The sequence below is a fragment of the Mus caroli genome, unplaced genomic scaffold (genome assembly GCF_978045245.1).
Source record: "Mus caroli unplaced genomic scaffold, Mus_caroli_1 scaffold_2, whole genome shotgun sequence".
NCBI classification, from domain to species: domain Eukaryota; kingdom Metazoa; phylum Chordata; class Mammalia; order Rodentia; family Muridae; genus Mus; species Mus caroli.
In genome coordinates, this window is record NW_028227257.1 from 103,719,926 (window position 1) to 103,963,718 (window position 243,793).

The following is a 243,793-nucleotide window of genomic DNA, read 5'->3' on the forward strand; positions in this document are numbered from 1 at the left end:
CTCTCCACTCTCCTCCATGGGCTGCAGCACCCGGGGACAGGTGCTCGCCCAGGCCTTGCCACTGATCCTGGCTGCTGGGGAGCTGCAGAACCTTTTTGTCACCGTTTGTGACTGTCAAAATTGAGAAGTGGATGCTTTTGCTTCCCTTTCAGCTCTGACGTGCAATGCCTACGTTTTTTTCTGGTTTTTGCAGTTTGGGCAAGATGATAACAGCTAAGCCTGGGAAAACACCGATTCAGGTATTGCACGAGTACGGCATGAAGACCAAGAACATTCCAGTTTATGAATGTGAAAGATCCGATGTGCAAGTACACGTGCCCACTTTCACCTTCAGAGTAACCGTTGGTGACATAACTTGCACAGGTCTGTATGCAGTTATTTCCCCATGACCATGTGTGGATTGGAGGCCCTGATTCTATGTTGCTTTTCAGTAAGGAAAAGTGCCCTTTTAATTAAGACGGCTGTGGGAGCGTACTCTGAAGACAAGAGACTCCAGGATCAACTTCATTTGTTTCGCTAGATGTAAGGAAGCGCAGACTCTCCCAGCATCCTGCACACTTTCCAGTACCTGGGGAGCCGGCTAAAGTTCCTCTTAAGAATTAAAAACTGGAAATATTCTTGGAGCTCAGATAGCTAAGTCCGTGGGTGCTATCGCCTTTCAAAGTTACAAAGTTACCAGCGCAGAGGCTAGTAGGCACGCTGTCAGAAGTTTCCGAGTTTCCCTTTTTATGAACACATCTGGAACTTCGGATTCTTGGTACCTACCACTCTTGAGTGTGTGTCCATGAAAAATCAGGGAAACATAGAAGACTGCCATAATGTATCCCTCCAAGCTGCAGTGCATAGTAGCTTCTAGTTTTAAATACTATATAGGTATTTTGTATAAAATTGTTTCCTCTTTTTATTCATGAAGTGGCATAAAGTTAAAGACCTTTTCATAAGCTACATGCCCAAGGTCACACAACAATGAGGTTTTAAAGTTCAGATTCATGCCTTCTTTTAGTCTAAGCCTGAGAAAATGGCTACCAGAGTTGCCATTTGTAAACGTGGACATTATTTTCCTACATACCTATTTAGTTGAAAGCATAAAAATTGTTAAATAGTTTAATTTGTAAATATACAAAGAAAAATTCGGAAAAGCTAAAGTTCCACTGTCTGCTAGTCTGAGCATATCATATATTCAAATATGGGGATCTGAGGTTGACTATACTTATTGGAGCAACTTCAAAAAACCCTGAAGCTTTTTAACTTTTTGTGTATGGGGTAGATTGGTTGTAAGTATGCACTGGAAGTTTCCTTATGGAAATACACAAGGTTAGAATTCAGTTGCAACTTTAGCTGGTCATTTTTCAAATATTTGGGAGAAATGTTCAAGAAAAAAAAGCCATTTTCCATTTTAGTGCATTTGGGTTAGAGATGAGCAACCTATTTCAACTGTTCTACCTTAGATCCCTCTCATACAGCCCTGTCTTCCTGTCGTAACTTCTCAGCCTTCCCTGCTTCAATTACTATCTAAAGCAATTACTATTACTAACTATAATTCTGGAGGCAGGTGAACATCTGAGTTCGAGGCAGTTCTGGTCTACAGAGTGAGTTCCAGGACAGCCAGGGCTATACAGAGAAACCGTGTCTTGAAAAACAAAACAAAACGAAACAAAAACAAACAAAAAGACTGTAACTCTGAAATCTTTGTCTTTAGCCAGGAACAGAACATATCTGCCTGTGTGCTTTCTGGGCATCTTTGCTTGGGCATATTAGGGAAAGACATCTCAGACTCTTGTCCTGAAGTCAACCATCTTTTCATTTAAACTCATTTTTCTTTCTTACATTCCTTACCCCCCAACTCCCAGGAGATACCACAGTCAGTTGGTCAATAGAAGCTTGAGGTCTTGCTGACTCTGTCCTGTCCCCTTTTCCCCCTGTCCTTGTGTTGCCATAAATCCCCATCTTCTGGATAATTGTTGAGTCAGCTTCTCTCTTTTTCTTGCTACCTATGCTCTAGAACAGTGGCTCTCAACCTTCCTAATGCTGCAACCCTTTAATTCAGTTCCTCATGTTGTGGTGACTCCAACCCTAGAATTATTTTGTTACTACTCAATAACTTATGAAGTTACATACTCCATTTTGTTGCTACTTCATAATTTTGCATGAACCATAATGTAAATATCTAATCCTCGGAGTCAGGGGAGGTGTCAAAACCCACAGGTTGGCACCCTCTGGTCTAGACCATTGTTATCTTTCTCTTGGACTAAAGTTCCTCCGATCTTGTAACTGCTCTTTCAACTTGGAGTCTTGTGGTGTGCATTCTCTTCACAACAGCTAGTGTTTTTCGTTGTATTTTTGAATGAGAGACTTACTATGTAGCCCAAGCTGACCTTGATTTTTATTTTATTTTATTTTCCTCCTGCCTCAGCCTCCAAAACTCTGCGCTTATAGGTATGGACTACCATTGCCTAACTCTGAACACTTTTTCTAGCATTCGAATTTGTCTCCCTCTTCTTCTTTTTGTTTGTTTGTTTGTTTGTTTTTGGTTTTTGAGACAGGGTTTCTCTGTATAGCCCTGGCTGTCCTGGAACTCACTTTGCAGACCAGGCTGGCCTCGAACTCAGAAATCCACCTGCCTCTGCCTCCCGAGTGCTGGGATTAAAGGTGTGCTCCACCTTGTCTCCCTCTTCTTTTTCTCTTTCCTTCTCTTCTCTTCTCTTCTCTTCTCTTCTCTTCTCTTCTCTTCTCTTCTCTTCTCTTCTCTTCTCTTCTCTTCTCATCTCTTCTTTACAGTCCATTTAGTGACCTCCCCATCTCACAAACTTTTAAAACAAACCCTAACTTGCTAGCATGATTTACAAGCTTCTTACAACGTCAGCAAGGAGCCTCAGTACTGCACAGACACTTGGTAGGAATGCAGAGCACCCAGCCTTTTCCAGATGATGAGATTAAAGTATATGCTCTAAAAAGAAAACCTTCCCTGGCAATTCTTTACACACAAAGGTTTTGCAAAGGACAGATGTATAATACGCTTCGCTATCCCTTCTTCCTGCACCCCTGCATCCCAGAATCCCTTTCATCAAGCTCACAGGCTTTATTCGTTTTCAGCTCCTTGGGGCCTTGAGAACACTGTGTGCTGTGTCTCCCGGACCTGTTTGCAGGTGCTCCTCTGCCCTCAATGATCTTTGGCTCCTCCTCCCTTGACTTGTCTTCTAGTAGTCCATATAGTTCCCCTTCCTCCATGAAAACTTCCTGAATCTCTCTAACAGGAGCTAAGCTGCTTTTTGTTTGTTCATTTGTTTGGACACAGTGTCTGGTGGTGGCTCAAGGAGCCCCTAAGTCTCAATCCTCCTGCCTCAGCCTTCTGAATAGGTGTGATTACATAGCCACACATGCTGATCCTGTTGCCTCCTTACAGCCTGACCTGAGGTTTGTTATAATATGCCCTTTGTATTTCAGCTATCTGTTAACAGACATTTGGCTCCCAGTCCTAGAGAACAAGAGATTCTGTTTAGCCTTGTGGCATATTCCAAGTGTCTGTTTTAGTAGATAAGACAGTATTGGGCTCTGTGTCCTGATACTTGAAGGTCACACTTGAAAACATTTTCCATGAGTTTGAGAGTCTGAACGGAGGAGGAAAAGATGGACTTCACCATTTACCTTCTGTGGCAGCTGAAATGAAGATGTATGTCAGTTCCCTGCATCCTCCCCTTATCTACCCATGTTAGCTATACAGATTGTGTGGAAGACTTGTGACATAAGCCTTACCTTACCCTTCTCCGTATCACTATGTGTAATCTTGCCTGCTGAGCTCGAACCGGGGTTGTCAGTGGCTGCTCCTTTAAGGAAAGCCTGCTGGAGAGAAATCTCTTTTCTGTCGAGGAATAAAGGAAGAACAAAATGCTGAGTTCTGTTTCTTCAGGAGGTGTGATAGGGTCTAGCTTATTCCCATTTTATATAATACACATATGTGGTATAGAAATAGTGTTTCATACAGGTATACATAAACTCAAATGAGTAGTACTTTTAAAACTGGCATTAATGTGTCGATTTCACGGGTTGAGAATCTTTCTGATATAACTGCATGTATAAGTGGATGGTTTCAGTGGCGAGCCAGCACACGTAAAGTGACTTTGTTTTGCATTATGGCCGCGGATATGAAACACATACTTGCTCAGAGAGTAAGAACTTCTTCCTCCCGTCTTTAATGCAGGTGAAGGTACGAGTAAGAAGCTGGCGAAGCACAGAGCTGCGGAGGCCGCCATAAACATTTTGAAAGCCAATGCAAGTATTTGGTGAGCTAAATTTCTTTGTATTCCGCAGCTCAAAATTTTCATGGCTGAGGTAAGATGAAAATTTTTCATATGCGCTCAAAAGCGACAGAGCGGACAGTTGTTAATATCTTCACTCTAAAATTCCATATCTGTGAAAGCCTGCCATCCATTAAAGACAATTTAGGCCTATTAAATCTGGTAGTTAATGGTAAAGGAAGGCTAGCTTTTTGCTGGATGATGGAGTACAGTCAGTACTTGTGGCAGATATTAATATTCTTACTATGAAGATGATAATTTTAATCAATTATTTGTACACTAAATAAATAAGGTGTAAGACGGAAAAAGTCAGTGAAAGTAGTACTTTCTTTTTCTTTTCGGGGTTTTTTGTTTGTTTTTGAGACAGTTTATTTGTGTAGCCAAGGCTGTCCTAGAATTAGTTGTTTAGACCAGGCTGGCCTCCAACTCACAGAGATCCACCTGCCTCTGCATTCTGAGTGCTGGTATTAAAGGTGCATGCCACCACCGCCTGGCCAACTTTTTTTTCTTTTAAGAAATGGTCTTACTTTGCCTTTTGTAGCCTAGCTGGCCACAAATTCCGTATGTAGCCCAGGCTGGACTCCAACTAACTAGTAGTATAGGCTTGTGCCTTTCTATCGAACTGAAAGTACTCTTCGAAGTTCTTATTTGGAAAAGGGATCAAGGTGTGTCCTTCCTGTATCAAATACAGGTGGATGTTAAGTGGGCAATAATTCTGGATATTTCCAAATGGAAGTGTCTGCCGTTGTCAGTGTTTTAGAAAGAGTATTGGTGCTGCAGCATCATACATCTCATAAATGGAGTCTGCCGCTTCCACCGTGCACACTGTGGAACATGGCGAGCCTTCAGCTTCTCTTACACACACCCAGAGATGCCTGGAGTTTAGTCTTGTGTAATCTGCCCGTTGTTGGCATTTTTGTTCTCTAACCTTAGTGAGACTTACAGATTTAGGAGTTTATTTAGGCTCCATGCCATAGCTCTCTCTTTCTCGGGCACTCTCAAGCTTTTGGGTAATTTTGAAACAGTGACATACTTACTTTCAAGATAAGTGGTTGCCCCAGGCCAGCCTTGGACCTGACCTCACAGGTGCTGCTTACCTTCCTGTGGTCCAGACTATCTATGACTTACGGTGGCTTTCAGGTCACACTTTCGGTAGCCCAGCTTTTGAGCACTTCTACCTGTTGGTGACCTCACTGTTCTGTGTAGTCCAAAGGTCATGCCAGAGTGCTGAGTACGTTTGTAGAAATCAGCACATAGCAGGTCCTCCCGGCATGTGGGCACTTCACTTTGTCACCATGAAACTTTCCTATGCGTTTGTAACAGTAAGCAAGCTTTGCTATGTATTTGTGCTTTTTGGCAGATAAGATGAGAATCACTAAGCTGTAATCAGGCCTACAGGCCTACACAGGGACTTTCTCACTCCTCCATCCCAATTATTTGCATAGCTTCAGCATGCAGCATTGTAAGGGAAGACTTGTCTACTCTGCCAGCCTGTGTTAAACGTGCCAGTTGGAGGAGATGGCAATAGCTGAGTCTCGCTCGTGTCATGGCAGGAATGACGCTTCAGTTATTTATTTAGGTGGTTGTCAATGTGGAATGCAGCTTCTTCAGAAGTAGGCATTGATTCCCCAAGTAGCTAGTCATTTCAAACTCCCTTGACGAAACTCTTCTCTCTCCCCTGTTTATAACCCCCCACCACACACACACACATTAAAACCAGATTTATACAGGATGTTTTCTTTACGCAAGATACATCAAAATCTTAGAGGATTATACAAGCAGATGATGGGACACATTTTCTTGTCTGGCTATCTGGATGAAAATGCATTTATAGTCTGTGTTACAATACTGCTACGCTAACTTTCCTGGCTAATGGTTATCTTTTTAAAAGTGGTTTTAATAGTAATGTACTTTATACATTCATACAAACGTGTACACACACACACACATTTAAGAACTTCAATCATGCATCTATATCACTCCTATCCGTCTCCCCTCCTCCTTGTCCGACCCGTCTCCTCATCCCAAATTTATGATTTCTTCTTTAATTACTGTTGCTACATGTACTTTCCCTGGGACTATTTTTAGATTTATCTTTATGCTTATGAGTGTTTTGCCTGCATGTATATATATATATATATATGTACTATATGTATGCCTAGTGCCCACAGAGGACAGAAGGATGCTAAATGCATCCTTTAATCCCCTGAAATTGGTGTTATGGGTGATTGTTAGCCATCCTGACCCTGTGGGGACTTGGAACCAAACCAGGTTCTCTGTAAGAGCAGAGAGTGTTCTTAACCACTGAGCCACCTTTCCAGACCTTAGTATGTACATTTTAAATAGTTTTATTAAGCAACTCTTATGTACAATGCACTACAAAGCTTATCTAAGTAACTTATACGTCGGCCCTACAACCAAGTAGTAGTCAGTGTGATTCAGAAGAAGTTAGGTGAGGAATGGACAGGTTTGTGCAACATTGAATAATTTATGGCCAAGTGACTTTTTAAAGATCCAGACTAAATTTTATTTTTTTAATATATGGTCTTGTGTAGCTCAGGCTAGCCTCAGACTTTCTGTGTTTAAGGGTTTAAGGGTAACTTTGAATTCCTGATCTTTCTTCCTCTACCATCAGAATGGCAAGATTATAGGCATGTGTCACCAAGCTTGGCCCCAAATAGTACAGTGACTCAGAAGAATGAGAGGTTGTGATCCTTTGAAGGAAAACAGTAGCCATCTGGAAACGAGGCTCGATGTAGCCCGAGGATAGTGGGTAGATCAGATTCCCAAAGAAGTGACGGGCATTCAGTCCTCGTAGAAGGGATGGAAGAGCTTTGGCTGAGGTGGTTACATAGAGAATACATTATCATTTATATACTAAATCATCTTATTTAATAACACTCTTAAATAATGTTTAGCTTTGCAGTTCCTGACCCCTTAATGCCTGATCCATCCAAACAGCCAAAGAACCAGCTGAATCCAATTGGCTCATTACAGGTAAGTTAGTTTTCCATATTATTTGTCTATTGGCCAAACGTATAATAAATTTGTATTATCATAAAGGCTAAGATAAGCAGTTGATATTTAAAACATAATAGGGGACTATAAATATTTTGTTTTCTTTCTTTCTTTGTGTTTTTGAGACAGGATCTCTTTATGTGTCCCTAACTATCCTGGATCTTACTATGTAGATCAGGCTGGCCTGGAACTCACAGAGATCCACCTGCCTCTGCCTCCTGAGTGCTGGGATTAATGGCGTATGCCTCCATGCCCCAGCAGTGAGTATTTTGTTTCTAAGTTGTGATCAATGCAGTCTGTGTAGCTAGCTTGAAATGATTTTCTTATTAACCAGTTTTGGACTTTCTTCTTGTTCAGTATTTGCCTTTGTTTGGTTGAGTGGTTACTCAATATAAGCAGACTTTGGCGTAACAGGTCTATAGTTTTCTTAGCCAATAGGCCAATAGACCGCTGGGTAACGGGTTTTATGCTTTAAGGATAAGATATTTCTCACTACTCTTGCAACCTACCTCTTTCTACTTCTGTTGAGACAGACTTTACACAGAGCCTTAGCTGTGCAGCTAAATTCAAGAGAAGAGAAGGACCCTACTTAATTGCTTGATTCTAACAAAAAAGAAAAGAAAAAAAAATATGTAGCCTAACTTTCCTATTAAACGCAGGCAGCAGGCATCAGCTCACTGTGGAATAGAAAAGCACTGTCAACAGCACAGAGCTGCTGTGGTTTTGGCGTCGTGATAGAAGATAAAATATGGGTCTGCCTATGGGAAATAACAGGGTGTTCTTGCAGTGTCCCATTGGCCAGCACAATGATGCTTTTCAGGCACATGACTAGAAACAGAATCCAAGAGGAACATCATTTGTGTGACTGAGCCATTGAATAGTTAAGCTTTCTATTGTAACCTCATCAATTTTACAGGAATTAGCAATTCACCATGGCTGGCGACTTCCTGAATATACCCTTTCCCAGGAAGGAGGACCGGCTCATAAGAGGGAATACACCACGATCTGCAGGCTTGAATCATTCATGGAAACTGGTACTTCACTCTTACAGTCAGAGGAGCTTGCAATGTTTTCAGATAGGGAATTACCATAGAAATTTCTGTCACATGGCTTTTTGGATATTCATGTCTCTTCTCTACTATCTTTGACTTTCTGAGAATAGTCATATTTCCTAATTTGATGTTTTAAAAATGAGATTGTAACTGAAAAGACAGGCAAATTATAGGCTCTGTGCCATAAGTAGTCTTCACTGGATTATAAACGGGGGTGAAGAATGAGAGACTATGTGTCAAAAAACGTTGTGAGCTTCTGAGGGTATGTTTCCTAATGGCGGACTATTGCTTTAGTGTATATGAGGCTCTAATTTCAGTCCCCAGAATCATAAAATATAAAATAGAAATAATAATATAATAAACAACAAAGAGATAATAGAGTTTTTTGCGTTTTTTTGTTTTTTGTTTTTTTGTTTTTTTAGTTGCAGCAAATTTTGTGTTATAAAGCTACTACACTATGAGAAAAAACTTTCAGAAGTACTAGTGAGAATCCCTGTGTTAACCTCTCTGGCATGCTTCGGTCACTTCTAAAGTAGATTAATATGGGATTGAATGAGCTACGGGTGCAGGACAGTGATAAGGGGCTTGCCTGGTGTAAGTGAGGTCCTGGATCCAATCCCCAGTGCAGATGAGAAAAGAAAAATAAAATAAATAGTGTTCTACTTTAGATGGAGATTAGACTCAAGTAGCAGGACTCCTGAGTGGCCGTGCGGTCAGCACAGAAGACACTGGGCCAGGAGCAGGGCCTTCAGCTTACATTCTTCATGTAGTCATGATTTAGACAGTTGTGCAAACTTCTTAGTCTCTTTGACTTCCATTTTGTTTGTTTGTTTGTTTTTTATTGTTTAGTAGTGTTGGCTGTTTCACACACAGCCTGTCATGTGTTAGGCACGTGTTCTATGACTGAGTTATACCCCAGTCGTTTTTGTGGGTTTGTTTTTGAGACAAGGTCTCCCTAGAGGTAGCACTGGCTGTTGTGGAACTCACTCTGTATGTAGGCCATGCTGGCCTTGAGCTTACAGAGGTCCAACTGCCTCTCCCTCCCAAGTACATGAACTACCATGTCTATCTATCCCCAGTTTTTAAATCTACAAAAGTAAAGTACAGAAGTAGATATTTAACGTGTCTTTCAATTCCATTATCACCTATACCTTTATTAATTAAAAAATTCACATAGTTGTCAGCTTATAAAAGATTATAAGCAAAACATAGATGTTAAGAGTTAGGAATTGCGTCGGGCGTGGTGGTGCATGCTTTTAATCCCAGCACTCGGGAGGCAGAGGCAGGTGGATTTCTGAGTTCAAGGCCAGCCTTGTCTACAAAGTGAGTTCCAGGACAGCCAGGGCTATACAGAGAAAACCGAAAAAAAAAAAAAAGTTAGGAATTAGCATTCAAGTGTATTTGATAAATCTAATTGGTCAGGATTAAACCATATATGATTCATGTGCTAGGTATAGAGAAAGTTTGCAAGTGCTACACACTTTCAGTGGGTAATTATTAAAGACAGATTGTTGAAGAAAAAGAGTTCCTGGGCTGGGGAAATGTCTTGGTGGGTAAAATGCTTGCTGCAGAACCACAACCTGAATTTGAATCCTTGGCACCCGCCTTCTGAGCAGCTCGCACACAGTAAGGCACATAGACGCCCTGGGGCCCACTGGCCAGCCAGTGCTGCTGAAATGGTGAGCCCCAGGCTCAGGGACAGACCCTGCCTGCAAAACAAAGAACAAACAACAAACAAATCTTATAGAACAAAAACAGAAAAGGAGGACAGCAGAGGAAGATAACCAACATCACCAGCCTCTGGCCTCTATGTGCCCTGGCACGGGTGGGCTCAGCCCCCCCCCCCCACATTTTAAAAAATATAATTAATGGTATTTGAGGACTGGTGGTATAGCTTTAGTAATAGAGCATTTATCTAGCCTCTCTCTCTCTCTCTCTCTCTCTCTCTCTATATATATATATATATATATATATATATATATATCTCGGGGGTGTGTGTGTGTGTGTGTGTGTGTGTGTGTTTTACTTTGGCAGCTAAATGCTGCCAGATTTAATACAGGAAGGATTTGGGAGGTATGGTATGTTGAGATGTACACACAGTATGTGTATATATTACAATAAACAGCAGTGTCAGTGCAATAGAACGTATTGGGCCAGTGTATGAAAATCCTGAGGTATTCACGAATAAAACACAACTCTGTACAGATTTTATCATTTTCTGTGGACATTAATTTCTAAATCTACTGTTGCTTTTTCTTTATTTAGGAAAGGGGGCATCAAAAAAACAAGCCAAGAGAAATGCTGCCGAGAAATTTCTCGCCAAGTTTAGTAATATTTCTCCAGAGAACCACATTTCTCTAGTAAGTAATAACCAGGCAGGATTGGAATAAAACTAAACAACTAGGCCGGGCGTGGTGGCGCACGCCTTTAATCCCAGCACTCGGGAGGCAGAGGCAGGTGGATTTCTGAGTTCGAGGCCAGCCTGGTCTACAGAGTGAGTTCCAGGACAGCCAGGGCTATACAGAGAAACCCTGTCTCGAAAAACCAAAAAAAAAAAAAAAAAAAAAAGAAAGAAAAACCAAAAACTAAACAACTATTGCTGGAGATGTCCCTTCATTTCTTGTATTGCTGCTCCAGAGTTGCAATGTGTAAAATGTCGAGTGATCGATGACTCCAGTTTTTATTGTGTCCTGTATGTGAGCCAGGGTTGGTTCAGGTAAGAGGACTTGGGAGACACAGTAAATTCAGAATTTCAGGATGGGATCGGAAAATGAGAGTTCAGCCAGGAGCCTGACTCCGGAATGCTCTGTGCTTAGCACACAGGACCAAGTAAGCAAATTAACCAAGAGCCGGCCTGGGTGCTGCTTTTCCACATCCGTTCCATCGTCCGTTCATTCATCTGCATGTGTAGTGATCATTTGGTGAGCTGGCACTGTGTCGGGAGCCTGGGATTCAACACACAGCCGGCTTCTGCCTCTAACCAGTTTAATGGCTGGCTGAAAGCGGAGTACACTAGAGATGGATGGTCAGAGAGTGCAGGTGCAGGGCTGGGCATGAACATGGAAGAAGGCAGCCAGCCAAGACCAGGGGTTCAGGAAAGCCTCCAGGAGGAAGGAACATCAAAGCTAAGACATACAGAGACGATCTGTTCAATAGATGCTAAAAAGATACTTGTAGCAGTCATAAGTGATTTAAAAAAAACCAAAAGTATTAAAAGCATGGTCAGTATCTCTGCATTACAATCATCTCATTAAAATAAAAAATGAAGCAGGACACTCAGTAAGAGGCTTTTGTCTGACCTTGTTCCAGAAACGTAGTTAGATGACAGGGAACAAAATGACACTGTAAACAAGGGAAGATGAGCTACAGTGATTTCTAGATGCAAATAATTCGATTATATTCCTGTAAACCCCTGGAGAGATGGGAACAGTGGCACATTTGGGAGGCAGATGCAAGAGAAGCAGAAGTTCAAAGCAGCCTTTGGCTACATAGCAAGTTCAAGGCATTCCCAGGCTACATGAAACCCTGTCTCAAAGACAGTAAGAGAATATGCCAAGGTAACTCATAGTTTAATGTACAAAATCAATGTTTTCACGTTGTTTAGTCATATGGAAGTAACAACCGGAGGGGTTCAAACGAGAAGGATAAGTCATTGCTTTGGGGAGCGGGGAGTCTGAGGGTGAGGAGGGGGTGCAGCGAGGGCTTTGTTCATGTTTGTGTACTGTATTATTCTTCCCCTATGGTAGATATACATAGATTAACAAGTGCCTGAGAGTTTGCTAATGAGCTTGGCTCTGCTGATGAAGTGCTTGCCACGCAGGTATGAGGACCTAAGTTCAGAAATCTAGCACTCAGATAAAAAGGCAGGCACAATGGCCTGTGAGCCCAGCCTTAGAACACAGAGGTGGAAGGGCCCTTGCTGGTCAGCCAGGCTAGCTGAATCTGTGGTCTCCGGATTCAGGGAGAGACTCTGACTCAAACAACAAGGCAGAAAGTGATAAGAAGACACGTCTATTGACCTCTGGCTTTCACACACATACATAAACACATTCTCACACGTGCTACAAGCACACATACACTATACCACACACAACATACACAATATACACACACACCAAATTTTAAAATTTACAAATAAAAACACGTACTTCATGTAAAAATTGTCTGAAGAAAAAAAAAAGATATACTAGAAAAAAATCAACAATTTTCTTATTTATAAAGCCAAGAGCTATTTTCAATATCTGGGGTAAACTTGAATAGACATTTGCAAGGATTCGTGTAGAAATACTTCGAAGCCCTACTGAAGAATATAATGGAAATTAAATTAACATGGCCCTGTTTCTTCTTTTCATACAGAGACTCAGTATAGTAAACATAAAACTGTAAGCTGTCTTACTCTTAACTGCCAGAATTCAGTTTGGCGCTCGGCAGGACCTTACAAAGCGTGTCTGGAAAAAGGAGAAAGCAAATGCTTGAGCATAGCACCTAGAAAGCAAGAATTTAAGGTGGGCTAGGGTGCTCGCCCTCTGAGAATAATACAGAGTGTGGACCTGTGAGAAAGCAGGTTACTGGTGGGAGAGCGGAACACGACTCAGGAGTCGGTGCAAGTGCATGGCCACCTCGTGATGGCGGCAGTGGGATTTTAGATCAGGTACAGTGTGGACAGCTGACAGACAGGTGAGGATGGGATGGTCAGGTACAGTGTGGACAGCTGACAGACAGGTGAGGATGGGATGGTCAGGTACAGTGTGGACAGCTGACAGACAGGTGAGGATGGGACCGTCCAGGTACAGTGTAGACAGCTGACAGCCATGGGTGAGGATGGGAGATAGTGTGTTTGTATGTGTGTCCTTGTGTAAATAGATTGCATATCCCCATACCAAACCTCATGCCTAAGTAAATCCCAGATCAAGGATTGAGCGTGAATAGAACTGTCTTGGAAAACACAAACGATCTTTTGAAAAGAATCTTAGGGATAGAAAGTCTTTTTTAACTGTAACTTAACATCTAAAATCTGAAGCAAATGAATTTGACTAGAACTTACGATACGGCCAAAAAAAACTATGAATAAAATCAACATAACTAAAACAAGCAAAGAATTCAGCTTCATACATGTAAAGCCTGTACACCGTTTTTTTTTTTAAGTCTAATAGGAAAAATATGAAAGAACGGAAGAATATTCAGTGTATTCATGCCAACTAAGATATTCTGTCTGTTTTAAATTGGTGGAAGCTACACTGTTTGGCTAGCTGCTGTTGGTGAGGGTGTGATAAACAAGCACTTTGGTCGGTGGGTATGTAAATTAGTTCAGAAATCAACCTGCAAGTATTTGCTGCACTTAGGTATGTGGGAGGGACAAGGTGCATATGTATGGAGGTCAAAGGGTGTCACTTCTCTCCTGTTTCCATATGGGTCCCAGGGATCAAACTCAGGAATTAGATTTGGCATCAAAGAGCCCTAACCTGCTGAGCCATCTCTCTGGCTCAAGTTGTAAAATTTATTAAAATAAAAGCATTTCTGTTGGCAGTGTCTCTCCTAGACATACATAATACTGGAAAAACAAAACAAAGCTGGGTACTCTGGAAAAGCAGCCAGTGCTCTTCACCCCTGACCCATCTCTCCATCCCCCAAGCATCTGTATTCACTGACCCTGGTACTAATGTTGGAACTGGCCCATTTCGGAGCTGACATTTCCCTCCTCTCTGCCTTTTAGACGAATGTGGTTGGACATTCCCTAGGATGTACTTGGCACTCCTTGAGGAATTCTCCTGGTGAGAAGATCAACCTCCTGAAAAGGAGCCTCCTCAGTCTCCCGAACACAGACTACATCCAGCTACTTAGTGAGATTGCCAACGAGCAAGGCTTTAACATAACGTATTTGGATATAGGTATGCTTTCTCGTGTGCCCTGACATGTTTCTTCTCAGGACCTCATGCATCTCATGCTGACCCTGAATACATACCTGACCTTGCCTTTACCTCCCAAGGGCTGGGTGGGATTATGGGAGCAAAACACCACCATGTTCCACCTCTGTGGATGTTCAGTTAATTCAGTTTATACACCTGTTTAGTGTGTGTGTGTGTGTGTGTGCACATGTGCATGTGCATGCATGTTTGATGTCATGATTTTAGTATCAGAACAATGTGATATCCCTATTCAAACCTTAGTGAGATGTGAAGACCTAGCCTGGCAGAGCTGCAGGCTCTGGGAAAGTAGAGCTTCAGGGCTAGAAGATCCTGCAACAGTCTTGGCAACCTTAAGATTGATCTATGAATCAAATGCAGTTTGGATAAACAGCAGGTGATGCAGAACCCGAAAGCAAATGTAGACAGGTGGTCAGGAAACAGCTGATGAGAGACCGTCCCATAAGTGTTTATCAGTGTCTTCAGTTTGGAAAATGGGGATAACTGAGCCATCATGAACAAGACTAAGGAGAAAAAAAAAACAAAAGCCAGAGTGTGGGCTAAGAAGGAAGCCTCTGAGGAGGATTTAGATGTGCGCTGATGTGCTGCTGACCTGCTTCATACCAGCTTAAGAGCTGAAGAGTTCTGGAGCATCCAGAACTGGCTTTGGACCAGTTCCAGTGCAGCTGCTGCCAGTGAAACCAAAAAATGAGCTGGGCACTTGGGAGACTGAGGCAGGAGGATCACTATAAATTTGAGACCAACCTAGCTATAGAGTGAGTTTTACACCAGGCATAGCTACACAAACAAAACACCTACAAAGGTGTCCAACCTCATTACTTCAAAGGGAAATGTAAGTTAAAGTGGAGGGGAAGTGCAACATCAAACTCACTAGGTTGGCTACAGTCAGGAAAATGGAAGATAGAAAACAAGACTGTGAGATTCCAGTTTGGAACCTCATAGATTGGTGGTCAGATGTAAAATGGTTCAGTTATCAGCAACTCGTGTGACCAAGCAGTTTCACTCCTGGAAATTAAAACGAGTAGCCGTCACTCTACCATCCAAAGAAGTGAAGGTCTAATGCCTACAGCAGCATAAGCAGATTTGAAGGTACTGCGCCAAGTGAAAGAAGCCAGGCACAAAAGGCTCCAGTATAAGCCAGTGAACTAGTCAGTAGAGGTTAATCCATGCACACAGCACAGGCTGGTGGGTGCCCAGAGTGAGAGGGGAGGGACTTGGAAGGGTAATTGTCTGATGGGTGCAGGTGTCCCCTTAGGTTATGTAAATGACTTGGAAGTGGATAGAGTCGTGGATGTAGAAAATGGCATGGACTTGTTCAGTTTCAAAACCAGTTGGCTTCACGTCAATTTTTTTTTATTGAGGGACAAAGGCCTTACATCCAGTCACTCATTCAGTAACCCTATTGCTATTAAGATATGTCCTTGAAATTGAGTGACTAAATATTATCATTTAACCATAGTCACTTTAAAAGTTATTATCGAGTGTGTGTGTGTGTGTGTGTGTGTGTGACAGCATGTGTGGGATCAGAAGGCAACTTTGTGGAGTCAGTTCTCCCCCCCCCATCTTTCTGTGGGCTTCAGGGACCAAGGCCAGGTCTCCAGGCTTGTGCAGCAAGGGCCTTAGCCCACTGAGCCAGCTCAGCAGCCCTCATCGCCACTGTAAGTCACATTCCTTCACCACCTGTAGTGAGTGACTCATTGGTAGATGAAAGCATTTGCTTCTTGGGCTTCTGTGTCATTACAGGACACCATAACCCAGAGTTCTACATGTGTGGTCTTCCCATGCATCAGGTCTATTCTGCTTAAACGCCTACTGAAAGTGACTTCCTAATGGAAAACACAGCCTTGCCCATCCTTTAATAAGTGGTTCTTCCCCACTATGACATGTTCAGTAATGTGCAAACTCTCTCCAAGTGGTCACATTTAAAGTTTCCTTGGAGAGGTCGTAGAAATGCAACAGCCAGCTATGGCTGACCCCAGCCCTGATTTCTGATCGTGTGGGCTAACATGAAGTCTGGGGTCAGCATTTCTTTCAGATTTCTTTAGCTGAGAACTGTTTCAACTGAGCATGTGGGGAGGATGGTGGTGGTTGTCTTATTTTTGATTGATTTTTTTTATTTGACTAATTGATGGTTGTTTGATTTCTTTTCCCCTTGAGTATCTTATTTTATAGCCCAGGCCAGCCTAGAAATGGCTTTATGCCCCAGGTGAATCTAGAACTCTTCGTATGACTCAGGCTGGGCTAGTGCTGGAAGTCCTCCTGCCTCCACCTAAGTGTAATGGAACTCAAGTCTGAGCCGGCACACCCCACTACCTGTCTGTTTTGTTTGTATAAGCATTGATGAGTGATTGAGGTAGTGTGCTGTGGATACTTCAAGACCAATGAAAACAAATGGTTTTCTAAAGGATTTGCTTTACAGGTACCCAGCACTAACTGTCATGTTTGCATGCGTCATTACAGAGGAGCTGAGTGCCAACGGACAGTATCAGTGTCTCGCAGAGCTGTCCACCAGTCCTATCACCGTGTGTCACGGCTCAGGCATCTCCTGTGGCAATGCACAGAGTGACGCTGCTCACAATGCTCTGCAGTATTTAAAGATAATAGCAGAAAGAAAGTAGGCTCGGAGCGACTTAGGAAATCTTTCCGCGGCGCAAAGAAGTTTCCCTCCCCCCTCTTTCCAAGCAAAATGTTTACCGTAATGTATGTCTGCGTGTCCTTTCCAAATCTCTTCAGATTCCGTCAACTTTCCAGATTTAAATGTCTCCTGGTAGGTTATTAAGCTCTTTTTAATGGCTTCAACTTTGTATTGGTATATCGTGTTTATAAACTTTGTACCACAAGGCTGAGTGTGGTGTTCATTTTACAGGGTCAGACGCATAGGTTGAACATGCATGTTTGACTGTAACGGTAAAGAGATAAAAGTACTGCTAGCAACAGCCTTACTGGTGCTTAAACTCTTTTGTGCAAAGCTTTGTGGAGTGGATTCTGAAGAGCCCCTTTAGACTAGAGTGTTGAGGCTTGTGATGAATGTCATTGCTAAATTTCAGGGAACGTGCTTGGTTTGCTATGTATTTGAAACCATGGAATAAAGAGCTGTTCTTATAATGGGAGCTCTGCTCATTTTATTACACAGCTACTCACTTGATCTTAGCTTTATTCTTTATAGGCAAACTTTCCTATGAACATGTTCGTTTGTATTGTCTACATGCCTCTAGCTTACTGAGGAAAGTCAAAGGTAAAAACCTGTGGCCTAAAAAATCTGCAGATGTATGTATTGATTTTTCTCTAGGCCTATGCAACATAGGCCTTTGACATAACCATTCGTAGATGAATTAGTAGTTTTAAAATGTGTTGACAAAATGCAAACAATACCCTTCCAGTTCACTCAGTTCTTTTATAAGACTATTTCAAAAACATGATTTGATTCAAAGGTCAGAAAAAAAGGCTAGAGAGATGGCCCAATGGATAAAGGTGCTGATCACTTAAGTTGAATCCCTGAACCCACGTGGTAGAAGGAGAGAACTGACTCCCACTTCTCTGACTTCCACAGATGTGCTGCGGCACACACATACACACAACCAATCAATCAATAAATGTACAGATACATGCGTTTTAAAAGTTACAGGGGGTGCTGCTAACATTCATACCTCAACTATCAAAACTTCTTCATAGTTTGCCTTAACTAGAGAGAGCCATCTGTCAGTCAGCCTTTCAAGAGCAGCCTGCAGTTCCAAGAGTCACTGTATTGCCCCATATTGAGATAATGAAAACTTTCATCCTAGCTTCAGAGTTCCCCATACACAGGGATGACAGCTGAGGCTGCCTTTTGGGTATTTTGTGTTGTTTGAATTTGACTTTGGATTTTTGAGATGGGATTCTCTCTACATAGTCCTAGCTGTCCTAAAACTCTTGTAGGTCAAGCTGGCCTTGAACTCACAGAGATCTGCCTGTCTGCCTGCTGGCCGCTGGAATTAAAGGTGTTCCATTATACACAGCCAGAGAGTTCCTTGGTGATTGCATTATGCTTCTCAGGGAATCTAAGCCATGATGCTTGGAGAGGTGATACAAGGAAGGAGAATCAGTGGGAGTTTATACCTTGTTCTGCTACCTGTCTTTCAGGATGTGAGCCCCACTCAGTGATGGCAAGCAGAGCCCACAATCCCTAGGATGCTGGAATTGCACATTTGCTGCAACTTTCACAAGAAGTGAGCTGAATACCATGGTAGGCACCATGGTTGAGAAATACAGAAGGGACTAACTAGTGCTAGAGGATGGTAGGGCTGACCAGCTATGGCTAAGCATGACTGGAGCCTTGGAATATACTGTAGAAGGAGGGTGATTTTAATTAGATTCTGTGTATCTGGTTTTATGTTGAGGTCTTTGATCCACTTGGACTTGAGTTTTGTGCAGGGTGATAAATACGGATCTATGTGCATTCTTCTACATGCAGACATCCAGTTAGACCGGCACAATTTGTTGAAGATGCTTTCTTTTTTCCATTGTATGGTTTTGACTTCTTTGTCAAAAATCAAGTGTCCATTGGTGTGAGTTTATTTCTGGGTCTTCGATTTGACTCCATTGGTCAACTTGTCTCTTTCTATACCAATGCCATGCAGGTTTTTATTACTATTGCTTTGTAGTATAGCTTGAAATTAGGGATGGTGATACCTCCAGAAGTTCTTTTATTGTTCAGGATTGTTTTAGCTATACTGGGTTTTTGTTTTTCCATATGCAGTTGAGAATTGTTCTTTCAAGGTCTGTAAAGAATTGTGTTGGAATTTTGATGAGAATTGCATTGAATCTGTACTTTTGAATTGCTTTTGGTAAGAGGGTTATTTTTACTATGTTAATCCTACTGATCCATGAGCATGGGAGATCTTTCTATCTTTTGATACCTTCTTCAGTTTCTTTCTTCAGAGACTTGACGTTCTTATCATACAGATTTTTCACTTGCTTGGTTAGAGTTACACCAAGATATTTTATATTATTTCTGGCTATAATGAAGGGTTTTGTTTCCTTGATTTCTTTCTCAGCCCATTTATTGTTTATGTTAAGAAGAACTACTGATTTTTTTAGTTAAGTTTGTATCCAGCCAATTTGTTGAAGGTGTTTATTAGCTATAGGGGTTCTCTGGTATTTTGGGGGTCACTTATGTATACTATCATAACAGTGGGGGATATGGAGACTGAAGTGGCCACTTTCTGTAGATATGCAGGACTCCCAGTGGAGCATAAGAACACTAACTCACCCACAAAACCACCCCAAAATGTGTCCTGCCTACAGTGCTGGAACAAAGATGGAGCAGAGACTGAGGGCGTGGCCATTTAATGACTGGCCCAACTCGAGACACATCCTATGGGCAAGACCCAATCCCTGACACTAGTAACGGTGCTCGGATCCAGGATCAGCCAAACACTGACCACTCAGATATTAGTCTCAGATATGAAAATTTATTGAACACTCTATTCAGACTGATTAATCAGGACCACAAAAAGGACTTGGGAGCCTAATTGTGGTACCAGCATGTTCTAAGGGCAGGCTTTTTATAGGAAAAACCAGGGTCAAAAGTTTAAAAGGGAAGGAGGGAGTTGGTACAACACGTTTGGCAAACTAGGCAAAGTATTATCAGCGAAACTTTAAGCTGATTGGGTCTAGAAGTAAGAGCGTGGAGTACAGGTAGTGAACAAGGGAACTCCGGAACATTGAGATAGAACACAGAGCTTAAGTAAGTCAACCATAACTTTGTGGCCTATTAGTAACGTTCTTTAGTGCCAGTTAGAGGGATGACCCCTAAAACGTGGATGGACTTAATTTCACCCTATGAACAACATGGAGGCTACACACAAAATGGCTACAGTTATGCCAGACCATATCACATGATACTTTGTGAGGTTTGCAGACAGAATGCTGTGCCAGAATTCCTAACCAAAGGAGAAAAGATATCCTTTAGTTCACGTTTTGAGAGATTTCAGTTTCAGTTTGGCTAGATTCCTTTGCTCTGGACTTGAGGTATCATGGGGCAGTAGGAGAAGGTAGCAGCCCATGAAAGCCAGAAAGCACAGAAAAGTAACAGGAGGAGACAAGGGCCAAAATGCACCCCTCAAAGGCACCGCTCCGGTGATCCACTTCCTGTCTAGGCCCACCTCTCACGGGTCTGTCTCCCAACAGCCTACTTAAAATTTTTAATTAGTTAGGAGATTAAATTAGGACATTTGGTCATAACCTTCACAACTTCATTGTCTCTGAGAACCTCAGAGGCTCACCCAAGAAGGCTTTACTCCCCCACCCCAAATATTTTCACAGTTCAATCAAATTGACAACGTAACTGTCATAATTGGACACCCAAAGCTGTGTGTGAAAGCCGGAAGCCTCCATGAATGCACACAGCGTAGAGACAAAGCCAAAGACCAAACCTAGGACCAAATGGTGAAAACAGCAGAGGGGGTTCAAAGAAGTTAAAACTTTAATTAGGTCTGCAGAAGTCATGACCTCTGTTGGGAGAAGAAAGATGATTCCTTGGGCTCTGTGGCAAGAGATGTAATAATAAAAGAGGCCAAGTGGGAGCTTTAGAAACTGATTCTGTCCTCATATCAAAATATAAACAAAGCATAATATATGAGAGAATAATCAAACATGGACATAAACAGAAAATAACATTGCTTTTCACAGAACAGAAACATTAATTGTGAAAGACCCACAACATGGGGACTCCCCTACGTTCTGACTCAGGAGAGGCGACACCCCAAATCACTCACGAGAAATGGTCTTGATGCAAATTGCAAGAGGTTTATTCAGGATTCAGGAAAGACCAGTGCACTGGGGACGACTCGTATCCCACACAGGGGTAGAGGAGTCGACGACAAGCTCAAGGGTTAAGGGGTTTATAAAGGCAAAAACCCACAAACACCTGGCATTGGGCTATGGCATTTGGCAAGCTAGCAAATTTGCATAACAGGTTTTAGGAATGGTTAGAGTATCTGTCAGGGCAGGAACTCAAATAGGGTAAGAACTGAGGCAGGAGCTGATGCAGAGGCCACGGAGGGTGCTGCTTATGGGAGACACTATTTTATAATATTTCACTCTCAGGATCTTGCAATTCCATTATCTCTGTATGTGTGTTATATGTATAGGCTTGTGCTCATTCATGTATGAACAGGTGCACATGTCAAGTGTCTTCCACTGCTCTCCATTTTACTTTTTGAGAATAGGTCTCTCACCAATCCTGGAACTCACTGTTTCAACCAGGTGGTCTGACCAGTAGGCTCCTGGGATATGCAAGTCACAGTCACTCAGCACTGGCAGTGCAGACTGGCGCTGCCATGCTCAAAACACTCGAAATAAACAAGAATCTCATGAAAGATGCCTGCTAACATTTTTCAAGGGCTATATTGGAAATCCACCTTTTCAATTCTGGGGATCTGAACTCAGATGCTCACACCTGTAAGGCAGGCACTTTATAGCTTGAGCCATCTCATCTCCTGTTAGTGGCATCTTGAAAAGACTCGAGATGCTTTAAATCACATATCCATTTAATCCAGTCAAGATAAAACGAATCCAAGTCGCACAACCTCCTTCAGGCATCCTGGACCTAGCAGCTAGGGAATAAAGTCCTGATCTTCTGGTTTTACTTTCTTTTAGTTCAGAAGTAGTGATCCACCTCAGACTTGACCAAGGGCGTCCCTGAGATCATTGTAGACACTGCTGCACCCAGCTCCTCCTCGCCTTTCTTACCTCACAGACTGATCCCTAGGAGTCGAATCTTAGCTATAGAGTTATAGTGGAGTGGGATCAAATGATAGATATATAAATCATATAAAATTACAAATCTGGGCTATGCGGGTTTCTCTTTAGAACATATTTATCTTTTTCACTTTATTGCAATTTCTAGAGAAAGGGTGAGTTATGATTGTGTAGTTATTTTTTTGTTTGTAACTCTCTGTAGGCTGCATTTTATAGGTTTGTGTGTGTGTGTGTGTGTGTGTGTGTGTTTGCATTTAGAAAAGATTCCATGTGAGCCATAGCAATGCTCCCAGTGTGGTGCTGGCTGTGTATGCCTGATGATGACTTTAGTTCAATCCCCAGATTCCACGGTGGAAGGAGAAAACCACTGACTCCCAAAACTTGTCCTCTGACCTGCATGTGCATACACGACACTGACACGATCTCTATAAACAAACACACTGACAAGGATCTCATAATAAGTGTTTTATAAAAGAATCCTTATGACGTTTTCCAAAAACTATGTTGAAAGTAGAATTCATCCTTGTGGGCAAGGACCACTGTGAGTGTTGACTAGATCACAATCTAAGAACACTGAAAATAATGAAGGGGTGTGTACAGTGATATCAGCTCTAAGATGGATGGATGCTGTTGAGTGTTGGAACTGAACAGCAGCTTTTAATGAACACGAGTAATGGAATTTATTTTGATGCTCTGAAGTTCAGGTGAACCTAAAAGATAATCGTTTGACAATAATTAATGTGGTGGTTTGAATATGCTTGACCCAGGGAGTGGCACTATTAGGAGGTCTGGCCTTGTTGGAGTGGGTGTGGCCTGGCTGCAGGAAGGTGAGCTTTGAGAGCTTCCTCCCAGATGCCTGGGCATTCCAGTCTCCTTCTTCTATTTGCCTTTGGAACAAGATGTAGGACTCTCAGCTTCTCCAGCATCATGCCTGCCTGGATACTGCCTTGCTTTCTGCCATGATGACAGTGGACTGAATCTCAGAACCAATAAGCCAGCCCCAACTGAATGTTGTCCTTAGTAAAAGTTGTCTTGGTCATGATGTCTCTTCACAGCAATGGAAACCCTAACTAAGACAATTAAGAATGCCATTTACCCTGATGTGGGGCAAGTGGAACTGTGTCACCAGACAAAAACTGGGAAGGCTGAGTGGATTCAGAAACCCCAGTAATTTCTCATATCTGAGAATGGTAGGCAGTCTATCTACTCCCGACATGGGTCCTGTCCTGGAACACGTGACCATGGCACCCTACATGATGGTCATGACAGCTAGTCAGTCACATAGCATGAGCACAGAGTTCTCCATGCTAAGGAGGTTTCTAGATGGGTCCTGAGGGTTTAGCCAATAAGCTTTGCTTCTCAGACATTCCTTCCTACAAACGGTATTTGATCACTGGTCCTCTCTGAGTATGTCATATGCACTCATTTTCCATGATGAACAATTAATACACAGTTTGGACGAGCAAGGACTGTTTCTGTCATCAAGAACCACCACGGGGGGGTGGGGGTGGGGGGGAAGCCTTCATCGTACAAAGCTAAGCCGCCTATGTCTCCTGCAGAAGGCCCCTCTTCCCTCCGGACACGGACACTCACCCCTGAGCTAAGTGGCCTTGGGCATTGCTGGCCTGAAGGCCCCCTCTGTTCCCTACTCCTCATGTTTCCCAGTGGCATCTGCGTGTCCTGGTATTAGGGAACCCCAGATTTGGCCCCAGCTTGCCTTATTTCTCACCTAAGCCAGGGCCTCTGTCTTAGGCTACATTTGTAGCCTAGTGCCACCTGTTTTGTCTGCCCCAGCAGTGTTCACAAACCCCAGGGCGAGTCGGAATGCGGACCCATACCCTGATGACTTTACTGGCTTGGCAACTGCACTGATTGGTTTTGTGTGTCAACTTGACACAGGCTGAAGTTATCACAGAGAAAGGAGCTTCAGTTGAGAAAATGCCTCCATGAGATAAGCTCTAAGACATTTTCTCAATTAGTGATCAAGGCGGGAGGGCCCCTTGTGGGTGTTGCCATCCCTGAGCTGGGAGTCCTGGGTTCTATAAGAAAGCAAGCTGAGCAAGCCAGAGGAAGCAAGCCAGTAATGAACATCCCTCCATGGCCTCTGCATCAGCTCCTGCTTCCTGACCTGCTTGAGTTCCAGTCCTGACTGCACTTGGTTATGAACAGCAATGTGGAAAGTGTAAGCTAAATAAACCCTTTCCTCCCCATCTTGCTTCTTGGTCATGATGTGTGTGCAGGAATAGAAACCCTGACTAAGACAACAACCTACTAGGAATTATACTGATAGCAGATTATAATGGCTCTGCCTTAAAGTAAAGGTAGTGCCCTGAAGCAAGCTCGCTCTCCTTGAGCACAGAGTAATCCAAGATGGCACTATTTGTATTTAATTGTCCATTTCCTTTTTAAATTTCTTTACTTTTGTGCTTCCCGGTGAGAGGTGGGGTGGGTGCACTGAGCCGTGGTGTATGTGTGGAGGTGAGAGGTGGGGTGGGTGCACTGAGCCGTGGTGTATGTGTGGAGGTGAGAGCTGGGGTGGGTGCACTGAGCCGTGGTGTATGTGTGGAGGCCGAAGCACAACTCTGTGGAGTTGGTGTTTTCCTTCCAGGTGTAATCCTAGCACTAAGGAGGTGGAGGCAGGAAGGTCAGAGGTTTAAGGTCACCTCCCTCAGTTGCCTCTCCAAGCTAGCCAGGGCTACATAATGAAACCCTGTCTAAAGGAAGGAAGTAAGGGAGGGAGGAAGGTTTACATTTATTTAGTGTGTGTGTGTGTGTGTGTGTGTGTGTGTGTGTGTGTGTGTGTTTGCTCTTGTGTCATGGCATGTGCAAGCATAGATCAACCTATGGAAGTCACTTCTTTAATATCTGTGGGGCCAAAGGATGGAACTCCAGGAGAGTCACCAGTTGGCATCAGGCACCTTTACCCACCGAGTCACTGGAAAGTAAGTTTTAAAGCTAAAGTTTCTGCACAGAAACCTCTTCAGAGACCCACCTGCCTCTGCCTTCCTAGAGCTGGGATTCAAGGCGTGCGCCACCAGGCCCATTAGAAATGACAATATTCTTCATGTATACTCTTCTGCATATTTGGTTGGTTTTGTTTTTAATGCTTTTAAACATTTATTTACTATTTTTTATGTGTGTGGGTGTTTTGCTTGCATGTATGTCTGTGCACCACAGGCATTCAGTGCCTACAGAGACCAGAAGAGGCTCTACTTGCAGCTGGAGTTACAAACAGTTGTGAGTTGTCATGTGGGTCCTGGGACTTGAACCTGGGTCCTCTAGAGGAGGGCCTAGTGCTCTTAACCACTGAGCCACATCCCAAACCCTGCACCTTCAAATTATCTGCCTTACTTCAAATGCTTGGTGTCAGTTATGTTAAACTTAAAGAAAAAATTCCTATGATTCCAGCTTGTATAGAATTTGACCATGCTCCATGCTGAACTTATGTCTAAAAAAGAGTAAACAGGGCTCCCAATGGAGAAGCTAGAGAAAGTACCCAAGGAGCTAAAGGGATCTGCAACCCTATAGTTGGAACAACATTATGAACTAACCAGTACCCCGGAGCTCTTGACTCTAGCTGCATATGTATCGAAAGATGGCCTAGTCGGCCATCAATGGAAAGAGAGGCCCATTGGACTTGCTAACTTTATATGCCCCAATATAGGGGAATGCCAGGGCCAAAAGAATGGGAATGGGTGGGTAGGGAAGTGGGGGGCGCTATGGGGGACTTTTGGGATAGCATTGGAAATGTAATTGAGGAAAATATGTAATAAAAATATTAAAAATCAAAAAAAAAAAAAAGTAAACAGCCTTGGATGGGGAATGGGGGGGGGGGGCGGTTCCTTAATACCTCAACGTCAGAACACTTTCCTAATGTGTGTGAGACCCAGCATTCAGTGCCTAGCACACTACTCCCTCCTTCAAAGAATGAAGAAGTCTAAGTATGACCTAGAGGCATCCTTCATCCATACGTGGTGGGTATGTCATACCAACCACCTTTTGCCTTATTTCCGGGTATTAAATAATTCATTTACATAGCTTCCATGTCTTCATTTAGAAAATGATGCACACTCATTTATAATTTTGAGCCCTGTGGTCATGTCTGCAAAGTAGTTCTAAAAAGCATCTCTATTGCCTGCTAAGGGCATCTGCACAGCGGTGTTGTAGGAAAGACTACAAATCCCAAATACTAAAGAACAGCACTGAACTTTGTTTCACTGTGATGTTTACCCTTATTTTTTATACTGCTAAAATGAAATTGCACACTCTTCTGTTTTGGTGGCATTGCACTTGACCACTGAGCTATACCCTGAATAAAGTACCAAGCTGTCAGTAGCGGATGTTACATAAGATGTAGTTACTGTGGCAAGTGTCTTGCATGGATTATCACAGTTCATACCTGGATCCTCTGGTGTTTTGATCACTCCGTTTTATAGCCTTGTTGACTCACTCTCAAGTTCCTCTTCCTGTCCAGGGCACTAATGATTGCTTACCCTGAGTCACCTCTGGAGCAGCCATAGTAGCAGTGTGCTCGGGGTCCACTCCCCGACAAATGCCAGTTCCCTCAGCAGGACACATTGTTAGAAAGATGAAGTAAAAGGAATGTGCAAGAGCCTTGAAGCCCTTGGAGAAGCCCGAGGAAGACCTGTTCTTTACAAAGTTGCAAAATCTATTTTTTGGGGGGGGTGGGTGGGTTGAGACAGGGTTTCTCTGTGTAGCCCTGGCTGTCCTGGAACTCACTCTGTAGACCAGGCTGGCCTCGAACTCAGAAATCCGCCTGCCTCTGCCTCCCGAGTGCTGGAGTTAAAGTTGTAAAATCAAGGTGGCTACAAATCATTGTACTGTACACTCCTTCTGTGACTGAAGCTTGCGGTTCAGGATTACTGGATAGACACAGTGAAGAGCAAGTGTTGGCTCCAAAGACATCACCTTCAGGTTGTTGATGACATTCTTGGACTCTCTGGATCACTTCTGATGTGATTTGTATTGTACTATCTGATGACGGTTTGAATAGGTTTGGCCCCTATAGACTTATGAATTTGAATGCTTGGCTAGTAGGGAATGGCACTATTAGGAGGTGTGACTGTTAGAGTAGGTGTGGCCTTGTTGGAGTAGGTGTGGCCTTGGAGGAAGTGTGTCACTGTTGGGGCAGGCTTTGAGGTCTCAGAAGCTCAAGCCTGGCCAGTGTGTTTGAGTCTTCCTGCTGCAGCCTGCTGATCAAGATGTAGAACCCTCAGCTCCTTCTCCAGCACCATGTCAGCCTGCAGGCTGCCATGCTTCCTGCCATAACAATAATGGAACAAGTCTCAGAAACTGTAAGCCAGCCCCAAGTAAATGTTCTCATTCATAAGAGTTGCTGTGGTCATGGTGTCTCTCCACAGCAATGAAACCCTAACTAAGACTGTGGTCTTTTGTCATAAGAGACACCCAGAGTTTCTATTGCTGCTAGCAAACAGTACAGACTTTATATGTTCTGAAGAGAAGCTGGAGGCTCTTCACTTGCCATTAAATAACTGCTGTCTGAAAAAAAAATTCAGTGTAAATTATCTATGCACTTAAAAATGTTTCTAAGAGGAAAGAAACAGTTTACCTTTAACCAATATATCAAAATATTTTGCTTCAAAATATAATCAGTGTAAAGATCACTAGTGAGGTATTCTACACTCTGTGTTGTGTCTCTTTGAAACCCAACCTGTATTTCACACCTAACAGCAGGTGTCTTCTAACTAAGCATGTGTCAGGGAGTCCGTGGTTACAAGTGGATTATCCCAGGTTTACTCTCAGACTAACAAGTCCTAAAGGCAGGTCTCCCTGTCCCCACTCCTTCCTTCAAGACACTTCCCTCCATCCTCACAGAGGACATAGAGGCCCTTGATTTACTCTCTCTACCACAGACCATAGCTCTGTATAGTATACATAAGATGCCAGAGCTGTGCTACAAGCTAATAACTAGTCATTTGCTGAAAACATTTGGTCAGTGATGGTGGTCCCATTACAGAGCTGAGAAGTTCCTGCTGCCTGGTGACATTATAGCTGGCATAAGGCAGAAGTACAGCACATTTCTTATGGCGATGCTGATGAGAATAAACCTCTTGTGCTGTAACTTAATCCCGTATTCATTAGTCTGATCATTTGAAGCAATTAATATTTTTAGATACAAAAAACTTTCCTCATTGATGGATTTGTATTGCCCTTCCATGTATATTTGTATATGCCCTTCAGCGTATGCAATTATAGACAGAAAATACTTGATGATAACAAACAGCTATAGCCCTGGTCTGTATGTTTCCTTTTATCATTAGAATGAGCCTCCTGCATCTCTCAGATTTACCACATCTTGGAGGGTGGGGTGTGGGGTGGGGAGGGGAGGGTACATCAGGAAATCTCACAGAGTGGCAGGGTATGTGACTTTTACTATCTAGGTTTGTGTTAACATGCAGTGTGACACACAGGTACATTTCATGGAAAACATTCCCTCTGGGAATGTAAAGGACCTCAGATAATGGCAGTAGAGCCTCGTTTTCTGAAGTATGTCCTGCTGAGATAGATGTTCCTTCAAGAATTTGACACTCAAACATGAGTCTTTATATTTTTATTGTTATCTCTACTGTACAGATATAGACTTAAGTTTTCTTAATGCATATCGTGTCATATATTTTTACATACCAAACTTCTAGAATGGTGCCCTATGCATCTTCTCTGAGCTTTCCCTTTGAGCTAATAATGCTAGTTAGCAAATTGTCTTTAGCCATAGGCACTTCAGCCTTTTAGCCACTTGGGGGAGACATACATGGTCTAAGCCCATCTCCTGAATTAATTCTACCTAAGACTCATTTCATTTCAGCTGTGATTCCAGAGAACAGACTTGGTGGCCCATTAATTTAATACCAGCATTTGGAGGCAAATGTATGAGACTCTGATGCCAGCCTGGTCTATATAGCAAGTTCTGAGAGTGTCAGAGTTATACAGAGAGACTCTATCTTAACAAAACACAAACAAGGAGCCCAGAAATATAATTGATGAGCTATTTAATTTACAATGTCGTGTGTGTGTGTGTGTGTGTGTGTGTGTGTGTGTGTGTGTGAGAGAGAGAGAGAGAGAGAGAGAGAGAGAGAGAGAGAGAGAGGTGGACATGTGCATAGGTCAGAGTACAATTTTCTGGTCGTTTCTCTGCTTTATTGTGGAACCCAAGGATAGAACTCATGTCGTCTACTTTGCGCTGCAAGCTCTTTTATCCCCAGAACTGTCTGGACAGCTCTAGAGTAAAACTCTCTGAGGCTTGTCCATACTTCCTGGGTATGAAGAAGACATTAAAAAAATCCTAATGTTTAATTATTCCTGTAAATATAGCTGCCCTTTCATGTTCCAAATACCCTTCAATCGATTTCCGTAGTAATAAAAGATAATTAGCTGAGAGAGACCCTGTAGGTGGCCAGGCCAGGAAGTGATCCATGAAGGGGAGAGAATGAAACCTCTGTCCAGGCTGACCTCACCAACCTAGATCAGACTGGTGACGCCCCCATTAAGGATAGGCTATTAACTGAGAGCTCAAGATAACGGTCGAGGGAGGGGAGAGTCTGCAATAGTCTTTTGGGAGTAACTTGAGTGAGGTCTGCCTCTATAGAAAAGGTGGGTGAGGTTGCCCCCACAGGTAGCAAAAAGGTCACCAGGTTGTTAACAGCATCCCAGCCCTCTGGGGCAGAAAACAGGTAACCCCTACTTTGAGGAGAGACCCCTGAGTGTTTAACATTCTCATTTCTCTAGTGCTCGGAGGGTGCAAGGACTTTTGTGCCCCCAACAATTAGCCGAATACAAACCTCTCGTCCAGGTCCACTCTTATCGAGGTTGGTTACTCATCGAGGACTGGATGCTATTTTACTTCAATTGAGGTCCAGGTTTAACTTCACAAGTTAAATAAACAGCTTCACTCTGGAAGGAAGTTCGCAATAGATGAGGAGAAATTTTCTTTCATACAAATGAGAAATAAACAGTTTCATTTTTTAAAGATTTATTTATTATTATATCTAAGTACACTGTAGCTGTCTTCAGATGCACCAGAAGAGGGTGTCAGATCTCATTATGGATGGTTGTGAGCCACCATGTGGTTTCTGGGATTTGAACTTAGGACCTTTGGAAGAGCAGTTCGTGCTCTTAACCACTGAGCCATCTCTCCAGCCCTAAACAGTTTCTTAAATCACATTCACAAGTTTGACTGACAATATGTCTACCAAACTATTCCTCTCTGAAGGACAGATATGGGCCTTCTGTAGGCAACCCTCTTATTAGCACTTTGGAACAGCGGTCATAGGGTGGTAACAGTTTTACTCTGCTAAGTGAGCATATGTTTACTTAGTTGTAGTGATTTTTTTTTTCTAGAGAACTGAAACCCAGGCTCCTGGTCCTTTCTCAGCCATCACTGCCTCATCTTGGTTTTGTATATATGATGTTCACCTACCGTTTTCATCAAAAGATGCTAATGAGCATGCTAGCATTGACTCTGCCCAATAGAGACTCAATACCCATGAGGTCCAGAATCGTCCTCTAGACAGCCTGGGCGTGAGCAGGCCTAAAGAGGCTCCTGTGCACTGGAGTCGAGGCACCTCCTGCTCAGAGTTCCTTCAAGAAGGGAGAGCAAAGCAAACAGGTGCAAGAGCCTCACTCAGGACAGTGGACAGGTCAGACGACAGTACAAAGCTGGTGACCGCAGCGGGAGAGAGCACGGCAGCTTTTAGTGCAACACAAGGAGGAGCCAAGTGCCTACTCCAGCTTCAGGGAAGGCAACTCTGGAGTGCCCAGAGATTCCTTAAGGCTCAGCATCACTGGAATGGGAGGCTGGTCTGTGGGGATGAGGTGAGGATTGTATTGTGGTCAAGAGGTTTAACCCAGGGTGTTAGGAAAGAGCAAAAGCTCTGAACTGTGTGAGATCTAAAACATTTGGTTGGCAGAAGTTGTAGAAGAAACTGATTGGGCAAGTGCTATACCACTGGTGGGGCTGTGCCCCTGGGCCCTAACATGTGTTTTAGAACTTAAATGACTAAAACTCACAAACTAAGACAAGTTACTTTACTCAATTAAAAATATAAACAGTCTAGCAATATTTATCCATGGAAGACCTATTTAGGATCAAGAGTACAAAAAGGCAGGAAATATCAATGCGAAAGAAAGCTGTGGCAGTTTTTATGAATCATAAGTACCTAGAGAAGCAGTTTTAATATCTGGCAAAATGTAGTTGAGATGAAAAGCATCGGAAAGAGCAGAGAAGAGCTTAATGAGCAGTTGAAAGCCACAATCCAGGAGCTACAGTGACTGCAGGATACACGTCTGTAATAAAAGCCAGGAGCTGATACTGGAAATTAGTACATTCTACTTAAAGAGTTCACACTGATTCTTAGAAGCTCATCAAAAAGAAAGAGCAGGGACTGGCTGGAGAGACGGCCAAGTTGTTGAGAGCACTTGCTGCTCTTGTGGAGGACCTGAGTTCAGTTCCAAATACCTATATCAGATGAGTCACAACTGCCACTCCAGGGAGAACCTCTCCTCCCCTCTCCCTCTACCTCTCCCCTCCCTCTCCCTCTCCCTCTCCCTCTCCCTCTCCCTCTCCCTCTCCCTCTCCCTCTCCCTCTCCCTCTCCCTCTCCCTCTCCCTCTCCCTCTCCCTCTCCCTCTCCCTCTCCCTCTCCCTCTCCCTCTCCCTCTCCCTCTCCCTCTCCCTCTCCCTCTCCCTCTCCCTCTCCCTCTCCCTCTCCCTCTCCCTCTCCCTCTCCCTCTCCCTCTCCCTCTCCCTCTCCTCTCCCTCTCCCTCTCCCTCTCCTCTCCTCTCCCAACCCCCACAAATTAAGAATCAAAATAAATCTTAAAAAATAAAACCACGTTTTCTAACCATAAGGATATAGAGCTAGCAACCAGTAGCAATTTGGGATATGAGCCCCATTAAGTTTGGAAACAAAAGACTAAAACAGGAAAATAGTAAAATTACAAGAAAACCTCCAAAATATTTGTAGCAGATCTCACACACACACACACACACACACACACACACACACACACACGCTACGAAATTTTGTGCAAGACAAATAGCATTAAAGGGGAGACAAGGGTCTCAGAAAACTCAAGAGAAATCACCTAAGGGACCAGGGGTTGCAAACAATGCAAGAAACATAAGGCCCATCAAGAAAGTGTAATATTGGGCTGGAGAGATGGCTCAGCTGTTAAGAGCACTAACTGCTCTTCCAGAGGTCCTGAGTTCAATTACCAGCAACCACATGGTGACTCACAACCATCTGTAATGGGATCTGATGCCCTCTTCTGGTGTGTCTGAAGACAGTGTACCCACATATATGAAATAAATATGGCCTGGGGGAGGAGTTGGAGGGAGCGGGGCCAGAAAAATAAATAAATAAATAAATAAATAAATAAATAAATAAATGTGTAATATTGGAGGTTATTAATAAAGCCAAGGATAATTCTGCTGGAGACATGTCTGGCAGAATTTATAAAAGAAAAAAATAAAACCACGCCCCTAGGGAGAGAAGCTATAAAACAGACTGCATGAGAAGCAATAGCTACAGGCGCAGCTGACTTGGCAATTTAAGCCAATATTACGAACAATCACGTAGCAACAACTTGCAGAGCCTAGATGAAAACTGCCAGAATCTCTGAACATAAAGCCCCCAAACCATGGAAATCTGAATAGAATAATAACTGTTAAAGAAATTGATCTGGGAGTGGAAACCTCCAAAGGAGGAGGAAGCGGGTGGAGGCGAGGCTGGGGGGGGGGGCATATTTGAACATTCTTGGAGAAGTGTTTAGTCAAACTTCCAGGAAACAAATGAAACCTGTCATGTGAGTGCTTCAGGAAGGAGAGGAAGCGAGATCAGTTGTTCCTGTGCAGGTTCTGACCACTTCAAGAATCAAAAGGCAGAAAAGTCTGAGGACAACAGAAACCTCAGGGCAGGAAACGGTAAGTCACCCTTTGCCACCTTCTTTGTCTTGTCATTAACAGCTCTTAGAATTTAGTAACAGGTCATAAATGTTGGTAAAGTGGAAAAACAAATTCCTAAGGCCTAATTTTCTGCTTCGCATATATTTCCCCAATAGTCATTAAATTTTGCATTAGCCAGAATAATCTTGTTCTTCAAGGTGCCTGGGCTGTAATCCTTGGAATCTATGAATAAGGTTATGTGGCAAACGAAAGCAAGGTTGATAACCAGCTGGCTTTAAACACACAACATTATCAGGCTTGGCAGCTGCAGTCTACACCTGTGATTTCCCCTACTTTGAGGGACAGAAGCAGGCAGATCTCTCTTAGTTAGAGGACAGCCTGGTTTACAGAGCCTGTTCCAGGCCAGCCAAGGCTACACAGAGAAAGTCGGTCTCTAAAAACCAAACCAAACCAAACCAAACCAAACCAAACCGAACTGAACCGAACCAAACCAAGCCAAACCAACCAAATAAACACAAAACCCCATAAGCTTATCCCCAGTTGTTCAAATGGAGCCCTTTTAAAATACAGAAGAGGGAGTCAGAGAGAGACAACCAGACAGGGAGAAGCATGAAAAGGGGTTCAAACTACAGCTTGGTAAGATAGAGGGAAGAGGCCATGAGCCACGGACAGAGGGTCCGCTCTCAAACCCCAACACAGATGCTCCTCTTGGAGTCCCAGGAAGGCACTGCCTCAGCTGACTTCTTGATCTTAACCCAGTGAGATTGGTGTTGGGCTTTTTATCTACGGAGCTGAGTTGTCAGGGAATAAAGCTTGAGCCCCTGATTATGGTAATTTGTTATAACAGCCATACAAACATAATGCTTTACTAACTGTCATTATTTACGTTTAAAATGTTAGGCCCTTTATGATTTTCTTGCTATTTCAACCATATTCATATGAATTTTTTAAATCCTATTTTTTCCCCACTGCTTCGTCTGTTGAATTTATTTTTCTATTTGTGGCCTGGGACAATTTACTTAGTTCTCCTGAGCCTGAACTTTTTGTAACTTGGTCTTAATCCATTTTTATTGCTGTCATATACTCTGAGCTGGGTATGTTTCTTTTTAAAGTACTAGACTGTGTGTTTAAAGTGTATGGTGGTGAGGTTTTCAATGAGTCTTTGTCGTCTAAATAGTGAGTGCTCTTAACTGGGACATGATGCTTGGGAGGTGGAAAGAGTAGACAGTCTAATTGTTGTTCTCATGGTGGGCACTCAAGTGGCTTCAGAAGGATGTCATGGTTTTAATGTTTTGAACGGTTAATCAAAAAATGTACTCTTTACTTCTTGATTAGGGCCTAGATGTCCTTGCTTTTAACTGTATTCTAGAAAGTCCTGTATGACATGAAACCTACTCATCTTTGGTAAACTCAGGCATTGGGTCTTTTAGAGAGCATTTTGCATGGCCAGTGGGGAAATGTGTAGTTTTTGCTGGTTAGCTGTCCTCAAATGAAAAGATCTTCTTTTAGTCTCCTTTATAACTAGCCGGAAGCAAGAATCCTGCTCAGAAACAGGCAGCTAAGAATATGCCTTCCAGAATCAATCCTTACAGTGGAGAATTTGGTATTTGAATCAGAGCTTGAAGAACCACATAAACCGGACATCACGTCTAACCCCTGGTGAGCTTTCCTAGCACTGCAAGTTGCTCTATGGGATTCTGGGAGGGAAAGAGTCATCAGCAGTCTTACCCAGTGGTGAACTCTGCGCTACAGTGACAGGCAGCAGCATGTCAAGATACGTCCAGAGGTATAATAACGTCCTGTGTATTATAGGGATGTCCATCAGGTTTCTGGCTATATTTAAGGCCTACTCTGCAGGAGGAAACATAGGCCTGGTAGTGTAAATCTGGCCAAGAACCAAAGATCCTTTCTATAAGGGTGTGGCCCCAGATAGGTCCGCCACATTCCAGTGAGCTGCCTCACACCCATGTATATGAGCAGTACAGATTGGACTCAGTGATTTATAGAAAAACAAAGACAGGGGTAATATAATCAAATTACATTGTAGACACAAATGAAATTATCAAAGAACTGATACAAATATTGTGTTAAAAACAAAAATCAAGCCGGGCGTGGTGCCACATGCCTTTAATCCCAGCACTTGGGAGGCAGAAGCAGGCGGATTTCTGAGTTCAAGGCCAGCCTGGTCTACAAAGTGAGTTCCAGGACAGCCAGGGCTATACAGAGAAACCCTGTCTCGAAAAACCATAAACAAACAAACAAACAAACAAATAAATAAATAAATAAATAAAATCAATGGGCTGGAGAGATGGTTTAGTGGTTGAAAGCTCTGACTGCTCTTCCAGAGGTCCTGAGTTCAATTCCCAGCAACCACATGGTGGCTCACAACCATCTGTAATGGGATCTGATGCCCTCTTCTGGTATGTCTGAAGACAGCTACAGTGTATTCATATAAATAAAATAAATAAATCTTTTTTTAAAAATCAATGCATATGGCACGTTGTAAAAAGAAACTAACTCGCCAGGTGGTGGTGGCGCATGCCTTTAATCCCACTACTTGGGAGGCAGAGACAGGAGAATTTCTGAGTTCGAGGCCAGCCTGGTCTACAAAGTGAGTTCCAGGACAGCCAAAGTTATACAGAGAAACCCTGTCTTGAAAAACAGAAAAAAGAAAAGAAAAGAAAAGGAAGAAAAAAAAGAGAAATTAACTCAAATTTATCATCAGAATCCTCTGTATTGGAGTTAGGTGGCCAACAGAAAAATAGGGAACTATTAAAATAAGAATGTTGCCATTTGTGAAATGCTGGGGGCTCGTGCAGACTTTTATGACTCGGAGTACAGAAACTACTATTTTTCTGAGGAGCAGGGTGGACCCGTGACTTGAGATTTGTAAGGGAAAATCTGACATGGAAATCAGTATCAGCTACAGGCAATGCTATCAACTCTGCTTTCAGGGTGTGACCTATGCAGCACGTGAAGGGGCTCATGGCTTGCTCTTCTGGAATGAGGAATTTGACAGACAGGGAGCTTAGCGCTGTGAACTCTGTTCAACAAGAGGGGGTAAGGCCAAGGCTCTGTGCCAACAGGAGAGTTTGTTAATTCAACTTCCTTTAAAGGCTTATAAATTGTAACGATCCTGTTTGGATGACACAGTCCTGCTGGGACTCAGCTTGTGAGAATCTTTCTGATCAAAGTTCCTCTTTCAGGCAGGCAGTGGCTGACCAGGCTATCATCTGTGTTCAGAAAGTTCTGTTATCTTTCTCTAAGGGATTGGATTGCCCGTCTGTAATTTTCTTTATACAACAAGCATAATCGCTATAAAATATGTCTTGATTTTCAGTAATCAGAGATTCATAGGAAATTGCAAAGGTAGAATGTAGAGGCCCCTCATACCTTTCAGCCAGACTCCCTCAGTGCAGCACCTTAGGTAAATACAAATAAGGACCGCTGCCATTTTTATGTCTATGACTAAGTAGCAAACTCAACTGTTGTGCAACTGAGCTCCAGAACCCATTTCTCTTGCAAAACTTCCACTCTGTCTACTAGACACCATTTCCCATTCTCTGCAAGGCTAGTCCTTGAATCACCCTTTCCTCTTGGGGTTTTGCTAGTTTAGTTATCTCATATAAATGGAAATGTGCAGTGTTTATCTATTTTTAAGGTTTAAGGTTCTGAGGTTTTTTTTTTTTTTTTTTTTTTTAATGTATGAGTGTTTATCTGAACATATGCATGTGCTAGAGAGGGCTCCAGATCCACTGGAATTATAGACAACTATGAGCCACTATGTGGGTTCAAACAGTAGACCCCAGATAATTAAAATTTTTCTCAGGATTCCTATCAAAAGCCTGGAGCTAGCTAGAAAAAGGACTGTGAGATTTCATACAGTTTTGACATGGTGCCAAAACTTAGTGACGGGTACCACCACAGCTTGACCTGGACTGCTCAGCTCTTGCCTTCTGCTTAAACCTAACCCTTTGGTCAGTAAACCCAAAGTAGACTTGGGGAATGACTAGACCTCTGTTCATCATTCTTTCCAGTATGGCCATAATGAATACATTTGTTCTGCTTTTCTCTCTTTTCCTTATCTAGGTCAATTGTGGATGGGTGGCCAAGCCTCAATTGGACCTACCAGAACCCAAGATTTTTTCCTAAACTCCTGATAATAATGACAGTGGACATTTGACCCACAATTTCAGTAGCAGTTACCCAAGGAAGCTATCTCAACCCTCTGCAGCAGTCAGCCATAATCGCTAACCACTAACTCAGCTGCTACATTCCCTGTTTCCTGCTCCTCTTCCAATGAAGGATCGACAGGGAAAGTCAAATTTTCTCGTCAAACCAAACATATTGGCATGCCTTGCCTTTAGTTAGTTTGCTTGAGTTTCTACCAATGGGAGAGAAGGATGCCATTTTTCCTGTAACAGACATTGTCACCAATGGCCTCTGTTCTCATTTGAGGACCTTCCCTTGTCTCCACTTGACTTCACTGTTCACCTGGTGATGTTGCCAATAGTGGTTGGTAAAAGTTGATACAAATTTTTGCATGAATTGTGTATTCTTCATTGATTTTTGTGAGAAACACATTCAGCACTTAACTGTTTATTGTGTATGTACTTTTTTGTTTTGTTTTTTAGATAAAGTCTCACTCACTTTTTAGCCCTGGCTGGCCTGGAACTAATTATGTAGACCAGGCTGGCCTCCAACTCAAAGAGATCCTCCTGCTTCTGCCTCCCAAGTATTGTAATTAACGGCATCCCTGGAGCATAAATGCTCCTTTTAAAGCTAACTTGTTTAGGGTGAATGTTTTTAACTGGCAAACTAGAAAATGACCCATATGCTTTAGCCATTTTCCTACTCCCGAGACCCATGTTCCACTCCGACTCCTGCAAATTGTGGAATTTTGCTTAGCCAAAGCCATGACCCATTCCTGCATAATAATCTGTGATAAGCATTATAGCAAATGAATAAATAAATAAGTAGAGGGAGTAATGTTCCATCCCTCCCTTGACCAATGTCTCATACAGAGCCTGTGTGGCCTGTAGTGACTTACTTTTTCTAATGTTAATATAGTATTCACTGTGCCCATCTCCACTAACCAAAGTGGGAGAAACTATATGGCCTACAGAGCATACCTACAATGTACATCTACAGTTCACACCTTCAAACATTGCATAGCAAATGGGTACCCTGAGGCAGATCTCCAGGAGAACGCCATATTATGTTATTTATTATTATTATTTAATGCAAGGCCTCATATAACACCATTGGTCGCAAGGGGATGACCTTGACCATCCGATCTTCTTATCCCCACCATATTTCTTTCTTTTTTCTTTTCTTACTTTTTCTTTCCTTTTTTTTTTCTTTTGGGTGCAGCAAACTTTATTGATGGTATTTAAGATAGTAGGGCTCCTTAGACCCCTCCTGGTATTGTGGGGATCTGGGATGGAAACTGTGAGAGAGATGCTCAGAGTTGGGACAGGGACTTCTCAGCAACCAAAGGCCTCTCTCTTGCTCTCAGTGTCCTTGCTGGCGTGGGTGGTCCAGGGTTTCTTTCTTCTTGGAGGCCATGGAGGCCATGAGGTCCACAACCCTGTGGCTGTAGCTGTATTCATTGTCATACCAGGAAATGAGCATTACAAAGTTGTCATTGAGAGCAATGCCAGCCCCGGCATCAAAGTGGAAGAGTAGGAGTTGCTGTTGAAGTCCCAGGAGACAACCTGGTCCTCAGTGTAGCCCAGGGTTTCCTTCTGTGGGCCCTCAGATGCCTGCTTCACCACCTTCTTGATGTCATCATACTTGGCAGGTTTCTCCAGGCAGCATGCCAGACCCACAACGGATACATTGTGGGTAGGAACACAAAAGGCCATGCCAGTGAGCTTCCTGTTCAGCTCTGGGATAACCTTGCCCACAGCCTTTGGGCACCAGTGGGTTCAGGGATCATATTCTGGGCAGCACCATAGCCATCACACCACAGCTTTCCAGAGGGGCCGGCCATCCACAGTCTTCTGAGTGGCAGTGATGGCATGGACCGTGGTTGTCATGGATGACCTTGGCCAGGGGTCAAGTCAGTTCCTACCCTGTTTCTAAAGAGGGCACTTCACAGAAGGGGCTGAGACATCATGTCTTAGTTAGGGTTTCTATTGTTTTGACAAAACACCATGACCAAAAGCAAGTTGGGAAGGAAAGCGTTTATTTGGTTTTTTACTTCCAGTTCATAGTCTATCATTAGAGGAAGTCAGGACAGGAACTCAAGCAGGGCTGGAATCTGGAGGCAGGAGCTGAGGCATAGACCACTGAGGGGTGCTGCTTACTGACTTGCTTCCCTCTGCCCCCTCCCCACTTCCCAGCTTTTTCAGCCTGCCTTCTTATAGAACCCAGGACTAGCAGCCCAGGGACAGCACTGCCCACAGTGGCCTTCCCCCACTGATCACTAATTGAGAAAATACCTTATAACTGGCTCTCATGGAGGCATTTTCTCAACTGAGGCTCTTTCCTCTCTGATGATTCTAGCACATGTCAAGTAAATACCCCAAACCAACCAGTACACATCAGTTACATAAATCTTGATATAGGAACACAAGAAATATAACAAGATAATAGTATCATTCCTAAGAGATTATAGCTCTCTGGCAACAGGTTGCAAAGAAATTTGTGTATTCCATGTGTGCTGGGTGACTTTTATGTCAACTTGACTTGAGCTAGAGTCACTGGCAAGGAGGGAGCCTCAACTGAGAGAATGCCTCCATAAGATTGACATATAGGCAGTCCTGTGGGGCATTTTCTTAATTGGTGGTTTTTGTGGGAGAGTCTAGCCCTTCGTGGGAGGGTCCACTCCTGGGCAGAGGTCCTGGGTTCTATAAGAAAGCAGGCTGAAAAAGCCACGGGGAGCAAGCCAGTGAGCAGCATCCCTCTGGGGCCTCTGCATCAGCTCCTGCCTCTGGGTTCCTGCACTGTTTTCCTGTCCTGACTTTCTCCGAGGTTTCCCCATCACTTATTATAAGCCAGATACACCCTTCCACACCAGTTTGCTTTTGTTCATGATGTTTCATTACAGCAATATGACCCTAACTAAGGCAGTGTGTCTGGTAAACATTTTGAAAAGTGTTATCATATGTCTGATGGACACATTAAAACGATCACACATTACAACCAAGTGACTTCATCCCAGTGATATGGCATTGGTTCAACATACGCAGATCAGTAATATAATGTACATCATTGTAAATAGACAAGGGTATATAGTGCGTGATCACTTCAAGTGGTGCAGAAAAGGCCGCATATGCCCCCACTGAAAGCTCAAAGAGACACAGAGCAAGTTTTCTGCCACTTCCAGGAGGAACCAGCCCTGTCATTACCATAGTTTGGGACATGTCAGACTCATTCCAGACTGCCAGATTTCATCATTCCGGCAGACTGTCTGTTGTCTTAAGCTACTGAGTTAGTGGTCATCAGGTCCAAAGGTGGTCCAGATGTCCAAAAATGAGCTCAACTGAGCTGTAGGAGGATTTCTGATGGTTAGATTAAAAATAAGGAATTCTTGGGAACTTGTAAACGGGTTCCCATCTGCTAAAAGGAGTCACTTCCCCTACTTCTGGCAGAAGGGACACATTGTTACCTGTGGCTCCTATCAGCCTATCAGAGCCCATGCTGGCCTCCAGTCTCCTCAACATCTCAAGTGCCTGTTACACATCTCAAAGTCAATGCTGCCCTCCTCACCCTTCTTACCTCCTCCCCTGAACTCCCCCCAGCTCACAGGCTCCCCTCCCCCAGCTTCCCATCCGTCTGTAACCCCGACATTTTTACTATGCTCCTATCTAATCCTTCTCTTACTCTTTTATTCTCTTAACCTGTTCTCTCCCACTATCTCTTACCCTTATGCTCTCTCTGATGCTCCATTCTCTATCTCGCCATCTCCACTAGTCTCTCCTGATCTCCTGCTTCCCTCGCCCTAGCCATGTCTGCTGCTCACGTTCTACTACTTTTCTCTCCCCCTCCCCCCTCGTATCTGAAATGAAAACCTTAACCATAAGATGGAACAGTTATGTCAGCAGTTTCTCTACTGTACTTCCTCCTCATATGCAGCCGTTATTTTATTAGGTTGCAGTAGAAATCTAATACAACTAGAGTTCCAGGGTATTGAACCCAGCAAAAGAATGTAATTGTAATGTGTAAAAGTAGAGGCCCCCTCCTCCTTCTCTCTGAGTCAGTCAGTTCCCACTATGCATCCCTGGCTGGCTTGGAACTTACTCTGTAGATCAGGCCAGCCTCAAACTCGTAGAGAACTACCTGCCTCTGCCTCCAGTGTGCTGGGATTAAAGGTGTGTGCCAAAGTAGCCAGCAAGTTTATTTCTAAAATCACTAATTATGTGTGTGTGTGTGTGTGTGTGTGTGTATGGTTTCTGGAAACTGAAGAACAATAGGTCCTTTGCAAGGGCAATAAGAGCTCTTAACTGCTGAGCCATCTCCCCAACCCCTTCAAAATCACTAAAAAATTGTATGAAAGTTCACAGTTTTACAAATTTCTTCTGCTGACTAGCTATTAAGAAATCTTCTGTGGCGACTCTGGGGTCATCAGAGTCAGAAGGCATCTTGGAAATAGGCTACAGCTCCAAGTCTGCTTCCCATTGTATTTATTATATGTACAACATGGGTGGCAATATCCGCAGATTTGGCAAGATTTGTCTTGGGTGCTAATAATTTAAACTGAAGAGTAAGGCACAATGATGAGGCTCTCGCTGAACATGTGAATGTGGTCCCTGGCCCCTCAAAACAAAAAGAGCCTCTAAGGCGTGCTGTCCCAATTCACCTTGTGCTGTTCCTACAGAAGCCTGGGGCTGGGTAATGCTTGCTTTTGTGACCCCAGAGACGAAGCTCTGAGCCCTTCCTTTTGCCAGGCGAATATTCTCATTGAGTTCTTCTGCCACCAACCCAAAGACAAGGAGGACTTTGAGTTTCTGATCCTCTTGTCTTCACCTCCTGAGTGCCAGAGTTCCTGGCCTGTGCCACCATGACAAGTTTATGGGGTACTGGAGATTGAATGTCAGGCTATACACACGATAACTCTGTCAAGTGAGCTATGTCTCCAGCCAAGATTAGCACATGTAAAGAAGGGTATTTCGCACAGCTCCAGAGGCAGGAGTGCTCACAGGTACCTACATATAGTGAGCCCCTCCTTGCTGGCTTGCCTAAAGCAGATGCCAGACAGAGCAAAAGAGGGCCAGGTTGTTTTAACAGCAACCCACTCTGTGCTAATTAACCAGCTCCTTGGCTCTGCCCTACTGACCAGGTTACCGTGCAAAGGCCTTCATCTCTTTATACTACTACCATGGCAATTATATTTCCACATGCATTTTGGAGAGGACATCCAAACCAGTGTTAGCCTTAGACACTTGCATGAATTCAATGTGTCTGTGGGAAAACACCCTCCCCCCACTGCCTCCGTTTACCCCTAGGGAACAAACATCCCTTTTCTTTTCTCTTTTTTTCCTTTTATTTTCTTTTCTCTTCTTTCCTTTCCTTTTTTTTTTTTTTTTTTTTTTTTTTTTTTTTTTTAGCTTTGAATGTTATTGAACACCATTACCTACGTTGGGTAAATTGTGAATAATTTAGAAAATGACTTTGAACTCCTCAGGATGGATGGATATTATGAACCTGCACATTGCTGATGGCAAAAAAAGTGTAATCAAACCAACTGATACTATATAGACACCTGTTTAAACCATGCCACCAAAGAGGTAAGTGGACAAAAATCTAAAGACTCGAGCAGGCCTATGCCAAGGTCAAAAATATTGGAGAAACACTTGGTTAAGCACTATCATCACTTGGTTAAGCACTATCATCACTTGGTTAAGCACTATCATCAGTCAGAAGAGTAGGAAGGTTAATCCAGAACTGGTCTCTGCCAGCTTCCTGTACTCTGAATATCAGGAAGAATGCTTTGTGATACTTTGGACGGCTGATCTGCAGAGATCTTGTACAGGTAGATTTTTATAGAGGGGATATTAACAACATAAATATAACAATAAATATAACAGCACTTTATGCTATATGAGGGGGGAGAGAATAAGAAAAGAGCAATGGAGAGATGTTTTGCTTTTGTGTCTGTTTGGCTGTTTGTTTATTTTTAAGACATGGTGTCATTTAGAACTCATGGTCCTGGAACTCACTCTGCAGACCAGGCTGGTTAGTCCTCCATCCTCTGCCTCCTGAGTCCTGGGATTGAAGGGATGAGCCACTATGCCAGGCTGTAACTGAGAGCATTAAAAAAAAAAGAAGCTTAAAATAGAACCTCCAAATACTGTCACAGCATGAAAAGAACCCTGAACACTGTCACAGCATGAGAGAACCCCAACATTGTCACAGCATGAGAGAACTCTCAGAGACACAGGAGAGAATTAAGCATTTGGGAGACTTGGAGGAAGAATGACTGAATGTGGAGGGCTTTGCTTTTCCTGGAGAGAAGAATTCCCTTATATATTTCCCTCTGAATTTCTTAAGAGTGTTCTAACATACTAAGTAGAGAGATTGGGGAAGTTTGTGCTTGATAAATTTTAAAATGATGCACAATTTTAGAACACAGGAAAGAGACTGACTCATCTCACCATGCTTGCTTGGAGGGTAGCTTGCTTACTAAGGTCTGGAGAGCTCGGAAAAGGATTTGTTTTCACCTCTACCTTCTCTGTTAAACCTAGTTGTGGTGGCTTCTCTTGATTGTTAGCTGGACTACATCTGGAATAGTTCTGTTAGCTGAGCCTGCATGGAAATGCAGGCAAACAGCAATGCACATCTGGAGACTGCCTGGCCAACCAGTTTGAGTCTGGCCAACCTACTTGCTTTAATGCTCAGCCTAGACCACCCAGAGGCTTTCCTTATGAGCAGATTGCCAACACAAATTCAACTGTGTTTATCTTGCTTGCTATGTCATCTAATTTCATAGCCAGTGAGATTAAACCTAAACGAAGAAACAGCTACCTACAAACCAACATAGCTCTGTGAAGCTGGGAATACAGAAGTTTGCTTATGGACATGAGTAGTGTTAGCTCTCTGGCATGACTTTGTATTTGGAGAAGGTGACATATGACAACGGGAAAGCCTTACTTGAGGATTTGCCTACATCAGGTTGGTCTGTGTGGGGTTATCTTGATTACTAATTAATGCAGGAGGCCCAGCCCACCATTGGCAGCATCAACCTTAGGCATGAGGTCCTGGGTTATACAAGAAAGCTAACTAAGCATGAACCTAGGAGTGAGCAAGTAGCATTTCTCCATGGTTCCCGCCCTGACTTCCCTATAGTGATAGACTATATGCTAGAAGAGTAAGGTGAAATAAACCCGTTTCCCCCTATATTGCTTGTAGTCAGAATGTTTTTACTATAGCAACAGATGAGACTACTACAATCACAAACTCTGCCAAATAAAGTCTCGCCTGTTCCGTCGACTTATTGTCCATTCCTTTCACATAAAGCAAGAAGGAAGGCAGCTCTTTGTTGCTTCAAGTTATTTTTCATGTATCTCTCTCCTCTTTCCTTTCCTCCATCCCTCTAAACTAAGATACTCTGGTACATATCAACAAAAGGGCACAAAAAAGACTTGCTTTTGTGAGCACTGGTCACCTCTGCTACCATCCCTGGTGTAGATGCCTGACTCGCCAGCAAGAAAGATGCCACAACAGGATCCTTCTGCAACATGTTTATTGGGAGAGCTTTTACTGTGAATGCGAAAGACCCCAAGCCCCAGAACTGGCGCTGCTTATATAGGCCTAGGAGAGGCATGTCTACACCTGATTGGTTATGCTTTCAGTACCTCATTAACATCCCTCGGGCCAGGCAGTGACTCGGCAAAAAACTCTTATGCACATGCGCACATTGGTTGTTTACCCATATTCATGGGTGGTGGCCAGCGGTAGCCAGCGCCATCTTGTAATGGCATATGTGGCTTCCCCCACCCTGGAAAGTGTTACTATAGGGTCCTCACATTTGGTGGTCAGACAGTATTATAATGAGGCATTGTGAGTATTATGCCATATATGTACTATAGTTGACCAGACTGTTGAAAGCCCCCAAGGTGTATACTATATTCCAGCAAGATTGATGTAATTTGAAATAGCCAGATTACTGGGGCATGGATCTACATGCCTGTAATCCCAACCTTTGGGAACATGGTACTGGAAGATTGCTAGTTTCAGGTTAATCTGGGCTACAGAAGACTTGTCTATAAGAATAAGTAAATGGAAAAGGCAGAGGGTGAGATGGGGAGACAAAGGAGGAAGCTGCTTTGGAGGCATCTGTGATTCAAAGGCTGTGTTCTTTGTCATTCTGTGACATTATTTCTTCTTTGACCTCTTTTAAAAGAGCAGTTAAGAGCCTTGGTGGCAGCCAACCATTGGACTGAGCCTGGGGACCCCAATGGAAGAGTTCAGGGAAGGAAAGAAGAAGCGGAAGGGGATTGCAACCCCATAGAAAGAACAATATCAACTAACCTGAGAGCTCCCAGGGACTAAGCTAGCAACCAAAGAATACACATGCAGGGACCCATGGGTTCAGCTGCATTTGTAGCAGAGGATGGCCTTTTCTGGCATCAATGGGAAGGGAGGCCCTTGGTCCTGTGGAGGCTCGATGCCCCAACATAGGGGGATGCTAGGGCATTGAGGCAGGAGTGTGTGTGTGTGAGGGAGCACCTGCATAGAGGCAGGGGTGGGGGTTGGGATGAGGGGTTGCAGAGGGGAAACTTGGAAAAGGGACATTTGAAATGTAAATAAAGAAAATAATAATAACAACAACAACGAAAGAGCCTTGGTAGTCAAGGCTGATCAGTAACTATTCATATGTTGTGTACAGGCTAATAACAGGACACATTGTCTCTGATTTATGAGAACTGGCTCTATTATTGACAGGAAATGTTCCCCATGAAAACCCACTTTCCAAATGAACAACTACTGGGTATTGTGGATATTCCTGGTTGTCAACTTGACTATATCTGGAATGAACTACAATCCAGAATTGGAAGGCTCACCAGTGATCCTAATTTGGAGGCTGGGAGATACAAGTTTCTGAGCTGGATCTTGACATGGAGATCTTGAGGCATAGTGGCTATGAATTCCAGATTAAGACAGGGAGATCTCTGAGTTCAAGGTCATCTGGGATTAAAGGCGTGGGGCACACACCTTTAATCTGGGCCACACCCTCTGCTGGAGACCTACATAAGGACATTGGAAGAAGGAAGATTTACTCTCTCTTCTTCAACCTGCTTGCCTTGTGGGACTGAGCAACTGCTAGATCCTTGGACTTCCATTCACAGCTACTGCTGAACATTATTGGAAGTTGGACTACAGACTGTAAGTCATCAACAAATTCCTTTACTATATAGAGACTACCCATAAGTTCTGTAACTCTAGAGAACTCTTACTAGTATACTGGGTATATGGAAATGCATTCCCAGGCTGTTCCAAGAGTTCAGGAGTAGAAGAAAGACATCCCCTTTGAGACTTGAGTTTCCCACAGTCTTTATGGAGTTTGTCTTTACTTCTAAAATCTGGGGGGAAAAAAAGGAGAGTTGAAGGCAGACCACCAAGTCTTTTAGTACAAAGAAGTTTAGAATTCAGGAAAAGGTCTCATGCTAGCATTTGACTTGAGTGTGCAGTCACTCCAAAAAAAGAGCTGGAAATACATACTAAATACTCAGTCTTCTCTAGTGTAGCTGAAATCTATTGCTGGAAGTGAAAATATCCAATTTAGTGGCTTAGTGAACAGCAATTTTGTGGGGGAAGGTCATCAGAATAGCACACAAATCTCTTTATGTAATTTATTTCCCGGGCCGTTCCAAATGTAGCATTCTTGTACACAGCCTTGAGGAGACGTGGTTGTTATTTTGAGTATGGAGAGGCAGACATTTTTTTCCCCTGTGAATTACCTTTGTTAGGAAATCTTTATTCTATTGGAAGTTGATTGGCATTCTGTATGTAACATATCTTTCCAGTCTGAAGGGGGCCACATATCCTCTAACAAACATAATTGAAGCCAGACTACCAAGTCTTTTCGTATAAAGTATGTATCTTTATGCCTTCAGTTATAAGCACAATTTTAGGCTGGAGTTTCTTCAAATAGGAACCCCTTCAGGGAGGAAGCTCATCTAAGTGAAGATTGAGCTGTTTAACCTTACTCTGAGATTGTTCACTGGGATACCAGCTTCCCTACAAGTGCAGACCCTGGGAGTCCACTGAGCAGTTCACTAGAAATGCCAACCACCCCTGGAAGAAAGAGGAATGGATTCAAGCTTTGAGAATAAACTTCCAGTAATCCGGCTGGGGAGGCTGCCTCCACGGCTGCATCTGGATGCTCTCTACCATCACTGTCTTCTAGACTTCAGAGTTCTGCCATCCTTACCACAGTGCCAGTATTAGGCAGACATCAGTGACAGGATAGCAGAACAGAGTTTTATTCTTGTGTGAAGGGTGTGTTTTTTGCTCACCTGCAAGCCTACACTTATTGGCCAGTTGGGGACAGAACCCGGGGACTTGTATGTCTCAGGTAAGTGCTCCATCCTGGTCTGCAACTCAGATCTTGGTTTTAGTTCTTGAGTAAGACTTTTCCACTGACACCCAAGTGTTTCTGTTAGAGCTACAAAGGATAAAGAGGCAAGGATAAAGAAGTGTATGTGTGTGTGTGTGTGGGGGGGTGGGTGTGTCGTCATCCCACTTGTAGCTCATACTTCCTGGGATGGGAGTGCATATGCCTTTTTAGTCCAAGTTCTAGTCTTCAGAGAACAGTTCAGGAATCTTTAAAAAACCATCCAAGATGATATGTGTTCCACCTGGGATTTACCCACACCCCTCAAGAGGATCTGTCCCACTTAGGAATGGACTTCTCCTCTGTTTTCTACTTCCCTTTCTTTCTCTTCAGTGTCAAATACTAATCACGCTATACTGGCTGAGAATGAGGCACACGCTGTTAATCCAGCACTCAGGAATCAGAGGCAGGCAGATCTCTATGAGTTCTAGGCAAGCCAGTGCTACACAGCGAGAATGAGTTTGTTTTTTGTTTTTGTTTTGTCTTTTTAAAATCTTGTATCAGATGACCTCTGGAAACTTCTCTGTAGAGGGAGGTCCTGATATTAAAATCCTGTTCTCCAATTGGTTCTTGATTTGTCAGTAATGAAGGCTGGGGGACAGTTGTTGGGTGGAAGGTATTGGTGGGACTTCTGTGTCCCAGGAAGAAAAGGCAGATGCTAGGAAGGAGAGGAGTCTTTTCTGCCATGCTTTGGAGGAAGAACGCAGCAACCATGTGAGGTCTTGGGGAGAGCTTGGGCATGTGGCCTCCTCTATGTTTGGCAGGGGCCTAGGTTGGGCTAGCCACTAAAGTTTAGAGCAGGTGGAGAGACAGAGAAAATAAACTGTTAAGGGCAAGTTTTTCCAGGGGGGAGATATCTGCACCCAGCAATTGTGCCTAGAAGGCAAGTTGTAAACTAATATCCTGTGTGTGTGTCCCTTTTTTCCACTGATTTAAGGGTCTCAGGAGGGGCTAGCATCTTGGTCACCCTCAGGGAGCTAAAGCCAGTTAAAGGGAAGCTGGGAGGGGCTGGTAGCGCTGCAGATCCCAGCTAAAGGTGGTAGCTTTTGAAATTACATGAAACACTTCTCTATTTCCCAGTAATGGGATTTGGCTGTAAGGACAACAGGAATGAGCTTTGGGACTGCCCAGTGGAAGATCACTAGTAGGTATGGTAACTTCCTTTCCAAAATTTAGATTTCGTTCTTTTTCTCCAGATGAAGAGTCAGAAAACACACACTTCTGAAACATTAGAAGTTTCAAATGTTTGTGAGCAGGGCAGGGGGTCAGTAGATTGCAGTAATGCATGGGACGCTGAAAGAACAGGCTTTGAAAGTTTCCACTATCGAGAGATGGTGAGTGTTGGAGCAGACTGATCTGTTTAACCTGCCTGAAAGCTTACATGATTGTGACATGTATGAAAAACATCACTAAACTCCTCATTCATATGTACAATTGCATGCTTTGTGTTTAAATTAAAACAAGTTTACTTCAAAAGAGGTCACATAAAAGTGAAGCAAATAATAAACAGCTTGACAGAAGCTCCTCTGACTCCAACACCACCACCACCACCATCACCATCAAACTACCATCTCAGATCAGCCATTTTGGATTCCACAGCTTTGTTGGTTTCTTTCATTATACAATAGAGGAATATACTTTCCAGGTCTTCCTTGACCTGCTTCTCATCCTCCACCAACTTTGGGCTCTCAAAGCACGAAAACTACCTCTCCATGGTATATGGGCATTTTGATATGAAAAATAGCAAACCTACAATTTCTACTGGGCTACCAGAATGTAAAAAAAAATTATTTATTTTATTTATATGAGTACTCTCTACCACTGTAGCTGTCTTCAGACACACCAGAAGAGGGCATTGGATCCCATTACAGATGGTTGTGAGCCACCATGTGGTTGCTGGGAATTGAACTCAGGACTTCTGGAAGAGCAGTCAGTGCCCTTAACTGATGAGCTATCTCTCCAGCCCAGAACCATTTTCTCTTGTGTGCTGAGACTTGATTGAATATAAGAATTGGCAGGTCTGTGCACCCCCTTTCCGCTATGTCTTCAAATATTAAATTCTGTACTCCAAGATCAGGTAGCCTCAAGATGAGCAAATTTCCAAGCAAACCAGCCTTTGTTATGTGAGCTTTGCTCCCCAGTTTAAGGTTAAGGCTAGAGCCTGTGATTGGGCAATAGAGAAAGTCAGGACTTCAGGATCTAGTGTGAGGTCTCAGCACAGACCAGAGAGACAAAGCGGAAGGAGATAGAGAGAGGAGGAGGCTGCCCAGAAGTGTGTGTGTCTTTTATAGGGGCTCGCGAGAATATATAATTATTTTTACACACTCCCCCAAATATTAAATGCTGTAAATATAAGAGAGTATGCAAACTTTAATATAAAAGAAAAAAAGACCAACAATTGCTTCTGGGTGGAGAGGAAGAGATTACTCGGGAGCCTGGAAAAGCCTTGGAGGGATGGGCATGCTCTGTACTGTTTTGGTGCTGGTCTCACTGTATCTGCAGTCAACACATACCAGGTTGTGTATCAGTTTCAATGTGTGACATTTATTATATAACATTTGTATCCAGCTTTTTAAAAAGCACAGCAAACATTTTAGTTCCCGAAGGCCTGAGATGAAACACTGAGGGAGAGCAGACAAGTAAGGGAGCCGTGATTTTATCATCGTCCTGTCTGTAAGAGTTCAGTTCCCTTCCTCATCTGATCTAACACTGATAGAAGAAGCAGACGGACCCCCACACAGGATTCCACTTTATTTTACTAAAACTTTAATATCCTTTTCTTTACAATTAACTCATTTTGGGAAGGAAGGTACAGATAGAAACAAAATTTATGGAAACTGAGAACTTTTGGTTAACTTTTTTTTTCTATCAGTTTGGAAAATAACTCATAATATGTGTGTACAAGGAACCTTTTAACTCATGAAGAATTAATGGTGTTCATGAGGAAAGTGAATGAAGCAGTTTCTAATACCGAGTGACTGAGATTACACATGAAGCCAGCCCATTTCACAGACAATGACATGGTGCTCAGCAGCATCTCCCCTTCTGCTTGTAAGGACCAGAGGATAGAGAGACGAGCTTGTTGTTTTGAAAAGCCAATGCAAGAGTACGACACCAATTCTCTTCCAGATGAGACATCTATCTACCAGCTGTCTGTCTGTCTGTCTGTCCTAAGGGCCTGTTCTACTTATGATGTAGGGCATGTTACTTCATCACAGCATTTATCCATCCTTTAGATCCCAGGTTAGAAGAATGAAGTCGAACCCATCCAATGCAATTTGCCATTCTCTCTTTGAAAGCAGCCACTGCAGGAAGGTTCCACATCTCCGTAACAGGCAGAAGATGTTGCTAATAAAGCTAGTTTCTGCTTAAGAGAAGGAGCCACGCAATGCACAACTTTCAAAGTAGAAGTGTTTACAAACCAAACTCAATTAAGATAGACTCCTGGGGTGATATGGAGTCTTTCCCAAAAGCCACAGAACATTTGGGAGACAAAACCAAACCCATGAGAACACATCAACATTTTACTTTTAGCTCTACCGACACCCACCCCCCAAAGAACATTTCTAGAGCACAAAATAGATCTGTAATGGTTTAATTAGATACATTTTTTATATATCCTGAACATAATTGCTCTCATAGAAATAAACTAATATTCTGTACACAAACTTTATTTACTGTGCCACATTCATAACATACTGAGCCAAGTGCAAACATCTGCTCTGCCCCCTGCTGGGCGGAGCTCTGCTCCCACAAACGCTTTATTTTCTAGGATGACAGAGAACAGCATTAGACAGGATGGATAATTAAACCCACAGAAGAGTAACAAAAATCTTCTTTACTGCTAAACTAAACACGTTAATCGGGGTTTCCTTCCTAGAACGTCTCTCCCTCTCTGAGCTCCTTGAGGACAGGATCTAATGACTGGTAAGTGCTAACGCAGAATAACACAAAGCCAGAAGAATCAAGAGCTTGAGCACAAAAGATTTGGGAAGTTGACAAGTTGGTGGCCTCTGTACCACAACTTTCTTGGTTTCCCTCAGGCAGAAGAATGACATTTGGCCCTGCAATCACATACAACTGACATATACCACTAATGGGTATCTTAAATGAAGTTTATTTTATCTATTTATTTTTTACAGCTACCTGGAGATAACATGGACATCATTTTAAAATAACCCAAGAAAAATAATGACAATTAAAAAATAAGAAAGATCAGCAACACTGAAGAGTACATTTGCACCTTGGTTAACAGCATTCAGCATCAAAATGATCCAATTTTGGTGAGCCTCAGCAAAGGTTGGTACTGACCAGTCAGTCCAGTCTGGAATTTGAAGCCTAACTGATGATGTGATTGAGACACGACCTGACAACATGATGGTCACACCCGGGGGAACCGAGATCTCCAAACAGATTCAAACTGGAGGATGCCATACAATGTGATTGTAATTAATCCCATGCTTCTCTCGTTTGCATCCTGAAATTCTTATTAGAGTTTCAGGGTAGATCTGACTTTATCTTATTTGTCATCTTAACCTTACTATCTGACTACAAAGGTTTCATCTGTTGTTTCTCCTTTCTTCTCAGTTAATCCAAACCTGGGAGCTGTCTTTACTTCCCTGCTGTGTCCTGGGCCTTCCGCCCTTTACTAAATGTACATCTCCTATTGTGTTTTGATCACCTCACCTTTGCAGTCCCTCCTTGTGGCATCTCTATTCTGCAGGACTCTTCTATTACTTAGGCAGATGTAAGACCATTTTGTCAGACACTAGTAAGTGCAGGTGAGACCCACTTTAAATCGTACTGTAAGCCTTCTCAGTTGGAGGAGAACCAGCTTTTATGAGGAGGTCCACGGGACTGTAATTAAGTCCTAACTCAATATAAAATCAGACATAACTAGAGATGCACTGATAAAACAGCATTGGGTTGAACCAAGAAAAAAAGTAGTCCGTGATACGGGGGAAGGTTTTACAACTGCAGGGAGAGCCACCGAGGACCCAGGAGCACATGGAGAAAGCCGTGTAAACGGAAGCCTGGCTCTGGCTCTGACTTCAGGAACTCTTTGGAGTGCGAAGTTTCATTCCAATGACTAACAGCTGTGTGCATGGTGTACATGAATGGGGAGATGAATTTGGGGATAACTAAAATATTGCTCCATCTCGGGGAAACTCTGGATTTCCCTCCATGTTCGCAAAAGTTTTGGGTTTGATGGTGAGTTGGCCATTATTAGGAATGCTTTTAGGAATGCTTGGCAGGGGGAAGAAATAACACCGAGATTGATAGATACCTCTTAACAAAATACAAAATGTCACTAACCTTGTTATCAGAGTCTGAAGTAACACTTAAATTCAGATGGTAAGAATCTAAGAATAAAACTAACAATAAAATATATGTAAGTTTCTAATTCACTAGGAAGCCCCCTTAAGAGATTTTTTTTTATTTAAAAAAACATACAGGTGTTTATATTGTCATGTACATGCAAGAACTTAAAAATGCCAATGCAAGCTTCCTACAAAAGCCTCTGTATACCTGTGGAGGAGAAACAAAACCTGAAGGATTCAAAACACACCTTGCCCGCCCCCACCTTTGGAATGGATACTTTTTTTTAAGCCTAAGTTTTATATATCTGCCCTTAGCAAGGTAGATGCTTAGTATGTAACCATGTATCATATGGAACCGCCTGATTATTTTAAAAGAAGAAACATGATTATGCATAGGATCCATTTACGTAATGCAAATAAGCTTTTGTTCTCCATGGAATTGCAACAGTGTCAAGTGGCGGGCATGAGTCAGGGATGTGTTCTATGACCTTGTGTGCTTTATGGTACCACCCAGCCCAGGCAGAAACTGGGCTTTGTTACTTCCTACTGAAGTTTAACACTGATGACGGGTGTCCAAATCAGATACAACTTTTGCCAAATACCAGGGCACACTGTGAGGTCAGACGGAGGAGGGATGGCTTACTATCTGGACATAGGACAGGAACTTAAAGAACGACCTGGATACAGAGATCTAACTTAGTATACAGTATCTTAGCCCTCTTGCCCCTCAGATCCACCACAGCAGAACTGACTTAGCAAAGGAAAGTGTGTTTTTTCCTCATTTAATCCTTCTATCAGCTGAATCAACCTTCTGACCAAGAAAGTGAATCATGCCAGGACTCTGTCCTTCACATACACCTATGAGCACACATTTAAAAAACAGTTTATTGTACATCTTTGCATTTCTTAAGGCATGAACAATGTCGTAAAGATGGAATGGGTTTCGGGAAGCATCGTGTTGTCAATTTTTACGAGGCTGAGAACAAGCACACCACATCAAAAGAACACACTTCAAGTCTGAACTAACCGACTACGGCCCAGGAGCTGCTAAGGTACGGGATGACGCTTTCAGACAGCAGACGAAACATGTAGTTTGTGTATCATTTAAAACTCTCCTGATCAGCTTGAAGCGCCTGTTACAGTTTCATCTTCTTTTCCGACTCTCCCGACTTTGGATTTTATATTCTCCTTCTTTTAGGCTGCTTTCCGAGGAGGGCATGGGTTTTATTTATTTATTATTTATTTAAGGAATATGGTTGCAGCAAAACAGAAAGGATCCAAAAGTGGTTAGGAGCCTTGTCTAATGCACTTTTGAAAATCCATTATAAAGATGAATAGAAAAGCCAATGGGAGCTTTTCAGTCGACCCAGAAACCACGCATAGCTATAAGAAACATAATTGTGCATAGTTATTTATTCATTCCGAGTGTGGGATATTGGCTAGCTCTACGTCTCCAGTTTACCAAAGAACGGGGCTGTCTACTTTGCTAAACCCAGGGTCCTTTCGAAGCTCCCAGTAGGTGTCGTTAGAAACCCAGGCTTCTCTTTGATTTGCATCAATAACTTTTCTGTGAAAATATGAAAATCAATGTTAGCCACAAATAACATCAAGGATATTATATACAATTAGTGTCCTATCTGCCGACAGTTGATAAGTTGGAAAATTCTGGCCAGAAATAAAGTAACTGTTGTCATTAAATGATTGAAATAAAAGAAAGAAGGAAAAAGACTAAAAGACTAAGGGCTGGAACTAATGACCTCTAATTACCTCCGGGCAAGGGGGAGAAAGCACAGAGGCTCAAACACAGCTCTGTAAGCATCATAAGTTAGAGCTACCTCCCAGGAACAGTGCAACATCAGTAGCTGCAAGGCCCATGTCAGAAGGGCACACTGCAGCCCTAGGAAGAGAACACTGTAGACCTCCTGAAGGGCACCCTGCTAATCTCTGAAGAGTAAGTCTGCACCTCCAGCACAGGGTGATCCTGAGATGATGGCTCTAAGGGGGGGGGGGTTACCCTGCGCTTCTCTGTGCATGCTCAGGAGGATGACAGATGATGGATCTGGAAACCACAGACTCATCTGTGTGATGTTTATATAATCCTTTAAATAATCCTGTACTAATCATCTTTGATCGTACCACAGTGGGGCCAAATCTGAGCAGACACAAGCTCTGTGTGACAGAAATAAAATCAAATCCTAATGGAGTCACGGTGCCCTTGGGGGCAGAGCCCCAACCACTGCCTGTGTGAGGAGTGGGAATACCTTCCGGCCACTACAAAGGGTCCAGAGAAAGGGAAATGTCCTCTGGTGAGCTCCTCTACATCACTGTCCACAGAAAGAAAGGACCATTGAGAAGAGCTGGCCGGTACAGTCACTTTTACAAGCACAAAATCTGATTCAGTATCCTCACTGTCTGATGCAAAGCTACCCACATTTGCTTATGTTCCCTAGGCACTCTGCAACCTTCTTTTCCCCTACCGCGAGTCCCTCATGGTCTGTGGCAACCATTAGTAAAACACAAACTTGTGGGTATGGCTGACTTACTTAAAAAATTTTGGTATATGTTCAAGGTTGTTTTCCTCCATGTAGCGTCTTCGCGATCTTTGGAGTTCCTCAACTCTTTGTTTCTCTGCGGCTGCGGCTTCCAGGTTCCCTTCTTCCAAAAACCTAGGCAGAATACAGTTGATATTCCGATTGTTAGCTCCTTTAAAAAAAAATACTGGCATAGCATTACCTGCTGGTTACGGAGAACATAAAATCCTGAACCGTGGTTACATTACTGATGGCCCTTCATGTCTGTCCCAGGCCATGCACTCTCAATTTGTATATCAGTTACTATAGTTTCTGTGTATGTGGACTGAGTTACTCCATTGGGAATACAACGGAATGGGAACAGGTGACAGGCTTGGCCCTGAGCACTTCTCTGTGCTGTCTGGCTGTGGTGTGTGTCTGGCTATGTGATGGCTGGATGGTGACTGGCTGTCCTCTACTGAGACACCAAATTGAGAGCAAGGAGTCTTCCTCTTTTACCAGGAGTGTCAGAGAGATGAAAAAGAAGGTACACTGAAATGGAATTGAGAAGGTCAAGAGACCCAGTGATTTGTAAATGTTTACATCTGTGGATGGGATGCGGCTCTGTGGTAGGGAGAAGACTGTTCATTAGCTAATAAACACAGGCTCTTTGTTCGGTTGCCACATATGTGCACGTGCACACACACACACACACACACACACACACACATGCACACATGGATGCATGGATGCACTTTTACATTTCGAAACAAGAACACATAGTAATGCATAATATAATATATACTGTAAAAAGTTAGTTGATGAAATTAAATGACAATCAGTGTGATACACATACACTGGGAATAACATACACTGCCTTTTTTTTTACACATATGGAATCATATGTAGGACAGAACGTACTGAGAGCCATGCCAAGAACATTTTAGGAGGGAAACTGCTCACATACATGGGAAACAGAGAGCTGATCTTGGGTGGAATGCAGATGGCAAACAGAATTTTAGGGGAACAAAATGGATTCTGTAGAAGTGGAGGACATCATGGATCATATTAAAACAACAAAACCTGAATTCGGTGGTTTAAGTACAATTCCACACCTCTGGGACCAAGATATTTTGGGGAAGCTCCAGACTCCCGGCCCTCTCGATCTTCAGTTTGAATAACACTTCATGTTACAGGGCATTGTGTGTAAGGAGGGTATAAATACAGGGAGAGGAGCAAGTCTGACATTTGGTAAATATGGAGGAGGCTTTGTGCCCAATATAACTGGCCATTTAAATAAGCTCCTGTTTAAACGACCCTACAGAATCCGTTTTGCCCAGATTTGGAAACTCAGGTATTTCTGGGTGCATTAAGGGGACGAAGGAATGCAGAAAGGAGCAAACAAGGGATGTTGTCCATAGTCCAGATGACCTCTGACACTGTGTTGTTATCTAGGATACCGCAGAGACTCTGCAGGCACCCTGACCTTTGATCTGGCCGGAATCGGGCATCTGTGGGGGGAAGGAGGTCCTTCAGGACGGGGTCCAACTCATTGAGCTCCACAGCAAATCTTGTAAAGCCATAGTAGAGCTCATAGTTGGTTGGCAGAGAACCTGGAGGGAGACAGAGAACAGTTGTGAGAAGGAAAGACTGAGAGTGAGGGACCGAGCCAACACCGTCAGGAAGAGCTCTGAAAGAGGGCCCAGGTCTGTCCTTATGAACATAACACCGTGCTCTCCTCTTGAGTCATTAAACGGATTCTGTTTTGCTGGGTGAGATGGTTTATGTTGATGGCTGGCACTGAAAGATTAGCATATTTTATAAAACCCAGCCTTGAAATAAAACCTTATATTATAGTCATAGCCTACATTCACTGAACTCGGTAAGTTTATAAAGACCAGGCTGGTTAACTACAAACATTAACATTGCACCAGAAACATCTGCCATGTATGTCCTCATCACAAACATGCAGTCATAAATGAATATTACTAGTATTTCTTTAGAACGTTTAAAAACTATTTTTAACATTGTGTGTGTGTCACTTTTCTATCAGGCTAGTCTTGAATTCCTGGAGTCTAACAATTCTCCAATTCAGTACTTGTCTCTCTCCCAAGTACCAGGGCTGCAGGCATGCACCATCACACCTAGCAGTAAAGTAAGACTGCACTTGATGCCCAGCACCTCACTTCTTCGAGGAAGTACCCAACCACTGACTAACACCCCAACCTCTTACTGGTGCTTGTTAGTAAATTCCAGGAATATTTGTCTGGCTTGCTTACTGAAGTATTCCAGCCACCTAGAACAAGACTGCTGCACGCTCAGTATTCAGTAATTAGTCACTAAGAATGCATTAATTACACTACCAGAAGGAAGTCTATAAGCAGGCAGCGGTGCCCTTTAGGAAACCAATAACTAAGTTGGAGGTTACCTGACAAATTCCAATGAAAATAAATGCTCCCTGGCAAATTTTTCCCACTCATACTTGATACTCAGTTACATGCTAATCTACTGCCTGGCTCTGCCAAATGTCCTTTATTAAGTGCCAGCATGCCACAGTTCTGCTGCTCAAGTGAAAAGGATCACTCACGGTGGCAAGTTCCTGCATTGGCAGATTAAAGATGCTACACTTCCTTTGTTTTATTTAAAAAGTAAACACATATGAGGGCTTGCTTATGCATTTCAATTATATTTATTTATCTATCTTTATTTAGTACACCTAGTGTTTGCATGTATCTATTATGTTTAAAGCAACTTCCCATGGCAGATTTCAACAGGTCACTCTACTTCATGTCAGTGATTCGGCCTGTCTTTTAATAATCAAGTATCCAGTCATGGATTATACATATAACTTCTTTGTTGAGTATAAATGTAACGGCAAGTGCCTTGAGCATTTACATTTCAGATGTCTCTAGTAGACAGAAATGCAAGGCAAACTCCATGGTATGCCCCAGTATTCCCTCCCCACAGCCTCCTGACCAGGAAGCTCAGATGGTCTCACCTGGTCTCCAGATGCACTTTGCCGAGGGGGCCACCCCGCAGTAGAGTCCTTCGTGCCATTTCCCAAACAGCCGGTGCACCACCTTCCCCTCCTGGTCTATCACCACCCCCTGGACTTCATTCACGTTGGAGTTCCAGTAATTCACCTGGAAAACAATCAACTCAACCTGTCCTCTCCATAGAACAACATTCTTTCCCTTGGGATGTAGTTCAACACATTCTGCCAATATGGAAGGCTGCCCTTCTTGCTCTCTGTCTTAGGAAGCTCCATCTGGCCAGGAATTTACTGTGTAGCCCAGGTTGACACAAAACTCACAATCCTACCTCAGACAAAAGTGCTGAGCTTAGAGGTGTGCTATCATAGCTGCTTAGACTGATTTCTATGAAACGGGTAGTCACGGGGCTGGGTGTGTAGTGTGAGCACTGGCTTCCCATGGGCAAGGCCATGGATTTGATTCTTAGTACCATAAAAACCAAACCAAACCAAACCAAACCAAACCAAACCAAACCAAACCAAACTGCTTCATGCCACGTCATGAGAGCCGGCCATTCTCTAGCTCCTGATCAGTTGTTAGCTGAAGAACCCAATGTTAGCTCATGGGTTCGTTATTTTTCTCTTCAGACTTTCTCCCTTTGCTCATGGATCTCCATGAACCTCAGTGGGGCACAATATCAACATAATTGGTAAGCCAGTAGTATACTTACACGAACATGGATATGGTGTTGTATATTTTACTTCGGAGCAGTGTTAATTGAAAAAATGCTGTTTCATGGGCATTTCTGTCCCTAACCCTTTTTTTCTAGTTGACAAAGATAATGCTTTTTTTTTTTTTTTTTTTTTTTTTTTGGCTCAATTTGGATTGCTTCAGGAAAGAGTTAGGTGGGTTTGGAATGACTGGCAGCTGTTTTAGAATGAGTTTGCTAAATAAGATCACCTAAATGTATTCTGTCATCAGACAGTAATGGATGCTCGGGGACTCAGTATAGGAATGGAATATAGTCTAGAATTTTCCTGAGTGTACTGGGTGACTATGTAAACACAAGATTTTGAAAATAAACTCATTTCCTCCTTTGGCCTGGTACTTTTGACCTCTACAAACTCAGAAGTTTATATTTCTAAAGCAACTGAAGGTTAGTTGTGCTTTCTTGTCTAAAATACCTAAATGTCTAAGAAGACAGGATGCAGGGCAGCTTTCCTCTGCTTGCTTCCTTAGGAAGCATTCCATACAAGCCTTCCTTCTCTACTGTGCCTCCTTAGGAAGCATTCCGTGCAAGCCTTCCTTTTGTACAGTGCCACTTACCTTGACAAACGTGAGTTTGCAAATGCAAACACTGCTTTTGGTATTTCTTAGGGTCACCTCACCGTAGTGCTCAATCCATCTCCTCCCACTCAGGATATTGTGTATGCACGTGGTGACTTTATTCCACACGTAGTAATCCCCATATCTGCAAAGAATACAGCACTGGTTAAAAGCGAGAGACACAGATACGTTCCTGCTCCTACAAAGGAGAATAGTATCCGGGTAAAACCTCCTAGTCCCTCACTTTCTCCTCACTTCTTGAAAAACCTCGGTGTAGTTATGAAAAATCTGTGACTTTATTTCTTTACAGTAGTGAAAGGTTCTATGAACCTAAAGCTGTTAAGCTCAACAATGCCTCTCTTCTGGCCCTCTTGTATAGTGACATGTCAGAAAATACTCAAAAAAGTCAAGTGTCATGAAGGTTACTATTTACCAATGAAAAATGCATGGGATCAGAAGAGGGGTTTAGTCCTTAGAGTTCTGGAACATGGAGGGGTTATTGGGCAAGCCATAGCAGACGAGGTTGACTCTGTAGGTCTGTGGTGGGGAGGTGGGCACGGGGGCCAGAAAAACCATGGTATCTAGAGTTCCATGTGGGGTCCAGGTCTTGAGGAGGGCAGGGAAGGCATTTAATGACCCAGTGAAGACTGCACATTTACAGGCAGGCAATGCACACTGGTGGAAGGATTGCAGAGAAGAGGAATTCACCAGATACACATTTGAGAAAGATTACTCTCAGAGCACTCTCAACCTACGCTGCCATAATAAAAGTTAAAAAGAAAGATGGGGTCATTCTTTGGGAAAGAGACAAAGTGAGCAAGCATATCTATGGCAGAAATCCAATGCAGATTCTTGGGAATAAAGTACGGAATTTCCGCCAAACAATTAAAGGGCACAGTCAAAAATCAGGTGTACGTTTGCACATTATGTATATTTGCAAGTAAAACTATATTTCATAATGAAATTAAATGCTTCTAAGGCCTAACTGGTGTGATACAGGAGTTACAGACTCCCAGGAAAACTCGTTATTCATCAGCACACTGTGTGCTTATGTGCATGTGTGCGTGTGTGTGTGCATGTGCGTGTGTGTGCACAGCATGTGTGTGGAGGTCAGAGGGTAACCTCAGGTGTTGGTCTTTGCCTTCCCCCTAGAGACAGGGTCACTAGGAGGACCTAGTGCATCCTGCATCCTGCAGGCCAGCCGGCCTGAGAGGCTTCTAAGGATTCTCTTGTCTCCACCTCGCATCTTCTATCATCCCACAGCACTGGGATTACAGGCACTCATGTTATGTGTATCCAGCTTTTACATAGTTTCTGGGGATTGTGTTTGTGAAGTGCTTTTGTACACTGACCCACCTCTTTAGCTCCCCTCCCCAGCATATCCTACCACTCAAACAGATAAAACCCAGATCAGTCAAGCAAGCAAACGACAACAAATTAATATCTTGGTTCTCAAAAACAAATATCAATAAATTAAAAAAATTATGTCCTATGTTTTCTAAAATTTTAATATAGAATACAGTAATAAAAGAATTTCCTTGTTAGTTTTTGATAAATAACTTAAAGTAAGTCTTTTATCTATGCAATATATGCATATATGTGTATATATATATACACATACATATATATACATATATATACATATATATATATATATATATATATATATATATATATATGTAAAAGTTGTATAGAAAGGAAATAGATAAAGGGAGAGCTTGCTAAAAAAACGTAGGCTGACATGCTGGTAGGAGCACAGCCCATGGCAGCTTTGGGTTGACCAGAGGACGGAGGCCAGGAGAGAAGCAGGAAGCTGTGGTGTATGTGCAAAAACTGTTGCATATGTTGTGAGAATCCATTCTGATACTGTGCTGAAGGTGACAGAGACTTTGGGCTTACAGAGACATAGACCCTTAGAACCTTCCAGAAACCCACTAGAACTGCAAGAGAAAGTAAGAAGCCCAAGACGGGAGAGCGACCTACTTTGGAAGCGTGACATTCAGGGTTCCAACGGGCAGGATTTCCATGGACTTTCCCCAGAACTTATTTTTCCATCTGATATCTAGATGAGATAGTGAGAGGACAAAAATTCAGTGCTCCACGTCTGATGAGTTCTGTAGCAACCAATACCCGTGTCATACGTTACAAGGCATATGTTGCAATTACAACTGATCCTGTAGTATTCATTTAATATCCCAAGACCCTGACAGTCCTGGTGAAAAAGCTAAGGTGATGAAAATATTGTGATTCTTCCCAGGTTCATTATTTGTTCCTCTATAATCACTCTCCCTGTTTGTTTCCATTTAACAAAATAAATTTCAGAAGCTAGGAATAAAATATGTACATGCGAGAGGTGCTTATATATGCATATGAACATAGAGCCTATTTAAATCCCCAGATAATAAAAAATGCTGTTCTGATTGAATGATTAAAAAGTCACACACACATACACACACTCACACATCAAGCCTGAAGTATATGTAAAAATGACTGCAGTATGGTTATACCTCTGCCTTATAACATGTTTCTCCCTATATGAAGGAGTTATATGTCCCAGAGAACAGCAAAAGATAAAACAGCGAGTGCACGAAGATCTTTCCCTACAGATAGAGCAGATTTATGAGCCCATGGGTTGAACTTTGTGAACACATCTCCTGCACTGGCTATGCTGCAGCCTGGGGCCCACCATTCCTTCTCATGTGATGGCTTTATGTTTTCCACATGGACACTCAAATCTACCCGCAAACCTGTAATAATCACCCGGTCCCTCTGGATCAACTGAAAAAGATTAGGGCTGTCCTCCTAAGACTTCTGACTCTTGGTTATAATCAAGAATTAACTTGTTTTCTTACTTTGGCATCCAGCACAATCCCAGCACTCTGTCACGGTGTGCTCTCGAGTTACGGTAATGCTTCCCGTGAGCTTCCACATACAAAGAATTATTTGACACTTAATGGCCACGTCAGAAAATAAGTTCTCTATTTTCCTGAGGGGGTTCTGGAACTTTATTTTAGAGAAGACTGAGATTATACCACAACAATGGGACTTAAATAAGAGAGCCTTCCTTTCAAAGAGCGAGCTCCAAAGAGTCAAAGGACCCTGACTCACTTCAGTGTTTAAACTGTCATCCCTTTCGGGGGAGGGGGACTGTTGGAGAAAATCTACATGCTACACTCCAGTTTGCAGATGCTCCAGTCCCTTATATAAAAAGTGCAAGGTACTTGCATGTAAAAGATGCATTGTTCTCATGTACTTGAAATTACCCTTGGATTGCCTGTAAGAACTAATAGAGTGTCAATCCTATGTCAATGGTTGTTACTATTCCATTTTTGGTGAAATAAAAGAAAACTTTTGGTCCATGTTCAGTCTAGAGAGTTTTTCTGAGCATCATTCATCAAGGTTGGTACACATGCTCATGGTCACGTCTGTGTTGACTAGACATCTAGGCAGATGTGCCGGGGAGCATCCCTTTGGGATGAAAATCTCTGCACATACACTAGAGGGCAATTCTGCAGGAGGGCAGCAGACATCAGTGCCACAGCACTGAGGCCCATGAGGCACCACGAGGCAAGGTGATGGCTCCAGACCACACAGGCAGTGTAGAGCTCTGATGGGCGATGGACAGCGTGTGAGCTCCGTGGGCTCAGCATCTCATTTCCGACAGCTTCATAATGAAGTGGAAACTTTAATTTCTCAAGCCGATCTGTGCCAACACTTATGAATAGGCTCTGAGTTCCCAAGGCAGAGATAAAACTGAGCACAGTGTACTTTGGGTAGCTAGAAAATGTCCACAGGCTTATCCGTTTGACTCTCAAGTGAAACTGAAATACAAACCTTGCCAAAACACAAAGTTCTTGGATTCACAGTGACAGGCAGAAATGGGTGGATGATGGCTAACCTGGTAATTTAAAAAAAGGGCAATCATATTAGTATTCCAATTCGTACAAAGGATGTTCTTGTTTGTTTTTGTTTGTGACAGGATCTTATATAGCTTGGGCTGGCTTCAGACTGGCTGCAGAGCTAAGAGGGGCCTAGAACTCCTGATCCTGCTGCCTCTGCCCATGTGCTGGGATTACAGGATGCACTACAATACTTAGATCATCAATGGCTTTTTTAAAAAATAAGATCCTTCTTCCCCAACAAAAACAAGAGTATCCAGTTCTAATGGTAAATTTTAAGTTGTTAATGTTCATCATCATGCTTAAACACAGAATTTACACGCACTTCAAGGGGGCAATGGTGCAGTTAAATTATGTGCGTTCTCTGTCAACTGGTAAAACAGCCTGTCCCATACACATAGTTCGCAAGGCTTTTCTCGACACTGCACTGTCCTTACCTTGGACAGCAACCTCACTTACTTGTTCTGAGAAGAACCGAAACCCCTTATCTTCTCTTATGCATTCATAGGTCTCCCCCAGGACCGGATTGAATGGCTTGCTTCCTGCTCGGAAGTAGGTGGAACAGTACCCTGAGACTGCAAAGGCAGCGACGAGAACCTGCGAGGTCACAGGAAAGGAGTATTATATAGGAGGGGCCAGCCCAGGTCTGCTTGCCTCTCCTCCCACCAACTGTACATCCATCCGTGTGTAGGGCTGCAGATCTGATGCCGTTCGTGTTTTCAGTTATTTGAATCCTCATCACTACACTGGAAAGGAGAGGTTAAACTACTCCTAGGAGAACCATCAGGTAACTGAAGTCAAGTCCTCCACATTTGTGTCCACCCCATTTCCTGACTAATGGGGAGTTCAGAGGTTCAGGAGGCCAGCTGGTCAGCCATTTCCCAGGCACACTCAGCTCTCACAGGCATGCAGGTATAGCTGCTTGCACTGGTTCGAGCAGAGGTCAAGTCCTCCAGCCTTATGGAAAAAAGGACAAAGTACCAACAGCAAGTTGGTTTCTTAAACAGATGGGCTCTCCTGGCACTCAAGACTAGCTGACAAAGCAAGGCCCAGCACGCTTTAACCTCTAAGGAGTAGGATATTTCTGACAAACTTTAGGGAACTATCTAGGCCAGCTGGTATGCTCACACAGCTCAAGGTCAACATACACCTCAGGGTAGCTATGAATGAGGCCCAACAAGTTTGTAAATTGACTCCATACGGCAAAGCCAAGGGCTGGGCACCCCTGTGGGAGAACAGGCCATGGAAACCTCACAATGTGAGTTAAGAGTATTTAGAACTTCCTGGCTTTGCTTGGTTATGTTATTCACACAGATCAAATCTTCTCTAAACCTAAGCCGTGAGAATGTTCTAGAACAAGGATGTCTACATGATGGCTGGAGCCTAGCTCCGGTCCTCTAGGGGGCGCTGCCCCGTCCTTTGTTCCCATACCATCCTCTCGTAGGGGTCGTCGGTCTCTGAGGCCTTATCCAGGAGCTCACTGTATTCCATTTCCTCACAGAGGTGCTGCAGGGTGTTGAGGGGCTCGTTGAGCTCCACGGGCATGGAGACCTTCGACAGGTCTTTGCCAATGTTGTTCCTCAAGATATTCCACAGGTTAATGTTACTGGTGTCCGGGCAAGGGGCAGGCAGGCAGGTGCGACGGCCATTGCGGAAGGCGCCTCCTGTGAGCTCCCCGTTCAGGACTGGGAGGGGAAGAAGGGCAGAGAGAGTGATGCTTCCCCGCTCTGGCTTCATAACGTCAGAGTGGAAGAGAGAAAACTCTTGGAATTCTGACTGTAATACATCTAACCACCTTAATCCAATAGGATGATTTCTATATAAATCAAAACATCAGGGTAGGAATTTAAGCAAAGTTTTAAGTATACTCAAATATTATTTTAAAAAGCAAAGTTGTCTGTGTGTGCGCATGCGCACATATTTTAACAGGAGGGATTTCTCATAACTAGAAGTAAACCTTCTCTACTTAACCACATACCCAATAGATTTCATAATTGCCACCTGGATAGATTATGCAAAAGAAAAGCTATGAATACCAAAGTGAGAGGAAGGAGGGAATGGCTGGCTACCGACTCGCCACGGTTAGAATGTGGCCTGTAGATAGAACAACCTGGACACTCAAACGATGCGTACTTTGCCGAGAAATGTTGTCGGCGACACTGGTGTTGTCCTCAGATATGTTGTCACTCACGTCACTGATGTAGGATTCATCATCAGAAGCCTAAGGAAGGAAGGGTGAGAGGTGGTGAGAGCGATTCTTAGGACTCTCGCCTCGAGAGCTCAGATCACCAGATGGTTAAAAGCAGCAGATATCTCAGTGAAAGTATACTTGACATATGTTCAAAGAATGCCTGAAGCTGGGCGGTGGTGGTGCACGCCTTTAATCCCAGCACTTGGGAGGTAGAGGCAGGTGGATTTCTGAGTTCGAGGCCAGCCTGGTCTACAAAGTGAGTTCCAGGACAGCCAGGGCTATACAGAGAAACCCTGTATCGAAAAACCAAAAAAAAAAAAAAAAAAAAAAAAAAAAAAAGAATACCTGAGTGTCTTCTACAGGATGCTATGGAGGAACCGATGTTTTGAAGTAGCACCTTGTCAGTGGTGCCGCATGCCTGGGTGGTGGTGCTGCATGCCTTTCATCCCAGCACTTGGAAGGCAGAGGTAGGAGGATCTCTGTGAGTTTGAGGCCAGCCTGATCTACAAATCTAGGTCTAGAACAGCTAGGGCTACATAGAGAAACCTTGTTGCAAAAACAAAAACCAACCAAACAAACAAACAAAAAACAAAACAAAACAAAAAGTAGCTCCCATCTTAGTTAAGGTAGGAGAAGCCAGTATGCTTAATTCAGGAAAATTAAGTACACAACACATATACCTAAAAGAAGGCCTGTGTCTCTACCCAGAGCATTCTGGATAGGATACCCAGAGCAGCGTTATTGAGCAGAGGGTTTGGGAGATGTCAAAGATAGAAGAGGGGTTTCCCAGTCATTGGGACAGAGAAGCTCAGGAAGGAGGGAAAGGCAGAGGTAAGAACAGTTAGAGAAACATTTACCCAAGGACTGCTAGGAAGTTAAGAGTGACTGTAGCTAAGCACAGGAAGACAGGAAGAAAGCATGACACTGATGGTAGGTGTCTCAGACAACCTGAAGGGTCATTTAAACCCAACAAGCTGCAAGGGAGTCCACACAGAGTCAGACTTAGTCATCCACAAAATGCTTGCAGCTTCAGCTTCCTTTAAGGAGGTGAGATGAGCAGATGCTACACAGGTCTCAGTAAGAAATCCTAGTAGCCTAGATAGAATCTGACAACTTAATAGGAGGATGAGGAGAGTATCAAACACTAAGTCATTGTCTTCATGAGAAAAAAGAATGGAGCATCCATGAAAGCAGTGGGCATAGGGCTACAGCTCAGTGGTGGACTGTCGATCCATCATGGATAAGCCCTAGCTTCAATCCCCAATACTGCAAAAGCAAATAAACAAAAAAACTAAAATGAAATCCAAATTGAGAGCAAAATTAAGGAACAGTGTGAGGTCCAGAGAGTCAGAGCAGTTAAGTAACGGTACTGGAACAGTTAAGAATTGGAAAACCAAGGTCTCCACTTCAGGCAGGAAAACAATGCTCTTTCCTGTCTTCCAAGTGCAAAGAGCAACATCTAAAACCAAAGCATCCCTCTTGTAAAAATATTAGCAAGTCCATGAGGGCAAACAGAGTTTGAAAATCACAACCATTCAGTAGGCTTCATCCCCCGAACCTTATAAGGGCAACATAAACACACACTGCATGCATCTTCACTACTAACAAAGACGATCACTCTTTGTTTGACCATTTGTTTTGGTGCCTTGAAGGTCTTGCTCCATAGCTCTGACTAGCCTAGAATTCATTACATAGAATAAGCTGGACCACTTGCAGTGAGCTTCCCAAGTGCTGGGACTGCAGTTATGCTCAGCATGTCTGGATCTTTAGTTTTGCAGTATTCTGAACACATTTTACCTTACAAAAGATGAAGCTCTTCATCTGTATTAGGAAAGGCAGCACATTTAGTATGCACTGATGGAATACAGAGATGAACCAGCAAGCAGGTGCCTCTGGGACAGACAAGGATGGGTAAGCTCTTTGTAAACCTGTTTGTCTTTCAACAGTTTTCTGTTATCATATACGCTGCATTTTCCTTGTTTGCAGTCTATCTTTTTTAAACTTTATGTTGACATTTTGCTACTCAAAGTTTTATATTTTAATATAATACAAACTATTGGGGTTGAGGGCACAGCTAAGTGGTAGACAGTTTACCTATCATGCCCAAAGCCCTGGGCTTGATCTCCAATACTGCTAAAAATATTTTAATTCATTCTTATTTTTTAAATATTTCCAGATTTGTTGATGATTTTAGGGCTGAAGGGCTAATCTGTCAGTAGAGTGTTTGTTGTACAAGAATAGAGGACCTGAAATCAGATTCCTAGCATCCATGTAAAAACTGGATGTGGTGCATGGACCTGAACTCTCAGCAATGGAGAAGAGGAGACAGCCTAGACAAATCAATTAACACCAGAGCTCAGGGACAGAATGTGTCTCAAAAAATGAGATGGAGAGAAACTTAAGAAAATACTGGAAGTCTTCTATACATACATGTGTATGTACACATAAAAACACCCAAAGGCATGCACATACAAGAACACATATACACACATAGCCCCACACATAGTCTCTCACACACACATACACAGTAACACACAGAGAGAGAGAGAGAGAGAGAGAGAGAGAGAGAGAGAGAGAGAGAGAGAGAGAGAGAGAGAGAGAGAGACTAAGTAAAAAAAAAAATACCAGGGTCGAAAAGAGTTCACATATTTCACATGATACCCTGACAAGACTTTACATATAGGTTAGGGCAATAGGATTTTTGCTTTTGTGTTTGAGGTCTATAAACATGGAAAATTGAGAATAAAAATATTTTTCCTTATTCTTGTGCTTCCCCTCTACTTGGTCTCCACAGTTCTCACTGGCTGCAAGTGGAGGGAACACCAGCAGGCTCTGTAAAGCTGAGCTCATTAGCTTGTAGGGAAGAAGAGGCCAATCAATCTCTTCCACCCAATTTCTCTAAAATAGTGGTTCCCAGCCTTCCGTGTTACTGCATCCCGTTGATACAGTTCCTCACGTTGTAGTGACCTTCCACTCATCAAATTATGCCATTGCCACTTCATAACTGTAATTTTGCTACTATTATGAATCTTAATGTAAAATATCCAATATGCAGGATTTCTGATATGGGACCCCCTATTAAAGGGTGGTTCAGCCCCTAAAGGGGTTGAAAGCCACAGGCAGAGAACCGCTGCTCTAAAATTCATCTCACTTAATTGCAGCCAAGGAGACAAATGCCTACTGGAATTGAATGTATATTGCAATCTCGTTTGTTGTTAGCATTTATTAAGGAAAGAGCCATGCTTAAGCACACTTCAGTTTCTGATTTCTCCTAAACTACTGTGTCATAAGTGATACATTATCTTTCCTGTAGAACTCTGCAGTGACCACAGACATGAGCCAGAGGTACACACGTCCCATGTTTGTGTGCAGCAACAGGGGCTGGGCTGTTTGCTGTGGTCCTCTCATGTGGTCCTACACTCAGATCAAGACCCTGGGGTGTTACCAAGGTCTGTGTCGTCCCTGTGAGCTAAAAGTGCTGGAGCCAAATATTTTGGTTCTAAACTTCGGGGTTCAACAATAAATCAGGAACTATATTCTAAAAGAGATTAGACACGTCCCTGCAGACACAAGTTTTAAAGCAGACACCAGATCATTCTGGAAAGAAGTAGGCCATCTTAAAAAAAAAGATATAGCTTTTAGTAGATGATTTTCTGAAAGGGTTCTGAGGACTCATTAAAAAGTGGACTGGTAGCTACCACATCCCCAGTCAGGTAAATTTTGATGTGAGCACTTCTCAGAAGCATTGTGGGTGAATGGCCTGAAAGAATGCCTCCATCTGTTCAGTTAGCAAAGACTTAGTGAATTCACTGGACAAAACAGAGACATCTCTACCTTCGACTTGAACTCTAGAGGTGGAGGAAGCACACAAAATACAGGGGCAATAGACGAAACAGACTGTGTTGGGGAGTGCTAGCTGGGGGTGAGAAATACACAAGGCATACCAAGGGCTAGGGGAGAGAGGGGAACAGAAAGCTCCAGTGCAGGCAGGTCAGTGATCACGGGCTTCCCTCAAGGTGGCTTCTGAGGAAGGATTAGACTGTGTATGTGGGGAGAGGCTAACATACATATTTCTGGGAGAAACTCTCCAGTCATCATGGACGCCACCGGCCGCTGTGGAACAGGACACACAACCTGCATGTACTCTGCAGCTGTGACTGGGATTCACACACCTGTGGTGACCTTGTCACGTGTGTTAGTGTGGATGGTTGAGGGGCTTTCTAGAGGGTTCTTATCATGAGACACTCAAGACACTGGAACAAGTTAGACTGACCCTGGAGCAAGACCTTAATGGAAGAGGAGTGACAACTCTGAGAACATCGTGGTGACTATCATTTGAGTTTATTTCTTGGCCTATTCCTGAGTATTGTGGTAAGGGAAGAAGATGTGATTAAAGCTGCTATTTTTGAAAACCTCTAAAACACAGGGCCCAAGGAGAGGTATGCAGTCCAGTTCTTTCCAGTGTGGGTCGTATAAAAGACTACTTCTCTTTGTTATGACAAGAGACAATACGGTGTCTTTAGCAAACTGAAAACTCCAGGAATCACTCCTTTGGCTGCTGGAAGGATCTAGAACACAAAGGAACATGAAGCTACACCTGAGTACAGAGATCAGATTATTAGCATTTTTGTGTGACAGATAAATTGTTATTCTAAGAATACTGGGGACTGGGACATGATCAGATTTGTCTTATAGAATTATTAAATCACCCAACAGAAAATGAGTTTCCATTTCTCCCAACCTTTCTGCATTACCAAGGGGCCCTCACAATAATCCCAGTTACTGTTGGTTTGGTTACTCTGGAACATATATGTTTGATTATTTCCCTTTATTCATCCAAGTTAAGAGCTCAGAGTTTCATCCCAGAAATGCTTTCAAGTGCCCAGGGAACGGGAAGCACCGTGGCTCGCTGGCTTTGGCTCTGCTTTAATGTGAGCATCTTCCTGTGATATAAACACATACGACAGCTCAGAGTCCCAGAGTCTTAGGGCTTTACCCAAACTCACAGTTGGCAAGCAGATGAGATGGACACACCCAGGAACTCACCTCATTCTCTGATGAACTTGCAGACAGGAGCACCTCTTGGGCATCGAAGAACTCTGACACGGATTCTGACATGGAGAGGCGGCTCTCGTTGGCCACCTGCTGTGACAGAGGGAGGCTGACGTGGATTTGCTCACCAGGCTACAGGAGAGAGAAGCAGATGACAGAATCATGCTTTCCCTCTGATAAGCATTGCTGTTCCTCCAAATGAATCAGATGATTTCTTGAGAATGCCAAACTGCCTGTTAACACTAGTGACAACATTTCACTTGTCACCATGTAAGAGTCCATCTGCTGTGTCTAGAGACTCCAAAAGGCAGAGTTGAAAGACGGCGGTGTTGCAACTTGATTTCAAGACTATGCCCTACTGACATCAAATGGAATTTAACAGGTGAAACCTCTATTAAAAATGTCAACTGACTGTAGTCTTAGGCCTGTCATTACTAGTTATGGTATAAGAAGTAAATTAAGCCTCAAGAAGCATTACAGAAACTTCTAAAGGCAACTAAGCAGATAATAGATAAGATTAATTTCTCAAATAGGATGTGTGTGTATATATATATATACATATATATATATATATGTATGTGTGTATATGTATATATATACATATATATAAATTATATATAAATATATAAATTAAATATATATAAATATATATATTTAAATTTCCAATTACATCACGAATTTTAAACCAATGAAACAAGTCTGGATTACTGAATGTCATTTCAAGTAAAGTATTGTTTATATGTGCAATGGTAAAAAAGATTTTTTTTATGTACATGAGTACACCATTGCTCTCTTTAGACACACCAGAAGAGGGCATCAGATCTCATTACAGATGGTTGTGAGCCACCATGTGGTTGCTGGGAATTGAACTCAGGACCTCTGGAAGAGCAGTCGGTGCTCTTAACTGCTGAGCCATCCAGCCCCAGAAAAATTTTTTTTAAAAGAATATACTATATATTCCAATTCACTTTTCAGGTTGAAGAGTCCACTTAAGGATTATAGAGTAATTTTTAAATTTTCATTTATTTACTGGGTGTACATATGGAGCACACATACATGTGCATAGTGGGAGGGTCTGAGGACAGCCTACAGCAATCTACTCTTCCTTCCACTCTGTGGCTCCCCAGAGACTGAACTCGGGTCATCAGGCTTGGTGGCAAGTGCCTTCCTTGACTTGTTGAGTCACCTTGCTGGCTCTAAATGCTTTTAATCCAGTACATTTTAGAAGTATTCCTAGACTCTGAGCCACTGAGTTGTATAAAGTATGATTTGAGTTCAGCGGGACCCTAAAGATGAATGGGAATAGATGGGCAACTTAAGCCAAAGGTAAGATGCCTTGGGATATTTCAAGCAGAACACTGAGAGTGACTTAGCATAAAAGACATGGCTTTTGTGCAAATATGACCTGAGCGTTAGTTTACACTCATTAGCATTAGTTTGTTAGATGCATCTCCGTGTACAAAACTCATGAGCATTAAATAGCAATTTGACAAAAGCTCATGTGCATTTTAGCCTGCATCCTTTATGTTTTTCTATTTTCATGCCATTTCTTCACTATAAAAGAAAAATACAATAGGACTATGGAGGGTTGCTGTAAGTGACTTACGACAGCGCAATGTGAACTGCTCACTGTACTTGACACCCGTTAGCCAAACCCAGGGCCTCTTTTGACTAGACAGGCAGCTTACCACTGAGCTACACTTCCAGTCACTGCTGGCTTGCATTGCCTGAGTCGTCCGTCATGAAGGACCCTAGCAGCACCCTTGGCTTTGCTTTTAGCAAGAACAGGTAGCTTCTTCCCCAACACAACTCCCTTCAAAGAAACCTTTAAGCCATTTTTATTTATCAATTTCTCAGCTAAAATGTTTTTTCAAAATTCCACCAGACATTTGTTGATAACAAACATGTTAAATGAAGGAGGGGAAAGATACAGAAGATTAATGAGCTGGGATATATATATATATATATATATATATATATATATATATATATATATTTGGCGATAACAGGTGAACATAGAAATAAATAAGAGAGACAATGACCAATAAGAATAAGAGATAGCAGGTTCACCTACGTCTTTTTACTTCAAAGACTCCTGAGCTGTCTCTAACACAAATGTTCACGCAGAAAATATTATTAACAGAAAATAACTGTTTAAAATAGGAGAATGTACGCAATGATTTAGATGCCACTAGTAACGAGCCTTACCTCATCGGGGCTAGGGATAATATTTACACTGACAACGTGATCACAAATGGTAGACTCTGAGTGGATTCTGTTCAACCGACTCCGGAGCTCAGCGTTCTGGTTAAGTGCCTTAAAGTAACAAAAACTGCAACTGTAACTGCACATTAATAAGCAAGTGTTACGAACAAACATAAGGGACAACTTGAGACAGCAAATTCTGAGATGTTCTCTGATTCTGGGGGTCTTACCATGCACTGGACCATGTAAGTTAAGAAGGAAATAAATGACTCAGAGTTATGACATTAATTTTTTGTAATGTAAGACCACTATTTAAATAGGTTAGTAAACTGAAATAGTTAATGGGCTTCATAAAAATGATACATGGATTTTTTTTCCTCGTTAGAGGCATATCCATTATATCCAACACCAGTCTACCACCACATATATATTACTTTGTTCAGTCTGGAATGATATGATTATATATGATATATTATATATAACATATATGATAACATATAATAGATGATATATTATATATGATAGTATATAATATATGATAATATGATATAATTCTTTTATATTTTCATTTTGTGCTACTCTCTAAAGTTTAGGATTCATTTCAAAGTCATCATCTTACAAATATTTGGGATAATTAATGAACTGGCTTAAGTGTAGAGAATTATTTTTCAGTTTGATGAAAGGAAATGGCTGTTTTTATTTTTTCTTGGAGCTCATAATTAATCCTCTTGACAGTACAGTGGAACCAACAAAAGCAACCTAAAAGGTACTTTGGTCAAACAGTACGGACACAGAACATAAGTCCAACAGCAGCCAACTCCGAGTTTCAGTCCATCACAGTACTTTGAACACACCAGCAATTAGCATCCGTAAAACACAGTTTACACAGTCTCCCACATGCAGCAACTGTGCCTGATGCAAGAACAGAACAGCTTCACATAAGCACACCCTTCTCGGGTTCCTGTGCATGAAGCTCAAAGTGCCTTCTGCACTTTGTGGTCCATTTCCATGTCAGGATTCAGTTCACTAGAATTTTATCAAGCTTCAGGTAGAATGGCTCTGTGAGGACAAGGCCTATGCAAGAATGGTCAACCTCCTTCCTTCCTGTTAAAAGTGGGAATTTCTAGATGGACATAGGTGTCTTAAGAGTAGACAATATATGCCAGGGCTTACTAAGGGGCATCTGCCAGCTTCTGTTTAAAGCCTTTAGAACAAGTTTGCATGATACATTAAGCAACACGTTGGATCTGGTATGACAAGCATGAGTAGTTTGAAGGTGAATACTAATCCAGCAGCATTGCATGCAGGGAGAGGAGGAAATGTCTGGTTGTCTTAGAAACCATGGACAAACTAAGCAAGAGATGTGTATAAGTAAGACATGTACCTCAAAGGAAAAATTCTAACAGCCTGTCAGTGGTATAAGTGCTTAGGTCATGTTTAAAAAGTATTTATAAGTTTATTTAATGTACATGAGTTCTCTATGTGAACATATGTCTGCGTGACAGATGAGGGCATCATATAGAAGAGAGCACCAGATCACATTATACATGGTTGTGAGCCACTCTGTGGGTGCTGGGATTTGAACTCAGGACCTCTGTAGGAGCAGCCAGTACTCTTAACTGCTGAGCCATCTCTTTATCCCCCTCAAATCATTTTTAATAGGAGCAAAATCCCACTTACGAATTTGAAAGAAAAAAAGTGTTTGCTTCAAGCTGATCCTGGTGGCTAGCTTACTTGGTATTTATGTGGTCATTTACTTTGCCCATAAGTACCCACAGTCACTGAAATATTCAGGCCAAATCTACCTTGCCACATGTACATGGGAGGGCTCTGGTAAAGCATTTGATGAGCTGATTGGCAGAGACAGTCTTGACCTGAGGCTTTCAAATAAATCTTGACCATCCATTCTTTTTAAAATGACCACACCTTCTGTTGACACTGGAACAGGTCCATGGACCAACACCCATGAAATCACAAGAGTAGGTAATGCTCTTCTTCGGGGAAGGAACGTTATAAAACACGTGTTTTCTATTAATAAGGCATGCGTTGCAACCTCTTACTCTGAGTATTGAAAAATTCCAAGAGCTCACTGAAACTCTCATCTTAGCCAGTTTTCACTAAATGTGATCCTACCTACAGACATGGAAGGGGCATGTGGGAAAGCCTTAAGCAGTAAACCAGTAGGAAGTGAACTAGACAAGCCTTTAAAATTGTTTGTATATTGTTTAAATGCGAAGATAACCTTTTCTTTTTCTGGCATATAAGGGCAAAAGTTCTGAAAGTGGGGAGACGAGTTTTTCTTGATTTTAAGACCAAGTAGGTAAGACATGTAAGCTATGGGGGGACCTGAATCCCTCTCTCCACTTTATTTCTCTTTTGAGATATAGCCCATGCCACTTTAAAACTTGGAATCCTCCTGCCTCAGCCTCCCGAGTTCCTGGGATTACAGACTTGTGCTACTGTGTCCTGGCTATAAGCTATGTCTCCTTTTATTTACAAAGTAAGGCAGTTGTCGTGCGTGGGTAATTTTTTTTTTTCGAGACAGGGTTTCTTTGTATAGCCCTGGCTGCCCTGGAACTCACTTTGTAGACCAGGCCCTCGAACTCAGAAATCTGCCTGTCTCTGCCTCCAAGTGCTGGGATTAAAGGCATGAGCCACCACTGCCCAGCTCCTACTTCTATTTCAAACAGACATCACCTACACGACATTCAGAGCAAATATTGGAAAGAAATGACTTCTTTGATAATATATATGCAGTGGTAGATAGAACACATGTTATAGGACACAAAGGGAGTAGAAATAAGTCACTCCAACTCCGGTAACCTCAAGCCAGCAACCAGGCATGCATCAACCCATTTCAGCAATCTTCCTCAGGCTGGCTCCTCCTTTTGCCTTGATGATCAGTATGCTTGTGAAATTTGCTGCAGCCAAGTGCATAAAAGCTGGGCACAGTGTTCCTCAGCGGGGCTCAGCGCCACCTTTTCTAATGGTATCGTGGAAACTGAAGCTACTGAGGAACAGAGGTACTGAAAGCAACGGCCATTGGAGTGATACTCATGTGAAAAAGTCCAGAAGAGGGTACAAAACTTTGTAGGGAATGTGCTCAAGGAGAGTGAACAGGACAAGGGAAAAGGAGACAGATCCCAGCCACAGGTGCCAGCCACTGAGCAAGAGAAACCACAGACGCCTGCCAAAGAGGACCGCTTTGTCTTGTACATAGGGGCCAAGGCCAGCAGGGAGAAGCACTGGCACTTGCACTAAGCTGTGCCTACAGTTCTTCACTGAGCAGTCATACAGGGATCCTCTGCACTGTCCGGTGAGCCTGGACTGTGTGGACGGCCCCACAGACCATACCCGTCCCCCTTGCCTCCTGTTCCCAAATATACCAGCATCTAACACTTTCAGAAAAGCAGTTCCTGTTTGCTCTGTTCAAACAGCTACTATCTGAAGTTCTGAAGCGTAAGCAATCCTTACGTCACAACATCTTCAGACAACAGATGGAAAGTCAACCTAGACTCAGGGAGACACTGTGGAATTGTGGGTTCTGGGAAAGGAACATGGTTGCCTGAGTTGAAAAAGGATTAATAACAGTGGGCAAGAATTTTCATACAATTAAATACTTTGAGTAATGGTAAAGCCGGTTCAAAAGAATGAAAAACTTGATGCAAAAACTGCCCAAACTCAAACTCTGGGCAAATATCCTCGTTCTGTTCTGTTCTGTTTGTTTGTTTGTTTTAATTTAAAAATACTGTTATATTTAGAAAATGAAAAAGAATATAAAATATATTTTTAAATTCATACAATATTACCTAACTGTTGTTACCACTGAGTCAATCTTTCTAGCATTTTCTCTGCTGTGCCCCTTTTATCTTGTTTCCCAGGTGTGTGCCTTGCACTCTGCATCTGCACTTTATTCAATAGCCATAAACACAGGCATCAGCCCCTTTAGAAACATGATTTAAATAGCTGCTCAGTAAACAATGGTTTCATATTATCAGACACATAGTTACTAAGTGTTATTATAATAAATACATTGTGATATCTGCATAGACCCACGGAGACAATGAAACTTAACATGTAGCTAAAAAAATATAAAGGATCTATAAAAAACATCTTCATACCCCCTAAATTTGACAGAGTCCTGGGGAACTGTAGAATTCAGAGACAAATAAATACACTTGGAATTTCTCTCCTATCACAAACTATTTATTTACAGTAATGTGTAATGTTGTGGACAGGAAAAATGGTAGATACTACTGCTGGGGTTTTAAATTACACCATCATGTGTGCCTTGAGCAAACATTTGGCTTATAGTCTCGTTCTCAAAATATTTCCATAATTCTAAATGCACATTTCCCCTCAGCACACATCTCTGAAGCTCACTGTCAGTTCAACTCACAGGAATGGTCCCTCCCCCCTTCTCAGCAATGCACAAAAATAATGACTTGCTTAATGACTGTGGCGTGTCGACTTAGTGGAAATGCAGTGGTTGCAGCTGCAGTTGATGGTCCTATGCTGTTGCTCACATGTGTGCAGCTTCAATTCACACTATAGTCAACACAAGCTGTGTACAAATTCTGCGGTGAGAAACCCAGCCGGCAACAGTAGCAGAGCATACTGTTCTGCAGACAGACTCACGTGGACCCTGCCGGATACGTGACCGACTGCTCCGTTAATTGGGAGTGCCAAAGCAGTCTTAGTTTTATAATATGCTGTGGTTTGATTTTAGTGGCCATAAAATGAGGGCTGACGTTAAGTAAGTAAAAGCATCTATAAGGGACAGATGCCAAAGAAAACATCCTGTCCTACACACGTTAAGTCTTAACATCTCTGCTTGTCATGGGTCTGAAAGGTCGTTTCTCAAGGGGTAAAGAGTATAAAGATTACGTTGTGTTTGTGCCCATAGAGATGAGGGGAGAGGAATTTATTGGTCTCTCCAGCCTTGCAAGTTTCTACTTACTCGAGGCAGGTAACAATTTATGCCAGGCACGTAGTGAGGCATGCCCATCTCACCGCCTTCAGATGCCAGGCACCTGTTGAAGGGTGCTGGAGCTGATTCAGTTGATATGATAAATACTGAGAGGCTTTATAAAAATGCTGCATTGTCGTCATGACGACTCTGTCGAGCATGTCAAATGTTCAGCTGTCAGCCAAGCCATGTTGATCCCATAGCATCTCGCAAACTCAGTCCTTCCTTCACCTCTTTGGCTTGGGAATATTATCTCACATATCATAAGACAGTCTAAAATAATAAATCTGGCCAATTGCTTTTTGCCTTCATCTCATCCATTTCCACACTACTATACCTGACTAATATTTCTAATATATACAGAATGCCATAATAATGTCCACTTCTGGTAGCTACATTTCTTTAAGTCTTCCTCATCACTGATAGCATAAATGTATTCCTTTGTGTAGTCGGCAATGGGCTGGTTATCATCTAATGTCCAGCCAGGAAGAATTTCTCCACCAATTCTCTGGACTCCCTCTATAGTGTTCAAAGCATCAGCACCCCTTCACTACAGAAGAGTAAACTGTGCCTAAGCAAAGGCTGTGGTTTCTAAAGCAGAATCCCACCTCGGCAGTGACGGCAATGGAGCCAGTGAGCGCTTGGCTGGCTCACGTGGGGATACGCATGGACATGATACTCTTAATGTAGGCGGGAGCCATGATACACACATGAAAGCATGGGACTCTCCAGTGGCTCATGGGCAACAGTCTTAACAGGCCCACATTATTTTCAAATCTTTTGAGTCCTTGAGTTAGGAAGAAAATCTGAACCCCAAAACAAACAACCCAAGGAAAATCTACTGAGGCTCTGACTTAAGATGCAAAGAAGTCTCTCTCAGGAGGGAAACTGTACATGCTTTGTGTAATTCCCAACGGGCTGTACTTTAACTCAGTGGGAGTTCTTTAACTCAAAGGGTGTACGCCTTTGACAGAGTTGACACCCCTGCTGTATTTCATTCCTTCACTTTAGTGTGGGATCCTTCTTCATTCCCTCAGAGCACTCTCCCGAGGGAGACCGATCCCTGGCTGTGCTTGTCCCACACTGGTCTTTTGCTTTTCAACAACCAAAGTCCCACAGAGCCCTGCTGTGAATGGAACTCTTTAACTCTTTCCTGGGTGGACAGAGCTCATCTTAACAACAAGATCACGAGCTTCTGGGGAACCAGGTCTATGATATTCCACATCTTGCAATAATAATATCTAGTCATTTACATGCATGCACGAATGAAGCAAATGGTTTTCTATCCCTGTGACCTCTCTTCCTAGTCATTTATTTCTAGATTCAGCCAAAGCTAAATCCTAGATCTCTATCCATTTTTGGACAGGGTTTCATGAATCCCAGGCCAGAATCCCAGGCTGGCCTTGAACTCACTATGTAGCCATGGAAGGCCTTGAGCACCAGATCTTCCTGCCTCCCCACCCTAAGCACTGACATCATAGAGCAGGTGATATTGTCCAGTTTTCTGTGGTGCTAAGGGTTGGAATTAGGGCTTTGTGCATGTTAGGCAAGGATTTGATCAGCCTAGCCATACCCCCAGACCTCCAGCCCATGCTTGATCTTAACGAGATGTGTAAGAAAGCAAGCAAGCAGCAAGCAAGAAACAAATCTTGTTTTTGTCAGTATATGCTCAGTTCCCGCCACTGGCTTCCAACATCAAATACACTAAAGAAACATGGCAACACTTCGGGGTTTAGGGTGTGCTCTGTATGTCTTCAAGATGACACCTACATGTTTGTCTGACTACGATTTCGATCTTTCTGCTTCATGGTGCATTCACAACAGTGACTCAGAAGATCAATTAGTATCAACAGAGCATGGAACAGATTCATTGACATGAGCAGATGCCAGAACCTTGGCAAGGTTATGAGTGAAGTTCTACCAGCTGCCGGGCAGGTGCTGTGCTGATGCCAGGCAGGTGCTGTGGTGATGCGCATGCTCCTGAGGCCCTGACTTGGCCCTGGAGGCAGCGCATGTGCCGTAGCTGATAGCTCTATGTGGGGCTGGGGACGCATAGCCTAGACACTGGCACTGCATCACGGGAGACTAAATACTGAAAACACTGACAGATCAGGTACAGAACCACACTGACGGAAGGTCACATCTCATCGTTAAGGACTACAGGCAGATTCAAGCAGGATCCCATCCACACGGAGAACCACTTACCCAGGATTTGCCGGCTCCTTCACTCTGATCCAAGGCACCAGAAAGTGAACAATATTGTATATAAACACTGAGTTCTCACACACGGAAAAAAAATTACATCACAGCATTGCATGCTCAAAGGAATCAAACTGAGTGCATTTAAGGACTGACTGGAGAAGATGTTCATTATAGAGGAAGAAGTGTGCAGCTTTCAAGAATTGATAACTCTGAGGTATACAGGGGTGCATTAGCTATTAGTAAGATAAAATATGACCTACATTAAAATATAAACATCTAACTCGGGGAGCATAATGGACAGAAGAGAACCCCAGGTATGCAAATCAGAAAAGAACCAGGTTTGTAATAATATTTAACTTTCAACAGATAAGTGGGAAAACACAATGTGTGGAAGACTCAGTGGATTTTGTTTTATTAACCATTGGATTGAATATATTCTGGAATATTCCTTAAACATGTAAATCATGTATAAATGCTTGTAGGTTTCCTTTTCTTTTAAATCAGGGGCTGACAAATGACCCCAGACATTAATTCAAGTAATCCAAAAAACAATTACATATACTCAGCAATTTCTGCTCCTTTTTACCTTACCTCGACATTTTTAGAGGAGAAAACTAATAAAATTCAATACTGACTCTGCAATGTCTTGGGAGAATGTCCGAGGAACACACCACCCTCCCCCACACTTCCCCACCCCCACCCCCTGAAACGGCGGCCTCCACGCTCCCTCACCCTTTGCCTAGAATCTTTTGTTGGCCACGTATACAAAACCACTTGGGTTTACCTGTGACAGTGACTGCCGGAGTCTGGCCATCTGTGTGCTGTGGCCTTTGTTGTGATCTTGCTCCGAGACCACCTGCTTCAGCTTCTCCTTCTCTATAGCTATGCTGTTAAATGCAGACTTCAGAAGAGAATGCACTGCATGGGGAGAGAGGTGAGAGACAAACACTCAACCCAGGAGAAGGACCATGCAGGGTGCTAACCTCTGTGCATCCTAACTAATATCCAGACTTTTTCCAGAAAGACTAGGTTATAGTCTAAATAAAAAAAAATTCAGTCTGTAGGAAAGAAAAAAAAAACTAGCTTTAAATAGAATCTGAGCATTTATACCCAAAACAAATATGGCAATTGTAATTAATTAAAATGGAAATTGTTATATTTCATACCAGCTGAGCCAACACAGTTTGGAAGCAACATCCAAAATATCAACATCAATTTTTAACATCAATACTCAGAAATTAACTCGTATCTCTAGAGGGGAAAGAAAGCAGGCTTTGTTTGTCATGTTTGATGATAATATTTGGAGCCTTTCTGTTAAAGTGCCACACGACTCAAGAGTTAATATAGTTATTTCCACGGAGTGCACACCTCCAAACAGAACATCTTGTGGGTCTTGTCAACATAAATCAGTCAGTGGATCCAGAAGTTCTGACTGGTTCCTTTGGAGTGGGAAATGATTTAGCTTTAAAAACAGTACCCGCATTGCTTTCTCAGCAATAAGTGTCTCTGTGTCAAAGGCTCTTGGATTGAAAAGCAACAGTAAAGACAGCACCTCTCCCCTCCTATGTTTCCTATGTGGCTAACAACTTGGTACAATCGGAAGCAGTCTTGTGGTTTGAAACCACAAAAGGTTGAATTTACATGTTTCAAAAGCATGGGAAGTCTTCAAGTATAGGATTTCCCTATTTGAAAAGGGTGACTTTTAGAGGTATGAACATCTGCACAGAAGAGTGGCCAGAACCAAGGGAGGTAACGGTGGGTGGAGTGGAATTAGGGAGGTGTCAGGGACCCAAAGAATTCACGATCTCTTTCAGAGATGAGGCTGACAATTGGTTTTATTTTGCGGTGCTGAGAGGAACCCAGAGCCTGAGCAAGGGAGGAAGTCTAGTACTGAGCCACACCCCTGCCTCACAATCTATTCATTCAAGTGCAGGATTCCACCAGCTGAAAGCTAACCACTTGACAGCTGGAATCAATCGTGCTGTTGACTTTAAGGTGCCTCATAGGGCCTCTCCAAAGAGTCCAGTCAAGGCATGGATCGGTCCATTTTGTCCCTCTTGTGTGGAACATTTGGATGTCTGATGAAAATAAAACCAAGCACTGTAGTTTCAACTCAGGCTTTAAGACACTGTTGAAACTTGAATTTCCTGGAAGCTTTAGGACTGTGACAAAGTGTCTTGGGGCTGCATCTGGCTCATTCTTTCTCGGTATGGTGTTCACCTGTGTGTTGTCAACCGTCCCCAGAAGCCAAAGTCGTGGCTATGAATCTGAGCTGAATGGAATACATCAGCTTCGATCACAACACTAGCATCCAACTTAACAAAGCAATGAAAGATGCTCTTATAAGGCGTTAGGGGGATGGCATCAACAGACAAACCCACAGAAAAATAATATGATGGTTTTAGGATTATAAAGTTGACGTGATATCTGCCCATGTTGTAAATAGAGTATCACAGTGAACGAGAGTCCATCTGGATGCCGAGGCTCTTGTTAAAACCACAGCATAACCTTGCTGACAGTCTAAGACGATACACGATTTGCTAAGTCTCCGGGTATGTTCTTGATGTTCACCTCCTTCTTATTCTACGCCAATAAGCGGCTGTATTATAAGATACATCGCCTGCCTCCTGGGACAACGCATAGCAGGACCTTCAGTTTTGTCTGAGGAACTTGTTACTGGAAAGGAAAACAGGCAAAGAAACAATATGGGGTTTCCTAGGCACTACATGAAAAGAAATAAGTTTGTAGTAATTAGTAACTTTCAGCAGATTAAAATCTAAGTGGGAAAATGGAAAGTTCATAATAATTAGTGACATCTGCACATTGATTTGTTTTTATTTTTTATTTTTTATTTTTTTGTTTTTTGTTTTTGGAGACAGAGTTTCTCTGTATAGCCCTGGCTGTCCTAGAACTCTCTCTGTAGACCAGGCTGGCCTCAAACTCAGAAATCCGCCTGCCTCTGCCTCCCAAGACTGGGATTAAAGGCATGCACCACCACCACCCACCCACCTTGCACATTGGTTTTTGTAGCAGCTTCTCAGGACACATTCCATTTCACACACCTTTTCAAGGATATTTTCAAACTTACGGACCAGCAGCCTCAGGTGAAATACGATACACTGAGTTGTGCAAAGGGCTGAGAGACACCACAGGGTATTTTAAAAAGGACACTGTCCAGGGGAGGTGCTACCTTAAACCAAAAGATGAAAGTCATTTACTGCAAACTAACCACCATATAGCAAGTGGGCATTCTAGTCTCCCTACAAAGGACAACCCAGCACCCTGGTTAAACCTCTCACGTTGTAGGTGATTATATCAATGGAACTCACAAAACACTCTTACTAAAAACGTAATATACAGAGTGTGAGTGATTTCCTGTCCTTCAAAACTGAGTTGTCTTTTGACGCTCTGGCAAGTGCAGTGTAACAGGCCTGATGCTCCACCAGTTCTAGGATGAGCGTGGCAGTGTCCACTCCTGGTGTTTCAGAGCCCTAAGCTGCCAGACATAGGAGAACAGTGTGGTGGTGAGCAGCCCTCCCGGTGTGCTGTCAATACACATGGAACATGGTGGAGGTCACTTTGTCAGCCCAGGCTCTAGCGGAAAGCCAGTGAGTGACCCATGGCTGCTCTCAGCGGAGCACTTGCTCAATTCTTCACCCAGTTGAAGAGCATGAGAGTGAAACTTGTTTGAGAAAGGAATACATCTTTTTTTTTCCAGGCTAAGATTAAGTGAATATGGATTATAAGATAACTACACTGAGAAAAATGATGTCTAGAGACAGTATCTTGCCGGGCTGCCTAGGAAACAAATCCCTCTTTGCTTTTCTGCCTCTTTCCTTTCCAATGACAAGTGACTCAGTCAAACTGAAGGTTGTGCTGTGCGTTGTCCTGGTGGGCAGACGCTGTAACCCGTTGCAGCCAGCATATTGACAGAGCTCCGCCCACATATTAACCAGTCCATCCTTCTGCCGTCCTCACCTGTCCTCACCTACGCAAAGATGAAACAATGACTCTTTCATCAAATTCCCCACTGTCAAACACCTTGTAGTGTTACCTTTCTGTGCAATTAGACAAAATTCTTCTTGCAGCTTGGTATAATCCGTGGAACTTTCCAGAGGGTCGGTGAGGTGGCTAGGAGGGGTCTGGAACTCAATGTCCGCACAAAGGTTGGGGTTGGAGGAGTGCAGACGCACGGGTGACATGGTGGCGCTGAAAGGAACCTGGAAGGGAAGGTGTCAGTTATTCAAGTGTCACCATGCCCTGTTCAGCCATCTCCTCCTCTTCAGCCAGGGCCCTTCCTATTTGTTATAACAACACGCTCCTTTCTGATGGAGAGCCTCAGTCCTCATTTATTTTACAAGCAGTGTGGGCTGGGAAGAGTTAGTCTTGTTTCTGAGAGTTTAAGAATTCCCAGGACTCATTGGGTTTGCCTTCTTACAGAGAATAATGACTACACGCCTCTGTACCTTCACTTGTCCCTAGAAGTAACCGGCAGAAAAGAGCAACTCGAACCTTGACGTAGGGGACCTGTTCTCAAACAGTCAGAATGCAATTTATATTCACTTCTCTTTGAACCTAACAGGATCTTAATAAACATAAAACTACATTTAAAGACTCACTCGGTCTATAGCCACTGGAAGAAGCATGTTTCTAGTACATACACTAATGAATTAAAAAGAATCAGTCATTTTAAAAATATACTGATTAATATATTCACAAAAGAAACTTATGTGAGTCACTGCCGTTTGTCTTTGTGATTACACACGCCACTGATATATAGATGACTGTGGCTTATGAACCAGTCACCAGTGAAAAGCATTAGTAGAAAAGGTCACATTATTGTAGACCAATGGCAGCAGGAACTTTCCTGTCCAGACTGGATCAGGACTAGGCTTGTGTTGGATGGGAGCCAAGCACTTTCTTGTCCTTTTTACGGGGGTCAACCTGAGGGTGACAAGAGCTATTGGTTAATCATTGTTGGGAAATGGAAATGCTATTCTTCTAGCTAGTCCACCAGCTAGCTTTCTTAATCTTACTACATAGATTTTCTCTCAGCTGTCCTGAGGAGCTATAACACAGACTCCACAAAAACTGAACTTTCTGCAGTTGAAGTGCTAACTCTTTCTCTCTCACTAACTTGCAATACTTTGGTGTGTGGGAGGTGTGTGTGTGTGTGTGTGTGTGTGTGTGTGTGTGTGTGTGTGTGTAAAACACTTGATTTCCTTGATAGGCTTTTATTTTAAATTTTATGAATTCAATAAATGACAAAGGATAGGATAAAAGGGCTCTCTGTCTGTCTGTCTGTCTGTTGCTTGCTCTTATAGGCAGATAAATAGAGAGAAATTAAACAAAAAATCTGGCCCATGGGCAATGACTTGACGGATGACCCCACTGATGGAGTTCATCTCTGACAGTGAGTACTTTATCTGGGAAAGAAGCTATTGCTGAGGAAGGGAGAAAATGGGCAAATTCCCCCACTAACAGCACCTCCACTGAGCATGCTACCACACATTCTCTGAGGCCTTCAGAGATACCAAGGTCATCATCCTTTACCCTCAGTAGGAGCTACAGTGACTCCATGCTGGGAGGTGTCAATGGCTGTCTACCTTATTAGTCTCAAACCTTCCTCCTGTTCCAGATCTGAGGCAGAGAAGTAGCGAATGAGTCCTTTGAGAGAATGGAGTGCTGGGGTTCCCTTATGTTGGGGACTTTGTCTTTAGAGCAATGACAGAGAAGCTTTGGGGGCAGTAAGAGAAAAATGGGACCTGTGTTGAAAGTGATTAAAGGTAGACCAAGGGACATTAAAGAAAAGCAAACTCGGGTGTTTGGTGTTGGGAGACATAGTATACTGAGGATCATGGGAAAGTTTCATGTCACTCAAAAGTCCTCAAGAATTCAGCCAGCATGGGTGTTTCTTCTGAGCAGCCTAGGGAGATGCTACAGAGGGGCCCGCTGTAAAAGCCCATGATGTCCAAGAAGGCCCCGTATTTGTGCACAATAAAATCATCTCTACTAAATGCTCAAATCGTATGCTAAAAAGAAACACACAATTTACAAATTTATAATTTGAACATAATTGAGTTTTAAACTGACTCTTAAAAGCGGCTCTGGATATGACCCATGGGGAACAAACTCACAATATTCCAAGCTAATTGCAACCAGACAGTTTCCTGGGAAGATGAAAACTATTTTTGTACACATTCGAGCAAATTAAATAGTTATCTTTTTTTCCTGAGATGAAGTGTGTTGAATGGGTCATTTTAATCGAGGAATTTGGAAAGTAGAGAATATAAATCAGGATGTATTCATCTCACTGACTATTTCTTCAGCCTGGGGGGGACTCACTCAGTTTTCATTCATTGACACCGGACGGCATTTGGATAGAAAGTACTTTAAGTGGTAACCATCTTCTTGCCAGCAGCTCCTCACACTCAGAACTGTGACTCTTCAGTGCTGAGTGTGAGCCTTGCTCCTCTGCTCAGGATAGACCCTCGAGGCTTCCTAGAAGCAGGGAGGAAGCCTGGCTCAGAAACTTTCTGATACCAGCGGCTGGAGTATGGAGTGGAAATGTTAGGGGCCACCCTTAAAATTCACCTCCAAGGCAAAAGAGAAGGCTATTTTTTGAGGAGAACTGCTGGCCTCCAAATGTAGCAATGGTCACTAAGAAGAAGGCATGCTGCTGTGTCCAGTAATATTAAGCTTAAGAGGTCCTAAGAGCCAGGGTGAAAAATCCTGTTAGTATTCTGCAGTTTGCATTTAAGGATATGTTTGGGATACTGTTGGTTTTGGGGGCTTGGGTGTTCTTCCACTTGGGGCCAGTATTTCTGTGTTTCCCAGACTGAAGTTCTGTGAGCTTTGCCTGGTGGAGAAAGCTGGCCATTCTGAGAGCCAGTGTTAAGGCCCAACAAGAACACATTTTGGAAACATCTTCCCAGGTAGAGTTTTCTTTGATACCAAACTCATTCACCCCAGATGCCTGAGTGAAAGATGATAAAACTGACTAGGATCCTAGCAGGATTTGAACCTGACTAGGCAGGTTCAAATGTGGGGTAACTTCTGTGTTGGGAGGAGGAGGGACACTGGGGAGGAGGCCAAGTCAGGCCACTGGGGCTGGGGCTGGAGGTTAGGGGTCAGAGGTTGATCCTACTCGATGTCTCATAGACATAGAATCAGAGTACAGTTCCCAAAGGGCAGCAGCCACCCAACGCCAGCTATTCCTGTCATTATTTTAAGTGATGACAGTACCCTTTTCACTAGAATCATCTAAGTTAATTTTATAATTTCCATGGTCACAGTGATGTTGGGATGTGGACATTAATGCTTCTTGTTCTAACAAGCCTTTTCCTCTGCTTCCAACTGAAGAAAATATAAACTTACTCTATGCAAATAGGTACTAATCCCAACTTTATTATTTTCACTGTATGCAAAGCTTAAAAACTGAACCCAGAAAAAACCACCATCGCTTCTTCGTGTGGTATTCTGGGAGTTTATTATTAGAGGGAAGCATTAGCATTTTCACAAGCTAACTGATCTTTGCTTTCCAGACTCTGATCTTGTTACTTCTCTATAGATCACCTGGATTTGTTCAGTTTATTCCTTCAGCTGGTTAGGTGTCTACTGTCAGAATCTCTTACCCATCCAGAGGCAGAGACTCCATTCATTTGCATTCGAATATATCCACTGCACCATAAGCAATTTCAGTAATGACTTGGTTCAAATATTTGTAAAACTATGAATGCTGGAGTCAGTCCCCTAATTAATTCCAAGTCACTGGTTGACTCAATAATCAAAAGTAATTCCATCCCATAGTCTAGCTAAGCACCCACATAGCATGCCAGGGCTGACTATGAAATGAAAAACCAACAGCTCTCACACCAGAAACTTTCTACAGCGCAATCAACCTTTTGTTCATTATCTTTAGACATTCTAACCTTGAAGTATATCCTAATTTTAGCAAAGATAAAATTGTTATTAACTCAGAAAAATCATGTACTAGACAAAAATCTAGCATCCATGATTACTATGAATTCGAGAGTCTATATTTTTAAAAATAAACAAGGTCTTGGGATGAATTATTATTAGGGTTTACTTTTATCTTGTGACCAGGTGTTCTACTTCATATTGCATAGGGACAGTCACGGGTCTTCACCTTACCTATGTCCTATCTATTCTTTCGCCTCTTGGGAGTAAAAATACCCCTCTACATATAGATTAGACGCTATCTAATTTCATGGTTTTTTCATTTCCACACTATATTTTCCAGTCTTCAGGCCAATATTCTCTCTATAACGTGATCTCTCTTGCTACATGTACGTTAGGTAGCCTTATAGAGATGACATCAAAATCCACCTTTTCTACTCCTCAAATCGCTGTCTCCTCAAGTGGTCAGACTGCTACACACAAACACGAATAACTTGTTTCTGTAGTAAGGTGACATTTCTCAGAAAAACAAAAATTAGTTAGCAAAGGTTCAGGCATCAGTTGGAAAACAAATAAATGAAATACCACCATTTAAGAAAATTCTCCCATCTCCGGGTCCCATACTCAGTTTCTCAAACTCAGTTAGACATGAGTTTCAATCCATTCTTCCAATAATGGTAGAAGATGAGGATTATGAACTAGCTCTTTTGCAAAACCCAGCACCCACGTCCAATTCCTGCCATGCAAGGAGAGCCAGAGGGCATTTGAAAGTGATGTCAACGGGGTAGGCCACAGGTGACCCACTGCTCGCTGGTGGCACCATCACAACAGATTCACCCTTGGGCACAGTTTCTCGTTTGGGATGGAGATACACTCACTGTTGTAGCCACTGCTGCCGCTAGCCTCTGCCGGCGCCGAGTTGTGTTGAACTGGCCCTTCGCAGGTGGCCCTTCCTGACAGTGAATGGGAGAAGAAAAGGGGGTAAAAACATGGGGTAGGGATGAAGGCAAGGGGATTCATAGGGGAATGAAAGATAATCAGACAGAAGAGTTTTAACTGTAATTGACTTTTCTTTAAAAAAAAATCTTAGCATTGAAACAAGTCAAAGGGACACTCATGCCACAAGGAAATGCTCTTTTCTCTCAGTGCAGACCGCCCAAACACTGTGAGTTCACTTCCTGAATAGAATCCCTACCCCAAGAGCAGATGGGGAGCTTTTCTATTAATTAATGAAATATCGAGGAACCTGCCATTCTAAAGTAAAAGGAATGTGCGCACCACTTTTTAAAACTCTGATGCCATGTTGTATTAGGTCAGAAGGCACCTAGTAAATGGTAGAGAAGACAACAGGCAAGCTTTGGGGAAAGTGATTATTAAAAAAAGTCAAGGTAAAAAAGAATCATATCCAGAGGGAAAAATAAGAGGAAGAGAAACAGGGTTCTTTAACCCCCAACTCAACTCTCTACTAAAAAGCCTGCTGTCAGGGATTTAGTGTTAGACAAGAATTTCCCAAGGCAGAGGCAAGTCCTACTAGACTGGGGTTGTGGGGGAACTGCAGAGCCTTCAAGTGCCTCAGAGAATGGGATCAATGGCTCACAGCACCAGTTCTGAACATCCAAGAGAGAGCACAGGTTCCATTTGGTGACGTGTACCTACCTACACACAAACCCAAAGAAACCCAGAGGGAACTGCATTTCCTTCTCATCCTTCAAAGCCACCTCAATGTGATAGACCCTGGGCCTTCAAGATGGAGGACAACACTTCCATTTCCAGTTAACCCAAGTGGGATTTCTTATATTAACTAAAAAATTCACACACACACACACACACACACACACACACACACTCCATCACAACCACTCTCATCTGTTTGGAATGACAAATATTTTGAATTCTCACATCCCCAATGCTCTTTTAAATTTCCTAAATTACTTTTATAATTTACTTCACAAATCTTTTGCATATTTATGTATGTCACCACGCATAATTTATTTTCTACACAAAATCTCTGCATGTAATATAAGAAGGAAGAACCTGTCTTCATGTCAGTGTAATTGTGGGATGTGGAACTGGGGCAGATTCATGTGAATGATGGATAACTTTATCAGCTACTATGTACTTCTTTCTACTCTGTACGATCCCTCCAGTATTTTGGACCTAGCATCTAATTTGTTCTATGAATGACACAGGGACATAGATAGTGACACAGTATTTCTCTTCTATAGCACTTTTGACTATATAGTTTTACTGAGCTCTTTATTAGAACCAGACAATGCAAACTTTGGGAGACCTGGATGCCTATTTTCTTTAAAGATAATCCTCACAGGATCTTCAAGACATAGGCTGACTCCACGAGTTAAACAAGAGATTTCTGAAAGCAATCCAATGGCATCTAGTATGACTATGACCAAACGAGTCAAATTTAACCTTCATGGTCAAGTAAGGTGAGCCATCTACCCTATGCAAGAACAAATCATCGAATATCCAGTAGAGCACATGTTTCATGTTCTAGCTTCTTTTCTACTTCCTGGAGTCATTTTTTAAAAAAAAAATAATTTATTTCCTAATTCTTCGAGATGACAATTACTACAGAATGTGCAAAGCTCAGCGACACAATATCAACATCAATAGTGATCACCAGCCAACTAACACTGCCATGCAGCCTGGCTTCCTTCATAACTGGCTAATGACCTAGATGATAAACAACAGAAAATGAGTTCTCACGATGCTAGAATCTCTCAAGTTGGCTTTGATAGTGGTCATCCTGGAAAGTGAGATGACAAGGAACTCCAAACAAATGCGTGGTATCGTTAAGATGGAATTCTCATAACCAAACAGCTTTGAACATGGGAAGGAAAGACAGCTAGGTGAGAAGTCTATAGTCTACTCTGGTAAAAATTAATGTTCTGCCTTTCTGTAGGCAAGAGAGTATGGATATCCCTGCTGCTTATAGACATTGCTAGGTAAGCTCACTCATCCCCACTAGGTATGAATGTTGAAGGAGGTCCAGCCCTGTTCTAGTCAGAGAGACCCCTGACAACTCCTGGAAGACCTGCTGCCTTCAGCAAACAGAGAATGTTCAAGGGGAATGAGAGCAATTTCTGCAGCACTCCAGCCAACAACATACGCTTTAAGTCCAAGTGGAAGTAAATGCTCTCTGGGAGTGATTAATGGATTATCCAAAGTCTACATTTCTACTGAAAACTGCATCTGCTCCTCTTGAAAATGTAAAGTGACTACAGGGATGAGGTAATCTCAGATTCCTCATCTAAGTAAGAATCACGAGGTCGCTTGTGTCACTCCTTGGTCCAACAAAGCAAGACAACAATGAGAAATTCAAAGAAGCCAATCAAAGATCTGCCTGCTCTGGCAGCAATGACTTCTGATGCCGCAAAACAATTCTTGTGATTTCTCCGCACTTTTATTAGGCAGAGTTGCACTGGGTTTCCTAAAGGGGAAAGATGGACCATGTGGGCTTGTGGTAAGAGTCCTGGCTCCACAGACAGCCAAGGGTATTGTGTTCAGACTTGCTAAGAGCCAGTCAGTCCACTCACAATGGCTGTGAAAGGAATCTGTCCAGAGGCATGCATTAAACAACCCGATTGAAACAGTATCTAGCATAAGAGGGTATGTTCTTAGGGTGCTAACATTCCCCAGCTCTTTTATTTATAGAAAAGGTTCTTCTGGTTGCAAAAATGATTCTACTCTCTTAGTCATGAGAACATGAATACAAAGCCTGAAAACAAGACAAATTGTAAGCTCAAAACAAACGACCATCTCGAGAGTTTCTTGTAGAATCATTTGGCATATTTCCCCCCCTAGCACTAATTTTATGAACACAATGAGAAACACACAAAAGTGCATTGCCCAAAGGAACACACGTAATTACATTCACAGAATGCAGATATTCTAAATAGAAACACTGTGTTTAGTGCTTATGAAAAATTACCATGAATTACACCAGATTAGGAAGCCCACTAGCAGTTCGTTATTGACACATTCAGGGTGAGAATACAAAGAATGTCATTAAAGCAGTTTGAATCAGAGACGAATTACTTTTGTTAATTATTCAGAGGAAAGGGAAGAACAGCGAGAAACAGTTACTTTGTGTTAAGATCTAAATGCATCAATATTATAATTTTTAAAAAATGAAGTTGACTAATTTTAATTGGCAGGTAAGCAATCATCTTACGCAGCTGAGATAAGAATGCTAGAGATCCTTGTCAAGATTTAGGAGTAATACAATTTACGACGTGGGTTTTAAGCATTCTGTGTCACCAAAATGTAATAGCCTAAGAGGATCATATTTGAAAATATACAACTATTGCAATTAAAATTTGTATTTTAAGTAAATTTATCATGAGCTATGGAGATTTTGGTTCCAATTTTAGAGTGACTGTTGTTATAGAATTTCAGAGTTGAGACAGAACTCAGTGATCAATAAATTAATTCTGTAACTTGAGCAGGAGCAAGTGAAGTCCAGAAAGTTTAACAGAAATGTATAAATTATGAGGCCAGAGAGTCACAGCGATCACAGTGACACCTGGGTGTGTTGATCTTTAACCTACAAGGCCTTGATAAAACTGTGGACAAAGTTCATCCATAAAAGAGCCTTCTAACCCTGAGACACTATAAATGTGCATATATTACTGTTCACTGGCTTTCCAATTTTGATTTTAAAATGGCTTTCAGTCTGAGTTTTAATGTTTCAAAGGCTAGAACTGAGAACGGAAATCCAACTGTGTGACCAAATTGGCTCATTCTTACTTTACAAGGTTTTTGTACTTAAGCCCAATTAACCACAATTAACTCAAGTTTTAGAGCGCACAACTCTTCAAAAGAACAGTCTTCCAAGCAGTTAAGCTATCCCTGCGACCTCACACCCAGGGGCGGATACAGAATGGGCACAGAGAGCAACGCTTTCAGTGGAAATGCAAAGAACGAATGGCAAAGCAAAAGCTGTACCTGGAGCTGTATTTTTGTATCTTTGCTGACACTTTTTGTCCTCCAGCGTCTTGTGACCCGCTTGTCTTTCTTTGAAATATCTACACAGTTAGCCTACATTACACAAATAGTTAAAAGCAACAAAAGATTATTAAGTTCACACAGACGATAACACATACAAAGAGCCCAGAAAGTTAGTAAGGAATCGTTAGAACCCCAAGGAAAACCGGCCAAGGGAGAAAGACATTATACTAATAGCCAAGAAATCTACAACACACTTGTGAAAGTTATATTTCTAGTGTGCAAAAATGAGAACAAGATTAGAGGCAGTGAGCACTTTTTTTTTTCCTGACATTAAAAGACAGTCATACTTCTGAAAGTTCTAGAACTTAAACTTCAAAGCCATCATTGTTAATACAAAAGAGAACTGGGAGTTGACACAAATATGTTTACGAGAGTCTTGTGTATATTTCAATGTAAAACATTTGAAACCAAACTTCAAACGTATTACAAATAATTCCACGGGGGCTAGAGGCATGGCTCGGCTGTTGTTCTTACAGAGGACACAGGTTTGATTCCCAGCACCCACAAAGCAGCTCACAACAATAGGTGGTTACCTATTGTTACTCCTAGAAGAATCCAATGCCACCTTCGGGACTGCACAGCTACTGCACACACATGGTGCACACATATACAAGTAGGTAAAACACACATACACACTAAATAAGTAACTCCAGAATATAAACTACATATTATTGTAAATATCGTAACGTGAGCCTGCGAATAGTAAAACTTCCCTTTTGAGTGTCACCTTGCCTCAGTGAAGGTGGTAAGTTAGGATCTGATACAGTGTTACCAGCAGCCATTACATTTCTTTACCTGCATGTCAGTGAAGTTAGGCGCCGACTGAGTTCTCTGAAGGATCTCCAAGTTTTGCAGGAGCTTGCTAAGTTCCACAAGGTTTGACTGGCAGTGTGCAAGATCTAATGAAGACAAAAATGTTCGAACTGGGTAGAAATGGAGGTGACAATAATAAAGAGGACCTAGTCCACAATGTGGCATATGAGACAGGATACCCACGTTTACATGATGGTGATAGGGACAGGTAACAGAGCATACCTCGCTCTGGGCCTGAATCATGGGCGCTGCTGGCAATGAGATGGTTTCTTACCAACTATGACTCAGAGAGTAGATACCATTAACACTTCCCGTTGTGTGTGACCATGGTTCTGCCCTCACGGATTTCATCTCATGGACACTCTGGGGAGTTTGGTAGGCTTGTGGTTTTATTCCTAGGAGCCTAGCCCCTCTAAAACGATTTACCAGGGAGCTGCCTGGAATTTGGGTGGAGGCAAAGTCAAGTTCAGAGAAACAAAAGAGTAAAATCCAGTGGAACACATCTGTCCTCCAGCCCACTAACTGTGTGTCAAGGAATGACTCCTGTAAAATCTACTGCAGAGTTTTAGTAATTTAAATTTAATCTCTATGGAAAAAAATATGCTCTAAGAGCCAAGCAATTGATCCATATATTTAAGGCCTGGTTTCATGCAAGTCTGAAACAGACAACTACCTGGTGAAACTGCCAATCAGACATAGAAGGGGGCTCCGTAAAACGTTACATCTTTTGAAATTCAACCAATGAAATAAATATGAAACAAACTGAACCCCATCTCAGTAGTAGGCATGCTCTATGAAAATAATCAGTATAGTTTTTTTTTTTTTAAGTGCAGCAAGAGATTAGGAGAAAAGAGAGTGTTCCTTGCTTCATGGTTTGAGAGCAGATTTACAAGAGTGACCCCACCACACCCCCACAGGGTCTAGACAATTGACAGAAATGTTTTAGCCAGACAGAAAGGTGGAGAAGGACACGGAGGGAACTTCAGGTTGGGCAGAGTCTGTCCAAAGGCACAGAGATGGACATATGTAAATGCATAGAACAATAGTTGCCTGAGTCTTCAGAAGTGGGCAAGGTTGAAAGGCTAGGTATGGCCAGACTGCTGAACACACTGGCTGCTAAATGCTGGGATAAGCACTTTGGGGAAACACCTTGGAGCCAGAGAAGAGCCACTGGGGGTGATTACAGAGTTATTTTAAGAATTACCAGTCTTGGGGCATTCTGTAGTGAACAAAGTTCTGGGGACTAGTCAGTTGTGAGCTGGCTGCAATCCCATCCCCTCCACCCGGGCAGCTCTAGAATTTTGGCCAAATGTCTAAACCTTTATGGATTTCATTCTCCCTACCCACAAAGTACAGACAGTTAACAGTACCTATTGGCTGAAAACAACAGAATATGCTCCGTGTATTGGCATGGGCCTGCAAACCGGCTCACAGGTGGTCATTTCCCATGAGCCTCTGAGAAGGATGAACTAACTGTGCAGGAGACTGGGTCATGCAGTTAGGAGACTATGTGACCACCAGAAACAAGAGGACAGGAATGGATCATGCATGAAAGGCTGGTAAGGATAGGACAAGACTGTGTGAATAAGGAGTCAAGTTAGGCATGATAAGCACTGGTGTACATAAAGTCTAGATGCTTATACAGTCTCAAGGGGGAACCCAGAAGAATTGGCAGGGCACTATATTCAGATCTGTGCTCTATTGTGAGAGCGTCTGAGTTCGAATCCTGGCTCCTCTTTTCTAGCTAAGAGGCTAAGCACCTCTGTAGCTGGCCTTCAGACAGGGGAGCCTGGGCGGTCTCCAAATATGGCAGGAAGCTACAGTGCCATCTAAAAGTCATCTGTCTCCTTCCACAACTGGAAGCTGTATGTGGTGAATACAGCCTAGCCAAACACTCTAGTTGGATGTCAAATGGACATGATTATGAATATAAAATCCCCTTTAAATCATAGTTTCCTATGCGGATTAAGTTGGGAGGTTGGTGTCTCGAAAATGCAAATTTGGAGCTAACCCAATGGTGAGGGTATAGGAGGATTAACACAGATCATTAATTTATTTTGTCTGAGTGAAAACATTAAAATGTTACATAACATCTGTTTTTATTATAGTATCATAAAAGAGCAAAATTAATGCTTACAGTATCTCAACAGAATCTAAAAAAATCAGGTGAGACTTATTAAATACTGTCTAAATTGCCCTTGCTTTTTGTCAGGTTTGTGGGTCAAATGAAAATTGCTTCAGAATGGAAATGGCCAGTGGATAAAGCATGGACCAAAGGGCTTTGGTGGGGGAGGAGAAAGTAATAGATTAAGCAGCTCAGAGAAGGATGGACTAGTCCTGAAAGGCCTATCCACAGCAAAACCCCAGTCACAATGCACTCCGGACATGCCACCCTGGATCCTTCTGTTTACTTCTGTGCTATGGAGAACATAGCAACAGGATATCCCAATCCATGGGCAACACAACAGCAGAAGGAAGCATGTAGGGCAGCCAGAGAGTAGGGCAGCGCAGAGCACCGGTACGAGACTGGAAGGTTCGTCGGGCCCCAAAGGGACAGGTGAAGGTAGCAAGAAGGAATTTGCAAAGAGATGAAAAGGTGGAAGATGTATAAGCTAAGGCAGGGGAGAAGCTCAGAGCCACTTGTGAGGAGGTGGGAGAACTGGCAGCTGAGAAGCCTGGGTTACAGAGCAGACAAGGATCTAGAAGTGTATAACTAAGAAGAAAGGCAGGGTCCCTTGGGAGGTGAGACTGGAAGCTGTAGTGTTTTCCTTGTAAACACTGGGTGTGGGGCTCATCCTGAGACCCCACAGTGGCCGGAACTAACCTTCTGCACACCTGTCCATTTCTTCTGAGTCCTGCAGCCAGGCTGCCACTTTACTCTGCCCCGTTGTGCAGGTCGCAGGGAGGCTGTTACTGCATGGTAACGGGGACTGCCATGGAAAGCTGTTGGGCTGCATCTACAAGCAAGGAGATGAAGTATACAACTTACACAAGCAGAGGCTGAATTCATGCTCAGCCACAATACTCCATTAATGCTACCTCCTTCATCCAATAAAGAAGACAGTGTTGTTAACAACAACAAGAGCAGCCCAGACTCACAAGGACCCAAGAGCTCAGGAACCCAGTCCTGAAATTACTCCTAAGTTGTTCTTGAACCAGTATCCTCACTATGGTCTCCTCAGCTCATGGCTAAGGGCCTCTTCTCTGGGGGAGCTCTCTGTGCCCTAATAATCAGCTCAAATTCTTGTTACCCTCCTGTGATTCCTAAGTTCACTACCCACCACCAAACAGCCTTACAATGCTTCTGAAACACTCCAAAGTCTATATAAAAGGACTTCCTGTCAACTTATCTACAGCTGACAGGTTATCCTATGAAGAGGATTTTTATGTGAAATAAAGTAGAGCAAAATATGCAGATGTGATGTGTACAGTAAACAGCAAAATAAACAGAAACGTCCTTCCCCAGGGGCCCGAAATGGCTTTAAATCTTCGCATTTGACTCTAATACTCAATTACAACTGATGATGTCTCTTCTAAATTATTAAGAAATAAATAATGCACAGTTAGCAAACCCAGTCTTATTTATTACCCACATAGGACCACAAACCAATTAACATTCAGGAGTCTCATAATCTGATACGTGGGAGGTAAGAAGAAGGACAAAAGGCTCTCTCCTGCATTTTGATAAATGTAATGGAAATCACCCGGCATGTCTGAGCTCTTAGCCATGCCACTTGCAACTGGAGAAATGGACCTTTTGTGGAAACTAGAGCTGGAGAGTTTTCTTATTCCAGAGGAAACAGTTGGGAAGGATTTGGTTTCAGTCCACCAATCTCAGATATCACCCAAGTTATTTAATAAGTCAGGCGAGGGACAGAAATAATGCATCTTTTATCAATGCTTTGTGCCAAAGATACAGGCAGAAGCTGGAAAAACTAAAGAATTAAAAATTTATGATTTCTTTTCAAAGATCTATTTGAAATACGGTTCTCATTTAATTTGGACTAACACTGGGATTCATTCCGGCCTCTGACGAAAACTCAGGAGGCCCAGAGAAATATGGCGACTACCTTGGGGACCTCTAAGTTCTCAAATCCCCAATCTCTCTGGCCTCCTGGCTCATTCTCTTTCATCTCAGAACTGGTTGGTATTTAGGGCAACCCAATTCCTGGGAGAAAGGTAATTAAAGAGTCTTTAGCAGAAATGAGGCCACAATGAAGTCTCACAATGAAATATAATTAATGGGGTTTACCTCATACACTACTTTCCAACAAATAACAAAACCTCAGTATGGTAACATTCCAGTAAGTTTGATCGGCTAGGCCGGCTCTTCCTCTGCCAAGTTTTCCAATGCTATGTAGAGAGGAAACTATGTAATCCCGGTATTGTGTGGACTCCCAAGGAAGTACAGAGGAGGCAGAAGCTCTCCACTGCCAGCCCAGTCAGTTGTCTCCAACCTCAGTTTGGGGTACCAAGGATAAAGCTGCAACAGCCCTCTGCAATGCAACCCAGTTACTGAATCACACACAGAAACAGCTGCTTCTCTGCCTGTTCTCCTAACTTTGACTTTCAGACAAGAAATACGTCCAGCTTCTCTGCAACACGGACTGTGAATCTTATTACATCCTAAGGACCCGCAGTGCCTCTTGTCTGGTCCTTGGTTTAATGAAAGGAGGTACTGATTTTGGAAGCAGCTATGTGTCAGATCCTGGGATGGCTATGTCACTTGTATACATGCAAACACAGTGTCTGAACTTGGCTATGTGACAGATTAGAGGTGAATGACTGTCATATACCTAATGTACTTGCTCACTGGAACACCATTGGTACCGCTGTTCCCTCTCCAGCTGAATGGTATTCACTCCAGAGGGAAGCGACTCATTACAGCTCTGGGTCATGTATACATGGTAGCTCAAAACAAGAAAATAAGTTTCATTTTCAGAACTTTGGGGTCACTTTATTACTACCCAACAATTCCCAGAGATGTCGATTAAACAAATGTTTGCTCCCAATACCCCTAGAAAGCCACACAAAAATGATGCCATCCATTTATCACAAATAAACTCTTTTGGTGATTCACACATCTGCCTCATCTTTGTGTTTAACACTAGTGACAATATCACTTGTTTTCTGGGTGTAAGATCACAAAAGGAAACTTCCCTTTCTGATGTTTCCAAAGTAGACAGAGGGATGTGCATGGATAATGTTCTAAGCAATTTCCAGGCTGACTTTTTTTCCCAGCGCAAGCAAAGTCATACCTTTCCATCCACAACAGAGACATTAGCAGCTGGGGAGGACTCAGCTGTTGAAGTTGCAGGAAATATGTGGAAACTGGCATCTCTCGGCGACCTCACAATTTCATTCTGACGGTACAACCTGTGATGGCGCAGTTTGGAGACCCAAGCGTCAAACCAGTCCTGGGATTTCACCTGGAACAGGGAGCAACGGAAGACAGCTGTGGAAACAGTCTCCTGGCTGCCACTGGTGCGAGCAAATCACATCCCCCCGCTAACACCAGATGCTGAAAGCAATTTCACCTTCAAATGATAGATGTGCTCTTCCGTGTCAAGGTCTATCCTCCGAGCTTTCTTTTTAATCGACATGACAGACAGTCCGACATCTATGCTCCCGTGCACTTTTCCTTTTTGGATCTGAAATCAACAGATCAGTGAACACGCTGGAAGGGTGTATGGGTTCGGGGGCTGGGTGTGTGTGTGTTTCTGCTCTGAGCTAAGATGAGTTTAAGGTAAACTGCAACTCACCTATGCAAAGTGGGTGACTACATTCTTTTTAATTAAGAGAAAACAGTTAAGCACTAAGGACAGTTCGATCTGCATGACTTCACATCAATCTTGGCATGCGACACTGCTCATCTTACTCTTATTTTGGGCACAACTAATAATGTCAGATCTCCCTAATCCCAGATTGCTTAGCTCCTATCTCCTCCATAAGCCAATGCCAAGGGATTCCCCAAAATAACTGAAGTCAACTTTTGAACCGTGACCCAGAACACCCATGAGTCAGCTGCAAGACAGCTGCTGGGGCAGAACTGGGCAGCTGAGACCAGAGGTCAGGGACCAGCCATCCCCTTCTCCTGGCTGTCCTCGGCTGAGCAAGAACATGGCCCAGCCATGGCAGAGGGGCGAACAAAACGGAGTCTAAGCCCTTGGTCATCTCCTTGCATCACATGGTAAGAGGGAAGAAACGTTGAGATTTGCAAGCAAACTACTACTTAGATATTAAGCCAAAGCAGTTTGGAATAGTTTTAATGAGTTGGGCATTGGGCTTTTCAAGATAAAAAAACTGAATGAAACACAAATTAAGTACAAAAGACAGTTTCTTGACAAGAACAGGAAGGCTTTAAATCTCAAAATGCAAGGATCACGGAATTTATTTCAAGGTGAAAGGAAAAAAGTGTTCAAGATTTTCTCTCTAGGAGAGAAAGGGTGATTTTTTTTTTTTTTTTAACTAACGTGTCACTTTTAGGTTGAAGTTCTGCTTTAAAAAGCAATTAAATATTCATGCACTACTTTGAGATTTTATGCTATCCTGAGTATAAGCATAGAGCATACCTTCTCTAAAACATGCAGTCGGTAGCTTGTTGTTAAACATTACAGGCACAAACATGCAGAAAGCCGGTAGCCATGGCACAGGGTTTGCATGGCTACAGTGTTTACTCACTTCAAGCAGAATTCTACATCAATCTGTGAAACATGTCCTGCGAGCTACTTACATCAAGTGGCGCCTTGGAATACTTCAGCATTCCATTATCCAGGACAAAAAAGCGCTGCAAGAACCAAACACTCCAGTGACTGTTTGTTCTCTGAATTACACAAAGCATTCACAAGTGCGGGTCGCAAGTCCCTTGGCATCAGCGGTTAACATGTCTGATGGTTCTGATACACCGATTCAGGGCATCTAGCCACAGTCAGTCACAGGAAGTGAGGTAAGTGGGTCAGAGTTCTAGTAGGACACGTTTACATGCGCAAGGGATGAAATCTTTTCTCTGTGGTTTGTCTTCATAAGGTGGAGATCTAAGGACCTGCAGCTTACACTTCATCACCAAACTGCATTAGGATATTATGAAAGTGAGGGGAAAAAAGCCTGGAGAAATCACGGCAATTCTGTAAACACTTCTATACTATTCTACAGGGAAGTGTTTGCCCCAGAGCTAAACCTCTGAATTTCCATTGGATACCCATGGATACTTTCTAAAAGTTCTCATAGCCATTACAGATGCCATCACACTGGATCCATTACTAATAAATTACCCACAAGGCTTAAGTGACTCTCCTCGGCAATATGCTTGTATTCTATTATTAGGAAATGAGATTAAATATTGTTTCCAAGCTACATTATGAATAAGGGGCCCCACCCCGAGTGGTAGTTGGTGGCTACCAGGGAAGGAACATTCTCCAGCTTTGTCCTTGGTCATGTGACTACTGGCAAGTTGTTCATGCTCTGGTGAACGGCCCCAATGAATGCACATGGCAATACTAAATGAGGCCAGTGAAATACAAATATGTTAAAACAAAAGGGTGCATGAACTTGATAAGAGGGTGTACTGGGGCACTCTGGGAGAAACTGGGAAAGAAATGGTGAATATGATCAGAATACATTGTATACATGTATGAAAATCTCAAAGAATAAATAGAATACGAAACAAAATAAGAAACTAAAAAGGAGGGTGGGTAGGCAATTATCTGCCTTGGGGTCACATCATCCAGTCTTAGTAGACTTGCTATTTTTAACCACAAAGACTGAAGACCTCTTTAATGTTGGCTTTCTTTCTGTGGGCCACTCAAAAAAAACCAAAAGGTTCTCAGGAGCCAGCCACACCATGGACCCCACTTCTAGCTCTGCAGAAAATCCTTCTGTTGCTGGAATCTACTCTGCTGGATCATTTGCATGGGATGCATGAACACATAGCTGCTGAGACAGCAGGATATCAGGTCCCCAAAGCCATTCTACCTAGAACCCACAAAGGGATGCTGTAATCCTTTTGAAAACAACAGGTACCTGCCAGATTCAAAAAAATTCTACATTAAAAAGCAAATCACCCATAACTTAGGCATTCATATGGGCTGATGCTTAGTCAATATGCAGTGGTGTTAGGGAGAAGAGAAAAGGCACTGGGGATTGACATCTTACTGTTTATGCTAAATATGCAGAGTCCAGAAGGATGTCAGTCCACGGCCATTTTGCTGAAGTAAGAGTGTCAAATAGAACCTAGCTATTCATTTTTGAAAATGGGGTTTTGGCCTGCTTTCCCCCATTTTAAGTTTCTATTAAATAAGTTTAGCCAGGAATAACTTCTAGGATGTCACAGGAAAGACCTAAATAAGGCTACTGATGATACAATAAAGAAAAGCGGTGGAAGGAAGAGGTGGGCCCAGGAGGAATCACTTGCTGGACAAAACCCAAATCCAAAGAATGGTGAATGAGGGGCAGTCCTTGGTATTAGGGTACTTATATGGTCTGAGTGGTACAAGGGAACAATGTATTCGTGGAAGCCCCTTAGACTGGCTTCATCCTCTGGAGACAGGTTGGCATAGCATTTCCTGTCTGTCCATTTCTTTAAGGGAGTTGTAATCCATAGCCTGACTGCTTTGAGCCAGTGGGCAGCCATTCCCCAAGCATTCCCCAAGGTTAGCAAACCCTTCTATTCTGAGATGACGTCTGTCAGCAGAACTGGTGACTGCACAAAGTTGCTCCTGCGGTGATGTGAGAGTCATCACGGGGCCTAACACAAAGGGTTCTACTGAGAATGGAAGACAGCTTTCTCCTCAGAGCCACAGAATTTGTTTTGGCTTTTCCTCTTCTCTCTTCTCCCTCTCTCTTCTCCCTCTCTCTTCTGTTTCCTCTCTCCTCCCCATTCTGGGTTTTTGTTTGTTTTCGTTTTTGTCCTAGATACAAGATCTCACACTCATAAACTCCAGTGATCTTTGTTTCCCACCTAATAGCATGTCAGAACTTGATGCTGATGCTCTCAGCCTCAATCCGATTGCGATGTTACCTTGTGCCAGCCCTTTAAAGGCCATTTTCTTTTCTTCAGCATAAATCCCTCGTGCCTGTCTGGTTTCTGGACATTGGTTTGGCCTATTTTCAGCCCTTCTATAATTTCCCAGCTGTCAGCTTCCTGCGAGAAAAGAAAAACAAATCATTTATTTTCTGTGCTTAATGATACACACTTAAGAAGGGTCTTAGGCAGAAAGTCACCTTTGATGCCACGCTCAGCCCACTATTAGGATGAGTGACATTCTGGAGCTAATTGGAGCATCAAAACAAGTCATGGACTTTCAAGTGAAGCTCCTAGGAGTTTCCCAGGTAGACCCGGAGGCAGGCAGACTCCACAAGAGGCGCGCTGGGGACACTCTGTTTGCTCAGCAGTAGAACAGAATGTTGATTTCCTGCACTCAGAATGTTTAAAACGCACCCCACCTCCTCCTGCACTCCAACCCTACCCCACCCCCATGAACCTGGGACACAGTGGCACTTTAAAGTTTTAAAATTGGAGATCCGGTGACAACTGTTCAGTCAGTGTGTTGACCCGGCTGATTTTCTGGGTACAAATGGAGAGGTTGCAGAGGTCTGAGGCAGAACATAAGGGGCTGTTAGCGCAGAGCCTGCAGCAGTGCTGTGGGGCTGTTAGTGCAGGGCCCCAGCAGTGCTGTGGGGCTGTTAGCACAGAGTCCCAGCAGTGCTGTCGTCCTGTTCCACAACAGCCCTGGGCATCTCCAAGTGCGCACCAAAGCCTCACTCAACAGCCGAGAAGTCCAGGCTTTCAAGGAGACACACTCCCTGGGGATCCCATGGAAAGAGCAAAGCTACAAGGCATAGAATGGAGATGGGTCCTAGATCGTTGGTCAGGCAAATGCTTAGCATACCGAAAGGCCCTAGATTCAATCTTCCCAACAGCAAGAATAAAAACAAACAAACAAACAAAAGACTTCAGTTCTAGGGTATCACTCTTACCCTCCTGTTAGATAACATATTTTTTCATATATGCTACTAATTTTTAAAAATCATCAGCATTTACAAATCAGATGATTTTTCAACTTAAAAAAAAACAAATTTTCTGCTAGCTTATAAGCTCTTGGTGACACTGAACTAATAAGTAAACAGTCTTCAGTTTGCTATGGTGGCCACCACTCCACTCCTTTTGGCAAATCTACTTGACTCTTGGCCCTGGGCTTGAAACTCCCACGACCAGATGATTGCTATGGGCTCACATGCTCTAGAGCAGTGGATCTCTACCTCTTAGGGGTTGAAACCACCCTTGCTGGGGTCTCACATCAGACATTTACGTTATGATTCATAACAGTAGCAAAATTAGTTATGAAGTAGCAACAAAATAATCTTATGGTTGGGTGTTATCACGACCTGAGGAACTGTATTAAAGGGTTGCAGAGTTAGGAAAGTTGAGAACCACTGGTCTAGGTGATCGCAGATCTAGCAACAGTCTTACCATCCCTGATTCTAGAGCTTTGCAGGGTACCCTGAACTACTTTGAACAGAAAAAAGTTTCTCACTTCCCTCACAAAACCTTTGTAAGGGAAGGGGGCATCTCTCTGTGTAAGCATCTGAGAGGCCTCGGCTTCAGAAGGGTGGACACACCATGCAGATCAGGACGGGCCCACTGTATGATACCCCACCCCCAGTTCACTGTGTGCTTGCATTCTGAAAAGACTTTCACAGAGTGAGAAGAGATAGAGGCTGTATCTCAGGATAGACCCAACCCTGCAGCCAGCAGGCTCTGAGGGTCTCAGGGAGGAGGTACCATTATCAGGCATGAATGTGGGATGTGGCTCTGGTGAAAAGGACTGTAGCCACCATCTCTTTCTCCCCTTTCTCCTCACCCTAGAAGCTGCTTGTTTTGGGGCCAAGTCTCATCTATGTTAAATGAAACTAAGGGTATCTAGGGTGGAATTTTCTCTTTTATCAGGAGATAAAATGTAGAGATGGTCCTGTCTCTCTGAAAAGCCTAAATCCAGCAGCAAGCAGGCATCCTACAAACCTAACCCCACCTCAGGAAAGAACTATCTCTTTATATCCACAGTCACTGCTGAAGAATGAGCTACGAATCTTATAGAAATGGCCTGTGTGTGTGTCTATTTGGCAACATTACTCTTTCAAGTATATGCAATAGCTCACAATGTGGTTTTCTGCTTGAAGATAATTCTGCCAGAAACTGACTAATCTAAGCTACATGTGGTGGCTCACGACACCTTTACTCCTAGCACTTGGGAGGCAGAGGCTGGTGGATCTTTGTGAGTTCCAGGCCAGTCTCTTCTACATAGCAAGTTCTAGGCAGGATAGAGCCACACAGGGAGAACCTGTCTCAAAAAAAATCACATTATTAATGCTACAATTGATATGTTACTTAAATATAAGAATATTTCTGATGAGAGAGCTTCAGGCTCTATAGACTATCATGGCTTTTGACTGATACGAGAGCACAAGTCACTGTCACATGACCCCAAGGAGCACATGAAGGATTTGGCATCCTTTCTTAATATGGGGTTGCAACTCAGGAGTAGAACCCCACCTATGGACAATGTAAAGACCATATAAGAACATAGTAAGTTCTGACACATACCAACAAGGACCTCTGGTTTTCAGCTCTCATCGGGATAGTAACTACTCCATAAAAATGATAGACATAACTAGGAAATTAAGAGAGAGCAACTTCCCACTGTGTGTAAATATAGTCACTGGACGTCTGTTCTCAGTGACATGTGAGTTGTATTTAAAGATATGTTTAGCTACATCTTATTTAAAAGGGTAGATATGCCTCCCTTGCTGCTCCCTGCCCATGACGAATCTCTATATGACATAAAATGGAACCATTTAGTAACAAGTACATTTTCCCCCTTCCTAATTAAAGTCTGGGAAAACACAAACTCATCTCTCTGTAGCTAACACTTCCTACTTCTGTTAGGGTGGTTTTCTTTCCTTTTGGGGGGGGAGAAGAAGAACTGGAGAACAGGAGAGATGTAAGGCAGAACAGGCCAAAGGTTAAAGTCTGTTTCCAAAGGGAAGTGCTGCACTCCAAACTACCAGTGCCATTTACTCCGATGCAATACTCCTGTGTCCTGCGAAAGAGACAGCACGGAATCCTGACTCAGTTCTAACAATTAGATAGGCTCTCAGGCTGACAAAGGGGCAAAGGATAAAAGCATGGCAAATAATAGCTCCACCTATTTCAATTATAAATGTTGATGGATGATAAGGTTGCAAATAAAATATGTAGGAAAGGAAAGAACCCATCCCCACACGAGACAGAACCTTCTGCGTTCTGTTTTCCATGACACTAAAATTCCTCCTTCTTGCTTAGTGAACTAGGTAGGTCGTAAGAAAATTAAAATCACTTCCTAAAATTCAAAGAGTGCATTTTCCCTGAAATTCCAATCCGTATTTATTTTCAACTCAGGAGTTTCTGCTCTTCCTAGGTCTACTTAAAACAGAAACATAAACAAGAGCCCTAAAGACATCATGCCGGTACTTGACCAACATCAGCGCTCTTAACTGCTGAGCCATCTCCCCAGCTACCTGCTAAATTATAGTTTAATAATTCTCTTATAGCTGAATAATTCTTCCCTTTCCATGGACTAGAAGTCTACTCCTGCCTGAGGGAATAAACTTTGTATCTTGTAATGCCTTTAAAATATAAAAAGTGCAAGATAGTCTATGGGTGGGGTAGGTTAGGTAAAAATGCCTAAGAACAGCAAAGAATTTAAATAAATCCTAAGCCAAGGCAACACCTTGTTCAAAGTCCTCCTACCAACCAGCACCTAGAAAGCCTGTGTTCCACAGATGGTCTGAAATGGTGAGATGCAGTGGTACTTGGGTGGATACACGGACTCATTTTATGAGACCCCAGGATTTTTCCACATCTACTAATGTAAAAAACAAACGGTCTATTAGTCCCTTATCAGGATTTAAATGGGAAGCAACAGAAGCAATGGGGTAGTGAATGCTGTCGGGATCCCTAGCCAGAACGCTCTGTTGGGTCACTACGCCTACACTTCAGCTTTTGTGAGCCGGCAAGCTGTAGGGAGCAGATTAGACCTGTATGCTGGGAGCCTATGGAAAAAGAGGAAGTCAGTACCCACGCTAACAATCTAGAGGCTGGCAGAGACAATGCATGACACAAAATAAGTGTTCTGTAAATGTTCCCCATTCTGTAACCGGTGCTGTCGATCTCTGCTTCACCTCTAAAGTCCAGTGGTACCCACACACCAAGTGGCCATCATACTCTCATCTATGTATTGTTTCATCTTTTCACTAGCTACAGAGGATAGCTGCTTAAAAGGGATATGTCAATTATATTGACCAAGTATGTAGTATCCATTTATTGTTCAAATGGAGGTCTGTACTTTTTCTTTCTGTTTTTAAAAGATTTCGGTTTTATTTATTTATTTATTTATTCACTTATCTTTTAGTATGGAGTAGAGCTTATTTAGGGCATGGGGAGCATTGTTGAGGAGGAAGTAGAGACAGAGAGAGGGAGGGAGGGAGAGAGGGAGTGAGGGAGGAAGAGAGAGAGAGAGAGAGAGAGAGAGACAGAGACAGAGACAGACCAGCCATGAACACGTGGGAGAAGAGAGAGAAGTGGAGGGAAGGGGAATGGGCAGAGAAAGGACAGAGAGGGAAGAGGGTAAGAGAGTAAGATCTTGTTTTTATTTTTAATTGCATGTGTGCATGCCATTTATGTGTAGGTGTCCACAGATGTTTACAAAATCACCTGGAGCTGGAGTAACAGGCAGTTGTCTTCTGTAAGAGTAGCCAGCACTCTTAACTGTTAGGCCATCTCTCCAGCTACCCTCTAAATTATTTTATAGTTTAATAATTATTTTCCTCTACTCCTGCCTGACAGAATAAATTCTGTAGCTTATAACATCTTTAAGGCATAAAACATACAAGTATACATGTCCATAGTAATAGGGAAGTATAGGTGCTTGTTCTTTTCTTAGGTTTATGCTTTATATAGGAACACAAGGGTCAGGATCACACATTTAAAACTATAAGTTTCTTTAGGAAATATAGATGTTTTTATGTGAATCTGAACTCTGCATGTCTCTCTTCTCAGTTTTCCCATCTGGGGACCAGCTCACCGACCCCACTAAATATATCAGGGGGTAGGGATGAGTAGGGGCCCATCTTCTTGAAGAACTTTTGTATTTTAGACACAAGTAAATTTGGATGCTTCCCATGTCTCGGGGAGAAGAGGCTGAAGAGGAAGGGACTCTGGCTTCCATGATGCAGAAAGTGTCTTAGTCTACACCGCTCTTCCCAGAGTCACTGCTGGAAGCTAGACAGTAGATGGAAACCAGAAGTCACAATGTGTGATGGCCACTTGGTGTGGGTACCTCTGGGCCTTAGTGGTGAGGCAGAGATGGACAGCCCAGGTTACAGAACGGGGCACATATACCTTGTACTTCTTCCTGCCACGTAATAGCTCTTTTGTCTTAGGCCAAACTGCTATCTCTGAGTCTCCAGATTCACTAAATGTAATAAATGCATATATGTCAGGGACTATCTTATGAAAAGTGTATTAAATGTGATGATGTATGCAAGTACTCTGTATAGTGCCTAGTATTCAGGACACAGCAATAATACAATTGCTGGACCCCATGTGTGTGTGTGTGTTTTAATTTCCCTACATTGATTTGTCATAGGATTATCTGCTCATCTCTCTAAGAGGAGATAATAATGCTTTCCCTTAATTTTTTCCCTAAAATACTTTTAGACCTTCACATATAACCCTGGAAAGCCAAGGAAAATATGCTTCCTTTTCTTCTCCCCTCATACAAGACAGGGAAAAAAAAACTCTCTGGGAAGGAAGAAGAAAAAGCAGCAGAGAAGCCCCACAGTTGGCATCACAGCTACCTTAGGAGAGTCAAGTGTCAAAGTTATTCACAGTTCATTTGGCCCCAGAGCAGGCACTGGGCTAGCTGTGGGAGAAACCTCTCTCTGTCACTGACCTTGGAGAGGGGGATGGGCTCCGGCTCTAGCAACTGCCGACTGACAGAGGGCTCCGTGCTGGATGAAGCAGTTCTCTCCAAAACGTGGATGCTCTGCAAATGATCAGAAACCCACCTAGGGTTAGAGCCCCATTTCTCACATCGGTGAACACAGGGAAAAGATCATAAGGAGCCCAGCAGAAGCGTGAGCTGCCAGCGCCTTGGAGGCCAAGCCCAGCAGCAACATGGAGGAAAATAACACCCGCACAGGTTTTTCTTCTTGCAGGCTCTCTGCTGAACCTCTTCCAGAGTGCTGGTTTCGACCTTATGGAAGGAATCATAGGAGTATATCTGGAAAAAACCCTGTAGGACACAAAAAAACACTGAATAGGTCTGATGACTGGACAACAGTGTATCTACATCACCAACTACCCTTTCGTGGTCCCCTAAGGTGGTCAGAAGCACAAAGACTACAGAGAAAGTTGATTTTGGCAACTATGTAGCATACAAGCAAGGAGGCAGGGCATGAAGAATTAACTCAAGCCATTTGGGCAGGCAAGGGAAACCAGTTTCTCCAATTTCCACATCAGCACACACACAGAGATCATTTTGGCACAAAGTGTAACACACATGAGTTCAGCGTCTATAGATAGCAGCGGACTGTTAAAATGTTGACTCCGTTTTGTGGGCCAGAAGGGCGAAACACCATGCGACTCAGTATCAGCAGCTGGAAAACAGCCTCCTGTGTGCTTGGCATGAGAACTTGTATCTGTTTCTTCTCTACTTGACTTTGGGAATATCATGAAAAAAAAGAGAACCTTATTTGTTTTGAATATTCACTATATGTACAATACAGTAAATATTAAAATGAAGAAAGAATCTAAGCCTCACATTTTGTTGATTTTTTTGAGGCACAAGCGACCATAAAAAAACATTTACTAACCTAGTAATATGTCTTTTTATTACTAAAAAATGAAAGCACAATTGATAAAACAACCAGCTGACACCAAGTATTATAATTGGTAACTAAATTCTAAAATGGGCTATTTTCTTTAACCTCCAGTATGTTAAGAAACCAATACTTGTCATACAGACATCCACTCTGTAATTGGCAAGTTATCAGAGCCTAAACACCACTGTTTATCCGGGAATAAAATTAACCCAACTCAATACCCAGAATTGGCCTCAAATTCACATTTCCTTCTAAAACAAGAAGCACACCCTTCAGGTTCGCACTTATACGTGCTCATTATCATAAGGAAGAGTCTTGAATGCTATGTGCCCTTGGTGTGAGCAGCTATGAACGCTGAGGGTTATATGCCTCGTCTCAGGCTCCTGCTACACTGCTTCCTGGAGGGAGGGCTGGCTCATCTCTGCTTAGCATCACCCCACACAGGTCTGTGGTAGGTGAGTGGAAGGATGTGTGTTTAGCATGCATGAAGGCCTTGATTTGATTCTCAGCACCACAAAATGGGGGGGGGATCTTAAAAATAATTTCTTCAGTGTTTTCTGATTATTTTTTAGAGCACTGTCATGGGGCTGGAATTGTAAAAAAAAGTTAGACCTCTACTACAACAGAACATCTGACAACATTTAATGAATTTAACTTTTGAATTAAACTTCTAAATTCCCATCTCTTGTTGACTGGATTGAAGGTTTGGGTCAGCCGGGGAAACATCAAATTTGTCCTTAAATCTGCAGTTGCAAAGTTAGATCTTTTCCTATAATTTCCCTTAAGATCACTATTTCTGCTATAATTGTCTCCTCTTTCTTCACCAGCTCACCGCTCTCAGTGCCTTTCATGATGTCAGAGAAACATACACTACAGTGAAGGTGTTAAGCACGTTATATAAGCAACACAAACAGACGGTTACATAAGCACATTCATTATTCTTTTAAAAAAAAATAAAGCTTCCACTCAAATCCTAAAATTACAACTTAATTTCTAGGTCCTGTGTGCATGTGTGCGTGTGCGTGTGCGTGTGCGTGTGTGTGTGTGTATGTGTGTGTGCGTGTGTGCTTGTGTGTATGTGTGTGTGTGCGCGTGTGTGTGCGCATGTGTGTGTGCATGTGTGTGTGCATGTGTGTGTGTATGTGTGTGCATGTGTGTATGTGTGTGTGCATGTGTGGATCTGTGTGTATGTGTGCGTGTGTGTATGTGTGTGCGTGTGTGCGTGTGTGTATGTGTGCGTGTGCGTGTGTGTGTATGTGTGCGTGTGCATGTGTATATGTGTGTGTGCGTGTGTGTGTGCAATAGCTCTCTCTCTCTCTCTTTATGCAAATGTACTTGATGCTACCCAGGCCTTGGGAACACGAGGAAAGGACTTAACCCCTAAGCATCATCCCCAGCCTCCTCAGGCACTTGGAATACACAGAGGAGGGAGTACTTACCCATCCCCTGTTCTCCCTGCTCGAAGGGACCTGATCCATGAGAAGCTCAGACCAAGATTCTTGAACATAGCTTTCCCTGTAGCTCTTCAGCCTGGTAAGTCTGCTCTTTAGGCTAGTTCACAGGTCTCATTGCCTCCTGGGCAACAAGAGGAAATCTGCCCACATGACTGTCCTTTGGTTTCCTCTGTTTGTCAATACACAGACAATGAGACTCTGTATAACAGCCGAACAGCTCAGGACAACTCACCGAGGGAAAAGCACAAGGCCAAAGGGCGGCTGGACAGGGCTTCTGGTCAATTTTATTTCAAAGATACAAAAGCAATTTTTATATTTATCTGGAATATTTTAGGCGGTGGCCACAAATTCCTGCACAGACTCACTTTGCATCCAAGCTCAGGGCACTAATAAAGACCGGCAGACCATGGCTTTCTGAATGCTAACACCACTGAGTTGCTTATCTGGCTCTCTGTTCTTATTTGCTTCTCCTTTGCTGCGAACTCACTGCCTAAAAGCAGCTTAGGGAGGAAAGGATCGGTTTGGCCTACACTTCCATGTCTGTCTATCCTTGAGGGGAATCCAGGCATGGAACTGAAGCAGGAACCTGGGGGCAGAATCTGAGGTAGAGACCATGGAACTGCTTATGCTGGCTTGCCCCCCATGAATTACTTAGTTTGCTTTCTAATGTACCCCAGGACCAGCTGCCCACGGGGTGGCATGCCCCAAAGTGGGCCGATCCTTCTTACATCAATTAGCAATCAATCAAATGCCCCACAGGCATGTCCACAGGCCAATCTGATAGCACCAATCCCTCAATTGAGGTTTCTTTTTCTTTTCTTTGCAGATTATCCAGTTTATGTCAAGTTGACCAAAACTATCACCACTGTGGGGTGTGTGTGTGTGTGTATGTGTGTTGGTGCTTTTGCATGTAGAGTGTGGACCTGTGGAAGCCAGAGTTCATCCTCAGCATAATTCCTCAGAATGTTAATCCTGTTTTTTGAGACCAAGTCTCTCACTGCAACTTATACCACCAAGAAGGCTAGGCTGGTGGTCAACCAGCCCCAGGAATCCACCTCACCTCCGCCTTCTACACACATGCTGGGGCCAGGATTCAGGTCCCTTTGCTGCGCGTTGGTTGTCTCCTCAGTCCCTCTAAGGTAAGTTTATATTTACAGTTTATACAAAGTAATTTCAAAGGGAAATATCCAAATAAGTTAGAAATCTCAAAAGAGTTTTTACTACCCGTCTGGCTACTAGACCTGACTCTCCTCTAAGTGTGGTGTATTTTCACACAGCGCAGTACATCAGTGATATTAGTAACCTAATTAAGTAGTGCAGCCACCAACCAGAAGCGAATTCCCAGGTGTGCCTGCCCCAGTCTTTACATGGATTGTTTACATGTCCTCTAGCCTTTGACAAACTTATTTCATGGCTAATTGGATAGTGAGGACAGGGAGCCAGAGCGCTGTGGTCAGCAAGCACTGGGGTTGGAATGTTAACTGAGATTTGATTCAGGGGCTCGGGCTTTTAGATATTATCTTCTACTGATGGTAACGCTAAAACTGGGTGACATAAGTTTTAGAAATTTCAAAGACATAACCTCGGCCCGCAGACAACACAGGCAGGGCTCCCCCCTGAAATTAATCTTGAGGTCTTGTAATCTCCAGTTTCTAGTTTTGAGGACGAGGCTGGCTTTTGCGGTGGGACCATACCCATGCAGCTTGTGGGCCTGGAGAGGTAGCTCAGCAGTTAAGAGCACTTGCTGTTCTTGCTGAGGACCCAGGACCCACAGAGTGGTTCACAAGCATCTGCAATCCCAGTTCCTAGGGATCCTATGCCCTCTTTTCTGGCCAGTACAGGTACCAGGCACACACACGGCACCCATACTTGCAGGCAGGCAAAACACTCACACACATAGAAATAAATAAAGCTTCCCAAAAAAGAAATGCTGCTTGAAAACACCAGCGAATTGTACACAGTATTGTACACTAATGGCTGAGACGCGGGTGACGACAAAGGGACAAAGGCTTAAGAACAGAGAACCAGAACATGCTGCTCAATTCAGGGCTCAACTCTGTACTCTAGATGCTTAGCAACACGAGTTACATAGCAACATGGCTACATAGCAACGTGGAGGCCAGCCTAGGCTACAAGAGATGGTATCAAAAGAAACCTAGACTAACAGTCCTGCTTGTCTGGAAAAGGGCAACCAGAGTGAATCTATAATTGTAAACTGTCACAATTACCAAGATTTCAAAAGGGTTTCCAGTGTGATAAGCACTCACAGGATTTGGCTAGCTATATAAGGAGAAAACTATCCTTTAAGATTTATATATGTATACTACAGGCACAACTGTACTATCTCAGGCATCCTTATGAAGTCAGATTGCATATATCTATGGTATGTCTGTGTATCATAAATATTTGCTGAAGAACAAATAAAACATTTATAATACAGGCTATGTCTTAGTTAATGCTCAGGCATAATGACCAGGAGATGAAATACTCATTATAAAGAGGAGAGAGCTGGCCCAACTCGTGCCTCAGTGTGTTTAGAAAATTACCCATTTCCCATAGAGTGTGTGTTTCCTTCTTTTTTTCTTTTTTTCTTTTTCTTTAATGATTAAAGGTATTCTGACTTTGTTGTTTTTATTTTATTTTATTTTTTACTTATTCACTTTATATCTCATTCACTGCCCCCCTCCTAGAATCCTCCCAGACCACCTCCCAGAATCCTTCTCTCATCCCCCTCTCCTTTTCTCTTCTGAGCAGGTGCGGCCCCCGTGGGTATTCTCCCCCCACTCCCCCACCCCACCCTCACCCCACCCAACCCTGGCACTTCAAGTCTCTGTGAGGCTAGGCACTTCCTCTCCCACTGAGGCCAGACAAGGCAGCCCAGCTAGTAGAACATATCCCATGTACAGGGAACAGCTTTTAAGATAGTCCCTGTTCCAGATGTTTGGGACCCACATGAAGGCCAGGCTGCACATCTGCTCATATGTGCAGGGAGGCCTAGGTATAGTCTGTGTATGTTCTTTGGTTGGGGTTTCAGACTCAGAGAGCCCAAGGGTCCAGGTTAGTTGACTCTGATGGTCTTCCTGTGGAGTTCCCATCCCCTTCAGGGCCTGCAATCCTTCCTCCTATCCTTCCATCTTCATTTAACTTTAGGTTTAAATTTATGGTGCTAAGGCTTATAACATAATCATATAAAAGCTGACAGTTATGATATTCCCAATACTGTTTTAAAGCCACACACACACACACACACACACACACACACGAGAGAGAGAGAGAGAGAGAGAGAGAGAGAGAGAGAGAGAGAGAGAGAGAAAGCCCTTATATACTTACTGGAAATAAGTAAATAAAGAAAAAGAAAGACAGAACTGAAAAGCATCTATGGTAAGCAATGAATTCTTTCAACTACTTTGGCATATTTTATTTTTCAATGCACATGCAATTACTAAAACTAAAATTGGAATTGTACTGTATTTCAGTTTAATAACCTGCTTTTTTCAATTAACTTTCCCCCAGGATTAGATATTCTTCAAAACATTTTTTTAAATAGCTATGCTAGATCTCACTGGATGGCTATGAAATGCTGTTTAACTGCTCCCATATTTCTGAATACTAGATAGTTTCTTATTTTTCGTTGGTTAAAAATATTGTGTGCAGAAATATTCACATGTATATTAAACTAAAACATAGTATAATCTTTGGTAATTTCATATGTGATCACAGTGTATTTAGATCATTAACCCACCTAGGTAACTTTTGTTGTTTCTTTAGAATATATTGCTTAGAAGCTAAATTAATGGTCCTACCATATGATCTTATTAAAGGTTTTCTATAAACATTGCTAGGTCCAAAACCACAGAATCAATGCACAAGCTTAGCAAAGCGTGAAAAGCACAGACCACAAACCCTCACCAGTGCTAGCTGTGACGAATGCTACAAATTCAGCGTGTAGTTAGGATGCGAGGTAAGTCAGTCTGGCGCTTACAGTATAAACTAGATATCGTGCACAGACGGTCGTACGTGCACAGTATCTGTACCCTAGAGCTCGACAGGACGCGGGCGAAGGCGGTGGGAGCTTTACATTGGTTCTTTAAACAAAATAAAGCCGTCTTATAGACTTAAGGTCCTTCCACACGATGCTTGATAGTTCTAATATACCTCAGAGTATATGCTGACTCCCAGCCCCAGCGAATGTCAGGCTCCAGGGAACAACAGGCTGCTAGGCCTTTCTAACCTCTATGGAGGGGCCCTCTGGGATTCGCTAACAGCATCTATTGGGTAACTCTGCCTAAGAATCTAACAAGCCATATTAACCTTGACTCTCACAGGTGGATTTGCTGCTGTAAGAAAAAAAAATGCTATTCGAAACCAGCAAGCTCAGGGTAGATGAAACAGGGAAAGGCGGGCCTAAAGGCCCAGCAGGGCCCTGCAGGCAGGCCAGGAACAGCAGCCGCCACAGTCCCAGTAATGATGATTTCTGAATCATTTGTGGGTAATGAGCGGCTGCGTGCCAGGTGTCAAATTTCTTCCCAATGGTCTCTGTTTTAGCACATGTCATATGTACTGAAGGAGTGCTGTAAACAGCAAGTGACAGGGGTGGGGATCTCCAAGTGCTGGGGACGAGAAAGCGGGGAGGGGGCGCTGCTCATGACTTCTGATGGAGAAAAAAAAAGACTGATTGCAGTTTGAAGTAAACAAACAAATGATCAAAAGCTTGCATTCCAAAGCCAATACATGCAGTATACAGACAACTCAGCAAGCAGCTTCCCCTTTCTAGAGCAGCAATGCCCATAACACCTAGAGCTATTGTTTTGGGTACCGTTAGGTTTATAGTTTACTAGGCCAAAGAAGGCGTGAACATCACCACTGATGCTCAGGGGAAAACACGAGGAAAACACTAACCCAGAAGTGATTGACAAAGGCTGCTTTGCAGAGCTCTCCTCTAATATTTGGATAGCCAGCCTGACTGGCTTTGCAATAAATAGACCAATCAAACAGTGAAGTGCCCAGGGTAGGGCCTCCAGAGAGCAAACCTGCCTTCCTCACTCACTTTGTGCAAGAGACTCTACCACCTGTGACGTGTTTTAGTTCTCTGGAAAAGGTCCTCAGGGCCAGCCTTCCCACACTGAGCTTCCATGAAGCATCAGCTGCTGCTGCTGGGATGCTATCTACTCAAACACTCTGCCTGACTCCAGAATATCCAGACTCCCCAGAATACCCAACTTACTAGAGGCACTTGAATCCAAACTTGTCACACAGAAATAAATCTTTTTTTCTCAACCAATACTAACCAGGCCCGAGCCATCTTAATATCCAAGATCAGAATAGACTGGCATATTCAGGATAGTGTGGCCATAGACACAAATGTCACTTTCTAATTGATACTGGTCCTAAATCCTGAAGAGTGAACTCCACACAATACCTGGCGCGATGGTTTGTGTATGCTCGGCTCAGGGAGTGGCACTATTAGAAGGTGCGGTCCTGTTGGAGTAGGTGTGTCACTGAGAGTGTGGGCTTTAAGACTCTCATCCTACCTGCTTGGAAGTCAGTATTCTGCAAGCAGCCTTCAGATGAAGGTGTAGTAAACTCTCAGCTCAGCCTGCACCATGCCTGCCTGGATGCTGTCATGCTCCCGCCTTGATGATAATGGACTGAATCTCTGGACCTGTAAGCCAGCCCCAATTAAATGATGCCCTTAGAAGATTTGCCTTGGTCACGATTGTCTGTACACAGCCGTAAAACCCTAACTAAGGCACCTGAGATCCCCAAAAGGCTAAATTTAAATAGGAAGAAATCAAGAGTTTTATTAACACCCAGCTCTAAAGATTTAGTCCTTCATATCACTCAAGTGAGGGCAGTGCAAATTTTCAAAACAGGCTTGAGATCTTTCTACACCAGACAGTGGGCGTCAGGGTCAGCCTGCACAGCTGCATGACCACTGGATGCTACAGAGGTACAAGAATTTCTGTTATACTGCTCCCCGAGGGTAAGACTTGAAATGGTTTAACCTGGAGGGTGGGTATCAAAGAGGGAATACTTACAATTTTCCCCCAAAACAGAACATCTACGGCATGGTGGCCTGTGATTGATCCCAATACCCACATAAAAAGCTGAACAGCACAGTGTGCACTTGTAATCTCAGTGCTGGGGAGGCAGAGACAGGAGGGTGCCTGGAGCCCACTGGCCAGCCAGCCTAGCCTAATCAGCAAGCCCCAGTTTCCAGTGAGAGAGGCTGTCTTGAAAATCAAGATCCTTGGCTCCCAAGGAGAATGCCTGAGGCTGATCTCAGGCCTCCACACAGATGCACACCCACACAGGCATGCACGCCTTCATACCAGGAGCCGACCCACACAAACACAAATGTTAATTCTTTGATTAAAACGTTTTTAAACTTGAGATAACATTACATTCTGCACAACTTAAAGATAGGAACAAGATTCATATTTATAAAACACAGTATCCTATGTTTCCAAGTAGAAAACTTGGCTACCTCACTGAAGATGCTCCAGGGACATAGTCAGAAGAGACACATCCCAATACACTCATATATACAAACAGGAAGATTTTTCTGTCATTCTGTCTGTCCAAGAAGAAAGCCTATGTTATGAAAACCTAGTAGATAGACTTAGGTTCTAGGAGCCTTTCACACAGGCAGCAGATACTGATTCAGCTATTGGACCAGAGTCTTCCTGGGAACCTGGTTGGAGCAGCATGTAATCCTGCTAGCTCCCTGCTGGGCATGGCCTTAAACATCACCACTCAGCACCAACTGAAAGGGCCCCTATTGGTTTTGAAATGTACTGCTCTTGATAATGCATAGGAAAATTCTGGATGCTCAGATGTGACAGCTGGTCTTCACTGTCAATTTGATTGGACTTAGAATCATCTACAGGCTTGGGGGAGTGGGGGGTCCAGAGGATTAACTGAAGAAGAAAGGCCACTCCTTATGTGGGCAATTCATGGAGTTTTTGACAAACTAAGAAAGAAGCTGAGGAGTGCCTTTCACCGCTCTCTGCTTCCTGTGGATACAATGTAACTAGTGACTTGACGCTCCTAAGCCACATCTCTCCAACACAACAAACTCTTCCCCGACAACTCTAAGTCAAGATAAACCCTTCTCTTCCCTGGCCCCTTGTCAGGGATTTGTTTTAGCAACAAGAAAGGTAACTAATACAAGGGCTTGAGGGATAGCTCCGCTGGTCCAGTGCTTGTTGTATGAGCATGAGACTCTCAGTTCCCATCCAGATCTACAGTAGAAAAAGTTCTCTCTGTAGCAGCGTGTGTCTGTTATCCCAAGCGCATCCCTGAAGCTCACTGGTCAGGCAGTCTAGCCAATCAGCAAGCTTCAGGTTCAGTGAGAGACCTGTGTCAGAAAATGACCTCCATCCACAGCATGTACACATACCTGCACCTGCAGGTCCACCTACATACTCACATGAAAAACTATTCATAGAAACATCTATATGCATACATCATGAGGGTATGTCACATATACACACAAACACACACACACACACACACTCAAGTAATACCCTCATATAACAGAAATCTATAACTGTTAAGGATTGATCATGATATTGAATATAAATATTCAAAATTTATATAAATATAAATAAGTATATATAAACAAATATAATATAAATAAAACTGGAAAGGAGATTAACCACTTCTTATGACTGATTTACATTTCCCCTTATTTATGGCCTCTGAGCTTCAGCTAAATTTGTATTATTTTACAGAATCTTAGGCATATTTTTTGATTTTTCACTAAACAAAAATGACTGATTCCCTTGAAGATTGAGAAGACTGGGCACCGTGGCCGTTCACTCCCAGGTGACAACATTAGCGGAACTGAAACTCTGACCCTGTGCTCTTAAAGCCATGACATCTGATTTTCTGGTATGTCCTGATCATAGTACAAATAAATATAACTGTTTGCACTAAATTGGGTACCTTCTTGAGCCTGCTCCAAGAACTATATAAGCTGTCCTTATTAGGTAGTCTCAGGCATGTCATAATTATTTTTTAAAAATTCTCTAAAGTGCATAGCATAAGTAGTTGCAAAAAAACAAGAAAAAAGAAAACAAACAAATGCAATCATAAACTTAGTGCAATTATTATGTAAATGAGCATGAGGGTGGGGAACTGTGTGTCTGGTTGTAAATAGCTACCTCTCATGCCTCCTGACATTTGGAACATCTGTGCAAGATGTTTCTAACTCTACTTCTGTCTGGAACACTTCCTTTACAAACCTCCACCACTTGCTCTGCCCACACCCATCCTCAGGGGGCCCACAGAAGAGCCTGGTTTTCTCTGCTCCCCTTGTCCATGCTTGGGCTAGCCTACTCTCCCTGCCATCATATCAACCCCCTAATTAGTTCCCTACAGCTACACAAGCCTCTGGAGTTTGAGTTACACTCTCCTCCCATCCCAACTCCTCCCTCGACTCTTCATTTAAATGTACCCTCAACATAGCCAATGCACAAGACTGTACCAGGGAGATACTGCTGAACGGATGCAATCCTGTGTTCATGAGACTTGTACTCCAGGAGCAGAGACTAGAATAAAAGGGCATAAGTATAACTAGATAAGCAGAGAACAAACATCTAACACGCCAAATGGTGATTCACGTTTGGAGAAAAGTAAAGCTAGCTCCATGGACAGTGAATGATACAATCCCGTAGAGAAGGGCAGAAAGACTGCTCAGAGAGGGAATGGTTAAAAAATAACTCAAGCCGGGCAGTGGTGCAGCACTTGTGAGGCAGAGGCAGGCGGATTTCTGAGTTCGAGGCCAGCCTGGTCTACAGTACGAGTTCCAGGACAGCCAGGGTACCCAGAGGAAACTCTGTCACAAAACAAACAGACAAACAAACAAAAATTAATACTGAATGAAATAACTGACACACACTCTGGCTGATCAGGTGGAAAATGCCCCCATCTAAACTAGAAGCCACTACTGAGATGATCAGCGTTGCCATTTAGGACCTGGGCACAGTGGCTCTCTGCCTTTCAGTTTATAAATACAAGAAGAATCCGAATGCTTTTTAATAGTCAAATGTTAGAAAAAGAAGTTTTGGAATCTACTAAATTCTCTACGTGTTTGACTAACTAGAGGTTTTATCTCAGAACTTAACAGCAATCTTAATTCATTGATAAACAGCAGCAAGGAAATTTTGTTTAGCATTTCTCTCGATTTACTTAATAAGAAAGTCTTTATTTCCATACACCTCAAGGGACAAGTTTTATTTGCAGAACGCTAGATTACGAGAAAGCTTTAGATGTCTAATAAACTCCATTGTTAATCTTTTTGAAAGTCTCATGGCATGTTTACTTAGTGACACTTGTGAGATATGGCAGATCACACACAAGCAATTGCGTTCGGTGTCCTACCATCTAGCAACAGAGTGGAGGAGAACATGAGGTGGAGAAGGAACTGAAGACTTCCTAAGGACTAAGTGAACCCTAGATCCGATCACTGGAGCTAGAAACACTTCGCCAAAGCCCAAACACTCTGTCTCTTTATGCCCCCAACACCTCCTGTCTTTCATCTGTTGTGCTACATTGCTTAGAGACAGGAAAGAAAGCCAAGTGCTACTAAGCACAGATGTTCTCTGTTTTATTTATCCACGAAGAAGAAAGAGGAAGGCAAATAAATCTGGCATAGAAAAATTGTAATAAAAATGACAAGACTAATATAATCATAGGTCTGCGAAAACACCGCTCAGAAAAGTTTACAACACAATGTAAACCAACAGGTAGATCGGCAAAGGAAACAATATAAAAATGCCAAACGTTATCAAAAATCTCTGTGACAAGGTCAGTGAAGGAGAAGGGGAAGTGATTCTGAATGGAATCTGAATGGAAGTGAGACTGTCACATGAGCCAGTCTTTGATCCCAAGGAAGTATGAGAGGGTGGGAGTGGGTGGGGGTAGAACTCCGCTGAGGGAAGATGAGGCAGAGATACTGAAAGATACAGATGGGGCAGATTTCCGAATTACAGCAGGCGATGTATGTGCTATGAAATGGGGCTGCACCAGACTATGGCCTTCTCTGGACATCCAACCTATAAGGAAATCTGGCTTTATCTGTATGGGGAACAAGAAGCCGTTGAAGAGTTTCGTGATCCTGCCACATTCAGGGAGTTTGAAATGATGGGGTCCTGAAGGTGCTGGTGAGGCAAGAGACCTCTGCAGCGGCTGGCAAATGTGACCAGGGTCCAGGCGGGAGTGGGCAGTGGGAAGGGAAGGAAATGATATTCTAGAAAAAGAATACAATCTACAGAGTTAATTCTACAGACTGTGGGTGCAGCGAGGAGAAAGGCATGTAATAGGTGCCACGTCGCTGATAACAAACTGGTTTACACATACTGGTTTACACCATAGTCAGAGAGTGGGACATCTAAGCAGAAATGTTTAACCAGCCCATCGGCAGTCTGCACCTAAAACCTGTGAACAACATTAAATAAGGTGCCTTACAGTACTACTATATTCTCTGCTGCGCGCTATATCGTTCACTTCCATGACTAGGAGAAAGACAGAGGTGACCTGTGCAACACAGCAGTATTTGCATAAGTGCTTGTCAAATAAGAGAAGATCCAAAGAAGACTAATCTGTCACACTTTCTCTGGGTCCTTGCACTAACTATATAGATGCATATAAAAAAGTACTACACCATATGCCTGCATATACTACACCATATAACTGCATATGCCAAACTTCCAAGTTCTCTACATTTATCCTGAGTTTTAGGTAGTGACTGAGATAAGGGGGAAACAGTCTGTCTTTTAAAAATAGCAGTCAGTAGGCAAGGAGAGAAGAATGTCTTTGGGAGTGTTTCCACCTGCTGAGATCACTGGGACAAAAGTAAACTGTCGCCTTAATGATTAGTAGGCACCTGGAAGTACTAATACTAGCATGGAGCTCAGTATGTAGATCAGGCTCATAGAGATCTGCCTGTCTCAGTTTCCAGAATGCTGGGATTAAAGGCATGTGGTACATAGTGGTACCCTGTCCCCAAACAAACAAACAAAAGCAGCCATTTGTATAGTGTCTATTGTATAAAATTCATATCAACCCACACACCTTTTCATCGCTGGACTTGCCATATACAAGTCTACCAAACGACATCCATTCTACCTTTAGGTTCCAGGCCAGGGTCCCCTGTGTCCCTGGTCATTTGCATACAGGGCCTGGAGCGCAGGTGCGGCAGGCAGATCTACAGGGCCTGACAGCTGTTTCTATAGCAGTCAACAGTCTTTCTTTTATTTACCAAAGGTTTCCAGGGTGAGCTCGGTCAATCCCTTCCTGCCTCTTAGCAACCATGAAGGCCAGGTGACTTAAAAATTTTCAGTTAAAATTCTCAGAGCAAGAGAAAAAATGGAGAACCCTAAACAGGAGAGAACAAAGAGGCAGAAGGGTGGACTCACCAACTTAGAGGGCATCTAAGCATGCAGTAGTTATTTAACACCAAGTGTTCTCATTCACAGTACTCCAAGTCTATGAGAATCTTCAAATGCACTGCACTAAACAGTACAGCAGCAGGCAATCACAGATTTAGTTAATGACTGAAGTAATTCTAAGATAGTATATGGGTATCCTTTTTGAATACTGTAACAAAGGTACCATCATTCCCAAGATCCTGCACTAGAAATACCTACATTAGGGTCTGTGAAAAATATACACATAAGACATCACCAGGTTGTACAGGCTGCCCTGGAATTTCTTGCTGTGTCAGGGGTGTGCTTGAGGTTGGGGGTTCTCTCAAAAGCACCCAGAGAAATGCATTCCCACTGCTGTGAATCCATATCTGAGCTGTCCATTTAAAACGCATATACAATGATCCACTAATAGCTCATTCACAGCCTGGCACCATGGCTAACACCTACAATTGCAAAACTCGGAAGCTAACAGTTCGAGACTAGATTGGGCTGCATAGTAAGTTCCAGACCAGCTAAGCCCGTGAGATAGTCTATCAAAAAATGAAAGGAAAAAAAATTAACTGATACATACATTTCTTTAAATTAGGCAATACATTTTGAATATCTAAAATGGGAGAGGAGCAGAGAAGTGACAGATACTGCCAGACCTCTTCACTAAGTGAAACTCACAAAGGAAAATTCCCATAAAATGTTGACAATGCACTTGTACATTTCCACAAATTACTACCGAAAGACATATTGTAATGGGAAACCGTTAATCCTATCTGTGCTAGCTGAAATACCGCTGTTCTGTCAATGGCCAGCATTTATACCACAGATCCCCACACAACCCTGACAGCAGAGTGGTCCGCAAAACATGAATGCAGTAATTTCCAGCAACAGTAATTTTACAGACTGGATCAAATGAGACAGTAGGTGTATTCTACCATAAATAAATTCTGACACCTCACTCCCACTGCTGCCTTTGAAAACTGTTCAGTCCTTGTGGCTCGCAGTTCCCAGATACTCCAGCTTTATCTGCTTCCTAACTACTGAGTCTGACAGTGACTAAGTTCCACACAACCTCACAGGGGTTAGGGCTTGTCTAGAGCTGTTAGTCTTACAGAAAGTCTCCTGATGGTCCTTGGGTTTTTTTTGTTTTTTTTGTTTTTTTTTTTTTGTTTTTTTGCATGTCCATGAAGAAGAAAGACCCGAGCAGCACAGTCCACAGTGAGAAGGTCACCAGGCTTCCCGGAGAAACCCTGCCCCATGCTGTGGTCTGAACTCCAAAAGCCCACCTCCCAAACAAAACAAAACAGAGAAGCCAGTGTAGCAGCTTCTCACAAAACAAAACAAAACAAAACAAAACAAAACAAAACAAAACAAAACAGAGAAGCCAGTGTAGCAGCTTCTCACTATCAGGCATAGTGACACAAAATAAGGGCATGGCTTGTGGCACAAAGCACTTCAGGACAAACTTTCAGACTCAGCAATCCACACCATCCAAACAGGGCTCTCTTGGCAGAAAATGTTGAAAAGCAGTGAAATCTTCTCCTACCTGTCTGCTTTCCCTCTGAGAAGATGTTGAAGACGAGGCACTTCTATGGGTCGGAGTGGATGTCTTATGAGCAGGGGATATGCCCTTCTCGTCTGAACTCATTGCTGCAGTTAGTCTAGGGATGTGCACGGAAGACCATCCCAATCCGCCTTCCAATTCACAGACAGAGAAGCAGACAATCTGTGGCTTTAGTCCATCTCCCTCGGATCAGACTGGACTAGGAAAACTCAGGCCACTGCTGACGAGTCCAAACCACCTTAAAACAGAACAAACAGAAAGTCTCATGTAATTTGAAAAGAAATAGCAATCACTCTATTTAGGGAGAAACTCATTTGCGTTAATGGAGGGAATAAGGAATAGTTAGAAATGCGGGTCTGGGGCTCAGAGACCTCTAGGTTGCAGACACAAGTTATGATTGATGGCGGTACAGAGCCACAGAATGATTCAGATGTGGATTCTGAAATTTCTGTATGTGTACAGAATTTGGCGGACGCCTATAGTCATATTGAATTTCTAACATTATGCCAACAAATCATGTGAACTTGAATGTGATCATTAGGATTCTAATGATGACCTATTTGCAGACAATAATCGAACAGCAATCCCTTGGGTGGGGCAGGTAGCTCAGTGGCAGAGCCCTTGTCAAGGATGAGCAAGGCTCTGGGTTCAATCTGAACACCAAAAAAATCAATCAATTAATTACTAGCTTAAAAAGAACAATCCCAACAATTAAGAGATTTTTTTTATGAATTTGTAAACCTGGATATTCTGATGACTGAAACTTGTAATGCTTTCTTGGAATTTTAAATTTCCTGACATTGTAGTAAAAATAAAAACTGCTGAGCTGAGCTAGAGCTCAGTAGTTAAGAGCAGTAGCTGTTCTCCCCGGGAAGCCACGTATAATTCCCTGCACCAGCATGATGGCTTACTTCCTATAACTCCATTTTCAGGGGATCCAGCTTCCTCTTCTAACCTGCAAGGGCACCAGGCATGCACATCACAGACATGCACGCAGGTAAAACACCCACATACATAAAAATAAACTTCAAAAATCTTTTTAAAAAAAATCAAACTGCTTAGCATCCAAATTGTATGAATAGGTTTCAAAGCAAAATTTGCCTTTGTAAATCATAAATTCAATGAGCCAAATGTGCTTTTGTTAAATAGCGGTCAGGTTTCATCTTTGACTGGCAAAAGGCAGTTAAATAAGCCAGCACCTGACGGATGATCGGCTAATCTGTTCAAGGAAGGCAATCTAATAAGTGTGAATAAAGGCCCTGAAGTCAATCCCTGGTGCCTGGAAGCAGGAAAGTGAGAAGCTATTTAGATCCTCGACTCAAAGTACTTTGTTTTCCAGTCCAAGATGTTTTACAAGTAGATGCTGACACTGGAGCCAAAAGCATGGCGGCTTTGTGATGTGTTCAAGTGGCCCCAGGGGACGAGGCTGAAAGGCCCAACTTATTAAACCATTATCCACTCAGAAGTAAATTCAATCCAAGTTTCAGGCCCTCTGTCAGTCTCTGACACACACCCTCCCTCATTCCCTCCCCCACCTCTCCTGGTCCCTCCTCTTCCCTTTCTTCTTCTCTTCCTATGTATCTATCTACCTACCTATCCCTACCTCTATCTATCTATCTATCTATCTATCTATCTATCTATCTATCTATCTATCTATCTATCTACCTATCTATCTATCTATCTATCTATCTATCTATCTGCTATCTATCTATCTATCTATCTATCTATCTGGCTTCATTAATACTAATGCTAATATCTTATCTTACCATGACATTTTCAGGGTAACTTTTTCGAGATGAAAGGGCCATGCTCAGTCTGACCGTACTGTGAATGCAAATATTCAAGAAAAGGGAAACCAACGGATCAAACATTAAATGCATCCCAAGGTTCAATTGTGAGGTTGTTGTTGTTGTTACCTATAAGTTTGGAATCTCTTGTGTTTTTATACAAAAGGTGTTGTGTGACTTTTCCTGGTATACCTGAACAACTCACCTCAGATAAGGAACTTATGATAGCTCAAAGCTAAACCTAGTTTAACTTTGTTAACTAAACTCAGTAAACTGAGTTTACTGGGTGATTGACAGGAGGATGGATAAGGGGCTACATACAGGCAAATAAATGATCAACCCAAAGCAACTGCACCACTGGAATGCCCATCCTATCATGGGTGATGTCCGGGAAAGCTAGATCCTCCAGCACCCAATACGGCGTGCAGGCATCTTGGCTGGGGGGAGTCTCCTCCCCCCACCGACGTTACTGCTGACATAACCTTGGCCTAGTGAATCTTGGAAGTTGTAGGAACTTCCTGAGACTTGGAAGCTTTATTTACTTCATGGATCTTAAGGAACCTCTCTTCAGGACGGAATGTTCCAATTGGGCAGAAACTGCGCCCCCAACAAAAGCATGTCAAGTGTCCCATATGAAACTCAAGTGGTTTTTAAATCTTATCCCAACCAGGCATCAATCAAAGGTTGGAGTACCTCCTCTACTTTTAATGCATTACAAAAGGAATTTTTAAGTTCTGTTCAGAGTTTGAAACTACCTATTCTTTATTCCTAGAGTGTAGAATTTACCCCGAGCCACCTAAGAAAGATTTATTTTATTTCCAGTGAAGCACATTTGTAGAAACTGCCAAAACAATGTTATAAGCCCGAGATCATGCACTCCAAAGGCATCGCCAACACAATTACTATACTCAGCAAAAAAAAAAAAAAAACCAAAAACCACTATAACTGAAAATAACAGTAATATGAGAGCAGAAACCCTCGTTTTTCTCTCATTTTCCCTCATATACCTAGGAACACAAGCATTGTAAAGTACTGTGACATTTGCATTTATTTACACGGAGGGACATACAATTCAGATTTATACAATTTATGACCCAAGAATCACATCAGGGAACGCCTGCAGAGCTTGTTGTTCATAGGAATCATAAATTATATGTGGCCAAAAAAGCATTTGAAAGGAAAGGATTTAGCCTGAGCTAAGTGCTGCTGTGTGAATACATCCTCCAGGCTGGGTATGCAGGGACCTAGACTCCCTGCACTGTGCCCTGAAGGAGCAGCAGACCCCATGAAAGAGGAGCACACAGCCTTGGCAGTGTTGTAGATAGATGACAGTCACTACCACTCAAATGCCTTGCTCAAATGGAAGTCAAATGGCCCCACTCAGGTGAGTGGTGTATGAAATCAGCTCCCTGGGAGAGATGAAGGAAATATGACCTGAATAATGTAAGTCATTATAAAAATAAAGGAAAATGTGAAATGCTTAGATGATATATTATTGATTTAAAACATCATATTACTGAGTATTCCTATGATTCTGTTTGGTTAAAATAGAATAAAAATATCCTAACAAGGGTTATCTTTAGTTGTTGAAGTGGAGTCAATTCAGAACCAGCACAGGTTCAAACCAAACACAATTCCACCAGGATGAATTGGAAAAAAGCGAATTTGAGTGTGAACCAAATATAGTTGACACAAATAATCTATCGGCAAAGGTCAGGATGCATACAAAGAAAATAAAATCAAAGTCCCCCCTCCCCTCATCTCTCTTTTGTGTATGTCTCAAACATCTGTGAAAAATTAATCCATATACATAAGAAAATAGAAAGTTTATTTAAAGTAAAAGGAGGGAGCTGGAGAACACAAGTGTTTTCACAAAACTTAAGGAAAGCGGTGCCTTTGGTAGAGCTAGGGCAGGTTTGGGGACAATGGGATTGACCTAGTTTAAGAACCTGAAGCTATGACATCAGAATTGGAATTTGGCAATTAGAGGGATGCTAATGCAGTACAGCATGGTTCTTCAGAAAATACATTTATCTTGTTATATTTTATTATTATCCCTTAGAAGTCTGTTTGTTTTCTAATGAGAAACAGAAGAGGGGCGGACCTGGATGGGAGGGGAGTTAGGGAGAGGCGAGGAGAAACTGGAACCAGTTAATTTATTATGTGAGGGAAAAAGTATTTTCAATAAAAGGAAAAGAAAAGATATTAGAACTGGTTACCAAGAAAAGGAAATACACAGGAAGAACAAAAGGCTAGGGAGATGCCAAAAGGAAGGAAAAAAAGGAAGGAAGAAAGGAAGGAAGGGAGGGAGGGAGGGAGGGAAGGAGGGAGGGAGGGAGGGAGGGAGGGAGGGAGGGAGGGAGGGAGGGAGGGATGAAGGAAAAAAGAAAAACAAAATTGAAGAAATCCTCTTGCAGACAGACAGACAAACAAACAAACAAACAAACCAACAAAAGGTCCAGGAGCTAAAGGGTGAGCAGACGCTAACACACAAAGCATCTAACTGAATCTACAGATAACAATGATCCTGAGCAATGACTGAAATGAATGATAGCCAAAATGTTTCTAAACATAAAAATTTGATCACACTCTAACAGGAAAATAAGGTAGAAAAATAACTCAAAACAAGACCCCAATGAAATTACTGAATTTAGACCACACGGTGGGAAGCAATTCAATAAATTAAAAATTAATCATAGAGTAGGAGTGAGAACAGGCTCTGAACACACACTTTTCTCAGCACCTCTTAGGTGGAAGAAAAAGAAAATAAATGGCATTAAAGAATATTTGGAAACACATAAAAGTCAGAACTGGCAGCACTCACCCTTGCTCTCTACCCTCAGCACTCATCCCTGCTCTCTACCCTCAGCACTCATCCCTGCCCTCCTCCCTCAGCACTCACCCCTGCCCTCCTCCCTCAGCACTCACCCCTGCCCTCCTCCCTCAGCACTCACCCCTGTCCTCCTCCCTCAGCACTCACCCCTGCCCTCCTCCCTCAGCACTCACCCCTGCCCTCCACCCTCAGCACTCACCCCTGCCCTCCTCCCTCAGCACTCACCCCTGCCCTCCTCCCTCAGCACTCACCCCTGCCCTCCTCCCTCAGCACTCACCCCTGTCCTCCTCCCTCAGCACTCACCCCTGCCCTCCTCCCTCAGCACTCACCCCTGCCCTCCTCCCTCAGCACTCACCCCTGCCCTCCTCCCTCAGCACTCACCCCTGCCCTCCTCCCTCAGCACTCACCCCTGCCCTCCTCCCTCAGCACTCACCCCTGCCCTCCTCCCTCAGCACTCACCCCTGCCCTCCTCCCTCAGCACTCACCCCTGCCCTCCTCCCTCAGCACTCACCCCTGCCCTCCTCCCTCAGCACTCACCCCTGCCCTCTACCCCCAGTTTCCTCCATCTGTCTGTAGGGTAGAGTGACTTCCCCACATATGGCCTTAACCACTCACATTACTAAACTTGAAAGAATAAAAGCAAATGCCCTGGATTTATAAACTTACAAAATTAGAAATGATGTCTAGCGAATGAATATGTAACTGAATATTTTTAAATAGATCAATTAACAAATGTAAGAGTCATTTCTCCAAATTAACAAAAGTGTGCTGAATAACCAATGACGAGAAGAGGGAGCTACAGACATAAGATAAATGGATGTGCCAAGAAATAAAAGACTCACACCTGAGAAACCATGGTTACAGTTTATAACAACTAAGATTAATAAGTCAAAATAAAAATATTCTAGACCCATCCTAGTAGACGCAAAGTATCCCATCCATTTAGAATCTAATATTAAGAGCCCCTAGGAAATGTAAGACTATGTCCTTATTTGTTGGTAGTATTTTTGTAAAAACACATAAACAAAACAAACCCACCCATCCATCAATCCAGCACAGGCTTAACCTCAAAGAGTAAAACCATTTCCACTGCCATCAACTCACTGACGCTGGGGTTTGCCTGCTTAACACAGTACTTAGCATGTTAGCCAGCGAGTGGCATAATTGTCCATCTGAAATGCTCACAAGGCTGGGGAGCATGCTCAGTGAGTCAGACCTCTGCTGTGGAGGCAGCAGGAGCTACCCACATAGAAGGCAGTATGCTGTGTAACCCCAGGGCTAGAGGCGAGAGGCCAGAGCTTCTCGGGGGCTTAGTGACCCACTCTAGATTGTGACTGTGAGCCTCCAGTTCAGTGAGAGACCCTGTTTCAAAATAAGACAAAGAAGTCACAGAGGAAGACATCTCAACAGGTGACCTCTGGTCACCATTGACACACACACAACACACACACATCTACTGATGGCCTCCATGGGAACACCCACAGAACACACCCACCCACTGATGGCCTCCATCAGCACACACAGTACACACTCACCCACCCACTGATGTCCTTCATGGACACACACACACAGTACACACCCACTCACCTACTGACACACACAGAAAAAAAAAACCCAAAGCATGCAATGCTGGAAATTAAGGAATATTTTCTGTGTAAAAGATTTAATTCAATGGCTGAGACTGTAATTCAGAGATAGAGTGCTTATCTAGTGTGCATGGGGCCCAAGGTTCAATCCTCAGTATTGCCAGGGTGTGTGGTGTATGTGTGTGTGTGTGTGTGTGTGTGTGTGTGTGTGTGTGTGATGAAATTCAAAGCATGGTGTGGTGGCTCACACCTGTACTCCAAATACTCAAGAGGCAGGGGAATTGTGATGAGTTTTAGGCCAGCCTGAGCTATACAGTAAGTTCCAGGGCATCCTAGGCTGAAATTAGATCCAGTCTCAAAACCAAAGCAAAACTTTCTGAAAACAAGACAATTCGAAGGACATAAAATGCCATACACGCACATAGGACCTCCAGGAACGATCTCTCTTGAGTACACGCACGGATTCCCAGAAGTAGTTATCACCACTGTGCATTTTCCATGTCTCAGTTTTGTGCAGAGTGCTGTCCAAACACTCAGTTAACCACCTCAGCATCAGCACGAGGCAATGACTGCAGACTCCCCTTGTAGAAATGATGCAAGTGAGGCCACAAGGTACAAGACACCTGGCTGCGGCTGCGGCCTGTGAACAGCCGTTCCACACGTACACGCAGGTCTGTTCGCTTCCACATGGTCAACCCAAGCCCACGCTCAGAAGAAGTGAAGGATGTGTTACAGGGCACCTCGGCCTTGTGCTGTGTGCACCCAGCAGATTAGTTTTCGCTATGGAGGTGCAGGGGCTGGGAATGGAGTATGGACAGGGCTGTACACACACCGGGAAAGCGCTCTGTTCTGAGCTACAGTCTCGGCTCTCAGCTTTTAAAGTTGGTGGGTGGGGAAAGAATAAAGTAGGGAAATGAAGACAAGCAGACAAGGAACCCGGATTTTACATTTGGATTTGCTTTAAAACGGAACTGAACATGATAAAACCCTTGGTTGACCACATGCCGAGACACTTTAATATAATCCCTTCTAAAGTTCATGTGTAAAAATAAACATGTAAGACAAACAAAGAAAATTATTCTAAAAAATAAGAGCACTCCTATTCGGCCACACATCCAAGCTAGTTAGCAGCTCAGGGCATGCAGACAGATCAGAGGAACAAAGCTAAGATACTTCCACCCCAACAAAAACCATCAATGACAATATTACTTTCAATGAGCTATCAAGCTATCAGAAATAATTTTTAAAAAAGAGCTGAATATCTTACTTTGAGCCAAATATACTGAGAAAGCTTAAACTTTTAAAGGTAAGATAAACCCCGTAATAAAAACATTAGAAAAAAGTTTTAGATAAACACGAGTCATGCTGGAGCAGAAAATAACCTATTAATGGCAGCGGAACTCCTCCTCCACGTTGAGATTTGATCTGGATGCTGTGTATTGTAATGTTCAATTCTGTATCCCAAGGTCCGGTTGCCTCAAGATGAGTGAGCTCTCACATAGGCAAGCTTTTGTTATGTAAATCTTGCTCCATGATTTTAAACTATTGATTAATAAAAACGGGCAAAGAGAAAGAGAGGTAGGCGGGACTTTGATGCCCAGGCTTCGGGGCGGAGGCAGAGACTGGGAAGAGAGAGGAGGAGGAAGGAAGAGGTTGCTGTGGGGTAGGTAGATCCTCACAGCAGGGCCACGAGGGCTGGACAGTTGTTGTAGGAGCAGCCCAAGCTGAACTCAGGCAAGTGACATCACAGGGTTACCAACAGGACAGGAGACAAAGTAGCCTAGTGGGTTGATATCTGCCTAGCACTAATGCTTTTAAGGATTATTCTAAATATGAAGGTTTTGTGTCTTTTATTTGGGAACTAAATGATCTAAGGTGGGGTAGAAAACTCCAAATAATATTTACTGCAACGCTCCCATCCCCGCCAAAAAAGCTAGAAAAAAAATATTAATTTGACAAAGTTTAGTATTTTTACTAGCTAAAAGTTCCTGCAAATAAATAAGATAAAAATGATAACAACATAGACATCCCAAAGGAAATAACATAAATAACCAAACAGATCTGACCCAATAAGGAAACAAATTCCTTATTACACTCTATGTATGGCTTCCCTGTGGTAAAAGACTACAGAACAGAGGCTGTTCCTTTTTGATCCTACATCGCCTCTTGTTTTTGTTGTTATGGTTTAGTTTTGGGCTTTGAGATAGGGTCTCATGGTAGCCCAGGCTAGCCTGGAATTCCAGATCCTCCTGCTGAAGTGTCTGTGTGCTGGGATTTTCGGTGTGCCGTCAAACCTGCGTAGCTTCTAGTCCTTCTAACCACTGTCAATCCCCAAAGATTTATATGTTCACTGTTCTAATTATTTATTTGTAATTGTTCATGTGGGCGTCTCGGAACATTATCTTAAATCTGTCATTTTTTTTCTAATAACAGATCTCTGTGAAATTACGGTGCGCTGTATTTACCTGAAAACTGTAATTTGAACTAATGCATTATTAATTGGGACATATGGTCCTAAATTTAATCATTATATTTTCTTTTCAATCTAATTTAATTTTTCCACTTGAGATGAAATTTATGACAATTCGAATTAATGTCAGGAAGACACAGTGCATCTATGACTATGCCACCCTGGATGCACCCAGTCTCCTCTGATCTCGGAAGCTAAGCAGGGACAGGCTTGCTTGGTACCAGGAGGGGAGAAAGATTTCAGAGCTTCTTACTTAACCACTCTTCCCCTAGGCAATCCTTCTCTAGACAGCAGTAAGTTTTCAAAGTAACAAAGCATGCATCACCTTTTAAACATTTCTCAATGAGTTAAAACACACACACACACACACACACAGAGAGAGAAAAATTTCCCTGAGGCTGAGCACAGTAGCAATCCCAGCATTCAGGAGATTTGCAGGTTTGAGGCCAGACTGATCTACAAGGCAACTTATCTCAAGACAAAACAAGAGAGCAGGCAGGTGTGGTGACGCACACCTTTAAGCCCAGCACATGGGAGGCAAAAGCAGACAGATGTCTGTGTACTTGAGGCCAGCACAGTTTACATAGTGAATCCCTGGCCATCCAGAATTACATGGTGAGACCTTGTCTCCAAACAACTAAAGAGGCTGGGTGTTGTTGGCACATGCCTTTAATTCCAGGACTGGGAGTCAGAGGCAGGCAGATCTCTGTGAGTTCAAGGCCACCCTGGTTTACAAAGCGAGCGAGTTCCAGGACAGCCAGGGTTACACAGAGAAACTCTGTCTCCAAAAACAAAACAACAAAACCCAAGAAAACACACTCTGATCCTATGCTTGAAGCAACTGAATAGTATTTAAAAGATTATTTGAGGTCAGAGTCCTAAAAAGAGAAGACTAGCTCCTTCCATGAATTTTCTCTGTCACGTCAAGGGGAAGGCAGAGAAGGGAGTAACAAACAGACTCTGACCACGTGTGAGGTGACTGCCCAACACTTTCTTCCCATTCATGCGAACACTGCACCTTTACTCTGCAAATGAGGAAAATGGGGCCTAGGAAGCTGATGAATGCAAGCCTCAGTTTTTGGCCTCCACAGGAATTCACCTCTTTGAAAGCACCGTGTGAAGGCGATTCCTGGTTGTCAACTTGACTACATCTGAAATGAACTACAATCCAGAAATGGAGGGCAGACCTGTGATAAAGATCTTGAGGCTGGAGGACACAGGTTTCTGACCTGGATCTTGACAAGGGATGTCCTTTTGATCGAGATCTTGAGGCACTGTGGCCATAAAAAGCTCAGGTTCAGGCAAGATCTCAGGAGACTGAGGCAAGCAGATCTCTGAATTGCAGGCCAGCCTGGGACAGAGCAAGTTCCAAATCCAGGTGTGGTGGTACACGCCTTTAATCTGGGCCACACCTTCTGCTAGAGGCCTATATAAGGACATTGGAAGAAGGAAGACTCACTATTCTTTGCCTGCTGGCACTTACTTGCCAGCACATCTGTTGTAGCCTACTTCTTCAGGATTCCAGAAGACCAGCTGAAACACCTAGCCTCATGGGACTGAGCACCGACTAGATTCTTGGACTTCCCATTCACAGTTGCCCACTGTTTGGTTAGTTGTAGGCTTCAGACTGTAAGTCATTACAATAAGTTCCTTTAATACATAGAGCCATCCCAAAAGCTCTTTAACTCTAGAGAACCCTGACTAATATCGACTTCTATCTGTCTAGGCTGAGGAAACCTTGGGGACAGAGGCCATGTAGCATTAATTGTCATCACAGGACAATGACTTTGATGGGTACGTAGGCCCTGGGCCCTTCTGACTTGGGCCACTCTGTTACCACTCCCTGGTCACTAATTTTTCAAGGCTGGCCTGTCACTTCTCATTCGTCATTGGGTTTTGACCTTTGCTGGCATGTTAAAAGGGAAAACTTATCAACGCCACAGTGTGCAGTCCAACAGGAAAAAACAAAACAAAACAAAACTCTGAGAAATAGTTCCCAATGATGGAAGCAGGCAAGCACAACAGGGAACAAAAACTTTCCCCTCCACTCTGAACCTTAAAATTCATAAATTCTTGTCCTGTGTGTATGAATTCTTATTCAGGCAGCAGGTGGCCTTGAAGGTGTCCTATTTTCTCAAGAAATTTTCCATCAAAACAACCGCTCTCCACGTGGAGCTGAGGGGTGCTGAGGGGCTGACTAAAGTTAAAAATGTCCCTCAAGTATCCCTTGCGCCCTGCTGACAGAAGTAAAAATGGCATAGCTGCTGTAGAAATCAAACAGTTTGGGCATTCCTTAAATGTTTCTAAGCACTGTTGCCACGGTAGTAGTTTGATTTGTAGGTAAGTGCCCTCCAAGAACTGAAGGCTGTAACACACATTGTATGCTCACATCCAGTGCCACAAATCTCAAAATGAACAAACAACCTCAATGCCCACTGACACGGGCATAGAGAAAGAGAGTGTGGGCTGTTCATAGAATGGAATATTCCTTAGCCTTAAAGAGAAAGGAAATTCTAACACCCATGATGTCTTAGTTAGGGTTTTACTGCTGGGAACAGACACCATGGCCAAGGCAAGTCTTATAAGGACAACATTTAATTGGGGCTGGCTTACAGGTTCAGAGGTTCAGTCCATTATCATCAAGGCAGGAACATGGCAGCAGCCAGGCAGGCATGGTGTAGGCAAAGCATAGGTTTCACCTGAAGGCTGCTAGTGGAAGACTCCAGGCAGCTACGACAAGGGTATTAAAGCCATAAACACAGTGACACCTAGTCCAACAAGGCCACACCTCCTAATAGTGCCACTCCCTGGCCCAAGCATATACAAACCATCGCACGTGACAACATTGATACATTAGTAAGGGTTCTCTAAAGTCACAGAAGTTATGAAAGGAATCTCTCTCTCTCTCTCTCAATCTCTCTCTCTCTCAATCTCTCTCTCTCTCTCTCTCTCTCTCTCTCTCTCTCTCTCTCTCTCTCTCTCTCTCTCTCTCTCCTTACAGGTTGAAGTCCAACTAATCCAACAATGACTAGCTGTGAATACAAAGTCCAAGAATCTAGTCGTTGCTCAGTCCCACAGGCTAGGTGTCTGTCTCAGCTGGCCTTCTGTACACACTGGAATTCCAAAGAAGTAGGCTGCAGTGCCAGGGAAGGAAAGGATGTGCTAGCAAGGCGAGTGCACGCAGGCAAAGAGCAGAGACTTCCAGCAGAAGGTATGCCTGGAGATTTGGATATGCCTCCAGTGTCTCCTCTCCTCAAGATCAGAATTAAAGACCCGTGTTTCCCCATCTCAAGTTTCGGATCAATGGTGTGTGTCTTCCTACCTCAAAAGTCTGGGCTAGAAGTGGATTCACCTACTTCAAGCCAAGCAGACAATCCCTCCCAGGTTTGCCCTCCATATCTAGATTGTAGTTCTTTCCAGATAGTCAAAGTGACAACCAAGAACAGTTGTCGCCATGGAGCCCAGAAGTCATCATGCTACACGGAACAAGCCATCTACAATGGGGCAGATGCTGCATGCTTCCATTCCTACCAGAGACCCAGAGTCATCCCCCAGGTACAGAGAAAACAGGTGTGGCGGTTACCAGGCTTTTCAGGACACGGAAACAGAGCTGATGCCTACTGGGCTGAGTCTATAATTCTAATTTTGAAAATGAAAACAGTTTGGGGATGGATGGTGAATGGAAATTCACTCAGTGCCACAACACGTCACACTTAAAATTGTAAATTACACACACACACACACACACACACACACACACACAATCAGCTACGCTGCCTTGTACCACACACAGGCACTGTTTTACACGGGTTTGCAGCCAGGTTTCATCATGATGCAATCTTTCCTATTAGAATTGCCACTCCAGCCTGCATCACGCCCCCCGCCCCCCGCTTCCGCATGTTCTGTCCTCTGTTTATCTGACATGATTCTTCAGAACCCCTGAGGGAAGGGACAATATGATTTTCGTCACTGTGGTTATACGTCATGAGCCCACAAACACCACCCAGGATGTTCACTGAGCTTATCACGTCAGTAGATTCCAGTTTCTCCATTATATCCATTAGGCACAGATAACTGCGCACACAAGCTGCCTGCAGATAACTACTCTCACGTCAATTCCTCGATATTACTGTATCTGCTTGAAGATAACACAAAATGATTCAAATGAATTATGAACTCCGGTTTCTTATCTGTTCAGAAGCCACTGGAGAAAAAGACTATACAGAGTTCAACCTTCCCAAGAGAAAAACTCCTTTAAAAAGACCTGCCAGGCTACTAATGGAACCCAAGGGGCCTTAGGGCATTATTAGGTTTTATTCTTTCTTGTGTTGAGTTACCCATGAGAAGCCAGGAAGACGTGACAGCATCAGGCTGATAGATTAGGCTGGCTGCATGGAACTGTGGCACCTGCCACCTACTAGTTTGCTGCCATCTAGCTTGATTACAGACATTTTGTGGTCAGGATCTTGAGAAACTGCCACCCTTCTAGAATGACAAGTTTTCTGTTATGCATGTGCCGTGGTGTCTACAATGCTAACTTGGGGAACCAGCATGAACGTTTGTTTTTGATTACTGTTCTCCACTGTTAGGTCAGGGAGAGAAGGGCTGGCATATGAGGTCTACTACAAGGCCTTACTTAGATTTTTCAGCCTCATGAACTCATTTAACTGGGGTATGGGAACCTTCGTGACTACTCAGTGCTGGGCTCAGGTACCTACTGTGTGCACCCCTCCTCAGCTTAGGCTTCAGAGGTACCCCTGAAACTAGCCATAGTGGGGAGGGGTCAGCATGACACTATACTGCTCACAAGTACGTATTTCTTGCACTGATGTTTTATTTTTACATTAAAGAAATCCTCATGGACTATGAAAGCAATCCCAACTTGCATTAGAAATATGATCCAAACATCAATAAAAGATAAGAAAATGATCAGATACCACATAGATTATGATTATCTTAAGCTCAGTTTGATGGTACTTATCTATAATCCTAGCACTTGGGAGGCTGAGGTAGGAGAACTCTTGCTAGTTTGAGGCCAGCCTAGGCTGCAGTAGTGACTGAGAAAGCCTGAGATTACCTAATGAGACTCTGTCTCAGAAACATAAAAACCAAACCAAACAAACAAATGTCCCTCAGACAAAATTTTAAAAAGCCCTTAAAGCTTACTTTAATATCAGAAATACTTGAGATATCACCAAAGATGAAAGGAATGGAAGTCCTGATAACTTGACTGTGTGTGTATAAGGTTTGCACAGTGTTGGTCCTGTAGTAAGCTATAATTCAATTAAACTAAGTCCTAAAAGGCTTAAGCTCCTGCCTGCCTCTTCCAGTGGGGCCTGATACGATTTTGTATCTCAGGGAAGATGCTGAGGGGACAAGAGAACTCTATGCCTGGCTGAACTGAAGAGATCTTGTGGGAAAGAGAAAGAATGAACTAGTTAAAAGGCATATTCATACACAGATGCTGCAGAAAAGCTGGCAAGCTACATACAGAATTGACTTCATTTCAAAACTAAACTTCAAATAACAATTGAGGTTTTTAAGGTTTTAAATTATTTTTATTGGTGTATATTCATCATAGTGTTGGGCATCCTACAGTTTCTTTCAAGTATTTTATGTGCTCTGAGGATACTGATGTCCGCTTTCAAAGTCCTATCTCTCTTTCTCCACTGCCAAGTCTCTCTTCTGCATTCACATTGAGAGGTCACGGGTATACCTGCTCAGGAATGGTACCTATGAAGGACTGCAGGAAACTACAAATGAGAGAAAATATGCAAGATTTGCCTTATTACTCTTTGTTCTGTTGCTGTTGTTGTTGTTGTTTGAAATGGGGTTTTGGCATACGTCCCTGGCTGTTGTGGGCTGTTGTGGGCTTGTGATCATTCTCCTGCCTCTGCATTTGCTAGAATTCTAACCTTACAAGCACCATGGCTGGCTGGATCTATCTGACTTATTTCAGTAAAAATGGTGATCTCCAGTCAAAGCTATTTCCTAGAAGAAAACATAATTTCACTCTTTATGGCAGACTACAACTGCACTGTGAGCATATACCGCATTTTCTTCATATGCTGACTCCATGACTTGGTTGTTATGAAATAAACAATAAACATGGATATGTAGACATCTATGTGGTATGTGGCTTAAATAGGTATGGCCCCCATAGGCTCATGTGTTTGAATGTTTGACCCATAGAGAGTGGCTTTGTTGGAGGAAGTGTGTCACTGTGAAGGTAGATGTTTAGGTCTTATATATGCTTAAGCTCTACCCAGTGTGGAACACCATCCGTCCCCTTCAGCTGCCCACGGATCCAGATGTAGAACTCTTGGCTCCTCCAGCACCACGTCTGCCTGCACACTGCCATGCTTTCCACCATGATGATAATAGACTGGACATCTAAAACTGTAAGCCAACTCCATTTAAATGTTGTCCTCTATACACGTTTTCTTGGTCATGATATCTCTCCATAACATTCCCTTAGATTCTTTTGGGTGTGTGTCTATAAGTGGCAAGCTGGTCATACGTTACTCCTGCTTGTTCCCTATGTAGGAACCTTCACAGTGATCTCTACAGTGGCCTTATCAACTTATATTCCCACCAGCAGTATACAGGGGACTGCTACATCTTTGCCAGCATTTGTTGTTGCTTGTTTTGTGGCTGGTAGCCATCGTGACTGGGTTAAAATGGAATTTTAATGGAGTTTTAATTTGCATCTCCCCAGTGGCTAAGCTGTTGAACATTCATGTATTTATTGGCCATCTGCACTTAACCTCTTAAGAGCTGTTGTTTCATTAGCCCATTTATAGGTTGAGGTGTTGGTGTTTGGCTTTTTCAGTTCCTTTCATCTACATAATCATCCTGTCTAATATATAGATAGAAAGCATTTTCTTCCATCCTAAAAGCTGTCTCTTCTGTGGATTATTCACTTCCTTTGCGGTGTAGACCTGATTTAATACCATGCACATCTCGGCTTTACTTCCTGAGCTGCTGTAATCCTTTCCAAGAAACCCTTCCCCAGGCCTTCATCTTCAAGTATTTTCCCCTGACAGAACTGTCAGCTCTGATTCATTCTGAATTGATATTTATATATTTGGTGGAAGATATGGGTCCAACTCATTTTTGCTTATGTGGCTTCCCATTTGTTGAGGCATGTCTTAATTACTTTTTTTAAAGAATTATTTATTTTATTTTATGTATATGAGTACACTGTAGCTGTCTTCAGACACACCAGCAGAAGGCATCAGATCCTACAGATGGTTGTGAGCCACCATGTGGTTGCTAGGAATTGAACTCAGGACCTCTGGAAGAACAGTCATGCTCTTAACCACTGAGCCATCTCTCCAGCCCCTCTCAGTTACTTTTTTTTTATTGCTGTGATTAAGTACCATGACCGAGACAATTTAAAAAAAGAAAAGAGTTTATTGGGGATTCAGAGTTTCAGAGGGTGAGTCCACAACCATCACTGTGTGGAGCATGGCAACAGGGATGCAGGATGCTGGAGCAGAAGCTAAGAGCTCACATCTGATCCAAAAGCACTACGGGGCAGGGGCTAGGGGTGGTGTGGAGTTTTGAAGTCTCAAAACCCTGACCCCAGTGACACACCACCTCCAACACTGCCATAACTCCTAATCCTTCCCAAATAGTTCCATCAACTGGAGACCAAATATTCATGGGTCTATGGGAGCCATTATCATTAAAACACCACAAAGAGGCTATTTGTTTAGGGCATCTTTGTAAAAGAAAAAGAATAGGAGGCTATTAATGTATGGGTTTAGCTCTGAGTCTTTTATCCCATTCTTTTCATCTAAATGTCTTGCTTTGTGCCAAGACTATGCTGTTTCTATTATTATGTCTACGTGTAATCAGACTTAAAATCTGCGAGTGTGATACTTGCAGCATCAGGTTTTTAAGCTAAGGATTACCTTTGCAATCCAAAGTTGTTTGTGCTTCTGTTTAAATCTTTGGGCTTTCTTTTTCTATCTCTGAGACAATTGGCATTGGAGCTTTAAGGAAATTACACTGAGTCTATAGGTTTCCTTTGACAATGTAGAAGGGGAAGGGAATTTTCTTTTTTTTGTTGTTTTGTTTTGTTTTGTTTTGTTTTGTTTTTTGTTTTCGAGACAGGGTTTCTCTGTATAGCTCTGGCTGTCCTGGAACTCACTTTGTAGACCAGGCTGGCCTCGAACTCAGAAATCCGCCTGCCTCTGCCTCCCGAGTGCTGGGATTAAAGGCGTGCACCACCACGCCCGGCTCGGGAATTTTCTTTAAGTTAAAATTCTGTAAGGGCAACAATTCAACAAGACAACAGCAACAGAATTTGGAGGCTGGAAGTATATTTGATTTATTTGATCAATTAAAAAATTGGAGCACATATTTTAAAAGTCGTAAGAATATAATTCGGTCATGAGGATATCCTGTCACAAAGACAGTGAGTGAAGGAGCTCAGGGATAATTTGAAATGTCACTTGACGCTGACTTGGGATGAAAAGGGGTATTTTCTCTCAAACCCCAAAGCTTGGGAAACACCATGGATGCCTACCACAATGTGTCTGTAGATGATGGCACAGAATGGATATGATACCTGAGCACACCCCTGTCATGCAAGTTCCTAAGCCTATCCGGACTTATAAATAAGAAAGTCTCAGGAAGGGACACAACCATGTGACAGTGAGCAATTCAATTATGGAACAGATTATGATTCTAAGTTTTCTTGCCAATTTCAGATTTCTCTATCTCCTCCAACATAGTATTTAAAAACAAAACACAACACAAACACAAAAACAATTGTGCTCAGAAAAATACATGAACTGAGCAAAAGAGAGAAGGCTCAGTGTGTAAAAGCACCTGTGCCCAAGCCTGATAATCTGAGCGTGAGCCCCTGACATCCATGTGGAAGGAGAGAACTGACTCTTACAAATGTGTCTTAGGACTTCACATTCTCTCTCTCTCTCTCTCTCTCTCTCTCTCTCTCTCTCTCATACACACACACACACACACACACACACACACAAATAACGGAAAACAACCCTATTTTTCTAATCAGCATCGAGCTGTTTTTTTTCTTTAAAAAGTCTGCCAATCATGCATTACTTGAATAGAACATAAACAGTGCCCCAATAATATCTGAAAATATACATGTTCAAAGATACTTATTTCAAAAACCTGTTTGTCTCTTGATTAGTTTAAAAATTTGTGATAATAAAGTAAGAATATTCATGGAATAAGCCAATACATTTATTCTCAGTATGGATACCCAGAGAAGACAGGAGGAAAGAAAATCAAGCAAAATACAAACTAAATCAGGAAATCATGGCCATGATATCAAGATGAATACTGGTAATTGTTTTTTTTTCCCCTGAAGACTTCATTATTATTTGCTGCAGACAGAAGAGCTGCTCCTGAGGTCATGGGAGCAGGAGAGCCTGCCCTGCCCTCAAAGACTGCAGTACTCAGGACCTTGCCTGGGCTGCACAGCAGAGCTCGCCCTGGTGGTGGGGAGTCTTTATACTTTATGTCTAGTAGTACAGTAAGTTCTTATAGCTATAAGAACTATAGTCATGGGAAGATTTAGAAATTTACTGGTTAAATTATGTGAATAAAATAAAGTGAAATTGAAAAAAGAGGAAGTGTTTTAGATTGCTGAGGTTAAAAAAAAGGCTCTTGCGGAGCATGGTGGCGCACACCTTTAATCCCAGCACTCAGGATGCGGCGATCTCTGAGTTCCAGTTCATCCTGGTCTATATAGAGTTCCAGGACAGCCAGAGAGAGAAGCTCCGTCTCAAACAAAACAAAACAAACATCTCTGCTAAAGAGGGTAAAATCCCCAACTTGCTGATAAAATTCAATTCCCAGCACCCAGATATCTGCAGACACTGCATACATGTAGTGGCCATAAATACACATGTACACACACACACACATATACACAAACACACACACACACATGCATGCATACATACATATACACATACATACATACACACATACTTAAAATTTTGGCATAGATATACATAAAGTAACAGTAAATAGGTCTTATTTTTAAAAAAGAAAGAGACGAGACTCTGTCTAGTCTAAACATAAACAAGACCCAAATCTAGAAATCAATAATAATAATAAATAATAATAATAAATGTTCCCAACATTACCCACCATTCTCCCCTCCCTTTTCGGTGTGCGTGTGGCTTCTTCATTTATGTAAACCTGGGGTATACTATACTTGATTTGATGCAAAAATTTGGCATTTCTTCACCTGAATTTTTCTTTTCCAAGTGTTTTATTTTGAAGCAACTTTGGATTTGCAGGAACATCTTAAGAACATTCTAGAACATTCCACATACCCGGCTTCAAGGACACTCTCCAGCTTTCACCAGTTCTTCAGAAATTGAAATAAACTCAAATGCCAAGCCTGCAGTTATTGTTGAAGTAAACTCTGCCATACTTCCCAATTTCAAAACTATGAATATTTAGTCAGTAAACTGTCATTTAGTTCTCAATTCCACATTAACTCTGAATGGGCACAGCTTTTCACTTCCCCCACAGCACCTGCCTCAGTAGTTACATCACTGGGGTTGGGGGGCAGCTTACTATCTACTCTTGGACCCTTCATCTTGGACCCTGTCTTCAAGATGCCTTTGTCACAACTGCAGGATTCACAACAGTGCTTGGTTGACATTGAACAAATACTCAGCAATCTTGGGTAAAAATGAAAGAATTAATGAATGCTTTTGTAGATGAGTAAATTGTCTGTGTGTGTGTGTGTGTGTGTGTGTGTGTGTGTGTACTAGGGGGAGATGTAAGAGGCATAATAAAAAGTACAGCCATTGAGATGCAGTTCTGAAACTCTGACCTTCTCTTACCAGTCATGCACAGCGGAACTGCAGGAAGCCTGTGTGTTAGTCACTGCAGCGTCACTCACAGGAACACCACTTAAAATTGCTGCTTTGAAAGCCAGCTCTTTCAAAGTCAATCTGTGCTCTTGTGTTGGTTCACTCAAACAGTATTTCCTAGCCTTATTCATTTGATACACCAAGTCCATGAGATAAAGTTTAAATAATGCTCCAAATTAAAATAATTAAAACATGAATCATTCTCTGTAAAAATGTATTTGAAAAAAAATCCACAAATAGCGGACATTGTTGTGATTCAGAACACAGGCAGTGCGAGGAGGCCGATTAAACAGTGACAAGGCCGTGGGCGAATGAGGCATCCGACCCCTCCTCACTCCCACTGCCGGCCTCCGAGACCAAAGTTCAAGGAATTAACTGCCAGGTTGGAGGAAGAATGAAAAGAGCAGGAAACAGGGTGACCTTTCCTGTGTTTTCTATGAATCCTTATATCTTTCCACAGTCAAATGTTATAAAGTGTGTCAAGAAATCAAAACCCTTCATCATGTGACTGATCCAAAGAAGCGATAATCATTCCAGAAAAACCAACATAAATTATCGATTTATCAAATAAAAAAGAAACAAGGGGATGAGCGTGGAACAACTTCGGAGTTCTCCGCTTCACTTGGAGAATGACTCCTTCTTCGGTCTGGAGCTGCCCCAGGAGGGAGAGTAGACACTAACAAATGAATTCAATATGGCACAAACTGAACCCAAGAGTCCAAGGAGCCCGCTGTCCCTCCCAGAACAGCCTCAGGTTGTGATGCAGAGGGTGTTTAAATACCTCAAATTCTCTGTCAAACTAAAGATTTAATAGACTAATTCTCAATGCCAAGAAACACGTTAAATATTAACAACAAAAGGAGGTTGAAGGAAAACCTCATCTCCGGACTCCATATATAAGTTTGAAAGCACTCATAATGCTAATAAATGCTTAAAATACCTAACCTTGCAGTTAGCTTCTTTCTCTACAAAAATGTTCAGCAATAATTAGTCATTTAAGGGTAATATTATTAATTTGTAACTATTTTATATAACCAAAAGATAAGCGGAATAATTTCATATTATTTTGAACCAAAGATTATTCAATGGAAACAAATATATAATTAAAATTTATCAAAACTCCATAATGCTTACTCAAGAAAATCCATATGAATTCTTAATTTTAATGTATGCATTTGTTATTAGGCAAAGCAATGAATCAGAGAAAAATTTGACAGAATGGGTCAGAGATTGGACATGTCCAACTCACACAAGAATAGCACAGGAAAGGGAGGGAGGGGGGGAAGAAAGAGGAGGAAGGAGGAGGGGGACGGAGGGAGGGGGAGAGGGAGGGAGGGAGGGAAGGAGGGAGAAAGGGGGAGGGGGGAAGGGGGAGGGGGAGAGGGAGAGAGGGAGGGAGATAGATGTGTGGTGTGTGTAGTTGTGTATGTGTGTGTGTGTGTGTGTGTGAGCGAGAGAGAGAGAGACTGAGAGAGAGAGAGAGAGTGAGTTTTATCATGACAGTTTTACAGAGACAGGTTGCAGAGAGAACAAACTAGACACAGGTAAAAACAGAATGAACCAGAGAATGAAAAAGCCAGAAGATTAGGACATATTGCCAAAGTTAGTTTGAGCTAAGCAGAGAAATTCAGTCAGAAGCTGAGAGACGACATATTGAATCAGTCAGCTTAGACGATTAGATTGTATGGAGATTAGGAACTTCCAGACCTAGGCCTAGGAATAGTTAGAACAGAGAAAGAAAGTCTGAGCTCAGTCCAAGTATCAGCAGGGCTTGGGCACAGCTCTCACCTGATCCCTTTATCTGAGGGAAAAAGTAGCAACAATTACATCTGTCAAATAAAAGTTACTTTTACAACTGGGTTCTACAAAAAGGACTGCAAACATTGGTGACTCTCAATGCTCTGCTAATGTTTTTAAAATCCATTTTGTAATGACAGAACCAAGGTTCCTAGAAACAGGGAGTGCACACACTCCAGAAGAGTTGAGGTAGCCTGTAACAACAACAAAAACAACAACAACAACAACAACAACAACAAACAGAGCCAAAGAACCTAACATATCAAGTGTGCTTCCAGGATGCTCTGGACGAGTTCTGGGCTGGGACTGGGCTGGCTCTCTTTTGTATCTATACATATGGAAGCCAATCTGAAGGGCTCCAGAGAACAAAGCAAGTTTTATTTGAGCATCATGAAGAACAGCAAAAACTACAACAGATCATATATATAATATATATATATATATATATTATATATATATATATGATATATATGCACCTCCCAGGAGGCATGACCTGAGGCAAACGCCACACCACGGCAGAAGCAGAGCTCCTGTCTCTGAAGCCAGCCATGATCTGACTTCTAAGATCACAGAGTAAAGAGTGATACCAACAGCTGAGCTCAATACCTGGAATGTCCTATTGCCCAAGCAGTTCAGTTTGTCAACAGGGGAGGGGCTTGAAAAAAAGGTGGGGAGGAGATATCCTAGATAGAAGTCATGAGACCAATTAACCAAACGAAATATGAGCTTTGTCTTGTTTATCTGCTAAAGAATGAACCTTTTGAGAAAGGATTCTCACTAAACCAGAGCTCACTGCCTCTCCAGAGCTAGGATCCACAGATGAAGAGCCAGGTTCTACATGTGTGCTGGGTATCTGAACCAGGGTCCCTCTACTTACGCAACACATAGTTTACCAACTGAACCATCCCCCCAGGCCTGAGCCTCGCCTTACGAAGAGTCTGTCCCTTGTCTAGTTAAGTCACTGTTTAGCCAACATGCAGAAACACACCCCCAAGTACTTGGTTCCCATGAATCTAGCTTTGATAGCCAGAGGACTCACTGGCATTTTACCTGTGCATGTGGTCAAGTTCTAGCAGACATACTGACTCCGGAAATGAGCTATCACCCTGACCCTAAGCTATATTTGAAAATATAGCCATATTTTCCCTTATTTGTGTCAATGTTTGAAAATGGACAGCCTCGGTTTAAAATCGGTTTAAGAGACAGAACCAAATGAGTCATGGGGGAAACTTCTGAAAATTGTTCCGGTAAAATATTTTCTTCTTTCCTTTTTTTCTTTAAAGAAAACATCGCTTTGTGAGCAGGTCAGCCTTCCACATTGGATTTTAGCTAATGTGGACAGGGAAGCGGTACACCCATAATGACTCACACGATGAAATGGTTCCATGACAAAGACACACAGTTGAGTCCAATTTCAAATTAACAGCAGTTATTACTAAATGAATTTCAATTTACAATAGGATATTGGTCAAGTTGGGGGGGCAGTCTTGACTAAATGCATCACACCATGCCTTCTGATGGCAATATCTCTCAATGTCACAATGTTGCAAAGGTAAAGAGCACAGCAAACTGCTCACTGGATCACCCCTGGGACAGATGTGCCAGCTAGAAAATGGACTCTCAATCCCTACAGAAGTCATTCAAGGAAGAGTCAGATCAATGAGTCGATTTTACATCCTGCTAGGGTGACAATTAAATCAAATAATGGAACTCTTATGTCATAAAATACGCAACTTTAAGATGACAACACTGAGCCAGCAGCCGGGTGCACACCTTTAATCTCAGCAGTTGGAAGGCAGAGGCAGGTGGTTCTCTGAATTCCGGGACAGCCTGGTTTACAGAGTGAATTCCAGGACAGCCAGGGCTTCACAGAAAAACCCTGTCTCAAAAAACAAAACAAAAACAAAAAACAAAAAACAAAATCAAACAAAGAGAAACAAAAAGATGCCAACACAGTGTCTAAATAAAACAACTCAGGATGCATCCCTGTGCTAATCAGCTCTCTCAAGATCAATAGGCTATCCTACCTTGGAAAAGGCTTTCTTTTTTCCAGGCAAATTTAGTAAATCCCAAAAGAGATTCTTCTCAAAGCTCATGTTTGATATAAAATAATAAACATTAAAATAATGGCAGGGAATAAAGACAATCTGTGTTGAAGTTCACAGAAGTGAATTCACACGAGGAAAGGGGGAAAAATGCAGAGCTCTTAAATGGCATGGCTTTCAAGTAGGTGCCCGGCAGGTACCATCGATCTGTAGAACTAGTTGATTAAATATTGATGGAACGCTAAAGACTATCCGATAGTAATCATTAGGGTGGTAACAAGATCACATTGTATATTTTCTAATAGAGGATTTCTGGCTTTTTATGTGAAATGTTTATATGTAGTAAACTGATTTTTAAATTTTTTTAATACATGAAAACATGTTCTAAAAATTGTCCTGTGTCTTACTAGTTTGCAAACCATCATTTGAATGAATGTATCTATGAGCAGAAAGCTTCTTGCATTGTATGATTACACTAAATTATCCCCGAGCTCCCAAGAAGGACTGATCCATGTAGAAATAGAAGAGTGGTATTAGAATCCATGAGGAACATTCCCTAGATTATGTATGTCTACATTTTCATCACCGATATCACTACTGCTGGCTGCACCCAGAACATGCAAATGTGAGTGGAGGGTATGCAGCGAGCAAACCTCTCCCAAGAGTAAGCACTAGCACACGGAAAGGCAGAGTGCAGTGGAGAGCAACCGTGCTGCGGGAGGGTGGGGGTCGGGGGTGGTGTCTAAACACTGAAGGTGAAACTCAAGCGGCCTAACGTTTCAAATGGAATATATGAATTAGCACTACAAGTGCTGCAAGCACCAATGCCACAAACAACAAGCAGACCATAAAACCGTGCTCATCATTTTAGTCTCATGGGCAAAGCCAGAACCAAGTCTGTTTACAAAACAAAACAAAATAGAAAAAGATTTTCTGATGATACAGTGCTGTCTGCGTGCAGCCAAATAAGGAAACCAAAGGTAACACTGCGGCCATGTTTATGCTGAGGTCTGCAAGCTGACACTCAAGAAGTGAAGGGTGGTGTCTAGCTTCCACACAAGAGACTGTAGATAGAAATATACAAGTTAACCGATACTTTTGAACGTTTATGTCCTTTCCTTTAAAAGAAAGTCAGATGGAACCTTCCCCCGAGGTGACTAAACATAACGGGGATTGTGATGTGCTATTTTAAGATCGGATATACAAGAGGGTACAAAGAAGCGCTTTGCCATGACGTGGTGACAGGTCATTATTGTTGGTGTTATTCAGACTGCCTGACCCACCCTGCTTTTTCTGGAGGTGAGTGTTCTTCACACTCACCTTCGGCTTGTGTCAGAGTCTTCTAGCTTGGCTGCACCATCACAACTGCTTCTCAGTGGACTGGCTTCGGATGCCTTTAGCTCGTCTTGCTCCTCTGCGGTCTGCCAGCCCTGTTGGCACTGCTGGTGCCTTAACTGTCTTCTTTCGTTGGTTTCCCAGCAAGAACCTGGAAAAGAGTGACAACAATCACACAGGGCATTGCCACAGAATGTCCATGACACGCTCCAGAAGGTGCCGTCCAACAGCTCTCTGGATGAAGAGGCTTGGACCGGCCATTTCGGCTTGTCTTGCCTCGGCTCTGTCTTACCTAGCTGAAAGACATGACCACTGCCCTCTTTAGTGCTCACAGTGCTGATTCACACCTGTACTCTGCCCAGAGTCTTGAGAGAGAACCCTTCAGGTGACACAGCGAATGCTCTCAGTGAGGACAAAGTCCATTAGTCCATTGTCTAGAAGCAAGCTCAGCTTCCCGATGAAAGGTGGATAAATACCAGGCGGTACTTTACAGATAACAGGCGTGAAGCGAGAGCATCACGACAGCTCGTGAATCTCCTGAGAAGACCCAGGTATCGTCTTCAATTTGCCTTTCAAGGGTAGACCCACTGCTGACCATACAGTCGCAGAATACAGTTTTCAACTTGGTGTGATCTCTCAGGAAGCCAAAATACACAGACTGAGAAAACAAATGTTTACTTTAAGGATAAAGGAAATAGCCAGTCCCAAAACAGATGCCTCACCCTGAAACACGAAGGCAGCCCTTTTCCTCAAGCCACAGACCCCTCTCTGGCAAACTCTACACAGTACTAAAAGTATTCATCAAGCTAGACGCTGTGGTCCACACCAATACTCCCAATTCCTGGGAGGCTGAGACAAGAGGATTTTGATTTTGAGGTCAGCTTGGGTTCCAGAGGAAAACCTTGTCTTGGGGGAAAATAAAGTAAGTGAATATAAATAAAAGCTATATTTTTGGGTTTAATTATTTGAAAGTGTGTCCCTATCCACTCTCTTTTTTTTTTAATAGACCATGGCCTACTGAAAGTGCAAACGAGGCCTGTCTACCCTCAATGCTATGGATGGCGTGGTTATCCTTTTTTTAAGGGGGAGGGTTAAGTAAGATAGGGGCTTATTCTGTAGTCCACATTGAGCTGGAACTTCTGGAGATCCTCCTGCCTCCGCTTCCTAAGTGTTGGCCTTACAGGAAGCCACCATGTCCCATTTGATCACTTTGTGGTTATCTTTCCACCCCAAAAGCATTTCTTCCAAATTCCTCTCCATCTCTTGATCCAAAAATAAATCTATTCCATGTGTTGTATTTTGTAGATCTGAGCAAACTTAACAGTAGCTAATGCTGACAGCATAGATGGTGTGTGGTTAATACCCACTAAGATTTTTTCTCTGCTTGGCATGGCATCTTTTTATTTTTGGCACACAGGATTCCATTCATGCCCTTTAATCTCACATAATTAATTGTAGGCAGATGGTGAAATCTAAATTTTCAGAATAGAAACTCTACTAGCCACCTTCTCCTTGTTTTTGCCAGTGATGGATTCTGTCAAACTTCTGGTCCAAGCTGAAGGAGGGAACATATAGAGTCCTGGGCTATGTGGAAGCCCCGTTTACTCTCCCCTACCCCATCTCCTTCCCTAGACATTTTTTCCCATCCTCTATGCCTTGCTAAAACATTAGATGACATTCTTAAAGCTATCCACCAAGGTCTATTCTCTTATTTGGCCATTTCTTCCTCTTGAGGCTGATTAGCAAGGTCCAGCTATCAAAGTATTGCAGTCCAGCAATCAAAAGTCCCCTCTGGCTCACTTAACGAACACATCTCATTAAAATTAAACACCTCATCCTAACACAGGGGTCCCCTTTTACCTTTATAAACCTCCATCTTCCTATGGACCATGTCTATCTCCTTTCTATCACTCTCAAAGTAGAAAGATCAAGAACAGAGGATCATATGATACAGCCAAGGTTTCCAACTCTTCCCTCCATCCCACCACTAAAATTCAGCAGACAAGACAGTGATGCAGAGTGAGTCTTGGGGCCCCCAACTAAGAACACTCCTTCTTCCCCACATCCTCCATGTATCCCCAAAGCCTGTGCCAAACAGACCTAGGCCCAAGGAACATGTTCCCACTTCTCCATTTCCTTCTCCTATTCTCTCGGCCAGTGCCCTTCAGAATCTCCCTCTAAAGCCCAGGCCCTGGCTAAGTCATTGATCTTCTCAACTGCCCTTCCCTGGGGCTTGTGGTCTATGCTCCTGTGAGGTCACCCTGGTCTCAGAGTGACTTCTGTTCCTAGCTAATCCCCGCCACTGAAAGTGTACTCTCAGAAGCAGGGAACAGATCTCAAACACCCCATCCACACCCGAACACATATACAGCATGGGCCTGAGTTCAAAATGGAAAATTACCAGGTTTTAATTTGTGTGTGCTTTACTCAGGCATGAAATCTATTATTGTCCATTGTGATAAGAGCAGACTTTTGTACTGTTGTGCAATGCCAAGATCGAGGCTTTTTGGCTTGTTTTGAGACTGTTATTAGTGTTCGTGTAGACATCTGCTGTGACCTTCCAGGGGACTGAGCACTCTGGGTTAAAATTATTACACACTTCAGACATAAACAAACATCTCTGAGAGCCACAAATTAATGGATATTATGGCTGTACATATTAATTGATGAGGACAGCCAGAGCTATATAATAATATCTGCATTCTAAATTCCCCAGTGAATAATATCTTGTTTTGTTTTGTTGTTGAAAAAATTGTTCACCAAATGGCAAGTCACCTTTATTTTAATTAAGAGCCTGCCCAGACTTTCACTTTGCACAGAAACTGCACACAGGGCAGAGGTCCAAAGGTGAGAAGTCTAGAGTTTGAGTCTGGTTGCTCCTTGGGAGAGTACCTGTGGAAGGTTAATTCTTAAAGCGCAGGTAAGAACTATGCCCAAGGCAGAGATAGGAATGGTTCTTTTAACGAGCAGAACCCAACTGATGCTTTAACAAGAGCAGCCTATTTGCTTTTTATCTCCCGACACTGACAGAAGGAATCATTTTCTAATTTAATAACAACTTCTGCAGTACAAAAGGTCTCCCAACACCCCCCTCCTGAGACAGTCATTAACTGCAAGTTTTAAAGGTTGAAAAGTTGATTTGAACAAAATCTCCCACACCAACCAGTACTCAAGGAGGAGCCTCTGGAAGGTCTCGTTGAGGTGTTTGGTGACTTGGCAATGATTCTGAGCGGCTCACGCAGGAAGCCAGGGATCAGCGTCGTCCCCTCAGCCCTGTGACTAATCCTCCCACGGCCTGCATTTTGCACACCAGACATTGTGTTCTTGTCCAGTACATTCTCCACTCTCCTGATTTCTCATTCAAGCCAATCCGGGATGGAGATGAATTCTATCAAAGACTAGACGGTACCATGAAGCTACTACGCAAACGTACATAGCACAAGGTGACTAGAAAAAGTAGGATCTGCCGCTCTGTGAAATAACAAAGGCAAGTTTCATAAAAACGGTTAAAACAATAAAGGTAGACCATCACAGTAGTCAGGAAAGGGCTTTACATAGGAATCTACAGGCGAGTTCATTTCACAACAAAATGAGGACCCTGGAGACTCTGACTGCTTTCTCTAAATGTGCAGTCATGGGTTTTAGCTCAATGTCTTTACTTCCATAAGGACGCATGGGTCTCAATTTAAACATCCTGTCTTGCTTCCCACTACACAGACCTTACTTGACTATGTTGCATTGTCTGTCGTCACTGCCGACAAAGCCAGTGATAAGATCAACATGTTGTTTTTTCCATCATAGCAGTGTCTTGATAAGAAACTTAAATTCCTTCTCCTCCTACCAAGGGTTTCCACACTAGTACAACAATCCAGTAACCTTAATGGAAATAAATTGTGTCCAGGGAGGGGGCGGGCCATGTAACTTCCCAGAGATGAAAAACACAATTCCTGTAACTTTTATCTATCAAGTAGGCTTTGCATAAATGTAGCTAGTGAAATTAATGCAACTATGTATCACAGAAGTTAAAATCAGCCAGCTGAAGGAACATGCCAGAGTTTTTCTATCTGCCAATAAATACTATTTACTGACCCACTCAGTAGTAAGTCGTGTGTGTGTGTGTGTGTGTGTGTGTGTGTGTGTGTGTGTGTGTGTGTTTATATACAAAACCACAGAATGAAGAGGAATTAGAAGTAAAAAAAAAGCCAGTAGAAAAAGAACTTAGTTTCAGATCACAGGACAAGGCACGTGGGTAATCTTTTTAAGCTACAAAGCAGAAAATGTGTTGTGATATTCATGGCATGGAAATGTGAAATCTAGCTTAGATTTGTATGCAGGGCTGAGCAAGAAGACAGAAAAAGTTACCCCCCCCCAAAAAAAAAAAAGAAATTCAAAGATTGGTACACTTCAGCAGGAACTGACAGGCTGGGATGAATGGACAACACTTCAAACAGCATGACTAGCGTGAACAGCACACAAAAATTAAGAGCCCATAAGTGAAGCTGGTAAATCCAGGACTTGCTGCTTCTCTGAAGGAGAGTGGGGAGGGACGCCACAGGAGGCTTCAGGCCACACAGGTTTTAAGTATCCATGAAAGATGCATTTTACTGTGCAAGCTGAAAGGTAAGGAGTGAAACTCAGAGCAGAGGGTCCCATGACTATGCTTCAGAAAGGCAGACCCAGCAGCTTGAGTGGATGAAGATGCAGCAGATGGTCTCAGAAGGCTGCAGTAGCAAACCAGATGGGGAATGGAAGCTTCCGGGTGTGGAAGAGAGGAACAGGAGAATTTAATAGTGATGGGGGAGACCCAGTCTGTATCCTCACTGATGTTTGCCTCCCTCTCTCCATCCCTCCCTCCCCACGGCTTCATTTCTGTGGTGCTGGGATACAACCTAGCTCATTGAATCTGCAGATGTGGAACTCAAGAATTTGATAGCTCACTACATAAGCCATCTTAGCACACACAGTTCACTCAACATAAAAGCACCTCTCCACAATCTTTTCTATGTCTACAATCTAGCCAATTTTTCCAGCTTTTTTTTTTTGTTTGCATTTAACTTTATTCAAAATTATGATTCTCTATTAGAGGGAAAGGCCTTCATTTTTGCCAGATCCTAAAGACCAAGTAGAGAAATAATCTTGCCCTATTAAATATCAACTGATTTTCTTTTCTCTCGATTTTGTTAATCTCGTCACAAATTCAGATCAGAATCCTGGCTATAGATTACTTAAAGGAGCCTAAAATGTTATTATTTCCTCACTAACTTCGATCTTACATCTCAAGCTAAATATTACAGAAAGTGCTCAGCTGTTTAGTTGAATTAAATCATATAAAATCACTGATAATCTCATTAGCTATAAAGCACAGGAAACATGCTAAGGACATACTCTGGTCTTGTGGATGTTGTATGCTCTAGAGCTAGTCAGCAGATTTTCTCTGTAAACAACCTTCAGATCCGTGAGTATTTTAAGTCTCGAGAGCCATACTTGATCCAGCTACTCAACCCTGTACCTCTGAGGATGCAGACAAACGAAGGCTGCAAAGGATGCAGACAAATGGAGGCTGCAAAGGATGCAGACAAACGGAGGCTGCAAAGACATGAACGTGGCTAGGTTCCAGTAACACTATAGCAAAAGCTACAGAACAGGCTGAGTGTGGTGGCAGATACCTGTAATCTCAGCAGGACAATCACAAGTTCAGGGCTAGCCCAAGCCCATGTCACAAAACAAACAAACAAACAAATGCACAAAGGCCCTGTGAAAGAATTGTGGTTAATTCTTCTAACATTCACTCGGTTTGTCAACCTGGAATGGTGTTTATTTGTTTGTTTTTCTTTATTCCATAATGTGCATAATTTTGATGAAGAGAGAAAACACATCTTCCAAAGAAAATGTTCATGGCTAGTGATGGATAAAAGGGCAAACAAGGGGGTGGAGAGGTGGCTCAGTGGTTAGGAGCATTCAATGCTCTTCCAGAGGACCCAGGTTCAATTCCCAGCCCCCATGTGGTGACTCATAACCATCGGTAACTCTAGTTCCAAGGGGTCTAGTGTCTTTTCTGGTCTCCTTAGGCACCTTGCACGCACATGGGGTACATCCAAACAGGCAAAACATTCAAATATACATAAAATAAAATAAAATTTTGAACCAAGGGACAAACATAGTTTGACAGATTCAAGGAGACAGGGAAGTCTGGAGTAACTTTAAAAGAAGATAAATGAACAAGCAAGGCGATGCTAAATAGATTTCTGTTGACTATACAGTTTAACAGTCTGAAATTTCTCGGATTCAAAGCTTCACACTACAGAGTAGAGTCAAAAATATTTAGGCACATGCCGTACTTAATGAAGCCTAGAGACATGTTTACTAGTGTGTGGATTTCAATGTAACAGAACTGAAAATTCTAGTGCCGACCGTCATTAGTTCAAATCCTAGTTCTGCCAAATACCAGCAACATGCTGCGAGTAATTTACAGGGCTTCTCGGTACCTCACAATCTCTAAAGGAGAGGCAAGGCACCCACGACCTGTTAGGATTGTCTGAGAATGGAATTGATTCGTATGTGTAACATTTAAAACTCAGTAAGTGCCCACTGTTCTTATAACTTACTAAAAGCAGAAACTATAGGTTGCAGGGGATCTTTGCTGATCAAAATAAAGTGACTTTGCCCACATCCGTCTTAAGCTTTAGTCAACAGAATCATTTAGGTACAGTCCTAGCAACAATGGCCCTCTCCACTAAAATCTTTACCCACTGAAAGTATTTCCACCTTGTCTGATTAGATTTCTCTAACCTTCCACAGCTAAAAATATCAACTGGAGAATTAGCCCAATGCACACCATGGGTTCCGTAACACAACTCCTTTAAATGGGAAAGGCCTGCTCTTTCTCAGACAGAAAAATCAATAGCTTTCCCTTTGCCCACAACCAGACCAATCGAAAAGGAGGAGGGTAAACAGGAAACTGAGAAGAGAGACAAAGGCCCGTAATGACGCAGCCTACAAATAAATCCTCATCTGTTTGCCAGAGGAAGGGTGAATCGGGCATCAGCACACACACCTGACCAAAGAGGGGAGTGGGGTGGCTGTCAATTCGAAAATCATCCAAGCAAAGAGCAATCAAGATACGTTATATTGTGTGGAATGGCTGACTTCTGACTGAACTATCCGAACAAGCCAGATGGAGCAGCTGCTGTCAGGATGTTTAGTCTAAAAGGCCATTGTGACCCATACCTCAGCTACTTTTGTTATATGAACAGTATTTTGTTCCCTGAGGAACTGTCAAAAGGAACATTGTGCTCTCATTAAAGGATTATGCTCTGACCATAAATTAAGATATCAGGGTTAAAACTGCACCTAGGAAAAGGACAAAAGGCTCTGTTTCTCAGCCTCCTACTAAAGAGTCCTCCATCACATGCCCCCAAACCCAGCTCATTCCAGCTTTATCTGACACACATCATAGAAGCTCCAACCACAGCAAGCTTCTTACAAACACCCCGATCATAGCTGCCCTCTGCCCACTCAGTGTTTCCTCTGCCTACAAGTCTTCCCCTCACATCTCCAAAGTGGGCATCCTATCTTAACCTTCATTTCACATGAAATCATTCCCCATGGCCCAACAGAAACCATTTTTCCAGATTCTTGATTTTTATAATCCCTGCTCAATCCCCTTGGATGTAGTGCATCTTGATCAAGATTGGCATACATAGCTTCTTCTTTAGAAAAGTGTCCACATCTGCTCTGTAAGTCTGTCTGCATCATGGGCACTCAGACTTCTCATTGAATATGCAAGAAAGGTTCCAAACTGTGCTAAGTCCATTGTGACCGATCATTGACATGAACTGCACAATCTCTTGCCGTCAGAGCTTTGCTGAAGGAAGGTTTCGTTCAAAAGCATATGTGCGAGGTGGCTGTACGGCTGAGTGGTTAGGTGCACTGGTTGCTCTTCCGGACAACCCAGTCTGATTCCCAGCATCCACACAGTGGCGTACAACCATCTGTAACTCCAGTTCCAGGGAATCTGATGTCCTCTTCCGGTCTCCAGGTACTGCATTCACATGGTATGGAGACATATATGTGCAGGCAAAACAGCCATACACACACACAACAAAAAACCATTCAAATCCTCACTTTACAAATTTTGCCTTTTCATGAAACAAGGAAAGGTTTACATTAGTGACAGAGCAAAAAAAGCCACTGTTTGTATTCATCAGTCATTCGCCAACAACTAAGTGGTCTACTAAAAAGCTTCTTTCTCATTAACGTAACAGATACACCCCCAAGTTAGATAAATCACAGGAAACAGTTTTTATCATTTCACCAACATAGACCCAAAATGCTACTTGCCTCTAGGCTTCAATAAAGAGATCTCAAGACTTGTGTTCATGAGTGATCATTCTAATCGTCATCTTTAATATGCCTGGATTATTCCAAATGTGAAAACTCTGTAAATCTGGCATATGACAAAGCCCAGGAGTGCTGAGACAAAGACTAACAAGAGAACTTTCGGACCTTGGCCACCTGATGCTACCTGGGCATGTCACTGGGCCCTTACTGATGTGAGTACTGGGTTGCCGTGGGAGACCAGATTCACTCCTCTGTGAGGCTCCAGCGCTGTGCTGGTGAGGGTGCACTTGCCAGACCCCTGCCCCACTTCCCACTGTCGCAGTCCCCCAACCCATATCTGGCTGCCTTCTCCCTTCACAAACTATGACATAAGCGAGTTTAACACACACTCTCAGGTAGGAGAGAACTTCCTAAGGCCAAGCCATGCCACAGCAGACGACCTGAGACCGGGAACTCACGTGGCGGGCGGCACGGAGAGTTTCAGCACCTCCCGACTAACAGTTGTATTAACGGGGGATATTCTCTTGGATCATCCATCTGGCGCAGCTTTCGAAGCAATGACACTTGGAATAGTCAGCCTCTGATGTCACATCCCTAGTGCCACTTGGATTCCTGCAATGCCAATGAAATCCTTGACCAAGTGGCAAGAGAGTATTTTGAGTGGGTCTTTAAAGCAACATATAGTCGTTACTTAAATTATAAACATGAGCCGGGCGTGGTGGCGCACGCCTTTAATCCTAGAACTTGGGAGGCAGAGGCAGGCGGATTTCTGAGTTCGAGGCCAGCCTGGTCTACAGAGTGTGTTCCAGGACAGCCAGGGCTACACAGAGAAACCCTGTCTCAAAAAACCAAAAAAAAAAAAAAAAAAAAAAAAAGATTTAAATTATAAACATGTCTGTCCCAGGCAAACTGAGGTGAAAATAATGTTAAGATTTATATATTCAGGAAACACCATCTAGCGGCAAGGCTATGAGTTATGCTATGGTTTGAAATTATATAATCAATACAAAAGGAGTATAAAGTGGCCTAATCGGTGATATTTTTCATATGTGTCTTAATTGAATAATCCTGGCTAAATCTCTGTGTTCATCTCTTTCCTCTTCAGTTCCTTAGTTGTGATTATTTCAAACTGTTCTATTTCCTTGGCCAGCTGCACCTGTCTTTGTCGAGGTTCCTATCTGGTTTCCACAGTTACTTTTTTTTTCTCATTATGCTACATCAAAACTTAAACGACTAATTCTGGCATGCTGGAATTCTTATGACTAAGCTTCCTGTATTAAGACACATTGCAGGAGCAATAAAATCGAATCAATGTGAAAGAGTGGGACAGTGAACAATGCCGTCTATCACAATGCAAAGCTGTTCAGGAAATTTAATTTGATGTTATAAACCGATAAGGAACAAATATATGGGGGGGGGGAGAAATCTATGTAGCCTGTGTTATCACACAGCAGCAGTCTCCTAGGAATTAGAGCCAGCTTGGGGCACAAGCAGAAGCCCAGAGTACTACGAGATGAACACGTGGGCCTGGGAGTTAGACAGAAAAGGCAGAAATTCTAGCCTGGATGCTTTCAGCTGTGAAACCCAGGAAAGGGTCTCAGCTGCTCCTCAGTTTCCTTATCAACAGAATGGGGATTCAGTTACTTTAGAGATTACAAATAGAATCCTATTGAGAGGCCAAACCGACTCCATCTTGGGACTGGCCTCCATCTTAAAAGGAAAAAAAAAAAAAAAGCCTGAGAACCTGACCTGCAGAGGAACTCAAGCTACACCCACATACCAGGAAGGACCCCACTGCTTGTCCATGGCCGGACTTACTCCCTAGCTACTTCCTAGCAACAGTTAACCCAAGATTAGTCTGATTGTTCCTGATTGTGTATGGTCTTGCTTCAGGGCACTCAACCGTCAGAGTATAATAGTTACTCAATTAGACACTTGTCAGGCTAAACTCCCCTATCTCATTATATCTCACTATAAAGCCTTGTCGTCCCCCCCCCCAAGAGCTCCAGGCTGTACCCTCCCATTTTGAAGTCAGAGATGGCAGTGTGGTCTGAGTTCAAGCTTGTAAATAAAGACTCTAATGCAATTGCATCAGAATTGGCTCCTTGGTGGTTTTGGGGGTGGTTCATGAACACTTCCTGACACAACACTGTCATGTAAGGATGATCTCATCGCTATTGAGATTACATAGTATCTGAGCAATGGGAAAGTCAGGGTACAATGTATATCACTCACAGGCTCACGGGATGATGGGTCTACACAAACGCACTGGTGCTGCCACTCAAAAGTGCAGCTTATAATTATGCACTGTGCATGCATGTGAGATAAATGGATCAATTACTAGCTCACGTGTTTACTATACTATATTCTTTAATGTTTAGGTGTACCCTGACTTACAAAGTTTACCATAGGGCAGGCTGTTGAGGGGGCAGCAGCCTCAGACCTCTCCTGGTTACTTTATGTCTTAACTGGATCATTTTATTTTATGCTTGACTTAATCTCTTCTCTTTTCTTCATAATGGGCATAGGAACAATAGACTGCACACACACACACACACACAATACTGTTTGCACATTCTATGGTGCTACACTGATGAAATTGTTGAATGACCATTCTCTCAGAGCGCATGCTCAAGAGGAATTAACACGCAACCCAGAATATATGGTCCAAAGCTAGCAAGGCAGACTTTCTAATACAGATCAACTGAGATGAGATTGAAAACGTTTGAGGTTCAAAAGTAAAGACCTAGCACTTCTACAAAAACTGTACTATTTTGGCTGACCAGTTTGACAACTCAGATATAAAGTGAAACACAATTTCACTTCCCTGTCTTCATCACTCCCTATGTATGCGGCCTTGGGAAAGGTGTATCTGTTAGTGAGATTTTAATTATTATAGCATACACTGGGCATGCCTCCATCACAGCTGTTTCTTGCATCATATCCATCTATTGAGTCCTCATTTATATCCTTTATGATACACAGGAACATAGCATGGCAGAGTTAAATGACAGAGCTATAACATGGTCTCCTGTTACGCATCCGTAAAAGAACAGGAGCTACACAAGGCAATGTGGATTAATCTAAAAAGCTCAGTGTCTCCCAATCCACAGCGAAAACTGAGGTTCCACGAGGACACACTCATGAGCAAGCACTGGAGGCCATTGTAGGACAGTGACAACAAGTCCCGAGATGGAAGGCGAGAGAAAGAGACAGAGAGGTCCTTTGAGGCCACATCTGAGCCACTGTACTAATCCAGCAAGACTCTGTTTCAAGTGTTCTGGTTATGAAACTGAATAAATATCTATATTTAAAAATATAAATGAGCAGAATGTTGTGCACATTGTTGAATATTCACACAAAGCAGCAATCCACAGAAATTAAGAGTGACTTCCTGATATGCATAATATTAGTGTAGGCAGTGTCTTAGGGTTTTACCGCTGCAAACAGATACTATGACCAAGGCAGCCCTCTAAGGACAACATGTAATTGGGGCTGGCTTACAGGTTCAGAGGTTCAGTCCAGTATCATCAAGGTAAGAACATGGCAGAATCCAGGCACGTTGCAGGAGGAGCTGAGAGTTCTATTATCTTCATCTGCAGGCTACTATCAGAATACTCACTTCCAGCCAGCCAGAACTAGGGTACTAAAGACCACACCCACAGAGACACACATACTCCAACAAGGCTACACCTCCTAATTGTCCCACTCCCTGGCCCAAGCATATGCAAACCATCAAAGCATAAATCTCAACATAAAAAGACTATGGTTGGGCTGGAGAGATGGTTCTGTGGTTTACAGTTAAGATCACTGGCTGCTTTTCTAGAGGACCCAGGCTCTACTTCTAGACCCCTCCCATGATGGCACACACTCAGCTATAATAGCAGAGTGAGGGAAGCTGATGCCCGCTCTGTCCTCGGTGGGTATGTTGTAGACAGACATTCATTCAGGTAAAATACCCATACACACAAAAATAAGTAAATAAAGTTTTGTGGTTTTAAAGACCACTGGATGTTTCCACTTACATGAAACCCAAAGACAGACTAAATTAACGTGTCTGTCAACATGGCAATCACTTGGGAGAGGGAGGATCAGGTTGGGAGAAGCATTGAGAAAACCCTCCATTGTGCCAGAAACACTCTAGATCAGTAGTTCTCAACCTGTGGATTGTAATATCTTTGGTGGGGGTCAAAGGACGCTTTCATAAAGATCGCATATCAGATGTTTACATTACAACTCATAACAGTGGCAAAATCATGCTTTGTGCTTGAGATTCAAGCCGTGAGTTCTCTGTTTGCACTTCTAGCTGCCATGCCTGCCTCTGGTTGCTGGGCCTCCCCCACTGCTTTGCCGTATTCTTGTCTCTATGGGACCGTAAGCCTAAATACACACTTTCTTTCTTAAGTTGTCCTGACTGGGGTGTTTTATCGCAGTGACAGAAAAGTAACTAATTAGGTCAGTAAAGGTCTGTGTGGTTTACAGTTCATATTGTTCCATGAAAATCAGAAATACACACAGAGGACCATGACAGCCCACCAGTCTCGGTGTGGTGCTCAGGGCTGACAATCAGTGTCCCCAGCAGACCCCTCACACTTCGGAATGATCTGCCTTTGCTTATCTTTGCCTGATCCCATACCACATAATCTAATTTAAATTTCTATGCATTTTCTACTTTATCTGACTGGAAAATTCTTCTTTCCTTTTATTTGTCATATGGTTAATTTCTATTATTGTTGTTGTTGTTGCTGCTGCTGCTGTTGTTTTTCAAGACAGGATTTTGTTTGTTTGTTTTGTTTTGTTTTGTTCTGTATAGCTCTGGAGGTCCTGGAACTCATTCTGTCTGGGAATTTTATTTTGTTTGTTTTGTTTTGTTTTCTCTAGTCTGGCTACTTTCAATTCAGTCTAACTGGCACTTCTCAAGGAAAATGCTCTGGTTCTGCAGGCTGGGCCAGATCCTTCCGTTACCCAGTCTCACGGTATCTATATATTTTTTTTACTATAGCACTTATCACTTGGCAATTAGAGAGCTGTGAACTTTCTTTAGCATATAGCTCATCCAGTAGTCTAAGCCTCCTAAGGCTACACAGTGTTCATGAAATGTGCTGGCCAGGGTATTCCAAAGTTCCAGCAGAACAAAGGAAGGGAGTGGGGAGAGAGGAAAAGAGAAAGTAGAGAGCAAGAATGAGAACGAGGTGGGAGACTTGAGAACGGAGTCCATGCCTCCCCCAACCCCCCCGGCCTTGTCAGACTTGAGCCAGCAGTAGCCAAAGCTTCTCATGCCAGACTCCTTTCAATACCCAAAGGCTGCCATCCACCCAAGGACTGGCCGGTGCTTTCCAGTGCAAAGTCACCGTTAGAGAGTCAGTGGCCTCTAACATAGCTGAGAGACAATTATCCAAGCCTAGAAGTGGAACCTGAGAGTAAAAGTAAAATGAAGGATCCTGGATGCACTTTAACCTTGTGTTTAGTCATTTTATGAAACACAGGCACATTTTAATGAAAGCAAAGATTAGTATAAAACTCTAATAAAAGTTGGTGAAAACCCCCGGTATCCTAATGGACTCCTGTGAGCTGTCTCTGAAATCTATTCCAGAGATTCCTAATGTAAAAGACAAGGAACCCTTGGAAGGTGCAGTTATTACAAGGGACCTGAAAATGTACATAGAGTGCAGGCATTCCCGATGCACTGAATCCATAAAACATTCATTGTTGAAGATGATGACATTTTCATGTCCCCCATACTCCAAATAGTTTAAAGCCACCTAGACTTTGGTTTGGTTCTGTTTCCTATTGTCTTGATGGAAGAGGCCTACTTGCTAAATGCAACCTCATTCCTCTATCTGAGCCGAAATTGTTTCCAACCTTATTAGGAAACTCACTGTGCATGCAAAGGGCTATGCTGCCTAACCTCGTACTTGGAGGCATGTGATGGAGATTCACGAATCAACACTAGGAGATGCTAAAGTAGACAGTGCTGCATAAATTATAATGGTCAGTTTCGACATCTGCATAAGAAGATGATGCTTCAAGTCAAGCAATCACAATTTACTTTTCCTGCATACGGGCGTTACTTCTTAGTTAGATGATCTGCAGAGCTGAAAGATCTTACTGAGCAAAGAAGCGGGAACTCACCAAGACAGTGAGGCTGGAATCCCAGGTTGCAGTTCAACTGTGGATCTTAATGAAGGGGCCTGTTTCAGACAGCTCCCTGAGATTCATGCAAGATTGAAGTCCAACCTTCTGACATGCAGCAGAGTACCACAAAGTTGTGCTTAAGAACATGCAATCAAGTTGTGAAAAGATTGGGGGGGGCATCTAATGTTTTAAGGAAGTTTATAATTTTCTGTTGGGTCACACTAATAGCTACCCTTGACTGCCATTTCAAACTGTGTCATGAGGTTTGGTCTTTATCTATAAACCAAGGATGCCAGGGGGCAAGAGGGCTGAGACAGCTTCTTTCTTCTGCATGCTCTTCTCGTCTCAGATCACATTAACAAATTGTTTTAGGAGGGCTCCATTGCAATCCTACTTCTCATCTCAGAACAAACTCTAAAAACTTGGAACTGTGACATGCTAGAGGTACTGACAGGGTTAATGAAGTTCAGGACACGGGGGTTGGGCACTATATGGAAATGGACACACTTTCTTCAACTGTGAACTTTAAACCCTTACTGGATTCCTTAACCACCTCCCATATTTTCAAAACCAGTAATCCAAGTTAGGTATACTTTAATATTTGATATGTTAGGTACACAGCTTCAAGTGAAGGACACCCTTGTGAACCTCCATCCTCTAATACTGACATTAAACGAAGATCTCGGGGACAGAGAACATAGCTGCCACTGCCCAGACACTACCTGTAAGCAGGCACTTTTAGAAACTCAAACACTCTCAGCTCCCCTTCTCACAGATCTCCATGGGATCCCAGCATCCTAAAGAGGGAAGCCATTAAGCTGTTTGCTGTTAGAATATTTAAAGGAATTCGGCTTGTGCCACAAAGCGTTTCAATGTTGTCTATTTCGAAACATTAGCAATCCTTCTCTTTAAAAATGAATGTCAGGTTAAATAAGCCGCGTGGCTCCTCAGGTTTCACTTGTTTTGATTCATGAAATAGCTTCCCTTGGAGAGAGATTCTGAATGCTAATGATGACATGAAGCTTATGAACATTTTTATACAATTTTAAAGTGCTGGTAATTTTCCACCCCCTAATAAAAAAATCATTTCTTTGAAATATGTTTGATGGTAATTTTAATATTCAAAACAGTTGAACATGATTAACATACTCATTAAAAAAAAGCCAACATTTCTCAAGACTGGCCTCTTAAAAGCAGAACGAGAAAGGTTATAACAAGCAATCCCCCAAACTAATTCACCCCCTGCATTCAATTTTGAATTCCACTATCAAGTCAGCAAAATGATTCCTATCTGCATCTCCAACTATCAATATCACATCCATGTAAGGTTTGCTTCAGTTATTAATCATGTATAGGATGCATGTGTTCCCACCTGGCTTGGTTTTAAAAAACAAGTCAAAATGTCCTACACATTCCATTTCCTTAAAGAATAATAGTATCTTGGTCAGGTTAAGACAATGGCCCAGAGCTATCATGAGTAAGAGGGGGCTTATAGTCAGTTATTGCTGTCTTATATTCCCAGTCTGATGATCTCATAAAATACTTTTTCTTAAAAAAAAAAAAAGCCAAGCCTGCTCAAACTGAGAAAGCAATTGCAGAACAGTCAAACAAAGCTGAAACCTGCTCAAACCAGAATTCCCCATGCGAACCTCTGCAATCTGTTTTCTGATCCTTCACTTCACACAAAATAGTGCACACCAAGGCCTGAAGCCACTCCTGCACTCTGGAAGCCAGTGACTAACACTTGAATTTCACCTTGCTAAACTTCTCTCAATTCGTACTTGTTCAAATGTAACTTTTGTAAAAGGGCAAAGGCATACGCAGAAAAATAGAATATGCAAAATTGCAAGATCCCTTGGCAGCTACATCTGCTATAACTCTATAATTATAATTATGTCCTTATTACCTCATGGTCCTCGATTGTCTCACCTACTCATTTTAAACTAGTTGTTCTTTGGTTAGCTCTCATGAACTCTTCAATTAGTCTATTGAAATATAACATTCCTGAAGAATACTATCATAAGTCATTCTTAGGTAGAAATGGAGATTTTTTTTACAAACATGTATGACTATGTGACCATAATCTAGATCAATATAAAAAGCATCAGCCTTTCTATCAATAATTCTCAAAAAAACAACATTTTGACTTATTTATTTTTGCCCCATTTTTGAGGCAGGATCTCATGACATAGCTCAACCTGGCCTGACACTGCAATTTTCTTGCCTCAGTGTAAGGAGCCGCCTTCACATTCGCCATTACAAGATGGCGCTGATGGCACTGACACCCGTGTTCTAAGTAGTAAACAAGCAAGCTGCGCATGTGCCGGGGTAGTTTCCCACCCCATGTGCTCTGCCTTTCCCGTGACGACAACTCCGGCTGATGGGCTGCAGCCAATCAGGGAGTGACACGTCCGAGGCGGAGGACAGTCCTCCATAAAAGGGAGGGGGCTCCGCCATCTCTCTCTCTCTCTCTGGCTCTCTCTCTGGCTCTCTTCTCCACTGGCCCCTGATGGGGTAAGCAATAAAACTTGTGCTGCAGAAGATTCCGGTTGCCCTGAGCGTGTTCTTACCAGGGGGACACAAAAGCGCGGGCAATAAATGGTGCCGAAACCCGCGAGCTACTACATCACAGAGAAGGAGCGGTTAATGAAGTGTTCCTGGAAACAGACTGTTGAGAAGGATCCGGTGTGGGTTCAGAACTCTTCAGCTGGGGAACTGTGGTAATGAAGTATTCCCGCAAAACAGACTGTTGAGAAGGATCCGGCGTGGGTTCAGAACTCTTCAGCTGGGGAACGGACGCGAGTTACAGCTTTACAAGGTATGTCTGGTCTTGAACTTTCTCTAGTGTTAAAAGCCTTTTTGTTTCTTTTCATATGTCAACAAGCAGTTAAGATGGGGTGGAGAATTCTGAATGAAATTCAAGACAGTCTATCAGAAGTAAAGCGGGGAGAGAGAGCAGAAAAAAAGAGGAAACATGGTGCGCCAAATAAGTATACAGGCCTTTCCACGGGTCTTGAACCCAAGGAAAAGTTAATGTCAGGGAAGAATACCTGGGGAGAGATTGGAAGGAAAGAGGAGAAAAAAGATGAGTTTAAGGAGCCAGTTCTTAGTAGCTGTGAATCAGATGAAGAAATTAGCCCTTCTGAGGAAACAGACTTGGAGGAGGAAGCAGCTTGTTATGAGAGAGAAATGCGAGCTTATAGGTCAAGAAAGAAGCCAAAAACGGCTGGCAAAGGCCAGCTTGCTGCTCGACCTCCGGGCAGTCGGCTTCAAAGTTATAGTGCACCTCCGCCCTATGCGGAGCCCCCGCCCTGCGTAGTGCGTCAGCCCTGCGCAGAGAGGCAGTGCGCAGACTCGTTCATTCCAAGAGAGGAACAAAGGAAGATGCAACAGGCATTTCCGGTCTTTGAAGGAGCCGAGGGTGGGCGTGTTCACGCTCCGGTAGATTATACACAGATTAAAGAGCTTGCTGAATCGGTCCGTAAATATGGAACCAATGCTAATTTTACCTTGGTGCAGTTAGACAGGCTTGCTGGCATGGCACTAACTCCTGCCGACTGGCAAATGATTGCAAAAGCCGCTCTCCCCAGTATGGGCAAATATATGGAATGGAGAGCACTATGGCAAGAGGCTGCACAAACTCAGGCCCGAGCAAATGCTGCTGCTTTGACTCCAGAGCAGAGAGATTGGACCTTTGACCTGTTAACGGGTCAGGGAGCTTATACCGCTGATCAAACAAATTATCACTGGGGAGCTTATGCCCAAATTTCCTCCGCGGCTATTAAGGCCTGGAAGGCGCTCTCCCGAACAGGTGAAGCCACTGGACAATTAACAAAGATCACCCAGAGACCCCAGGAGTCCTTCTCAGACTTTGTGGCCAGAATGACAGAGGCAGCAGAGCGTATTTTTGGAGATTCAGAGCAAGCCGCACCTCTGGTAGAACAGCTCATTTATGAGCAAGCCACACAGGAGTGTCGAACGGCCATAGCCCCAAGAAAGAATAAAGGCTTACAGGATTGGCTCAGGGTTTGTCGAGAGCTCGGGGGACCTCTCACCAATGCAGGCTTAGCGGCTGCCATCCTCCAATCCCAAAAACGCTCCATAGGCAGAAATGATTGGAGGACATGTTTTAACTGTGGGAAGCCTGGGCATCTTAAGAAAGATTGTAGAGCTCCAGACAAAAAGGGGGGGACCCTCACTCTTTGCTCTAAGTGTGGCAAGGGCTATCATAGAGCCGACCAGTGTTGCTCTGTGAGGGATATAAAGGGCAGATTCCTTCCCCCACCTGATAACCAATCAGCTGATGTGTCAAAAAACGGGCTATCGGGCCCTCGGTCCCAGGGCCCTCAAAGATATGGGAACCGGTTTGTCAGGACCCAGGAAGCAGTCAGAGAGGCGACCCAGGAAGACCCACAAGGGTGGACCTGCGCGCCACCTCCGATTTCCTACTAATGCCTCAAATGAGTATTCAGCCGGTGCCGGTGGAGCCTATACCATCTTTGCCCCCTGGAACCATGGGCCTTATTCTCGGCCGGGGTTCACTCACCTTGCAGGGCTTAGTAGTTCACCCTGGAGTTATGGATTGTCAACATTCCCCTGAAATACAGGTCCTGTGTTCAAGCCCTAAGGGTGTTTTTTCTATTAGTAAAGGAGATAGGATAGCTCAGCTGCTGCTCCTCCCTGATAATACCAGGGAGAAATCTGCAGGACCTGAGACAAAGAAAATGGGCTCCTCTGGAAATGACTCTGCCAATTTGGTTGTATCTTTGAATGATAGACCTAAGCTCCGCCTTAAGATCAGCGGAAAAGAGTTTGAAGGCATCCTTGATACCGGAGCAGATAAAAGTATAATCTCTACACATTGGTGGCCCAAAGCATGGCCCACCACAGAGTCATCTCATTCATTACAGGGCCTAGGATATCAATCATGTCCCACTATAAGCTCTGTTGCCTTGACATGGGAATCCTCCGAGGGGCAGCGAGGGAAATTCATACCTTATGTGCTCCCACTCCCGGTTAACCTCTGGGGGAGGGATATTATGCAGCATTTGGGCCTTGTTTTGTCCAATGAGAATGCCCCGTCGGGAGGGTGTTCAGTTAAAGTAAGAAATATCATGGCAAAGATGGGTTATAAAGAGGGAAAAGGGTTAGGACGTCAAGAGCAAGGAAGGACAGAGCCCATCTCACCCACTGGAAACCAAGATAGACAGGGTCTGGGTTTTTTCTAGGAGCCATTGGGGCAGCACGACCCATACCATGGAAAGCAGGGGATCCAATATGGGTTCCTCAGTGGCCCCTATCCTCTGAAAAACTGGAAGCTGTGACTCAACTGGTAAATGAACAATTAAAACTGGGCCATATTGAACCATCTACCTCACCTTGGAATACTCCAATTTTTGTAATTAAGAAAAAGTCAGGAAAGTGGAGACTGCTCCATGACCTCAGAGCCATTAATGAGCAAATGAACTTATTTGGCCCCGTACAGAGGGGTCTCCCTGTACTTTCCGCCTTACCACGTGGCTGGAATTTAATTATTATAGATATTAAAGATTGTTTCTTTTCTATACCTTTGTGTCCAAGGGATAGGCCCAGATTTGCCTTTACCATCCCCTCTATTAATCACATGGAACCTGATAAGAGGTATCAATGGAAGGTCTTACCACAGGGAATGTCCAATAGTCCTACAATGTGCCAACTTTATGTGCAAGAAGCTCTTTTGCCAGTGAGGGAACAATTCCCCTCTTTAATTTTGCTTCTTTACATGGATGACATCCTTCTATGCCATAAAAACCTTACCATACTACAAAAGGCATATCCTTTTCTACTTAAGACTTTAAGTCAGTGGGGTTTACAGATAGCCACAGAAAAGGTCCAAATTTCTGATACAGGACAATTTTGGGGCTCTGTGGTGTCCCCAAATAAAATTGTGCCCCAAAAGGTAGAGATAAGAAGAGATCACCTCCATACCTTAAATGATTTTCAGAAGCTGTTAGGGGATATTAACTGGCTCAGACCTTTTTTGAAGATTCCTTCCGCTGAGTTAAGGCCTTTGTTTGATATTTTAGAAGGAGATTCTCATATCTCCTCCCCTAGGGCTCTTACTCTAGCTGCTAGCCAGGCCTTACAAAAGGTGGAAGATGCCTTACAGAATGCACAATTACAACGTATTGAGGATTCGCAGCCTTTTAGTTTATGTGTCTTTAAGACAGCACAATTGCCAACCGCAGTTTTGTGGCAGAATGGGCCATTGTTGTGGATCCATCCAAATGTATCTCCAGCTAAAATAATAAATTGGTATCCTGATGCAATTGCACAGCTCGCCCTTAAAGGCCTAAAAGCAGCGATCACCCATTTTGGACGAAATCCCTATCTTTTAATTGTACCTTATACCGCTGCATAGGTTCAGACCTTGGCAGCCACATCTAATGATTGGGCAGTTTTAGTTACCTCCTTTTCAGGAAAAATAGATAACCATTATCCAAAACATCCAATTTTACAGTTTGCCCAAAATCAATCTGTTGTGTTTCCACAAATAACAGTAAGAAACCCACTTAAAAATGGGGTTGTGGTATATACTGATGGATCAAAAACTGGCATAGGTGCCTATGTGGCTAATGGTAAAGTAGTATCCAAACAATATAATGAAAATTCACCTCAAGTGGTAGAGTGTTTAGTGGTTTTAGAAGTTTTAAAAACCTTTTTAGAACCCCTTAATATTGTGTCAGATTCCTGTTATATGGTTAATGCAGTAAATCTTTTAGAAGTGGCTGGAGTGATTAAGCCTTCCAGTAAAGTTGCCAATATTTTTCAGCAGATACAATTAGTTTTGTTATCTAGAAGATTTCCTATTTATATTACTCATGTTAGAGCCCATTCAGGCCTACCTGGCCCCATGGCTCTGGGGAATGATTTGGCAGATAAAGCCACTAAAGTGGTGGCTGCTGCCCTAACATCCCCGATAGAGGCTGCAAGAAATTTTCATAACAATTTTCATGTGACGGCTGAAACATTACGCCGCCGTTTCTCCTTGATGAGAAAAAAAGCCCGTGACATTGTTACTCAATGTCAAAGCTGCTGTGAGTTCTTGCCAGTTCCTCATGTGGGAATTAACCCACGCGGTATTCGACCTCTACAGGTCTGGCAAATGGATGTTACACATGTTTCTTCCTTTGGAAAACTTCAATATCTCCATGTGTCCATTGACACATGCTCTGGCATCATGTTTGCCTCTCCTTTAACTGGAGAAAAGGCCTCACATGTGATTCAACATTGCCTTGAGGCATGGAGTGCTTGGGGAAAACCCAAACTCCTTAAGACTGATAATGGACCAGCTTATACATCTCAAAAATTCCAACAGTTCTGCCGTCAGATGGACGTAACCCACCTGACTGGACTTCCATACAACCCCCAAGGACAGGGTATTATTGAGCGGACGCACCACACCCTCAAATCCTATCTAATAAAACAGAAAGGGGGAGTCGAGGAGGCTCTACCCCGAGTACCAAGAGTGTCTGTGTCTACAGCACTTTTTACACTCAATTTTTTAAATCTTGATTCTCATGGCCATACGGCGGCTGAACGACATTGTTCAGAGCCAGATAGGCCCAAAGAGATGGTTAAATGGAAAGATGTTTTAAATAACAAATGGAAAGGCCCGGATCCTATTTTGATAAGATCCAGGGGAGCTGTTTGTGTTTTTCCACAGAATGAAGACAACCCATTTTGGATACCAGAAAGACTCACCCGAAAAATCCAGACTGACCAAGGGAATACTGATGTCCCTCGTCTTGGTGATGTCCAGTGCGACAACAACAAAGGGAAAGCAGCGTTGGGAGATACAGAATTGGACGGCTAAATTTGAACAGACCCTTTGAAAATTGAGACTTGCCCCACGCACTTGGACCTGTCCCTGACCTAAGGACTATCTTTTCAACATTTTCCTTCTTTAAAGAATGGGTGGGGGTGGAATTATTTGGAGCTGTTCTTTGCTGTGGATTAGTGTTGCTTCTTTGATTGGTCTGTAAGCTTAAGGCCCAAACTAGGAGAGACATGGTGATTATTTCCCAGGCGCTTGCAGCACTAGAACATGGTGCTTCCCCTGATATATGGTTATCTATGCTTAAGCAATAGGTCGATGGCCATTCAGCTCTTGCACCCCACGAGGCTAGTCTCATTGCACGGGATAGAGTGAGTGTGCTTCAGCAGCCCGAGAGAGTTGCATGGCTAAGCACTGCAGTAGAAGGGCTCTGTGGCATTTATGAGCCTATTCTAGGGAGACATGTCATCTTTCAAGAAGGTTGAGTGTCCAAGTGTCCTTCCCCCAGGAAAAACGACACGGGAGCGGACCAAGACCCCTTTGGGTGATGAGCCTGGGAGGAGGTTTTGTGTAAAGCCCCTATTTTACACACTGGGGATTTGACCTCTATCTCCACTCTCATTAATATGGGTGGCCTATTGCTCTTATATAAAAGAAAAGGGGGAGATGTAAGGAGCCGCCTTCACATTCGCCATTACAAGATGGCGCTGATGGCACTGACACCCGTGTTCTAAGTAGTAAACAAGCAAGCTGCACATGTGCCGGGGTAGTTTCCCACCCCATGTGCTCTGCCTTTCCCGTGACGACAACTCTGGCTGATGGGCTGCAGCCAATCAGGGAGTGACACGTCCGAGGCGGAGGACAGTCCTCCATAAAAGGGAGGGGGCTCCGCCATCTCTCTCTCTCTCTGGCTCTCTCTCTGGCTCTCTTCTCCACTGGCTCCTGATGGGGTAAGCAATAAAGCTTGTGCTGCAGAAGATTCCGGTTGCCCTGAGCGTGTTCTTACCAGGGGGACACAAAATCTCACAATACCTCAGTTTCCCTATTGCTGGGCTTATGTGCTTGCCAGTCTGCATTCTATCACCGAGATTTGTTCTATCCATTCTGAAACTTCATCTAGATAAGTTAAAGCATCAGTCTTTAATGTGAATGCTGCTCATACCACCCAAGAACATATGAAAAAGGTGTCATTAAGAACCAGCATTTAGGACATGAAAGGAAAAGAAATAAAGATGGTTGACGTTAAAGAAAACAGATTCATTTAAGTTTAAAAAAACAAAACATGTTATATTCTTCTGTTTGAATCATGGCGATCAGTATGAACTGGTAAACAGTTTGCTTTAAGGTAACATTTGCTAACTTTATCCTCTGAAAAGAGCTAGAAAAATAGTTGTGATCACTCCATCTCATGCCTGGCATTTCAAACTCCTGTCTGAAAGACTAGTTCCATCAAAAGAATCAACATCTTAAATAAATGGTTGATTCTAGGTCTGGGACAAACGACACCAGAAGAAAAGAGCAACTGTCTATGAAAGACTAGTAGTGAGTGCTGAGAATACTATGTCATGAAATAAATTAAAAGACACTGGATAGAAAGATAAATGGAAAGATACAGAGATAGATGCATATATGCCACAAACAACCATGCATGCATATATTCATACATATCAGCTAGAAGCCAGTTAGACGATGCTCCTATAAAAATGAAACAACTTAATCATCAAAAAGAATGACTAAGAAGGACTGAAATACTCTGAGCACATGTAAATCTGCAAGTTTTGTGATCTAAAAAATATGGCTGGTCAACTTCAGAGGAGGCCAGCCAAACAGCTCTCTCTTTTTTTTAAAGATTTATTTATTTATTATATGTAAGTACACTGTAGCTGTCTTCAGACACTCCAGAAGAGGGCGTCAGATCTTGTTACAGATGGTTGTAAGCCACCATGTGGTTGCTGGGATTTGAACTCTGGACCTTCGAAAGAGCAGTTGGGTGCTCTTACCCACTGAGCCATCTCACCAGCCCCCAAACAGCTCATTTTGAAACGTATTTCTCTTGCTCTTTTGATTACACACCATATCCCCCAGGTAACTGAAGCCGTGATGCAAAATGGTTAATGCTTACAGAAATATTCTAGCCCCAGAACAATAGGATAATGTTCCAATGAAAAGTTTATCGGTTTTCAACCCCTAATCAACAAAAGGGATCAGGTATAGACCATCATTTGCTGACAGGAACCAACTGTTGTTGCCAGGACACTCACAAACTCAAATTCATACGGGGAAGCAATCTGGCCAGTATTGACTCAAATGTTATGCAGGTAGGAAAGGGTATAAAGTAAGAGTTCATTTTGCCCTTTGGGCTTTCCTATACCATAGTTAAAGAAATCTACCAGTATTAATATGTGAGCTTCCTATGGAAAGAAAATTGCTCTCTGCCAAAGGCGCGAGTGGCATCTATAAACTTGATCGTCCCTGGGTCCACTGCCCTGCCCATAATTATTTCTCTTGGATAGTTCTGCTCTAAAAGCTAAATGTAAGAGTAATTCTACCTTCTTCAACTAAAATAGAGATAATTGACTTAAAGACTTCAAACAAAATTCCCCACAAAGAAAAACGCATCATCTCAACTTCTACTGATGAGTCCTCGCTGATTTCTTTTAAATTAACCAAAATTAAATTAAACTCAAGCTCAGGATACAGTAATTCAGCCACTATTTTGATCATTTTTTTCCTCCGCATAATTAGCAAACCAAGCCATTAAGTAATACCACTAAGAAGAAGGAGACAGGTAAATGGCTTTCTGGATCCTATAAGTTGTGGTGCTTGACCTTAAAGTATCTGTACCCTCGCCAAAGAAATCTGAGCAAGACACTTTCTCAAACACATGGGCAGGAACCTTAGGGGCAATCAATAAGGACAAGGGTGGTGATCCTCTCTTAGAAGCCGTGATGCATTTCAAACAGAATCAACGGTCACTGCCCAGACTGACCTAGTCTCCATCAAGAAAATGGCCAATCTCTCTAAGCGGGCCCTGGCAATGACGGGCTGAGTGCATTTTCTCACCACCCATGAAATCATATTTCAGAATCTATGAGATGAGGACAGACGGAGCACACTTCCTTCAACAAATAGCACTGAGCTTGGGCCCCAGGACTGATGCTTCAGAGATAACTGCACCGAATGAAATAAGCTGAAAACAAAACAGTTACAACACGCATGAGAAGGGCATGAGCAAGCAGTTTGTCTCAAATGGAAAAAAAATAGCAAGACAGCAATGGCAGAGGCAGAAGTGAGTTAGAAAGACCACGAGGGACTCTCTGGGGACAGCAGAACTCACAGGATATGGAGCAAGCTACATGGGCATGCCATGTGCAAAACCTACCCAGCCGAGGCTAGTGTGCATGATAATCAAACTACTTTGATAAAACCGTTTTGAAAATTGCCAACATCAAGTGGAGTGAGAGTTGGTGAACATACAGGTCATATGTAGCAGCGTAAGATTGATTAATGCTGCAGCTAAGTGACGATATAGCCCCCTTGACTATAATGCTATGCTTTTATATTTGAAACTTCTATTATCAAAGGGCTTCTTCAAATTTTAAAGGGTAGGGGATACCCCTCAGTGACAGAGCATTTGCCTATCACGTGAGAGATCCTGAGCTTGGTCCCCAGTAGCATCAACAAACAAAAATTCCCAGGCTTAGTCCTCTCTCTACCCTTTATTGGTTCCCTAGGCCAAATGCTACCTTTCTGAACACATCTCATTTACATATAAAGCAGAGATAATGAATTCTGGCACGTCTCACTCTAAACAACCCTAGGTTCTTACTAGGTATCAAATGAGTCAATGGATATAAAAATAAATTCTAAACTATAAAGCATTATATAAACACAGCAAATTCCTACCAGTGAAGATTTGCATTGGGCCACAGTCCATGTCTGAAGGTATCACGGATGTTGTTCTCAGGCATACACAGTGAAAACACTGTGTCTATTGGCTTTTCAGTCATCCCTGCTTGGAACACAGTGATAGAACATACATCAGAAATATGGGTGATGATTAATGGGATTTATGTTCCCTTATGAAGTATACTGTGTGATTCATCTTCCAGTCTGGGGGAAGCATGTTCCGTGTACCATAACTTCCTAATAATGCAAAAATGTATGTTTTCACCGGGCGGTGGTGGCGCACGCCTTTGATCTCAGCACTCGGGAGGCAGAGGCAGGTGGATTTCTGAGTTCAAGGCCAGCCTGGTCTACAGAGTGAGTTCCAGGACAGCCAGGGCTATACAGAGAAACCCTGTCTCGAAAAACCAAAAAAAAAAAAAAAAAAAAAAAGTAGGTTTTCAGCAGAGTTCATAATCTTTGCACATACTGCAAACTAACAGGCAGGAGACAATGCCTAGAGCACACTCGAGAAGAAAGACGGCACTTAGGATTTTAAATCAGATTGCAGCTCATAATTAAGAATCAGCCTTCATAAAACCCACGAAAGCTTGTCTAGTCAAAATAATGTTCATGATCTGTATTTTAAAATCACATTAGGGATAAGAGACATTAAATTCTTAACAGGGCTGGATTAAGAACGGAAATAGGAGAGCTAGACATTTGGCCCCAAAATTAAGGCACACACAAATTCAATCCGGAGAAACCCAGCTAAAAGTAAACACGTGTCCCATCCTCTATTTTATGTTTTAAAAACTTGTTTGTTAGGTTAAGTTTAGTCAGGTGGTACAAATACCACAAAATACAGTCGGGTGCTGGCAGGGTTGCCCGATATATACATATACACACACGCGCGCGCGCACACACACACACACATATAATACATAGCAGCATAGGATTGATAAATATTGCAGCTAAGTTGACAGGTGGCCCCCTTGACTATATTGCTATGATTTTATATTTGAAGTTTTCTAACATCAAAGGGCTTCTTAAAACTTTAAAGCATTGGGGAGACACACACACACACACATGCACACTTGCATCAATTCTTTTGCATTGTCTTCTTCCAACAACAGCTGCACCGAGTGCCCACTTGGAGTATTCAGCTCTCCGGGTCTAGTCTCGGAGACCATGGTCTTTCTGTGGACCATAACTCTGGCCTGGCCCTTCAGCTCTGTTATGAAATGATCCTACGAACTGTTCCTTCTCATGATGCTCCAAACGTCCCATCCATTCTTTCCCACATGACTTCCCTAAGATGCTCAGGCTCAACCTCCCCATCGCCAGGTTTCAGGATTTGGCCAAGACCATCTGAGCTGCTCTTTCTGAAGTTACTAAACAAAAAGTGTTTGAGCTTGCCCACTTCTTGCCCCTTCATTGTGATAAAAGAGATTACATAGTGCCATAGCAAAGGCCTGGGCAAAATAAGACATAGCAAGACTGCCAGCCAAAGCCCCCACTCCAGCAATCACCCTCTTAACAGTCTTGGCCTTGCAGTTCCACAAAACCATAAAGTTCCATTCTAAGCCCTATTTCCCCTCCAGTCTCACACACCCCAGCCATGGAAGGGCTCTTTCCTCTAAGAGGCCATATGTGGAGTTTTCCAGAAACATCAAGTCTTTTATGCTGTTCTTCTAACTCATCACAGGGCCGTGCGACCTCAATGCCCTCAAAGAGGAGCGAGTGTCTGTCAGCCAATGGATTACACTACTGTCTGTGTCATCACCTGAGACAGGAGACTGGTAGCAGGAGCAAAGCTTCTTGATGCTTATCCCAGGCCCTCATCTGTCCCCTCCTGTAGCACAAACCTGGCAAATATCGAAGGGCAGACTTTGAACAACAAGAGCACTACTAAGACTTGATGAATTCCAAGGTCAATTCAAACCCTAAAATGCTACCATTCAGAAACAGTGAAAGCAAGTACCGTGTAGATGAGTGGACAGAGTTGGATGGAAATACTGTAGGATTTGGAATGGCCATTTCTCTATTCCTCCCCTCCCCACGCTGCTTCTCTTCACAAAGTTTGTTCCCAGCATTCCTTTAAAGCTAGACTCTAAGGACACACTATGTCATAAAGGAAACCAAGGTCAGAGGCAAGAACTGAAGATAACCCCGAAGTAGGCAACTGTACCAAATTTCAAGCTAACCCCTTGGGGTGAGGGAGATGATGTTGATGACACAAGACTATCTCCTTGGGAAGTTTTGTTCCAGAAAACTGAACAATAATTGGACATTATAGACAGCCCCACATCTTTCCACAGTCACTTGGGAGTGCAGTGTAAAAACACCAGTACTGCCCTAGTGCTTTTTAATAATCTACTTCGGAGGATACTAGAACCTAGAAATCAGTGTATTCTACTCACTAGTAAGGAGTTATCCTCAATTATTAATCCTGTATGCCTCTAATAGGATTAACAAGTAAAGTTGGGCATAGTGGCACATGCCTGCACTCCCAGCATTCAGGAAGCTCAAGCAAGCAAATCTAGGTTGGTTCAAGGCCAACCTAGGCTATATGGGACAACCCTGTTACTTCACTAAAAAAGGGTATTATAAAGAAAAGAACAAAATCCATCTAAATAATGTTCACAAGAAAAAGTCTTTAAAGATAAAGGTAGACAGTTTTAAAAAAGCTGGTACCTGCCAAGATGGACTTCAATGCAGGAAATATTAACAGATAGCTTCATACAGATGAGCCTGAAGCAATCCCATCTGTTTGTGCAGCCAGGTACACACGATCAAAATAAGGAAACAGTTTGGGGTGAGATTTGGGGACTCTAGGAATCAGATCCATGGCTTCCTAAATGCTAGGTGAGCAGTCTGCTACGGAGCTGTGTCCTCTGTCTGGAGAGTTCCTGAGAGAACCAGGAGAGAGACGAAGGCACAATCTGACGTACGTATAGTCAGCACCTGATAAATCAAGTGGATGCTGAAAGACATGTAACATCACTATATGAAGGATATAACGGACCTTTAGTCAACACTGTTCAAATACAGAGTCTGCACGCATTCAGTGTCCTGCTCTTGGTTGTCAAAGAAAAGAAAAAAAAGACAAAAGTAATTAAGTGTTCAGGAGACAGAGGTGGGTCTCTGAGTTCATGGCCAGCCTCTTCTACATATCAAATTTCAGGACAGTCGGGGTTACACTCTGCTGATCATATCAGCACACTACAGCCGGTGGGCCAAATATGCCTTCCACTTTTTTCAGAGTTCAAGTTTGATAGTAATACAGAATGCTTGTGACTTTACAATATATCATCTGTGGCTGCTTTTGCAACATACTAGAGCCCAGCATGAGACAACAGAAGGCATGGCCCATGAACCCACAGGGCTTTACAACTTTACAACTTTACAACCCACAGGAGGGGGAAGCCAAGTATGAGCTATCTGGATATTCTGACAGTCTAATATTTATTTATTTGCAATTTAGTATAGCTCAAATGTCCCATTTAATACTCAGTATGTATACTAAAAATGACTAGGTGTCTGAAATTCAAATTTAATTGTATACCTTATAATTTTATTTGTTAAAACCAACTAATTTAAGCTCTAGCTCCACGAGGTGATGGATAAAGAATACACTGTGTTTTTCATTTGTGACTTGCTACCTGTGAGTGCACCCCTTCAGAATCTACAGCATGTGAATGGTGTGCGATGTATGCGGACAAACTTGATGGTGTTACTGGGGTTACTCCATTTTGCTCCACACGTAAAGAAAAGTGCTGCATCCCACCTATGTTTCACGATCCAAGTCTGAAAGCCTCCTATCAGGAATCCTTGCCAAAGAAAATGATCACCAACTCAATTTGTCACCCAACGTCTCCTTCCAAAGGGAGTCCTGAACCCAACTTGCCATGGCTCATCAGTGGTGATGACTTCTACTTGAATATGGTAGTTTGATATCTGACGTTTTGGATAGAGTCTGGCTAATCCAGTCCATGACAATTATGTGGGAACTGCAAAGAAGCCAGTGACCCTCACCCGGACCACATCACCGCCAAGATCCTAAAAGGTCTCATCGTGTAAACAGACTCATAGTCCTAAGGCTGGGTTGTGCCAGAAAGAAAGGAACAGCAGACATTCACGCTAACCAAAGACAGCAGCAAGGACATGTATTAAAGACAAAACAGTAAGACAGGATTCTGTCCAGGCACTCTCAAGTAATCCCATCTTGTTACTGTCTCACAAGCAGTATCTCATGTACCTGTCTGCACAGGCTACCTCTATCCTCTTGGAAACCAGACTGCAGACCTGACCACACGAGAAGAAAAGGTGTGTTTTACCCTAAGCACCACCTCTACTTCCTGGGTTGTGCTGGAGCCACTCTGCTGATCATATCAGCACACTACAGCCCGTGGGCCAAATATGCCTTCCACTTTTTTCAGAGTTCAAGCTTGATAGTAATACAGAATGCTTGTGACTTTACAATATATCATCTGTGGCTGCTTTTGCAACATACTAGAGCCCAGCATGAGACAACAGAAGGCATGGCCCATGAACCCACAGGGCTTTACAACCCAGCCCTGTATGGGCAAAGTTTATTAATCCCTGCTGCAAAGTACTAACAATTGATTATTTTCAAAAAAAAAAATGAGAAATGAAGTGACAACATTCAAGGCGTTGCGTCTTTTTCGCAACAATGTATAAAAGTGGACTGTGGTTTTCAACCAAAAGGTCCTCAGCTCAGATGATCTACACTTGCCCAGAGGCCATTTTCAGCTCAGAGTCTTACACACACAACTGGAGCTTGAAAGAAACACTGCCCTTTACTCTTAGTCTTAGATTCCAGAGTGTAAATGTGCATGTGTGTAAGTACATACCGGCATCACTTTCTGCTCAGAGTGCAGCATCTGGCAAAATTTCCCATTGACAAACACAACAGCACACAGGACGGCTTCTGCCACCACTGTGTGCAGTCCAATGAAGACTGCACAGCACAGCGACAGTAACTAAATGCTCTCTATTTGGTGCCTACAAGGAAGTGTCGGCACTGCAAGAATTTAGAATTCAAATCAACTTAAGTTCTTCAGTGGCTCCCCTCTGTAGACAGAAACAGTGTGTAATCAGAAAGAGCAATTGCCTTCAAACTGAAACTACACCATGCCTGAAAATAGCCCTGGCCACGGGGGCTATAAAGAACAGATCAGTCATCCAGGAGGGCAAATTGTGGTTTTGGAGGGGCTCTTGGTGACTGTGTTTGCCCTACAGGAACGAAGCACAAAGGGACTCTGGAAAGTTCCTTTCTGTGTTCGTCCAAAGTCCTTATAAATAGATATGGCATATATCTTAGTTAGGGTTTTACTGCTGTAACAGACACAATGACCAAGTCAAGTCTTATAAAGGACAACATTTAATTGGGGCTGGCTTACAGGTTCAGAGATTCAGTTTATTATCTTCAAGGTAGGAACATGGCAAGCATCCAGACAGGCATGGTGCAGGAAGAGCTGAGAGTTCTACATTTTCATCTGAAGGCTGCTAGCAGAATACTGGGTTCCAGCCAGCTAGGACTACGGTATTAAAGCCCAAGGCCACAATGACACACCTACTTCAACAAGGCCACACCTACAAATAGTGCCACTTCCTGGGCCAAGCATATACAAACCATCACATTCCATTCCCTGGCCCCCATAGGTTTGTTCAAACACATGAGTCTATGGGGGGCCATACCTAGCCATAGCATAATAAAAAAGTACATTTGGTCCAACTTCCAAAGTCCCCATAGTCTATAGCAGTCTTAACAAAGTTAAAAGTCCTAAATTCAAAGTCTCTTCTAAGATGCAGCCAATCACTTAACTGTAAACCCCAAGGCAAGACAGGAAGCCAGCTGAGCAAACTCCAAACACCTCCATGTCGGATGTCAAAGTGGTCTTCAGATTTGCACACCTTTTCCATCTTTGCTGACTGCAACAAACTTCTTTCTCCTGAGCTGGTTTCACTCCCTGTTAGCAGCTTTCCTCAGCAGATAGACCAGGGTTATGGAATCTCAAACATTGTGGGGTCTTCAAGGCAACTTCAATGTTACAACTTTTTGTTCCAATGTCTAGGATACACACATGATCTTCTGGACTCCTCCAAAGGGTTCCATCTCCAGCTTGGCCCTCTGTAGCACTCTAAGCTCTGGTTGACTCCACTCCATTGCTGCTGCTCTTCTTGGTGATCATGCCATGATACTGGCATCTCCAATATGTTGTGATCTTCCACAGAAACTATGCTTCACCAATAGCCTCTCATAGGCTCTCTTCATGGTGCCAAGCCTCAACTTTGTTGCATGACCCCTTTAGTCCTGGGTAGTCAACTACAACTGGGGCTGCACCTTCACCAATGGCCTTCTGTGTCCTTTCACAGTGACAGGCCTCAGCTGCTCTTCATAAGGCTTTCATGCCTTTAGGACCAGTATCATCTGGGTGACTCTTACACATTACCAACTCCAGCTGCAGTACAACCTGGGCTATCTCTGGAACACAGCTTCTTTCTGTTCTCAGAAAACATTGTCCTGAAGATTTCACCTCAGTGATGCTGGTCTCTTCTCAATCACCACTAATTTCTTAGCTTCAGCTCACCAGCACCAATTGTTCCAGTAGTCCCTTCTTGAGTCTAAAGCCAGAGCCAAATGACTTAAACTGCTGAGTTCTGCTGCTTGCTGGGGCTGGAACACCCCTCCCCCCTTATTCTTTAGCAATGCTTGGATTAAAGGTGTGTACCACCACACCTGGATTTAAACTTTTCTTCACCTAGAACTTGCTCTGTTCCAGGCTGGCCTTGAACTCAGAGATCTGTGATTTTATTTCCAGGGATTAAAAGTGTGTACCGCTGTGCCTGGATCTAAATTTAGCTGAGTAGGATCTTGCCCCAAAGTTCCACTCCCTAAATTTATCTCCTTAAACACAGGATTCAGCTCCATTTCACTTCCTGGTGCCCCTTTAATACTCAAACCATATATTTTCTATTTTTCCTTTCTAAGCTTGCTATGCTTGTTTAAAGTCCTCTTCATGACACTTAACCAGAAAACAAAGTCTATGGATGGGCATTTCTGAGACTTCCTTTGTCAATGCAAATTAATCCAAGTCTCTTCACCTTAGCCTCAGGCAGACTCTTCAGATAAGGGCAGAAAGCAGCCACATTCCTCAACAAAATACCATAAAAACCGTCTCCAGGCCACATTCTAAAATTCTTCTCCACTGAAACCTCTTGGGCCAGGTCTGCACAGTTCAAATCAACTCAGCAGCAAAGTCTGCCATAGTCCTACGAGGACAGCTCAACTTAAAGCATTCCATCCCTTTCCAAAATCCCCAGATCCACATTCCTCCAAACAAATGCATGCTCAGGCCTATCACAGCAATACCCAGTCCCGGGTACCAACTTGTCTTAGTCAGGGATTCTATTCCTGCACAAAACATCCTGTCCAAGAAGCAAGTTGGGGAGGAAAGGGTTTACTCAGATTACAGTTCCACATTGCTGTGCATCACCAAAGAAAGTCAGGACTGGAATTCAAGCAACTCAGTAAGTAACATCCCTCCATGGCCTCTGCATCAGCTCTTGCTTCCTAACCTGTTTGGACCAACCAGCTAGGACCAACCAGCTCTCAATGCATTCATATTTCATTTCTCTTCAAGTGTTTGAGTAACGGCTATCGGCTATTGTGAGCTCAGGGTTAAAGGTCAATGCAATGGTGAACATGACACACATGGCCCCAAACTTTTCAAAGCACAGACAGGCTTCAGGGCCAGGGAAGGTAACAGACATTAGATGATGACTGTTAGACTGTTAGTTAACTTTGCCCAGGAATGAGAAGGTGAACACCAGTCATCTTAGCATATGTGGATTCATATGCTGAGATCTGGGAAAGCCAGCGAACCGGATTACTCTATTAACAACTGTTCTGTAGTTTCCTGCATCCTGTAACACCTCCCTTCGTACTTCCTGACTTGCTCTGTGGAAATGGCATTTCAAATGAAAGCAGCCGGAGGAACAGGTCTTCCTCAGGTAAAAGCAGGAACTGGGAGGCATTTCACACAAGGAGAAGGAGAAGACCTGCGGAAGGGAATGCTTAGCCCAGTTAATCAAAGGACTGAGAGGAGGACTGGGAGACAGAAGCCTCCATGGCAGGGTAGGGATTTCTGGTTTTTGCTCAGGATAGTCGGAAGTCACTAGAAGGTTGTTAATAGGGTAGGAAGCTGAGATCTGTATCTTTAAGGATGACGGTGGCGGGATACCATAGAGGTGCGGCTGGAATGTTAGCAGTCATTGTGAAGAACTGTGGCATCATCTATGAGCAAAATTTTGGAGGTAGAGTTATCTATCAAAAGATATGAACAGATGATAAGGAAAGGGGTGTGCTAAAGGTGACCCCCAGCTTTTTGCAACTCCAGAGAGATGTCATGAGGATCAAATGCCAGTGTGCAGAGGTATACTGAAGACAGACCATCCCCAATCATATTAAGAGATTAATATCTAATTGTTACAGGTAGAGAAAAAACATTTTCTGCAAAAGGTAGCATTGGTTCATGGTGGACAAATGCACAGCATGCAGGGGCTGGAGCAGTGCCTTGCATCGTGACGTCTAAATGCACAATGACTTAAACAAAGCACAGTCTTCCTTTCTATGAAGCTTTTTATGCCTTACACCAGGACACAACAAGAACAGCACACGCTCCAGGGCCTAGGCTCCCTGTCTGAGAAGACCACTAACAAATAGCAGAGTTCAGATGCACGCACAGTGTAACTGCACACTCAAACTAGAATGGGGTTACAAGCATGTGCCCTGTGTATTCGTTACCTTTACGATTCTGTGACACGTACTTGAGAGAATCAACGTACACAGATGAAAACTTTATTTTGGTTCACGGTTTCAAAGGTGTAGGGCTGAGGCTATTTAATACGATTGCTTTGGAACTGGGCTAGCCAGATGCGTCCCACAGGGAGTGCACAGTAGGAAAGATGTGTTCTCCTTATGGCAGTTAGGCTGCAGGGAGAAAGACTGAAGAGGTTAAGATTCCAACACGCCTTCAAAGGCTTCCCCTGAGACCTAACTGCCGCCATAGGATTCTTCTATTAAAGGATCCACCACCCTACTCTCATGTCAAATGAGGACATGTCATTAACACTGTCAGATCCGACCTATAACAATGATTGTCACTGCCCCCCCCCCGAATTAAGAAGGAAAAAAAGAAAAAGATAAATCATCTTTAACGAGCCTTCAGACACTAGGTCTAGAAAAGGCATCTAGAGATAATCAAGAAGTATACTCATGCTGAACGAGGCCATTGTTCTGTTCCCCTGACTGCTCTGGGGCCTTGGAAATGCACTAGCAGTGGGGATCATGTAAGGTCTCTGCTGTCAAACCCACCACGTCCATCCCTTCACACCAGGACTCCTGTTACCACCAGAGTACCGGAAATTCTAAAATCCCAACACATCTTAATGTGGCTGTTCCAGCCCCACTCCCCCCTTCAGCCCAAATCATCCTGTTACAGTGATGATAGAGCGGCTCTAACTTAGCACATTGTTGGGGGAGGCAATGCATATGGAGGAGATCTTATTACCAAAGCAGTGAAATTATTCTTGTTATTCTGTGCGGTGCAGTAAGACTCATACATTTTAAACAACCTACATAAGTTCCTTTTTCCATCAGAGGCAAGCCTTGGTAGTGATTTAAAATTAAACTGTTAACCAAGTGTCAGGAATCATGAAATAAGAGTAAGGGAGGCTCCTTGTGAATGGCAAACACCGGGCTATTTAGAACCACTCAAAACTGGAAAAGCCTCGGGTGGCAGCACCTTCTATGCCAGCTTTGTCAAGAAAGCCACCTACTGCTACTTTTAAGAGTCAAGGAGGAATGTCAGAAGGTGGTATTTATAGTCCCTTTACAGAGAGACACTTAGTCATTCATGAAAACACATTAGGGTTCTAATGTGTACCATTCACAATCCTAGGAATCAGGGGTATGGTGTTAAATATAACAGACTTGACCTTGAATGTGTGGACTTACAGTCTGATGAAAAAAGACAGATCTAAAACCTAGGCATATCTGCATGGGATTAAATGTCAGAAGGAGAAGAACAGTCTTATGAGAAAGAAATGAAAGGGATTTGACTTCAGTGAGTGGAAGCACTCAGCTTCCCGACAGAAAGATGGGTGGGAGCGGATCTGTGCAGCATGAGGGGTGGGCATGGAAGTGACCGTCTGGAGACCTGAAGTGTCTTTTTGTCTAAGTGCTGTGGAAGGCAGGGACTGACTGTGATCAAGGCAGAGATGGGATGAAGGTCTGAACAGAGAGCAAGATGACCGTGGAAGCCAGAAAGGGAGGAATCTGCAATGTGTTCTGAGTTGAACAGACAGAGCTGTCACATGCAAGTGGGAAGTGCAGTGAGAAAGTGGGCATCAAAGAGGCCCTGGGCTCCTCTGGAGCGGGGATTGAACGGAGGTGCTGCGTAAAAAGGCAAGAACAGCAGGACACACCGGTGCAGCTGACGAGTACAGGATCAAAAGATTAGATTTGAGTAGAGAGTTAAAAAGTTAAAAATAAAAAAAAAATTTTTAATGTTAAAGATGCCTTTGAGACCTCCAGATGAAAATGCCGAGTAAGTGGTGGTGGGAGAGAGAGAGAGAGAGAGAGAGAGAGAGAGAGAGAGAGAGAGAGGGTTCCTATGTTATTCTGCACTACAGATCCTAGAGGAACTGAAGGCTGGCCTGCCTCCTTTGAAGGTGAGTCTTTCCTATTCTCTCTACTCCCAAGCTAGGTAGCAGCGGCAAAGTGAGAAGAAAACACAGGTATCTTCTAAAAGCGTCAAAGAAGGCTCAGCCTCAACTCAGGAAAACTACACTAGGAGGAAGTAGAGAAGTCAGCTACAAACCAACTCCAGTTACCGTACACCTCATCCATCTTAACATTAGGTAGAGTTATATAAGCACGCCCATTCTCTAGAGGTCAGCCATTTACAGCACTCCTCCCCACCCTGAGTCTCACCCCCTTTCTGCCCCCTTCTACAATGTTCTCTGCGCCTTGGCAGGATGGAGTAATACAGATGTAATACAGACGTCCCACTTAAGACTGAGCACTCAATGGGCACTTGATCCCAGCACTTCAACCAGTTACGATGCCTCTGCGGTAACCTCTGTAGATTGGGAACAGCACTAATCTGTGGTCATAGCTCTAAGGTTCTATTTGCACAGATTGCATCTGTTCTTTCATGGACTCCTTGTAATTTTAACTGTAAAATATATATATATATATGTGTGTGTGTATATATGTATGTATATATATATTTGTATATGTGTATGTATATATACATACAGACATATACATACACACATGTACACACATACATGTTTGTTTGTGTGTGTGTTAGAATAATCCCTAGATGGTTTAGTGAGCTACTCTATTACTGATAGAAACTCAAAGCATCAGTATTCTAACCCCTCATTGGTCAAATAGGACTTTGAAATTTACTACCTGACGGTAAAGGCACTGCCTTACTTGATTTAGTTGAGGGTTATAAAGGACTCCAAATTGTGGTGCGTGTGTGTGTATGTGTGTGTGCAAGTATGTACTCATATGCGTACATTTGCATGTCTGTGTTTGACAGGTGTGTGTGTGTGTGTGTGCATACCACAGAAAGCATGTGTGTCAGAGGACAACCTAGGGTGTTGACTGTTGCCCTCCATCTTGTTTGAAACATGATCCTTTGCTGTTTACTGCTGTGTATACCAGGCACGCTGGCCTTTAAGTTTCAGGCTCCTCTCAGGTCTCCACCTCCCATCCTATCACATAGTACTGGGATTGCAGACTCTCTGAACCACGTCATCTGGCTTTACGTGGATGCCGGACATCCAGACTCAAGTCTCTACATTTGCATGGCTAACGTTTTACCCACTGAGCCATCTCCTCAGCCGTTTCTGTTTTGATTAAACCAAAATGTCATGATTCAAAAAAAAATCCTTTACTCACTGAAAACTTTCACAATTTAATAAGCAAAAACTACAGAGGCAGGATCTCCACACTGACTTCTGGCAGGGCGATACTTAACACTCCGGAGGCTGCCAACTTCAGGATGACATCATGCACATCTGCTGATTCAGAGGGAAAGGGGAGAAATAGGAGGCGGCGACCTGGAGCCAAGTAAGATGTGGGAAATGCCATCACATTTTGCTGGAATGGAGGCTGCTGAGCTGAGACTTGCACAGTAACTGTCGCTGGCGCCTAGTGAGGGATTTTTGGGCTGGGGTGGGGGGTGTTGTATTTGTTGATGTTTGTTTTTTGAAAGGCAGAAGTTTAGCTGGGGGTGGGGAGGACAACTAGGCCCAAGCAGTCCTTTTCCCGTTGCTGTATGCATTTTCCTTTTTTTTTTTTTTCATGTGCATGCCACCATATTTTTCTGTGTGTTCCTACTACCATCTCCCCTCCATTCCCCTCCCACTGGTCCTCCCTGCAGATCTATTTTTTAAATGTAATTCTGTTGTTTTACCTATTCACTTTCCATCCCTCTCAATGCCCCTTCCCACCATCCCCTCCCACAATCCTTCCCCCACTACCCTCCCCTTCTCCCCTGATCGGGTTGGGGGGGGGGACTGGGTTTCCCGCCACTCCGGCACTTCAAACATGCTTCCTCATTCACATTTGCCCAACACAAACATATTTTCCTTTTATTAAAAATAGGATATTTTTTTCCTCACATATATATCCAGATTATGGTCTCCCCTTGGTCTATTCCCAGCTCTTCTCCACCTGCCCTCCATCTGGATCCATCCTTTCTGACTCTCATTAGAAAACAAATAGGCATCTGAGAGATAGTAACAAAATATAATAAGACAAAACAAAAACACACCAGAATTGGGACAAAGCAAATGAAGAGAAGGAAAAGAGCCCCAGAGAAGAATAAGAAGCAAAGAGCAAACACTCTGGAATTCTATAAAGACACTGCCCTGGCAGTCATAATCTACACACGGTACCCATGGGATAAAAGGAGAGATGAAAAACCAGGGAATAAAAACAAAAAAACCGGTAAGATGATATTTTTAAAAAGGAAAAACCCCAACACGACATCGTGAGATGACAACTGTCCAAAGACACCACTGAGTCCCCTGCGGCTGGAGGGTAGTTTGCATTTCCAGTGAGACTCTCTTGAAGGAAACTAAATGTTCATTTGCAAGTGGTTATCAGTTGGAGATTGCTTCTGGGTTAGAAATGGGGGAACAGGGGAGGGAACCTGTCCACTTCTCTTCCCAGCTCTGGGGCCCCACTGGAGCTGACCGGAGTAGGCCCTGTGCCAGCCGCCACCATCTTTGTAGGCTCATATGTGGATTAATCGTGTTGGTTTAGAGGGCCTTGTTTCCTTGCTGTCCTCCATTCTGTTCTTTCGCCTCCCCCTCTGCAAGGATTCCTGAGCCCTGAGGGGAGGAATTGGATGGAGACACCCCATTTAGAGCTAAGTGTTCCAAGGTAGCTTAGTCTCTGCATAATGTCTGGCTCTGGGCCTCTCTGTATTTGTTCCCATCTGGTGCAGGCAGAAGCTTCTCTGATGGTGGCTGAGTCAGGCACTGATCTGTGAGTATAGCAGAATGTCATTTGGAGTCATTTTATTGCTGTGATTTATTATTATTATTATTATTAAGAACAGTAGAATTTGGTTTTACTCTAGGTCCCTAGGCCATCAATCGCTAGAGCTTGGTCACCCAAGCAGAGTCATCTTGGGTTCCATCTCTTGGAGTAGGGCCTTAAGTCAAATCAGATATTGGTTACTTAGTACCACAAACTTTGGGCCACCACTACCCTAATATATCTTGCAGACAGGACAATGCTGTAGGTTGAAGGGTTTGTGGCTGATTTGGTTTATGATTCTCCTTTGGTAGTGTGCGGAGATCCTTCCTGTACCAAAGATACTAGAACATCGGAGTTGTCGTAGTTAGGGTTATTACTGCTGTAATGAAACATCATGACCCACAGCAAGCTGGGGAGGAAAGGGCTCACTTTGCTCAGAGTTCTATATAATAGTTCATCATCAAATGTAGTGAGGGCAGGAACCACTCAGGGCGGGACCCTGGAGGCAGAAGCTAATGCTGAGGTCATGGAGGGGTGCTGCTTACTGGCTTGCTCAGCCTGCTTTCTTATCAAACCCAGGACCACCAGCCCAGAGATGACACCACCCACAATGGGCTGAGCCCTCTCTCATCAATCAGTAATTAAGAAAATGCCCTCCATACATCTTATGGAGGTATTTTCTCAATTCAGGTTCTCTCTTTCAGGTAACTCTGGCTTGTGTCAAACCGACACACAACTATCCAACACAACTGACCCCTTGTTAGCTTGACAAAACAAACACATCCCTGTTAAACCACAGCATTTCCTTTTTCGTGTTCATCCATCCAAATCACACATTAATAACACTTCAACATAAAATATTTTACAACCTTAAAAGTTCCCACGTTCTTTAAAAATTCAAACACTTGAAAAGTCTCTTTAAAAATTCAGTCTCTTTTTAAAACCTAAAATCTCTTTTAAAATTCAGCCTCTCTACTGTGGGCTTCTGTAAAATAAATGACATACTTCCTTACTTCAAGAGGAAAGGCACGGTCACAATCACATGGAAGTCATGTCCAACTCTCTGGGGTTCACTCATGCTCTTCTGGGCTCCTCCCAAGGGCTTGGGTCACTTCTCCAGCTCCACCCTCTGCAGCACACACAGCTTGTCTTCTAACCTAAGGCAGGGTCCACTCCACAGCTGCTCATCTTGGTGGTTGTCCCATAGTACTGGCATCTCCAAAATGCTGGGGTCTTCTGCTGTAGCTAGGCTGCACTTCATCAATAGCCTCTCCAAGGCTCTCTTCATGATGTCAAGCTTCAACTTCTCTGCATGACCCCTTCAGGCCTGGGTCTTTCAATAGCTACTAAGGCTACACCTTCACCAATGGCCTTTCCTGGCCTCTCACGGTGCTAAGCCTCAGCTGTTCTCCATGGCTCCGTCATGCCTTCAAAACCAGTACCACTTGAGTGACTCTTAGACTTCCATGTTTGGCTGCTAGCTCAAGGTACAACCTTGGCCATGCTTGGAACACAGCATCTGTGTGTTGACTCTTGGGAAACACTTCTCAGAAGATTTCATCTCAACGATGCTGGTTTCTTCTTAATCACCATGAATTTCCCAGCCGTAGCTAGCCAGAATCAATTGTCTCAGTAACACAAGGGTTCCACTTTTAGCTCCAGCTGACCAGATTAGTCACACAAAAGGCAAGGTACTTTGCTTCTCTCTGAAATTTCACAAGACAGACCTCCATCTTCTGTACCGCTCTCTCAACATTAGCTTTCAAGCTCCTACATAATAGCTCACTGAGCTCTCAACACTTAATGACTTTTTCTAGCCCAAAGTTCCAAAGTCCTTCCACAGTTCTCCCCAAAACAACATGGTTGGGTCTGTCACAACAATACCCTGGTACCAACTTATCCTAGTGTTTCTATTGCTGTGATGAAACATCATGACCAAAATACAACATGGGAAGAAAAGGGTTTATTTGGCATATACTTCCACTTGTAGCACAACACCGAAGGAAGTCGGGACAGGAACTCAAACAGGGCCAGAACCTGAAGACAGGAGGTGATGCAGAGGCCGTGGAGGGATGCGGCTTACTGGTTTGCACCCCATGGTTTGTTCAGTCTGCTTTCTTATAGAACCCAGGATCACCAGCCCAGAGTGGCACCACCCACAATGGGTTGGGCCCTTGTCTATCAATCACTCATTAAGAATATGCCAGATCTTATGGAGGCATTTTCTCATTGAAGTTCTCTCCTTTTAGATAACTCCACCTCGTGTCAAGCTGACGTAAAACTATCCAGCACAGGGCTGAAAACTCTATGTAGGCACCAGCTGTATTTCTGTTCAGTGAGTTGTGTAAGTGCTGTTTGCAGCAATGGGGCCTTGCTGTCAGGTTGTACAGAGCAAACTTTAGTCTTGGCAACAGCCTGGGTCATTCCCTCAAGTCAACAATTCAATTAAATGTAACCCAATTTTGGTACTGGAAGCTTCATTTGGTGACAAGAGATGTCCAGTTGGGGCTCTGTCTCCCACATTATTTGGTGGTATCATTTAGATTGCTTTCATATATGTATATATTTTAGGATGCTTCTACTGTGGTAGGTTTCCATACTATCCCTCGAATGGCCCATAATGTTAACTGTCTCTCCACATTTTACCCCTTTTGTCTCTTCTCCCTTTATCTCCGATTTGATCCATCCATTCCAGTTCCTGCTTCAGCCCCCATGTCCACCCATACTGATCTATTCCACTTCCCTTTCCTAGGGCTATCTCTTTGTTCCCCCTACTCCCTTACACTAACTTAACCTCAATACTTCTATGGAATGCAGCTTTATGACCATTGACTTAACAGCTAATATCCACATAGTAAGTGAATATATACCATATTTGTCTTTCTGGGTCTGGGATACCTCACTCAGGATGATTTCTTTCTAATTCCATCCATTTGCCTGTGAATTTCATGATTTCATTTTTTGAGTAGTACTCAACTGTGTACAATTTTACAGTTCTTTATTGGTTCTTCTGTTGAGGGACATCTAGGCTGTTTCCAACTTCTGGCTATTAAAAATAGAGCAGCAATGAACATGGCTGAGCAAGTGACTCTATGGTAGAATGAAGTGTCCTTTGGGTATCTACCCAAGAGTTGTATAGCTGGATCTTTAGGTAGGTCAATACCCATCCCCCTGAGGAAGTGCCACACTGATTTCCATAGTGGCTGTATAAGCTGACACTCCCACCAGCAACAGATGAGTGTACCCCTTATTCCACATCCTCACTAGCGTGAGCTGTCACTGGTATTATTGATCTTGGCCATACGGACCAGTGCTAAGATGAAATCTCAAGGTCACTTTGATTTGCATTTCTGTGATGCTTTAGGATGTTGAATATTTAAGTGCTTCTCAGCCATGTGACTTTCATCTTTTGAGAATTCTCTGTTTAGATCCGTACCCCATTTTTAAGTGGCTTGGGTTTTTTTGATATTTAATTTTTTTTGAGTTCTTTATATATTTTGCATATTGTCTCTCTATCGGATGTGTAGTAGGTATTTCCCATTCTGAAGGTTGTCCATTTGCTCAGATGATGGTGTTCTTTGCTGTGCGGAAGCTTTTCATTTTCATGAGGTCTCATTATCAATTTTTGAGCTTTGTGCCTGTGCTAACAATGTTCTGTTCAGAAAGTCCTCTCCTGTGCCAATGAGGTCAAGCCCATTCCCAATGCTCTCTTTTAACAAATGCAGGGTATCTAGCCTTATGTTGAGGTCCTTGATCCATTTGGAGTTGAGTTTTCTGCAGGGTGATAAGTATGGATTGATTTGCATTTTTCTTTTTTTTTGCCAATTTATTTTATTTACATGAGTACATTGTAGCTGTCTTCAGACAAGCCAGAAGAGGGCATCGGATCCCATTACAGATGGTTGTGAGCCACCATGTGGTTGCTGGGAGTTGAATTCAGGTCCTTTGGAAGAGCAGTCTTAACTACTGAGCCATCTCTCCAGCCCTATTTGCATTTTTCTACATGCAGCCATCCAATATGACCATACCATTTGTTGAAGATACTTTTTTGCAGTATGTATTTCTGGCTTCCTTATAAAACACCAGGTGTTTATAGGTGTGTGGATTTATGTCTGGGTCTCCGATTCTATTCCATTGATTGGCGTTTCTGCTTTTGTACCAATACCATTCTGTTTTTATTACTATAGCTCTGTAGTACAACTTGAAGTCTGGGATAGTGATACCTCCTGCAGTTCTTTTTATTATTTGTGAATTTTTAAAACCTATCTTGGGTTTTACCTAACCACATGAATCTAAAAAATTGTCCTTTCAAAAAAAATTTACCATACAAGTCTTAAACTTGCTTGGTTAGAGTTACCCCAAGATATTTTATATCACTTGAGGCTATTGATTTCTTTCTTATTTGTCACTTGTATATAGGAGAGCTACTATTGTGTGTGTGTGTGTGAGTTAATCTTGTATCCAGCTACTCTGCTGGAGGCATATGTCAGCTATAAAAATTCCCTCCTGCCATTTGTAATCACTTATGTACACTATCATATCATCAAAGAGACTTTGACTTCTTCCTATCCAATTTGTATCCTCTTGATCTCCTTTAGTTGTCTTATTTTTCTAAGACTTCAAGTATACTAAACTGAATAGGTATGGAGAGAGTGGATAATATCTTGTTCCTGATTTTAATGAAATTGTTTTGAGTTTCTTTCCATTTAAGTTGATGTTGGCTATCACTTGCTGTAAACTGTCTTTACTGCGCTTGTATCCTTCATCTCTCCAGGACTTTCATCAGGAAGGGGTGTGAGATTTTTGTCAAAGGCCTTTTGTGCCTCTAGTGAGATGGTCATGTGTTTTATTTTCTTTCAATTTGTTTCTATGCTGGTTTACATTTATTGATTTATGTACATTGAATCAGCCCTTCATCTCTGGGATGAAGCCTACTTGATCATGGTGGGTGGTCTTTTTGATGTGCTCTTGGGTTTGGCTTGCAAGCTTTTTTTTTGTTTTGTTTTGGAGAAATTGTTGCATCTATGTACATAAGAGAAATTGGCCTGTAATTCTCTTTGTTAGGTCTTGATTTGGGTATCAGGGCTTCTGTAGCCTCATAAAACAAAATGTGCAATTTTTTTTTCTGTTTCTATTTTGTGAAATAATGAAGAATATTGCCATTAACTCTTCTTTGAAAGTCTAGTGCAATTTTGTGATAAAATCATGTGCCCCTGGAATTTTCTGAGGAGGTAAGAGGAGACTTTTAATGAGTGCTTTTTTTCCACTGGGTGTTACAGGTCTGTTTAAATGGCTTAACTTTAACTCAACTTAACTTTAAGAAGTGGTATGTGTGTATGAGCAAAATATCCATACCTGATTTTCCAATTTGGTGGAATACAGGTTTTTAATGTATATCCTTATAGTTCCTTATATGTCCTTTGTATTTTTATATTATATTTTTAATATTTATATTTCATTTTATTTATTTAAAGTATAACTTAGATATAATTTATATTTATTAAACATTAATTGTTTTATTTAAATTAAATATTTAAGCTATATTTTAAAATATTGTATTTTAAAGATATGTCTTTATGGATTTCCTTAGTGTCTGTTGTTATGTTCCCCTTTCATTCCCAGTTTTTTGTTAATTTTAACCTTCTCTCTCCTCCTTTAGGTAATTTGGATAAGAGTTTATCAATCTTACTGATTTTCTCAAAGAATCGGTTTTTTGTTTCATTGATACTTTGTGTTTTCCTGTTGTTATTTGTATGTTTCTATTTTATTAATTTCTGAATTTGATTATTTCTTGCTGTCTATTTCTTCTGGGTATGATTTCTTCTTTTTTTTTTTTTTTACTTTAGAGCTTTCAGGTGCACAGTTAAGTTATTGGTATCTGATACCTCCATTTTTCTTGCCTCTTAGATCCACCTTCATTTGCCCCATAAGTTTGGGTATGTAGTGTACTCATTTTCAGAATGTCTTCAATTTGTTTATTAGTTTCTATTTTGACCCATTTTCTTTTTTTATGGTTTTAGAGCAGGGAGAAAGAGAGAAGGTAGAAAGAGAGAGAGAGGCTGGCCATGACTATGTGGAGAGAGGGGGGAAGGGAGAGAGAGAAGGAGGGCTAGAGATGAGAGTAAGAAAGGTAAGAGCTTAAAGAGCAACCCATTTTCTTCAGTAGTGAATTCTTCAGTTTCCATAAGTTTGTAAGCTTTCTATTGTTGTTAATATCCAGCTTTAATCCATGTTGGTCATATAGGACACAGGGTGCTATTTCAATTTTCTTATATCTCTTGAGATTTGCTTTGTTCCACGTATGTGGTCAATTTTAGAGAAAGTTCCATGGGATGCTGAGAAGAGCGTGTATTCTCTTTGGTGGTTGGGCCCATCTGGTTTATAAGGTAGTTAGCTACAGCATTTCTCTGTTTAGTTTTTGTCAAGATGTCCTGTCTATTGATGAGAGTGAGTATTGCAGTCACTCACTATCACTGTGTGTGTCAACATATGATTTTAGCTGTAGCAGTGGTTTTGTTATGAACTTGGGTGTCCTTGTGTTTGGAACACAGATGTTAAGATTGCAATGTCCTCTTGGTAAATTTTTCCTTTGATGAATATGTAATATCCTTCTCTCTCTTGTCTCATTAGTTTTGGTTGGAAGTCTATTTTGTCTGATATTAAATGGCTTCATTTAATAGATACACCAGCTTGCTACTTAGGTCAATTTCTTTGGAATAGTTTTTTTCCATTTCTTTAGGTGATGTCTGTCCTTGAATGTTAAGGTGTGTTTCTTGGACCCAGAAGAAGGATGGATCCTGTTTTCACATCCATACTGTTAATCTGTGTCTTTTTATGGAAAATTGATGCCACTGATGTTGAGAGACATTAATGAGCAGTGTTGTTGTAGTGTTGTGTGTGTGCATGTTTCTCCTCTTTTGATTTGCTGGTTTATTTATTTCCTGTGTTTCCTTGAGTGTGGTTAACCTCTTTAGAGTTTGCCTTCTGTTACTTTCTGTATTTGTAGATAGATAATGCTTAAATTTGATTTTATCGTGAAATATTTTATTTTCCCCATGTATGGTGATTGAAAGTTCTGCTGGGTATAATAGCCAGTGTTGGCATCTCTGATCTCTAAGAGTCTGCAGAACATCTGTCCAGGCCTTTCTGGCTTGTAGAGTCTCCATTGAGAAGTCTAGTAGATCTGCCTATATGTGTTACTTGGTCTTTTTTCCTTGCAGTTTTTAATATTCTTTCTTTGTTATATATGTTTCTTGTTTTAATTATTGTGTGCCAAGGGGAGTTTCTTTTCTGGTCCAGTCTCTTTGGTGTTCCATAAGCTTCTTATGCCATGATCATCATTTCCTTCTTTAGGTTAGGGAAATATTCTATCATTTTGTTGAAAATATCTTCTATGCTTTTGAGCTGAATTTCTTTTTCTTCATTTGTTCCTATTATTTTTTGACTTGGTCTTTTCTTGGTTTCATAGATTGCATGGTTGCTTTTCTTTCTTTCTTTCTTTTTCTTCTTCTTCTTCTTTTTTTTTTTTTTTTTTTAGATTTAACATTTTCTTTAACCAATGTATCCATTTCTTCTATTGTGTTTTCAAAGCCTAAGATGCTCTCTTTCGTTTCTTGTATACTGTTGGTAAGGTTTGTCTCTCAAGTTCCTAAATTTTACATTTCCAGATTGCCCTTAATTTAACATTTCTTTATTGCTTCTATTTCTACTTTCAGGTCTTGAACTGTTTTACTATTTTCCTTCCACTGTTTATGTTTTCATGTATTTCTTTAAGAGATTTATTCATTTCCTCTTTAGGAACGTCTATCATATTTATAGAAGTTATTTATGGTCTTTTTCTCATGCTTCAGCTATGCTGCAATACTCAGGGCCTTGTGTGGTAGTGTCATTGGGCTCTAATGGAGACATGTTGTCTTGGTTGTTATTCTGTTTTGACAATGGTATTAGGCATTTGTTTGGGAATATTGTTCTTCTAGGTGCTGCTATCTTATCTTGTCCTTGTTGGATGCCAATTTGTTTCCTGGTTTCTGTTGCCCATTCTGGTTCTTTGGAGAGTGTAGTGGCTATGTGTTGCCAGGTAAGAAATTCTTCTGGGATCCTGATAGGTGTGACCATTGGGGGCTCCACACAAAATGTTTTTCTAGCTATTAGGAGCTGACATTTAGGAATGGGGCTGGGGTGGGGCCTCCTGAAGGGGGAGGAGACTATAGGAAGGAGGGATCCAGGGTGTTCCAGCAGCACTATGGCAAAGAATGAGAAGAGGCCACAGGTAGTCTGCTACAGCACGAGGGATGACACTAGAGGAGTTGACATGGAGGAACTGAGGGAGAGGGAAGATCTACAGTTAGCCTACTTTCTTCCCTGGACAGAGTGGCCTGCAGAATCCCAGGGAATGCCTGCTGGAGTTGAAGCCTGGGATAAAGCAATGAGTGGGGGGAAATAAGTTTGGAGGGGAAGGTCTATGTGGTCCACTGTAGAAACATGTGGTGGGGTTAGGCTTCAGCAAGTGTTCTGCTACAGACCTGGGAATAAGTCTGGGGGGTTGAATTTGGAGGACCTTGGAAAAGGATTAAGGTCTACAGTTAGCCTACCTACTTCTCTGGCTAGAGTGCCCTCTAGGTTCCAAGGGAGAGCCTAAGATACACTTTTTAATTATTCTTACAGCCACTTTGTCCAAGCAACCATTTAAACTTAATACAGCTTCAAATATTTTTAAGATGCAATGTACAATGTTTTAAATAGCCAGTATATGTGTTTCTCATGCCTTTCTACCATGAACATGAGTACATGAGGAGTATTAGCACACACTAAGTATCAATGAAAATGAGTTAAATATTTAATCCTGTCACATATTGGTTTTTTGGTTATTTTGTTTGCTTTGGTTTGGTTTTTTGTGTAGCCCTGACTGTCCAGGAACTCACTTTGCAGACCAGGCTGGACTTGAACTCAGAAATCTGCCTGCATCTGTCTCCCAAATGCTAGGATTAAGTCATGCATATTTTCACACAACTAATTTCCCAACTGTGTTTTGTAAGGGCTCAAAAATCCACTGTCATTAGAACATTTATTTAAATAAACAATTTTCTGGTCACCTATTTTGTATAAGGAAACACAGTGCACACAGTATGTAAGATGACCAATTACTGAGCCAAATTAGGATATTTGAGAAAACAAAGAGACCCAGGGAGACAGTGAGTAATGATATTGGTAGATAAATAACAATAATAGCAATATTTACTACTTTTATTAAGTAATTAGGTGGGTGTTTTTTTTAATTGTTTGTTTATTTGTTTGTTTTTGTAGACAGGGTTTTTCTGTGTAGCTCTGACTGTCCTGGAATTCACTTTGTAGATCAGGCTGCCCTCAAAATTAAAGACCCAGCTGCCTCTGTCTCTCAAAGTGCTATGATGTGAGCCACCATGCTCAGCAGGTCGATGGTTCTCAATGATGCATTTCTACTTGATATCCTCTAACCACATTGTGATTGCAGTAAGGACACCAAAGCATCACATTATCTGATTCTAGCTGTGTAAATCAGGGGTATTAATTAGCACATTTACTCCTTCAACCATCACTATCGTCAAGTGCCTTTGCAAGCACAAACTCTCCTCTTCTTAGGCAATAATAACATATTCTCTCAGCCCCACAACCTCTAGCCAAAAATATGCTGATTCCATCTGACTCTAAGGTTAACTGTTTTCACCCAGACAATCCAATCAAGATTGCGGATAGGAAATGGGTTTGTAGTTCAGTGGGAGAATGCCTGCCTACAAAACACAAGGTCTGGCTTGCTGCTATGCATCTCCCCGAAAGAATGTATATGCACACACATACATCTAAAGCAAATGGCAAGAATTCTTACCTAATAACCTTGATACTATCAGTGAATTCAGCAGAAGGAAAATTAAAAAGATGTGGGTGGGTGGGCTGGGGTTAGGGTCCTAAAAGAGGAAACTCCTTAAACAGCCCCTATGGAATTGGTATCAATTAAAGGGGCAAACAAAGATTAACTACCGGGAGGTCACAGCAGGGGCAGTCAACTCAGTGCTGGGAATATCTTCAGGAAAAAGGGTCATTTAGTCCTGCAGTAGAAAAAAACAAGAGCAACTTTGGATTCTCTCAAGGTCAGCACTGTGGCCTGATGACTCAGCAAAGAGCAAGAGAGATGATGGACACTTCCGCTGAATTAATTACCTTGAAGTCCAAGGTAAGGCCCTAGACCAAGACCAGAAGAAAACAGTCGGAACAGGGTCAGGCTGGACCAAAGGAAAGTGAAAGGAAGAACGGTTGGAACGCTCAGGTCACACACGCGCATTCTTGGATGTCGAACCTTAAACGATCAACTATTCCAAGTCTTCATTTAAGGCAAAGTCAAGCCTCTAATTGGCCATAGAAGCATCATACAGGGAGGGCTCAGCCATCCTGGATAGCCCCAGAATACTTTGTACCAGCATCTATTTATCAAGTCTCTTTTTAGGCAAGCCAGTCACACTAAGCTTTCAAGGATCCCGTGTATATTCACACAGCACACACCAGCGGTGTGACCATCTGCAGGTAGTGAAGACAATAACCACATAGCCACGTAACCATCATCTCTGTCACCAGGACCAGCATACCACACACAGAGCTGAACCCCACGCCTCTGAAAGAGCTACAAGTGCAAAACCATATCCTAGCAGCCTGGCACCTAGCATCCATCGTTGGAAGGCAGACACCATGCCCACAGCCACTGTTCTTCAAGTCAGCTTACCTTACTTGCCATCTCAGCCCTACTGACCAATCAATCTAGACATAAACACCATTAAATAATACCCACGCTGCATAATCGTTCAAGATCAACATATGGAAATCACACATCTATTTTATCATCCTTTTGGATGCCAGCTCTTAGTACAAGACCTGCTGCAGCATGCCCTATCGCTGGAAAAGAAAAACTTAGAAACATGGATCAGATAGAACCAAATGTTCAGAGCACAGAAGATGAGAACCAAAGAGAGCTCAGCTGGTCAACTGTTCTCAGCACAGACATGAGGGCCTGAGTCTAAGCCCAACACACACATGAAAGCCCAGGGTAGCTGTGAGTGCTTGCCATCCCAAAACTGGGGAGGTGCAAACAGGTGGGTCCCTGTCCTAGTAGCCAGCCTAACCTAACTGACAAGCCCCAGTCTCAGAGAGAGAACTAGTCTCCAAAGTCTAGGTAGGTGGCTCCTAAGAGAGGAGATCTAACACACACGCACAAACACACACACACACACACACACACACACACACACACACACATCACACACATACACTCACATGCATATACATGCACACATTCTAATAATAGTATTAATAATAATAAATAACATTTAAAAATGCCTCTTGAAGAGAATAAAAATGAGTTACTGACCAGGATAAATACTTCCTTATGCAAATAGTTCTGCAAATAATGCCAGCTTGATTTCCTGCTACTTATCTTATTTTATTTTTATTGTGCTATTATTGTGATATTACCTTTAGAAGGAAGTGAGTGAAGGATATGCAATGTTCTAAGCATACACACTGGTTACAGACACACTGGCAATGGTGCCAGTCTGACTTGGCCAAGGCTAGCAGTTCCCAGGCTCTGGAACCCATAGCAAGGCTAACCCAAATTGGCATTCTCTCTAGCTTCCTCTTCAGGTACAAGAGCAAAAGTTGTCGTCATTGCTGTATGGCTTCCATTCCCGAAGAATTATTACAACAAATACAATAGAACATTCAAGTAAATGATAGGACCTCGGGCATATACAATAATGAACTTCAGGAAATATTATGAATATACTTCTGCTTTTCCTACTAATATACTGAGAGAACATTCCGTCTTTAAGGCTGTATGATTAGTATTATTAAAAACTGAATAAAGGAAATTGCCCTGCTGTTTTTAGAATAGAAGAAAAGCCACCATCGAGAACTATGTCAGTACATGAAACGTGCCTGCAAGAGTGTTTTCAGTCTCTAGAATTGTGCTGCTGTGAATAACAAGACTAATGATGATTGTCGGTAGGTAAAAAAAAAAAAAAAAAAAAAAAAACCAACTCCATGCTCCAGTTAGCATGCGACGTCCATTGCCTAAGTGGCTCAGCTTAACACTCATAGCAATCCACCAGGTAAGTACAGTTATTAACAATGCAAACAGGAGAAAGACTAGATAGCTTGCACATGGCCAGGTTTCTTATAATACCAAAGCCCACCGTCCCCGGACATTAAGGGTCTTTCAGAATGGCCTGGAGATACAAGAGAAAGCAAGGGCGCTGCCTTCGGATGAGGTCTTTAATCTGATATTAAAGACTGTCACAGCTAACTAAAATAATAAGGTCCACATCATTCCAGTAATTACAAGTGAATTAACACTGAAGCCGTACTACCAGGGATAAAGGAGCCCCGTGCGCAGATGAAGGGGAAGCCTCCGCAAACTCAGAGGAAGCAGCTCTGATGGAAGAAGGCCCAGGAAACCCGACGCACACCACGCACGTGAAGTTTCGAGGGAGCCAGGCCATCCCACAGGAACTGGAAATCCATCTCCAGAACCCGGAAGTCATCTCACGTTTACTGTGTACTTCATTTCTGAAGCCAACTGAAGGATTTTGTTGGTTTTCTTTTTCACTTCCCCCCCCCCCCCGTTTCTGTGCTCAGAATAGCAAGCATGTTTCTGAAATCCGCCGTTTTGGAAATATAATTATAAAGAGAGAAAAAATAATACTTTAGATTTCTCAGTACTGCGAAAATAAATGCATTCCCGGCACAGCATGATGGGACTGACTGTCCATGAGAAAATTCTTTCCACATGTAACTGAAAACAGTGTCGTTCACATGTATGGGTTACCTGTCAGGGAAGATGCTCTGAGTCCTTCTGGAGAAGGATGTGAGAACTTGACAAGATGCCCTGAGCCCAGGAACAGCTCAGCCCTGGCCCGCTAACCCTGCAATGCAGAATCGAAAGGGGTACCACTGAACACTGCTTCTCGAAGACAAAATGAGAGCTGTTAATTAAGAATTCAGTCCTGGGCAGAGGGGCAACTTTGATGCTGTGGTAATAAAGAACAACATACAGGCTGGGGAGATGGCTCAGTTGATAAAGTACTTGTCAGGCAAGCATGAGGACCTGAGTTCAATCCCCAGTGCCAACATAAAAAGCCAGCTATAGCGGCATATCTCTAAAGTCCCAGAACTGGGGTTGGTAGACACAGGAAGATCCTGGGGCCTTACTGGCCAATGAGTTTGGGGAAATCTCTGAGCTCCCTGTCTCAGGATATATGACAGAGAGCAACTGAGGAAGGTGCTCAATTCTGACCTCTGTGTACATGCACACACATGTACACGCATATGTATTGCATGCAAACACACATAAAAGACAGCACATAATATGATCTAAAGGCCGTGGAGAAAAAAGATGCATGTGATGTTGAAACCCTGACAGAAAGGAACATAGTGACTCAGTTTCCTCCTCCAAAAATAAATAGCAATGCGAACTAATAATTGTTACCTATAACAAAATTGCTACTGGTTTAACGACAATAAATACCTTATAAGTACTAGTACTCAACTTTATAGATGAGAAAACTGAGTCCCAACAGGTTCCATAACTTGTCTGCTAAAGGCAATGCTAGAACTTAAATGTAAGCCCTCAGAACCACAAGCTTTCTCCTCTGCTTAGTCACGGAGTTCTGTGCTCTCTGCTAAGCTACTTCCCAATACATTTCTCGGAAGTCAAGGAACTCATCTGGAAGCATGATAAATCACTGATGCATTCATTTTAAAGTTATATATCTCTATATGACACTGAGCCATCTTAGACTAGATTCCAGAATAAGCCAACAGTAAAATACGTGAACTGTATAAGAAAATGCCTGGGAATGCTTCAAATAGAAGAAACCTGCACTCTTATTTTGTCTGTGTCGTGAACAAAAGAGGCTGCTTTACCTCATTAGACCTTTTTTAGATTGAAAACAAGCAAACATGGGTGTGGTTTAAGAACACCAAGAGCTAAGATGGATAGCCATGACAGGAGGATTTTAGTAAATGCAAGAAGAGAGCCCTGAGGATAAAGCCAGCCCCAGCTCCAGTGTGACTCTGTCACAAACAAATAAAATTGCTTATTAGATTCGGAGAGATTAAGAAAGGATGCTGGAGGCAGTGAAAATGTTGGGAAAGGACTGTTTATGTACGACGGTGGGTAGACATGCACGCAGATATGCACTAAGGCTCTAACAGTCAACAGCTGGTGGAGACTACTGAAATACATCTCGGCAGGTTCTTGGCCATGACAGTAGTCTGTTAAAAGGCTGATCTAGAGGCTGGGAAGAAAGTTCAGTTGGTCAAGGACTTTTCATGCAAGCTTGAGAACTTGATTTTGATCCTTAGTAATCAAGTTAAAGAGCTGAGTATGGTTGTCTCGTCATGGTTTGAATAAGGTTGGCCCACGGGAAATAGCGCTATTAGGAAGTGTGCCCTTGTTGGAATAGGTGTGGCCTTGTTGGGGGAAGTGTGGTACTGTGTAGGTAGGCTTTTAGATTCTATGCCCAGTGTGGAAAGGACTCTCCTCCTACTGGCTGGAAGACAAGTCTCTCCTTTGACTCAGAACTCTCCAGAGCCTGGTCTTCTTGGACACCGCCATGTTTCCTGCCATGATGATCATGGACTGAACTTCTGAAGCTGTAAGCCAGCCCCAGGTAAATGCTGTTCCTTATAAGAGTTGCCTTGGTCATGGTGTCTCTCTACAGCAATACAAACCTAAGACAACGAGGCTTGTAATCCCAGTGTTGGGGAGGCAGATACAGAGGGAATCTCTGGGGCTTGTAGCCAACGAGGGGCCTGATCTCAGAAAAACAAAGTGGTTGTTAGTGTGTAAGGAATGAAACCAAAGTAGACCTCTGGCCTGCAAATGCATGCCTAGTGCACATGGAGAGAGAGAGAGAGAGAGAGAGAGAGAGAGAGAGAGAGAGAGAGAGAGAGAGAGAGAGAGAGAGAGAGAGAGAGGAGGTGTGATGCCAACTTCTTAGTATTTATAGTCCAGGTAGTTACACTAAAACATTAATTTTTATTATCTCTGCAGACTAGGTCTGGAACAGTTACACTTGCCTTTTAAAAAATATTTATTGTGTTTTTTATTACCTTATATAACTGAGCATTTATATGCATTTAAATATGTGCACCACATTCAGAGGCAAAGAATGGGCATCAGATCTCCTAGAACAGATGATTGTGAGCCACCACATGGGTGCTGGCAACCAAACCTAGGTCCCCTGCAACAGCAGCCAGTGCTTTTCACAGCTGAGTCATCTCTGCAGCCTCGGATATACTGGCGTTTGAATAAGTCACACCCAGGGCTAAGGTCTACCCCTGATACAATGCAACACACACAGCCTTCTCTGCTTTAAAGAAAGTAACCTGGAGCTGCTCTTGGTGACTCTGGTTTGCTCTGGGGCATTTTGAGGGTAGGTTATACATCCTAGCCACCTTGGGTAATGTATGCATCCAGACTTCATTAATCTGAATTTTCTAAATCCTCTGTTGTATCTGATTGGTCTTACTGACCTCAGTCCTTACCCAGTTTCAATCGGCTCTCCAGCCACTCTGTAAGAACACTAGCCCCATCTCAGTATAGGAGTCAGTTACATACCTCAGCTCACAGGGCACGCTAAGCACAGGTTAGTCTAATGCTACAAATAGACACAACATGTCTCTACTGTCACCACTAATGAGGTCAGAGCTTTAGCCATAAGAAACAGAACCCTGCTCCCTCCCTACTTCTCACTGAGACATCCCAATGCGATAGAGCCAGCATTGGAGAGAGGCCTGCCTACTTCTTTATGAAGATAACACTGAAGGCCCTGAATTTGTCATGGAAGACATGAGCACACAGTTCTTCCAACATCTGTTCAAGCCATTAGTACTACTGTTGCTGGGCACCTGGCTAGGTGCTGGTGAGACAGTTCAAATAGAAGGTGATTCATAATGTAAAAACCCTTAAAGCACAAATTCCCACTCTACCCGTGTCTAATTGAGGAATGCACACTAGGCTCAGTGAACACCCCCCAAAAGAGAGCAATGCAACTAGGAAACTCAGAAGACTGCCCAGTCCCCATTTCACTGCCAAGTGTGACAAAAACATCCCTATATAAACACCTTCTCTCCCAAATGCTTATGCTCCCAAAGTGCAAGGAGATCCTTCTAGAATGGAAGGACACCACACACTGCTCCCATTACCCAACACACACCTGCCCATTGTCTGTTCTTCTCTGGGGTTCAGGAAGCTGACCTCTGTACGAAAGCCCCACCCAGCATCTCTTTCCCCCTAGCTTCCAGGAGACCTTGGCTCACTGAAGGAACCAAGAGGAAAATGAAGAGCAGAGACGTCAAGGTAGCAAACTCTACCTCAACTCCTGGACTCTGCCATGGTCCTGGCTGCATTTGTCATTCTATGGCCAGAGTCCTCACTGGGTCCCAGAAACACAGTCCCTCTTGCTTCTTCTGGGCCAGGGGAAGGTAATGGCCCTCCCACTCTTGCTGGCTGCTCCACGGTGTGAAGCCATCATAGCATAATCCCTCAGCATCTCTGAATCATCTGTTCAATGTCCCCCCTGGAATCCCTTAGGAATTGCCATCCCAATACCCAACAGATCGCAGACTGAAACCAAGGTTTTTCAGAACTACAAAAATCTGATCTCTAGACATTATGTAAATAATTGTGAGGTCTGAAGTCTGGCAATGTCATTGCTGTCTGACATTTACTAAGTACCTGCACTTGAGCAAGGGCTCAGAGTCCAAATATCAATTACAGCAACATCTGCATGCCTCCTGTAATCAGTTTAGGGTGCTCAAAAAGAGGATTTCAAGGCAGTTCTGGGTATCCAGAGGTGAATTACAGACTTTTGTTTATATACATATACATACATATAAATGTATGTATATTACATATTACATATATTTGTATATAAATATATATAAACAAAATATATATCACATATAATTTTGATATGTATTACATATATATATATACACAATATACACAATATATGTTTTATAAATCAAAATTATACATATGTAATTTTTAGGGTAATGGACACATGACTAAGGATTCCATAGGCAGAAAATATTCAGCTCTCTACTGTCCCGAGACAAGCCTTCATCCAAGGCCACACAATGCTTCTCTCCCCTCAGAGGAACTGAAGCCCTGCTGCCTGCCTCCATCACCCCCCTGGTAGGTACATCTAAAGGTACAATCAAGTACACGTGCACACACAACTGACTCCATGTCTGTTTCAAATATGAAATCATTTTAATTTGTGAAAATTACAGGGAAACTATGTCCTGTGATTCTGAATGACATCATTCCGATTCCAGAAAAAAAAAAGAACACATTATAGGTTCCTCACAACAGAGTTTATCAAACCCCTCACACTCCTCTGGGTTTTTGGGGGTGGGAGGGTGCATTTTATTGCCCTTGTTTCACCATATTTCTTCCTACGCCACACACTGTTGTTTGATTATTGTTGTTTTGAAACAGGGTGTCTCTATGTATCTCAAAATGGCCCTGATCTCTTTTGTACAGGCAACCCTAGAATCCACAGTCCATCTGTCTCAGCACTCAAATGCTAGGAGCACAGGCACACTCCACCAAACCCAACCCTGGATATTTATCACCTAGAATGTTTTCTACGCATGACTTTTTGGCCTAGTCTCTGACTGCACCATGAGGTTTTTTTGGGTGCAAACATTGTCCTATTTATTATCTTGCGTTTTGTCATTGCTTCAATGCAATCTCTCCCTGCCTCCTTTTCTTTTCTGTTCTCTTAAATCTCTTTCTCTCTCTCCCCTTCTCCTCCCTTGATTAGTCTTTAGATTGCGGCACACTCTCCCACACCTAAACATTATCAGAGCACCCAAAATGCACAAACCCACTCCTGCTGCAATGCTGAGGACAGAGCTCATCTCCTCAGATGTGGTGTTCCCTCTGGGACTCGGGTTATCCTTGGGGCACCTGATTAGAGGCAATGGAGGTTGCCCAGGCAACCACTCCAAAGTGTCCTGGGATGCATGGCAAGTGTGTTTTCCAACCGCCTAATATGAAGGTCACACCAGCCAGCCCTGTGATAGCTGAAGGTGAAGTGCCTATACAGTCAGCCACCAGCTGGAAAGAACATCCATCAAGTGACGCTTAATAACATTTGCATAACCATAAAGCTGTCAGAGTGCCAAGGCCCCAAGAACCAAAGATATTAGATTTGAGGAGGAATAACAATAGGTGAGTTGCTGAAATGGTTTTTAAAAGGACACTTTAAAAACCAACCAGATGCAGTTCAGGGGTTGGGCTGGTGAGAGCCGGCTACAGCTGTTTTCTCAGGTGATGAAAGAACAGGTCTATGCAGGGCAGAGCAGTGAACTGAAGGGTCTGGGGAAGCTGCCATACTCCCCTTTACCTCCTATAATTTCTTTAGATTAGACATATTTAAAATGTTAATCCCAAGTACTCACACACCCACTAAATTAACTTTACACCTGACTGAATCGCAATCAAAAGTCAAATCCAGAAGGGGGAAAAGCAACAAGACACAGGAAATCCATACTCCTAATATGTCAAGTGCACTTGGAGGACTGTAAGTTAAATTAAGGATGTCTCTACAGGAAAGGCAAATGAAAAGCACACGTAGCTGATTTACTGCAAAATACTACACACTTGATCTTAGCCAAAAGGCCGAGAAGCGATTACTGCAAAATACAAATGGTCAACGCTATGCAGAAAAAGGTTCAATCTAGATTTAAGATGTGTTTTAATAAAGACAGGAATTGCTGTAAGTTCAAGCCCAGCCTGGGCTACAAAAATGAATCTCAGGCTAATGTGGATTACAGAATTAGAGACTCTCTCAAAACAACCAACCAACCAACCAATTCGCACACACACACACACACACACACACACACACACACACACACACACACTGTATTAGTCAGGGTTCTCTAGAGTCACAGAACTTATGGATAGTCTCTATATAGTAAAAGAATTTATTGATGACTTACAGTCGGCAGCCCAATTCCCAACAATGGTTCAGTCGCAGCTGTGAATGGAAGTTCAAGGATCTAGCAGTTACTCAGTCTCACACGGCAAGCAGGCGAAGGAGCAAGAGCTAGACTCCCTTCTTCCAATGTCCTTATATTGTCTCCAGCAGAAGGTGTAGCCCAGATAAAAGGTGTGTTCCACCACACCTTTAATCCCAGATGAAAGGTGTAGCCCAGATTAAATCTCCTTAAACTCGGAGATTTAATCTTCTGGAATCCATAGCCACTATGGCTCAAGATCTCCATACCAAGATCCAGATAAGGATCTCCAAGCCTCCAGATAAGGGTCACTGGTGAGCCTTCCAATTCTGGATTGTAGTTCATTCCAAATATAGTCAAGTTGACAACCAAGAATAGCCACTACACACACTCACATATTCTCTCTCTCTCTCTCTCTCACACACATACACACACACACTCTTTCATACACACATACCACATACATGCACACATGCACATATATACACACTAATACACATGCACACTTACACACACACACACACACACGCACACACACACTCACATATTCTCTCTCTCTCTCTCTCTCACACACACACTCTTTCATACACACATACCACATACATGCCCACATGCACATATATGCACACTAATACACATGCACACTTACACACACTCACACACACACACCAGACTGACAAGAATATACTTTGGGAGAATAGCCTGATAGCAAATCTCACAAGTTTTCAACATATATAATGCTTTGAAAGGTTATCTTGAACACAGATTCAAACAAGCACACAACCATATGTCCAGATACTCTTTATAGCAAGAGCTATTGGAGAAAATAGCACGATACCATCTATGTGTCCACCAAATAGCACCAGCCATTCTAAGTGATGATATGCGGAGCATAGCATGATTCCATTTCTATGGTTTCAGTGGATATAAAATACTGAAGGGAGGAAGGATCTGTATATTTAACACAAAACTTCATCTTATTTCTGGATAGTGGCACAGTGATTTTTTTTTTAAGAATTTAAAAGAAAATTTTATTTCTTGTACTGGGATCTAATCTTATTTTTTCTGCCACAAATAAAAATTACTCCTTATAATAACATTTACATCTCAAAAAAAAAAAGAAATTGTAATTTATTTTTGTTCCAACCAAGATCCATTTCTAATACGTTTCTTTTGCTTTAGGTCAAAAATCCTAAAATCATTCTGTAATAGCTATGTCTCTAAGAGCTAGAACACAGGAGGCTGAAAGACATCTTTGCATTTTAAGTAGAGAGATGAACCAGGGATTAAAAAAACAACATCATCAGCATCAATTCCTGCAAGCCAGGTCACTGGCTGGGAAAGCTGTAGCCTGGGATATGGGGGATGGTTAGCCCCACTATCACACCAGAAGCAAAACTGCCTGGGGTTGGATGAGAATGTATTCTGGACTATCAGTGGCTACAGCCTCCCCAGAGCTGACTGGAGCAGACAGTTTCCCTCCTTTCTTCATTCTCAAAGTACAATGTAGCTATAGAGAGTGAGAAGCTGGTGAAGAACACAGGCTCTGAGCATATGTGGCTGTCCAATGCAGTATGAAATCACTAGCTGGGGAAGACATGGACAGCCTGGGACAGTTTAAATAGCACAGACTTGACCTCGGAAAAGCAAAGCCATTTCTTCCTACCTGTTTGGACACATAGAATAGCGAATGCTTGCTACTCGATGCACCATCAACGATGACAGCATTGTCTGAATCTGCCGTGACTATCACTCTCTAATCATAGCTACCGATCCTTGCAAATTCAACTTGTCACTTTTTAAGATCAGACCATATCTGGCTGCTGAACACCGATGACTTTTTGGCAGAAGTCCCTGCTCGGGATCTTTAAGTGTACTAACTTGTTGGGGGGGGGGGGGGTGGAGCGGGGGGGGGGAATCAGTGGGAAATGTTTTACACACACAAAGTGTTGTGTTTTATAAAAAGATAAGGGGAGAGAGAATGTGTTTGGTGGATGTGTAGTCAGTGTAGTCAGGTATGGGGGTGCCTCTGCAGGCCCATGCTGAGGCATCCCTTCCCCCTGAGGGACCAGCCACAAGATGGTATAGTATAAAATAGAGTTTATTCAGGGCATGGGGAAGGGAGTTGAGGGAGTAGAGACAGAGAAAGGCAGAGATGGGAGGTGGGAGTAGAAGCTAGAGGCTGGCCACATGGAGAGAGAGAGGAAGGAGGGGAGTGGGGAGAGAGGGGGTAAAAAGTGAGAGGACAGAGCTAGAGTAAGAAGGCAAGAGAAAGTGGAGTGGGCCGGCAGCTCCTCTTATAGTGAGTCAGGCACACCTGGCTGTTGCCAGGTAACTGTGGGGCAGAGTCTAGACAAATGCTAACACAAAGCAAACAAAGGTTCAGGGTCAAATAATTACTCCTGGACTTTAATTTCCACCTATAATAAGTCAATGATTCAAACAGCTTTCTCCAGCTTTGCATGATGTTTCCATTTGGTTTCACTTAATAATGACACAACGCCTTATTAAGGGCTGGGTTTAAATTCAGGATGAATTCCTTCAGCTCCTGGTACATGCTCATTATATGCCAAGTGAAGTCTCTGCCCTGCACTAAATGATTGACAGTGCCCTACCCTACCCCAGCATCAAGACTTCATTCTCTTTATCTTTTATTAGCACACATTAATATATATGACACTGGGTTTCATTTGACATTTTCATGCATGTGTATGTTATTTAGACCACATTCACCTCCATTGTCTTGCCCCCTCCCACTCTCTCCCATCTCTTTACACTCTCTAAACAGCCCCCTCTCTACTTTCATAGCTTTTGGTTTTTTTCATGACCTAATGATTTTCATCATGGGTCCTTGCAGGAGGATGAGGACAGGCTATCCATAGGAGTGTGGACACCTTACCAGCAGTTACACCACTGGAAAAGATGTCTCTGTCCCCCTCCCCCCCCAGCAACTACTGACTATCAATAGCTCCTCAGAGAGGAACTGGGTCCTCAGAGTCCTTCCCCTAGGTGCACACCTGCCCACCTCCCACTCTCTGTATTTTGCTAAATGGTCACCACTCCAAACTGTATACAACAGGGATTTCCAGAAACCATTTTGTGGTGGTTACGACTTGCATTCTCTGTGAATAGCCTGGCCTCAGTAGCTAATCCCAGGGTGGAGAGAAAACAAAGAGACTCTTTACCAAAGAGGGTCCTTGAGAGCTTGGTGGGCAGAGGAGTCAATTACCTCTGAACTAAGCCACTGATAAAGCCAGTTCCGAGGCAGACCCTGGCTTAATGGACACCACCATCCAGTGCTCCCATGAGAGCAACTTCTTTCAGGCTCTTCTGATGCTCAGTCCCACGCCAGGCATATCCGCTGGCTTCGATTTCCCATGAATCCTGTCAGCAACATCCTAAAAACCCAAAACCAACAAGGAAAGCTCCCTTAAGGATAATCCTAATGTCAGCAACATAAGCCACATAAGCAGGCTGTGTACGCTCCTCAACCGAGGGTACCTCTGCAACATCACAGATGCCATCAAAAGAAAAAGACCTCTTAATTTCTTCAAGTCAAGGAGAAGTACTTGCCTGGTGATTCTAATTCCTGCATTTTTCTCTAAAACCAAAGTAGTAGTATATACATAAGCAATATTTGAGCAATGGTTTCCTATTCCAATTAGAGCTTTGGCTTTTGTTGTTGCTGTTGCTGCTGCTGTTGTGTTAAGTCTACACTTTCAATAATCCAATTTGGCCAACTAGACCACAGAACTTAGATTCTTAAGCCAGCATTCCATAGCATCCCAGCATGCAGTTCTGTGTATGCCCACGACACTGTCAGGCTGCTGTCACCGTATTGGGATCCCATAATAACAGAGGCATCGTCTTTAAGAAGATCCGCAGACCAATGCAGGGTGCATCATCCTCAGTAATGTTCGCTCCCCTCCCTGCTAGGCACTCAAAGTTCAAAATTCACCAGGCATTTCAGCATATGATTATAATCCCACCACTCAGAGGGCTGAGGCAGGAGGATTGCAATTTGAGACCAACCTGGACCCCATCTCAAAAGCAAAACTAAAGTTAGACTTCCAGCATGAACTGTATTTGCAAACCTCTGCAGTCTCCAGACTTGGGGGGTAGGGGGGATGGGAAGGGTGTCCTGAACTGGTCACCTTGAAGTACCATTTAGGTGGCAGTGGGTAACAGCAGGTGTGGTTATTTAAGTGGATCTATCCTCAGAGCACTTACTGTCCACAGTTCAGCATGAACTGAAGGCAACATGCCACAGTGTCACTAACTGCTCCTGACATGTGAGATTTACCACCGGAATATAAAATGGGTCTTGGATTTAACAGCACATAATTAGTTCCTGTGACACCCAGAAAAGAGAATCTTGCCAGCAAGGGGGGGATGGGATGACTCTCCGCAGCAACATCCACTGGTGATATATAACCACTTGCCAAGGCCCTGCCATTTAGAGCATGGCATATAATTCAGCTTCCCTCCCCCACATGCTGGCCAAGAAGCAGGACGAGATTCAGGATTGCTGACTTCTTAATGAGTCTCATGCAAATGACTTAGCCCATAAGACACTCTCTGCAGAGCCTAGTTGTGGAATTAATACCTGTAACTATGTAACAGAAATGCAGCTTGAGTTTTGTCCCTTATCTCTGATCTGAGGGCTTAGTCTTCATTTTTAGTTCTGTGCCTCTACTTTCTAGTCTGTAAAATGGGAGTCAAACACATCCTCCAAGATGTTGCTGTTAGGAGTGAATGCGAGGACACAGAATGCAGCCAGCACATCCTTGGCCCATAGCAACCAGCCATTAATGGTAGTTATTAATAAAACCTCACTTATTATAGAGCATCTGTTCTAATTCTTAACCGAAACTAGCTCAGAATGGCCTTCTCCTCCGTGAAGATACAGTGGAAAGAATATTATGATTGTTATGGCTACAAGAGGATGGGAGGAACAAACCTCTGAGGGGAAGAGGCCAGTCAGAGGCTGAGAGTAAAAGGATGGGAGGGAAGAATTACTTGGCCAGAGGAAATAAATGAAGTTGGGAGTTTAAATACGAGGGAGGGGCAAGAAAAGTCAGTAAAAGAGGAAATAAAAGGAGAAGCCAGGACCCTGGAAAGAGATACCAGGTGGCCAGGAGATCATTGAGGGACAAACAAGGAAACAAAGTATAAACAGGATAGTTCCAGTTTCCATTAGCAACCACAGGCTTGGATGAATTCTTCCCTTAAAAGTATTAAAGTATCCAAAAGGAGATACACTGTCACAATCATTGTGCACTGGCTAATAGCATACTCTTCTATATTGGTTTTTTTTTTCACTTTTTAAAAGGCAACAATAGCATATTTGTCTCCAATTGCCTAAAGAAGGACTTACCTAATTAGACAGATCAGACACTGTTACCTCAAATTCGCATGTCATGTTCCTCTACCCCACAACCCACCTGAATCTTGAGTGAGTGAGTGACTGTTTGCTCTGCAAGTATAAGGACCTAAGAACAAATCCCAAGAGCCCATGTAAAAAGCCAGGCATATCTGTATGTTTATAACTTTGAGCACTGGAGGAGTGTTAGGGTTTCTGTTGCTATGATAAAATACCATGGCCAAAAGAAACTTTGGGAGGAAAGGGTTTATTTCAGCTTACACTTTCAGGTCAGACTCCATCAACAAAGCAAGTCAAGATAGGAACTCAAGGCAGGGACCCGGAGATACAAACTGAAACAGATACCATGGAGAAACGCTGCTTACTGGCTTGCTCCTCATGATCTGCTCAGCCTTTCTTATACTGTCTAGGGTCACCTGTCCAAGGTTTACAGTGCCCACATCAATCATTAATCAAGAACAGGCCCTACAGACCAGTCTCTTGGCCTCTCTTATGGAGACATTTGCTCCATTAAGATTCTCTCTTTCCAGATACGCCCAGGTTCATGTCATGTTGCCAAAATTCAACCAGCACAGGGAGATGGGGTGCAAAGAGGGGAAAGTACTGAGAGCCAGACACTTAGAATCTGTAAGTTCCCAGTTCAGTCAGAGGCCCTTATCTTGCGGCAATAAAGCAGAGAGCCATAAAGGAAAATGCTTCACGGTCTGCTCCGGCCTCCAAGTGCATGTATTTGTGTGTATGCCTGGCACACACTCATAGCACACACACAACAAAAATGATTCTGTCCAGCATCATTCTCTATTTTTTTGTTTTGTTTTTTGTTTTTCGAGACAGAGTTTCTCTGTATACCCCTGGCTGTCCTGGAACTCACTTTGTAGACCAGGCTGGCCTTGAACTCAGAAATCTGCCTCCTGAGTGCTGGGATTAAAAGTGTTCGCCACCACACCCAGCACATCACTCTCCATTTTTAACTGTTACTGTCCTGCATCTCTTCCCATTCCAAACAGTTCTGTGGTCCTTCCCTAAGCTTTCCAACTTAAAAAAAAATCAATTTTGAACTCATTTTAATCTCATTTAAAGTTGCAGGAGCAGCACAAAGCGGATAGCAGTCCCTCTGTCTCCTTCACCTCGGTAAGCAGTTCTTTAGTCTTCAGCATCCTCCTGAACCACCAGACAGTGAGTTGTAGACAGGCTCCCTGTATATGCCAGCGTATAGTGCACAAAACAACGGCTCCCTCCTATAGGACAATTTTCTGAGCATCCCAGTTAGTAAGTCAACATAGTTAAAGAGCCATTATCCAATTCATGGACACCAGTCAGCTGGGATCCAACGACAGCATTAATCGAAGATTTTAGGATCAAATGCAAGATCGTGTGCTCCAAGTATGGTATCTATGACCTTGCTCTAAAACAGTCCCTTAGACTCTCCCCACTGCCTCTCTCATCCTTGACAGGTTTCAAGAGTCACAACTCATTCTCTATCAGGGGACCTGGGCCAACCTCACCTGGGTCTATCTGATGCTCACATGACCTCACGCCATAGACTTCTGGTGCCACAGACCTCTGGTGAGACCACAGCAGGAACAACTGTGAGGCTACGTTATTTCTCTTGGTTTGCCGTTTGTTTTGCAGTGCTGGGAATAGAATTTAGGGTCTTCACACATGCTAGGCAAACTCTCTACCACTGAACTAGGCCAATTACTCTGACTATCAAGCTTGGCGCCTCTGACTATTGCTGCCTCAGTAAACTCTCACAAGGGAAGCCTTCCAAATAATGAGTTTTCTATTTCCTAAATTCTCCCTATACCTGTTGTTCAACATCCACCCCCAACTAACACAGGAAGAACGTTCCTCTCATTCATTTCTCAATAAAGACTCATAGGATCCTAGTTCATTTAATGGCCCATGACTCATTACTATTACTGACTTATTTACTCATTGACAGGGAGAGAGGGAGGGAAGGAGGGAGGGGGAGAGGGAAAGGGAGAGAGAGACAGGGGGAGAGAGAGAGAGAGAGAAAGAGAGAGAGAGAGAGAGAACATGTGAGGTCAAAGAACAACTTCAAGAGTCAGCTGTCATCTTCCAGCTGGCTGAAGCCGGGTCTCTCCTGTTGGGTCTGCTCTCCCGCACACTCCAGGCTGCCCTGCAACCTTCTGGGTGATTTTCCTGGCTCTCCCTTCCGTCTGGCCCCAGCAGTGCTGAGATTCTGGCTGGGCTCTGCTGCATCCAGCTTTTCACATTCGTTCTGAGGATCAGACTGGGGCATGTTGTCCCACCGGGCCATGCTATTTATTTTGATGTTTCATTTTTCCAAGAAAACTGGCCAGTAAGTTTCTTTTGCTTTTATAAAGGTAGACTTCGTTAATATGAATTCATCCATCAGGTGGGATGTTCAAGGCCAAAAATAAACTCAGCGCTATCAATTTTCTTTAGGAATTACAAGACTCAGTGAGAAATCACTCGTGAATGGAAGCCATTTCCACTCATGGATGGAAGACATTTTCCCCTATCACCACCACTACCACCACCACCACCACTAGTTGACATTCATCTTTGGTGAGAGGTATATACTCTTTCAGAATCATTTGTCAGGTAATGTTTAAAGGAGCAAGCCCACACTGTCCTTCTTAAAAAGACAAAAGAGCTCAGGAACCAGCATGATGGCTCACCAGGTAAAGGCACTTGTCACAACATTTAGCAACCTGAGTTGAATCTCCAGAACAAACACAAAGGTGGAAAGTGAGGACAGACTCCACAAGTTGTCCTCTCTCTCTCTCTCTCTCTCTCTCTCTCTCACACACACACACACACACACACACACAGTGTGTGTATGTGTGCCCTCCACCCATATTTCATGCATACACACAATAATAAAATAATTTTTTTAAAGGGTAGAAACGATTTGAAAAGGAATCTTCAACACCAGGCACCCATTTCCCAACTTCCCATTCATCAGAATCCATCTCATCTGCTGTGTTTTCTGTTGCTGTGATAAACACCATGAACAAGAACAACTTAGGGATCAAAGAGCTTCCTTCATCTGCGCTTCCATCACTGAGGGAAGTCAAGGCAGGCACTGAATCTGAGCCCATGGAGGAATGATACTTACCATAGACTCATGTGCTTGAATACTTGACCCATAGGGAATGGCACTATTACAAGGTGGGGCCTTACTGGAGTAGGTAATGGCCTTGTTGGAGGAAGTGTGTCACTGTGTAGGCAGGAAGGTTTTGGGGTCTTGCACATGCTCAGGCTACACTCAGTGTCTCAGTGTCCTGCTACCTAAGGATCAAAATGTAGAACTCTTGGCTCCTCTAGCACATGCCTACCTGGATGCTGCCATTCTTCCCATCGTGATGACAATGGACTAAACCTCTGAAACTTTAAGCCAGACCCAAATAAATGTTTTCCTTTATAAGAGTTGACTTTGTCATGTTGTCTCTTCACAGCAATGAAACCCTAAGATAATAGTAATAGCAAGTATTAATATATTCCTTCCAAAGCAAGAGCTCTGACTTATCTTCCTCTGACACTCAGAGTAAATCCATAACATCCTAGCTAAACACTACACCTACTTCTCCAGACTGTTTATTTGAAAATAAGATGTTAGAATTAAATGACTTAATATTTGGGTTTTCTTCTGGGGAACGGGGATGGATTCAGTTTTCTTTAAGGATGTGTCTCTTGATAGGTCAATCATGTTCCGTGGATAGCCTTACTCTATTTAAAAAAAAAAAAAATAGGTGTATGGATAGCAGAAAATTGAAGTCAATGTACTTTTATATTTAAAACGATTTACCAAAAGAGGACATGAAGTTAGGAAAGGTAGAGATGGTAAGAGTTAAAAGGATGAACTGGGGTGAGTACGATCAAAACTCAGTGTACAAGACTCTCTGATTTAGCAAAAACTACTTTTAATGCCTCACAAATATGGCAATAGGCCAATCTGCTGGAAACAAGTCATTAACGGGGGTTCCCTCCTAACAGGACTCAAGTTCTTTGTCAAATTTACAAAAAGTAACCAGCTTACCATCATTCAGTGACCTCACCTAAATGGAAGTACCACTGGGCTCTAAGCCACAATGAAACAGTAACACAGCAGATCCAGCCCAGACGCCCAGGAAACAGCTGCTGCTCCTCTGCTCCCTTCACCTGCCTCAGAAGCAAACGCCCACTTTCCCCAGTTCTTCTCCCACATCCATTACTTTTCTGTCTTAGGAAATAAACCTCAAGCCAGGACTCGGTGGTGCACAGCACTGACCCCAGCACTCAGGAGGCAAAGGCAGGTAGATCATATTACTGAGTCACATCTGAAGTAGGCATGTGTTTGTTATAAGAATACAATTAAGAGGGGTTTGTTTGTTTGTTTTTTTAGTATCTAGGAAACCTGTTGGTTACACAGGTAAACTCTTTGTTATATAAATATTTCCATACCAAATACTGAGCTCTCTGAACAAAGCTCAGTATTACTTAGACCCCCAATCTTATAAAGACTGAGGCTTCAGGCATGTTTTATTTGAGATGCCATTGGTTGTGCTTGCAGGTGGCCAGTTTTTTGGGTTTTGTTGTGTGTGTGTGTGTGTGTGTGTGCGCGCGCGCGCGTGCTTGTGTGCCAACCTGACCATAAGCTACAGTCTCCAATTATTCAACTAAACATTCATGGGGGGGGGGGGGACAGGGTAGCTACAAAGGTATTATGCTGTGACTGAAGTCTCTATCCAGTTGACTTTAAGGAGCTCTTCATTCAGAATCTGGTGGCCTGGTGGAATCCGCTTTGAACATGGCTGGGATGTTGTGTCTCTGAAGAAGAAACTCCCCTGTGAGCAGCAGTCCAGCCCTGCTCTTCCTGCCAGAGATTCAGTGGATTGCTCTTCTCCTGCCTATCTTGTCCCAGCTACTGCTGCTTAGTTTACCATTGCGGTGATGAAATCAGTGAGAAGAGCAAAGATTTGCTTTGGTTCAGGGCGTTGGAGACTTCAGTCACTTGCTGGCTGGCTCCAGTCTTTTTAGGCGATTGGCAAGGCAGAAGCATTGTAGAGGAAGAGTGTGGCAGAAGCTGTTCATGCCATGACCTCCAGGAAGCAGAGGTTCAGAAGGAGCCAAAATAAGGTATGTTTTCCACAACTCCAGTGATCTATTTCTTCCAAATAGGCTCAACATCCCAATCATGATGTTATTAACCCAACAAGTGGCTAATCCATTAATCATATCAAAAAACCCTCATGATCCAATCACTTCTCAGGAAGGGAATCTAATGACTGTAGACCTTGCCTTCAATCTATGAGGCTACCAAGAGGACACTTTGTATCCCAATCGTAACCATCACATTAGCTAGTTTCAGTGCTACATATTTGCCATTCACTGGTTCTGGTTCTTTTTCCTCTAGTGCAAGCTTAGGCAATACAGTCCACTTCTAGAATGAAGTAGAGAACGGGATAAAACAGCTGAACAATTAACAAAACCTAAATAAGGCCTTCACAGTACCACTTCGTTACAGAGTGGGAAGCATTCAAGTTCCTAGAACATCAGATACCCTATCTTCAAACATAAGTACAAATACACATAACATATGCCACAGCTTCTGTCCAATCCATTCATTATACATTCAGTTGGCAAATACTTGTTCTGAGAGGCACTGGGGAGAGAGTGGTGAGCCAGGCAGGCATGATCTCTGCTCTCAGGGAGTTTACAAGCTAGTGAGAAAATCAGGCATCAAACCAGTAATTATACAAATACTCAATTATAATTATAACGAGTGCTAGGAAATACAGGATGCTGTTGGCATATTTAGTAGGGGAATCTTACCAACTGGAGAGGCCTTTTGGATATATTTCTCAGGGCTGATATGGATGCTACTACTGGAAGGGTAAATAAGAAGTAGCCAGGCAGCATAGAAGAAGAGCATCTCAGACACCCAGGGCATCACTGAACACATAGGCAGTCAGTGATGTGATCAAAGTGATGCTGGAGTACTGTTCTAGTGGTCATGGATAGTTCGGGAGGAGGCAAACTGCAATTGGGGAGAGTACGTACAGACTTTCATTGGTGGAGGTTTGGACAATGGCGACAGAATGGAGAGAAGCAGATACGGGTATGCACAGGCTCTGAAGTTGTGTTTAATGATCTGGACAATACCTAAAGGACTGAGGAGGCAGGGGAGGGCAGAGGATGTTGTAGCTGAGAGGGAAGATCGTGGTACTATTTGGGACATGCACGAATTCACAGCGTAGACAATCAAAGGGTATATGCTTCTAGTAGACGAGAGCTGGTCTATTGGTGATCTGCTTGCACAGTGGGAACTTGATGAGGTCAAGGCCATAAGGAAGCCAAGCCTGGCGGCCTGGCCTGGGAACACTGGGATCTTAAGTGTCTAGAAAAGCTTCCAAAGCTAGAAGAGGGGCAATTTAGACAGTCCATGCTTTATGGCAACCAAGCATTTCTACAAAGCAACTTTCATGAGCTCCTCTGGTTCAACCTCCAGTTCAAAAGAGTACACATTTTTACTGAAAAGGAAATGGCCAAGTAGAAGGGTGATTGATGACTTGGGGGACACCCCAACTTGAAGCAGCATGAATAAGTTCCAGGTAAGATCTTTTTTTTTTTTACACCATATACCCACCTCCCTGATTACTGATTGCAATAGTTATTGAGTCTTCGAGCCAAACTGTAACTTGCTGAAGTCACTTCCTATTAACACTAATGGCTCAGTCCTTTATGTATAATTAGTTCAGGCCATTAGTTGCAAGTCTAAGATTAGAACACATCATTTTACTCTTTTGAAAGTCTCTGGGTGTCACATTATATTCTGAGTGCTTCACTTGAAAGAAAAACACTGAGCCAACAGGAAGTACTGATTTAAGAGGACCGCCTAGGCCCCAAAAGAAGCATGCAAATTAGTGCAGGCTCTGTGACTGAGAGAACTGAGCCTCAGGAAAAGACACATTTAAGTTAAAGTGATTCCTTCTTTCAGACTAGGAACCTGTCTTGCCTTAATCTTGCCTGTTAGTAGGACACTGTGTGTCAGGGAAAGCTCAAATGTGCTAAGGTTCAGAGGGCAATTCGTAGGGGAGCCTTATTATAGCTGATAAAAATTGGCTCAGCAGAGGACCTGTAGGTCCAGCCGTCACAACAGCACGATGCACAACTGGGAGCCTCATGAATATTGGATGATGACATTTTTCCTCTTTTGCATGCTGTTGCAAGGCAGCCCCCAACTTACTGATGGGACTTGTGCACAAAACTTGGTTTTCAAATCTAATACCTAAAACTTCAAACACAACTATACTTCAAAATATGTATTGTAGCCAGGCATGGTGGTACATGCCTTTAATCCCAGCCCCAGGAGCCAGAGGTAGATATAGCTCTTTGAGACTGAGGCTAACCTGATCTACATAATGAATTCCAGGCTACTCGGGTACATTGTGAAACCCTGATCTCATAGTTAGTTAGTTGGTTAGTTAGTCAACTGGTTGGTTGGTTGGTTGATTGGATGGATGGATGGCTAGGTGGCTGGGTGGGTGGGTGGCTAGGTGGGTGGATAGTGACTGGCTGGATGATGGATGGATGGATGGATGGATGGATGGATGGATGGAGAGCTGGGTAGCTGAGTAGATGAGTGGCTGGATAAATTAGATAGATAGATAGATAGATAGATAGATAGATAGATAGATAGATAGATAGATGCATTGGTGGAGTCTTGACCATGTATTAAAGCCAAATGGATTTAACTAAAGTCCCCAATAACCATTTATAACAATGCTTTTATGAGATAATATAATGAGATATAGTTTATTGTTCCAAGGGCTTCTCTATCTGGGCAGGAGTCCCACCGTGGAGAATATGCCAGTCTTCATAGCAGCAGCCAAAGGAGATTTCTGGTGTTGAGCTGAATCTAGGCAGCAGGGCAGCAGTCAGGAACTGGGGCTGGTGGCTGTCATTTGAGAGATCCAAATCAAAAGAAGGGCATACAAGAGGTACTTCAAAATAGCTAGGGTGAAACTCAAGACCTAGAAGGGCTGGCTGGGAACTGTCCCCAGAAGACAATAGGTTATGGACCCAGCTACCCTCCAAAGTCCTGGAAATCACCTTAGAAGTTAAGCAACCACTCTCCATTTTGTACATGACCAGCATCTATGCTTGCCCTGCCTGGGACTAACTCGGAGGAGGCTCAGCACACTCTGTGTTTGCTCTAGCTGTGCAGATACCCCAATTTGAACTTAGTAGCTTGGCTCTAGCCAGTCTTCATCCCTGTCGTTGTCTCAGTGTGTTCCATCGCAGGACAGAGTGTGTGCCTCCTCCAGTGGATGTCCCACTATGTGCCAATATTTGTCTGCACACTGGGTACTTAAGTCAGTCTCCTAAGCAGACGACCATCAGATAGTAGTATCTCTAGGTCGAATCTTGACTAGTGTAATGGTTAATCTGTATTGTCAACTTAATTGAGTTAATTGGACATATAAGTTTAGTAAAGTACACACTTGGGTGTGTCTAGAAGGGTCATTTGGTCCACAGATGATTAAATCATCGGAGTATTTGCCTAGGCAATGGTTCAACCCACTGATGGTTCCAAATTTTATATTGACTACTGTATAGTAGGAACTGTACAAAGTAGCCCCTCTAAGTCACTGGAAACTTTATTGTCCAGGTCCCTTCCGGTTATGGTCCTCTCTGCATCCTGGCTACCACATCCTAACAGCTGTGCTCCGTCTCCTATAGCCATCATAAGGTTCAGCAGCACCATGAGCCCAGAATCAATATCCTATAGAGTGAAACCTCTGAAATCATCAGCCGAAATAAATCTTTCTCCCTTCAGTTGCCTCTCTCAGGAATTTGATCACAACATCAAGAAAGGCTCCCCACCATACCCAGCCAATGTCCTCACTATGCCAAGTCCTGGCATTGTATTCTGTCTACCATCTGGGTTCTCTTTCTCTACCTTCAGAATCATCAAACAGAAACACACAAAACTGTCTTAACTGTTTGAAGGTCTTTGTTGACCTTAAATTTTGTTTATAGCCCTTTATTCTTAGTGCAATTTTATTTTTCAATTAACACAGCAATCATATAGAAAAATAAAATAACCAAAACCAAAAAAACCAGAGCAGAGCTGATGTGTCTTCCAAAGCCTTTTAAGTTACTTAACAGAAAATGAAAATACTATAGGCTTCAGGTAGAAGTCTGGGACCCTCTGCCCCAGACCAACGAGGAAAACCCTGAGCTATTAAGGCTGCTATAGAGGACACAGGCTTCCTCGTCAAACTGGTTCTACAAAGCCCTGCTAGCAAACTCCATGTGAGTGCTTTAAACACTCAGATTAAAACTTTTAAATAAGATAAGTGTCTCTAGATATCTGAAAGAAAATTCTGCAGGAAAAGAAAGAAGGAAGGAAGAAACAGAAGCAGAGAGTCAAACAAAGAGGACCCTGCAGGAAGCAGCAGATCTGATGCAGGAGAGAGGTGGGAGGGGCCCTGGATGCAGGGAGGAGGAGAGATCTACCAACGGGATTCATGGAGAACAGATAGCATCCCATTCAGAGAAACTCTGGAGACAAAACATCATTAGAGGACACTTACTCCAGGCCACTTATGTTCCAAGTGTTCATAAATGATGGGGGTCTGGTTAAAATGTCACTGATAGGATAGGGTCCAAGTTTCTCTGTTTCTCACCTGCTCTCGAGTGATGCCAGAGATGCTGGGACCAAGGACCACAATTTGAGTAGAGTAACTATAACAGCAGATGAAGTTAAATTTATGATAAGCACATGGAAACTGGAGTGACCTGGTGTACATGCATACTCTCTGTCTCTGACTCCATCTTTCTCTTTTTTCTGTCTCTCTCTCTTACACACACACACACACACACACACACACACACACACACACACACCCTTATTAAAGAAAACACAATCTTTCATGGAGGACAATAAACATGCTCTGATCCATGGCTCAACTGTATTTATGTGGTCTGAGTAATACAAACACTGAATCCCGATTGCCATGTTTTAATGACCCCTCAAGATGCTCAACAATCTAGTCCCCTCTGTGAACTGGTGAGTGGGACCAGGTGGGAGAAACCTCTAAGATGTCTACATCATGAGGGTCTTGTCCTGATGGATTGGCAAATCCATTCTTGGATTAATAGACTAATGCTTACCTCAAGATTGAGTCCACTATAAAAACTATTTTAACTTCAAGCCTATCTCCTTGTTAAGGCTTTCTCCAGATGCAGCCCCTGACCCCTGGGGATCCCAGTCTCTAGAAAAGTAAGCTGATGAAACTTTTATTCTTTATACATTGCCCAGCTTATGGTATACAGTAACTGAAACCAAATATGTTGATGTAAGCAAAAATACAATTGTACCGAAAAGGCAGAAGGGAAAGAGTGAAATTAGAGATCATTGGTGGAGAATTATTTTAGTGCTCTAGAACATTTTTTAAATATGCAATTCCTCCAAATTAAAAAAAATTATATAAATTACAAAAACAAATATATGATTTAGAGACAAAAGTAAGTATCAAGCAACTAACTAAAAGCAATGACAGTGGATATTTCTTTCTTTTTTAAAGATTTTATTTATTTTGTGTATATGGGTACACTGTAGCTGTCTTCAGACACACTTGAAGAGGGCATTAGATCCCAATACAGATGGTTGTGAGCCACCATGAGATTGCTGGGATTTGAACTCAGGACCTCTGTAAGAGCAGTCAGTGCTCTTAACCACTGAACCATCTCTCCAGTCCTGACAGTGGTTATTTCTAAGGAGGCAATAGTGAGGTGATTAGAGACCTAAAAGGCTGTTTTATTTTCTGAAACTGTAAGGAATCCCATAACAAACAGCAAATGAGGCAGCTCTCAAACAATCTTCAGCAACAAAACTGTTAAAGAATAATCCATACAGTGAAATAAATAGCCACTGGTCCAATCTTAAAAACATGCCCATGTACATATGTTGAGGCCCATTCTCCCACAGAGGAATTCTGTAACCATTACAGAAGGTAGAAACACTGTTGCCTGGGTCGGGATTGTTAAAGACAGAATCCACTGGTAGACACTGAAATTACTTGTTAAAAGGTTAAGAATAAATACATATTATATATACACACACACATCTGTTCAATGTACCTCCCGAAACTATTTACTACATAGAAATGGAAAAACAACCCTTTACCTAGGACACAAATGGACATCAGGAAATACCTCAGAGATAGACACAACACCACCAACAATTGCCAACCTCATCAACACCAGTCACTAGACAAACAGGCATGATGGTACCTGCTCATTATTCCAGCACTCAGGAAGCTGAGGCAGGAGGATCTTGAACTTCAGACCCAGGCTACAGAGCAAGACCCTGTCAAAATCGGGGTGGAGAAAGGCAAGCATCATTAGAGAAATCTAAATTGATGAGCACACCATAAACCATCTTAACAAAACACGCTTCCACAGTGTCAAGAACAGGCCGACCGGCACTCATAACTGTACACGCATGGAGCCAGCCACCTTCAGATGCCAGGACCCAACGGTCACATGACTTTCTCACTGGGGGAAAAAAAGAAAGAAAAGGCTCTTTCACGTGTGACTAAAACTGAAGGTGATCCCTGTAGCGAGGCGAGTGGCATCCATTGAAGTGTTTTGGTAAGTAGACTGTTTGGTGAGTGACTTAACAGGAGTCAAATTCTCTATCCTTTCATCTTAAAAACCAGAAAACCAAATACGGGTGACTATATCACAGTTGCCACAGGTGTTTTCATGGCCTCTGTCTTGTGTTCTGACTTTTTTATCCTGTTGGTTCAGTAGAAAACAAGGACTGTCGAGTAATAAAATAAAACTGACCTTCACACACACTCATTCATGATTCCCAGCCACACAAAATTAAGGGCCGTGTTCTCTTTTCCTTTTGGATTGATACAAGATTGAAAAGGTGTTAGCCATGCAAGAACTCAAGAAGGTTTTTGTTTCCTCCCTATCTAGTATAAAATAATTCATCACAACACAAAACAAATATTAGATACTTGTCAAGATAAATCCTTTGACACAGTCTCCAAATGATGGAAAAATTACCAAAAAGTATTGGAAAACTTAAATGTATAACCTGACTGGCCAACATTCTTCCTGCATCTGAAGACGCTAAAGGTTATAAACACAATCGTAAATATATTTTAACAACCTGAGTTGTGGCTTTAAAGATGGCCGAAAAAAAAATGCTTCTTTGCCTTCGGTCCTTCCACAACAACCAAGAGCCAAACGCTTCTGAAGTACGACAAATGATCATTCTAATTAAACTGATCAAACACATAGCGGGGCTGCTTAGTGGTATAATGCCCTTAAGAGGATTACACAAACAATTCTGGAAATCCACAAATCCACCATGTCTGTTAATAAATTAGTGCTTCAATAAGCCACCCCATGTAACTCCCGTTTGTCAAGTTACGGACCTGAAAGGAACCTGGACACATAGACTGGCGACATCATCTACTGGTTTTGTTTCATTTTTAACTCTCTGTACAGTGCGTTTGGATGGAAAGAGGATTAAATATGCCCACTCTGCCCATTTGCCCCTTTATCATTAACACTCTATATGTGCTTTGTAGTAAATTTTTCACTTGCTTGCTTTCACAGAAGCTTTGGTGTTTCGAGTTCCTGGCTTGGTAGTTTATCTAGAACAGTTACAAGAAGGCCAAGACTTACTAGAAAATGAAGATATCAAGTTCAAACTGGTAATAGTCAAACTTTTAAAACCAAGTCTCTGGGTGGAATTAATAATACCTTAAGCAATGCGGAAGAAAAGACCGAGATAGCAACAGAAACTATGAAGAGTGAAAAACTAAGAGAAAAAAGCATCAGTGGGCCATAAGGGGTTGGGGAGGGGGGACTCCAGCAGCCTAACAGGAAAGTAAGTGGTGACCCTAACACAGACAAGGTGAAGAAAGAAAGGAAGAGAAACACTGTGAATAAACAATGACCAAAAAATATCCCAATCCCTATACCCACCCACACTGCATGTACGTGTTACAAGTGCATTTAAGTCCTTTACACAGAAAAAGAAATGACTCCACAGAGAAGCAAGGACCTGCACAAAGGAAATGGTGGATGATGTAAACGGTAAATACAATCGTAGATATATAAATACGTAGTTTTCAATTTCTGTTTAAATAACCTTAAAAGATAACAGATGTTTCAAAGGGAAAGCAGCAACAATGCTGGGAGTAAAATTAAATACATACTAACAACAGCACAGAGGTCAGGAGGGGAGATGCCTTGCTCCACCCCAAGCTCCCAATCACAGACACAGGTGCTTCAATGGCACACTGGAGCGGCTGGATTAATAGCTGTAATCCACACTCTGCTCAGGCTATGCCATTCTCAAAGGGATCTACCTGTATTTGCCTATTATGTGACCTGATTTTAAAACTAATGTCACATCCGAGAAAGCACTAGTATTGCAGCAACTCAGCACATGTGGGACCAGCCGTGAGCTCAGACACACATCTCTGAATAGAAAGAATGTCGTCCATTCTTTCTATGGTGAGCATATACCTGCAAAATGAACCTACTGTGCACACAAGCCAGGCCACAATCCTTTAGAAGCCAGGTGTGCCCTGGTCAGTGCAACTGGTGGTTTGGCACTAGCTTGGACACCTACCCCATTCCGCACTTCCATTTCCCTAATTTCAATGTGAGAAAAGTGAACCAGATGGCATTGAGGTCCTCACACAACCTGGGCAATGCTGGAAAGACAAATATTAAGTCTTACATACTGAGATGTGTAGAGAGAATATCTTGTGTGTCGTATGGATGCATCATCTGTCAATTAAAAAAGCCCATGGCCTGTGGCTTAGGCAGAAAACAGAGGTGGGACATCCAGGAGGAGAAAGTATTCTGGCATTGGGGGTAGGGGGGGGTGAGGAATTCACTGGTAAGATGTGACAAGACAAAAGGACAGATGCATGGTACCTGAGCACAGGTAACCAGCCTCGGGGCAGATTGTAGGCTAGACCAAATGGGATATTTTAAGTTATATCTGGCTAGAGAAGAGACTAGCTATATGGCCAAGGTATTGGTAAATATATTTTGAGTCTAAGTTTTATTGCTGGGAGCATGGAGCTGGGAAGAAGAACTGGAGCTTAACTCAACAGAGATCCTAAGAAAATGTAGTGACAGATACTTGGGTCATCTGCTTGTCACAAAATTGTCTCAGCGCTATCCCCAGGGAAGCGTTATTTTGAAGGCTGGCTCTTCGTCTCCGTGAAAGTTGTCATTCTGAGCTCATTTTGTGAGAATCAGCTGTCTAACAATTCCCAACACTGCTCTCCAATATTTTCTTTAGGATACTAACCAGGACTCTAAACTATCTTTAAGTCGGAAAGGCGAATTAAGCTACACTTCTCAAAAGACTGTTCAGTGACAGTGGTAAGATCAGACATTTTAGCTGCAGTTGAATTCTGAATATACCCAGTTATTACAGAAAGTTCACAGACCTTAAACCTATAAACAATTTTCAAAGAACACCCCACTAGGCAGCACTCCCCTGGTACCCTCAAAATGAGATCGATAACGTCCTGTTGGTAAGATGGTCACCACATCAATGCTAGCAAACGCCAGTGAGAAAAGGTTATAACATGACTTCTAGGCGGCTTTTAAAATAATCTAAAGGGACTGGAGAGACGGCTCAGAGGTTAAGAGCACACAGTGCTCTTGCAGAGAACCTGGGTTCGGTTCCCAGCAACCACACTGTTCACATCCATTGTAACTTCAGCTCTAGGGGATCTGGAGCCTCCTGTGACCTCTGCATGCATGCAGTACACATACCTACACTCAGGCGCACACACAGCCACATCAAATGATTTTGAAAAAGTTGTATGTGTCTGAGGAAAGAGATTTCTACTTGAATTTAACTGAAGCCATCGATTTGCAGAGAAGTGTCAAATAGCCTATTTTCAACCAAGAAGAAGCTGTTAGAGTTTTAGTACCTGCAGATTAAAGAAATGAATTTAACCTTTGTTAACCTTCCTGCTGCCTTGAAAAGTGGAGTTCTTAAACTTTGTCATCTCCCACCGGCTGGTCAGCTCACAAAGAATAATTAGACATTTTCTTCAAAGAACTTTTTCTCAACCTTTTAAGAGACATTTCTCACAGGAAGAAAGAGAAATAATTGTCAGCTGCCCAGGGGTGAAAATTCTGAGGCTAGACACACAATGTTGCTTTATAGCACTCTGTGTTTTTATTAAAGTTTAAGGGAACTTCCAGGATTCCAAAGATTTTTGCTTTAATTCTGTTTCCAAACACTAAAGTGTAAACACAAATAAAACAAAGCAATAATTAGCATTTCTAACAGCAGACAATGTACAGAGTAACTTATGTAACTCAATTAACAATAATTATATATTGAAGAACACTTACTGAATGCCCAGCATGTGAAAGGCGACATGAACGTGGGAGTGAAGAATACGAACAGATAAAAGTTTCTAGCTCTAGGGAAAGCCTTTAAATGCACTAGTTTGAGGGTTTTTTTTAATTGGGGGAATCCAAATAGACTCTACATTTATGAGACCCCCACCTCCGTTGAGGTATTTCTGGAAGCCAGAGAACCTCAGGGTGCAGCCCAAACCTAGACAAAAAAAAAAAATCAGTCTACTTCCTTGGCGGGGGTGGGTAGAGAGACTCAGAAACCACTTAGCAGTAAATAGCGAAGTGTCTTCAAAAGAAATATTAATGGAGCAAAGGCATTCACACCCTCTCACAAGTTGCTCCCTGACCTATACACCACACACACCATGACATGTGTGCATGTGCTCAATGCACGTATGCACAAACGCTCTAAATAACAAACGATTAAAATTTTTAAAAGAGATATCAAATGTCTGGAAAAGTAATGGCTAGAACATGGGAGGAAGACAGAAGACGAGGGAAAAAAAGGGAATTTTTATTTGCTTAAATTAGAATTTTAATGGTGAAATACAACAATGGATGCTGGTTCTAGATACATCACATGGAAGCACCAGTGTGGATTAAGGAAACTGAGTTTTATGCTCTTGGTTTACTCACAACAGGGATTGCAAATTTGGTTCACATTTTACTGCTGACCAGATATCAGCTTGTACTCAGAGCACAGCAAGGCCCAGGCTCAGCATCTACAGTGTATGGTGGACACATGCTGTCCCCACTTCCTTTCAAGATAAAAAGGACCATAAAACTGTCATTAAGTAATTGTCAATGAAGACCAACAATGTTCTAAATAGTAACTGACTTAGGCAAAGTTTAACTTGAAGACAATTTGCTACTTAAATATTTACCCTTTAAAAAGAAGACTGAATTCTCATTGGTCATGTTAGTTATTATATCTTTGGGGTGCTATTTCTACAGCAATGAGATACACTGCTGGTAACACTGCTGAGACTCCCAGTGAGACAGAGGAACCTAGAACTCTTATCCCAACTCCAGAGATAGATAAGCCCTGGTAGTGTACCCATATTAGAGACAGGTAAACTACTTTGGCCAAGTTCTTTAACCTCTTTGCCTCCCAGTGTTCTTGTCCTTACAACGGAGCTAAAAAACCACTGACCGTTAACTGACTATCCACCAAGCACACGAAACAATGTCTAGCGCATGAGCTGTGTGTGAACCCATGACGCCTGTGTTCTGACAGTTCACATGACAGTTCTTTATATCAGGAAATCATGAACACTATTAAGGAGACTAGAAAAAATATGCTAGAATTATCTGACAGACTATTTTGCAGTGGATACATAACAAAGATCTTAAAGAATTGATATTCCCTTGATTTAGCAAGTCTAGGGAATAGCAGAGTTCTATACAAACATCTATATACAGGGCCAGTCATCAAGTTGCCATAATTCCAAGAAAAAAGTCTAAGTGTTCAACTAAAATTCAGTTAAACATGACATGCTCAAAAGAACATGTTGTGTATCTTTTAAAAACTATGAGCTGGGCAGTGGTGGTGCACACCTTTAATCCCAGCATTTGGAAGGCAGAGGCAGGACTACACAGAGAAACCCTGTCTAAAAACAAACAAACAAACAAAAAAACCTATGGGTAAGCGGAGAATGGTGGCCATTAGTCCCAGCACTGAGGGAGGCAGAGGCAGCCAGATCTCTGTGAGTTCAAGGCTAGCCTGGTCTACATGGTGATTTCCAGGCCAGCCAAGGCTACATAGTAACACCCTGTCTCAAGAAAATAATAATAATAAAAATAACAACAAACTATGAGTAGCAGTATTGGGGAGATGGAGCGGTCAATAGCATGTCTGCCATGCAAGCCTGAGGATCTGAGTTCAAATCCCAGTACACACACAAAAGCCAGGAGAGGTGGTGCCAGGCTGTTACCCTAGCACCCAGGGATGGGATTAGAAAGAGGCAGACCCCATCTTGGTCTGTGAGTTCCAGGTTCAGTGAGAGACTCCATCTCAAAATCAATAAATTAGGTGGTGAGTGACAGGGAAAGCTCTGGCCTCCACCTCTGACCTCCACATCTGCATACACATGCAGGGTCACCCCACAACACATGCCTGTACACAGCCATATACTACACACATAATTTTTAAAAAATATGTTATGACTAGCATATGGTTCCTCAAGGCAATTAAACATAAAACTACCATATGATTTCACCCCTGGCCAACACACCTAGAGAAACTAAGGGGGAATGTCCTTATTTTATGCAGCAATATTCTCCACAGCTCTGAAGTCAGTCTAGGCGATCACTTCCAGATACGTGGACAATGGAAGTCCAGCCAGCCTAAGGGAGATGGAAATTACCTCACCTGCAGAACGGTGGGCATGTCTGCAGATGGTAATAGAAATAGAAAAGCAAGGTAATAGAAAGGAAGGTAAGCTAGACCCAGAAAGATAAGTACACAAATGATGCACACTTTTCTCATGTGCAAATCCTTAACTCTGTATATAAATCATTGTATGTGTGTGTGTGTTCATATATGCGCACGCACACACACACACACACATATGAGAGAGAGAATTAGAAAAGGGAGTGTTTAGGGGAGTGGGGTGGGGAGTGGTGTTTAGGGAAAGGGGAAGAGAACAAAAGAGGGTGAATATGGTCAAAGTACAAGGTGTACATGAATAACAACGTCTCTATTAAGTCTATCGCTATGTGTAATCAATGCACACTAATAAAAACGTAAGCCAATAAAACGGCAAGAGAGAAATTCTCAAAACAATTGTTTGTCTATAGAGACAGTAGGAGGATAAGGAGTTGGTGCAGGTTGACGAGGGGACAGGGAGGGACAGCACAGTTCTTTAGGGTAACACAACCATCCTGTCCCATCCCACAGTGGTAAGCTCCCGTCATTACAGAGCTGCACAATGCAACAGGTGTACACTGAGAAGACTGACACCGCGTGTCAGCTGTGGACTTTGGATAATGACGTGTCCATAGATCCACTGACTGGAACCAACACCCAGCCAGCAGCCGCAAGAGCGCATGTGCGTGCGTGCGTGCGTGCGTGCGTATTACAATTCCGCTCTCTCTACTTGACTTTGCTATGAAGTTAACACTGCTCCAAAGAAAAAGGTCTGTTTTAAGTTCTTAAAATTAACAACACTGGCAGGACAGTGTGACTATGCCTTTAAAGCCAGCACCCGAGAGGCAGAGGCAGGTGGATCTCTGAGTTAGAGGCCAGTCTGGTCTACACAGAGAAACAAACAGAACAAATAAAGACAAAACAAAAAAATTACAAGTACAATTTGGAAAACACCTGCAGGTCAGACTCAATTTTTAACTACACTTTTACAATACAAGCAATACAAAAGATTTGAAAATATACTTTTCTGCATTTTTATAATTTTATATTATGGTCTTGTATCATTCTGAAGTTCAAAAGAGGCTTAAGTTATAACTTACTGGTAGACTGTGTGCTTAACATACCTGACCCACCGGTTCAATTATCGATGCTAGTTAATTAATTAATTAATTAATTACATGGGTGGGGGAGGGGAATTATTTAAAAGCAAATAAAGCCAATCCAAGCAGGAGTCAGTGACACACATCTATAATTTCAACTTTAGGATAGGGCCTGAGTCAAGAGAATATACTGCCAAAAGCCAGCCTGAGCTACATAGCAGGACTCTATCTCTGAAAAAACAAAAATATACAAACCCCACAAAGGTAAGGGACATAGCTCAGTGGTACAGTAGTTGCCTAGGGCATGCAAAGCCCTGAGTTCAATCCCTAGCTTGCCAGCGAATAAAATAGCAACACACATAAAGCCAAGAGACAGCTTCTGGACTTGCAAAACAGTATCCAATTTTCAAAACAAAAGTTTGGACCAGAGGAGCACAGAGCGCAGGAGGTCAGAGGGTATAGGGGACAACAGTGACACCAAGTCACCTCGACCCCAATCACACCAGGAACTGGGGATTTCCAGCTTTGATTTTCCTCTTATGACAAGACAAACTAACTTGCAAAGAACCAGAAGAGTAAAAAAAAAAAAGAAAGAAAAGAAAAAGAAATTTAAGAAAAATCACAGAGTGTAATAAAATCGTAATTTACATTTGATTTCCAAGTCCTTTCTAAGATCTACAGCATCAGTAAAGAAAGGTTTCACCTCACATCTGTAATCAATGAACAAAACACTACAGGGGAGGAAAATGTAGAATCCCAGCAGGGTGGCACACCTCTGTAATCCCCCACCCACTCACCCCCCCACCCCCAACCCCCCACCTCCCCCACTCAGGAGGCAGAGGCAGGAAGAGCGGCAGTTTAAGGCCAGCCTAGGCTACATAAGCATAAAATATCAACTACAAAAACTAGTTCATCTAATGTAAATATAGCCTTCTGTGGTGCCTCATATTCTGCCTCTTCCGAGAGGCACTCATTTCTAATACAAGGAAACAGGATCTGAGAGATCTCTGACCCGGGCTTGATTACTTTGCAAAGGTAAGCTGGGAATAAAACTTGGGTATCCACGCTGCTCATTCCAGGGCTCTTCCTATCAAATATGCACCGCTTTGCTGAAAAAGGTCTACACTGGCAAAACTTCCTAAGAGCCTATTTCCACAGAGGAAAACACTGAAAGAAACGGATGGAATGGCACAGTGAACCAGTTTAGCATGACACCGCGCTCACCTGGATTCAACACACACTAGATAATCTGTTAACAAAATGTAGTCACATGAAACCTACTCTCAAAATCCCACTAGGAAATAGATATTCCAGATATGGTAGCTAAGGATCGCATACATCCTGAAATTTCCCCAGGCTGGGAAGGTAAATGGAAGTCCTTCAGCTTCTTCCACCGGTCTTTTACAAAAGCAAGCCTTCGGAGGTCACTACACTGCCCTCTCTTCAGGGGCAGGCACTTCTCTGGCCTTTCCCACTCACTTCTCCCGACTCTTGCTCTCCAAGTTCCCCAACTTTAACACCTAAGGCTTCCCATCATCCAACATGCTGCACCAAGCCTGCTGAATCCTCTGTTTATTTCTAAATAAACTTGTATGAAAGGAACAGAAAGACACGTACACACAGAGGATGTCTTCAAAGCAGAAATGTGCATATTATTTACCCGGTATATTTGGATACATAGCTAATTCTAACTTCATGACCAGAGTATTTTACTTCTCTTTGGAAAACATTTTTCAGCGTGGCAGCTCTGATAAACCCCATGTTTTTCCATTTCTTCGGTATACGTAACTCATAACTCTTCGTATTACTGCCAATGAGATTCCTGCCAGCACACGCTATTCTTCTAAGATGAACAGATCTACGAATAGACTTTGTACTACTACCTCTCTGTGCTGGGCTGTACCTTGATAGCTGGCACTTTTAGCGGGTGTGAGGACAAGGGCGTGATGACACAATCACTCTAAGTACATGGCTGTAAGAGAGTAGAACCCAGCAAAAACTTAGCAAGTATTACCAAAAAAAAAAAAAAAAAAAATCCAGGGAATGTTTACAGGGATGGAGAGAGTTAGGAGAGGATCAGTGATGGCCAGAAATGCATCCCAGAACCAAAGACAATTAAAACCTACAGATTCCTGGTCTAGAGGAAACCCGCCCCCTGGGGGAAGGGTTACAGGTGATAAAGACCTTGACCGACAGCATCCACGCTCCCTTCTTTTCTACTATGGCTACATAGAATTGGGCAGAGCAACTGTTGTCTCACTCTCTGCGCCCTCCCAGCCCCAGGCTTCTACCATCACTGCCTTCCACATTCTTCCTTATTCCCATGCATACCTGGGTCCCACTCCGTGGTCTGTGAGTCTGTCTCCAGTGAGACCAGCTAGCTGGGAGCGCCATAATGAAAGCAAGGGAACTCTAGAGAACCAAGACGGGTTAATCCGTTCCAAAGGACAAATGCTTCCGGTGTCATCCTATGTGGACCTCTAACCCGTCAGGTTAGCAGTAACAGTGACTGCTTATGGAAATAAGCATATGCTTCCAGCAACTGACTGACCCCGATGTTACAAAAAGTTCCATGGCTGACAACTACTCAACAAAACTGATCAGTGTGAAAGATACCCTAGAAACTTGTTCAGTTGAATAGACAACGAATTCTTGCACTTAATAATCTAGTAGGGCACAGCAAGAGAATAAGTGTCCTTCCATATTCACCCCAACCCCATAGTTTTCTTTTCAAAAGGCAATTGTCGTTTTGAGTTTTTTCGTTTGTTTGTATTTTATAGAACAGCATGTACAGTTACAAGAGAAAGTGCGCTTGAGTTCATATTTAACATGAAAAGTCATTTTCCAGTATTTAACATGAACAGTCACGATCTAACCTGTGCCCTGATCTGTTCTGTTCTTCCAGCCTAGAGATCTTTGCACACCAACACTGCGTTGGGTGGTTTTGCATTTTCAATAGCAATCTAATTTTGTTTCTGTTTCCAAATTATTTAGTCAGTTCAGGATAACTTTTAATGCTCCTTCCTTAATCAATGCTAAAATAAACTTCTATGCAAATTCATCCTGCAAAGTATATTAATAGAGAAACCCCTTGAGGTCCCTAATTTTTTTTTCATGCGACGAGCACACAGAGAAACTAGAAGACCCACACGCGGGGGTCCGCGCGGGGGGCGGGGGGTCTGCGGCAACAGAAAGGTTCTCTTCCAAGGGTATTTGGAGCATCCGCGGACAAAGGAGACCCTGCAACCGGTCCCCCCCCCCCGAAAGCCAGGCCTCTCAAAGCTCCCCACGAGGAGCAATGAGTTTCACGAAACTTTACAAAAAGGCCAGCCGCGACCCCCTAGAGTAAATTTTTAACTTGGGTAGTTAATGCGAAATGATGGTATCCATAGATGCCACATCTGCCATCTTGCTCACCTAACTCTAATGCATGATGCTCACTGGTTACTGAAAGCCTTGCCACCATAACGCATGAAAAAGATCATGATGTTTGCCAATACAAGGAATTCAGTATTGTAAGCTCACATTTCTCTCCTCATGCAGTAAGCACGATTTTGTATTTATGTGCCACTTCTAATTAATTTTCTGTGGAATGAATGGTTTGTTCATTTCCTTTACCCTTTCTTTACTGGTTATCAGTCATCTTCCCTTCTTGATACATAGGAGCTCTCTGGACATTAAGAATGTTGTGAACAGTCTCTAATATGATAAATTTTATCTTCTGCCTGATATGTGTGATCTTTCCTCAAATGGAGGTAAAGCTGTTTTGTTGTTTTGTTTAAATCTTTTTTATTTTTTTCGGCTTCCAAGATATTTAAAGTCTTTATTTTAATGGAGAGCCAAGTGGTTTCCAAAATACCTGATCTACATAGCTTCTGGGGTCCATACTTTGATTTCCTCTGTTGGCCCATTCTGAAAGTGAAAGACAGGTGAGGCCGTAGTCTCCCCCTACCCCCTTCTGCTGACCTTCCACTTCACTATCACTATCTGCTCCTCTTGGACTCAACTCTGTCCTCCTCCCCTGTGTTCCTAGGGACTTTTTTTTTAACATGAGCCCTACATTTTTGCTTGGCCTACCTTGCAGATTGGTTTCTCTCTCTCTCTCTCTCTCTCTCTCTCTCTCTCTCTCTCTCTCTCTCTCTCTCTCTCTCTGTCTGTCTCTCTCTCTCTCCCCCAACCTGCTCCCCCTGCTCTGTGTGTGTGTGTTGCCTCAATTTGAAACTTACTCAGATCAAAAGGAATATATTAATGCCTTTTCACAATCCACATGCCATTCAAACTGTGCCACTCTTTCTATTCCTGGGAAATTATACAATAAACCCTGTTCAGATGTGCTGCCTGCTGGGGTGAGAATATGCAAAAGCTTGTCTAGCTGCTATGGATAAACAGAAAGCAAAAATATGAACATAATTTAAAATAAGTCCAGACTTTCAACTTCATCTCCAGAAATAACACATGACACAATATATTTACTTTACTGTTCCTTTAGCTACTTAGGTATTGAGTATACTTATTACATATGATACTAATTTATCAGAACGAGCTGAGGATGTAGCTCAATGGTAGACCACTCACGTAGCATACCAAAAAAAAAAAAAAAATTCCCAGGTTCTATCCCCAACATCACAGTATAAATAAGTAAATAAAGCTTATCTCTAGTTTAGGGCAAGTAGTTTAGCACCTACAGCGGGAAATTGAGGCCAAGTTTATTTTTAGATTGACTTCTGAAAAAAAAAAGATTCTAAAAATAAACGGGTGTTACTTTTCCTCCTGCTTTTGCAGGTGTGAAGGGGTGAATAGGTCTGTCTCAAGAGTTACAGGAAGGGCACCTCTATAAAAGGCAAGACAAAACCTACATGTTCAGGTCCTATTCCTGACCCAAGTGCAGCTGACTGTCTCTGTTAACATAAAGAAAGAGGATGTCAAGGAAAAGAGACAGAGTAGCCAGTTCCGGAGGATTTAACTTCCCCCTGTGCCCTCCCACTATTGAACAAACCACGGGGCTATAGTTGTCCAAAAAAGTAAACTCTCGGAGCTGGAGAGACGACTCAGTAGTTAAGCGCACATGCTGCTCTTGCAGAGGACCCTGGCTCCGTTCTCAGCACTCACATGATGAACATCCATAACTCCAGCTTCAGAGGATCTCATGCCTCCTTCTGTGGTGTGCATCATGCATGCAGGCAAAGTACTCATACATATAGGATAAAATAAATAAATCCTTTTTTTAAAAAAAAGAGTAAACACTAAAAACTATATACACACATTTTCATTTTCTAGTCAGAAAAGAGAAAAAGCAAGAGAGGGGGGATATATAAATACATGAATATGCATCACAAGAAAGATGAAAATCTCAGTCCTGGCTCACTTTCTCATTCATCTGCCCTTATGGTTCCTTAAGTAAAGGGCAGGCTTTACCTCCTCTTCCCACGATCAGAATTCAGTTACTTGTCAAATCTTCTCAGTGTTACCTACAGGGCCCACGGGGTTAAGTGTGGGCCTCCTTCTCTTAACCTGGAAATCAGAGGCGCCAATAGAATGGCTTTTGATTGGGTGTTGCTTTCGGTTTGGTTTTGTCTTTGCACACCACTAAAGACAGACTCACGCATGGCAGACAAGGACTCTACCAACCCAGCTGCAGTCCTGACACCCCACTCCCACCCCACCCCACCCCCGTACAGATCATGTTTAAATCCCTTTCGGCTTGAAAAATCTATGAGCCAACTTACCATGAGTCATTCAAGCATCAACAAAAACATGACCATTTCTACTGCCTGAATATTTTCTTCATATATTTGAAAAAAAAATCAAAAGGCACATGTCCTAGTTAGCTTTAACTGTCAGTTTGTATAAGCCTCAACTGAGGAACTACCTAGATCAGCCAACCTGTGGGAGAGTGTCTTGATTTTTAATTGATGGAAGAGGGCCTAGCCCACTGCAGGCAGCACCATCCCTAGACAGATGGTCCTAGGCTGTACAAGAACAAGCTGGGCATAGCCTTGTGAGTGAGCTAGCATGTAATGCTTCTCCATGTTCTCTGCTCCAAGCTCCTGCCTGAGTTCCTACTCTGACTTTCCTCTATGATGGACTGTGTGACTTGGAATTAGAACCCAAATGAACCCTTTCCTCCTGTAAGTTGTTTTTCATCCATGGTGCTTGTCACATCCCTATGCAGCCAAAATGACAATATGTACTACTATTCCTTATTAATAAAAACCTGAGCTAGGAGTGGCTCTAGCCCCATTATTCATACAGCGGAGACAGAGGATCTTGAGTCTGAGGTCAGCTTGGGCCACATAATTAGTTCAAGGCCAGCCTGAACTACATAGGGAAAATCTGTCAAAACAGAAATAGAGCAAAGGAACAAATAAAAAGTTCCTTGCCTCCAAAGGGGAGCACAGAGACTCTCTTAGAATGACAGAGCTGGAGAGGACTGTACATTTATTTATCAAGGAGGTATAATGAGACAATGGAAGTGCATGTGCATATGCTTGACAACATTCAATCAGAAACATTAGGAGAGCAAACCCAAAGGTCCCTATCCGTCAGGCCCACTACAATATCTGTGCCCTTGGAAAGTGACTGTTAGCATCCTTGCTCCAGGTAAGCGGTGGCTTAGAACCCAACCCTCACATTGCATACTGTGGATGATTTGCTCTTCCCACTTCATCCACCCCATCCTTCTCCTTCTCCTGCAAGCCCAGGACTCCCTCAACTCTGTAGCTCAATGCCACCTTCCACATGGACACACCACAGTATCTTAATCAAAATGTTATTGGTTTATGTTCCATCTGTAAGTAAGCAATACAAATGAGTCTTCTGTACTACTCCTCTGATGACTTCTCCGTACTCATTGAGATACATTGCAGGGCTCCATCCTTCAGTGCAGGATCCTCACCACTCCTGGGAGCGCCAAAGCCTATGTGTTCAAACAGAAGTTGATAGGAACTAACTCCGTAATTAACGTCTGAAATCCACTGTAGCTTCTCCAGTTCCCTCACTTAGCTATCTCGGACTCTTTCCTCTCTTCCTTATCTAAGATCACATCACAAGCCCTGGTTTATCTTCTCGGTGATTTAAAATGAATTCTTCATTTTCTCCAAACTTGAGAACTCTCGGATAACCAGGGTTCCTGCCTGGGATCCCTTCTTTGTACCCATCATCCCCTGGACATCTGGAGTGAGTTATCTGCTGGGAAATTGCCAGTGTCTGCCTCCTCCATGGTCATACATTCCCTCAGTTCCACATAGCCCTCCTCCTCCCAGCATGACCATCCCTGCCCATCCTTCCTGCCAACATTCTTCACCAACTCTTGGCAAACCATGCTTCTACACAGGGGCAGCTTCTTGTCCTTCAAATGACACCTCTGGGTCTGGTGCCACAGAAGCCTGTTGTGTGACAGTTCCAATGACCTTGTTTTCTTTTTTTCCCTGAGAATTTTAAAATACCATCATTGGTTCTTTGCAAGATGCACTGTTTTTCTTTTCAAAAATAGGACAATTATCTATACAACAACCACCAGTCCTATGTAAGATCACTATGTGCAACTTATATCCACCTGTGGTCATCTCCCTGATCCACAACTGCACATTTTTTTAAACATTTATTTATTTGGGGACATACATGCCACAGCTTGAGTAGAGAGATCAATAGACACTCTGTGGGAGCCAGTTCTTTCCTACCACCATATGGATTCCAGGGATCAAATTCAGGTCATCAGGTTTGCAACTGCCTTCACCTGCTGAGCAACCTCGCTGGCCCTATCCCAAGCTTCATGCTCACCACACTGCTTTTCTTAAAACAATAAAAATAAAAAGTGTATTTTAGAACATGTATGTTAAAAAAGAAATGTTTGCTTTTGTAGTTGCTTATCTGTGTCAGCTTGTTTCCTTGGCTTCCCTGAGTAAACTAAGACAACAGTCTTAGAAGACACAATGTGGCAATATTTAGTAACTCAAACACTCACAGAACTCTACAGTCCAGCAATTCTATCCCTTGGTATCTGCACCGGGAGAAATGTTTACACCTACACCTGTGCCTAAGGAAACATTTTGTGATTTTTTTTTTTTCAAAAGGAAGTAGCCACGGACTGAGAACAGAGAAACACTGTTTGAGGACACAGATGGAATATTGTACAGCAATGGAAGTCAATTAGCTACTGCTACATACAACATGAAGATACAGTGATGAGTACAGGAATTTAAAAAAAAAGGAACAAAGGGATAGTGGTAAACTTTTTACTCTAAGATTTTTATTTGTTTTGGGGTTTTCTTTTTTGGTTTTTTGTTTTGTTTTGTTTGTTTGTTTGTTTTGGTGGGGTTTTTTTTTGGGGGGGGGGGTCGAGACAGGGTTTCTCTGTATAGCCCTGGCTGTCCTGGAACTCACTTTGTAGACCAGGCTGGCCTCGAACTCAGAAATCCACCTGCCTCTGCATCCCAAGTGCTGGGATTAAAGGTGTGTGCCACTGCTGCCTGGCTAAGATTTTTAAAGTATAAATATGACTTAACCTTTACAGTAAACAAAAAATTTATTCTGCTTTCAACAATTTATACCTTGTCTTTCTTAAAGCAGATATAACCTTACAAGGGCTGGCATATTCCACATCTCCCACAGAACCTAGACTAGTGTCTTCAACAAAGTAGGAACTTAATGAGGAATTACCAACTGAATGATCTCAGACTGCTAGTTAGCCAAGTATTGTAATAAAATGAAACCTCCTTAGTCTTCTTGACTTCATGAGTGATCACATGAAGCTTTTGTCTACTTATAATTTACATAATCCATCTATAGGACCACTACAGACCTCTCACCAAAAAGAACATTTAATCTTGGAAGGACTCTGTGTTTCTTACTAAAGTAAAGTTAACTTAAATACAAGTAAAACTCACTTGAGGTTAAATAAAAGTAGAGAAACGACAGCATCTATTCATGATCCTCTGAAATTAGAACTATAGCTCTGTGAAACAGAACTTCAACATACTAAAACCAAGAGACATCTGATAAATCATGACAATTTGAAACAGAAGTCTCCCCCAGAGCAATCCTTCCACTGAATGTATAATTGTCATTGACATAACAACTGAAGATCTGGACAAAACCAAGAATTTTTAAGGTTGGTAAAAGCAAAGGTTTTTAATTTCAAAATATCCTATTAACTTAAAAGGTATTTTGGGTAAGATATATTAAATGAGGAAGCCAATAACAGAAATAATATTCCACCAATCAGGGCCTTCCTTGTAACCCAATGAGGCATGTACATTCTCTGTAGGTGATTATAGCTGAGTTACACAGCATCTTCCCTTCGACCTTGGGAACCTGCTCGCTCCCAGAGTTACTGCTAGGTCTTCTGATTCATTTATTATGAGTCTTTGTACCTGCAATGCTGTAGCAAGCCCTAGATAGGAATATCAGCATCACAAACTCACAGTACTCAAAACTGTAGAAATGCTAGCAAAGCAAACGGGGTAGGGGTGGAGAAGGAATATATAGATATGTATGCAAAAACTTAAAAGGAGGAAAACAAAGTTGAATAGTTTTAAGATGGAAGATTTAAATTTCCTTATACATTTCTTAAGTCTGTGACATAACTATCAATTAGTATGTATTTTAATATAAGAAAATATGTTCAAAATGTTATTTTGTTAGGAGAAATTGCAATCGGATATAATATATGATTTATTAAATCTTGCCCAGGCACTCCAAAATGGAAATTCTTATTTTAAAAAAGCCTTATAGGACTTTCTGTCCAGAAGCGAGAAACAATTTGGCAACCCGGGGTTCCGTTTCGTTTCAGTCATTTGCTTCATGTCCATTATGTAATGCTTTCCCCAGCTTTTAGGTCTCTAGTTTCACCAACCTTTCAGGTAGATCACAGAATCGTCACAGAATCAGTATCTGGTCATAACTTTTAAAAGCAGCTTAAGACGTGGCTTACGGTGCGTCTGCAAACGGTAGAGGCTTTTAGAAATCTGCGGGTGTCATTCGTTCTCCGCAGCTTCCTCCCCAGGTTTCCCATCCCTCCTCCCCCAGCGTCCCCGGCGACTCGTTCTGCGGGCAGCTCCAAGCTCGACGCAGGGGAAGCACGTCCTGACTGCAATGCAAACCCTGTCCCGGTCTGAACCGGAGAAGGGAGCTCGGGCGATGAGCGTGGACGCAGGCTGCAGAGAGGGCTGCAGGGACGCCAGCCGGGGGTAGCCAGGAGTGCTCGCGAGGACAGTCCGCAGTGCACGCGCACAACCAAACCCGATGCACAACTTGCCCGGCCACTGCCCGCGGCTCCCGGATTCCCTGAAAGGTGCAGCGTAGGCGTCAGCTCTCGTAGGCGCGGGCGCTCTCACCCGCACCGGTTCGGTTCTCCGCTGACAATTACATCAGTCCTCCCGGCCCCGACTTCCATTCCTAGCCATTCGGCCCTGGGGTGCGGGCATCGGGGATGAAGAACTACCGCGGGAGGCGGGGAAAGGGGGCAGAGGAGAATGCGTGTACAAGGAAGCCGGATTCCCCGGCAGCCGCGGAAAGGGAAGGCGGGCGGTGAGCAGGGACCGTGACACCGGTACCCCCTCCCACTCTGACCGCACCGGGGACCGATTTGGTCATCCTCGCTTCCGCGCTACCCAGCTGGGGCGCCTCTGGAGACAGCGATGCCTTGGGGGCCTGGGGCTGCGGCTGCCCACCCGCGTATCGCCAGGGTCCTCGGCCCTCTGGACGCGCACAATGCCCCCGGGCCGCGCGGTAAGCACCCGGTATCCACCCCGCGGCGGAGAGACACTTACCTGCAGGGCGAGCCGTAGGTCGCGGCGGGAGATGACCCGTGCTATCTGCCGGCGCGCAGGCTGGAGGAGGCTCCGGAGGCGCGGAGGACGGGCGCCGCCTGTGCGGAGCTGTGGTCTCCAGCGCGGACAGCGGCGGCCGCGCGGCGCCTCCAGTGGTCCTCCGCGCCGCAGCCCCTCCTCTCCCACGGGCGGGGCGCGCTGGCGGGGCGGCGCTCCGGGCTCCCCGCCCCCGGCTCCGGAACACCCGCCAGCCCCGATCGTTCCCGCGGGCTCCATGGTGTCCCGCTCTGCTCCCACCGCGCCCCCTTCGTGCGGGCTCCAGCGCCCATCTGGTCCCTGCCTGGCGTCCGCGGGAATCCGTGGGGTACCAAGATCAGTCATCCGACAGACCCTGCCCGGGAGAGAGAGGCCCCCCGCGTGTCCAGTCCTGCCGCGGCTGGAGCGCTGGGCTGGAAAAAAAGAGGCCGAGAATGACTGCAGCGCTCCGGCCATGGAGCGGTGGGAGAGGGCTTCACCGGGAAACTGCAGTCTGGTGGCCTCCGCTCTGCGAGACCAAGCCCCTGGCCCTCGGTGCCCTTCGGAGGCCTCATTCAATAAACAAACAATATGTTTAAGCTTTCTGCCCTGCGAACTCTCAGTCCGGGAGAGACACTTGGACTGTGTGGAAGGAAGGACCAATGGCTTTAAAGTCCCTGGCAAAGCCCCGCAGTGTCCGTGCAGCCTCCTTATACCCTTCCCACCCAGCAACTTCCATGCTAAAGCTATTCCTGGCATGCGTCCAAGACCAGATTGATCTAAAGGCAAATTTGCACGAAGGGAGGGGGTACTTTAAATATTTGCACAGACGTTTCTTCTGTAAAGGGATAATTGAAGAATGTCCCTGTATCAAGACGTCTC

The 243,793-nt window shown here is 42.9% G+C and overlaps 2 protein-coding genes across 9 annotated transcripts in view; one reads left to right on the forward strand and one right to left on the reverse strand.

Moving 5' to 3' along the window:
- Prkra (protein activator of interferon induced protein kinase EIF2AK2) overlaps positions 1–17,399 on the forward strand; it is an 18,021-nt gene extending 622 nt beyond the window's left edge. The window contains exons 2-8 of the mRNA XM_021149425.3: positions 194–363; positions 4,199–4,280; positions 7,214–7,292; positions 8,230–8,347; positions 10,631–10,725; positions 14,079–14,253; positions 16,750–17,399. Of these exons, the coding sequence (XP_021005084.2) occupies positions 194–363; positions 4,199–4,280; positions 7,214–7,292; positions 8,230–8,347; positions 10,631–10,725; positions 14,079–14,253; positions 16,750–16,907 (877 nt within the window). The 3' untranslated portion in view covers positions 16,908–17,399. The remainder of the gene's footprint in view (positions 1–193; positions 364–4,198; positions 4,281–7,213; positions 7,293–8,229; positions 8,348–10,630; positions 10,726–14,078; positions 14,254–16,749) is intronic.
- Positions 17,400–51,112: 33,713 nt separating this feature from the next.
- Osbpl6 (oxysterol binding protein like 6) lies at positions 51,113–243,090 on the reverse strand. Of its 8 annotated transcripts, XM_029470666.2 has the most exons (28): positions 242,897–243,090; positions 241,981–242,411; positions 149,025–149,190; positions 124,286–124,541; positions 108,929–109,021; positions 102,958–103,080; positions 100,675–100,728; positions 99,479–99,592; positions 99,200–99,370; positions 96,766–96,898; positions 93,924–94,027; positions 93,066–93,158; positions 88,979–89,053; positions 84,235–84,400; positions 80,965–81,098; positions 80,184–80,207; positions 73,013–73,120; positions 70,799–70,936; positions 65,695–65,782; positions 64,993–65,246; positions 64,021–64,158; positions 63,497–63,560; positions 61,646–61,724; positions 59,663–59,807; positions 58,363–58,507; positions 56,851–56,977; positions 55,398–55,520; positions 51,113–54,421 (listed from the first exon to the last, which is right to left on the reverse strand). In XM_029470666.2, the coding sequence occupies exons 4-28, from the start codon at positions 124,385–124,387 to the stop codon at positions 54,313–54,315; spliced, it is 2,904 nt and encodes a 967-aa protein (XP_029326526.1). In that variant the 5' UTR covers positions 124,388–124,541; positions 149,025–149,190; positions 241,981–242,411; positions 242,897–243,090; the 3' UTR covers positions 51,113–54,312. The 8 variants fall into 8 exon arrangements, with proteins under 8 accessions (XP_029326526.1, XP_029326524.1, XP_029326531.1 ...); XM_029470664.2 differs by lacking the exon at positions 241,981–242,411; XM_029470671.2 differs by lacking the exons at positions 93,066–93,158; positions 241,981–242,411.
- Between the last annotated feature and the right edge of the window lie 703 nt (positions 243,091–243,793).

Bases quoted from the DNA above. Each gene is read 5' to 3' on its own strand.
- Osbpl6 (XM_029470664.2), bottom strand. From the start codon at position 124,387: ATGAGTTCAGACGAGAAGGGCATATCCCCTGCTCATAAGACATCCACT. The intron at 94,028-96,765 runs GTTAGTTCCGGC...TGTCTTCATTAG, and splicing joins AATGGACAGGTGTGCAGAAG to ATCTTGCACACTGCCAGTCA. The intron at 55,521-56,850 runs GTCAGGGTGCCT...TATTCTGCCTAG, and splicing joins CGATTCCGGCCAGATCAAAG to GTTTTTGGAAGAAGGGAACC.